Genomic DNA, 288,358 nt, shown 5'->3' on the forward strand with positions numbered 1-288,358 from the left:
GTTCAAAATTAAGCAATTGTAACATCCCGGAGTATGTTACTAAACTCTCTTTCCCTGCTACCACATGTTAAGTGTAATTATAATGTCATTATTGTCATTTTATGTATTTCTAGGCCTGTTTCATATATTATGCTGTAATTTCCCTGTACACCAGCAGGTGGCAGCAGTATGTAGCAGGATCATAGCCAGTTTAGTATTGCTAGACTGGAATAGTTCATTCCAGTTTTAGCCCCCCCCCCCCTCCTCTGTGAGCAGAAGTTGGCTGGTCCCATGTCCTGTCTCATGGGGAGGAGAAGGAAGTTTAGTTAGTGTACCAGCCCCCCCCCCCCCGGTTGGGGTAGGCTGTGTTAGTAGGAGCTCCCAGAAACAGGGATCACAGGACAGGATCAAGCCTCGGCTGAGGCCAAAGATCACTCTTCCCAGCCTGAGCCATCAGCCTCAGCTGGTTGACAAGACAAGCAGCCACCTCCAGCCTCCAGGAAGAAGCATTCCCTGTGAGCCAAGCTGTGAGTACATATCCAGAGTAGCCAAATACCTCCTCAGCTAGTCAGGCCCATACCAAGCAGAAGACAGACAGAGCAGAAGATAGATACCTGCCAGATTCTCCAGGCACATAGTATAGAAGCAGAAGAGATATTGATCCCTGCCATACATTGCCTATACCTGCTGGGACCCAAGACTATTGTTGTAACTTGTATGGATTTCTGCTGCTGTTCAGTAAAGACAAGTTGGATTATATCTGCAGTCTGGATCTCATTTGCTGCTACCAAAGTTCCTCAGTTACTCCTATTAACAACACTTATTTTATTGCAGGTGAGCCAGGATCCAGGAGTCCATCCGTACCAAGGTAGGAGACACCGTTGACATTGCATAGAGACATTATCCCCCTCTGGCATTCCTCACCTGGTACCTGAGCTATAACATCTTATAGGGTTCTGCCACAGTACCTGCGCAAGCTGCAATTGGCGTCACAAACAACTCATAAATATATATATATATACATATCCTGACCCACTGCACTGTACTGTGGTCCTTGCTCCATTGCACAATCACATTCTAAATCCTGTTAAATAGGAGTCAGCATACACCGGCCATCATGTAAAGTGCCTCTGATTAACCCCAAATAATGTTCAGCTGCTCTAGTTGGTCTTTCCTGAAATTTTCTTAGTCTCATCCCACAGCAGAAGCCATGGTCCACAGAGAGCTTCCAAAGCATCAGAGGGATCTCATTGTTAAAAGGTATCAGTCAGGAGAAGGGGACAACAGAATTTCCAAGGCATTAGATCTACCATGGAACACAGTGAAGACAGTCATCATCAAGTGGAGAAAATATGGCACAACAGTGACATTACCAAGAACTGGACGTCCCTACAGAATGTATGAAAAGACGAGAAGAAAACTGGTCTAGGAGGCTACTGACTGTTAGTGATGGACGAACACCGGCCGGGATGGTTCGCGAACGCGATCAAAATGTTGGTGAACCGCAAGTTCGCAGTGGGCCCCATTCACGTTAATGGCAGGCGAACCTGAAAAACCTTCGGCTCATATTTGCAGCCAGCAAACACTTACTAGAAGTGCACAAATAGTCCCACAACATGGACAGTGATATACCAGAGGGGGATCATTGGCAAAAATTCCCACTAAAAATATGTATTTTAATCAGGGGCCTTTTTTATGCGTCTTGAAAGGAAACTCTCAAAAATGTGCTCTGCTGGAGCCTAGAAATGTTTTATTTCCTATCGGTTTGATGTATACGAATGTACGGCACTCCACGTTTTTGTATCCTGCAGAGTCTATTAAAAAAATGCATACGTTAACATAATTTTTTTTTCTATCATGGAACTGTATGGTGAACGGACGCCACTGTACGGCATCAGTCTGAGGCATCTGTTAACGCATACATTTTTGGTATGCATTAAATGGATGGCAAAAATAGGATGTGAACCCAGCCCTAGTGTCAGAATAAGCAGCAGTGCACAGCGGAGCAGCGGGGCGGAGAGGGGAGGCCGCCATGTACTGACAGCTACCTGGTCCTGGTGGTCAGGAGTGAGGACTGTTTCCCAAGGATTATTTTCTACAGGGAAATACAGGGCACAGTATAATACACTAGAATCTATATACTATAAAGATATTAGCCCTACCCCCGAATAATAATACAATTAGGGGGTCATTTATTATATAGAAATACGTCTATGTTAGGCGTATTCCTGACACAGATTGTGGCACAAAGGTCCTTAGCACCGCAATCTGCATCTTTTCCCGCTCATGCCAGGTCTAAAAAAGGATGGCGTGGGCAGGCAACGGGATACAGTTATGGCCATCCAATTATTAAATACCACCGCCATACCGTGACCGGATAACACTTCTGCACAGTGACCGGATAACACTTCTGCACAGTGACCGGATAACACCACCATACAGTGACCGGATAACACTTCTGCACAGTGACCGGATAACACTTCTGCACAGTGACCGGATAACACCGCCATACCGTGACCGGATAAAAGGGTATAAGAGGGCACAGTACAGGGAATGACTAGGGGCACTGCACAGGGTGTGGTAAGAGGGCACAATGCAGGGTATAAGGGGCACAGTACGGGGTGAGGAGCACAGTATAGGGTGGGGGGCACAGTTACATGACCCTGTGACATTAGGAGATCCTTATGGGGAATGCGGTTCATACGCCACCATAATGAGAGGCAGAGGAATGAGACAGGGGTGTGATTATGTGGCGTGAGATAAAAAATGTAACTGTCGGCCAGTACAGGCCTCAAAAATTAGGCAATAGGCATTCACCTGACAGCACAGAACTTTGGATTCTGTGCCTGGAGGTACATTAGGCGATCACAGGATAAAAATGTAACCATCGGCCAGTACAGGCCCCAAAAATTAGACATGCTACGGACATAAAAAGACCTTTTATGTCGCTGTATTTACCTAAGACAGGGACCATGATTTGTTCTGGGTGGTGGCGGATATTTGTGGGCTGTCATGAGGAAATTCAATCAAATGTGGTCGACTCGTCACATGTGTTGAATTCCTCTGAGATTCATGCCCTTTTTAGAAATGTGAGGTAGTCCACACTGTTGTGAGCTAGGCGAGTATATCACACCCCCGCTTCAATCAGTTTTTTGAGGGGGCAACTGGTAAATCACACCAGTAGAAATTATTTCTTCAAATAGCGCTTGTCCCTCTGTATAGCTGCAGTATCGCAGCAGAACCGCACACAACTGCTGCACAATACCAATGCACTATAATATACTGTCTAACATAGAAAGTATATTATAAGTATATCACACCTATCGATAGCACACCTATACCAGTCCTTAAAAGGACTTTTTCACGCATAAATTGTTTCAAAAATAGAGATGTTTTATTGTAAAGTACATGTCAGACAACGAAATTGGTAGTATTATATACAGCCTTTCACAGTAACAGAATGGTATCTTACTGAACAGTTAAAGGGCTTCTGTCAGCCCACTAAACCCTTTTTTTTCCCCCCGTTAATATTAATCCCTACACTGCAAGCTCCCTGTACATATGCTAAATATAAATTTTCGTTCAGTAGATATTGTTAAAAATCAAGTTTTATCATATGTAAATTACCTTGCTACCAGCAAGTAGGGCGGCTACTTGCTGGTAGCAGCCGCATCCTCCTCTCATCATGACGCCCCCTCCGCCATTTGATTGACAGGGCCAGGGAACGGGTTCGTTCTCTGCTGGCCCTGTTCGAATTCAAAATATCGCGCCTGCGCCGTACCTTTCTTTAATCGGTGCAGGCGCACTGAGAGGCGGCCTCTCTCCCGGCCGCTCCATCCTCAATGCGCCTGCGCCGGGTGTAGATGTGACGTCATCGGCGCAGGCGCATGGAGGATGGAGCGGCCGGGAGAGAGGCCGCCTCTCAGTGCGCCTGCGCCGATGACGTCACATCCACACCCGGCGCAGGCGCATTGAGGATGGAGCGGCCGGGAGAGAGGCCGCCTCTCAGTGCGCCTGCACCGATTAAAGAAAGGTACGGCGCAGGCGCGATATTTTGAATTCGAACAGGGCCAGCAGAGAACGAACCCGTTCCCTGGCCCTGTCAATCAAATGGCGGAGGGGGCGTCATGATGAGAGGAGGATGCGGCTGCTACCAGCAAGTAGCCGCCCTACTTGCTGGTAGCAAGGTAATTTACATATGATAAAACTTGATTTTTAACAATATCTACTGAACGAAAATTTATATTTAGCATATGTACAGGGAGCTTGCAGTGTAGGGATTAATATTAACGGGGGGAAAAAAAAGGGTTTAGTGGGCTGACAGAAGCCCTTTAAAGGGTAGATTTGGGAGGTTGCGGTTACAGGATATGTAAAGGACTAATAACTGAACTCTGAGTATAGGCCTAGCAGCGTCTCACCTTTAGTACTGCTCATGTAGAGCTCTGTTTTTCATTCTGATTACCAAACTGCATAATTCTTGATGGTGGTCGGCCTCAGGATGGCCTTGGTGATATCCCATTGTTTAATGTTTTTATTCTATTTTACTTGATATTGTCGGGTCTGCGTACCCCTCTGATGCATATGAGTATTTTATGTACTTTTATAAGCACTTCGCTTTCTTTCAAGGGTCCGAAGCCCTATTATTGTTGTTTCATATACTAACAAAACAAATAAACAATAATAATAATAATAAAAAAGGACTTTTGTGGCCCTATTAGCTAGCCTTTGGTGTCCCTAACAGCCTGTCCCTGCCCCACACAGCAACCTCTCCCTACACTGGCAAAAGACTGAATGTAAAATGGCGGCCAGATCGGGTTTATTTATAAGGTAGGGGATGTGTCCATGTGCTGAAACGTCTCAATTGGCTGTCCTGTACCACATGATGGATGTGTCATGGGTCAAAGTTCTTCACAATGTAAAAGAATATGGCGGACACGAATATCGCTATATGTTCCCCCGTTCGGCGAACAGCGAACTAGCAAAGTTCACCGCAAAACGACCGCCGGGCGAACTGCAAGGCCATCTCTACTGACTGTGTGGTACATGTCACAACAATGTGCGGTATTCTTCATATGTCTGGGCTATGGGGTAGAGTGGCAAGACGAAAGCCTTTTCTTACGAAGAAAAACATCCAAGCCAGGCTACATTTTGCAAAAACACATCTGAAGTCTCCCAAAAGCACGTGGGGTAAAAGTGTTATGGTCTGATGAAACCAAGGTAGAACTTTTTGGCCATAATTCCAAAATATATGTTTGCCGCAAAAACAACACTGCCCATCACCAAAAGAACCCCATACCCACAGTGAAGCATGGCGGTGGCAGCATCATGCCAAGGGGCCTGTTTGTCTTCAGCTGGAACTGGGGCCTTAGTTAAGCTACAGGGAAACCTTCAGGCTTCTGCTAGAAAGCTGAACATGAAGAGGAACTTCATCTTTCAGCATGACAACGACCCAAAGCATACATCCAAATCAACCAAGGAATGGCTTCACCAGAAGAAGATGAAAGTTTTGGAATGGCCCAGCCAGAGCCCAGACCTGAATCCGATTGACAATCTGTGGGGTGATCTGAAGAGGGCTGTGCCCAGGAGATGCCCTCGCAATCTGACAGATTTGGAGTGTTTTTGCAAAGAAGAGTGGGCAAATCTTGCCAAGTCAAAATGTGCCATGCTGATAGACTCCTACCCAAAAAGACTGAGTGTTGTAATAAAATCAAAAGGTGCTTCAACAAAGTATTAGTTTAAGGGTGTGTAGACTTTTTATATCCACTGTATATTACAAAAATGGAAAAAAAGAATGACAGTTACACTCTAAAGTTATGACTGACTGGTGGATCTCAATTTAAACCAAATGTACAAAGAGGATTTAGATTTTCTTTCCCTTTAAATGTAAATTTGCAGGTGTCAGATGTTTCTAAACCACTACTCATTCAGTAATCCAGTTTCACAGTCTTTATCTGGAACTTCTTTCAGTGTGGAAGACGTATTTTATCTGCCGAGCCTCCTTTCTCCATGCACTCGCATGTCACAATAGCTTACATTGCATCCGTGTGATTGTGTCAATCACCCTCCATCTGATCTCCGCACAGTGCATAATCTGCTCAGTGTATTATTTGGTATGGTGCCATCTAGTGTGGCTTTTTAGCATTGCAATAATATTTGCATATGAATTTAAAGGGAGAGTCAAATCGCCAGGCTCCACATTCACATTGAATTAAACAGATCGGCATTGTGAAGAATCCATGGAGAATAGAATTTTTAAAGATTTGGGCATCTCAATTAGCACTTGGGAAGGATTTCAACAGCACAGTATACAATATTATACTTCTATTTTAAGAGAGGTGCTGTGTGGTTAAGGCTACTTTCACACTTGCGCTTGATCGGATCCGTTCTGAACGGATCCGATCATATTAATGCAGACGGAGGCTCCGTTCAGTACGGATCCGTCTGCATTAATAACTTAGAAAAATTTCGCAAGTGCGCAAGTAGCCTGAGCGGATCCGTTCAGACTTTCAATGTAAAGTCAATGGGGGACGGATCCGCTTGAAGATTGAGCCATATGGTGACATCTTCAAGCGGATCCGTTCCCATTGACTTACATTGTAAGTCTGAACGGATCCGCTCGCCTCCGCACGGCCAGGCGGACACCCGAACGCTGCAAGCAGCGTTCAGCTGTCCGCCTGTCCGTGCGGAGGCGAGCGGAGCGGAGGCTGAACGCCGCCAGACTGATGCAGTCTGAGCGGATCCGCATCCATTCAGACTGCATCAGGGCTGGACGGAGGCGTTCGGGTCCGCTCGTGAGCTCCTTCAAACGGAGCTCACGAACGGACCTATGAACGCTAGTGTGAAAGTAGCCTAAGGTGGTCAGGAGCATAGCGAGAGGTAAGGGCCGAAATGGCAAGTACCCCAGGTCGCAGGTGCTACGGGGGATGTAGAAACAATCAGTTTTGCCTCAGGAAGGGCATTTAGATAGGTCCAGGGCTAGGTCATCACATGGAATATTTGATCATGGCGGCCCCTTTTCCGAACAGCAAAAGGAATGGGCAGTATGATTGGGTACGGTCCTGGGAGTGAGACAACTACTGATCAAAAATTCTTTTTTAAAAAGTGGTATATTTTAGGTGTTACATAACAATTAGTGTTGAGCGAATCGAAGTGAAACGAATTGACTTCGATCCAAATTTCTGGAAAAATTTGATTCACCACGACTCTGAATTTCCTCGTGCTTCGTGGTAACAAAATACACTTTTTCTGAAATGGTGTTAAAAAAAAACCCATGTACTCTTCTCATCTATTTGCTCACGGAGAGGCCGTCATGGCCAACTTGATTAAAGAAACAGCGCAAAATCTCACTTGTGGCGATGTCACCACGTCAGCATGCTGGCCAGCGCGGTGATGTCATCAGTGATGACATGATCATCACCACACCCAACCAAAATTTTGCGCAGTTTCTTCCATCAAGATGGCCGCCAGCAAATGGATGAGTCTGTTTTTTTTTACCACTGATTAACCCCTGAAAGGCCTCTTTGTTAATGTCAGATACCGCAATCGGCGATGAACACTGCATCTTAGGGGTTCAATGATGGGGGGGCGGCGCGATCGATGTTCCCCATCATTTCGCCCGCTACATACAATGGAATGGGATTTGTAATTCGTAACGAATCTTTGTGAAATTCGGCGAAGCAGTCTAATCAAATTTTTGATAACATCGCTCATCTCTAATAGCGATGCAGAGCACAACCTGCAGGTAAGGGCTCGTTCACACGACCGTATGACTTTTTCAGTGTTTTGCGGACCGTTTTTTCCGGATCCGTTTTTTCCGTTCTTTTTTTCAGTAGTGTTTCCTGTATACTGTATGGCATATACAGTATACAGTAATTACATAGAAAAAATTGGGCTGGGCATAACATTTTCAATAGATGGCTCCGCAAAAACGGAACGGATACGGAAGACATATGGAGTACATTCCGTATGTGTTCTGTTTTTTTTGTGGACCCATTTGCTTGAATGTAGCCTCTGAACGTGATTTGCGGGCAATAATAGGACATGTTCTATCTTTCAACGGAACGGAAAAACTGAAATACGGAAATGGAATGCATACAGAATACATTCCGTTTTTTTGCGGAACCATTGACCGTATACGGACTGCAAAAAAGTTTGTGTGAATAAGCCCTAATACTTATATATAGAGATGAGTGAATTGAAGTTGACGAAGTGGAATTCGATCCGAATTTCAGGAAAAATTTGATTCGCACCAAATCTGAATTTCCTCATGCTTCGTGGTAACAAATCAAATTTTTTACTAAAATGGCTGCTGCACATGTGAGGACATAGAGCAAGGAACTCTGGGAAGGCGGGATCTCCCATAATGCCATGCATGCAGCCAATCAGCAGCCAGCCAGCCCTGTGATGTCACAGCCCTATAAATAGCCTCAAGCATTTTGAAATTCTGCCATTTTCCAGTGTACTTAATGCAGGGAGAGACGTCTGCAGGTGCTAGTGACAGTGCTAGGAAAAACAATTTACAAGTGCAGGGAAAGATTATTCAAGGCATAGGGAAAGGATAGGGAGAAATCATTCCACCAGCATTTATGTTGAACAGGGTTCAGTGGGGGAGTGTACAGCCTGGGTAATAGGAACAATCCTATTACACCTTGCTGCACTGACTGAGGATCCACATTGCCATTATACAGCTCTGTAATTCCAGCAAACCGCTCTTGTTATTGGGGATGAAAGTGCTGATACAGGCATTAACAGGGTTTATTACAAGGAAATATTTTTACGTCTTATTTGCCCTAGTGCAGTGCAGTTATATGTTCTAAAGCATTTTTTGCCGTGTATTGGTTGAAAAAAAGGGCTTATTATTAGCCATTGTGTGGTGAAGTACGAAAATTACTGCCCTTTTTGTTGTGTATTAGTTGCAAAAGAAAAATATATTGGCAGTTCAGCGTTGCAGTTATATGTTCTAAAGCCCTTTTTGTTGTGTATTAGTGGCAAAAAAAGGGCTTATTAGCCATCGTGTGGTGAAGTGAGAAAATTACAGACTTTTTTGGGGTGTTTTAATTTCCTTTTTATTTATTTATTTGATCTAACAGTATTTCAGACAGAGAAGTGCCAGGCCCTGCACAGGGAGTGGCAGAGGCCTAAATGTTTCTTGCGCAGGCAGAGGTCGCAGCAGAGTAAGGGACCGTTGCAGCAGGGGTCACTTCGAGAGGTGAGCTCCCAGTGTCAGCTAGTGGTCGTGTCTTGAAAAGCAATCCAGCAGTTCTTGAATGGTTGACTCGGTCATCCACTTCGTCCCAAGTGATATCAGACACCCCTAGCCAAGAGTTGGTGGGTTCGTCAGACACAACCCTTAGTTGGCATGGCCTGGGAGCAGGCCCTGTGCCCACACCTGTCCTCAACCTGCCTCTGTCCTTTTCTGTTCCTTCAGCCAGAGAAGTATTGTATGCTGTGGGCTTAGCTCCACTATACAGCAAGGACAAACTACTAGAGGACAGTCAGCAGCTACTGGCAAGCCAAGATGTGGAGGAGACATCCGCCGCTTCCTCCACTAGGCGGGCAACTAGTGATGAGGAAAGTGGCCTGGGAGCTGGTGTTGCGAGCGGTGAGGCTTCTGACCCAGAGACGGTTGAGGAGGACATCAGTGACGTGCAGACAGTACTCGATGATGATGATGTAGCTGATCGCACTTGGGAGCAGGGTGACGAAGGGGCTTCATCATCGGGAGAAGAGGGTGTCAGCTTGCCCGTGAGGCAACGGCGGAGCCAGCAAGTCTCTAGCGTGTCTGGGAGTCAGCAGGGTGGCAGCAGTGGGAGGTCAGTAGCCAAACGTGCCCGGGTTTAGACCACCCACTTCACAGGAGCTTACCTGCCCGGAAAGTAGCGGTGCACGAGTTTACGGAGGCAGTGACGGTAGCAGTCATTCAGTGAGTAGTGTTGGGGGTAAAATCACCTACTTAACTTGGCGGTGTGGCAGTTTTTTGTTAAATCATCAGAGGAGGTAAACATGGCCATATGTAGAATCTGTGGTCAGAAGGTGAAGCGTGGCTAGGGTGCCAATGTTGGCACCACAGCCCTGCATCAACATATGTAGCGTCACCATAAAGTGGCTTGGTAGAACCGTGACTCCGATGTGGTGGTCCAGCCTGCCGCAGCAATCACTGCAACACCCAGTGGCACGCAGCCGATTTCAGGGAGTTGTCTGTCCTTCCCATCATCTACCGGTCCTGATGCTCCTACTTCTCGTCCTCCTACTCCTCGTCACTCATTCCGTCCGCAATCGATCACCAAAGCGATTATCAAGAGACAACAGTATGCGTGCACTCATCCAACAGCGCAGAAGCTGAACGTACTCCTGGCCAAGTTGCTGGTGCTGCAGTCCCTCCCTATCCAAGTGGTGGACTCTGCACCTTTCAGAGAATTGATGGCTTCTGCCAAGCCGAGGCTGAGAGTCTCAAGCCATCATTTCTTTGCCAAAAAGGCAGTACCAGCCCTGCACACACATGTAGAACAGAAGGTGGGCCAGTCCTTGAGCCTGTCGGTGTCTGCCACAGTGCACGGCAGCGACGACGTGTGGAGCTGTAACTACGGTCAGGGACAATACATGTTCTTTACGGCCCCTGGGTGAATGTGGTTCCTGCACAGCCACACCAGCAACTTAGCCAGGTGACGCCGCTTCCACGTTCTTACGCCGTTGGTCCTGCGTCAATGTCCGCCTCTGCCTCCTCATCCTCCACCATGTCCTCAGCCTCCACTGCAGGAACAATTCACAGTGCCCCTCCAGCATACCACATGTGCAAGGCACGGCAGTGTCATGTTGTTCTGCACCTCGTTTGCCTGGGCAAACGGAGTCACACAGGGGAGGAACTTCTCTGTGTGCTTCTTTAAGAAATCAAATCCTGGCTTTCTCCTCACTAACTGAAAATCGGAACCATTGTGACCGACAAAGGGAAGAACATGGTGTCGGTGCTGTGTCAAGGAGGGCTGAGCCATGCGCCCCGCATGGCACATGTGTTCAATCTGGTTGTCAAGTGGTTCCTGAAATCTTTCACCCATCTGCAAGACATCCTAAAAATGGCCAGAAAACCTTGCATGCACTTCAGCCACTCGTACACCGCAAAGCACACCCTCCTTGAGCTGCAGCGGCAGAATGGCATCCCCCAACATAGGCTGATATGCGACATTTCCACCCTTTGGAATTCCACCCTTTGGAATTCCACCCTCCATATGTTGGACCAACTATACGAATAGAGAATATCCATAAACGATTTCTTGATGATCCAAGTGGACAGGAGTACTCCCCTGTGTAACTTCAATGTCAGCCAGTGGCAGCTCATGCGTGACACCTGCTGTTTGCTCAGGCCCTTTGAAGAGGCCATGTTATTTGTCAGAGGCCAGGATTATGGGATGAACAATATAATTCCACTGCTTCATGACCTGGAACAGATGCTGGTAAATATGGCTGTTCAGGGGACTGAAGATGTGGCGCCTACATCTCACGGCCACATGAGCCCTTTGGAGGCTGAACTGAAATAGGAGGAGGACATTGGAGCACAAGTAATGTGTAGCGAAATGGGTGGTTTTTCTACACAGGTGACAGGAGAGGAGGAGCAGGAGCAGCCAGAGGAGCTACAGGTAGATGAGGCAGAGGACCATGGCAGTATGCAGTGGAGATGGAGGCAGGGAGTCCCTCCGAGTCACTTGCACAAATGGCATGATGCATGCTCACTTGCTTCCGTAGTGACAGCCGAATTGTCACCATTCGGCAGAAGGATGACTTCTGGCTCTCCACCTTGTTGGATCCTCACTACCGGTGCAAAATGGGGGCCTTTTTTTACAGCTGCTGACAGGGAGGACAAAATGAACTACTATAATAACATCTTATGTAGTCAGTTGGCTGCTGCCTATCTGCGCCATCAGCCATCTTCTCGCAGGTCTGACCGGGGGGGATCCCTCTGCACTCACGTTCCACTGCCATGGCTGCTTGGGAGGGGTGGGGTGGCAGGAGCAGTACCAGCTCCATCAGCAGCAGCCTGAGTCTAGAGTCGCCGATGAGCAGCTTTCTTCACCCGCCTAGTGAAGAAACTACTCACCAGCAGCAGCATCTAGACCTGGAGCAGAACCTGAACCAGCAGGTGGTGGCATACTTGGACAGCACCCTGCCACCCCACATTAAAGATCCGCTTGAATACTGGGCAGCCAAACTGGATTTGTGGCTGCAACTGGCCGAGTTTGCTCTGGAAAAATTGCCCTGCCCGGCCAGTAGTGTGGCATCAGAGCGGGTGTTTAGTGCGGCGGGGGTCATAGTTACCCCAAGGAGAAATTGTGGAGAGACTGACCTTTGTCAAGATGAATCAGTCGTGGATCAGCCAGGATTTACACCCACCAATGCCTGATGCATCAGACTAGATTATCCATGGTGCCACACCAACACTTTGACAAAAAAGACCGGTTTCTTCTGATTACCTGCCTAAGCTACTATTCAGATGCTGCCACCCACCCGATGCCACATATCTGATGCCAAGTGCTACTTCTTTCACCCACCATCTTTAGCTAGTACTGGTATTACCACCCACCTCCCCACTCTGTCACCGGGTCACTCTGTGGTCTCCTGATGCAGCTTCCACCTCCACACTTTGTCACCTTGCCACTCTGTGGTCTCCTCATGCTGCTGCCACCTCCACACTATGTCACCTTGCCACTTTGTGGCCTCCTCATGCTGCTGCCACATCCACACTATGTCACATTGACACTCTGTTGCCTCCTGATGCTGCCTCCACCTCCACACTTTCATTGTGCCACTCTGTGGCCTCCTGATGCTGCTGCCACCTCCACACTGTCATTGTGCCACTCTGTGGCCTCCTGATGCTGCTGCCACCTCCATACTGTCATTGTGCCACTCTGTGGCCTCCTCAGGCGGCTTCCACCTCAACACTATGTCATATGGCCACTCTGTGGACTTCTCATGCTGTGCCCACCCTCCCCACTTCATGACTGGGCCACTATTTTGCCTTTTAGCTTGGCTGACATCATAATTTATTTGACCCTTCTTCTGATCTGTCAGAAGTAGAGTTGAGCGGACACCTGGATGTTCGGGTTCGAGAAGTTCCGCCGAACTTCCCGGAAATGTTCGGGTTCGGGATCCGAACCCGATCCGAACTTCGTCCCGAACCCCATTGAAGTCAATGGGGACCTGAACTTTTCGGCACTAAAAAGGCTGTAAAACAGCCCAGGAAAGGGCTAGAGGGCTGCAAAAGGCAGCAACATGTAGGTAAATCCCATGCAAACAAATGTGGATAGGGAAATGAATAAAAATAAAAATAAAATAAATAAAAATTAACCAATATCAATTGGAGAGAGGTCCCATAGCAGAGAATCTGGCTTCACGTCACCCACCACTGGAACAGTCCATTCTCAGATATTTAGGCCCCGGCACCCAGGCAGAGGAGAGAGGTCCCGTAACAGAGAATCTGGCTTCATGTCAGCAGAGAATCAGTCTGCATGTCATAGCAGAGAATCAGGCTTCACGTCAGCCACCACTGCAACAGTCCATTGTCATATATTTAGGCCCAGCACCCAGGCAGAGGAGAGAGGTCCCGTAACAGAGAATCTGTCTTCATGTCAGCAGAGAATCAGTCTGCATGTCAAAGCAGAGAATCAGGCTTCACGTCAGCCACCACTGCAACAGTCCATTGGCATATATTTAGGCCCAGCACCCAGGCAGAGGAGAGAGGTCCCGTAACAGAGAATCTGGCTTCATGTCAGCAGAGAATCAGTCTGCATGTCATAGCAGAGAATCAGGCTTCACGTCAGCCACCACTGCAACAGTCCATTGGCATATATTCAGGCCCCGGCACCCAGGCAGAGGAGAGAGGTCCCGTAACAGAGAATCTGTCTTCATGTCAGCAGAGAATCAGTCTGCATGTCATAGCAGAGAATCAGGCTTCACGTCAGCCATCACTGCAACAGTCCATTGGCATATATTTAGGCCCAGCACCCAGGCAGAGGAGAGAGGTCCCGTAACAGAGAATCTGTCTTCATGTCAGCAGAGAATCACTCTGCATGTCATAGCAGAGAATCAGGCTTCACGTCAGCCACCACTGCAACAGTACATTGTCATATATTTAGGCCCAGCACCCAGGCAGAGGAGAGAGGTCCCGTAACAGAGGATCTGGCTTCATGTCAGCAGAGAATCAGTCTGCATGTCATAGCAGAGAATCAGGCTTTACGTCAGCCACCACTGCAACAGTCCATTGGCATATATTTAGGCCCAGCACACAGGCAGAGGAGAGAGGTCCCGTAACAGAGAACCTGTCTTCATGTCAGCAGAGAATTAGTCTGCATGTCATAGCAGAGAATCAGGCTTCACGTCAGCCACCACTGCAACAGTCCATTGTCAGATATTTAGGCCCAGCACCCAGGCAGAGGAGAGAGGTCCCGTAACAGAGAATCTGTCTTCATGTCAGCAGAGAATCAGTCTGCATGTCATAGCAGAGAATCAGGCTTCACGTCAGCCACCAGTGCAACAGTCCATTGTCATATATTTAGGCCCAGCACCCAGGCAGAGGAGAGAGGTCCCATAACAGAGGATCTGGCTTCATGTCAGCAGAGAATCAGTCTGCATGTCATAGCAGAGAATCAGGCTTCACGTCAGCCACCACTGCAACAGTCCATTGTCATATATTTAGGCCCAGCACCCAGGCAGAGGAGATAGGTCCCGTAACAGAGACTCTGGCTTCATGTCAGCAGAGAATCAGTCTGCATGTCATAGCAGAGAATCAGGCTTCACGTCAGCCACCAGTGCAACAGTCCATTGTCATATATTTAGGCCCAGCACCCAGGCAGAGGAGAGAGGTCCCGTAACAGAGGATCTGGCTTCATGTCAGCAGAGAATCAGTCTGCATGTCATAGCAGAGAATCAGGCTTCACGTCAGCCACCACTGCAACAGTCCATTGGCATATATTTAGGCCCAGCACACAGGCAGAGGAGAGAGGTCCCGTGACAGAGAATCTGTCTTCATGTCAGCAGAGAATCAGTCTGCATGTCATAGCAGAGAATCAGGCTTCACGTCAGCCACCACTGCAACAGTCCATTGTCAGATATTTAGGCCCAGCACCCAGGCGGAGGAGAGAGGTCCCGTAACAGAGAATCTGTCTTTATGTCAGCAGAGAATCAGTCTGCATGTCATAGCAGAGAATCAGGCTTCACGTCAGCCACCAGTGCAACAGTCCATTGTCATATATTTAGGCCCAGCACCCAGACAGAGGAGAGAGGTCCCGTAACAGAGACTCTGGCTTCATGTCAGCAGAGAATCAGTCTGCATGTCATAGCAGAGAATCAGGCTTCACGTCAGCCACCAGTGCAACAGTCCATTGTCATATATTTAGGCCCAGCACCCAGGCAGAGGAGAGAGGTCCCGTAACAGAGTATCTGGCTTCATGTCAGCAGAGAATTAGTCTGCATGTCATAGCAGAGAATCAGGCTTCACGTCAGCCATCACTGCAACAGTCCATTGTCAGATATTTAGGCCCAGCACCCAGGCAGAGGAGAGAGGTCCCGTAACAGAGGATCTGGCTTCATGTCAGCAGAGAATCAGTCTGCATGTCATAGCAGAGAATCAGGCTTCACGTCAGCCACCACTGCAACAGTCCATTGGCATATATTTAGGCCCAGCACCCAGGCAGAGGAGAGAGGTCCCGTAACAGAGAATCTGTCTTCATGTCAGCAGAGAATCAGTCTGCATGTCATAGCAGAGAATCAGGCTTCACGTCAGCCACCAGTGCAACAGTCCATTGGCATATATTTAGGCCCAGCACCCAGGCAGAGGAGAGAGGTCCCGTAACAGAGGATCTGGCTTCATGTCAGCAGAGAATCAGTCTGCATGTCATAGCAGAGAATCAGGCTTCACGTCAGCCACCACTGCAACAGTCCATTGTCATATATTTAGGCCCAGCACCCAGGCAGAGGGCAGAGGACAGAGGTCCCGTAACAGAGGATCTGGCTTCATGTCAGCAGAGAATCAGTCTGCATGTCATAGCAGAGAATCAGGCTTCACGTCAGCCAACATTGGAACAGTCCATTGGCATATATTTAGGCCCTGGCACCCAGACAGAGGAGAGGTTCATTCAACTTTGGGTAGCCTCGCAATATAATGGTAAAATGAAAATAAAAATAGGATTGAATGAGGAAGTGCCCTGGAGTACAATAATATATGGTTAAGGGGAGGTAGTTAATGTCTAATCTGGACAAGGGACGGACAGGTCCTGTGGGATCCATGCCTGGTTCATTTTTATGAACGTCAGCTTGTCCACATTGGCTGTAGACAGGCGGCTGCGTTTGTCTGTAATGACGCCCCCTGCCGTGCTGAATACACGTTCAGACAAAACGCTGGCCGCCGGGCAGGCCAGCACCTCCAAGGCATAAAAGGCTAGCTCTGGCCACGTGGACAATTTAGAGACCCAGAAGTTGAATGGGGCCGAACCATCAGTCAGTACGTGGAGGGGTGTGCACACGTACTGTTCCACCATGTTAGTGAAATGTTGCCTCCTGCTAACACGTTGCGTATCAGGTGGTGGTGCAGTTAGCTGTGGCGTGTTGACAAAAGTTTTCCACATCTCTGCCATGCTAACCCTGCCCTCAGAGGAGCTGGCCGTGACACAGCTGCCTTGGCGACCTCTTGCTCCTCCTCTGCCTTGGCCTTGGACTTCCACTTGTTCCCCTGTGACATTTGGGAATGCTCTCAGTAGCGCGTCTACCAACGTACGCTTGTACTCGCGCATCTTCCTATCACGCTCCAGTGCAGGAAGTAAGGTGGGCACATTGTCTTTGTACCGTGGATCCAGCAGGGTGGCAACCCAGTAGTCCGCACACGTTAAAATGTGGGCAACTCTGCTGTCGTTGCGCAGGCACTGCAGCATGTAGTCGCTCATGTGTGCCAGGCTGCCCAGGGGTAAGGACAAGCTGTCCTCTGTGGGAGGCGTATCGTCATCGTCCTGCCTTTCCCCCCAGCCACGCACCAGTGATGGGCCCGAGCTGCGTTGGGTGCCACCCCGCTGTGACCATGCTTCATCCTCATCCTCCTCCACCTCCTCCTCATCCTCGTCCTCCTCGTCCTCCAGTAGTGGGCCCTGGCTGGCCACATTTGTACCTGGCCTCTGCTGTTGCAAAAAACCTCCCTATGAGTCACTTCGAAGAGACTGGCCTGAAAGTGCTAAAAATGACCCCTCTTCCTCCTCCTCCTCCTCCTCCCCCTGGGCCACCTCCTCTTCCATCATCGCCCTAAGTGTTTTCTCAAGGAGACATAGAAGTGGTATTGTAACGCTGATAACGGCGTCATCGCCACTGGCCATGTTGGTGGAGTACTCGAAACAGCGCAACAGGGCACACAGGTCTCGCATGGAGGCCCAGTCATTGGTGGTGAAGTGGTGCTGTTCCGCAGTGCGACTGACCCGTGCGTGCTGCAGCTGAAACTCCACTATGGACTGCTGCTGCTCGCACAGTCTGTCCAGCATGTGCAAGGTGGAGTTCCACCTGGTGGGCACGTCGCATATGAGGCGGTGAGCGGGAAGGCCGAAGTTACGCTGTAGCGCAGACAGGCGAGCAGCGGCAGGATTTGAACGCCGGAAGCGCGAACAGACGGCCCGCACTTTATGCAGCAGCTCTGACATGTCGGGGTAGTTGTGAATGAACTTCTGCACCACCAAATTTAGCACATGCCAAACAGCTCTCCGCCTGGGGCCCAGCTGCCACTACATTTACCCAGTGTGCAGTTAGGGAGATATAGCGTCCCTGGCCGTGCTTACTGGTCCACGTATCTGTGGTTAGGTGGACCTTGCTACAGATGGCGTTGCGCAGTGCACACTTGATTTTATCGGATACTTGGTTGTGCAGGGAAGGCACGGCTCTCTTGGAGAAGTAGTGGCAGCTGGGAACAACATACTGTGGGACAGCAAGCGACATGAGCTGTTTGAAGCTGTCTGTGTCCACCAGCCTAAATGACAGCATTTCATAGGCCAGTAGTTTAGAAATGCTGGCATTCAGGGCCAGGGATCGAGGGTGGCTAGGTGGGAATTTACGCTTTCTCTCAAATGTTTGTGAGATGGAGAGCTGAACGCTGCCGTGTGACATGGTTGAGATGCTTGGTGACGGAGGTGGTGGTGTTGGTGGTACATTCCCTGTTTGCTGGGCGGCAGGTGCCAACGTTCCTCCAGAGGCGGAGGAAGAGGCCGAGGCGGCAGCAGCAGAAGAGGCCGAGGCGGCAGCAGCCGAAGAGGCCGAGGCGGCAGCAGAAGAAGAGGTAGCAGGGGGAGCCTGAGTGACTTCCTTGTTTTTAAGGTGTTTACTCCACTGCAGTTCATGCTTTGCATGCAGGTGCCTGGTCATGCAGGTTGTGCTAAGGTTCAGAACGTTAATGCCTCGCTTCAGGCTCTGATGGCACAGCGTGCAAACCACTCGGGTCTTGTCGTCAGCACATTGTTTGAAGAAGTGCCATGCCAGGGAACTCCTTGAAGCTGCCTTTGGGGTGCTAGGTCCCAGATGGCGGCGGTCAGTAGCAGGCGGAGTCTCTTGGCGGCGGGTGTTCTGCTTTTGCCCACTGCTCCCTTTTTTGCTATGCTGTTGGCTCGGTCTCACCACTGCCTCTTCCTCCGAACTGTGAAAGTCAGTGGCACGACCTTCATTCCATGTGGGGTCTAGGACCTCATCGTCCCCTGCATCGTCTTCCACCCAGTCTTGATCCCTGACCTCCTGTTCAGTCTGCACACTGCAGAAAGACGCAGCAGTTGGCACCTGTGTTTTGTCATCATCAGAGACATGCTGAGGTGGTATTCCCATGTCCTCATCATCAGGAAACATAAGTGGTTGTGCGTCAGTGCATTCTCTGTCTTTCACCGCTGGGGAAGGGCTGGGTGGATGCCCTTGGGAAACCCTGCCAGCGGAGTCTTCAAACAGCATAAGAGACTGCTGCATAACTTGAGGCTGAGACAGTTTCCCTGGTATGCATGGGGGTGATGTGACAGACTGATGGGGTTGGTTTTCAGGCGCCATCTGTGAGCTTTCTGCAGAAGACTGGGTGGGAGATAATGTGAACGTGCTGGATCCACTGTCGGCCACCCAATTGACTAATGCCTGTACCTGCTCAGGCCTTACCATCCTTAGAACGGCATTGGGCCCCACCATATATCGCTGTAAATTCTGGCGGCTACTGGGACCTGAGGTAGTTGGTACACTAGGACGTGTGGATGTGGCAGAACGGCCACGTCCTCTCCCAGCACCAGAGGGTCCACTAACACCACCACGACCATGTCCACGTCCGCGTCCCTTACTAGATGTTTTCCTCATTGTTATCGTTCACCACAACAACAAAAATATTATTTGGCCCAATGTATTGTATTCAAATTCAGGCCTTTTTTTACAGACACCTAACACTATCTGGCTATCTATTTAGGTACCGTATTACACTAATACAGGCACAGCAGTAACCACAGATTTAGCTGACTATGAATTTGAGGCCTAGTATTTAGGCGCTGGGTGACAGGTATACGTTTTACGGACAGAATTAGACTGGGATATGCACAGTAGCGTGTGTGTGAAGTTATTGAGAATGACCCTATCAGCACCTTGATTCTGATATACCCTTTTAGGGATGTATTTAAAGTAGGCCTGATACAGCAGAAACCACTAAATTAGGAAATTGCTAAATTGGGAATTGTATTTCAACCCAGAACAAAAACTGTGCTTTGACGGACACTAAATAACTTGCCCAGCCACAACAGTACAGCAGTAACGACAGATTTAGCAGGATATAAATTTGAGGCCTAGTATTTAGGCGCTGGGTGACAGGTATAGGTTTACTGACAGAATAAGACTTGGAAATGCACAGTAGCGTGTGTGTGAAGTTATTGAGAATGACCCTATCAGCACCTTGATTCTGATATACCCTTTTAGGGATGTATTTAAAGTAGGCCTGATACAGCAGAAACCACTAAATTAGGAAATTGCTAAATTGGGAATTGTATTTCAACCCAGAACAAAAACTGTGCTTTGACGGACACTAAATAACTTGACCAGCCACAACAGTACAGCAGTAACGACAGATTTAGCTGGATATAAACTTGAGGCCTAGTATTTAGGCGCTGGGTGACAGGTATACGTTTACTGACAGAATTAGACTGGGATATGGCCAAAAAATAACCACACTATTGATGGTTAAATGCACTTGGTGTGACAGCTTGACCAACCACACTACTGAGGGTTAAATGCACTTGGTGACAGGCGCAGCTTGCCCCTGATGTAGTATATGGCCAAAAAATAAACAGACTATTGCTGGTTAAATGCACTTGGTGTGACAGCTTCACCCTGATGTAGGATTTAGCCAAAAAACAACCACACCATTGAGGGTTAAATGCACTTGGTGACAGGCGCAGCTTGCCCCTGATGTAGTATATGGCCAAAAAATAAACAGACTATTGCTGGTTAAATGCACTTGGTGTGACAGCTTGACCCTGATGTAGGCTTTAGCCAAAAAACAACCACACCATTGAGGGTTAAATGCACTTGGTGGCAGCTTGTGCTGGCGCAACACAAGACACAAAATGGCCGCCGATCACCCCAGAAAAAAGTGACTGAAAAACGCTCTGGGCAGCCTAAAAACAGTGAGCAATTCAATAGCAGCAGTTCAATCATCCACAGCTGCAGATCGATCAATGGATGGAGTCTTTTGGAGGAGTTAATCAGCCTAATCTCGCCCTAACGTCGCGGCTGCAACCTCTCCCTACGCTAATCAGAGCAGAGTGACGGGCGGCGCTATGTGACTCCAGCTTAAATAGAGGCTGGGTCACATGGTGCTCTGGCCAATCACAGCCATGGCAATAGTAGGCATGGCTGTGATGGCCTCTTGGGGCAAGTAGTATGACGCTTGTTGATTGGCTGCTTTGCAGCCTTTCAAAAAGCACCAAGAAAGCGTCACAAAAGCGCCAAGAAAGCGACGAACACCGAACCCGAACCCGGACTTTTACGAAAATGTCCGGGTTCGGGTCCGTGTCACGGACACCCCAAAATTCAGTACGAACCCGAACTATACAGTTCGGGTTCGCTCATCCCTAGTCAGAAGCAATGAAAAATGAGATGCACAACGGATACTGTTTGTGTAGCAGCTGTAAGGCCTGCATGGTCCCATCAGAATTGGCTTGTGATTTGGTAGCCAAAAGCAGGAGTGGGTACAAAACACAGAAGACATGCAAATATTCCGTTCACTTGTCATCTCTGTTTTGTAGTTCACTCCTGTTTTTTTGGGGCTTTAGCAATACTAATGGAATGGATTACTGACCAAATGTTGACCGAGTGAAGAAGGATGCTCCACAGACAGGATCCGTTTTTTGGGGGTTATTGTTCTGACGGATCAGAGGAAGGGCAAAATTATCAGTGGCGTCAACACAAACTTACTGCTGACACCCTCTCCACTCTGTCGGGGGGGGGGCTCTACTTGTATAGGCGTTTACTAGAACAGGTTCTGTAGACATCTATGTGGAATCAGCTGACAACGGAGTAAAAGGAGTGCGCTTCTTCTTGGCGCTCACATTGACCTGTAAGGCTGAGTTCATATGGTACTTGAGTTATTTGGTCAGTTTTGGCCCCGTGACTGTTTTGGCCCAAATAAGTGAAGTGTGCGTTGATTCTAAGAGTGACGCCTGTCATCTGCATGTCATACCAATTCACAGTATTATTTCACTACCCACAGCAGACCCCCTATGCGTGTTACTGCAAGGCGCAGTGTTCTACACCACTATAAAGGCTCTCGCGATTCGCAGCAAATAAATTCGTATTGAACCGAATTTTTTTTTTAAATGCAGAAAAGTGGGCGAATTGAATTTTTTTAAAAATATGCTCATCTCTACTTATATACAATATCTCACCAATGTTACTCATATTCACTGTAAGTGTACTGTATATATACACTTCATAAGGTCTTCTGAGGGAGTAAGATGGCTACTTTTTTCCAGCACATGATATATTGGTTGTAATAAACCAATGTTTTATACATCCTTTACTGTTTGATGAAGGTTAAGGTTACTTTCACACTAGCGTTAGTGTGATCCGGCAGGCAGTTCCCTCGTCGGAGCTGCCTGCCGGATCCACCGATCAGTGTGACAACTGACAGCATTTGTAGACGGATCCGGGTGTGGATCCGTCTACAAATGCATTGCAAGAACAGATCCGTCTCTCCGCTTGTCATGCGGATGGACGGATCCGTCTTGCAGACGAATCCGTCCTTCAGTTGTTTTGCAATGCCAGATCCAGCACTAATGCAAGTCAATGGGAATTAATGCCGGCATAATTGATCCGGCATTCCGGCGACTGATCAGGCATTTTAGACAGACATAATACCGCCAAAACGCCTGACAGTGACTGAACGGAAGGCATACTGATGCAAACTGAACGGATTCTCATCCATTCAGAATGCATTGGGATATGTCTGATCAGTTATTTTCCGGCATAGAGCCCTTTTGACGGAGCTCTATGCCGGAAAAGAATAACGCTAGTGTGAAAGTACCCTTAGAGTGCCGGATCCGTCTTTCCGGTGTCATCCGGCAAAATGGATCCGGCATAAAAAAAAATTCACCTTTTTTTCGGTCAAGACGGATCTGGCATTCCGGTATTTTGAATGCCGGATCCAGCACTAATACATTCCTATGGAAAAAAAAGGCAAGTCTTCAGTTTTTTCTTTTCGCCGGAGATAAAACCGTAGCATGCTACAGTTTTATCTTTTGCCTGATCAGTCAAAATGACTGAACTGAAGACAACCTGAACGGATTACTTTCCATTTAGAATGCATAGGGATATACCCGATCAGTTCTTTTGACGGAACTCAGTGCCGGAAAAGAAAAACGCCAGTGTGAAAGTACCCTAACACACGATCAAATTGATTTGCCGTAATAAAATAAACCATTCATTTCACTGGGCTCTCTTTGCATGCTGAAGCCTTTTCTATTTAATATTGTTGGTATTTGACTTCTACTTCAAGCACTCTTCCCTCAAAACAGAGTGCCATAAACACCACACTACTGGTAACCCATAGTTGAGTTTAATTACTAAACTTTCTTTAAATGTAGAAAAGCACTTTTAACAAAACTAAATACCCTAGGTATACAGGGATGCAGTCAAATTTACTTATACTTGCATTTACTTACAGTATACTTGCATTTATATAGATCATATGGTCATAGATCATGATTGATTAGGGGGTGAATAGGTGAATTTCTTTAAAAGTAGAACAGCACTTACAACAAAACTAACTACCCTAACTATACATGGATGCAGTCAAATGTACATATACTTGCATTTGTCTTATTAACACATTGGAAAGCAATACATCAACTTGATGGACTGAGGCAGTGAACTCAGGTTGTGGTAGCTCTGTGCTGTAGACTGAGACTTACCCTCTCAAAAAACAATACCGAAAGGAGTTCTATAGTACAATGGAGCACAGGAAGGGTAACAGAGGTATTCTTGTGTTGGGTGTACAGCTGGTGTCTCCTGGCGCAGTGAGTAGTAATAATTGAGTGCAAACTTTGAAGGCAAGCTGTGAGGAGCTAGAGGCATAGCTATGGTCCCCCTGCCATGATTAGGGTCCCTTATAGTAGCACAAAAATGTAGTACCCCTATTCCCGTATGATAGAAAACAAATATTTGAAGCTTATATAGATCATTCGGTCATAGATCATGATGGCTGGAGGGGGAGGGGGGGTCTCTGATAAAGTCTACCCTGCAACCCAAGAACTTCAAGCTTGATATCTGTGGTGAAGTAGATAGCCAGATAGGAAGTCTACTCTCTTTAACTCCAGACAGAGCTCTTATATAAGACTGCATTAGAGATGAGAGAATCAAACCTACCAATTCAGAATATATACCAAATTTAGAAAAATATATATCAGATTTTGATTATGAGTAATTTGCTGTCTAGCAAATGTCTTACATCTGCTGCTATCAGAGAGGTTTAGTGTTCTTTTCTTTTAGAAAGGAAAGCTAATTTGCATATATTTGGGTTTAGAAGGAAAGCTAAGCCTGTCTGATGTCAGCAGATGTAAGAAATTCTCATGTGCATATATTTTTGCCAGAAACCCAGAGCAGCATCGCTTGGCTTACAATACTCCTCAGGCAAATTAAGTGCTCTCCGTAAAGAGAAATAGTTTTTATCGCGAATATCGGCACTCCGAGAATTCGTGAAGATGTAGAATATAGTGCTATATATTCGTAATTTTCGAATATTATAGGTTTTGTTTCCATCAGTAACCTCCCTTCTTGCTTGTGGACCAATGAGAAGGCTGCAATATCTTTGTCAGAGCTTAGCAACATCCCTAGCAACCAATAGGAAAGTTGCCGAACCCTTTACTATATAAGAACCTCCCCAGCAGCCATTTTCTGCTGTTTTTCGCAATTCTGAGACAGAGAGCAGTGACGTTGCTGTGCTCTGTGCTTTCATCTGGATCCTATTCTTTATCCAATTACATTAGATAGTTAGTTAGCTCATATATATAATACAGATAGTTGGTGGGAGATAGTCAGTGTAGGTTATATCCTGATATAGTGTAGCCCAGTGCAGGGTGTTAGGTAGTGCGATAGGAATTACTGTTTCTTTGCTGTCTATACATACACTACGTGCAGAATTATTAGGCAAATGAGTATTTTGACCACATCATCCTCTTTATGCATGTTGTCTTACTCCAAGCTGTATAGGCTCGAAAGCCTACTACCAATTAAGCATATTAGGTGATGTGCATCTCTGTAATGAGAAGGGGTGTGGTCTAATGACATCAACACCCTATATCAGGTGTTCATAATTATTAGGCAACTTCCTTTCCTTTGGCAAAATGGGTCAAAAGAAGGACTTGACAGGCTCAGAAAAGTCAAAAATAGTGAGATATCTTGCAGAGGGATGCAGCACTCTTAAAATTGCAAAGCTTCTGAAGCGTGATCATCGAACAATCAAGCGTTTCATTCAAAATAGTCAACAGGGTCGCAAGAAGCGTGTGGAAAAACCAAGGCGCAAAATAACTGCCCATGAACTGAGAAAAGTCAAGCGTGCAGCTGCCAAGATGCCACTTGCCACCAGTTTGGCCATATTTCAGAGCTGCAACATCACTGGAGTGCCCAAAAGCACAAGGTGTGCAATACTCAGAGACATGGCCAAGGTAAGAAAGGCTGAAAGACGACCACCACTGAACAAGACACACAAGCTGAAACGTCAAGACTGGGCCAAGAAATATCTCAAGACTGATTTTTCTAAGGTTTTATGGACTGAAGAAATGAGAGTGAGTCTTGATGGGCCAGATGGCTGGATTGGTAAAGGGCAGAGAGCTCCAGTCCGACTCAGACGCCAGCAAGGTGGAGGTGGAGTACTGGTTTGGGCTGGTATCATCAAAGATGAGCTTGTGGGGCCTTTTCGGGTTGAGGATGGAGTCAAGCTCAACTCCCAGTCCTACTGCCAGTTTCTGGAAGACACCTTCTTCAAGCAGTGGTACAGGAAGAAGTCTGCATCCTTCAAGTAAAACATGATTTTCATGCAGGACAATGCTCCATCACACGCGTCCAAGTACTCCACAGCGTGGCTGGCAAGAAAGGGTATAAAAGAAGAAAATCTAATGACATGGCCTCCTTGTTCACCTGATCTGAACCCCATTGAGAACCTGTGGTCCATCATCAAATGTGAGATTTACAAGGAGGGAAAACAGTACACCTCTCTGAACAGTGTCTGGGAGGCTGTGGTTGCTGCTGCACGCAATGTTGATGGTGAACAGATCAAAACACTGACAGAATCCATGGATGGCAGACTTTTGAGTGTCCTTGCAAAGAAAGGTGGCTATATTGGTCACTGATTTGTTTTTGTTTTGTTTTTGAATGTCAGAAATGTATATTTGTGAATGTTGAGATGTTATATTGGTTTCACTGGTAAAAATAAATAATTGAAATGGGTATATATTTGTTTTTTGTTAAGTTGCCTAATAATTATGCACAGTAATAGTCACCTGCACACACAGATATCCCCCTAAAATAGCTAAAACTAAAAACAAACTAAAAACTACTTCCAAAAATATTCAGCTTTGATATTAATGAGTTTTTTGGGTTCATTGAGAACATGGTTGTTGTTCAATAATAAAATTAATCCTCAAAAATACAACTTGCCTAATAATTCTGCACTCCCTGTACAGGCTACAGACATAGTGCTGTGATGTCACAACAATGCTTAGTGCACCAATCAGTAATATTTACTCAGACCTGATAAAATGTGAAGTTGCATGTATTGCGCAAAAAATATGTGCATCATTAGTGCCGATTTGCAAAAATAATGCAGAGATCTATAATTTGCAAATTTCTTGTGAATATTATGCAAAAAATTCACGAAATATCATGAAAACAAATATTATGCTGCTCTTCACTAATAAGAAAGAGTACCCACCAGACAACGTAAAATTTTTTTCAAAAACCCAGATTAGCACGCTAGTCTCTCTCTCTCTGAATTTTTTTCAGAAAGAACAGAGATCAAATAATAGCTACAAGGAGTGTCTCTGTACTTGGAGGACCCATCATGTTCATGCATAACATGGTGCACCCATTGATTTCAAAGGTTTCTATAAAATGCTTTATTGACTCGGTGGTACTGCTAGATTCCTCTGTTAATTATAACTTCACTGGGGTCCTAACAATGGGACAACCAGAGCTCCTATAGAGGGATTACAATAAAAGACAGCAGATTTAAGGTTTATTTATTATATACAGTACTGTGCAATGCTTTAAAAAATGAAGTTTTTGGAGTTTGTTTTCATCAATTAACAGCATAAACAGGATGGATCTAAATCAATATTTGCTGTGACCGCCCTTTGTCTTCAAAACAGCATTAGTTCTTCTAGATCCAATTGCACACAGTTTTGAAGGAACTCGGAAAGGACGTTTGGGAAGTGATACAGCCAGGTCCCACATCAAGGAATACGTTCATATTAGTTATATATAGCACAATACTGCATGGTCACAGTGCAGGAGTACAGTGTATATCTACTTGGAAATCAATGTGGAAGCAACCCCTCCCAAAATCTTCTGTGTCTGTGAAAGACTGGACAGTCGATGGTATGACAAAACATTCTCCCTTCATTGTGAGATTCATGGTGAAATATTTGAATCCAGCTTCTGACAGGGACTATTGGCTTACCTGCAAAGACTATTGGAGCTTACGTGGAGGAGCCAAGAGGAAGTTCGGAGAGATAGTTATCTACTAAATGATCGTTCAGCAGACATCTATTTAAGTGGTATATCCACCTTAGGATCTGCATGGAGTTTGTATTGTCTAACCATTTCTCCAGGTGCTCCAATTTTCTCCCACACTCCAAAAATGTACAGATAAGTTAAAGGTTTTTTTCCAGGCTACAGATATTGATGACCTAACCTCAAGATAAGTCATCAATATCAGATCAGCGGGGGACCCCTGCCCATCATCTGCTCTCCACAACCTCTCTGTGCCAAAGTGTAGAAGCTGTGCCAGGTTACTGAAGCTCACCTCCCATTCACTTTAGTCCACTTTATTTGAAGAGCTTCCAGTTGCATTCAAAGTACCAGGTCCAGTGCTGGAGGCTGAGGCTGAAGGGACCATTTGATTGGTGGGGGTACTGGATGGTGTTACACCACCACCGATCTGATATAGATGACCTATCTTGAGGAAAAGTCCTCAATACCTGGAACCCAGGAAAACCCCTTTTAATTTGGAATTTTGATTATGAGCCCCATTGGGGACATGGACCAAGTTGAGTGACAATATCTGTACAGCGCTGTAGAATAAGTTGGCGCTGTGTAAATGAATTAAAATAATGCATGGGGCAGTCGGACACCAATAGGTCTGGAAGGATTTGACTAAGCAGCAGATATAAATGAGATGGAAACTTGACCAGTATCAGACCAAGTTTTAGATGCTCGGGACGTTGGATTAACTTGACAGAAGACCCCGAATAAAAAACACAACACAAGTGATTTGTATCATGATATAGTTTGTATTTTTCTTTAACAATACCAAGCTATAGACAGGGACTTACAGAGGCCTATACACTACCGTCAGATACAAACTTCAGAAACACTATTTACATTCAAAAAGGTACATCCCGCACCTGCCCCGGTGCTTCTTGATTTCCCATTTAAACCCCTCTACTTCCAGGGGTGCCTGCAGCTTTGACCCCTGACCGCAAAAGTGTTAATTATATTTTTTTTTTTTTCCAGAGCTGGAGGGTAAACACCAAGTCTGAGCATTCACGTGCACTGTCCATACAGAACAATGCCAGGAAAATTCACTCCACAGTGTCCTTGTTCACTCTAAGCTGAGTTTAAAACCAAATAATTGGATATGAAGTGCTGTTCAGTCTCTATACCGTATTGGCTAGAAGGACTTAAAACAACTTGTGGCCAACTGGTGTTGAACTATAAGTCCAAGATCGTGTCATCGGCCAGCGGCTTGTTGAGATTTGTGGTGAAGTAGCTCCAATGGAACAATCATGAACCCACACAGATGTGTCCACCCTTAGGGTTGCTTGAATTTAGCTAAAGGGATTGGACCATCTCAGACATTCATGGCATATCCCTAGGACATGCCATCAATGTCAAATAGGTGCAGGTCCCACCTCTGGTTGCCCCATCCTATCTCCAGAATGGGCTCCCCAAAGTAAAGGAAAGCAGAATGTGCATGCGCAGCATGCTCTCCCTTCACTGCTATGGGAGTTACGAAAATAGCTGAGCGAGCACACTCGGCTATGTTCAGAAGTCTCATAGCAGTGAATGGACAGAGCACCATGCATGCACGACCACCTCTCTATTCACCGCTACGGGACTGCTGGAAATAGCCTAGCCAGTACTCAGCTGTTATCAAAACTCCCATAGCAGTGAATTGAGGGTGACTGCACTTACACAGTGCGCTCTCCTTCACTTTCGGGGTCCTGTTATGGAGATAGGAGTAGGTCCCAGAGATAAGACCTCCACCAATCTGACATTGACAGCATATCCTAGCGATATGCCATCATTGTCTGAGATTGGAATGACCCTTTAATGACTCAATATTGTGAGATGCTAGCAAAAACCTTGGCAGTCTGCAATTCACATCACGACTACTAGGTTTGCCACAGATAGAGTATAGACAAAACTGGTCATCTGATGCCAAGAACAAAAGTCAGGAAGGACATATCTGTACATAGCATGTAAGTAATGGCAGTTGTGCTATGAGATTCCATGAACAGTCTTCTACCCTTTTGGATGTCATTACCATCATTCTCAGCTTAAGACACTCTAAACTCCATATAAAGATACTTTACATGACCATTTCCTCGAGTGAGGTCTTACCCCTTTAGCAGACATACTTCAGAATTCCACTATTTGTAGTTATGGCATTATATAATATTACATATAAGGAAATAATGTGTGCTATGTTACATAGAACATCGGCAAATGGATCTAATGGTGACTTCTTTTAAGATGAAAAAGCAAATGTACCACCAGATAGGTTTACGTGGTGCACTGTGGAGAGAATTCATGGTTCATTTATTCAAGTGTTATAGTTATGGGAGGCTGAGAAGTTTTTAGAATGTGTAGTGATTGGACAGTTATTCCCATTACAGACATTTTGGGAATCTACACAGCCTATCAGGTCTCACATTTGGGATCAACACCTATATCCAAAACAGAGGACGCTGCATCTAGATGAGGAAGGAATGGAAAGTTGACAATGTATGTGGAAACATTTTGGATATGTCACACATGTTTGTTGTGGAAATAATCATTGGCTTGTCATCATAGATAACAAATAGATTCCAAGCCATGAATGGCAACCAATGTTATACTTAGGTTCCTTGGAGCACCTACCTTACATCTATATGTCCACTTTTAACATCTTTGAAAGCCCAAGATATTTAATCAATAAGGTCCTAATTGGATAGCTGTCAATAAACCCATAAGAAAAAGAGCATCTCCAAATGAAGTTGTCTTCTTCTTGATATTTGGGGAGTATTATTGTCTGATGACCTGGGCTCACCAGAGAGTCCTCAGTAATCATTGAACCAATTAAACCAAAATGGGAGTCCTCCTCTGTCCAGTCATTAATAAACATCCTCTCTGACCAATGGCAAGCCAATGGACTAGTTTAGATGCCCTAGAGATCATTTTAGCAAACGTTTGGCCATTGCTAAGGACTCAAGGGTGGCCCCTCATTCAGGTTACTATATATTGAGAATCTATAGGTGCTGACATTTTTACCATAATGTTGTGGGGCAGTTGTGTAGATATAATGTAGTAATGTGTAGTTCATAAGAAGGTCATTGATGTCCATCATGGAACTCTTGGACCAAGGACTGTTTGAAGAACACATGAGAATACTCCAAAAAGCAGCCTTTCCCGCAACTAAACACAGTTCATATTTTTTCCTGGCACTGTAGGTTAGTACATTGTTCTCCTTCACATATAATCTCAACCTCCTGATCAACACCCCCCAAAAAACGAAACAAATCTAACATCCACAGTTAAATGTGATAACAGACAGGGGTAGTGGTTACTCAGCGGAAACAAAATGATACCCTTTATATATATACACAGCACTTCTGTCTGGAAATATTCTGCTGAGGTCTCCAGGCAGGTGGAGACGCCACTGCATGTTCCTGCAGAAACATAGGGACAATGGGTGATATAATAGTCACAGAGCGGACCCTGAGGCACAGGGAGATAAGGTGGTTGGTATGGATTCCCCAAGTAAGCACCTTAGCCATAATGCTGCACCTGCCCCTGAGAAAAGACATTGGGATACAAGGAAATTTGTTCTCCTTTGGTCCTGACATGCTAAGGAAAAGAAGAACCTTGCTTGTCTTGCAAAAAAGGCCAGCAGGATTCTCTACTGCTTATCAGTTGCTTGCCAGTTCTGCATTGAGCATGCAATAAACCCTGTATTTTATGGCTCGACCCCCTTAGAAGACCTTACATCCGGTCATAAATTGAAAGTCTAGTAACAGTGGGGGTCAAATTGGTTTGTTGCCTTCATTGCTCCTGAGATGCACACCATGCAGAACCGAGCATACGGAGGTTGCTGATTAACATTGTAAGCTTATGTAATGGCCTGGTGCATATAATACGTGTACAGTGTAACCAATAGCTATAGCCAAATATGAACTTTCAGTAGACCCCCAACTTTGATAGAGGGCAACTGCATGGATGCTGTTGGCTACTTCACGGTTTTACTATTTGCCACACAACATTAAATAAGCCTATCTTGTATTAAAAAAAATACTACTTACCATGGCAATTCAACAACCCGCTGGAATATGGTGATACGACACATTATTTATTTATTTTTTTGCCAAAAGAGAGACCATGAGAATGTCAGGTGCACATTTTGTGCCAATGCCTGACAAGTAAATGCCCCCTCTCCGCCAGACGAGAGGCTGTGAACCAAAGAGCATAAAAAAAGAATTCTTTTTCATTACTCCTTCCATCTTCCAGGGGAACCCACTGTGATTACAAGGGGACAGGCTAACGTGATAGCCCCACAATCTGGCTCGTTGATGGACAGATGACATGGTGACGATGGTGAGACAATACAGAAGATTTTGCCATGTTGAGAAAAGCACACATAGGCAATGCTCAGATCCCATGTTTTTCATCTTTTTTTTTTTTTTTGGCAAGCCACGCTCAGATAATAAGACCCACAGAGCCGATGGGTCCATTGTGAATTTTAAACACACTGAAAGAGACCATTACAAAGAAAAGACACCATAGAAAAGTAACACAGTTCTTGTGTGAATGCGAAACTTGGCGTGAAAGAGAGGAATGCATTATTTTTTCTTATTTTTTTTCTTCCTTTGGTTTTTGTTTTTTTTTTTCTTTTTTTTTCTTTTATCCTTTCTTGTATTTTTCACCACTTTTTGTTCATTTTTATTAAATAATATGACAACACTGGTACCCAAAATCTGTTGGCACCTATCCTTTTCCTCCTCCTATGTATTTCTTTGTCTAGTACACGTCATGGAGTTGCAGTCAAAAAATAGTACAGCAGTTCGACCCGTTTGGTGCAAGAGAGACTTACCACATAATATATTACTTGCTGCTCTAGCACCAAAATGGTTAATAGGTTTGCAAGCAAAAAATAAATTCTCCAGATCCATCCAGTTCTTCCCACTGGCCCCCCAAGTGTTCATTCTTGATATATTTCCCCTAAGACCTTCCTCCATCAAAAACGCGTTGTATTTTTTTTTTTTACTCGATTGCAATGTTAACGGGGTTAACCGGAGAGGTTGCGCCGGAGCTGTCATTCCCCCCAGCAGGCTCCTTTTCCTTTTTGCCACTGTATTGGCCAATGAAGGAGCCGTCCTCATTGAACTGGACATCCACACTGCCACCATAGTCAGCCAAGCTGTCATCACTTCCGAGGGGCTTGACATCACCATTAAGGGAAGGTTGGCTGCTAGTAAATGGTTTCTCGTCATTATCACTGGATAAAAATAAAAGGCAAATGTGGTTAGCGTTAGCACAACATTTCTTTTAGATTTAAAGGCAGTGTCCTCCTTTCCAAACAGATTTATTTTATTATCTCGACGCATCTAAAATGAAATAATTTAGCAGTTGGTCATAGTTAAACATTTCCTCCCCTCATTTCTACAGCTCCAGTACAAGAGATATGTCTCCATGGTCACAGACTACAAGCAAACCACGTGTGATTCTCCTTACATCTGATCTCTGCTTCTAGCTTGCTTACCAGATGCATGTTGGCACGAAATAGGGGACAAATGGTACTGTCTTGGTCCACTGGCTCTCCACAGCCCAAGTCCAATCCTGCTGCCTAGGTAGGTCTGTTCCTCCATACAAGCTGTGGCCTGCTTGCTGGCCCAGTCCTCCTTCTTATCTCATTAGGGCACGTCCTCCAACCTCTTAAAGCGCCATCACATGCACCCTTGTTCAAAACAGCCAATGGCTGGTCACCTATGGGTACTTAGGACAGCTTCCCCTATGGGTGGTTGCCTGAGCAAGAGGTTCCTAGCTTGCTAGTTCCTGCTGTATTTGTGTATCTGCCCCTGTACTTATTTCTGCCCATTTACTGGATTTTGACCCTCTGCTACCTTACCTAAAAGGTGCCTGTTCTCTGTATTGACCCTTCACTGCCTGCCCTGACCTCGGACTGTTTATCAGATTGCTTGTACACTGCATGCTCTGACAACAGACTGTTTACCATATAGCTCATACTGCGCCTGCCCTGACCTTGGCCTGTCCCTGACTATGGTTTTGCCTGATTCCTCGGTACACCACACCAGTGTCTCTGACCCCTGCGGCTCAGCTGTCAATCACACAGAGACTACTTCACGAGGTAGAAGCCTGGTGGTTCCTCTGCAGCGAAGTCCAGATTCCTGTATAAGAGTTACACAGCAGTTCCACGCCCACTTTTGTAACAGAATATGCAGGATAAGACTACACAGAATGCTTGTTGTTGCCATGGAGATACATATTCTGCATAGGAACTGTAGAAACAAAACAGAAGGACTCTCTAATTAAGGCCTATTACCAAGTTCCTTAGTTTTTCATTTTAGATTTATTGAGACAAAAAACTATTAGTTGCAAAGGTGTACATCGCCTTTAAAAACATAAAGCTTTGATTTTAGGACACTCCTGATGGGCACTTATTCCAGATATACTCTTCTATCTTTCAGCCTTCATTCTGTGGCTTTTTGTATACAAGAAATTGTACCCTTAAATTAAGTGTTCTTGTGCACAAGATCAACCTCCTATCTACCCTCATAGGGTACCAGATGTAATATTGGTTTTCTTTTTGTGTAACCAGACCTTGCCAAATGGTACAAAATGAGAAAGGAAGACACAGAAGGAAGATAGATAGAAAGTTCAATATATGTACAGGTTGTATGGGTTGCATGATTGCATGGCAAAATAAGAAAAAAACACAGAAGTCAAAGAAAGACAGCAGAAGAAAGATTCCGGGAAAAGAAAACTAAAGTTGCTCAGTGTTGGACACTACCCTAACCTATTAAAATTAACTTAACTGGGTCTCATGTTCTTGTGATGTAAAGAGTTAATCTGATGGTGAAAAGCAGGTATAAATGATATCCTCCAAATATTTTCCAGGATAAGTGATAATTGTATGATTGGGTCCCACCATTGGAAACTCCACTGATCATGAGAACAGGGGTCGCCGAATCCCCGAATGGAGAAGTAGTATGCATGCGTGACCACCAAATTATTCACTTCTATGTTACACTACCTCTCCATCCACATGGGGGACTCGGTAACCTCTATTCTCATAATTAGAAAGAGTCCCAGTGGTCCAACCACAGTAATCAGTCATTTATCACCTATCCTGGGGATAGGCAATAAATGTTGCTTATAGGAAACTCCTTTCAGAGGGCCAAACACTATAGCAAAGATTGAAATAGGGTTTCCTTCTGGGGATGGGTAAAACCAAAGAGCCTCTAACCACTTGGAGCAGGAGGACACGGCGGTATCTAATTGCCCTCCACCAATCTCCTTTTCATGATTGTTTGGTTCATTGTCTACACCCTAATTTGAAAGGCATGTGGAAAGGGGATTCCCTACTGAGGTTCTCAGCATCCATTAATTAGGGCTGCAGCTCAACTCCCTTTATCTTAGGGGTCCCATACCCAGCATATTGGTTGCCTCTATGGCAAATATGTCACAACTTACGTAAAGTTGGACAAGAGGACATTGCACAAAACATGAAATGTATGCTTTCCCAACAAGGAGAGAAGCACCATGTCAGACTGATCACCATCAGATTACCCATCATTGTCCAATATGGAAGGAGCACACTCAATAAATGTGCATCAGACTATACTAGCCCTCGTTATGGATTTTCATAACTGAACATCCATATCCAGTATGATTATGGGTTCATAGGCTTGGCCAAAACTCTATGTTTACTGGTCAATGTCCCAAACGAGAAAATGGAGTAAAATGCATGCACATGAGGACAATTCTGCTGTAAACAAGATGCTGAGGGGTGCATTGCGTTACAGGGGTCATATTGAGGCGGATAGCTTGTATATAGAAATGTATGCAGCATAAGGTGCAATGCCATGTTAGTAGCATAATAAACCACAAAATTCAAACTCTATGATATTGAAACATGCATGAAAACAAACCAAATGACAGATGGCGACAAGTCCAACATAGTGAAAATCCAATATTATTCCATGACCCATAAACCATTCATGCTAAAGGAAAGTGGTTCACCTAAAGGGGTTTTCTAGGACTTATGTACTGATGAACTATCCTTAGGACAGGTAATCAATATCAGATCAGTGGGGGTGATGGGAGTCAGAAACATCTGATCGGGAACAGTGCTGCAGTAACCAGACCCAATTACTATACATTGTACTAGGCTGGGGTGACCCCGTGCCTGGTTCCAGCACCCCAACTAGTAAAAACAACTGATCGGTGGGGTGCCAGAAGTTAGATATTGATAAGGAAGCCCTGGAGAATCCTTTTTAAAGGACTGAGAAACAAAGGTTATTGGTCCATCTCAGACCACATATGTTCTGAATAGGCATGTTGGAAAGGGGTACTATTCCTACTAAATGATGTCCACCATTCCTGTTGATCTCTATAGAGACATAGGAGGAGATTTACTAAGTAAAATGCACCAAAATTCTGGTGCAAATTGTGCCAAGAAAGTTAGCATAAGGAAGAGAAAAATATCCATCAATTCTAGCAAGATGCTCCAAATTTACCATACAGCATGTACTACTATGTTTAATGTGCCTCCATTTCTGGCTGGCTGGTCTACTTTTAACCTGCCTAAATGTAGGACAGAATTAGTAAATCTCCCCCATTGACTCTTCCAACCTACTGACTGACCGATTTCTGGCTCAGTTTGTGCCAAATAACTGCCATATATGTCTTGTCCCAGATGTGTTTTTGCTCCTCACTTGACAGAACTTAGATATTTATCATCTATCCTTAGTGGTAGTGGCCAGGGACATACCTAAAAGCTCATGGGCTCTGATGCAAGAGTTCAGCTTGGGCCCCACCTTCCCTAAGTGCTTTGTGGCCAGGGGCAGGGAAGCACATAGCCTTCGTGCTGCCTGAGGCAAAATTGAAACAACAATCCACCCCCTCCCCATGCCAAATTCTTGACCTAACTCCTTCCCTCCAGCCAGAGGTGTAACTTGGCCAGCGTGGACTTTGAATAATACCAGCGTCTTCTTATGATGCACAAGGGTCTTTGGGCCCCCTCAGGCTTCTGGGCCGATAGCGACTAATACCTCTGCACCCCCTATAGCTACAGCCCTGTTAGTGGCTATGTCAGGATACTGAAGCCCAGCTCCAATTCAAGAGAGTGGAAACTGAAATTAAATAAACATGTGGCACCGAAAACTGAATAGTGGATGATGGATCCTTCTGTTTCTGGCTCCTTTCACTGCATTGTTTCCGGTGTCAACGGTTGCCTGAAACAGCTGATCGGTGGATGTGCTGGGTGTTGGACCCCCAACGATCTGATGTTTATTACCTACCCTAAGGATCGGTCATCAATAACTTAGTTCTGGAGAACCTCAACCCCGGAGACTAATATTATATCTCCTTTGCAATGACACAAATGAGTGTGACATGACTATGAGTTCCTCTCTGGTGTCCAGGGCAGCCTTTCATGATAGCGGTACGTAGAATTCTATTGGTATAGTACTGTATAATCTGGATTGGGATGGTTGATATATGGTATGGTATTAGGCCTGAACCCTACACCTTCTTTTCTAGAGATAAAAGGCCAAGCAAATTAAGATATATATATACTGTATATATATATATAGTCCATAATAGACATAATTTCCATTGACTCTTATTCCAGTCAATTAGAGCTGATGATGAAAAGCTATTATAAAGATACTTGAAAAATACCATAGTGGACTTAGTATCTCTTATCAATCTCCATCCAATTAACTGTATGGCATAGCAGGATTTGGTATTTTGGCACATGCAGTATAAGAGCGATATAACATAACCAGTCCATGTGGTTTACCTATTTCTAAAGTAGGTAGTGCTGTAGAGACAAATGACAGAATGACAGTCACAGGACAATCACAGACATATAAAACATGTAAGAAGTGAACATACAAGGTGCATATGTTATGGCAGAATAGAGAATATAAGCCACCAGAGGATCAAGTTCATATTATGATCTTATATGTATAGAAATCTGTCTGAAAAGCAGTTGGGAGCCCAATAAGAGAGCAAGGAGGCCAAGAGAGTTGTACGGTTATGACAGCTGTTTTATGACAGCCTGTCTCTGCTGTATTAGGTAGGAATGGCCAAGAAAATGTATCCTTGAAATATCTAGTCTCCCGCTTTATACCTATGCCATAGTGGGAATTCAATAACTTGGGATGTCCATCTATTAACCTGTGGCATCAGCCACTGCGAAAATCAGCTTATCCCCCAGGAGATAACAGGGGTCCAAGAAGAAGACCATTATTGGGGGCCTGTTGTGTGTTACTACAACTCCCCACTAAGGGAATTCCATCTTTCCTATAGGGCAATATGGCTGCCATAGAGGTGGATCTCTTCCTCTGATGCCCCCTTCTCAACATCTGCTTCAAACCAACCCAGGAACACCTACTTCCAGCTGGGGCTTGACATAAACCCTACCCATTTTCAAACCAAATTTGCCAGGACTGACCTAAAATTCTGGACCATCTCAGAAAATTTTGAACTGTTGGAAATTAGGCCCTCTATAAGCCAGATCAGAGGGCTGCTAACGGGCACCTACATGTATGATGACACTTAAAGGAGTTATGCCATGATTGATGTAAAAAATGAAAATCAGACATCATATAGTACATGACAGTCAAAACTAGAACCAGCGCTGTACCTCACATGGATCCAGCGATCTACTCATTCATTGCTCCAATTATACTGCAGACTGGCTTCTCAGGGGATGTGTCCTTTCTCGGGGGGGGGGTCTTTCTCAGGAAGGGGGGGTCTTTCTCGGGGGGGGGGGGTCTTTCTCAGGGGGTGTGACCTTTCTACTGCAGCTCTCTCCCTGTAACTGACACAGCTTCTAACAAAATTTATGGCCGGTGCCAGTTAAAGATTTAAACTGAGAGCGCGCGACCACCGCAGTGAGGTGATCAAGAAATAAGGAAAAGGACAAACAGCAGGTGGCGCTATAAAGATATATTTTATTGAATATCTCAGTGGCTCTAATAAATTGTTGATGACATGCAATTACAAAAGTGTTCACCTCCAGGTGCTGGTTTGAAAAATGTAGAATGTGTTTCGTGGCACAACCCCTTTAAGTGAGGACTGCAGAGTAGTCAGACCGGCTTCATTTGCAATGGAGATTGTCTTTACAAGACGATTCCCTAATATACTGTATGATTATTAAAGGGATTGCTAGAGCTCTTGCCTTGCTCCATTATTGGGACTCTCCTTGTAAAGGTGCTTTCACGCGACCGTAAGTGTTTTGCGGTCCACAAATTGCGGATCCACAAAACACGGATACCAGTCCGCATTTTGTGGACCGCACATCGCCACCCCTATGATAGAAATGTCAATACTTGTCCGTGATTGTGGGGCCACGGAATGGAGCTACAGATGGGGACAGTGCATGGTGGGCTGTCCGCATCTTTTGCGACCCCATTGAAATGAATGGTTCCGCACCTGTTCCTACTGCTCATAGCATATGCAATGTAGAAATTGTATACTAGGCATGCACAAAGCAATATAAGTGTTCACAGCTACACGCCACACACATAACACACATGTACACAATATGGGGGTCATTTATCAAACTGGTGTAAAGTAGAACTGGCTTAGTTGCCCTTAGCAACCAATCAGAATCCACCTTTCATCTTTGACAGCTCCTTTGGAAAATGAAAGGTGGATTCTGATTGGGTGCTACCTTACACCGGTTTGATAACTGACCCCATATATCCATACATCATGGGACATTTTTGTATTGCAAATGTAGTCAACAATCAGTGGAATGTATTTTGGGTGATTTCGGCTCAGCCGTCACATTGACATTCACTTTAATTTTACTTAGCAACATCGAAATGAAGGACCCTGTCATCCAGAAAATAGTGTAACGTTCTGTGAACTGCAATGAGGTGATACACAGAGATAAGCCATGTTTGCATATGGCAGGCTGCTCTCTATACTGAAGTATATGGCAAGTTCCCATACTGCTAGGGAGGTGCGGGCGACACAGGGGGAGATTTATCCAAACTGGTGTAAAGGTAAATTGGCTTAGTTGACCACAGCAACCAATCAGATTCCACCTTTCATTTTCCGAAGCAGCTCTGAAAAATGAAAGGTGGAATCTGATTGGTTGCTATGGACAATTAAGCCAGTTTTCCTCTACACCAGTTCTGATAAATCTCCCCCACAGTGTCTTCTCATTTCTTATCAGGCCAATTGTAGGTGACAAACTAAACCATCCAATGGTTCTCCGAGTATAGACTAGTACATGTGTTCACAACATGACTAGTCATTATACAGAAGACCAAAAATATTATAGCATTCACATGTATAAGTTCTTGTGCCGTGACCCATGTAAGAAACTACAACATGGCTTGGTTAGATAAAAAATAATGGAGTCTAGGAAAAAGGGTCTCTTGGTTTTGGTAAAGGAGCTGCAGGACTTTCTTCACATTCGAGGACCTCTAGGGAAACTCCACATGTAAGGAGCTTGAAGTCACGTAGAAACCCAATGACTTCAGATTACAGACACACTGGTGCTTTGTAGACCATCAGTGTGGGTCTATGGTTCCTTAGGACCACCATAGGAAATTACTTTTGAGGCTCAATAAAGTCGAATAGGTTGTAAATTAAACAGTTAGACCCTAGTGGCAGATGACTGGCTCCAAAGTAAGCCAAATATATTTTTTTCTCTTGGACCTTTGGGGCCAACTATGGTATCAGAACCTTGGCCCATCAAAAGATCCTCTGGTACTCAAGTGGGCCAGTAAAACCCTGAATTCCAACCTATGCCTCATATAAATGGCTTAATACAGCTAATATGCCATAACTTTTATTCTCAGACATTCCGAAAGTATCTATGTGGGCATCATATTCAGCCCTAGAAATATTGCTTCATATATATACGGTAGTTCTGTTGTATAATGACCATGACAGCTCTGAGAAGTCACAGGGAGCAAATCTGCATCTCAAGTCCAATTAACTTTCTGTGATAGATAGGGAACTCAAGTTGGTCAGGCATAAAATGGTCCTCCACTAATCTAGCTATCAATGGTGATCTTGAACCTGACCAATGTCTAATGGACTATGTATAAACATAATGATCTCTACTATCCAGAAAAGTTTTTTGAGAGCCTCAAGAAGAAAAAAAATGAAGTGGCCTGAAAGATAAAACTTGGGTGGGAAAGATGGTGGTAGTCCATACATCTATGATCTGAAGAAAACCTCGGAAATAAAGGGTATTGAAACAGGTAGACCCTTCCCCTTTATTCCAGGAAAGTCCAACCGGCTTAGATCTTTAAAGATTGACCTATACATATGAATGCTACTTGGACTGTTTTTGTTGAATGATGCAGCTTTAGTTTAGTTGGCCGCTTAGCCTTAAGAAGGATTGACCTTCCTAGATCCAGCCACAGTAGTGTTACCTGACATTACAAGCCAGACAACTGCTAGTAGATCCTCAAGGAAACTGAATTTAGCAAAGGCTGGATGTTTATTGTTACCATATATGTAGTCATAAACAAATGTAGCTGCATATGGATTTAAAGAACCATGGCACAAAAGGGCGTAGACGTAGATTCAGTGAACACCCATTGTGCAAAAATCGCACCCCACATCTGTAAGAAGGAACTTTACCGTGCGAGAGCAGCTTACCTCTCCAGAGATCTGATGGCAGCATGGACAAGAGAGTGGAGAACGAATGCATAAGGTCAGGAATGCCAGTCACACATGTGCAAACAGTGTACGTGAAGGCACTTCTAAGCATTGTAACATGTCTCACAAGTCTTTCCAAACCATAGAACACTGAAATATTACTCTGATCTTGAGATGATTTCTCCTAAATGGCTTAGAAATAAGCATTTGCTATTTTCCAGCAAACAGTGCCACTCTTGTCCATAAACCTTGTGTGTGGTATTGCAAAGTACATGACTGAGCTGCGTTGCCAAGTACAACCCATAGACAAGAGTGGCACTGTTACTATAGTATATATAGTATATGGATATGAACAAACAATGCAACCTTGGACCTGGACATCAGTTCCCGGGGACAAAATTTAAACATAGTTATTGGCAGTAGGGTGTAGATTTGAATTTCCCGTTTTTAAACCATAGATGATATACTGAAGAATATGAGCATGTGTTGATATGGATATATACAGATATATACTGACCCACGCTAATTCTCCTGGTCAACAAGTTGGAAACCAGGAGAAACCTACTCCATGATGACCCGCCTCTGTCATGCTTTTTCTGGCATTTCCACTATGTTGATCCAGGACAGTTTTGGCGGGGGATCAGTGAGGTGAGTATGGCTTCGTTTTAATTTTTGACCCACCGTAAATCATCTAGAAAATACATACTGCTGGTCAAACCCTTTAACCAGCTAACAAATGGGTTAGTTGGTGTCCATGGTGCTGACTATTTTAGAGCAGTTTATGGCAGATTTCTTTGGAGGAGCCTCCCGATCCTGGGGCTGGACATTTCTGCTTTGTATTTGACATTATGGCAGTTTTGATTATTAGATGCTTTCTATTCAATCAGCAGTGACAATGCCATAGCCCTCAGATGGCGCTATACACATTGGCATGAACTGATCATTTGGATAAGTGAACTGATTGCTGCTCATTTTAGAACGGCCTGGAAGCAATTCCGAATTAGTCTGAATGAACTGCCAAATCTGAAGACGCAAATAATATTTGCATAATATTCTGCACCAGATGTCAAAGAAGTCTGTTCTTCCTTGTGTAACTCAGAAAGTGAAATCTGGTGTAATTACACAGAAACACGTTTCCCGCATGACACATATCATAAAAATATTCTGTCTCCATAAAACAAAATGTTATTAATAGCTGTTTACTATGGAGATAAAAATAAATTCGGCCGGCTTCCTATGCTCGTGGTTCTAGCCTTGTAAGAAGACGTAATAGGGGCATATATTAATATACAGTATTTCGATATCATTTCTAGACATTAAATACAAGCTGGGATAAAATCAGGACATGCATGATATTTGCCTGATCATTTCTAAACGTAATTACTCTATAGAGAAAAAGATATGGATCGGACATTTACATGTCATGCATTTATCTATTCCAGGGATGCTCAACCTGCGGCCCTCCAGCTGTTGTAAAACTACAATTCCCACCATGCCCTGCTGTAGGCTGTCCGGACATGCTGGGAGTTGTAGTTTTGCAACAGCTGGAGGGCCGCAGGTTGGGCATTCATGATCTATTCCTTCTCACCATCATTTATAATGTACTGTACATGAGGTGTGAAGTACTGAACACTTAGCATACATTTTTATCAAAATGCATAGGCCCCACTGGCCTCTTTTAAGTGGGTCCATGGCACAGCACCACATGGCGACCACCAGAACACACCACCTAAGGGTAAAAAATCAGATCTGTGTTGCCCTTTCCATAGGAGTTGGGATTCCCATACATGTAACTCCACCACAGATGACTTAGGGGTCGGGTCCTCGGTATGTCTTCCAGAAAGCCACATAATCGGTGTAAAAGCCGTTTTTCATTGCTCCACCTGAATACCTATTCAAGCTCTCTCTCAAGGGAAAAGGGAAATCCAGACAGTGGAGAACCACCACTGCAAGTATGAATAAAATATTGTCACTTCAGATCAACTTGCCCGACCCAGGGTTTCACATCTGCTTCAATGGGGGGACATTGATTTTTATATGCCCGACCTTCGCTTTCTTAAAATTGCAATCATTAAAAAAACAAATATACAATTTGGAAAGAGCAGCGCAGATCAGATTTTTGCTATGTTGCAACGGCGATGGTTGCCATTTGGTGCTAAGGCCAAATTAGAGTAGCGACCCACTCAAAAGAAGCCATCTTGACGTGGTGAGTGGACCTATACATTTTGATCAAGACACATGCCAAGTGCCTTGTGCACAGTTTATAAATGATGCTGAGAAGCAATCGATCAATGCATGGCATGTAGATGTGCGATCCATATGTTTTTCTCCATAGTTCAGTCTACATGTAATCATCTATGTACCCAAGAGGTAGACTGCGATGACATCACCGATGGTTCTGGAGTCCGGTGTTGCCCAAAGTAAAGGACCACAGTGCTCTACAAAGCATATAAACTCTTAGTAATCAATGTAATTCTAAAAGAAATCAAAACCACAATCCCAACGATTGTAATGTTCAGCAGCATGGTCTTATCCTCTACTGAGAAGTCTTTTCTATATATGTGTAGATGACTATAGGCCAGTTTCACCTTTATATTAACTGGCTAAACAACACTCCTTTTTTTTGTACCTGTACTCCCCGAACGTTTCATCCTTCATTGGGCGAGCTTCAGAATCCACTTGGGTGTCTTCTTTGTCCTTCACTGTATAAAACAATGTCAAAGATGGGATGTGCCATAAAGATGTAAATGTAGGACAGGTCAGTGTAAAAGACTCTAAAAAGATATGTTCTGTACACATCATGGGTCATATGGAACTAATATAGTGCTTAACTTTTTTACTGTTAAAATGATTTTCTGGGAGTTTAATATTGATGGCCTATCCCTAGGATAGGTCATCTATATCTAATTGGTGGGGGTTTGACTACCTGTACTCCACTGATCAGTTGTTTGAGGTGCCTCTTCCTAGGCCAGTGACGTCCCGTTCCTTGGTCAGATGGCCTAGGTGCAGCTCAGTTCCATTCAAGGCTGCAATAACGACCACAGCCACTATAAAATGTACAGTGCAGTGCTTGTGAGAGTGTGAGAAGTCTTCAGCAATCACTGGAGCACCAAGGTCTCTTTTTAAACAAGCTGATTAGTGGCCGTGCTGAGAGTCAGACCCCCACCATCAGATATTGATGACCTACCTTGCAGATAGGCCATCAATATTGAAATACCAGAAATCCTTTAAAGGTGCCCCCATACCACCTTAATAGCTACCAGCCAAACACTTGTCTGGCCAAAATCTATCTCTACCGACTTCTCCATGCACAAACACTCAGCTTGGCCAAGTGTGTATGCGTTTTTCAATGGGTAGAGAGTAGAAAGCTGCTGCCAGATACCTCAGGTGGTGACTTATCTTATCCTTATTTACAAAAGAATCACACCGCATGCTCAATCATAATCTGTTGGGTGAGAGTCCTTAGCTACCAAGACAGATTAGACTGTCGACCAGCTCCTCCAAAAATAATGGTTCAGCCAAAATTACTCTTATGTATGAAGGAGCTTTAGGTTAGGTTCACATCGGTGTTAAAGATAATCTGGTAGTCTGTTCCAGCAAAAGAACGGACTATAGGAGTTACCATGTCCAGCTTACCTGGATACCACCGCACACTGCTCGGCACTGCCGAATACCCATTGATCATAATGGGATCTGATGGGGATCTGGTGGCTTTCCAGCATCAATGGTGGCTTTTGGCTGGACAAATCCCTCTGCATGTAGCTGGATATGTCCAGCCCAAAGCCGGCATTTACGCCGGAAAGCTGCCGGATCCCCATTACATCTTATTATAATCAATGGGGATCTGGCAATGTGTGGTGGTAAGCGGCTGTGCCAGAACAGGAACAGACTACCAGATTAGCGGAGATGTGACCTACCTTTCGGGTTAACCTTTCTAAAATACATGTAGACCTGATTTTGCCTCTTCAATTTGGGGAGGCAGTAGTGGAGAAGCAGCACAACGTGACTGGGAAATCTCATGTTCTTTTTCCCATTAGAACAATCTTCTCCCTAATCAATACTGTTTGAAAACGGTCCATGGGAATGTCCTGTCTGCTGCGGCTGGTGGCAGTTGAAGGACAGAGCTGAGCATGTGCTTCTATCTCAGTGAACAGGACAGAGAAATTAGAAAAAGTGCAAACAACAGGTGGCGCTATACTGATATATTTCATTGATTAACTCAATAGTACTTGCAATTAAAAAAGTATTCAGATCCAGGTGCTGGTTTGAAAACTGTAGAATATTACTCATGGAACAACTCCTTTAAACTCCAATGACAGAATGGAAGCATGAGACTTCCTCATAGTACTTTCTCTGAAGTACTGTCTATTTTCTTTTTCTTAGCTGGTTGTCTTGGGCAGATGTCAACTTACCTGAATATTTTCCACCTTTGCTACGTTTGATGAAGCACAGGATGACCAGGATGAGAAGCAGCAGAATTATAGCACTTATCAGGCCAATAAACCAGCCCTGTGACGCAAATCCCTTCTCGTCAGGTACAGCTGTAAAGAAAGGATGAGAAGACACATGGGTAATAATGTAAAGACCGTAAGCATGTTTCGAGCTATCTGTCTAGCTTTGGCAATTACCTAAAGGTAAAGTGTGAGTCTCAACTCCCCAAATTTCTTCATAACGAGTGTGATTTAACGCCAAAATACGAACATAATAATTTTCACTCGGTTGCAGTTCAACAATTTTGAATTCGGCTTCAGAAGCATTCACATCGTATTGCTGCCACGAATCACCTGAAAAGGAAAAAAGCGGTGAAATCACAATCACCATAATGGAACTCTCTTGAAGACCTAGCGCTTCCATGAATTACGTGGACTGCTCATTGATTTTAAAGGGTGCTGTGTAATTCTTTGCTTATCCTGTTGCTGGTTTGTGTGCGATTGCACACAGTAGGGTATTTGTTTGGCGCACAAAAGGACGACCTCAGACAGTGGACTTTGGTGAAATAGCTGTTTTTATTGTTCAGTAGACAACGCGTTTCGGAGTTTATAACTCCTTTATCAAGTCTAAAACAAGGGTATAAAAGAAAAAAATGCCGGAGGCAAGAGATGAAGAAGCACTGGCAGATACTACAAGCGGATCCCTTCCTAACGAAACATATACGACCAGAACCACACATAACGTTCAGAAGAGCCCAAACAATCAAAAATCTCATCGCCCCTAGTCGCTTGCGCATTCAGAAAAAACATCCCCCAGCCATTTTGAGCCTCTTTCCCAAAATGCTTGGAAGTTATAAATGCGGACACCAAAGATGTAAGTGTTGTCTGAACATCTCAAATCGGACCACCAAATTCTCCAGTAATGTAACAGGAGAAAATTTTGAAATAAAGCACTTCCTAAACTGTTCATCATCATACATCATTTATTTATTGGAATGCAGCTGTGGATTACAATACGTTGGCCGGACCACCCTCACTCTGAGAGAGAGGATGAACAAACACCGTTGGAACATCACGAACGGCTTCCTCAAACATGGAGTATCCCGACATTTCCTGCAGGCACACAACAAGGATGCAGGAGACCTCTCCCTACTACCCATTGAAGAAATCCCAGCCACCCATGGTAACCGCTACCAGAAATTGAGGAGAAAAGAAATGTACTGGATATTCAAACTACAAACCATAGAACCATACGGCCTAAATGAATCGCTAGAAACCAACTGCTTCTAAAACCCAGATTGCCCAAACGAACTGTTAGAAACCAACTGCATCTAAACAAACCCGGATTCCTGCCCTCCAAATCACACCACGCACTCTGCCACGCACCACTCCATATTGTTTCACACACACCACTGCCCTTTCCTTCACTGCCCCCCCCCCCTCCACACCCATCCACTCCCCTCCCCCATCTCCAATCATCCTACCCCACCATGTCAAACCCCCGGCGTGCCCACCACCTCCAGCACCCACGCCCCCACCTCTCCGTTCCCACCCACCTTACCACCATCCATCCCAATAATTCCCCCCCCCCCATTCTCTCCACCACCACATCCCTTCTGCCCACCTGCCAATTACCGCGCCACTCTAGGTCATATACATGCCTCAAACCAGCCACCCTAGTACACTCCCCACCCTTTTTCAAATGAATCAAACCAGCCACAACACACCAGCCCCTTCATCACATCACATCCCATCAAAACACCCCATCACAGCCACCCCATCAACACATAACATTACACAGCACCAGCCCCCCCCCCATATCCCCTCTCTCCCCCCCGTGCTGCCAACATAACACATTAAACTGTCCACTACTCATCACATTACATATTCCCTCACTGCCCAGCGCCAGCCGAGCAGCACTCAAGGACGTCACAACCCCGCCCCCAGCACACCAGCTGATCGGCATAACAACCGTGAACACCGCCCTCCCCCGCCCCCTTAGCACATCAGCTGATCGGCGCAGCAATACCAGTAGCCTTCCCGCCTGACGTCACCACCACGCCCCCGTCTGACGTCACAACCCCGCCCCCGCCACCCGAATTCAAAAAGCGCGCGCTCAGACACATGGAGAGCAGCGTTCCCAGCACAAACCAGACGCTCCAGGTAAGAGGCAGACAGCTACAGCGCTTGTGATGTCCACATCCCCCATTGCACCCCAAATAACTTGGTCAGCCTATCTAACCACCATGTGGGGCCACATTCCACCAGCGCAGCTCTCAATCCCCACCCTTATACAGGATATCCATCCTCCTCCCTCCAGCACCATCAAAATACCACCACACACTGCACCCACCCTTCTCATCACCACCGGCCACCCGCCCCCTTCATTATATTACCCCCACCTTCTTTATCACCCCCACAGCCATATTCCAAACACAACACACTACATCACATTGCACTGCACCATGTTTCCCCCCCCCCCCCAACCTGCCACCTGTCATATTTCCTCGTACCCCCCCCCCCCCTCAGTTCCATCACCACACACACAGACATCATCATGCCCCTTTGCCCAGTGTCCGTCTTCTCATTTGTTGTGTTTTTATTCCCACAGCCATCTGGCCTGTCTCTCTGCTGACGCCCGATTAAGGTAAACCCCCAACCCCCCCCCCCCCCCCTCCACAACCACATTCAACCTAATACCGTCATAACACACACACATACCGCACTAGGGACACCAGCCTTCACACGCCATATACATTCACTCATCCGATAACCACAGTCCTCCTGAAACATACCTGAGCACACAATCTTTTATGCCAGCAGAAATAATACACACCTGGGCCCAATAGTGACCTCATACGCAGACCACCGAATACTTACTGACTTCCTTCGCTTTTAATCAACTGCTGCTGCTGTCACTGACATTTGCATTTTTATTTCTCTGCAAACTACAGATCTTATTATTGCCTTTATCATCATTATTTTATATATAAATTATTTTTTTGTATATAACTATGCACATTTTAATGCTTAAAGGCACGCGCACAAACTCTCTAAATATTCCACTGTTTAATGCATGTCCACACCCATCTAACCAGGTGGGGATACATCTCTTGCCTCCGGCATTTTTTTCTTTTATACCCTTGTTTTAGACTTGATAAAGGAGTTATAAACTCCGAAACGCGTTGTCTACTGAACAATAAAAACAGCTATTTCACCAAAGTCCACTGTCTGAGGTCGTCCTTTTGTGCGCCAAACAAATACCCTACTGTGTGCAATCGCACACAAACCAGCAACTTCTTCCTTCACAGTCCCTAGGAGTCCCTGGCAACTCCACCTAAGGGACCGAACGGGTATTGGCAGCACCGACCTTTCCAAAATAACCAACGCCCCCTTATTTCTCCACGTGTACCTACCTTCACGGACGTTGAGCTCCAACCAGCACAACACCATAAGGTGAGCACACTTCGACCATTACGCAGAACAACACAACCGCTACCCACCACCCTATGAGCGCCTCTCCCCTTTCTTTTCTCTCTCGCCAAACTTGCTTATCCTGTGGTAGCGCCGTAGGGACCCAGCAATGAGCCATCCTATGATCAACTTCTTATTAGATGGTGCTCATCTGGATAAAAGGCATTATCCAAAGTGGAGAAGCTATTTGAAGATTATGGGCACCTTTGATCACATTGAATTTTGCAATAAAAAAAAAAAAAAAATTTCCACTAGTGATGCTCTGCCTCCTGCACTTATAATAGTAGAATCTAGCAGAATATAACATCATATTCACGTTACTCCTGATAATAAAAGCTCCACAAAAGGTAAGGTTCATCTGCTCTCCCCAGCCCCTATCTAGTGCTGTCAGCAGTTTAGCATGGTCAAAACTGCTGACAGACTCCCCTCAACTTAACTAGAAAAATTGTCTGTTTTTTTAGAGAAACAATACTACTTGTGTCCCATGGCTCTATCTGGAAGGGAAGCTCAAGTCCATTTAACTGGGACCAAGCTTCTATACCAGACAGAGCCTATAGGTAAGAGCAGAGCTGTTTTTTTTATAAAAATAAAAAAAAGTAGACCAAATTTTTATTTCATATAATGCCACTACTAGTACCAAGAGAAGCTCTGGCAACTCACTTCGCTAACCCATAAAGGGGGACTCGAGTTGGGAGCAACTTCTGTGATGTTCATATACCTTCTTCAAATTTTGGTAAAATCAAACACAAAATATTAAAAAATCTTCAAAAAAAATCTAATGAGTCATACACTAAATATCCACCTTACAAGGTTCATTCCCTTGCACTGCATGGCATGACTTACGACAAGGCAGTCACTGCTTGTGTGCAAAAGGTCCTCTCAAAGGGATTCTCATAGGAAGGCTCAGTGGTGTATGGTGACTAGGGTGCAAATAAATTCAACCCAAAGCAAAAGTGTTCCAATTGGGCTGAAAATTTTCTAGGACTGATATTTGCTTCTCTCTTGTCTTTCTCTTTTGTTTTCACTTACTGCTCTTGTTCTTCATCTGTACTTTGAGTTCAACATTTCTCTGTCCCTCCAATGGTCTCCATTTTATGGTGATACACTTGGATGTCCTCGAAACTGTAATGTTCAGAACTGGTGGAAATTCTAAAGACAAAACAGAATAAAATAATAATCAAGATAGTCTAAATGTTGGGGCATGGGTGTTCTCACAATCATATTTTTACTTCATTTAGATTTGTCAGTCAATGCTCATATTTATTTTGAGCAAAACACAAAACTAGAGTTAAACAGTAGGAAAATTAGGGAACAAAATACAGCTATCTAAGGGTCAAGTAGCCCCCAATTCTCAATTCGTATATTGTGAATTGAAGTTGTTCAACTAAGATCTTACCCAGGTGTTCCCATCTTAGTACGTACCAAGATCTGATGCGGTGACCAGAGGTGGTCAGATCTATGGAAATAGTCAAGCGGGCTGTGCTATACTGCTTCCACAGCTCACATACGGTACAAGTGAATAGGCATAGCATAGATTGTTCAGCGTTTCTATGACCACCTCTGACTGTGGCATCCAGGCCAGATGGGGTCCAATCTAAAGATACTGTAGGTACCAGTCCAAGAGGTGGGCCCCGCATCTACCAGGTATTTATTGCATATCCATTGGATATTCCTTTGATGAATGAGACAGTTGCAGGAATTTATGCATCAAAATCTGTTGTGTGCATTCGCTCTAAAAGGGACATATTTGCGTTTAAAATAAATTAAAAAAATACACATAAATCATACTGCCTTACCTTTTAAAGTAAGGGGTAGTTCACATCACTATTTCATTTTCCGTTCTTCTGATCCGTCAGAAGACCAAAAAAACGAACAAAAACAAAACAGGATCCTTTAAAAAAAACGGATCCTATGCATAACTGATGCTGACGGATCAGAAGAACGGAAAATTGAAACAGACATGTGAACTCTTCCTAAAAGGGAAAATAACCCATTCACACAAAACAAGCAAAGACTATACTTTAACTCCCAACTGGCATTAATTAAGTGCATCCCATATAAACCTAGCTTTCCCTTTACTGAAGTTGGAGGTTTGAACCTATGTAGTGATCTACTAGTCTGCAATGTTTTTTAATTAACTGTTTAAAACATTTTTTGTCAATTGATTGTTCATTTATAATGCCCATGTAGTTTTGCAATAAATTTGAAAAACGTGTAGACTTGCATGTCCATGTGGTGTTCTGCCATGATGGCTACAACTGCCTGGTGGTCAGTGGCGTACATAGAGAAGTAAGGGCCCCATAGCAAGGATCAAACCAGGCCCCCTACACAGGACAGAAGGGTTTCCGACTAAACCCTTTTCGATTACCCTTTTTTCCACTGCCTCATTTGCTAAAAGTTGTTTCTTTAGAGGGTACAGTCCTGACCAAGTTCTCACTTAGTAGAAGAGATAATCCCAACTAAGACTGGGCCCCATAGCAGTCGCATGGTCTGCCACTATGGTAGTTACACCCCTGCTGGTGGTCCATGTCAGATACAGTGATTAGGCCAAGAATAGATACGGAGAACCTCTATAAGTATTTTCAATAATATATACTTTATTCACAGTGCATTCAGAAAGTCTTCAGACCCTTTCACTTTTTTCATATTTTGTTATGTTGTGGGTTTGTGCTAAAATGAAAAAAAATTCCCCCCATCATTCTACACCTCCTTAATGACAGTGAAAACAGAATTTTTGACATTTTTGCAAATGTATTAAAAAGGAAAAATGTCACACATGGACATAAGTATTCAGACCCTTTGCTATAACATTTGAAAGTTAGCTCTGGGGGCCTCTCATTTCTCTTTATCACCTTTCAGATGTTCTGATGTTCTTAAAGTTCCCAAGAGCACAGTGACCTCCATAATGCTTAAATGGAAAAAGTTTGGAACAACCAGGACTCTTCCTAGAGCTGGCTACCCCACCAAACTAAGTATTTGGGGGAGAAGGGCCTTGGTAAGAGAGGTGACCAAGAACCCAATTGTCACTCTGGTTGAGCTCTACAGATCCTGTGTGCAGACGAGAAAAACTTTCAGAAAGTCAACCACCACTGCAGCACGCCACCATTTTGGGCTTTAGGGTAGAGTAGCCAGAAAGAAGCCTCACTTCAGTAAAAGACACATGAAAGTCCTGGAGTTTTCAAAAATGCACCTAAAAGATTTTCAGACTGTGAGAAGCAAGATTCTCTGGTCTGATGAAACCAAGATTTTACTTTCTGGCTTCAATTCTAAGCGTCATGTCTGGAGGAAACCAGGCACTGCTCATCACCTGCAGAATACCATCCCTAAAATGAGGCATGGGGGTGGTAGCATCATGCTGTGGGATGCTTTCAGTGGCTGGGACAGGGAGACTGGTCAGGATTGAGGGCAAGCTGAATGGAGCAAATGGAGGTATTCTTAATTAAAACCTGAACCAGAGTGCTTTAGACCTCAGATTGGGCAAAGGTTCACTCTCTAACTAAACACACAGCCAAAACACAGGAGTGGCTTAGGGGCAACTCTGTGAATGTCCTAGAGTGGCCCAGCCAGAGCCCTGACTTGAACCCAACTGAAAATCTCTAGAGAGACCTGAAAGTGGCTTCCCACTGACAGTCCCCATTCAATCTGACAGAGCTTGAGAGGGTCTTCAGAGAAAATTGGCAGAAAATCCTCAAATCCAGGTGTGCAAATCTTATAGCATCATACCCAAGAAGACTGGATGCTGTAATCACTGCTTCAACTAAGAGCTGAGTAGAGGGTCTGAATACTTATATGGGAAAGGAGAAGAGATGTATATAGAAGAGAAGAGAGAGGAACCTAACAGAGATGACCAAGAGGTGAATAAAGTAGAAAAGATGAGATGAGAACAGTGGAGACAAGGGAAGACAAGGCAAGGGTTCCTGTATTAAGTTGTATGCAGAATTTTGTAACCAGATTACATTAAAAAGAGCAACTTTACAGAAAAAGCTGTAGTTCTAACAAGTGGAGTTCTATGTATTATTTGGGTTGAAATGTATTTTACACTGTCAGAGTGGTTCTCTTTAGGCAGAGATTGATCAATTATATCGGCTGAGAAATCACAGACAGATTCAGAAAGATATGTCTGAGGAGATCTGATTAGACCGCCCCTAAGGACTTTATTTTATACACATCTCATTATAGGAATTACAAGATAATTAAGATGGTTACAGTACTATGATTGGACAATGCAAGTTATATAATCTCACGTGGTACATATTGGCAATAAAGAACCTTACATAACAGGGTAATAGAGGCCACCATAAGTTGATGGCCATTTGGTGTTATATACTATTTGTTTGGTTCCCTGTTTTGTTTGTTCCTGTTTTGTCTTGTTTGTCACGTTTTGTCTTGTTAGGTCCCCCCTGTCCTGCTCAGCCTTCCTGGTGTTTTTTCCCTTGTGTCTTACTCTCAGAACTCATAATAGTGCATATGTTCCCTTTTAGTCGCATAGGATGATTCCTATTAAGATATGTTCCTTTAACGTTAATGGGCTAAACAACCCCGCTAAAAGGAACCAGGTTCTTTATAATTTACATAAACAGAAGGTGTCCATAGCCTTCTTGCAGGAGACCCATTTTAGGTTGGATAATATTCCCTCCTGTAAGAACAGATACTTTACCTATTGGGCGCATAGCACGTTCCCGGAGTCTAAATCTAGGGGGGTGTCTATCGCTATACATAAATCTGTACCATGTGAGGTTCTGCAAGTTTTTTCTGATGTAATGGGGAGATACGTCTTCCTTAAGGTGTCTATCGGTTCTCTATTGTCTATTGGTCCTAGCTAACATGTATTTCCCTAACACAGGTCACTCTCAATTCGTTTCCAAGATTATGCCAGCCCTGGACACCTTTGCTGATGGCGCTCCGATCGTCCTGGGGGGTGATATTAATTTTCCACTAGATGCCACGCTAGACTCCTCTTCAGGTAGGTCCTCTACCCCGACTGGGGTGGCCCGAGGTTTCCAGAGACATTTACACTCTTTGAGATTAGTTGACATATGGCGCATCCTATACCCCACGGATAAGGACTTCACATTTTATTCCACATCCCATAACGTATATCATCGCCTCGATTATATTTTCCTCTCTCACTCCCTGCTAGACTTTAATCCCACAGCAGGTATTGAACCTGCCCTATTTTCTGACCATTCCCTGGTATGGGTGACTCTTGCTATTGGGAATCGTGCTCGCTCGCAATATTCTTGGAAATTGAATGATAATATTCTTAGGGATCCGGTCTGCTTAGCCGACATCCGTTCGTCTATTGCGAACTTCTTGGCGGTACACGAGGCGGATACCACCAGTTCCACAATTAAATGGGAGACGTTGAAGTGTGTGGTGAGAGGGCGGTTCCTTTTACACGCTTCTAGGTTGAAGAAGATTAGGGCAGGAAAGATGGGTGAGCTACTTCAAAAATTGGCTATGCTTGAACGAAGTCATAAGAACTCCCTCTCTGCGGTCGTGTACCAGGAATTATGTGATACTAGAGGGGAACTTAGGAGATTGATTGACCAGTAATATCTGGGCTTCAGAGATAGGTTTCACAGACTTATGTACGGGCAAGGAGACAAGAGTGGTAAAATGCTGGCCAGAGTCCTGAGACCTAGGAACGGCTCCTCTTATATTTCAACACTTAACCGGAGAGAAGGGGGTAAAGTACATGCTACTGAAGACATCTTGAGGGAATTCCGAGCCTACTATACTGAACTATATAACTTAAAGGGAAAGTTTGCAGACCTTCCTCCCGAAGCTCGACTCCAGAAGATCAGGGATTATGTCTCTGGTCTGGGGGGACCCAAGTTATCCTTGGCTCATAGGGAGTCCTTGGAGGCAGCAATCACGACCCAGGAGGTTAGGAGTTCTATTAAGGGTTTAGTAGTTGGTAGGAGTCCTGGCCCGGACGGGTTCACCTCCCGTTTTTATAAGACTTTTCTGGAAGACATATCAGGTCCCTTCACCAATATGTGCAACTCCCTGGTAGAGGGTGCTACCTTCCCGCCACAGGCTCTCACAGCGCATATTTGTGTTATCCCTAAGCCTGGGAAGGACCCCCTAGCATGTAGTAGTTATCGCCCGATATCGTTAATAAACATCGATGTCAAGATTTATGCAAAAATTCTTGCTGAAAGATTGAAGCCCTATTTGCCTACGTTGATACATGAGGATCAGACAGGCTTTGTCCCTTGACTTGAAGCCAGGGACAATACCATCCGCTCTTTGGCCCTAATTGCTCGAGCGTCCGAGATAAAGTCCCCCCTCTGCCTGCTCTCGGTTGATGCCGAGAAGGCATTCGATCGGGTGGATTGGTCCTTTATGTCAGAGGCCTTTAAGGCGTTTGGTTTTGGTCCCAATCTATTATGCAGAATTACTGCTTTATATCATAATCCGAGTGCCCAGGTGAGGGTTAATGGATCCCTGTCGGCCCCATTGCAGATCCATAATAGCACAAGGCAGGGCTGCCCCTCTCCCCTCTTCTGTACATATTGGTGATGGAGTTCCTGGCCAGGGCTCTTAGAGCTAATGATTCCATTAAGGGACTCCAAGTAGGAGACATGGTTTCCAAGATCACTGTATATGCGGGTGACCTTTTAATCTTCTGTTCAGATCCGAGGGTTAGCTTTCCTAATGTTTTGAAAGAGTTTACTCTCTTTGGGGACCTTAGTAATTTTAAGGTCAACTTGCATAAGTCTGTGATACTAAACATCAACCTTCCTGAATCCCTGGTACACGACCTAAAGACTTCATTTCCATTTAGATGGTCCTCCAACCACCTCACTTACCTAGGTACGTCTATCCCCTCACGCTTGACGGATCTTTTTTCATTAAATTTTACTCCCCTGTTAGAGGAGGTTCGTAGGGATCTGAAGGCTTGGAAGCAACTACCGTTGTCATGGTTTGGGAGAATCCATGCGATCAAAATGAATATCCTTCCTCGGATTCTATATTTATTTCGTACCATACTGATACCCTTACCTTGTGGTTTCTTTAAGGCCTTCAGGTCTCTGTTCCTAAAATTTATTTGGGCGGGGTCCTCCCCTAGATTAGGCATATGCTTTTTAGCTCATCATAAGCTAAAAGGGGGTATGGGGGTCCCTGATCTCTCCAAATACCACAAAGCTGTAATCTTTTCGTGCATCTTAGATTGGTTTCATAGCAGTTCTTCTAAGAGGTGGGTTCAGCTTGAGTGGATGGTAATTGGACTCCCAACCCAAAATCTACTTTGGCAGGCTAGAGCCCTTAGACCTTCGAAGCTCCCCTTCATAACGGCCGGCGTTTTGAAAGTTTGGGATAAACACGCAGTGGCTCTAGGTCTTACCACTTTTCCGGGGCCGTTGATTCCCATATTCAACAATCCAGGATTCCCCATGGGGGAGGGCACTCGGTGGGTGTTGGGACTCCAAAAATAAGATAATCCACAGGTTAGACAGTTGGTAGCCGGCGGGGCTGTCAGACCTTTAATCTCGCTTGTCGACCCGACCAACGGGGGGGGGCGTAGTTACAATATCTTAGCATAAAGAAGTTCTTACATTCACTAGGCCCCTTAGAAAACTTATCTAGGGATCTTACCGCCTTTGAGTCTCTCTGCACCCAAAATACACCTCCCACACATCTAGTGTCTCTGGTTTACGGGCTACTCCAGGAGGGGGGGGGCCCTCTCGTCCCTTCCATACGTGGGGGCCTGGGAGAGAGAGTTAGGTATAACCTTCTCTTCCGACCAGTGGGAGAAGGTGCTCACACTGTCTCACAAATCATCTGTCAGTTGTAGCTTGCAAGAAAAGAACTTTAAGATTCTTTCTAGATGGTACAGAACCCCCGTTATGTTGCATTCCTTCTTTCCCACGTGTCCAGACATTTGTTGGCGTTGTGAGAAAGAGAAAGGCACTATGGTACACATATGGTGGCAGTGTGACCGCATATCCCCTTTTTGGAACAGAATCAATGAGCTGTATGGGCTGGTCAGCGGTAATGCCACTAGGTGGACACCGGAGGGCGCGTTGTTGTCGATGTTCCCTGGCTCCATCTCCTCCTTGAAGGGGGGTCTCCTGAGATTTTTTTTGTACAGGCTGCTCGCCTGGTTATCCCTCGTCATTGGAAATCTACGGTGACACTGTGCTTCGAGGAGTGGCTTAAGACATTTGAAAAGATACATAGAATGGAGGAACTTATTGCTGAAGATGATGATCAGGACGCAAAATACCTTAAGATATGGTCCCCTTGGTTGCTTTTTAAAGGTTCCGAGTCTTACCTTATGTGGTTAAATACTACCTATTCTGATGGGTTTTGGCACTTCCCTTTTCGTCCCCTTTGTTTCTGTCTGTCTGTGTGTGTGTATGTTTTAAGATGTTTCTGCTCTCTTTTAGAGTAAATCTATTTGCGAATTGTGTCACTTTATTATTGGACCACCTACATTTGTTATGTACTAAACCACTTTAATATCCTGGTACTGTAAATGGCAGAATTGGTATATCGCTTTGTACTGTGGTTTTATACCTTTTGCATTGATAATTTACTCTTGTCCTTAATAAAAGAGATTGAACATCATAACAGGGTAATAGATCAAACTGACAAGACTCAACATTCAAAAGGTCATATTCCCACAATTGGCTTGGACACATCTCACATTTGGCTCATAAATATCCACAGTTCTTGTAATTTCAAGAACACAAGATCACAAGACACACTTGATAATTGCCAGAAAAACAGTTTTGCACAATAACACAAAACCTCCCTAAAACTCCCTTTTTCTTGTGTCCTATTTGGATGCCATACTCCCCCTTCTCCTTACAGACTGCTGTCTCCATCTATTCTCAGATGACCTTAATCTCAGTTGTTGTGTTACAGTGGAATATATGATAAAGGTTACACTCTTCTAGAATTACTGAGGCTAACATATAAAAATATACATACATTTAATATATATACCAGAGATATATCTTAAGCAACATATGGTAATTAGTCTTACAACACTTTCAAAAGTCCTCCATCTTTCTCACCTAGCTCTTTCATTGTGCTGCCTACTATCTTGGCAGGAAGACTTTCTCTTGCAGAGTTCTTGGCATAGACATAGAACTTGTAAGTATCTTTGTTGCTCATGTTGTGGAATGTCCAAGTCTGCTGAGTCGGGTCATCAATTGTTTGTAGCAGAAATGAGTTGGTGTGATCCTTTCTCACTGAGAGGAGACACAAGTAATGTCAAGTAAGTAACAAAATCATGTCAATTGGTTAATACAGTATCTATTACTAATTGTAAGTTGTTATAAGATGGAACTCAGAGCTCCTCACAACCCCTTTAATATGACCTCTCCAATGTGTCCTTAGAGACAGCTCTTCCTTAATGGAGGCAGTATAAATCAGGATACATTGTTCATTATCCAGCGATGGATGGGGTCACAGAAATTTTCGCATCTAGTAGGATTACCTCTCAGGAGATTTGCAGTATTGACATAATCTGTGACTGGAATTACTCTTCAGGTATGCATGAAGTAGTATCATGAACTGTGACACACTGATCATCAAAATGAGAGCTTACCTAGATCGTGAGAAATTTTATAGCCTGTTATGATTCCATTGGGATGTTCAGGTGGCCCCCAAAATAGTGCCAAAGAGGTGTCAGAAAGGCGTTCAAAACGAAGACCGCTGGGTGGTGATGGAACTGTAAAAACACCCAAAAAATTAAGGAATTAAGATGTTCAAGTGCTGATGTTGGGTAATACCAACCTGTATTAGAGCTGGCACCAGCATAGCATTAACAGGCACATGGTCAGAAAATAGTAGGGATAAGCCCATATTTGTGCCCCACCAATACTGCGGATAACGTATTAATGTTCATACCATCATGCTTGCCAAAGAACTATGCACATAGAATAATATCAGTCATAGCAATATTTATACAGTAATGCCATAAATTAGAAGTAGAAATATATCAGCAAACAGTATATAGTGCCTATAAATACAGAACAAGCCAGGGATCATACAATAGTATCATCTGTATACTGTTACTGCAGTACCCCAAAGCAAATGTTTTTTTCTTTCATGTTATGTAATGTCATGTTATGCTATATATTGCCATGTTATGTATTGTTAATGCCTTGTATACTCCCAGCATAGCTCTGTATGATAGTAACTCTGACACAGCCCTTTGCAGGAGGGTTCTAGGTGGTCGCTGGCTACACCCTTAGCACTAGATTGTTCTAGGAGAGTCAGGGCGCACTGACCAGGATTCGGAGACTAACAGATCTCTGTGTGATTGTTGCAAAATCTACAGGAAGAACTATAAGGGAGAGAAAGAGAGAAAGATAAAGGAGAGAATTGGAGAGCTTGGAATCTGCATGGCCAGGCATGGGGTCATTAAGGTAACCGATACTTAGGGCAACGCAGACTTTACTGCCATGGAGGGATTACAGTTAAGATGTCCTAAACACTTAAATGGCTTCTGTCACCCCCTAAAAGTCATTTTTAGTTTTTTGTCTACTTAGCCACCTCAGTCCCCCTAGCTTAAACTCCCTTAATGACCAGACCACTTTTTACAATTCTGCACTACACTACTTTCACCGTTTATTGCTCGGTCATACAACTTACCACCCAAATGAATTTTACCTCCTTTTCTTCTTACTAATTGAGCTTTCATTTGGTGGTATTTCATTGCTGCTGACATTTTTACATTTTTTTATATTAATCAAAATTGACCGAAATTTTTGCAAAAAAATGTCAATTTTCAGTTTCTGTTGTAAAAATTTTCAAATAAAACTACTTTTCTATATAAATTTTTCTCTAAATTTATTGTTTTACATGTCTTTGATAAAAAAAATGCAATAAGTGTATATTTATTCGTTTACAAACTATGGTGCAAAAAATTTTATTTACGCACTTTGACTTTCTGAGCACCTGTTATGTTTCCTGAGGTTCTACAATGCCCAGACAGTAGAAACACCCCACAAATGACCCCATTTCGGAAAGTAGACACCCTAAGGTATTCGCTGATGGGCATAGCGAGTTGATGGAAGTTTTTATTTTTTGTCACAGCGGAAAATTATTATTATTATTTTTTTTTTCTTACAAAGTCTCATATTCCACTAACTTGTGACAAAAAATAAAATGTTACATGAACTCGCCATGCCCCTCATGGAATACCTTGGGATGTCTTCTTTCCAAAATGGGGTCACATGTGGGGTATTTATACTGCCCTGGCATTTTAGGGGCCCTAAAGCGTGAGAAGAAGTCTGGAATCCAAATGTCGAAAAATGCCCTCCTTAAAGGTACTCATTGGAATTTGGGCCCCTTTGCCCACCTAGGCTGCCGTACTCAGAAGAAGTCGGGCAATGTGTTTTGGGGTGTATTTTTACATATACCCATACTGTGTGTGAGAAATATCTCTGTAAATGACAATTTTTTACATTTTTTTATACAAAGTTGTCAGTTTACAGAGATATTTCTCTCACCCGACATGGGTATATGTAAAAATCCACCCCAAAACACATTGCCCTATTTCTCCTGAGTACGGCGATACCACATGTGTGACACTTTTTTGCAGCCAAGATGTGCAAAGGGGCTCAAATTCCAATGAGTACCTTTAGGATTTCACAGAGCATTTTTACGCATTTGGATTCCGTGAGGGGTATGGTGAGTTCATGTGAGATTTTATTTTTTGTCACAAGTTAGTGGAATATGAGACTTTGTAAGAAAAAACAAAAACACAAAAAAAAATCTATTTTCCGCTAACTTGTGCCAAAAAAAAAAACCTTCTATGAACTCGCCATGCCCCTCAAAAGTGATCTTTATAGCGCCGCAGCGATTTTACTGTGTTTTTGCAGTGATCCGAAAAAAAAAATTCTGTCACTGCGGTGGGGCGGACTGAACGCAAGTGTGCGCACAAGATCAGGCCTGATTGGGCGAACACTGCTTTTTTTGTAGAGCCTATAGAACATGTCCTATTCTTGTCCGCAATTGCTCAGGTGTTTTATAATGTGCGGATCCGCAAAATGCGGAAAGCACATTGCCGGTGTCCGTGTTTTGCGGATCCGCGGATGAGCGTATCCGCAAAACACATACGGATGTCTGAATGGAGCCTTACAGGGGGGTGATCAATGACAGGGGGGTGATCATGGAGTCTATATGGGGTGATCAGGTGTTAATAAGGGGTTAATAAGTGACAGGGGGGGTGTAGTGTAGTGTGGTGATTGGTGCTACTTACAGAGCTGCCTGTGTCCTCTGGGGTCGATCCACGCAAAAGGGACCTGATATACCAGGTAGCAGGTATATCAGACGCTGTTATTAAAACAGCGTCTAATATACCTTTCTGGGGTTAAAAAAAATCGCATCTACAGCCTGCGAGCGAATGATCGCTGCTGGCAGGCTGTAGATTAACTTCTCAGCTTAGCGTTGCTGTAATGACGCGCCGATGCGTCTAGGAGGAATAACCCGGCCGCCCGCAGGACATATCCCTGCGTTAGGTGGTCGGGAGGTGGTTAAAATCCTTATACAGCGATTTTTCAATATATAGTGCTCTTAGCCTCTTATAGGCTAAGAGCACTATATATTGAAAAATCGCTGTATAAGGATTTCAAGTAGCCAAAAAACGAAAAATGACTTTTGGGGGGTGACAGAAGCCCTTTAAGGAATAACTAAGCCAGTCATATTGTTCAACCTGTATGCTGCATTGAGCACTATAGGCATAATTTGCCAGCCATAGATTCTACTTAGAGAGAATTTGGCAAGCTAGATTGGAAGGAGAGCCATAACTCCCATCCTTGCCTAAATTCATATACTTCTATCTGGGAGAGAACTGCACTGTGTACAGTTAGAACTGTGTTTTGCTATAGTTCGGCTTCTATTTTGCACTACAGTAAAGAGAGATGCTTATTTTTCCATCTCTGGCCTGATTTCTTGAATCCTTCACCATACATCGGCCAATGCGCCCTGCACGCTCTGCCTTGCACCCATCCAAACACCTAACATCAAGGGCACCCTCGCTACCATCAGGCAGAAGCCTGAGAATCAGGGCATGCCACGAGGGAAAAAAGGGTGCCCCCTCTCCTCAGCCAGAGCCACCATCACTCCCATCCTCTGCACTACCCACATGTACCTATGCACTAGTACTAGTCATAATAGCTCCATATTGTACTGCCATCCATAGTATTGTCCCTACTATGCATTTTTCTCCGCTCCACTGAGGGTTAGGGAGCTATATATGCTTGACTTATTGTATTATAGATATCCTATATTCTGTGCCTGTGAACTTACCGCCCTCCTCTGTTCGAATCGTCTGTGTCTCACTTTCAGGGCCCTCGGCTTTCCCATTAAGTACATGGACAGTCACTGAATAGTTGGTGAAAGGCTTCAGACGGTTGATGGATGTATGGGTAACGTTTCCATGCACGGTTAAGTTGCTTTTATGCTTTTCATTTTGAGCAACATATCGGACCTATAAGGACATGATCACAGCTTAAAGAACATGGGATAAAGCAACATGTACACACCTGGTACTGGTTCTCCACAGACGGCACACGTACTGACTGATTTTAATGTGTTTATTTAAATATCAGTGATTTTTCACTGAGCTTAGATCTGTGGAAAAAGCACGGAGACTTTGCGCTACTTTGGTCCATGATGTGGACTAAACACGTCCATTGATGTGTCCAGTCTTTGGGTCCGTGAAAACCACTTAGGATGGCATCTGTGTTCTGACAGTGGTTTTCATGGACCAATGGTAAGAGATGCTCTGGAGGTCAATTTTCAGTCTAGCAGTGTCCTTGGAATAAGGATGACACACGGAGAGCAAAAACGGACACATGGACCAAATATCTTTCACAGATATCTTCACAATAGGTGCACCTCACCTTTTCAGTGCTAGGTGATGCTCTTTGGAGAACTTAAGCCCTCATTTGCTTAAAGAATAACAGGATTTTTGCAACCGTTTTTTCACAAGACAGGTATTATTTTAAGCAGCAGGAAAACAACCCTACCAGGCAGTATGTCTGGTTCAACAGGGTAGATCCTTGCTGACAGGTATTCTTTAGAGTGTATAGTAAGTTTTGCTTTATTAAACATGTCATGGTGACATGTCAGAAGCTTTGATCACCGGGGGCTCTGAGTTCTGAGTGCCCCACTGGTTTCTGAAAGAAGAGCACAAATGATTAGGTGAGTGCCATGCCCTTCCAACGTGATTGGCTTGACACAGCTTTCCGTGGAGAGTTGAACGTTTGGTGTATGGATCCATAGAGAGTATATGCCCATGCACCACATGCATGGCTCTCTAAGGAGAGCCAACCACAGCCACCATCACGGCCAAAGGGGCATGTCACTCACCGGAGTGCTTCCACACCTTCATTTCTACGATCAGCACTCAGATCTTCACAGATCAAATCTTCTGACATGTCACCATGAAATGTCAACTGGTTTATGAAGCAATAGGTTCCCTCCAAGTCATTTTACTTACCACAAATCCCTTTAGTCTTCCATTTAATCCCTCCTTCTGCACCGGTAGCCATGCCACTTTGATGGTGCTGTCATTTAAAGCCTCTAATCCAATGTTTTCCGGGATAATGGTGGGCTCTACAAAGTGAGTGGAAACCCATTAGAAGGTCATCGAATATTTACATCTCGTGGAACATAAAAAAAAAAAGTCTGAATGGATTATGATAATAGCTATTAAAAGAGTTGGCTTGGTAGGAGATACCAAGAGTTACCGGTAAGAGATAGGCATGGCCAGGTGGGATATATAGATATTACAGAAGGAAGGGGGTCTCTTACTCAACTTAGCCAGAGAGAAGAACTGCAAACAAAGCATACATTACATCTATACATTGCTTCCTCCACTGATATGCTCTCCAGGAATCATCTGATCTGAAAGGACTATACTTAATGACACCCCTTAACTGAGTTTCCTGGGCTTTTGAACAAATTTGTGTAGAAAAAAGGAACCCTGGTTTTAGCCTGGTCGTCCATGGACGTGAAAGTGAGTCTAATAATAGATATTTTATTCCATAATGGGTTTCGAGGGCAGAGAGCCCTGTTTGCCAGAGACAATGACAATGGGATTTTGATATTCATGGCCTATGCTCAGGATAGGTCATCAGTATCTGATCGGTGGTGAGTTGACTCCTGGCACTCCTCCCGATCCGCCGTATCAAGAGAACCCGGGGCTCTGTGAGTGCTTAGGTCTCTTCCTAGGCCTGTAACGTTATGTTCATCGGTCACATGGCCTAGCTACAGCTTAGTACCAATTAAGGGGACTGAGCTGCAATACCTAGCACAGCCACTATACAATGTATGGCACTTTGCTTGGCAACCTTTGAGGAGGCCGCGGTGCTCACCAGGGCTCTGATGAGTGCCATGGCTTTCTCAAATATCTGATCGACAGGGGTACTGAAAGTTGGACACCCACCAATCTCATATTAATGACTCATGCTGAGGATAGGCCATCAATATGAAAAAACCCAGACAACCCCTTTAAAGGCATATTTCAAGTTTTTTGAATGCACGGACTGTTAGGTCTGTTCTTGCTTATCCATTTTATAGCTTTCATTTGTGCATTTGCTATTTATCCCCTGTATTTCACATTGTACATCGCAGTGAAAGATGGCGGACACTTACTGTCTTCTCCCGAGTAGCCAGTGACAAGTCTAGGCTCTGGACCCTTGCCGAGGTCATTCACAGACTGGACTTTGATGTCGTAGGGTACAAATGTCTTGGTCTTCTCCACAAACAAAAAATTCTCTGTGACCATCTTTTCGTTCCACTGTTCATTTTGATTCTGTTGCCTCCACTTGACAATGTATGCAAATCCAGGCCCGTTCCAATCAATTCCTCTCATAGGCTATAACAAAATTATGTTTGGTTATGTAAAATGTACATAGGGCGTATAAACTGCAAATAATCATTAGTTTTTGCTATTTTCATATTTTGCTACCTGGAAGCTGTCTGCAAGCTGCTGTTGATAGATCTAGTATTCTTTTATGTGCTTCTACTTACTATTTTGAGTGCACTATGATGCCCAATGATCACGGACTGTGGTCTTTGGCTTATTAAAGCCTAAATAAGTACACAATGGGGGCATTTAGGTTCACCGTTGACTGTCCAAATATGGATTGCACGTTTTGTATGAAATAGCTGCTATCAATGGACTCAAAAAATATAGTTGGTACCTTTGGTTATGTTACTTTTGGAAAATACAGAAATGTAAAAAATTATTTAAAGGGTTTGTCAAGCCTAGGAGTCCACAATTCATATAGTTAATGTGTGTCCCATTAACCCCTTAACGCCCAACCAATTGTGGGGGGTTAGCTCCTTTTCGGGGGTCATTCTCACAGATATCTTCGCCAGACACCAGATTGAGGTCCAAACAATGCTTTATTTTCAAGCACATCAGCACAAAACAGCAACCAAAACATAAATCAAAAACATAAATCCTCAGCCGTCTGGCCACCGACTAAACAGTCTTTCCCTCTCTATCGGGATCTGGGTCTACCACCCAGCTCCCCAAAACACATCAACAGTGCTTACCCCACACACAGGGTTAGAGGGTCCCGGCTCCCACAGGCCTCAACACAGCCTGCTCCTTTCCCAGACTGGGGGCCACACCCAAGTCCAGCAACAGGATTATATAGCATCCCTGGACATGGGCATATTCCAAAATCCCGGACTGGAGCATGGGGAACAGGCACCCACCCTGCACATTGCATGTTCCCAGTAAAAGCCCACCCTGGACTAGCTGGAGCCAGCTAAGCTAAAGTGGCCACCTATATCTAGGACCTTTACTCCACCAAGGCCGGGCACCTTGGTGACATGCTCCTGGTGCAAACAACACCCCTTTTTCATGCTTCCCCGGGACTTTACTGCACCCATCACTATTCACATTGCCACAATATAGAGTTCTATATTTCCTTATATATAGATATGTTAAATATTTAGCCAGTGTTCACTGTAGTGAATTTTTATACTACAGTTTTTGCAAACACGCATGCATGGTCTGTGCGCGTGCGTGTTGCAGAGCACCGATCAGTAGTGTGCTCCATAGCATCTGCACATTTTTGAGGTTATTGGGTTTTTTGTGAGTTTTTTTTTTTGGTGTAAAAAAAGACCTGCAGTTAGTGGTAGTTAGTAAAAGATATACAGTATATATATAAATTTCAGTTAGTGTGAGTTTCGTTCTTTGCACGAACACACCATTTGCGTACATGCATTTTGCAACCACTGAGCACCAATCAGTAGTGTCCATTACTGACTTTTTCAATTACTGACAGCAAAGACTTTTTTGTGCAGAAGACTTTTTTTGTTGTGCAAAAAAGACTTTTTTTGTTGTAGAAAATACATTTTTTGGCAGAAAAGACTTTTTTTTCACAACTTTTCTTCTAAATTTTATTTCAAATTTATTACAAGCCCCTTCACGTGTGAAAACACTACATACACACCCCACACTAAATAAAGGTTTACACATTTCACACATCACACCCCAATAAAATAAAAATGGCCCGCCCATCCCAACAAGTATACTCAGTTGAAGAGGAATACGCCATGCTTGCCTCCGATACTGACTCTGCCAGTGAGGGAGAAGAGGATGCCACTTTTCTCTATTCCTCTGCCCCTTCATCATCATCATAATCCGCTGACGAGGGACCCTCTGGACCCTACCCCCTGACGATTCCAGAGTTTGTTGGAAACTCTGGAATCCAAATTGACTGCACAGAAATTGATTTTTTCAAAATCTTTTTCTCAGAAGATTTTATAAATTTGATGGTGACCCAAACAAATTTATATGCCCAGCAATTTATTTCCCAGAACCCTACTTCGCCATATGCTAGACCCCTAGGTTGGACCCCCGTAAGTGCAGCAGAGGTGATGACATTTTGGGGACTCGTGCTGCATACAGGCATTGTAAAGAAGCAAAATTTTAGACAATATTAGAGTTCGGACATTTTCTACCAGACTCCAATTTACAATCAGACCATGACCCGGAATCGATTTGATTCAATTTGGAAATTCCTACACTACAACGACAATACACAGTGCCCACCCCAAAACAACCTAATATTTGACTGTCTCTTCAAGGTTAGGTCCGTCCTTGACCACTTTAACACCAAGTTTGCAGATAAAAATGTATGTGTAGATGAGTCCCTATTACTGTTCAAAGGGAGGATTAGATTACGCCAGTACCTGCCTAGTAAATGGGCAAGGTATGGCATAAAAATATACAAACTTTGTGAGAGTAGCTCCGGGTACACCCATAAATGCTGCGTTTATGACGGGAGAGATTCCCAACTAGAACCCCCAGAATGCCCCCACACCATAGGAGTTAGTGGGAAGATTGTGTTGGAGTTATTGCATCCACTGCTGGATAAGGGTTACCACCTCTATGTGGATAACTATTATACCAGTGTAACATCCCAGAGTTATGTTACAAAACTCTTTTACCCCTCTACAACCTGTTAAGGGCATTAACATTGTCATCTTGTGTAATTCCATGTAATTTCCTCACAAATGTGCATTTAAAGCCCTGTTACATGAATATTGCTGTAATTTTCATGTACACCAGCAGGTGGCAGCAATGTGTTTAGCAGAGACTTAGTGACAGTTTAGTATTTCTAGACTGGAATAGTTTATTCCAGTTTAGCTCCCCCCTCTTTGAGCAGAGTGGATGATTCCCACATCCTGCCTCATGGGTGGGGAAGGAAGCTCCCCGGCTAGGGGAAGGCTGTGTTAGTAGGAGCTCCCAGTTCTAGGGATCCAAGCCAGTATCTTGTATCGGCTGAGACAAAAGATCAGCATTCCCAGTCTGAGCCTTTCAGCCTCAGCTGGTGGAAAGCAAGCAGCCACCTCCAGAACTCCAGAAAGAAGCATTCCCTGTGAGCACAACTGTGAGTACAGTCCAGAGACCAGGAGAAGCCAAATTCCTCCTCAGCTAGTCAAGTCATCAAGATAGCAGAAGACAGATAGCGCAGAAGATATAAATTCCTGCCACATTACAGTGCTACAAGCAGACGACTTATTCCTGCATAATAAAAGCAGAAGATAGATTCCTGCCACACATTGCCAATACCTGCTGGGACTTCAGACTATTGCTGTATCTCACATGGATTACTGCTGCATCAAGTAAAGACCAGTTTGAACTATATTCCAAGTCTGGATTTCAATTATTGCTGCAAATCCCTCAATTACTCCTACTAGCAACACACTCATTTTATTGCAAGTGAGCCAGGATCCAGGAGTCCAGCCGTACCAAGGTAGGAGACACCGTTGACACTATTGCCATTACCACACAGAGACATTATACCACTCTGGCATTCCTAACCTGGTACGTGAGTTACAACACCTAAAGGGCCCTGTGTTAGTACCCTATGCATGCTGCAATTAGCGTCACAAACAAAACTACAGACTTCTATACCCATATCCAGACCCACTGCATAATTTGGCGTCCGTGTAACCGTACCACGGTCCTGTCTCATTGCACCAGCATACCCCTATTCAGGTCCCTAACTGCCAGAGGTACTGTGGCTTGCAGCACAGTGCACAAAAATCAGAGAGGCCTCCCTAGATCCCTGGTAGGGCAACCACTGAGAATGGGTGAAAGTAGGGCTCTCCTCCATGAGAACATGCTGGTGGTTAATTACAAGAGGGACGTCCTTGTACTGACCAACATTCACACTAACGCCAGCTCCCCTGTACGTGGTACCACAACCACTACACCCAAACCAGTTGCGACATATTACCATGCCAATTACCATTCTAGCTAAATCCGCTATCCAAAAGCCATATGGTACTTCTTCCACTCTGAAGCATGCTGTGCGGCCATACATCAGTTTTTGAGCACACATAGGGTGTTTCTGTAAACTGCAGATTCAGGGTAATAGATTTTGAGTTTTTTTGGGCTGTTAACCCTTGATTCAAATTTAAAATTTGCAACAAAAAAAATCGAATTTTTGAAATGTTATTCCCATTTTAATTTATTCTCTTGGTTCACCTAAAGGGTTAAATCCGTTTTGAAAAGCTTGAGGGGTGTAGTTTCTAAAATGGGGTGATTTATAGGTGGTTTCTAATATGTAAGCCCCAGAAAGTGACTTCATAACTGGGAAGATCCTGATTTACCTTCCAAGTGATCTTCATGTTGTCTGGCTTTGTGCCTTCACCTCGGACATCGATGGGATTCTTCGAAGGGGCTATGATGAAAATAGTAAACAAAACATTTTTGAAAGTTATTATAGTGTTTTAAGATTTTTATTTATTAATTTTCCAGGTCCCTCTACTTTTGTTATCACCTGCTTCGGGGGTCTTGATACGATCTGATGGCTTACTTCCATTGCTTGGACCTAGCTCATTTACAGCAATGACTCGGAACTGGTAGTTGACATAGGGAGAGAGAGTCAGACGGGCTGTGTTTTCATCTCCATCCACCCTGGTTAGCTCATGCCATATTCCAGGCTCAAAGTTGTCTTCTTCAAACTCTATGATGAACTCTACATTACAATAATGAGCTTGAGGTTACCAGCCAAGAAGGACACACTTTTTCAAAATGTTTATTATACTATTATTATTTTAAAGCAAATCTGGCAAAGGCAATTTCTGGTGGTGGATTTTACCATCAATAGGACTGTTATTATCTTTTCCTGGGATCCAGGTGAGAATGACACTTGTGTCCTGAGGGTCTGAAAGCTCCAAGTCATAGGCTGGTTCTGGAAGATCTGCACAAAAATAAATCAACACGATTGAAACTTGTTCAGAAGGATACAGTGGACCAGTATGGACTGCTGCAACAAACACAATCCAGTGGTGGAACATGAAACCGAAAAAAATGTTTTCCTAGTAAGCTTTTTCAAACTGCTATAGTTGTTGTTTTATTCATTGAAGTAGTGGATGGAGAAAGGCAGGAAACACATTTAGACCTCGAGCATGTGGCCAGATTATGGCACCAATGGACTTCTATAGGGCTGTACTGTACCTACCTATACTTCCACTTTTTACTTGTGACATTACCCAATGGATGCAATGGTCATTTGCCTCCCACAGTCTCCTGCACATGGATCTGGCATGGGCATGATGACTAAAGATGTTACCCTGTTGGAAAACCCAGCCAAGCTCATTTCGCAAGGCCTTAGAAACATATTAGAAGATGACATCATTTAGGGCCTGTGAATGTATACTAACATATGTTCCCCAATGAATAGGTAGCAGTGATCTTTTCAGCTCTCCAAGCTATTAAGCACCACTGAGATGTTTCTACCATTAAATGTCCCCAGCTCATCTGACATGTCTATATGGTCATGGTTGGATTTCTTCTTAAATTACTACTACATACTAAGTACTAACCAATCATCATAAGAGATGCATTTTTCTCTACTACATCAAGTTCACTTCGGGCCACACAAGTATATATCTCCTGGTCATCTTCTTGAACATTGGCTATACTCAAAGAGAAATCTTCAATAAAGTATCTGTGAAGATAAAATAAAATTCATTAGGACCATGGTAGCAAAAGCAAAACAAAAAGCTTATTTTCAGCATAACATTCTGATTTGATCTTTTAGACATCACTTTTTCTACATGGAACCATATCCATATTATCAGCAGATGTGAGCCAAAATGCATACAATACTAGATAACCCTCCTATCACAGTCCTCCTTACTTGTCATTATCAGCATGTTCTGTAATGTCCACGCCGTCCTTTTTCCATTCCACTCTTTTATCCTCCATCCTGGGATCAAATAAAGGTAGACACTGAAAAGTTGCTTTGCCCCCCTTTCGCACCCGCTGGGTCTCTGGTGGAGTGATTATCTGAGTAGCATCTGTGAAAAGAAAAAAAAGTCAATGTAAGTTGAAACCTTTATATTGCTGGAGGTACACGCAAAACCTTTTTCAGAGGCTGTGGTATGTGGTGGCACCTGGGAAATTACCCCATTTGCCCTCCCTGTAATTCAGCCCTGGTAAATTGCAACATAACTTCATGCGTCCAGGTCTTGGTGAACACATGAGTAGACAAGCAAGATTCTCACGCATGGTGCCTCAATGAATTTTTTATTTCCCAGCCTCAATTCTGCACATGACAATGAACATTCAACTCTAAGGCTGGCCATATACAAATGATTGATGTCGACCAAACTGCCGATTTCAGTGGGACCAGCAAACCATCTAATGTTTATGGAGGCTTCCCAACTCCTCCCCAATAGCAGATGTTGGGGAAGAGAAGAATAGGGAATTAGGATTTCAATCACCTGATCCTTTTGTGCTCAAGAAAAACAAGCCACCATCAGGGTGTCTGGGAACAGCTTACTTCCTTCTGCCCATTCACAACGTGGTCAAGCTTGGACAAGCCTCGTGTGCATATGCATAGGTAGTCGGGAGAGACAGGGGTGCACCTAGCCTTTCTGCTGTCTGAGGTAAAAACTGAAATGGCGCCCCCCCAATGCTAATTTCTTAACCTAACCCCTTTGCCACAATGGAAGCGCTCATTGCCCGTGGTGCTGCCTGAGGCGATCACCTCACCTGGCCTCATTGGTGGTGCACCCCTGGGGAGAGATAACTATTATTTGCCTAGCAGCTACCTGAAGTGTCAGAACTGAAAAGTACACTTACTTAGGTCTTTGATTCCTCTGGTGGCATGTCTTTAGAGGATTTGATTAAAAGCTAAAAACTAAACATCGACAGCCTGATTAAGTTACATGAGAAGGAGAATTTCTGTTTTATGACTCTAATCCTGGACAATCCTTCTAAACACTGTCATAAATTCTGCTCTAGACTACCATTATAGCAGACATATTAGGCACTATGTGGCTTAGCAGATGAGGGACCTATCACCCATTGTGTCTCAGGGGTGAGGAGCAGTTAATGTTCAGTAGATGATGGAAGAATAGATGGGGCAGCTGAAAACTGAAGACTACACAAAATAAGGGAGTAAACAATGGACCAAGTAGAGACCAAAATCTTCAGAGGAATTTCATGTCTTGAACTTTCTCATCTTAAAGGTGGCGATGGTGGTTTCTAACTTACTTCTAACATCTAAATATGCAGATATCGTCATGTTTCCCTGGCTGTTTGAGGCTGTACAGTAGTAAATTCCTTCATCTTCACTAGTTACTTTTGTGATTTCCATGGTGCCATTAGTGAGGATGTTGAAGCTGTTCTTCATTACCACAGATCTCATATCCTTGTCATACCTGCAAATATATGGTTATAGAGGAATGATCAACAAAGACCCAGTCCACGCAGCTTATAATGTCAATTAAAGACTAAGTCTGTCTTCCCAACCATTATTTACCTCCCAATGCATGAAATGAAATTCTTGATTTAAAACGTCATCCTGGTTTGTGTCCACAGCTCTTATATAGACCTTTGTGTCTCCATGGTTCCAGACTACAAACAAATGCTTTGTAGTCTGATCTGTAGTACCCCAGATGGAGTATTACCATTCTTACATCTAGCTACTGTCTCTAATGGCTAGCATAGAATGTTATGTATTTTGTGTATTTAATTCCAGGTCCTTAATAATATTCCTGTGCCTTAATAATATTGTTATGCAACTGTTATTACATGTAATGTGCCTGATTGTCCAGCAGGTGGTAGTGTATGTGGCAGAGAGTACCTTTAGATAGAATGGAACTTGCCATTCCAAGAAGTGGGCTAGTCCTGCTTCCTACCAAGGGAGGGGTTGTAGGAAGCTATAGCTAGTCAAGAGTGGAGGAATTGAGAAGTGTAGTTGAGAGTTGGAGCGAGAGACTGAAGCAGCATGGTGTGGTGAGGGAGCGTTTCCCCTCACTGCTGCAGGAACTTTGAGAAAGTAGTTCAGAAAGGAGCCCACTCCTGATATGAAAGGACCTGGTATCTCTGAGAGGCAAAACAGAGCCAAAGACCCCCTACTCAAAAATAGGTCACAGGATACGTCACTCTCATAAGAAACAGTAACCGAAGTCGATAGGAACTAGACTGAAGCCAGAGATTAGCACAGCAACAGAGAGATAAAGCAAGTTTACCTGCCAGTTTACCCTTAGCATGCTGGAGGCTAGAGAAAGATCAAACATTGTTTGGATGACTTAAGTTTATTGTAAGTTTATTCAAGTAAAAACCATTGAACTTTACCAAGTCTGGACTCTACTTACTTCACCAACTACAACTCCTTTGTTGCTGTGGAGCCTAACACTGGGGAGCGACAGTATCCAGGTAGGAGCAACGTGACACAAACTATTAGGGCCACATCACCACTCGGCATTCCAAAACACTGGCACCCGATCGCCCCTGGTGAGAAGCCCGTCGCAGATCCTTCAGTCATATTCCCTTCCATCTGCTCCCTACTTCTCACTAACGCACAAGGCTAACCAGAACTAGTGAAACACAACGGTCTAAATCGGCAGTATAGACATGAACCAGTAGAATTTTTTAAAATCAAGAATAAGATTTCTTCATTTTCAATTTTAAATACATTCGAACCATAAAATGGATGCAAAGGTTTTTATGGCTTGTAAAGACAATCAGATTTTCTAACAATACACCCACCTCCACCAGTTGGCAGGCCCATTTGGCAGGTGAAGATGCCTTTAACATATGATATTCACAATTTCTTGGCTACAGAATGTTTTTATAGTGTTTATAGGTTAATGATTATAGCTAGTACATACCAGAGGGTGTCTGGAGTAGGGGAACCAAAAAATTTACAATGCAAATGAACATTAGTGTTCTCCACAGCAGAGTAGTTCATTCTATCAGGAGTCAGAATTTCAGGGGCCAGTTCTGTAAGGACAAAGATATTAGCATTATTTGACTTTTAAACCTTGAATCAATTGCTTTAAAGGGGGTCAAACCGACACAAAATTAGAGAATACCAAATAAGCTGATTTGGTGCTGTACACCGTGTGGAGGGTTCATTTGCTTGTACATGGAGTATTCTATTGGAACTTAAAAAGTTATGTGATTTGATTTATATTATGCTTTCCATAAGGTTGTTCAGGTTAAGAAAAACATGGATGTTTTCTTCCATAAATAGCATCACAACTACATCACAACGGTATTACAACTAAGCTCTATTCACTTCAATGAAGCTAAGCTAAAATACCAGACACAACTTGGGGGGAAAGTGCTGTTTTTGGAAGAAAGTAACCATGTTTTTCTAATTCTTGACAACCCCTTTAAGCTGATCACTTTCAGTGCTTTACAATTATGGAAATCCTCATATTTCCCCCCAGAACCAAAAACAAAGAACTTCAAGGAACCCAAAATGTAGAAAAATAATCTATGAACGGCAAATTCTGGCTGTATTGATAGTGGATACTGCACAATTCTTCTTAATCATGTTTTTTAAAGGTTATAGTTACCTTTGGGGGCAATTTTTTATCATTGCATTTTACTAATTTTGGGCTAAAAAATTTTTTTTTAATTAGTCTTTAAATAATGTTTTTCAACCTTTTTTCCCTCTACTGGTTCATTTTCACTGCATCTGCAGACTATGACTTTCTGTTTCAGATTGAATCCTTTAGAGAGCAACTCTGTTAGTGTGCTCTGTAGCACTTATGTGTACTTATCTGTTTTAGCTTAAGTGAGTGTTTATGAATGGTCAGGAGTTCAGAGATAAGGGATCCCACCACCAGAGCAGTTCTCTGACGGATTCAGTTATAACACAATGCAATAGTCTGCAGATGCAGTGAAATTGAAAGCAATCAGTACTTTCCTGTTTTAGCTTAAATTAATGTTTATGAGAGGTCAGGAGTTCAGAGATAAGGGTTACAGATCCAGCCAACAGAGCAGCTCTCTAAAGGATTCAGTGTAAAACTGTAAAGCAAAAACTGTAGAGGAAAAACTTTTGAAAATGTTAATAAAAAAGATTTTTAGACCAAAATATATAAACTACAATGATGAAACATTGACCCCAAAGGTGTCCATAGCCTTTAAGCACCTCCATCATTTGGAAAACGGCAACTTCCAGGATGTCTAACAAACTGTGACCGTCAGGGAGTTCTGGGAGCCGCAGTTTCACAACAACAGGAGAACAACAGGTTGGAGAATTCAGTTTTAAATAGATGAATTGCTATATTCTGTGGTGCTGTGCAGGCCAAATCCAGAAGACTTACCAACAACAGAGATATAAGCGTTCTCTAGTATATGTCCATGTTTATTCCTTGCTTCACACTGAACCACAGCTGTGTCACTTGTCTTCAGGTTCTGCAGAATTAATCTTCCACTGTCCATTTTACGATCAGGACCCAAATCTGCAGCTATTAAATGGAGAGATTTTTGTAAGTTCTCTGGTTGCTTGTGATTCTTTAGGTGGACATTCACACTTTTATGTTAGAAAACTAAATTGTCTTGTCATTTTTCAGGTTTAGAGTCAACAGCAACAGTATAGAGTAAGTGATCAAAAATTAAAACTTAACATTTAATATAATATATATAGAAAATAGGTCCCACGATAATTGGATGCGAATAGTACAAATCTACAAAAAAAGGGAGCAATGTGGTGGTTCACCACGCCGGTATTTAGGTACAAACAACCAAAACACATTAACGAATTAAGAGGTGCTCAGCGGCACCCAAAAGAATAACCAGGTAGTCCTACCGCTCTGATGAGGTGCTCCTTGGTATAACGATTGCCTATCCGGTGCTAATGGATATACACACCGTTGCTGAAGGCAGTCGTATCAAACCCTGTATACCTCATCAGAGCGGTAGGACTACCTGGTTATTCTTTTGGGTGCCGCTGAGCACCTCTTAATTCGTTAATGTGTTTTGGTTGTTTGTACCTAAATACCGGCGTGGTGAACCACCGCATTGCTCCCCTTTTTTTGTAGATTTGTACTATTCGCATTTGATCACTTACTCTATACTGTTGTTTGATTCAGGTGGTCTTTAACAATCATCTATACTGGTGTATTTTTTAGAGTCAACAGCACTACCCTTGGAAGATCCAAGTGTGCAAATTTACAGGTCTGGTGGATAAAGGACCATAATTTTATAAATTTGCTTACAACCCAATGCTTATGGATACCTAAGAAACTGGATTTTGGACCACCACCTGTAGGCTTATCATCTACAACAAGAAGGTTGGCAGTAGCCTTCTCTGCACCTGTTAAGGGTTCTCCATTTATTTTCCAGGTGATCTTGGGCCTGGGTTTCCCTTCAACCTCACAGGTAAATTTAACGTCTTCTCCTGGACTTCGGATTTCATCTTTCGGCCTGTTAATCCAGTATGGAGCAGCTAAGAAAAGACAATTAGAACACTTAAAGGGACAGTTCCATCAGTTTTTCTAATTAATTATTAACAACCAATATGTGAATATTCCATGTATTATTTTTTTCCCAAATATATTGTACTTCCTGGCATGGCCTTTTAAGGTCCTCTTTGGACTTTTAGCATGGCAAACAGTCAGGCTATCGCTGTGACCAGATAGAGCCCCCTCTGTAGTGACGTTGCATTATCAATACAATGCTCTTCTGTGGACATCTTTATCAAGGTCTATCAAGAGAACAGTAAAGCTGTCATACTGCTCTCCAAACTCTACATCTACTTTTATCATGAGGATTATCCTGCAGATAACATCTTCCCATCACAGCAGCAGTAAACTGACGATGGATTGTCTATCTATATAGGAGGTCTTAACATTTGTGTTGACTGCCAATGAAGGACCATATTTGATATTTAATTATGAATGGCACAGTATTGCTGAAAATTGTGTTTTCTATGACTATTAAGCTAAAAAATATTCCTTTCTAATGGAAGTGTCCCTATAATGTTTAACAACAAAACCCTCATATGTCTTCAAGCATTATCTTCACCCTGGTGTTTTTGGTCCTAAATAAGACTAAGACTATTCAAATATTAAAAGGGGTAATGTAGTAGATGATTTGTTATAGTTATCTGCTTTACCCCCCAAACTTTATTAGAATATTCTGAATTCATAGATGGGGTTCCATGTTCAGAGCAATCATCGATTAGCCAGAGGAAAATGCAACTACAAGACTGTCTCCTGCTCTGGAGGACTCAGCAGGTCCATGGATTACATGGACAGTCCATTAATTGAAGTGGGGAGTATGTAATGCATCAGTTGTCCTGTGGTGGTGCTGCAGGGAAACTGAACACTTACTGACAGGTTTTACCCACATATTGCAGCTGATTTCTGGAGCGCTCACCCTGTAAACTTATCCTCTGGAGACCCTTCTTACAAAAAGGAACTTTGCAATGTGGAAAAGCCCTCCAATTCAATAAAGCAGAAAAGCAAACACGAAGCAAATTACTTTATAATGAATAAAAAAAACAATACTCACACTCCACCCTGACAGTATACGTATGCCTCACTTCGCCTTCCGTGTTTCTGGAAATACATTCATATTCTCCATCATCTTCTTCTTGGACCTCTTCAATCCGAAGCATCTTCTTAAACTCATCGAAATGAAAGCGCCTTGGATCCATAGCTCCAGTGATAGCTATCCACTCATTCGCTGGGGTAGGGCTGTCCAAGGTGAACAAGATGAAGTGAAATAATACAGAAGAACAGACCAAAACGTAGCTACGGTACTAACATTTACTTGATACTTAAAGGGAATGTTCATTTTTTTTTAAAGGGGTATGCTTTTTTTGCTAGCAACAGTGTCATTCTTATCCATTGGTAGTGTCTGGTATTGCAGTTCATTCCTGTTCTAACAATATTCCTGTTCTAACAATATTATTTTGATTGAAACCCCAATAACTATAAGGAAAATAAGTCAGAAAAGGAAAGAATACTAATAGATTGCATTAATTTCCCAAACAATTAATCAAGATTGTTTTTTTCAATATAGGACACACATATCTCATCTCAAAAATGGGCTAGGACCATAAAACGGACTCTTCTCCACGAAAGTAACAGGTCCAGTTCAGATTTCCCTATCCATCCTATAGTGTAAACCTGCACAGGGACCTCTATATAGCAAATAAGGGAATAGGAATGGTGTCCGAAGGCCAGAAGACCCTTGTGTTCTGAAAGAAATGGGTAGGAAAATTAACATGCACCACACTATTACCAGGATGACATGGTGACATGAACCACCACCCAAAGGAGTCACCTTATACTTTTGCTCTGGAGCCCACTCTCCTCCATTTCTGCCCCTGGCCATGGTGGATCTGGTAAAGAACTGATTTGCCTCTTCTTCTAGGTTTCCCTCCCATGAACATGTTGTGATGTTCACATTTTTGTATGCTACATATGGAGTAAATCGCTGAACTTACAGTCCTTCTGAGATGCACTCTAGTTGCAGAGGAGTGCCTTTCAAGGCCAAGTGAGAACTTGAACTACTAACTGGCATCATCATCTTGGGCTTACGGTACTTCAGTGAGTTAGCTGCAAAAAAATGTATTAATTAACAGTGTACCATAATAATTCATGGAGTATATACTTACATAGTGGGTCGAAATTAAGACATGTCCATCAAGTTCAACCTTTCAGACTTACAAACCCCAGTGGATCCAAAAGACACCAAAAAACATCCTTAAAAGGCTTAGAATAATGGGAAACATATTTCCCGACCCGCTACTAATCAGACAGATCCCCAGATCAAACTTTCTACCTTGTTCATACCAGTATACACCAGTAAACCAATTCCTTTTTCTAATACAAGATCTACTTAACAGCCAGGACGGTGGTAGGCAAAAAAAAAAACATCCTTGAAAGGCTTAGAATAATTTGGCATAGCGTGAGAAACATTCTTACATCCTTCCTGACACCGTACTGATCAGGCAGATCTCTGGATCAATGTGTCTACCGATTCCTGTTTCTTACAAGATCTACTCAACAAACAAGACTGTTGTAGTGTACGGTTATTGCTATTGTGTAAACTGATGGCATATTGCTAGTATATGCCATCACATTATGATCATGAGGGTCTGATGCTGAAAGGAGGGGTGACAGCACTACTATAATATATGTCCCCTTCATTGTTTTTCCCAGTGGACAATGGCGCCATGTCCACCTTCCCAGAAGAAAACCCATTCAAGTGAATTGCGCCAAATGCAGATCTTTGAACACCCAGAAGGCCAAGATCGCCTGTGTGCAGGCCAAACTTAAAAGGGGATGTAGCGCAAAATCGGTGCCGGCACTTTACAAGATGGGGAAACCCCTTTGAGTCTTTTACTTACAGGGTAAGACTTTGAGTTCGATGGGTTCCTTCTGCACAATGGTTCGGGCTCCGATAAACTGGGCATGGCAAATGTAGTCTGGATGGTTATCTGTTGCCTTCACATTAGAGAAATACAGCTTCCCATTCATTCCCATAGTGACACGATCATCCTGAATTATGTGTGAAAGAGCTGATACGAAAGAAAGGAACATGTAACAGATACATATGAGACATTGTGCAATATACAGTACTGGTATCAGCAAGTAAAATAAATTAAAGGGACTGTTTGAGATAAAAAAAATATGACTGCCGGCATCCAGAAATGGCGACGCACTTGTCCATGGGTCGTGTTTGGTACTGCAATTTAGACTGATGCTTTTGAATTGGAATGAAAGGCATACTTTTCAGATACTGGTTTAACATGACCTTGACTTGCCCAGCAGTTTTCAACATGTTATGGAGTATATAGTATTTCTTATTGACCACGTCTTCAGTTCTAAAAGTTAGATCCAAGAAAGAGCTTCAAGGATTCACTCACTGCTGTTCATCCAGAAGATCCGTGGAGGTACGGCACTTTTGGGGGGATTGCAAGGCAGTTCAACTGAGTCTCCTTCTTCAGCCTCAACAGGTCGTATGGACTCTTTCTGCCATTTAGGCATAGCTGGAGAAAGACAGCATGTTATCATTAATTACCCGAGACGTATAACATTGATTTGCCAGACTAAAGGGGTCATCCAGATTAGAAAACCCATTTTCTTACACCCTATTAGGGTATGACCATAAAGGTCATGGTTTCTGCATACAGTTTTGGAAGCCAAAATCAGGAGTGGATCTTAAAAAGAGAGAAAATATGAAGGACATATATGATTTCTCTTCTTTTTTAGTTCACTGCAAAAACCTGGCCGTGTGGCCGTACCCTTAGGGGATTCTGAGTTGATAGGTGGGTCTTTTGTGAGACCTTCTCCTTGTGACCATAATGTAGAACAGTTAAGTGTCTCTGGCTTTGGAAACTTGTTCTGTCCTGGACTATACAGACAATCCATTGATTTGAATAAACACTATGTAATGCTTCATTTCTCCTGTGGTGGCGCTGCTAGAAAACCTACTTAGGTGTTCCCAAAAATAATAGGTGATCGTTGGGAGTCCCAGCAAAGAGACATGTTGTGCTTAGCTTATTGTCAAGTAAAGTCTCCGACACATAGAGATTATTCGAAGTGAAGAACCTTTTAAAGGAATTTTCCCATCTGGGATATTTATGGCAAATAACTAGAAAATGCCATCAATGTCAGATAGGTGCGGGTCCCACCTCTGGGACCTGTTCCTATTTCCAGGATGGAGCTCCTAAGTAAAGGAACAGCAAGTTGTACATATGTGGCCACCCTCTACTCACCACTATGAGACTTCCGAAAATAGGTGAGGGCCAGCATAGCTATTTTCTGAAGACCAATAATGGTTAATGGAGCAGTGGCCACACTTGCTTGGCTTGCTCTCCATTAACTGGTATAGGACTTCCTAAAAATAGCAGAGCTCATCTGCTTGACTGTTTTTGGAAGTCCCATGCCGGTGGAGGGAGAGGACACTGAACTGTACTCTTCGATCCCTTTGGGGCCCCATTCTGGAGTCACCGCACCTATCTGATATTTAATAAGTCATAAATGTCCAAGATGGGACAACCCCTTTAAGTGCAAGTAAATTTGTCTCAAACAAAACCGTACCTCATGCCAATTAAAGCAAGCTTGATACTCCCTTGTATAGGAGCTAAGAAAGCAATTTAGTGCAGTCTGATTGGCTGTTTCCATAGTCCTGATCACCTCTGGCGAGAAGATTTGGAGGACCAAGCTGCATAGCCTACTGATGGTCACCATGTAATGCTTTATTTCACCTGTGGAGGTGCTGCAAGGGGAATCGAACACGTGCTGTAATATTCTCCACACAGCTGATTACTTGGGCGCCTCAGCACTTATTTCCAGGGGACATACATCTATTTTCGGAGCTGGACAACCCAATATATTCAATATAACCCATATTCCTATAGCATATCATCCTTTCATATCCCTTCCGTGTGACTTACTATGGCTGTGCCCATAACGGCATGGCTAGAATTACACAAGGAGGTGAGGCGTGCACCCAGGGTGCGTACAATTAAAATTCCCATTTTACATCATCGGCAGCATAGTTACCGAGGCAACCGTTTCCATGGTAACAGCGCACAGCCGGAGCAGGTAGAAGCAAAAGATGACTGTGCTTTACATAGACCCTGTGAAGGTCAGACATCGCTTTCATAAGAATACTTTCCTGTAATGCCAGTCATGAGCTTGGAAATGTTAATGAAGGCCTTTTGCGCCGCAGATCTTCTGATTAGCAGAGCGGCTAGGAATTATCCCAATTACAATAATTTACATTTACATGTCGTTTTCTGCTAAAAATAAAATTCCAGCTGTGTATTGTAAGGGTGCACATGGGCTGCCATGTGGTTGTCTGTTCTTCAGGTGCTCCGTATACCGCACACAGGGGTGCACCTAGCCTTTCTGCTGCCTGAGGCGAAAACTGAAACCGCGCCCCCCCATGCCAATTTCTTAACCTAACCCCTTTCTTTGCCACAATGAAAGCGCTCATTGCCCAAGGCCCTTCCACTGACCCCCTCTTGCCCCTACCTGGTGCTGCCTGAGGCGATCGCCTTACCTGGCCTCATTGGTGGCTCACCCCTGACTGCACAGTATACATAGTTGCCAATTTGCTTGGACCGTCGGGACTTTTTGCTTGTTCCCACTTGAAAATGGACGGGGCTTTAGTAAACCCTGCCCAGAAGTGGGTGTTCTCTGGTCGGTAATGGGCAGGGTTTAAATTCCCTAAATTTTCTAACAAACATGTTGGTAAGTATGAGAATATAGTTGAGTTTATATATACTTGTCCTTAGCAACCAATGAAAGTTCTTCATAGCTTTCCTAAAGGATTGCTGTCAACTTCCTGAAAAGAGCAACAGCTCTGGAGCACAAACTGCTGCCCTAACAAGTGACACACTGTGATATAAAAACGTCAAACATACCTTCTGTAATGACATGGACCTCATTGGACACAGCTGTGCCAAGCTCGTTACTGGCAAAGCAGCGGTAAATGCCTTGGAACTCCTTCATGTTCCCGTTGAAGTTGGTAATAGTCAAGCTCCCCGAATTTTTCCTTCGAACCACTCTGGTGTCATTTGGCTCAAACGGCAGCCCGTCCTTCTCCCATGAATACCTGGAACAAGCAGATAGCGTTGGATACTGTCCATATAGAGCTCGTAATCTAGACTTTACATTCAATTCATCCTGGTCCTGACCAAGCATGCATGTGTTCTGAATGAGGAGAGGGGAGGTAAGTCATCTTAACTAAATGTTGAGACACCCCCATACACATTAGATAGTTGATCATTCCCACTGAACTTGTCAGGTTTGAATGAGCATGGCCGGCTTAACATGTATTCATGCCTTAGCACTAATGTTACCATATGGTTAACCCAAGAAATTGGTTGTTTTTCTGATTAGATAAATTATATAATTCTGACTTCATGTTGCTACCACTAGAGGGAGCTAACTGCAGCATGAGAACCAGTAATGAACTCAATGTGAGCTGTATACATCTGTCTGAAGTGAGATCCCCCTACTGCACTGTGACAAAACAAGGGAGCCAGTTCAGAGCAGGTTAATTATGTGCAGGTATTGTTCTGGTCGTACATTAATCTATGGTTTTGGAAATAATAGGGAGCCCATGGCTCTCATGGAATCTCCTTGTTTTTATGGCTTGATAAATGATATAATTCTGACTGCATGTTGCCACCACTTGGGGGAGCTAACCGCATGAGAACCAGTAATGAACTCAATGCGAGCTGTATACATCTGTCTGAAGTGAGATCCCCCTAGTGGTGGCTGCAGGAATACACTGTGACAAAATAGGGAAGCCAGTTCAGAGCAAGGATCCTACCACCATGGATCCAAAGCACCTGCTATGATAATTAGGGCTACCCAAGCCAACCCAAGGAAAATCAAAATGGGCCTCATTTCCAGAAACTAGAACTGACAACTGGAAACATAAAGCAACCAATGAGATGGCAGATTTCAGATATGTGATTGCTGTACACCTAGGGTACTATTTCAGCTGTATTTAGATTTAGCAAAGTTGAGTTTGTAATTTACAAGAGATATTTGGCACAATTCATCATGATATTGGTGCTGTTGGTCTTCATATGACTGCAGCCTATTATTATTATTATAATAATACAAATAATAGTAATTATTATATTAATAATAATAATAGTAGTAATAATATTAATAATTAATAATAATCTGTTTTATAATACTAATAATACTACTAGCAATAATAATAATTATTCTAATAATAATACTAATAATAGTAATTATTACATTAATAATAATGGTAATAATAATATTAATAATAATAATTAATAATAATCTGTTTGATAATACTACTGCTATTATTATTATTATTATTATTATTATTATTATTATTATAGTAATATTCATATAGCCCCTGTTTCATGTGCCGCCACTTCTTCATTTTGGACTTACGTTGTTTTGGTTTTTTCTTTCGCCTCACATTTGAGCATAATATCATCGTTGGGGTACACCACATACTTTTTGGGGGGCTGCTCAGTAAAAGATGGAGGAAATAATTGTGCTAAAGGACAAAGGAGAAAAAAAACATACAAGTTATTAGTAAACTCTTTCTCCGATGATTTCCTGACATGCAAAATACCCACAAAAAACAACTTTACCAAGTGACTATCCGTGGTACTAATAAAGTACGGACCGTGGCACTATAGGGCTATAGGGGAAATGACCATGGTGGAATTTTGGTTTGGCAGTACGTAACCAGATCTCCAAAAAATGCCTTTGCCCTGCACATGAAATGGGGATCAGGGGAACGGAGGGGTGAAGATTGGGATACAGTATGTCCAGGTTCAGCTCTGAACTTGGACAACCCCTTTAATGCTCCATTCAATCTCTATGGGACTGAGCCAAGTCGGGTGTCTCTGTCAGTTCCATAGATATTGAATGGACTAGTAGGGTAGCACATATGCGGTCTGACCTACAGCAGAGGATCAGTTTGGATCATTGGAAAACCCCTTTAAGATCCACTCCCTTCACTGGAGGTGAGCCACTGTGTTTAGAAACAATTGAAGGGGCAGCTGCAACCGAGCAAGCATCATGGCCCCTTTTGCAGATTGCTTCAGTTCCTAGGGGGTGGATCCTCACAATCACACCGATCCTAATGATAGGTAATCAATCTCTATTCCTTGAAAACCCCTTTAAAATAAACATGTAATATGGGAGTTAGGAATGGGTGACTGAATAGCAATTGCTACCAAGCTCATAGAAGAGGACACCTTCTTGTATATTGAAGGGTTCTGGAGAAATGGCGCCCCTCTGGTCCATGGGCTGTGTTTGGTATTGCAGCTCATCAACAGTCAAGTGCAGCCACAATTTTTTGACCCAGCCGGTGGACATGAGGTGCATTGTTTCTCACAGCCCCTTCAAGGGAGGGTATGGATTTGGAGAGTAGGGCCAGAGGCTTTTTTATATATGCGTATTTCACACACCACTCATTATTTAGGACACTCTCTGTCAGTGGACATAAAATGGTCACTTACTTGCTGGAAATTCATCTGCAGGTTCCATTTAGCACAAGCAAAATGAAGGAAGAGAGGAAGAGAAAGCAGAGTTACTAGAAATTGCGGAAACTGGATACAGTTAGTGCAAGCAGAACAAGCAGGCAATGTGCATATACAATGTGTGCATACGGTATAACGACCAGATGGTAAAGATATATATGCATAATGGTACCCCAGTATGGAGCTGGCATTGCCACCCCAGATACCACCTGTTCATGACCCTCGGACCAGTTCCCCAACCTCTTGCTTGCTAACAGTGTAGCTTCTGCGCAGGCTTTACAAAGTAGATGGGATCACCCAGTCCTCATGCAAACGACCGTATCCGTTTTCCGGTCTTCAAACCGTGGATCCACAAAATACAAATACCGCTTGAGTACCATCTGCATTTTTTTGAGGACCCATTGACTTCAATGGGTCTGTGGACCGCATTTTGCGGACCAGAAAGGGACATGTTCTATCATTTGTAGAACAGACATATGGATGTGAGCTGTCTGCATCCGTATGTCCATAGCACAAGTTATAGAACATGTCCCATTTTGGGGGTGACGTCTGTGAGCTGTCTGCGTCTGTATGTCCATAGCACAAGTTATAGAACATGTCCCATTCTGGGGGTGACGTCTGTGAGCTGTCTGCGTCTGTATGTCCATAGCACAAGTTATAGAACATGTCCCATTCTGGGGGTGACGTCTGTGAGCTGTCTGCATCCGTATGTCCATAGCACAAGTTATAGAACATGTCCCATTCTGGGGGTGACGTCTGTGAGCTGTCTGCGTCTGTATGTCCATTCCACAACTTATAGAACATGTCCCATTCTGGGGGTGACGTCTGTGAGCTGTCTGCGTCTGTATGTCCATAGCACAAGTTATAGAACATGTCCCATTCTGGGGGTGACGTCTGTGAGCTGTCTGCGTCTGTATGTCCATAGCACAAGTGGAACATGAATAAGGATCAGCACTACTAGATCCGAAACGTGTAGACATGGACTGTCTCTTTGGTTTTTAATGCACTGAAAGAATAAAGTTGCCACGATCGTTTGGAAGCTGGACTCTTCTTCTGCTTTATTTGGAAGTTATAGAACATGTTCCATTTTGGTCCGCAAAATGCAGTCCACTGACCCATTGAAGTCAAATGGTACTCATAAAAATGGGAATGGCACATGGACTGTATTTGTATTTTGCAGATCCACAGTTTGCAGACTCTAAAATTGATACAGTCATGTGCATGAGGCCTCATATTGACAAATAAAAGATACAAAATTGCCAAAATACAATAAAAAAATACATAATAATAATAATAATATTACACAATAAAAAAATACAAAACTTGTATTATTTATTGTTCTGTATAATTTCGATGCCTTGTTGCATAGCAGTGGTCTCCAATTTGTCAATCTCCATCTGTTTTAATACTACAACTCCCAGTATGTACAGGGCATGCTGGCAGCCAAAGGTTGATCACTGCTCCATACATCTCCCTTTGTTTACAGCTCTCATGGACAAGTTACTGTATGTTCCATGTGCTCGAAGGAAGTCATTTCAAGGCCCTCTCGTGACATCGGAAGAGGTTAAATAACAATCTCCTAAAGGCTAGTTTTCCATGCTGTAAGGCGGCTGGGATGCTCAACCCCAGCTGTAGGATGTCCAGGCATGCTGGGAGTTGTAGTTTTGCAAAAGCTGGAGGGCCGCAAGGTTGGGCGTCCAAATACGTAAAGAGGAGCTGTCACCTCTCTTGACGTGTCTGGTTTAGTAACTACTTGCATTTCCCATGTAATAACAATCTGGTGCATCTATTTTTAGGACTATGTTGTGCCATTCCTCTATTATTCCTGCAAAAAGGTATGATTGAATTGCTAGAAATTTCCCCCAAAAAATAAAAAATCCAGAAGGGTGTTATGAGTTGCAGGTGTGTCTGACACTATCCAATCAGTGCTGCCAGCGTCAGACTGTGCAGGGACACAGCCCCAACTGGTAACACCCATCTGGACCTTCATTGCTAACCGCTAGAAATTAATTCATAACTTCTAGCAGGAATAATAGAGGACTGGCACAACATAGAGTCATAGGAATAGATGCTCCAGAATTGATATTACATGGGGAACTGCAAGTAGTTCCAAAAACAGACACGTCAGGAGAGGGGACGGCTCCTCTTTAAGGTGGCCGTACACAGACTTAGGTTGGCTGAACCCAGCAATATTGTCAGGACTGGCTAATTACCTAATGTGTATGAAATGGACAGGGAAAAAGGATCGGACATGTTGAATTTCCACATACCTGATTATAAGCCACTACCGCACTGAAAACACCTGCATGCTCGGCTGAACCGAACAGATATGTTTGTTGGGAACAGCATTCAGCAGACAGCTATTGGCAGCGTATCTTAAGGGTTTCATTTACACGACCGGAAGTGTTTTGCGGTCCTCAAATTGCGGATCCGCAAGACACAGACATCGACCCAGCATTAAACTGCCCTGATTGCCGTGTTTACCTCAAGCCACCACTAGGGGAGCTCACTGCATACAGATTTATACAGCTCCCAATGTAAGACTGGAAAATATAATATTACCATATAGACAAGTTGACATATACTTAAGTATCATTATCTACTTTTTAGATTCCGGTATTGAAGATAAAAGGAACGAGTAAGAGTCGTACAGTAAATTGCAAATGATTAGGGAGGGGGGGAGGAAGAGTTAGGAAAGAGATGTCTAGCGCGCTCGCTAATGATGCAATTGTTTTCAGACAGAAAGACTATCATTTATTACTGGATGCGCCTGCCAAATGCACCACAACATCAATTAAATCATTAAAACGGGGGAGAAACAATGGGATCGTAATGTGCACGCTCACCTTACACCTCCATCTATACATACAATATAGATAAAATAGCTGGAGCTGTATTCATAATTCTGCTGCTTGCTAATGGAGATGGTCCACAGGATGGTGAGAAGCACCCCAGGAACGAAGCGGAAAAATTTAAGAGGATGGATGACCTCTGTCCACATGCATTTTAAGGGCGTCATAAAGGGACGGTTGTTAGTAGGACTCATCCATTCAGTACACGGCCAGAATTTTTGGCCACACTGCTCACCAAGCATCGATGATCTGACCACCATACTAGTTTTACCATATGTGAAGGCAGTGGCACCATAACATGGTCAACAACAGATTGGACAGTATCACGATTTATAGGGATTTGCCCTACTGAATAAAATATATTTTTACATTTCTAGGAGTAATAACAGAGGATCAGCACAATGCAGAATTCTGATGATCTAGAATTGTTATTTCATAGAGAATACAAGTATTTGCTATAATAGACAATTCAGGAGAGGCAACAAGTCCGTCTTAAAGACTGGAAGAAGTATTTGTTTTGCTTGTTTTCACTTCCTCACATTTTGCTGATTGCATTTCTTTTATTTAAGTCTACACGTAAGTAATCGTATGAAGTTTCATTTTGGGGGGAGTTGAGTGTTACTTTTTATTCAAACCATGTATGTCAGTGTTTAATTTTGGGTAATTCTAAGGAAAATGTTAGGGAAAAAAATGTACTATATATTAGAAATTTTTATTTTTTTTACATTTTTTCTCTATTTTGTACAATTTATTTACATTTTATTTATTTACTTTTATATATTTTTTGCATAATTCTTTAAATTGAATAGTTTTTTTTATTCATTTATATTTTTTACATTTTATTTACATTTATTTACATTTTATTTATTGTATTTATTTACTGTTTTATATATTTTTTGCTACCTAATTCATTTTAAATTTTTTACATTAATTAATTAAATAAAAACTGCAGCACCTCTTTAAGACACCATAGCGGAGGTCTTCATAATGAGTAACTGATCATTGTGCAGCAGTCTCTAAGTTATGATATTATACAATTATGCATATCTATAATGCTGACAAATTCAGGAACCTTGCCCGCAGACACATTACTAAGGTTATTACAGTGCGTTACCTTACACCACCTCTGAATAATTATAATGGCATTATGTATAACGTGCAGGCTCATGCTGCGTGCTGCCACCCCTCGTATGCTATCTAATTGGGTAATTGAATAATCAGGATATATCAAGTAATAACACAACGTCTTCTATCCATACATATAATACAGGGCGGTTTCTAGCTTCTTGTATGAAAGACAATCAGGCTGCTTTAAGACAAGGGATATATGATAACGGTGACATGATCCTCTCTAGGGGGACAACCTTAACCAGCATTAGTGCAATGCGAGGCCCTGGATCCCATCATCAGAGAGCAATGTCCGAATATCCAGTGATTTATATTGATATTTAGAAGAAAAGCAGGGGAACAAATTCAGTAAACTCAAAGACATAATACCTAGGAGGGATTGGTATCTTATTACTGGCAGCAGTATTATCTCACCCACCAGTGTGTGACAGGATGCTCGGAGAGACTGAATTTTAATTCAATAAGTAATGTTTCTATGACAATGCTATGGAAATAGTGTATCAACAGATTAAAAACTTCACTGATCAAAAGGAGATTAAAAGTAAAGCTTTTGCTCTGTGTAGGGCGTATCTAGGGGGGGGGGGGGGACCAAGGCATGTGCCCCAGGTTATTTAGATTTTGCCAGGCCAGATTGAGCACCCACCAAGCCACTTTGCCTGCCCAGGGTATTTAGATATAGGGTGAAGGCAACCTAAGTGGACTGAACCTTTTCCCCAGATGTAAATATATTTAGTCACTTAGCCTGCGTAAGCTTATTCATTCTCAAATCTTTTGAATTCATGTTTTGAAACACTGAGAGACCCTCTTTAATTATGTGTACATTGGCTTACTGTACCTGGTGGAAAAATGACACTTCCCAGAATATGATTTACCAGAGTAGTAATATTGGAAATACACTGAAGACATTCATGTCACCTCCTCATGCCTTGTGATCTATACATTCAACCCTGAATGCTAGGGGTTACATGATGGATAGACAATGTTGGCCTTACAGAAGTCCCTGACAGCTCTCCTGATGTCTATTTTAATAAATAAATGTATTCCCTATGAAATAATAATTCTGACTCTACAGTTCACGACTGAGAAAGAGTATGGCTAAGGCTCTTACTACTCAAATTGTATGCCAAATTTGTGAGGTTGATCTCATTATTGAAGGTTTGGCCTGGTATCCAGTAAGGTAGAGCACCCTGATCAACACTCTATTACTGCTGTGATGCTTGGCTTCTCACACAAGTTAGATGCCTTCAAGATGTAGTCTCTAAAAGTGAGGTCGGGATGGTTGACCAAGGCTGAGCTGAGGCCAATAACTGAGACTAATGAATATACATGATGTTTTAGTTTAACAAATATGGCTTATTGCAGTACGTGGTTACTTCTGCATCCAATCTCCCATGACCTTCTACTCTAAACCTATTTCTTATAGAAGATATAAAAATGTGATTCCTTAGTGCCTGATACCTTTTAATGGTTAACTGTAGAGATGAGCGAATCGAAGTTGACGAAGAGGAATTAGATCAGAATTTCAGGAAAATGTTTATTCTCACCAAATCCGAATTCCCTCATGGTTTGTGGTAACGAAACTTATTTTTTCCTAAAATGGCTGCTGCACGTGTGAGGACATGGAGCAAGGAACTCTGGGAACGAGGGATTACCCATAATGCCATGCATGCAGCCAATTAGCAGCCAGCCCTGTGATGTCACAGCCCTATAAATACCCTCAGCCATCCTGGATTCAGCCATTTTCCAGTGTACTTAGTGCAGGGAGAGACGTCTGCAGGCGCTAGGGACAGTGCATAGAAGTTCAGGGAAAGAGCATTAGAAGTGTAGGGAAAGGATAGGGAGGAATCATTCCACAGTATGGAAGCAGAACAGGGTTCAGTAGGGGAGATTACAGTCTGGGTAATAGGAACAATCCTATTACACCTTGCTGCACTGACTGGAGATCCAAATTGCCATTATACAGCTCTGTAATTCCAGCAAACCGTTCTTGTTATTTGGGTGCAAGTGCTGTTTGATACAGGCATTAACAGGGTTTATTACAAGGAAATATTTCTATGTCTTATTTGCCCTTGTGCGGTGCAGTTATATGTTCTTTAACATTTTTTGGCTTGTATTAGTGGGGAAAAAATGACAGCCCTTTTTGGCGTGTATTAGTGGCAAAAAAATATATATATTATTTGCCGTTCAGCAGGTCAGTTATATGTTTTAAAGCCTTCTTTGGCATATATTAGTGGGAAAAAAGGCTTATTAGCCATTGTGTGGTGAAGTGAGAAAATTACAGACTGTTTTGGGGTGTTTTTAATTTATTTATCTGATCTAACAGTATGTCAGACAGAGAAGTGCCAGGCCATGCACATGGGAGTGGCAGAGGCCTAAATGTTTCTGGCGCAGGCAGAGGTCGCAGCAGAGTAGGGGCTGTGACAGCAGTAGTCGCAGCGAGAGGCCTGAGCTCCCGGTGTCATCTAGAGGTCGTGTCTTGACCAGCAACCCAGCGGTTTTTTAATGGTTGACTCGGTCATCCACTTCATCCCACGTGACATCAGACACCCCCAGCCAAGTGTCGGTGGGTTCGTCAGACACAACCTTTACTTGACATGGCCCGGGAGTAGGCCCTGTGCCCTCACGTGTTCTGAAACTGCCTCTGTCCTTGTCTGTTCCCTCAGCCAGAGAAGTATTGTATGCTGTGGGCTCAGCTCCACTATACAGCGAGGACAAGCTACTAGAGGACAGTCAGCAGCTACTGGCCAGCCAAGATGTGGAGGAGACATCCGCTGCTTCCTCCGGTAGGCAGGCAAGTAGTGATGAGGAGAGTGGCGTGGGAGCTGGTGTTGTGAACGGTGAGGCTCCTGACCCAGAGACCTGGGGAGGACATCAGTGACGTGCAGACAGTACTAGATGATGATGTAGCTGATCGCACTTGGGAGCCGGGTGAATTAGGGGCTTCATCATCATCAGGAGAAGAGGGTGTCAGCTTTCCCGTGAGGCAACGGCAGAGCCAGCAAGTCGCTAGCATGGCCGGGAGTCAATAGGGTGGCAGCAGTGGGAGCTCGGGAGCCAAACGTGCCCGGGGTAGACCACCCGCTTCGCAGGAGCCTACCTGACCGGAAAGTAGTGGTACAGGGGTTCACGGAAGCAGCGGCGGTAGCAGTCAGTCAGTGCGGAGTGTTGGGGGTAAAATAACCTACTCGGCGGTGTGGCAGTTTTTTTGTTAAGCCGCCGGAGGAGGTGAACATGGCAATTTGTAGAATCTGTGGGCAGAAGGTGAAGCGTGGTCAGGGTGCCAATGTTGGCACCATGGCCCTACGTCAACACATGCAGCGTCACCATAAAGTGGCCTGGGAGAACCGTGGCTCCGATGTGGTGGTCCAGCCTGCAGCAGGAACCGCTGCATCACCCAGTGGCACGCACCGATTTCAGGCAGTCAAGGCTCCACCACCTCAGCCGAAGGGAGCTGTCTGTCCTTCCCATCCTCTACCGGTCCTGATGCTCCTGCTCCTCCTCCTCGTCAGTCATTCCGTCAGCAATCGATAATGGAAGCGATTTTCAAGAGACAACAGTACGCATGCACTCATCCAACGGCGCAGAAGCTGAATGTGCTCCTGGCCAAGTTGCTGGTGCTACAGTCCCTCCCTTTCCAAGTAGTGGACACTGCACCTTTCAGAGAACTGAGGTGGAGAGTCCCAAGCCATCATTTCTTTGCCAAAAAGGCAGTACCAGCCCTGCACACATATGTAGAACAGAAGGTGGGCCAGTCCTTGAGCCTGTCGGTGTCTGCCAAAGTGCATGGCAGCGCCGACATGTGGAGCTGTAATTACAGTCAGGGACAATACATGTCCTTTACGGCCCACTGGGTGAATGTGGTTCCTGCACAGCCACACCAGCAACTTGACCAGGTGACGCCGATTCGGTCTCCACGTTGCAACGCCGCTGGTCCTGCGACAATGTCTGCCAGGGGAGGAACTGCTCCGTGACCGACAACGGGAAGAACATGGTGTCGGCCCTGCGTCAAGGAGGGCTGAGCCATGCGCCCTGCGTGGCGCATGTGTTCAATCTGGTTGTCAAGCGGTTCCTGAAGTCTTACACCCATCTGCTCCTTATTTCACCTACCATCTTCAGCTGGTACTGGTATTGCCACACACCTGCTGCCACCTCCACACTATGTCACCTTGCCACTATGTGGTCTCCTGATGCTGCTGCCACCTCCACACTATGTCACCTTGCCACTATGTGGTCTCCTGATGCTGCTGCCACCACCACACTATGTCACCTTGCCACTCTGTGGTCTCCTGATGCTGCTGCCACCTCCACACTATGTCACCTTGCCACTATGTGGTCTCCTGATGCTGCTGCCACCTCCACACTATGTTACCTTGCCACTCTGTGGCCTACTGATGCTGCTGATGCCACCTCCACACTCTGTCATTGTGCCAATCTGTGGTCTCCTCATGCTGTTGCTGCTGCCACCTCCACACTGTCATTGTGTCATCCTGTGGCCTCCTCCTGATACTACCGCCACTTCCACACTCTGTCATTGTGCCACTCTGTGGCCTCTTGATGCTGCTGCCACCTCAACACTGTCATTGTGCCACTCTGTGGCCTCTTGATGCTGCTGCCACCTCAACACTGTCATTGTGCCACTCTGTGGTCTCCTCATGCTGCTTCCACCTCCCACTATGTCATAGGGCCACTCTGTGGACTTCTCATGCTGTTCCCACCCTCCCCACTTAATGACTGGGCCACTATTTTGCCTTTCGGCCTGGCTGACATAATCATTTATTTGACCCTTCTTCTGATCTGTCAGAAGGAAGAAAAAAAATTAGATGCACAACGGATCCTGTCTTTGTAACAGCTGTAAGGCCTGTATGGTCCCATCAGAACTGGCTTATGATTTAGTAGCCAAAAGCAGGAGTGGTACAAAACACAGAAGACATGCAAATATTCCATTCACGTGTCATATCTGTTTTGGATCCACCCCTGTTTTTTTTTTGGCTTTAACAATACTGATGGATTACTGACCAAATGCTGACCGAGTAAAGGCAGATGCTACACAGACAGGACCCGTTTTTTTGGGGTTATTGTTCTGACGGATCAGAGGAAGGGCAAAATAATCGTGACGTCAACACAAACTTACTGCTGGCACCTACTCCTCTCTGTCCGGGGGGGCTCTACTTGTATAAGCGTTTAATCGAACATGTTCTGTAGACATCTATGTGGAATCAGCTGAGGACGGTGTAAAAGGCGTGCGCTTCTTCTTGACGCTAACATTGACCTGTAAGGCTGAGTTCACACTTGAGGTATTTGGTCAGGTTTGGCCCCGTAAATGCCCAAATAAGTGAAGTGTGCAGTGAGTCTAAGAGCGACACCTGTCATCTGCATGTCATACTGACTCACAGTATTGTTTTACTACCACAGCAAACTCCCTATGCGTGTTACTGCAAGGCGCAGTGTTCTACACCACTATAAAGGCTCTCTGCAGCCAGGAAATAGCTGTTTATTAACGTGATTCGCCACAAATAAATTTGTATTGAAACAAATTTTTTCAGAAAATTCGGCGAACCGGCCAAATCGAATATTTTTTAAATTGGCATATCTCTAGTTAACTGTCAAGATGATGACAAAATTGCAAGCTTTGAAGACTACTCAGGTTTCTTCTTCAGACATGTCTGAAGAAGAGACCTGAAAAGTCTTGAATGCTTGAAATTTTATCTTTAGCTTTAGCATTAAAAGGTATCAACCACCAAGGAATCTTTTTTTTATATATCTTGTATTTACAGGCTAACATGGTACAAAGATACTTTTTCCTATTTCTTACAGGAAGCCACCAAAAATTTAATCTCACCCACGGACAAATATACACACACAGTCATATTTATATATGGATACAAAATATGTCAGCATGAGCTCCCTACTTGCATAGCCATGGACTCCAAACTCATGGCAGAAGACATTATCATGTAAAGTCAAACCTCTTTAAAATGACGGCTAGACTAGATTTTTCTGTGAAAAATCTGCAATTTCCCTATAGAATGTCTACATTTGCTTCTTCTTCAGGAAGACCATCCTAAAAGGAGAACATTTTTCAGTCAACCTAAAGAGGTTTCAGTGTTTCTTGCGTTCTAGTAACTGATATTTATGTACTAGCACCATAAGAAGCTTTTCGATGAAATTGGGTCAAGGACTAAGTTTTGCCGTACACCAACTGTTTGTAATATTTAGTTTTGCAGTCCACACATGTAGCATCCTGAAAATCCTTCAATCCAATGCCAAACAACTAACAGCTCCATATGTTTTGGCAGATTTATTCCAAGAGAATTAGAGCTCTAGCTCCAAATCGTGTCCTTGTTGACGTTTACCTCAATGAAAACCAATGTCTTCAGATTTTGATGCATGATTGTAATTTGCCGCTGGTAATGTTATATAGAAGTATTTCCATCCACATGGGCCAATTCTGTCATTTGGCCCTACTGATCACTGCCAGGTTTTGCAGACTTGGCCATGAATGCCTATTCGTAGGTCCAGCCAAATAACTACAGGACATGGTGCCCTAGAGAACCTTTATTAGATGAGTAGACACAACATTCAGGCTGACAATAATGATGTTCAGCCTAGACTTCATTGTTAATATCTCTTCAGGTGTGAACAGTGTATATTATTTAAAAAAATGTAAGACAATGTATATAGTGAAGTTGAAATCATCAGGGCCCTGGGCCTGGCACAAGTCCTGTACCTGGGACACATCACCTTACTTCTGATGTTACAAGGTGCTATATTATGATATATACCAGTGATCTCCAACCTGAGGCTCTCCAGCTGTTTCAACACTGCAGCCCCTGGCACAATAGGAGTTATTGTTGTGCAATTATGCTGGAGAGCCGCAGTTTGGATATCACTGCTGTGTACAGTAGGATGGTGCTACTATTCATAGCCATGGCACAATCTCTGCAAACCCATCTTACCCTACTACTGGTATCAAAAATTGCATAAAACATTCTCTTTAGTTCAAAATTTTAGCAGTTTACTTAAGATCTTACACTCTTTGTTATGTCATGTCATCCATAATTCCCCATCACTACATATGGTACGTATGGTAGAAAGAAGTTCATTTCCTCAATACCCACTACCATTTACCCTCCACCCCCACCTGAAGTTACATGATTTCCGATAGGAACCAATAACAAGCCTGTGTAGAAAGTGGAGGTAGTCTACTGTATAGCAGATCTAACCTTCACTGATCACTTCTGTTCATTTAGATGCACACTGATGATCTCCCATACAGGAAATCAAGAGGTTGGTAGGCGTCCTAAATTACAAGATCCTGCAGAATAAGAGAAAGATGCAAAGATTTGTCTAGGCAGGCAACGCCAACGAAACTACACATAGGAAGATAGCAGATCATCCCCTTAGAGTAGCGTTCTGCTAAAGGTGTAATAAACCAGTTGCTCAAGGGGTATTGCTTTAGGAGTCCTACTGCTGGAACCCTTAGTAATCCTGATAATAGGCACAGAATGTCCCCCCATGTGTGATCATGCTCCATAAGAGAAGAAGTCCACCTTTACACTCGGTGGCCTGCGAGTTGGGGTAAAGAAAATTGCAATGTGGCCGCAATTCCTCCTATACAGAAAAAAGTTGTGACAGGTGAAAGAACTGCAACACAGCCAAGATTTTTGTGATAGTTGCAAGTTATCTGATGCATTGCCAAGTGTCCCAGTAGAGCCACTGGGAGGGTAGATTCACATGGAGTTTTTTGGAGGAGATTTCGAGGCAGATTTTCCTTTAGGTTTTCAGAAAAGGATTCGAATGGATTCGGGAATATAAAGGAGGAACGTAGACTTCTCCTTCCTGCTGGATCCACTTCTGGCTTTGGCTGAAAAATATGAATGGAAATCTGCCTCGAAACAATCTCCAAAAAACTCCACGGGAACCTACCCTAAAAGTGCCCATACACCTTTAATAGCTGTTGACTAACTGCTTATTCAGCCAAATACTATTACTCCTGACTACCCCATAGTTTGGCCAAGCTTGCTTGTTGTCAATATGAAGAAGGTAATAAGGCCATGTCACACACCTCTGCTGGTGGCTTTTCTCCACTGATAAGAGAAAAGCCACCAGCAAAAAAGATCAGAAATTTAACGCATCTGATCTTTCCTTTCCCGGACATCATTTATTGCATGAAAATCCAACATACACATAAGATAGTCAACCTGTCCTTATACTCATGTATATGGGGTCTCTAGTCTTAAAGGGATCAGGAGAAACTCAAACATGTACAAATCTCCCACTGACTTCAATGAAGAGAATGTATCTCCAGTTGACCTTCTTCTCTGGTTAGGACAGGGACTGTGTGCCTCCTGGTCTCATCTTTTGCATTGGTGAAGATTAGTGTTGAGCAATTAGTGTTGAGTGTTTTCGGTTATAGAGATGCAGACATGCACGGCTAGATCGCCGCTAGCATGTCCGCAATATACCGGTCCTATAGGGCTGTGTGCTTTTATTTTGTTTAATATTTTTTTTTTTAGATATGTAAATGAGCCTTGTAAGGTGCCCAAGGGGCTATACGAACCTTCCTGGTGCCCAGCCACGCCCCCCTGTGAAGATGCCCAGCACCGACCTCCAAATCTCCTCCTTTCGACACAGTTACATTGCCGTAATCTCGCAATGCCCGAGCTCGCGCATGTGCAGTTCCTTCCCTGAGGCTGATGCCAGCACAGGGATGGAACGCTATATCGGGCTCGCGCATTGCGAGATTACGGCAATCTAACTGTGTCGAAAGGAGGAGATTCGGAGGAGGCATGAGTTGCTAGGCTCCTTCACAGGGGGGCATGGCTGGGCACCAGGAAGGTTCGTATAGCCCATTGGGCTCCTTACAAGACTAATTTACATATCTCTAAAATAATTTTTTAAACAAAATAAAAGCACACATCCCTATAGGAGCGGTATATTGCGGACATGCTAGCGGCGATCTAGCCGTGCATGTCCGCAGCTCTATAAACTAAAACGAGGTGACAGAATCCCTTTAAAGAACTTTGCTAATCTCTAGTGAAGATCCAAGCAGTCAGAACTCTACATATCTAGTTCTGAAGGCCTAACTAGTTGCCATACAATATTTTTGTTGGGGAAACTCTTTAAAAGGGGTTGTCCCACGAAAAATATTCTACATTTTTCAAACTGGCGCCTGGCTATGAACACTTTTGTAATTGCATGTGATTAAAAGTTGTATTTTTAAATTGTGTATAGTGACACCTGCTGTTTGTTCTTTTTCCTTATTCCTTGTCCACCTCACTGAGGTGGTCACACGTCCTCACTTTAAATCTTCAACTGTTACCAACTGTGGCAGTTACAGGGAAAGAGCTGCAGTAGAAAGGACATGCCCCCTGAGATGTGATAGGAAGAAAGCTGCAGCAGAAAGGACATACCCTCTGGAAAAACCTACGCCCCCTGAGCTACCAGTCTGAAATAAATTTAGCAGTTGGATGGGGAGATCTCTGGATCCATGTGAGGTACAGGGCTGGTCCTAGCTTTGGTAGAAAGAGGTTGTCATGGACTATATGATGTCTGATATTCATTTTTACATCAGTCACGGCCTAACCCCTTCAAGAATAAACTGGTTGATGCGAACATAGAAAAAATATGTTCAGGAAATAAAAGCGTCCATAATTTCATCACCTGTTATGTCTCTACTCAGATTCCTCCTATCTAACTTTGCATTTCAGAATAGAATTAAAGGGGCAGTCAAGGGGGCAAATACTTTTTCAATATTGAAAACAAAGTTGTATAGCGTGTGTGATGCCAGCCATGGCCTGAAAATCCCTAAACGCCATATTCTTAGTATATTATTATTTTTTCAGCTACCCGGAAGACTAAACCTTAATGCTGTGCGCTTTCTTCTTGTAGCCAAACAATTAGCGAGACTTAACGGTAGAATTGTAGACGGCGCTCCGAGCCCACAACTCGCAAGCCTTGGGAATTGCTTGCCGTCTCAGATCAGCTTGCTTGCAGCTAAAACTAGGGCAAGTCGCAGCTCTTGGAAATAACAGCGACATCCTCAGTGAGTTTTTATGACCTTGGCAGCATGTGGTAGACAGCACATAACAAAAAACGTTTAAAAAAAAAACAGGGGTGATGCGCGAATAAAAATTATCCAAATTATTGGGGAACAAGCTAATTATGTTTTCCGAATCGCAAAGCGCTCATGGGGGCAGGAGTGTGACATCTATTCGCGTTACATGGTGACAGAAAATCAGCCTCAGTACATGAGGCTTGGCGTAAAACAAATATATGGTAATTGGGGTTGCTGGGTGGCTTGGATCTAGAGCTTTACTTAAAGGGTAATTCTATTTTTACTTAAAGGGATTATCCTTAGATTAATGTTAAAAAAAAATTTAAATCAAGCATCATGTAGTACATGGCAATTTATTTATAAAAAAAGCTAGAACCAGCCCGAACCTCTCATGGATCCAGAAATATCCCCACCCATTGTCCCAATTGCTCTGCTAGATTTATAGCAATCTAGAAGCTCAGGGGGTATGTCCATTCTGCTGCAGCTCAGGGGGCATGTCCTTTCTGCTGCATCTCTCTCCCTATCACAGCTAAGGAGGCAGTTGAAGAAGGAAACTGAGCATGTGTGGCCATCTTAGTGAGCAGAACAAAGAAATGAGGAAAAACAAACAAACAGCAGGTGGCGCTATACAGATACATTTTGTTGAATAATTCAAAGGCTATACAGAATTTTAATTAGATGCAAATACAAAAGAATTCAGATCCAGGTGCTGGTTTGAAAACTGTTGAATATTTTCCCTTTAAAGGAGTTTTCTGGAAGCAAAATGTTGATGACCTAAGCTCAGGATAATAATCAATATCAAATCAATGGGAGACTGACTCCTGGCTCCTCTGTTTGAAGAGGCCTCCCGTGAGTGCCGTGGTGTCTTCTTAGGCTAGTGACGTCATGTTCATTGCTCACGTGGCCTATCTGCAACTTAAGTCAAGTGAATGGACCTGGGCTGCAATACCAAGCACAGCCACTACACAATGCATGGCGCTGTGCTTGGTAAGCTTATCATCACAGACTCTTCCACTGGATGATTGGCAGGGGTACCAGAAGTGTAACCCACCACCGATCAGATATTGACCTATTCCTTTAAAGGAATATTTCCATCTGAAGAATTTAAGAAGTATGGTACACACAGGATATGCTGTAAAAGCCTGATAGAGGGGCAATCATTTTTGGACCCCCTCCCATTAGAAGAAGGATGTCCCTTTTGCAACTGCTTTGATATAGAGATGACTATGTTCATAGCTCTCACCAATGAAGTATATAGTACCAAGGAAAACAGTGAGGGCCACCGGACTCCTCCCTAGAGTATCATCTTCCATCTTTTACCTTGTTATGGGCAAGATGTGGGCCCTTGAGGAATGAGGGAAGTAGCGTTGGACTGAAGTCCCTTGGGCCCACCAGAGGAAATTATTGAGGGCCTAGGTTCTGTGTTTATAGGACCCTAATGGCCCTGTTTTATTAGGGGTCCATTACTGTAAGAGCTTGGGCCCACCAGAGGATCCTTTGGTACTGTGGTGGGCCAGTCCGACCCTTGATGGAAGGGTACAGGATCTGTGAAGGGGAATGGGTTCTGTTCTTAAGTGATACTGAGGAAAATTGTTTTCCTGAACCAGGAGGGATTACGTATTAGGTATTTGTAGGAGCCAATTCAGTGTCTATTGGGTTCCTGGAATACGCCATTTTCATGTTATCATTGCTTAGTCATTTGAGGTGTATCATATTAACACAGAATGGCACAATGCCATCGTAGACCTATCCAGACAGGCCTGACCTGGTGACATGACGGGTATGAGAGTCAGGTTAAGAGGATGTCAGAAGCAGGAAGAATAACCATTACCCTGACTCTGCCCTGGGCTTGTTGTCACTTAAGATTTACTGAAGAGGTTGCCGTCAGCACTTAGAATCTTCCTTATTGAAGGTTGAACTAATGATTTAATGAGAGATGAAATGTCTCTGCTTATATATATCTACTGGAGAAGACTGAGCTAGAGAAGCAGCATGACACCTACTGACAAGACCCGGCTAGTACCTCATAGCCTTAGGGTATTCTTACTCATCCCGGAATAAGCCTTCTAGAAGACCATGACATAACCATTTTGTCCATCTGTTAATAGAGATAAGCAAACTTTTTGAAGTTTATTTTGTCTCTGTTTCACCCCAAAAAAATGTAAACAATTTGGGCCCGAATTGATTCTAGCCAAATCAAATATGCTACAATTGCCCTAAAAATTTACATAAAACACTTTAAGGTGTCCTAGGACTCATATTTCTTTCTCACAAATACCAAAGAAAAATATAAGTCCTAGAAGACAAGAGAGAGACAGAGACCCAAGCGTAACCCTTCTCTGAGTGAGATGTGCAAGCCAGTTCTCCTTCCAAAAGGAAAAGAGTAGTGAATGTCTCAAGGGAAAATTACCCTGGTTGCTCTTGGGAAGGGGGTGCTTTTTCTCATTAGGGATGATTTTACGAGCGATTACCTAACGAATGAGCATTTGCATTTGAGAAAGATAAGAGATAGAGAACAGGATTTTCTGGACATTTAAAGCACTTTTGATTTGGGTAGAATCGATTAGAATTTTTTGGGCAGATTTGGACGAATCGGACTGAAACTAATTTTAGGAAATTCTAGTCCAAATGTTACCTCTGCACCACCTATAGCTGTGATGGCTATCCTCCGGCACGACAGCTGTGGTAAAACTATGACTCCCAAGATGGACACTTGGCTGTTCTCAGCATGCTGGGAGTTATAGTTTCACCACAGCTGGAGTGCTGGAGGTTAGCCATCACAGCCCTATAGCTACACCCTTGGTGGCTGGGTTAATCTGTAAGTTTATGTCTTCTTAATATAAATTTGTCAGATATACCGTATTTTTCCGATGTCATATCTGCGTCTTATGGGGCGAATACTAATGAGCGTTTCCATTACGGAAGCGCTCATTAGTACCGGAGGTCCGGTAAGCAGTAAATGCAGCGCACCCCGGGCTCTGTACTCAACGCCTTCTTGCCCTCTACGGTCGCTGTGCTGTGGTTGCGCGCGGCGTGAGGGTGTCCGGTCACAGCACAGCCGCGGCAGAAAGAAGAGAGAGAGCGCTGGAGGTGAGGAGCGGGGGCGTCCGGAGCAGGAAAGGTAAGTGGATTTTTTATTTTGTGATCTGAGGCTGGGGCATGCTGAATTATGGCAGGGGGTGATGTAATATGGTTGGGGGCTGATCAAATATGGTTAGGGGCTGATCAAATATGGTTGGGGCTAATCAATTATGGCTGGGGCCTGATATGAGGTATGGGGGTCTCATTTGAGGTCTGATTGAGGGTCTTATTAACATTGGGGGTCTGATTGGGGCTCTAAGCTGAGGTCTGATTAACATTGGGGGTCTGATTGGTGGTCTGACCTGAGATCTAATAAAAAAAATTAAAAATCTGACTGTCCTCCTCTTAAACCAAGGTGCGTCTTATAAGGCAAAAAACACGATAGCTGGGCTGAGTTTGTCATATGGCACAACAGATATCATATATCAGAGTTCCCCCATGTCTCTGCTACATCTACTGCCCTTGTGCTTATATTTTTCGCACGCTAACCATTTATTGTAACCCACATTCAAGCCCTTTTTTTGCTTTCAAAGGCACCTTGGCCTATTCTGCTCTATCCCCCTGGGAAACCAATTCGAACAAATTGCAGACCACCAGGAACCCATAATATGCTGTATCTTTTGTGCTACAGAAAAATAAGAAAAAAGGTTGAAAGCCCCTAATAAGATTTTCAAAGGCTGGATTTACAAAGCCCCTTTTATCTTTCCAATAACGTCTGTTGTAATCTCCAAACGTCAGGCCTCCCTTGACTGGTGGAGGATGCAAATCGACAGGTAAGTTTACATTTATTATTAGTCTGATTTGATAGATTTAGGGATGACAAAACCAAAACTAGAATGTAGCAGTGCTGAAGAGGGTATTTGTTTTTTCTAGAGCTATTATTGATGCCTGATTATAAAGTTTGCCTGCAGTCCTATGTAAAACCACATATATCACATTGGGCCAGAACACTTGGTGAGGCCTCCTCTCTACCTTTGTCAGGATAAGTGCGTTTTATGTTTTACCAAGTGCGACTTATTTTGACTTGAGTTTTCAGCACTTTATCTCCACCCTTTTGATAAATCTGCCATATGCTGCCCTGAGCATGAGACTTGTGCGCCGTTCATATGGCGAACCAGTATTAATAAATATCCTCCTTTGTTCTATAACGAGTAGTGTTGAGCGAATCGAACCTGACGAAGTGGAATTTGATCCGAATTTCTGGGAAAATTCTATTCGCCACAAAGCCGAATTTCCTCATGCTTCGTGGTAACGAATCGATTTTCCCTAAATGGCTGTAAAAAAATTAATAAATAATCAGACTTACCTCATCCGTTTGAGAACAAAGAGCTTAATTGAAGATCCCGTGCAAAATTCCGTGCATGTCATCATGGGCGACGCGAGATTTCTCACTAGATCTTCAATCAAGATGGCGGGGTCCGGCTCTTTGCAATCAAATGAATGAGGTAAGTATGATTTTATACATTTTTATTTTATTTAACACTGTAATATCAATGTCAGATGCAGCAATCAGCTATAAACGCGGCATCTGAGGGGTAAAATGACAGGGAGCGGCGCAATCGCCGCTTCCATTGCACCCACTACTTAAAAATAAATGCGCTTCGTGACAAAGTAATTTGTCACAAAGCAAAATTTTTTGATAACATTCAGCGAAGCAGCCAAATAAAATTTTTCAATACTTCGCTCATCTCTAATAATGAGTGTAACAACCTTAGCTCTGCTACATCTGACTAACATGGTTCTACTATTTTGTTTGTATTTGGGGGGGTTAGACTGTATATATTTAATCAAGATCAGGGATGGCCAACCTGAGGCTCTCCAGCTGTTGCAAAACTACAACTCCCAGGATGCCCACACTGCCTACAGCTATCAGCCTACAGCAGGGCATGATGGGAGTTGTAGTTTTACTGGTATAACTGATATATGGTATACGTTCCACCTATCAAAATCAAATCACTGTCGTTTGGAACGCTACATTTCTGTTAAAACTGTTACTTTATTAATCAGAAAAACAAAAGGGAAGGGGGACTAACCTATATTAAAATTCTAGGACACCATCCATTCAGTATAGGGTCGATATGAGGACCTATAAGCCGCATACACGGTAAATGCAGCTGCGGATGGGGTCACTAGAAATGCCGCAGGCTAGTGCTATACTGCAAGTGAAAGCAGAGGGCCATGGGGCCGTGCTAATTGATTCCACAGAAGTAAGCACTAAGGTGCGGTCAGTGTGCTCTGAATCACTACCAGCTCATGGATCCCTCGACTAAAGTTATGGATAGACTAATCCAGTGATAAACATCTGCCTGCAGAAGCCGATCTCAATTGAATCCATCCGTTCATGTGAAACGGATGTCTAAGAATCGGCCCTGCAGACACGAATCACTGGATCTAAGCTAAGCTGGGTGAAACAGGAAGATCTGGATTGCTGTTGCTCATCTAACTGCAGAGGGCTGAGAACCGCAGACCTCAACTGCAGTGTGAGCGCAAAGCAGATACAAATGAACATTGATTCATCCCCACACCACACTCAACGCGTTTCGCCATAAGGCTCGTCAGGAGCGTGTATCTGTGGTTCGCAGGATAAATATTCAAAGCTGCTGAGCCTCCATTACAGAGGCTGCAGCTGTAAGTACGAGGTGGCCGAACGCGGCCGCTCAGGTGCACAGAATATGAGGAGAGTCCTCCTCCCCTCAACTGAGCCCCGCCTGCAGAACGGCCAATGAGGACGCAGGAGGCACGGCATCGCCGCATCATCCATCCCGCCCCCATTGTGCCGCCCCCTCGATGAGACCGGCCCAGATGAATGTAATAACATTCTACATTAAAGTTAGAGTAAATATATACGGCGACTTACTACCCTGGCAACGTTTGTATAGCTCCGATCGGGACAGGGATCATGAAGTGGTATGAACTACATTGTATTTTATTTAATTTTATTTATTTTATTTAATTAATTGAGGACATCAATCGGTGGTGGTGGAGACAATACAGGAGGGTCAGGAAAGACCCAGCAGCATTTTTACTAGACGGCAATACTGTGATCAGGCTGATTTAAAGGGGCAGTGTATGGTATAATGTGGTATAAGTAATCCACAACCAATAATTACACTATCACACCCCTGGTATCTCCTAGCCCCCTCAATTGCCTAGGTGATCTAATGACATAGAGTCATTAGTAGTCCATGCCGCTGAGACACACGGATCGTGGGCAGTATGTCATCACCCCTAATGTTCCCCCGTTGCACCTCAGCTCCAGGGATCTAGAGAAAACACACAAAGGAATTATACTCATTTAGTCCCCGGGGCTGGAGCGCACATAGGCGGTAAATCCACTGTGTCTCTTTTTGCAATAACCGCCTATCAAAGTCGCCTCCTCTTGGCGATCTTCTGACCACCTCCACAGCCTGAAATTTGATGACATCCACATCACCGTTGTGCATGGTCGATATGTGTCTAGCAATCGGGGTATCCGCCCCTTTGCGGATGTCATTTAGATGTTCTGCTATTCTTCTACGGAATTCTCTTGTGGTTTTACCCACATATTGCTTTCCGCAAACACAAGTGGCCAAATATACCAGGCCTCTTGTTTTGCAATTGACAAATGATCTGATAGTAAATCTCTGTTCGGTGACGCTACAGATAAATGTAGCGCCAGTCTGGATTGCAGAGCAAGCCACGCAGCTGCCACAGCGGAAGGTCCCTTTGAGGCTGGTACTCAGCCATGTGGATGTAGTCGGGCCCTGAAAAAAGCTGTGCACCAGGCGATCTCTCAAACTACGTCCACGTCTGTACGTGATTAGAGGTACATCGTCTATCATATCCCCAATATCTGGGTCTGATTTAAGAATACCCCAGTAGGTCGTCAGCAAGTCACGCACTGTGTTGTGTGCTTCATCATATGTGGCTATGATGCGCAACTGGTCCATTCCAGCCGATCCCGACCTAGGGGTAAGGAGGGCATCCCGGTTTTGTGCCAGTGAATGCTGGTACGCTTTAGTTAGTACATGTTGTGGGTACCCCCTACTCCTAAATCTGGTTCGTAGATCACTGGATGCCGTTCTGAAATCCGACATACTGGAGCAGTTACGCCTTACCCGAAGGTATTGCCCTTTTGGAATTCCCCTCTTCAGGGGCAGGGGGTGGCAACTGTCCCAACTAAGGAGGCTGTTTGTTGCAGTCTCCTTGCGGAACAGCCGTGTGCCAATATTGCCCATCCTGTCCCTGAAGATGGTTAAATCCAGAAAGTTGATTTGAGATTCCTGGATCTCTGATGTAAAAAATAATCCCATAGTGTTTATGTTCAGGTCTGAAACAAACCGATTGAAGTCCTCAACACTCCCAGACCATAAAATCAATACATCATCGATGAAGCGTAACCACAAATTAATGTGGTCAGCCCATCTCTGATTATCCGCGAACACAACTTCACGTTCCCACCAGCCCAGGTAGAGATTGGCGAAGGTCGGGGCACAGGGGCTCCCCATCGCCACTCCCCTGAGCTGGTGGTACATGCGATGATCAAAGATAAAACAGTTGTGCTCAAGGATAAATTTCATTAGTTCAAGAATAAATTCGTTATGCTGCCAGCAATGGGTGCCACGTTGACTAAGGAAAGAGGCCACAACTCCACACCCCCTATCATGGGGTATGGAGCTGTACAAGGCCTCAACATCCAGGCTGGCCAGCATAACGTTCTCACCAAGATGTATTCCTTCCAATTTTTTGATTACATCCATAGAATCACGTACATACGAGGATAGGGACACCGCAAATGGTCGTAAAATCCTATCCACGTATGTACTGATTGGATGTGTCAAACTCCCAGTCCCTGACACAATAGGACGTCCCTTTAAAGGGGTAAGTCCCTTGTGCACCTTGGGTAACCCATAGAAACAAGGGATCTGGGGATGTTTGGGAAACAAAAACTCAAATTCAGATCTACTGATAAGGGCATGATCGTGTGCTGTGTCCAAGAGGTCCTTCAATTGCCTCCTGAACATCTCAGTAGGATTTGATTCCAGCACACGATAACATGATTTATCACTGAGAATGTTCAGACACATGATCTTATATTGGTCACAGTTCATTACGACAATATTCCCTCCCTTGTCCGATGGTTTAATGACAAGGGAGTTGTCGCGTTCCAGTGAAATTAGGGCCTCAATCTCCCTTTTCCGGAGATTGGACTCAGTCCCCTTCAATGTGTCGAGCTTTCTCAGTTGGTCTGTGACGACCTTGAGAAAAATGTCAGGTGGTGTGCCATCACTAAGGGGCGGGTTTTTAGTAGAGGACAATTTGAGGTCCGTAAATGGACCCTCACCAATCTCCCTACTCCCTTCCTCCATAAGGGATGCCAGTAGTTGGATATCCGGCAGGTCATTTGATCCGAATTTCTGGGAAAATTCTATTCGCCACAAAGCCGAATTTCCTCATGCTTCGTGGTAACGAATCGATTTTCCCTAAATGGCTGTAAAAAAATTAATAAATAATCAGACTTACCTCATCCGTTTGAGAACAAAGAGCTTAATTGAAGATCCCGTGCAAAATTCCGTGCATGTCATCATGGGCGACGCGAGATTTCTCACTAGATCTTCAATCAAGATGGCGGGGTCCGGCTCTTTGCAATCAAATGAATGAGGTAAGTATGATTTTATACATTTTTATTTTATTTAACACTGTAATATCAATGTCAGATGCAGCAATCAGCTATAAACGCGGCATCTGAGGGGTAAAATGACAGGGAGCGGCGCAATCGCCGCTTCCATTGCACCCACTACTTAAAAATAAATGCGCTTCGTGACAAAGTAATTTGTCACAAAGCAAAATTTTGGGAGAACATTCAGCGAAGCAGCCAAATAAAATTTTTCAATACTTCGCTCATCTCTAATAATGAGTGTAACAACCTTAGCTCTGCTACATCTGACTAACATGGTTCTACTATTTTGTTTGTATTTGGGGGGGTTAGACTGTATATATTTAATCAAGATCAGGGATGGCCAACCTGAGGCTCTCCAGCTGTTGCAAAACTACAACTCCCAGGATGCCCACACTGCCTACAGCTATCAGCCTACAGCAGGGCATGATGGGAGTTGTAGTTTTACAGAAGCTGCGGAGCCGCAGGTTGGCCATCCCTGATCTAGATGATGTGGTATGTATGCACACAGCAGATGTGTGTGGAGGGGATCCAAGGAAGGCAGATTGTGCAGAGTGTAGCTAGGGAGGAAAGCAACACACAAGACAGTTTGCAGGGAGAAGACAGCATCATCCTGGTCACACAGATCCAGCATAGATTACTGGGACAAACAAACACCATGCACATGAGAAAAGTCTAAAACCAGCAGGAGGTTGCAAACTGAAAATTTTGAATAGAAGAAAAATTGCAGACTGAAACTTACAGCAACTTTTTAACTCAAAGTAACTATTAACTTATGTAATAATTATATCAAAGCCGTCTGTGGTCCTAGCCGTAAGTACATGTTAGAATACATAACACTGTGAAGCTGAGGGTAGTTAGGATGATCAGAGCCAAGAATGGGTACACATATCAGAGTGGTGCACTTGAGGATTGCACCTCTATTTCACCAGTGGAAGTAAATATTCAAAATGGGATTTCCGCTGCAAGAATAGAGTCATATTTTATTTTAAAATGAGTTTTATGAAAATCTCCTGCAGCTACTTCTATAGGAAATCACTTCTATAGGAAATCACAAGTGCATTGCCATTTACAAAACCTTTATATGGAATTTTAATGTAACGTTTTCCCCATTAAAGCCAATAGCAAAATGGGAACATAAACAACAAGCTTAATCATGCATCAGCTGTAAAAAATAGATAAAAAATCAATAGTCTAGATTATAAGATCTGGATATTCTAAAACAATTGCAAAAAGTCATCATATGGCTGATACAGAGACGTGAAAAATAACTAAATGTCATCTATGAATAGATCTACAGCTACATAGATAATATTAGATAATAGTTACAGATGGATAAATAGATATATGTTAGTAAGACAGGTAATAGATGGATAGATAGATAGGAATTAGATAGATAGATAGATAGATAGATAGATAGATAGATAGATAGCTAAATAGATAGATACAGTTGCAAGAAAAAGTATGTGAACCCTTTGAAATTATATGGATTTCTGCACAAATTGGTCCTAAAATGTGATCTGGTCTTCATCTAAGTCACAACAATAGACAATCACAGTCTGCTTAAACTAATAACACACAAAGAATTAAATGTTACCATGTTTTTATTGAACACACCATGTAAGCATTCACAGTGCAGGTGGAAAAAGTATGTGAACACTTGGATTTAATAACTGCTTGAACCTCATTTGGCAGCAATAACTTCACCCAAACGTTTCCTGTAGTTGCAGATCAGACGTGCACAACGGTCAGGAGTAATTCTTGGCCATTCCTCTTTACAGAACTGTTTCGGTTCAGCAATATTCTTGGGATGTCTGGTGGGAATCACCTTCTTGAGGTCATGCCACAGCATCTCAATCGGGTTGAGGTCAGGACTCTGACTGGGCCACTCCAGAAGGCGTATTTTCTTCTGTTTAAGCCATTCTGTTGTTGATTTACTTTTATGCTTTGGGTCGTTGTCCTGTTGCAACATCCATCTTCTGTTGAGCTTCAGCTGGTGGACAGGTGGCCTTAAGTTCTCCTGCAAAATGCCTTGATAAACTTGGGAATTAATTTTTCCTTCGATAATAGCAATGCATCCAGGCCCTGACACAGCCCCAAACCATGATGCCCCCACCACCATACTTCACAGTTGGGATGAGGTTTTGATCTTGGTGTGCTGTGCCTCTTTTTCTCCACACATAGTGTTCTGTGTTTCTTCCAAACAACTCAATTTTGGTCTCATCTGTCCACAGAATATTTTGCCAGTTCTGCTGTGGAACAACCAGGTGCTCTTGTGCAAACTGTAAACGTGCAGCAATGTTTTTCTTTGGACAGCAGTGGCTTCCTCTGTGGTATCCTCCCATGAAATCCATTCTTGTTTAGTGTTTTACCTATCGTAGATTCACTAACAGGGATGTTAGCATATGCCAGAGGCTTTTGTAAGTCTTTAGCTGACACTCTAGGATTCTTCTTCACCTCATTGAGCAGTCTGTGCTGTGCTCTTGCAGTCATCTTTACAGGACGGCCACTCCTAGGGAGAGTAGCAGCAGTGCTGAACTTTCTCCATTTATAGACAATTTGTCTTACCATGGACTGATGAACAGCGAGGCTTTTGGAGATACTTTTATAACCCTTTCCAGCTTTATGTAAGTCAGCAATTCTTAATTGTAGGTCTTCTGAGAGCTCTTTTGTGCGAGGCATCCTTCACATCAGGCAATGCTTCTTGTGAAAAGCAAACCCAGAACTGGCGTGTGTTTTTTATAGGGCAGAGCAGCTGTAACCAACACCTCCAATCTCATCTCATTGATTGGACTCCAGTTGGCTGACACCTCACTCCAATTAGCTCTTGGAGATGTCATTAGTCTAGGGGTTCACATACTTTTTCCACCTGCACTGTGAATGTTTACATGGTGTGTTCAATAAAAACATGGTAACATTTAATTCTTTGTGTGTTATTAGGTTAAGCAGACTGTGATTGTCTATTGTTGTGACTTAGATGAAGATCAGATCACATTTTATGACCAATTTGTGCAGAAATCCATATCATTCCAAAGGGTTCACATACTTTTTCTTGCAACTGTAGATAGATATGAGATAGATAGATATGAGATAGATAGATAGATATGAGATAGATAGATATTAGATAGATATGAGATAGATAGATAGATATGAATCAGGAAAAGTAGAAATATCCAGCTCGAGGATGATGAAAAATCATAGCTTTATTGCGGTATAAAATCATTCACATACAGGAACCTGTCCTGTATGTCGACAATTTTATACCGCAATAAAGCTACGATTTTTCATCATCCTCAAGCTGGATATTTCTACTTTTCCTGATTTATCGTAACGCATCCAGGTGCGACATCCATGCTCGGTTGGTGGAGGGGAAGGTAAGAGCTGCTGTGTGCTTCAATAGATATAAATTAGATAGATAGATAGATAAATAGACAGTTTTACAGGCCTGGACTACCCAGATGACAATTTTGGCAAATGCCAGTTGGGCCGGTGCTGGAGTGGGCCACCTTCTTGGGCGTCGTAGATACTACTGTATCACCCTGCACTCTCCTAGGCCACTAAACCTGAAGCCTATGAGGCAGTGCAAGTGGTCACACCACGGGGACATCATTGTGACAGCCAGAAAAGGCCTGTGGCCTGTTATGCAGAATGAAGCAAGGAGCAGGACTGAGATAGAGGGTGGGCAATACAGGGAGGGCAGTGTAACTACTGGGGGTACTACAGGGGCACATTATAACTACAGGTGCACTATACAGGGCACTATATGGGGGAATTATTACTACTGGGGACTGGGAAAATACAATATGGCATTATAACTACTGGGGGCATTCTAAAGGGACCTTATTACTACTAAGGGCTTTATAAGGGGTCTTATGGAGGGGCTTTAATATTACTGGGAGCATTTTAGAGAGCTTTATTACTACTGGGGGCACTTTAAGGGGTCTTATTACTAGGGTTATGCGAACCCGTGGAAGTTCGGGGTTGCCGGGTTCGGCCGAACTTCAGGTCAAAGTTCGGGTTCGGGACCCGAACTTCACACCGGACCCCATTTAAGTCAATGGGGACCCGAACTTGACTTTATTATTTTCTGTTATAACATGGTTATAACGGAAAATAATAGCATTCTTAAAACAGAATGCTAAATAAAATGTCTACTGAGGGGTTAAAAAACTAAAACAAAACTCTTCATGGGGAGCGCATTGACGTCACCGCAGGTCCTGCAGAATAAAGATAGAAAGACCTGCGGTGATGTCACCGCGCTCACCACGTGGTGAGCATGGTGCCGTCACCACAGGTCCTTTCCCAGGTCCTGAAGAAAAGAGGATCCCAGCTGTGCGATCAAGTGGATGAAGTGAGTTTTTTTTTGTTTTTTTTTATCCCCTTAGTAGACATTTTATTTAGCATTCTGTTTTAAGAATGTTATTATTTTCAGTTATAACGGAAAATAATAAAATCACCCAAACTTCAGTAAAAAAGTCTGGATTCGGGTCTGGGCACCCGAACTTGCAAAGTTCAGGACGAACCCGAATTTTGCAGTTCGCTCAACTCTACTTATTATTACTATTGGGGGAACGTTAGGAAGCCTTATTACTGCTGGGGGAACTATACGGCATTATTCCTACTGGTGATACTATTATTGGACACAATATTAAGAGTACTACTACTAATGGGGCCACTCAGGAAGCATTATCCCTGTAGAAGGCGCTATCAGTAATGAGGGCACTCTGGGAGAGAATTATAATTGGTGGGACTTTTGGGAGCACTACTAGTAAGGACTATCTGTACGGTACTGTTATGTCTTCTGCATATTATGTGGGGGTGTTGGGAAGCGGAGAGGATAGAGTATTGGGGCACCACATTCCCCACACAGTAAGTGGGCCTGTCTGATTCAACATGCCAGGGCTGAATTTTAGTCCCATCTGTCCCTGGATAGATGGATAGATTTGAGAAAGATAAGTAAGTAAGGCCTTGTTCACACGTCAGTTACTTGATCAGTTATATCCATAAGTTTTTGTGAGCCAAAACCAGGAGTGGAGGCTACACAGAGATACGGAATAAAGGAGAGATCTGCAGCGGTTCTGTGTTTTTAACCAGCACCTGGTTTTGGCTCACAATAACTGATAGAAATAATTGACTTGTGAACAAGGCCTAAGGAGATAGACAGACAGCCAACGATAGATAGATAGATAGATAGATAGATAGATAGATATGAGATAGATAGATATAGAATAGGAGATAGATAGATAGATAGATAGATAGATAGATAGATAGATAGATAGATAGAAAGAATAGGAGATATATAGATAGAGAGATAATAGATATAATAGGAGATAGATAGATAAATAGATAGATAGATATAGAATAGGAGATAGATAGATAGATAGATAGATAGATAGATAGATAGAGTTAGGCATTCAGTTAGTGCTCATGAGAGATTAAAGAGTTAAAAAGGAAAATTCTGTGTTCCTTAAAATATCACATCCAACTCTGCTACATGTGTACATACAGACACCCAGCACACACTTAGCTGCTATTCTGAACTGATTAGGTTCTCCCTATGGACTGTGAGGAGCTAATGACAAGTGCTGCACCTGCTGCCTGTCTATTGTCAGGTGCTGACCAAGGTGCTGGTGGTTTTGATGGTTTCCTATACAGTAGCCCTGCCCCCTTCCAGTGAGCTGGCCCTGGTGCTGAAGCAAAGACTACTGGGCACTGCAAGAATTGCGATCACTGCTGTCCCTGTGCTGTCCATGTAATGTCAATGTACTGTCCCTGTGCTGTCACTGTACTGTACTGTCCTGTGCTGTCCATGTACTGTACTGTACTGTCCCTGTGCTGCCCATGTACTGTCCCTGTGCTGTCCCTGTACTGTCACTCTACTGTACTGTCCTGTACTGTCCTGTCCATGTACTGTCACTGTACTGTACTGTCCCTGTGCTGCCCATGTACTGTCTCTGTACTGTCACTGTACTGTACTGTCCTGTACTGTACTGTCCATGTACTGTCCCTGTGCTGTCACTGTACTGTACTGTCCTGTGCTGTCCATGTGCTGTCCTTGTACTGTCCCAAACTGTCCCTGTACTGTCCCCGTACTGTCCCTGGGCTATTGTGCAGCTGGAAGATAATACAAACAATCTGATACTTTTAGATACATCGTAGCAATGCAATGCATAGGGGTCAGAGCACACAGAAGAGGCAGAGGCGGATGTTGGGGGTTGTAAGCAGTTTACTCACAGTCTTTAGGTAAATCCAATGCTTGGGGGTTGCTGCAGAGCAGGGTGACTAGGAGGGTCCCCAGGACACATGATGTTAGAGACATAGCAGAGACTCCTTGTCTTTACAAGCCCAGGATGATCCACCTGTCAGGGAGAGAGAGGAGATGAGTGACAGAAATCAGCGCCTGCTCCTTCACCCTCCTCTCCTTGCAAGCACATTGCAGGCGAGGGATGCTGAGGAAGGGGAGGAGACAGGGAGCGGTGTCGGATTTAACTCTTTGTTAGGTTTCATTGCAATAGCTTCACATTTCCAAAGCAAAGATTTGTCTGCGGTTGATGTGAATGAATCAGCGCTGTGTACTGCATGGCAGAATAGGTGGGTGCCATATAAACCGTACGACATACAACATAAAGAGGAATGCGACTGCAGATGATTGAGTCATTAAAGACTTTAAAGGGGAACACAGTATCCATGTGAATGATGCAACGCTGCAATACAGTGAAGTATACCGCACTGTGGTGAAACAGCGAGGAGGCTGTCACTGGCACAAACGCCACGAGACTGTCACTGATCTGGTATTAAAGGGGTCGTCTGAGTGTTTAATACTGATGACCTAACCTCAGGATGGGGTCTGACTCTTGACACCCCCATCAATCAGACTGTGGTGATGTGCCACGGCCTCCTCACAGCTTACCAAGCACAGCGCCATCCATAATATAGTATTGCAGCTCAGCCCCATTCACTGAGGCCGCGGGACCGATAAATGTGACGTCACTATTCTAGAAAAAGGCCTAAGGCTCATGGAGAGCGGTGGTTTCTTCAAACAGTTGGACCCCCACCGTGTCACAACCAGACAGCTGAGAAGCTCTGACAGAGGCCTTTCAGAACCTCCTCCTTGAATTTCTGTGTTGTGGTATTCAGCTCCTCCTCTCGTCAGCCTCTCTCAGCTGTCATGTCTTAATTGCTTCCCTTTAAATGCCTCCCCAGAATGCTTTTCTGGGCGGCTTATATTACTTCCTGGAGTGTGTGTGCACGCTGATCTGTCCTCCTGTTTGCTTCAAAGCTAAGTGTACTTTTATATGTTAATATCTGTTTGCTGGATCCCAGGTGACCCTGACTCCCTCCGTATCTTGTGTAGGGAGCCGGTGGTCGTGTCCCCTCACTATAGTAGGGTGCTCAGGGCTTTATAGTCAAGGTTCGTGGATATGCAAACCTCCACCATTAGGATCTTTGCATAGGCTGAGCAGCCAGGGAAAGTGCCAGGTCTTCTGCAGGGGTCTCCCTTGGTTCCTTAGTTTTTGGATCCAGCGAGTCGTTTATACATGTTGCTTTGCCTTGTTACCTGTACACATTCCGTGACATTATAAGCCGCCAAAACCGTCTTAAGCATGGATCCGGTTTCACTTTTGGCTGAACGCTTCCAGGGTCTTTCATTGGAGGTAGCTGACCTCCGTAAGACTTTGTCTCAGCTTCAAGTGACCGGTTCAGCTTGCGTTCATGGAGCTTGTTCTGAGCCTAAGATCTCGCTCCCGGATACGTTCTCCGGGGGTAGTGAGAATTTTGTGCGTTTTAGAGAGGCTTGCAAACTCCATTTTCGCCTTCTTCCCCATTCTTCTGGTGATGAGGAACGGAGGGTGGGGATCATTATATCGCTGCTCAGGGGTAACGCTCAGTCCTGGGCCTTTTCGCTGCCGGAGGGGGCACGGCCCCTCCGTTCAGTGGATGAATTCTTTTTAGCCCTGGGTCAGATATATGATGATCCGGATCGTATTGCTCTGGCGGAGTCTAGACTACGTCTCCTATGCCAGGGTAAACAATCCGCAGAAATATACTGCTCAGAATTTCGGAGATGGGCAGCTGATACTGGTTGGAATGATGCTGCACTCCGAAGTCAATTTTGCCATGGTCTTTCAGAGGGATTGAAAGATGCATTTGCCTTTCATGAAAGGCCTATTTCTTTGGACTCTGCTATGTCTCAGGCCGTTCGTATTGACAGGCGTCTTAGAGAGAGAGGAGAGATCTCTCCTTCCTGTCATACTCGGTCCCAGGACTGTGCAGCGGTCCCATTCTCTGCGCAGGGGTCTCAGTCGCTGTCAGCCCCTTCTGAGCAGGAGCCCATGCAGCTGGGGTTGATTGCTTCTGACAATAGAAGATTCAGCCCGCATGAGAGGGTTTGTTTTTGTTGTGGAGGTATTAATCATTTGGCAAATATTTGTCCCTCTAGGAGATTCAGGCAGTTCTCTGGGTATAATAAAGAAACAAAGAGGAAAAAATCTTTGAAAAATGTTCCGTCTGTTACTATTGGCAGGATTGAGGCGGAAATTGAAGATTTTCCGTTTGCTTGTAGTTCCCGTTTTGTCCTGCCGGCTAGGGTGGCGCTAGAGAGCAAGAACATTTTTTGTGAGATTTTTGTAGATAGTGGAGCAGCTGTCAATCTCATTGATAATCACTTTGCGATAACTCATGGTTTCCAGGTGTGCGCTTTGAGAAAGGATATTCCTGTGTTTTCTATCGATTCCGCTCCACTTTCTCAGAAGTCATTAAAGGGCATAGTTCACAATATCCGTTTAATTGTGAGTGATGCTCATGTTGAGGATGTGTCATGTTTCGTCCTTAGCGGTTTGCCGACTCCTCTAGTGTTGGGGCTACCCTGGCTCACTAAACATAACCCCACCATTGATTGGCAAGCAAGGCAAATAAATGGTTGGAGTGACTTTTGCAGAGAGAATTGCCTCACGACATCTGTTTCTGAGGTTGCTACTAAGACTGTACCATCTTTTCTCTCTAAATTTTCGGGTGTCTTCTCTGAGAGTGGAGTTCAGGATTTGCCCCCGCACAGGGAGTACGATTGCCCTATTAATCTCATCCCAGACGCCAAGCTGCCTAAATCTCGTTTATACAATCTTTCCCAACCTGAGAGGATCGCTATGCGTGCTTATATCTCTGAGAGTCTGAGAAAGGGACACATACGACCCTCAAAGTCACCTGTTGCCGCTGGTTTTTTCTTTGTTAAGAAAAAAGATGGTTCTTTAAGACCTTGTCTGGATTTCAGGGAGCTGAACAATATCACAATTCGTGACCCTTATCCGCTTCCTCTGATCCCGGACCTGTTTAACCAGGTTGTTGGGGCTAAAGTCTTTTCCAAATTAGATTTAAGAGGGGCATACAACCTGGTCAGGGTCAGAGAAGGGGACGAATGGAAGACGGCCTTCAATACCCCTGAGGGCCATTTTGAGAATTTGGTTATGCCTTTTGGTTTGATGAATGCCCCAGCCGTTTTTCAGCATTTCGTGAACAGCATTTTTTATCATTTGATGGGAAAATTTGTATTGGTGTATTTGGATGACATTTTGATTTTTTCTCCCGATTTCAAAACTCATAAGGAACATTTACGTCAGGTCTTGCTCATCCTGCGGGAGAATAAATTATATGCGAAACTGGAAAAATGTGTGTTTGCGGTTCCAGAAATTCAATTTCTGGGGTTTCTTCTCTCCGCTTCTGGTTTTCGCATGGACCCCGAGAAGGTCCGCGCTGTGCTTGAGTGGGAGCTTCCTGAGAATCAAAAGGCGCTGATGCGTTTTTTGGGCTTTGCCAATTATTACAGGAAGTTCATTTTGAATTATTCTTCTATTGTTAAACCACTCACTGATATGACCAGAAAGGGGGTAGATTTTTCTTCTTGGTCAGTAGAGGCGCGTAAGGCCTTTTCTGATATCAAGGAGAGTTTTGCTTCCGCTCCCATCTTGGTGCAACCTGATGTTTCATTACCCTTCATAGTTGAGGTTGATGCTTCTGAGGTGGGTGTGGGGGCGGTCTTGTCTCAGGGTTCCTCTCCTGCCAATTGGCGACCGTGTGCCTTTTTCTCAAGAAAACTCTCCTCCGCGGAGAGAAATTACGATGTGGGAGATAGGGAATTGTTGGCCATCAAGTTGGCTTTTGAGGAATGGCGCCATTGGCTAGAGGGAGCCAGACACCCTATTACCGTATTTACTGACCATAAAAATCTGGCCTACTTGGAGTCAGCCAAGCGTCTGAACCCGAGACAGGCCAGATGGTCGTTGTTCTTTTCTAGGTTTAATTTTGTTGTCACGTTCCGCCCTGGAGTTAAGAATGTGAAGGCAGATGCCCTGTCACGTTGTTTTCCGGGAGGCGGGAATTTTGAAGACCCGGGTCCCATTTTGGCTGAAGGTGTGGTGGTCTCTGCTCTTTTTCCTGAATTGGAGGCAGAGGTGCAGGCAGCCCAGTCAGAGGCTCCTGATCTTTGTCCTCCTGGGAGGTTGTTTGTGCCTCTCGCTTTAAGACACAAGATTTTTAAAGAACACCACGATACGGTCCTTGCTGGGCACCCGGGGGTAAGAGCCACACTGGATCTCATCGCTCGGAGATTCTGGTGGCCTGCGCTTCGTAAGTCGGTTGAGGGTTTTGTGGCAGCCTGCGAGACTTGCGCTCGTGCCAAGGTCCCTCATTCACGGCCATCAGGTCCTCTCCTTCCCTTACCCATTCCTTCCCGTCCTTGGACACATCTGTCCATGGACTTTATCACGGACCTGCCTCGTTCCTCGGGGAAGACTGTGATTCTGGTGGTGGTGGACCGTTTTAGCAAAATGGTGCATTTCATCCCTTTTCCTGGTTTGCCCAATGCTAAGACGCTGGCGCAGGCATTTGTTGATCACATTGTCAAGTTGCACGGTATTCCTTCAGACATAGTCTCTGATAGGGGCACGCAGTTTGTTTCCAGATTCTGGAAGGCTTTCTGTTCTCGCTTGGGGGTTCGGTTGTCATTCTCTTCTGCTTTCCACCCGCAGTCGAATGGCCAGACAGAGCGCGTCAATCAGAATCTGGAGACATATCTGCGTTGTTTTGTGGCGGAGAATCAAGAGGATTGGTGTTCTTTTTTGTCTCTTGCTGAGTTTGCTTTAAATAACCGTCGTCAGGAGTCCTCTGATAAGTCACCATTTTTTGGTGCATATGGGTTTCATCCACAGTTTGGGACTTTCTCGGGAGAGGGGTCTTCTGGTTTACCTGATGAGGACAGATTCTCCTCGTCTTTGTCATCTATTTGGCAAAAGATTCAAGATAATCTAAAGAGCATGAGTGAGAGATATAAGCGTGTGGCTGATAAGAGACGTGTGCTTGGTCCGGACCTGAATGTTGGTGATCTGGTGTGGTTGTCTACCAAGAATATCAAATTGAAGGTTCCCTCCTGGAAGTTGGGTCCTAGGTTTATTGGGCCTTACAAAATCCTGTCTGTCATCAATCCTGTTGCATACCGTCTTGATCTTCCTCAGACTTGGAAGATCCATAATGTTTTTCATAAGTCCTTATTGAAACCTTATGTTCAACCCATTGTACCCTCGCCTTTGCCTCCTCCTCCGATTATGGTTGATGGGAATCTTGAATTTCAGGTCTCTAGGATTGTGGATTCTCGTCTTGTCCGCAGTTCTCTTCAGTACCTTGTTCAGTGGGAGGGGTATGGTCCTGAGGAGAGGATGTGGGTCCCAGTGACGGACATTAAGGCCTCTCGTCTCATCAGGGCATTCCATAGGTCCCATCCTGAGAAGGTGGGTTCTGAGTGTCCGGAGTCCACTCGTAGAGGGAGGGGTACTGTCACAACCAGACAGCTGAGAAGCTCTGACAGAGGCCTTTCAGAACCTCCTCCTTGAATTTCTGTGTTGTGGTATTCAGCTCCTCCTCTCGTCAGCCTCTCTCAGCTGTCATGTCTTAATTGCTTCCCTTTAAATGCCTCCCCAGAATGCTTTTCTGGGCGGCTTATATTACTTCCTGGAGTGTGTGTGCACGCTGATCTGTCCTCCTGTTTGCTTCAAAGCTAAGTGTACTTTTATATGTTAATATCTGTTTGCTGGATCCCAGGTGACCCTGACTCCCTCCGTATCTTGTGTAGGGAGCCGGTGGTCGTGTCCCCTCACTATAGTAGGGTGCTCAGGGCTTTATAGTCAAGGTTCGTGGATATGCAAACCTCCACCATTAGGATCTTTGCATAGGCTGAGCAGCCAGGGAAAGTGCCAGGTCTTCTGCAGGGGTCTCCCTTGGTTCCTTAGTTTTTGGATCCAGCGAGTCGTTTATACATGTTGCTTTGCCTTGTTACCTGTACACATTCCGTGACACACCGATCAGATCCTAAGGACAAGTCATCGGTATTAAACAGTTGGACAACCCCTTTAATGGTCTAGCCTAAGGATAGATCATCCATATTGCGGTCTCAGGCAGCTCCTTTAAGAGCTCATGCTCAAGGCCATGTTGTAGACGTGAGTCCTGTATGGCGGTACAAAGAGTCCCTACCAGATCAGTAGGGATTGGGTGTGCTGTCATATGGTTTCTGATGTGATGCACTATGTTCAGGGGTGCACCTAGCCTTTCTGCTGCCTGGGGCAAAAACTGAAACGGCACCCCAACCCCCGCCCCATGCCAATTTTTTGACCTAACCCCTTCCCTCCAGCCCTACTATTAAAGACATACTTGAAAAACATACAGGGTAATACAGCGCCACATACTGTGCTTCCCAATACTATACTGCAGAAACATATAATCCCCCTTCCGCTGGCCCCATCTTGCCCCTACCTGGTGCTGCCTGAGGCAATCGCCTCATTGGTGGTGCCCCACTGACTATATTCCTTCTAGGTAGAGTACCTCCATAATGTGATATAGGATGGAGCATGTCATGGAATCCATGAGAAAAAAATCTCATGGGGTACAGTATGGGTGCATAGAATTCAATGGGTGTCATACTAGGCATCTGTACCACATGGGCCCAAAATATGGCCATGTATGCCCACTGCTATGGGCTTATAGGCGTATTCCCATTTCTGATACTGATGGCATCAATGTCAGATAGGCGTGGACCCGATCCTATCTCCAATATGGACCCCCAAAGTGAAGGGAGAGCAGCCGTGGATGCGTGGACACCCTCCATTCTCCACTATGGGAGTTCCAAGCGCTGGCTATTTCCAGCAATCCCATGAATGAGGCCATGAATGTGAGGTGCGCTCTCCATTCACTTCCAAAAAAAGCTGAGCGCACTTGACCTGCTGTTTTTGGAACTCCGATAAGCAGTGAATGGAGGGCAGTCTTCACTTCGGCAGCCCCATTCTGGAGATAGGAGCAAGTCTCAGAAGTGGGGCCTACAGCTGTCTGATATTGATGGCAGCCATCAACATTTGAGATAGGACTATACCCCTTGAAGGCTGCACCAAGTAGATGGAATATGTCTCCATAGATATACATATAAAGGTATTACAATGAGATGTGGAGGAGGAGGAGATGCGGCGCTCGCACTATCCACGGCTACATGCAAGAATGAAAGAAAACAGGCCTCTTTAATTATGGAACAAAAAACCCTCAGCTTCTCCTGAGACATCTACGTCTGCCAGACAGAGCGAGTCTCCCCGGGAGATGAGGAAAGATGGGTAAACGACTAAGAGCCCAGGATGCCAGCTGAGATCATGCGCTCACCCAGGCACCACATGTCTCCATAAAATCTTCCTAATGCTCCTTCCTATCTGTAGAGCTGGAGCCGGAGCACGACTCGTGTACAGCAGCCTGACATTGGGCTCTATAGATGGAGATCTTTGAGAAGAATATCTGTATGTTTAACAGTATAGATGCCAGCTGTTGGGTTGGTTAAGTAAGGTGGTGGAACATGGCACGAATCGCGATTGATGTACTGAGATTAAAATATATGGATAGCAGCCATGTAATTGGAGGGCACCCAAGGACCTGGCACTGGAGAGGGTCTATAGATTAGGGAACAATCACACGAATGTAAGCCGTCCGTGCCCGTGCAAAGTGCAGTCCACAATGCACGGGCACTGGCCGCGTGAATCCCATATTGTGGTGTGGACCACGATCTGCAATATATGACAAAAGATAGGACATGTCCTATCTTTTGCGGTGCGGAGGCGCGGACCGAAAAGTCCCCGGAAGCACTTCCGAGTGCTTCCGGTCCGTGCCTCTGAGGACTGTGCACCCATTCAAGGGAATGGGTCAGCAAACTTGTTACGGGATTCGCATGGACGATGCCCATATATTGCGTAAATGCCATTTGCGGTGCGCAATATAGGCACAGACAGCCTTCAGTCGTGTGAATGAGCCCTTAGGGCAAGGTTTTAGACTATCAAATCAAACTATCCTCTCAACTAGAAGCCCTGGAGCCTGTCCGCCGTGTGTACGTGCCCTCAAGTAACCACTGATCCCAACACCTCCTAACAGGTAGGTCAGTCCAATCATAACAACAACCGTCCTGCTTCTCCCAGTCCAACGATGAGCCCCCTCTCAAAGCCTGTCAACTGGGCAAAATGTCTTCCAGTACCAAGAGGTACACTACCCAAAAGTAGCCTCTGAGAGCCTTTTTATAGGGCAGTGGGGGCGGCACTTTTATGCCCTCTTGTGACAAGAGAGTCTAATCAGACCACACCTTTAATTACTTACATATCTGCCTGAGACATAACTGCATCAATCCGACATTTCTATCTGGGTGCGCTATTTTAATTTTTTTTGTCAATAAGTGTATTTTACACCATTATACGTTTTGTTTTTTGTTTTTTAAATCCGGCAAATCATCCCTTTAAGTGGCCACAGTCCAAAGTTCCATAGCGCACTCATTCTATCCCCAATGCCTCAAGTATTTATATGTATTTTCATGATTATTATTTTTAGTAATGTTGAGCGAATCGAACTCCACAAAGTAGAATTTGTTTCGCAGCGAAGCCAAATTTCCTCGTGCTTCGTAGTAGCGAATGGATTTTCCCTGAATGGCAGTAAAAAATAAAAAAAATATATCATACTTACCTCATCCGTTTAAGATCGAAGAGCCAGCCGCCACCATCTTAATTGAAGATCTCGCACCAATTCCCGTGGAAGGTGAAGTATGACGTCACCACCACGCCGGACGACCTGATGACGTCAAGATTTCGCGCTAGATCTTCAATCAATGGCTGCAGTTGGCTCTTCACGATCAAATGGATATTTTTTATTTTAATTTTACACTATATTATTGCTGCCAGATGCCGGGATCAGCTATGAACACGACATCTGAGGGGTACAATGATGGGGGGCAGCGCAATCGCCGCTTCCTGTCATTGCATCCACTACTTACAAAGAAATGCGTTTCTTCATCACAACGCTAATTGTCTTGTATAATTCGGCGAACCAGCCGAATCTAATTTTTTAATACTTTGCTCATCTCGAATTATTAGGTAGTAGTAATAATAATAATAATGATGATGATGATGATAGCAATTATTATCATTATCGTTATATTTTCACTGTTATTTTTTTACTATTGCTTAATCGAATTTGTAGATTTTTATTATTTCCTTTTTAGTATTATTATTATTTTTATTTTATTCCCACAATTACTATTTCTTTTGTTTTTTAAATAGGTTTATTATTTATTTATAATAATAATAATAATAATGATTTACAATTATAATCATTATTATAGTTTTTATCATTTAGTTATGTTTATTGAGTCTTTTTTTTATGAGTACATTACTATTATTATTACTATTATTCCTTTTTATCCTCATTATTGTGTTTTCTTAGCATATTTGCCTGAACTACTCACAACCTGGCCTTGCTCTCGATAGCCTCTGAAGTGAATTACTTTATAACACGGCTCACAGACAAACCATATTGATCTCTCTATCCGCCTCCCTCCCCCACAAATACAGCAAGTGACACAAGCAATACACCGCGCGCCAGCTCTGCTAAGTGGTGGCGCTTTATGCTGTCACCTTAACATCTGATTTGAGTGGAGGGAGTGGGAGGAGGGGTAAGGAACAAAAAGAACCGTATAACTCTAACCCCATGTGGCCGGCGACCTCTATTAGTGTGGAGAAAAGCTAACAAATAGGGAACGTATTTTGCTTCTGTGTCTGTTCCGTTTTTGTTCCTTTTTTTTTTTTCGAATAGGATCCAGACCCATTCATTTCAATGGGTCCCCAAAAAATGCGGACAGCACACCGTGTGCTATCCGCATCCGTATGTCCTTTCCGTAGCCCTGAAAAAAGATAGAGCGTGTCCTATTCATGTCCGGTTAAGCATTGTCACAATGGATCCACAAAAAAAAAATAAACAGACGCAACATGGATGTCACACAGACCTCATCTGTATTTTTTGCGGATCCGAGTTTTGCTCCTACATTCTATCTAGCTACTTGTCAAGTAACGTGAACTGCACTGCGCATATTACTTAGGGCTCATGCACACGACCGTAACGAAAGTTACTCCATGTGCATTCCGTTTCCGTATGTCTGTATATCCGTATGTCCGGATAGGACTGTTCTATTAGGGGCCAGCTGTTCCATTCTGCAAAAAAAAAATTGTGGATCCGTGTTTTGCGGACCGCTAAATACATACGGTCGTGTGCATGAGCCCTAAGCCAGTGCGATCACGTTCAAGTGATGGGCCTGAGCTGCAATACCAAGCACAGCCACTATGCCATGGAAGGCGCTGTGCCTGGTAAGCTGAGAAATTTGCGCCAGCTGATGGGCGGGGGTCTCGAGTTTCGGACTCCCACTGATCAGATATTGATAACCTGTCCTAAGGATTGGCTATCAATATTATACGGCTGGACAACCGAGAATGGCAGCACAGACTGTACAGAGACACTATCATTCCTCTATTATTCCTACTAGAAGTGTATGAACGAATTAACAGCGGTCTGCAATAAAGGTCCATCTGGGTGTTATCAGTTGAGGGGCGTCCCTGCACAGCCTGACACTGGCAACCTTGATTGGACACAGGGACACACCCCCAACTGGTAACACCCACCTGGACCTTTATTGCTGGCATTTCCCATAGTAATAATAGAGGAAAAGCGTAACATAATGTCATAAGAATAGATGCTCTAGAATTATTACGTAGGGAATGCCACTACTTACAGTCCGGAGAGGCGACAGGTCTTTTTTAAACTATATTTCAAATAATATCTTCACTAAGACCAATGAAAAATGAGATTTTTGGGGTGCATAGCAGAGTAACAAATCCATGGCGTGGAAGGGTCGTGCCGTGGACAGAGTAGTGATTCGGGGTCAGGACAGATTCCTCTGAAATCGGAGAGACATCTGATGCAGGATCCCGGCAGCTGTCTCCTTTCCACCATATGTTCTTCTACAGCCACTGCTGAAAATTTAATGAGGCCCTGGACGGATTATCGCTAATGGCTTTCAAGTTGTTGTTTTTTTTTGGGTTTGGCGAATACGAAAAATTCTTAAAAAGTAGGACAATAGAAATAAGACGGAGAGGAAGACTGGCGACAGGCCTATTTCTGATCTGTTTTTTATGACAAATCCATTAGTGAATCTTCGCCTATGAACGACATTTTAATTACACGGCCAAAATTCTTTGCTGACTTTCTAGTATATTTAATGTCCCCAAAAATTCTATTCTATCTGCCAAAAACATCTTTTTTTTCTAATCTCTTTTTATTTTCTGGTGGCAGATTTATTTATTCTATGACCTGAACTTGATGACGGTGGCCATCTTGCCTGGACATTTCAAAAGCATTAAGAAAATTGCTTTACGGCAGCCCCCATGGGCCGTAGACACAATGGTCAGGAAGGGACCTCACTGACTTCGATGGGACAGTTTTCTGGGCATGCTCTGTGACCTGTGCAGAGGTCAGGAGGGAGCAGATAAGCTGTGATATCACCTATTGTGAATGGCGGATCCTGTCTTATCTATACACAGAGGTGATATCATTACCGGCAGGATTAGAATGACAGATAAGCAGATAACTGCAGTAAAGGGATCTGTGCAGACCAAGAAGTGGAGCCAATTATTGGGAAAACTGCAGGATTTTATGGTTTTTGTTTAAATAGAGATAATGACATGGAAAATGAAAATATCATCATGAAAATGAGATAGATAATAGACCAATAAGATAGACTGATTAGATAGATAGATACAGACAGACATACATATAGCTCAATATGAGAAAGATGGACAGAGAGATAGATAGATAGATAGATGCTAGATAGATAGATAGATAGATATAAGATATATGATAGATATAAGATAGATAGATAGATAGATAGATAGATAGATAGAAGGATAGATAGATAGATAGATAGATAGATAGATAGATAAAAAGATAGATAGACTGAGATAGATAGATAGATAGATAGATAGATGTAAGAGAGATAATAGATAGATAGATAGATAGATAGATAGATAGATAGATGATGGATAGATAGATAGATAGCTATAAGATAGATGATAGATATAAGATAGATAGATAGATAGATAATAGATGGACATGACGTCATTAGCAGTACATTAAGCCTCTTGTTTTAAGCCTCTTGTTAGAAGCAGTACAGTAGGACCCAGCAGTTAGAAGCAGTACAGTAGGACCCAGCAGTTAGAAGCGGTACAGTAGGACCCAGTAGTTAGAAGCAGTACAGTAGGACCCAGCAGTTAGAAGCAGTACAGTAGGACCCAGCAGTTAGAAGCGGTACAGTAGGACCCAGCAGTTAGAAGCAGTACAGTAGGACCCAGCAGTTAGAAGCGGTACAGTAGGACCCAGCAGTTAGAAGCAGTACAGTAGGACCCCGCAGTTAGAAGCGGTACAGTAGGACCCAGCAGTTAGAAGCGGTACAGTAGGACCCAGCAGTTAGAAGCGGTACAGTAGGACCCAGCAGTTAGAAGCAGTACAGTAGGACCCAGCAGTTAGAAGCGGTACAGTAGCACCCAGCAGTTAGAAGCAGTACAGTAGGACCCAGCAGGTAGAGGCGGTACAGTAGGACCCAGCAGTTAGAAGCAGTACAGTAGGACCCAGCAGTTAGAAGCAGTACAGTAGGACCCAGCAGTTAGAAGCGGTACAGTAGGACCCAGCAGTTAGAAGCAGTACAGTAGGACCCAGCAGTTAGAAGCAGTACAGTAGGACCCAGCAGTTAGAAGCGGTACAGTAGGACCCAGTAGTTAGAAGCAGTACAGTAGGACCCAGCACCCAATGTGTTTCATGGTCGGTCGGCTCCAGTTCACATTAGTCCTGTGATGTGAGGGTAGCGCTCTTCGCCCCTCCGCCGCTACAGGCAGGAAATGGATGACTTGTAAATAGCAGGGGAGGTTAAAATCTTTAACATCTCTCAGGATGGCGGTCGCTACTCCTTCTAAGTTAAATAATTGAATAAATGGCAGAAATAGCTCGGAGCCGGGGCCCAGTGGACATCTGCTGGTGTGAATTATTCAGCAGGGGGTCTGGAGTAAAGAGCCCCCCCCCTTCATTCCCTCCTTCTTCTTTCAATTATCATAAGTGGCATAGGTTCTGATTTGTATTGATTTATTGTCTGCTGGAGACATAAGGATTACTTCCCCTTTAAGAACCGATGACAGCTATAAAGTTATCCATCAGATATCGATATTTTACTCTGGGGCGTGCACTTAGGAGCTGTTCCTCCAGGTGTGCCCATTCCCTGCCACGTGGTTATGTAGTCTAGCTGCCAAATCCTCATCCTCTCAGTCCTGCCCAGAATTACACTGTCAGTGTTTGGTCAGTGTTTGATCAATAATTTTCATCAGTAACTGTGAGCCAAAACCAGGTGTGGGTGAAAAACACATAACAGGAACAGATCTTTCCCTTATACCACTCCTGGTTTTGGCTCACAATCACTGATGGAACTCACTGATCAAACACTGACCAAACACTGACTGTGTGAAAGCAACCTAAACCTATTGATTTCTACAAGAATTGTGCAATTCTCACTTTCCCCAGTGGTGGCGCTGCAGAGAAATTGATCACTTACTGCCAGGTTTCCCCACAGGTTACAGCTGATCATTGATGGTCGTACCAGGAAGGACATCTTGTGATCAGTTTGTCAAGCTAATAATTGACTGTCCATGTCAAATACCCCTTTAATGTGGGGTTACCCCACAAACTGATAACCAGTATATTATCAGGGAACCTTTCCATCATAAAGGAATTGTTTAAAGTAGACTACCCCTTTAAGGTCAAGCTCTGCTCTGGAGACACTTAAATATATTTTTCGAAATGCACATTTTAAAAGAAGATATCCCGTATTAAAGGGGGTCCCAGGCTCCTTATATTGATGGCCTATCTTGAAGACAGGTAATCCGACCCCTTGAGGACAGGTAATCCAATATCCAACCCCTGCTCTCCCACTGACCAGTTAGCTCTTAAATGGAAAAGGAAGCACAGCGCCGTTCCAAGTGTAGTGGCCGTGTTGAGTTACTGCAGCTCGGCTCCCATTGAAGTGAATAGAAGCTGAGCTGCAGTACCCAGTATGGCCACTACACTTTGAATGGCGCTGTGCTTCCTGTTCCATTCACAGTGCTAGTTCCAGAGAAGGAGGCTGCAGGGAAGAGCTGGGGGTACAAGATGTCAGAACCCCAATGATTCGATATTGATGATCTATCCATTAATAATGGAAATTGCTGACAGTGCAGTTCTCTAATATTTAATCATCTGGAGAGTATAACATCTGGAGCACACAATGGAGGCTGCCGGCGGCGGAGGCTGGGCGGCTGCTCAGTCTCAGAGAAGCCTCCTAATAAGTAATAGATGCTGTCTCACCATGGCAGTGACTGGGGAGAGCAATTTACTAATCACATTCTAGTACGGAACAATTTCCACCAGGCTTTTAATGATAATAATGTGGCCTGTCACCAAGTAGAGCCTCACTGTCACCCTGTACAAGGCTTGTCACCTGCAGTATAGACGTGATGGGAAGGATTAACCTCAGCATTACACATGCAAAATGGTGGGAGTTGTCCGCAACTATGTTCTCTTCCTACCTGTATAGTGGGGATTAAAGGGAATGCCTGATCAGAAAAGATCTATTGCTTAAAGTAAGCTTTTTATATTAAATATATATAAATATATATATAAAAAAAAAACTTTCTATCTCTCTATCTATCCATCTATCTCTCTATCTATCCGTCTAATTATCTATCTATCTATCTATCTATCTATCTATCTATCTGTCTGTCCATCTATCAACTGTCTGTCTATTATCTATCTATCTATCTATCTATCTATCTTAAAACTGAAAAATCTTAAACTTCTGCAGTTTTTGTACTGGCCACTAAGCCTAATTATTGACTCCACTTCTTGGTCTCTACAGATCACTTTTCAGCAGTCATCTCATTATCATCACTGGCAGGAATACAATGACAGATATCACCTATCTACAGATAACACAGGATTCACCATTCACAGAAGGTGATATCACAGCTTATCTGCTCCCTCCTGACCTCTGCACAGGTCACAGAGCATGCCCAGAAAACTCTCCCATAGAAGTCAATAGGGTCCCCTCCTGTTGCACCATTGGACACAAGTGTGCATAGGGGGGCGTGGCACTGTAAGAAAGGGGTGGGGTGAAGCAAGAAAGGGATGGGGCATGTACAAAAAGGAGTGCAGGCTGTTAAAAGGGATGGGGCAATGTCTGAAAACATTTCTCCATCCCCTCTCCTGGAATCTGCAGGTCATGAGTGGATTGCCACCCGGCCATTATCTCACTGGCCAAGCTCAGAACAGGACCTGCGCTCCAGCGCGATGACGTCTTGCAGGTCCTGTACCGAGCTTCCAGTGAGCAGTGTTCACAGTGGCTCAAGCAAATTGACAAGGTGAGTTATTTTATTTTATTTTTTGCACAGAGAAGGGGGCATTAGTAACTCTGGGGGCCACTACTGGGGGCATTGTTATTACTAGGGGACACTACTGGGGGTGTTATTACTGGGGGGCTCTAATAGGGCACTATTAATTCTGGGGGTCACTAATATGGGCATTATTAATTCTGGGGGGTGCTAATGGGGGTATTATTAATTCTGGGGGCGCTAATGGGGGCATTATTAATTCTGGGGAGCGCTAATAGGGGCATTGTTAATTCTGGGAGTCACTAATGGGGGCATTATTAATTCTGGGGGGTGCTAATGGGGGGCATTATTCATTCTGGGGTTCGCTAATGGGGTATTATTAATTCTGGGGGCGCTAATGGGGGCATTATTAATTATGGGAAGCGCTAATTGGGGCATTATTAATTCTGGGGGAGCTAATGGGGGATTTATTAACTCTGGGGGTTGCTAATGGGGGCATTATTAATTCTGGGGGCACTAATTGGGACATTATTAATTTTGGGAGGCACTAATGAGGCATTACTATTACTGGGGGCATTAATGGGGGCATTATTAATTCTGGGATCCAGTAATGGAGGCATTTCTTTTACTGGGGGCACTAATGTGGACCTTATTAACTCTGGGGGGAGCTAATGTGGACATTATAAATTTTGGATGGCACTAATGGAGGCATTACTATTACCAGGGGCACTAATGGAGGCATTAATATTACTGGGGGGGACTATTAATACTGGGAGCCACATTGTGACATAACGACTTAAAGGGACTCTGTCACCACTTTCTAACCCCCACTTTTAAAACTATAGTTCTGTCCATGGAGCCCCTGTGATTTCAATGGTGTTGTTATATGCGAAATCCGCAGGCTCGTTTTGATAAAAAAAGCTTTTATCTAACCTGTCAGTCATGAGTTTAAGGTGCCCAGGGCGTTTCTCCCGGTCTGAACATGCCGCCGCCGCCGTTGGTGCCCAGCTCCTCCTCTGCCTTGAATTTGCGCCGCCTGAATGTCAAGAAATACGCCTCCGGCTCTCCCTCAGTCCCCCCTCCTTCTTTTCTAAGATCCCGCGCGTGCGGCAGTGTTCGCGTTATCGGGAGGTTGAGCGAAGTGCGCATGCGCATGCGCACTTCGCTCAATGAGGCTGAATCGTAAAGTCTGCACGGGCGCATCAGGCACAGGCCTGTGCGCACGCGCGAAATTTTGGAAAAGGAGGGGGGACTGAGGGAGAGCCGGAGGCGTATTTCTTGACATTCAGGCGGCGCAAATTCAAGGCAGAGGAGGAGCTGGGCACCAACGGCGGCGGCGGCGGCATGTTCAGACCGGGAGAAACGCCCTGGGCACCTTAAACTCATGACTGACAGGTTAGATAAAAGCTTTTTTTATCAAAACGAGCCTGCGGATTTCGCATATAACAACACCATTGAAATCACAGGGGCTCCATGGACAGAACTATAGTTTTAAAAGTGGGGGTTAGAAAGTGGTGACAGAGTCCCTTTAACACCCAGTGTTAAGCCATGCCCCACAACCACACCCCCTTTGGGGTGTGGCTTAACCTGGCTGGTATTTTTGGTTGGGAAAGGTGGCAACCCTGGTCATCACCCATGCAGAAGCCATTGCATCTGGAGTCTGCAGGTCATCAATCATGGAGAAACCATTGCAGTATCATGCATGTGTACAGATCGGTTATAAGACCATGTACAAGAGCCCTCAGTCATCAACACATTTATGCATCCTATTCTCCACTTAGTTATGTTGCTTTAGTGCAGCAAATAATCATCACGGCTGAGCTGTGAGGGAAAATAGCGGCTGACATAAATTGGGCTAATAGTGACTACTTTCATGGGATTTGCAGCAAAGCCCCCTACAGATCCAATTGTGGCGTTAATCCTCTAGCCTAACGCTGCGCTTAGAAGGGATTGCAGAATCCAGCGAAAGCTTGTGGCAAGAAGGAAAGGACACCGGCCGATGTCCGCTCTCATACTGCTCTCCAACCAAGGGCATATATGTTAGAGAAGCACCCCCGTGGCTCAATGTAAAGGGGGGGGTGTACTCTTTGTTATCTGTAGTATAAACCTTCCAAAGGATGGTCTCTAAGGCATCAGCATGGAGGTGGAAGATCCTGCCCAAGGGCTGTGGTGTTCTTGTCTCCTACAAGAAACAAACCGAACAAGAGGGTGGAGGCCATGTGGAGTCAAGGACCATATTTCTGAATGGTCTCATCACTGTTTTCGGCCTCATGCACATGATGGTATTTTTGGTACATGTCCGATGTGCATTTTTTGTGGATCTCATGTGGACCTATTCATGGTGAAGGCTATGTGGAGTCAAGGAGCATATCCGTGATATTCTTCCAGCTAAACCAGCTATCACCTATAGAAGGGGGAGATCTTTGGGTGATAGATTTGTCCATAGTCATTATACACCAGTACTAAAATCTGGTACATGGCTAGAGAGAAAACCCTTGGGGACTTTTAGATGTGGTTCATGTATAGCCTGTCCCTATATAAACCAAACAAAATACTTTACCAGTAATGTAACCAATATATCTTATAACATTAGGGATTTTGCAAACTGTAAAACCACCGGTCTGGTATATTTATGTACGTGTGTGTGTCAACTCCAGTATGTCGGTAAAACGAAGCGCGAATTCAGAAGAAGAATTGGGGAACATCTAGGAGATATTAAACATAAGAGAGACACCACCCTCTCTAGACATGTACATGATTTCCATGACGGGAACCCCATATGTCTGAAATTCAGCGCCGTTGAGGTGATTCGCCCTTCTCCAAGGGGAGGAGATTTGGATAGAAAAATCTTGCAAAAAGAGGCCGAGTGGACCTACCGTCTAAAAACGGTGAGCCCCCTCGGTCTCAATGAAATTTTATCTTTTGGTTGCTTTATTTAAAAAAGTATCCAATCATTATTTATCACTTTAGCCATATACACTCATATGTACTTATTACAATAGGATATTTTCAACAATTTTTTGTCCTTTTTGAAAACCTGATATAACCAGTGACTGATCAAAATTATAATCTATTGACCAGACAACTAAAATAATATTGTTATCGGACCGGAATAGGTCCTTCTCTAAATTATCATATTGTACTAGTGGGAATTGGTATTTTAGGTCGGATATCCTGTGTATATTTTATATGAACACGAAGAGAATCTCCCTCCTTTGTATTTCCATCTAGTGGTCCCACCTTAAAAAACCAACTTCCTTTCCCCATATATATAATTTATATATACCGTGTTGAAATTTAAAATTATCTTGTATTTCCATATTTACAGATGATTTATTTGTTATCATCTGCTTGTAGGCCAAGTATAGTTATTTTCTTTACAATTTTCAACAGTGTTTCTCTAGGCCATTTACATATTTAATAAAATAAAATTAATAATAAATAACACTTTTTAACATAGTTTAGTCCTTAACATGTAGTGTTTTCTCAATGTTTGGGGCGCCTTTGCGCGTTCTTTCATTCCTATATCTTTGGGGCATATCGCCTGCTTTGTAGGTTCTGTGGAACGCATCTGCGCTCCACCTCGGGCCTCGCCCCCTTCCGGCGCGTCATGCTCGACTATGTCACATCCGCTTGGTATTATGTGGCGCGTCCCGCATGATATGACGCGGTGGAGCGCATTTGCGTTCCATCGCGGGCTACGTAACATCCGGCGCACATGACCAACTTCCGGGTCGTGGTGCATCCTAAGTGATGTGACGTGATCCGGCGTGCATGCGTTCCAGCAACATCCAATGAGGTGAGACCACTCATTCACATACATGCACTTCCGGTTTCGATATCGTTGGTGGAGGAACGCACGCTGGTTTAATGGCCATGAGGTACACACCTGCCTATATTTTTGTATTCAAACAGGTATATATAGGGGAGCAGGTCCCTGACATTAGTTTGGACTGCATTATTCAGTTGGATCATCCAGAGTGAAGAGCTATTGTGCTACTGGCGATTGTACCACCGAATTTTTTGTATCATCTTTTATCTTCCTATGGTTATCCCCTGATGAATCCGGTGATTACATTACCGGAGGAAACGCGTCGGGATTGACATCTATTTTTGAAATATTTTTTGTGTAATTAGCATATCTTTGGGAGCTTTTTTTCTATAGGGACAGAACAACAGGGTCAGCCACCGATAAGTGGGGTCGCTCCTTTAGGGGGTGATTCTCCCGCATTTAGGCGGGAGACCTCTCCGCTTTTAGGCAGGATTATAAATAGCTGCCTAGGGATATATATCTCCCAGAATCCATGCCTTTTTACCAAGGAGGAGTTAGTGATTTTTATGCAATTTTCCTTCAGTATATCTGTCGTGAAGAACTCCTTCTGGAACCCTGTTGGACCCTACTATTGAAAATTCGTTTGTCTCTTTTGGTCGGATACATCTTCTTATCCTCATCAAACCGTGAGTAGGTGACTATATAGTCCAAAAGAGCAATTGAAAAATATACATACTCCAGGTCTGCTTATAATACACAAACCTATCGTTTATATATATAGTTATCTAATTCTCATTGTGGGACTTATTTTAAAATATATCAATATAAAAGTTAAGTTTTAGTAGGATTAATTATTCAGTGATATATCAAGGAGCATATTCCAGAATGGTCTCACCTCTCTTTCCGGGCTCATGCACATGATCGTATTTTTGGTCCATGTCTGACCTGCATTTTTTTGCCCATTTTGATCTATACAGACCACTAGGTTTCCATACATATTAATGTTAGCCAAACCTGTTGACCATTGAGGGGGTACGGAAGAGTTAAGAAGATGTTCATTTTCAACATGCCCAATGTTTCTTCTGAGAGGAGAAAAGCTTCGGCCAGAGGAAGTCCTCCCTCGGCACACTTTTAGCCAAGCTGAGTTCCTGGAGAATCAGGAGCTAGCTGTTGGCCAAACAGCTTTGTGAAGGGTATGGCCACCTTCATTGCTCCTCATCATGGAGACAGAAGCAAAACATGGTGATACTATTCTTACTCAAGATGATAGAAGCTCTTGGCAATAAAAACCATAACTCGGTGGTCGGAGACTTCCCCTGGCTTTACTGCAGTGTCGACGGCTTTGACAAAAAAGGTATCATTCACTTGAATGTGTTTGTCCTGACATTGGCAGTAAAGCTGTTGGGAAGCACCGGATAGAAGGGGGGAAAAAAACAGCAATTTAGAAACCAAAAGAGACATTTATGATGTGGAGATTTGGCCCTTGGGACTCTCCTTGGCTGGTTTCCTAAGCTCCAGATACCACTTTTCATCCGGTTTGAAGAACACTCTTTTTGATGGGAACTGGAAGCCATTTATACTGTCATTGGCATACGCCTCACGTCTTCACTTCTAAGTTCCTTTTGAAAGATGCTGTGCTTTTCAAACAGACCAGCTTGGTATATTTCCTATGACAGGTGGACTCACACGGTGAAAACGCGAAGCGAAGCGTACCTAACCTTTCAACAAAGTCAGCATTAATCAGTAGTACAGTGTGTACATGAGGAATAACACTATTTCTGGACGCTACATCACTTGTATATGACATTTATTAGCAGTTTTCCTATGTACACACTGAACATCTAGTTTGCAGTTCTCCTAGATTTGGTGGGTTTAGACTAGCTGCCATCCAGTGCACACACAGAAAGTAGAGGAGAAGCTGCTTCCTAAGCTTCTCTTACTCAATCAGAAGTATGACCTGGGACCATGAAGGACATTACAGAGAGGTACTGACGTGAATTGGTTGTGAATTTAGCACTTGTGCTAAGATATAAATCTCCCTAACCGACTATCCAAAAAGTGCTGCTAGTGTCAGACTGTGCAGGGACACCCCCCCAGCTGGTAATGCCAATCTGGACCTTCATTGCAATTCATTCATAACTTCTAGCAGGGGTAATGGAGTAATAGTACAGCATAGAGTCTTAAGAATAAATGTTCCAGAATGATTATTATTATTGCATAGGGAATGTAAGTGGTTACCAAAACAGACATGTCAGGAGAGGAGGCAGATCCTCGATAGATAGATAGATAGATAGATAGATAGATATAGATAAATAGATAGATATATACTGATTGATAGATAGATAGATAGATAGATATAAATAGATAGATATATACTGATAGATAGATAGATAGATAGATAGATGGATAGATAGAAAAAAATAAGAGTTGGGCAGCACTACAGTTTCTTGCGTATAGATGGAGTGCCAGTGGCTGAGGAGACGATCTCATGTCTGGTGAATAAAGTCACTTCATTTATTTTACTTCTTGGATGTGCCATGGAATTTCTTTGAGATAGATAGATAGATAGATATAAATTAGATAGATAAATACTGATAGATAGAAACATAGATAGATACTGATAGATAGATAGATAGATAGATAGATAGATAGTGATTGATAGATATAGATAGATAGATAGATAGATAGATAGATACTGATAGATATGGATAGATAGATAGATACTGATAGATATGGATAGATAGATAGATAGTGATTGATAGATATAGATAGATAGATAGATAGATAGATAGATAGATAGTGCTTGATAGATAGATAGATAGATAGATAGATAGATGATAGATAGATAGATACTGATTGATAGATAGATAGATAGATAGATAGTGATTGATAGATATAGATAGATACTGATAGATACTGATAGATACTGATAGATATAGATAGATACTGATAGATACTGATAGATATAGATAGATAGATAGATAGATAGATAGATAGATAGTGATTGATAGATATAGATAGATACTGATAGATATAGATAGGAGATAGATAGATAGATAGATAGATAGATAGATAGATAGAGGAATTTGAAGAAATTCTGATTCTCACGAATTAGAATTGAAAAAAAAAGTACAGGTCAGTTTTCGATTCTAAAGAATGGATTTGCTCTTCTGTAATGTCCACCCCAGAGCTGCTGTGACCGCATGTGAGAGAGCTGGGTGACAGCCACTCCAGCCCCTATAGCGGTTATGCATAAATTGTCACCCACCCTACGCTGTGCTATATACACTATATATTCCCACACAGGCTTATCTGCCATTCAGGAGGTCGGAAAAGTTGAGTGACAATGCCTATAGAAGCTAAAAATAAATAGAATTTGGAATAATTTGATAGAATTGGGAAAATTGTAGGATTTCTAGTTACGGGCTACTTTTAATCATATTTTCGGTAGAAATAATCTTTACTGACCATATCAACCATATAAAGCAGTGCTGCGTCTGTATCAGATCTAAAGCTATTAAACCTAATAAATAAGATTATTGATAGAAAAAAAGAAAACTCCTGCAGATAAGTGCCCTCATTAACAATTCTTGTAGCTCCCTAATGATATCTAGCGAAGAGGCTTAATTGGCTGGGCTGACGTCATTGTGCTGATCACCACATAATAATTCATTAATTACATAAGAGTCAGATATCGGAGGACAGAACAGTGTGACGTTGTGGCATGTGAAGGATAAGCTTCTGTTCACACTATGCGAATCCTATGATTTCTTACAAAAACCCATTAGGACACATTTACTAATCCTGAGAGGACAGGACCATCTTTAAAGGGGTTATGCCATGATTGCTGTATATAGTACATGAGCCCTGTACCTCACATGGATCCAGAGACCTCCCCAATCATTGCTCTGCTGGCAGCTCAAGGGCGTATCCTTTCTGCTGCAGCTGTCTCCCTATCACAGCTCTAGGGGCATATCTATTGGCTGCAACTATCTCCTTATCACAGCTCAGGAGGGAGTGTCCTTTGAGCTGCAGCTCTTTCACTGTCACTGCCACACCTTCTAACAGAAGATATAGCTGCTGGCAGTTGAAGATTTGAACTGAGCATGTGTGACCAGGTCAGTGAGGTGGACAGAGAATTAGGGAAAACACCAAACAGCAATTGTCACTATACAGATACATTCATGGAATAACTCACTGGCAGCTCAAGGGCGTATACTTTCTGCTGCAGCTCTCTTCCTATCACAGCTTGAGGGGCATATCCTTTCGGCTGCAACTATCTGCTTGTCACAGCTCAGGAGGGAGTGTCCTTTGAGCAGCAGTTCTCTCACTGTAAGGCCTATTGCACACGACCGTATGTGTTTTGCGGTCCGTTTTTCATGGATCCGTTGTTCCGTTTTTTGTTTCCGTTGTGTTTCCGTTTCTGTTCCGTTTTTCCGTATGGCATATACAGTATACAGTAATTACATAGATAAAATTGGGCTGGCCATAACATTTTCAATAGACGGTTCTGGAAAAAACGGAACGGAAACGGAAGACATACGGATGCATTTCCGTATGTGTTCCGTTTTTTTTGCGGATCCATTGACTTGAATGGAGCCACGGACCGTGATTTGCGGGCAATAATAGGACATGTTCTATGTTAAAACGGAACGGAAAAACGGAAACGGAATGCATACGGAGTACATTCGTTTTTTTTTTGCGGAACCATTGAAATGAATTATTCCGTATACGGACCGTATACGGAACGCAAAAAAACGGCCAGTAAACGGGAAAAAAAACCGGCCGTGTGCAATAGGCCTAACTACCACACTTTCTGACAGAAGATATAGCTGCTGGCAGTTGAAGATTTGAACTGAGCATGTGTGACCAGCTCGGTGAGGTGGACAGAGAAATAGGGAAATCACCAAACAGCAGGTGGCGCTATACAGATACATTTTGTTAAATAGCTCAGTGGCTATACAACATTTTTAATTACATGCAATTATAAAAGTATTCAGATCCAGGTGCTGGTTTGAAAAAATGTAGAATTTTTTTTTTTGGGCACAAGCCCTTTAAATACTGTCCTACTTCTAAATATTTTAAATGAGTTTTTCCCTTTAAAAAGCTGTTATTGTAGGCAGCACTTAAGGCATTATGGAAGGAGATTTCCTTTAAAGGGATACTTTCATCAAAAATGTTTATCACATATTAACAGCCTACAGTATATGTGAACTTTCTATGTTTTATTTTTTTTTTACAAAAAACGTTGTTTGGTTTTCTCTCAGTCAGACCATCACTGTGGCCAGAGACTCAGTTAGAGCACCACCCATTACACTGATACATGCAATGCTGTTCTATGTGCGCCTTTATCTAGGCCTATCAAGAGAACTAATGAGCTGTCTTACTGTTGTCATAATTCTACACCTACTATTAATAATAAGGAGTAGCTTGCAGATAATATCTTCCTCTCACAGCAGCAGTAAACTAACAATGGATTACCTATCTCCATAGGAGGTCTTTTTTTTTGTGTTTGCAGAAGGACAATATATTATATTGGATTCTTGGGCACCAAGAGGGCACACCCCCAACTTCAATCATCCAGTTCCTCTCCACTGTGATGCAGACGGCTTTGCCCGATCACAGAGATGGCATGCGCCCGCCCTATATGACAAATTACAGATACATCAGAATAAACTGAAAGACAATAGACAGGGAGGCTCCATCGGAGCACGGATTTAATGAGGCAGATGACAGCTCAGAGCTAGCAGGTCTGCTTATTAGAGTCGAAAGTGATGAGACGACGGAGACACATGACACGGGGACTATGGCTGAGGGACTGGGCGACATGGCACCCCCAGAAGAGCCCATGCCCCACGTGCGTACTGCACACTCCGCCATCATTGTCTGCAGTGCCAGGTAGCAAACAATGATGTAGCATCAGCCTGACATCTCCGAGACTTCCCGCTAGATGCAATGTGACAGTGTTTGCTTTGGAGACACGGGCGCAGGATGCTGCCTGGCATCTCGTGTTTAATCAGGAACGCAGGAGAAGGGGGCAGCGTGCTCATTACAATGGAGCTCAGCATAATGTTTTTTTTAGTATTGAGTTCATTACAAACCCTACTGGGCAGGAGGAGAGGAGAAACGCTGACTTCTGAAGACCACGAAAGCATGGATTAGAGATTTTGTGACCAATATGAAAGAAAGCGGTTTAAGTGCTGCAGTTTGTACCAGTGAATGCATATGGATATACACAGTATATATTCACTGATACTGTAAGTTCACATCCAACTTTGTATGCCTTGGTATAGCAGAGCTGAGATAATGGGGTTATTCAGGATTTTTATATAATGGCCTATGCTCATGGTGGTCTGACTCCCCCAGCACCCCCATCGATCAACTATCGGAAGAGGTCGCAACACTCCGGGAGATCTTAGGCCTGTTCCTAGGTCAGTGACTTCACCATAAATCGGTCACATGGCCTAAGCGCTGCTCAGTTCCATTCAAATGAATCGGCTGAGCTGCAATACCAAGAACTGCCGCTATACAATAGATGGCACTGTGCTTGGTAAGCTGTGAGGAGGACATGGTGCTCACCGGAACTCTAGTGAGAGCAGTTGCCTCGTCCGATTACTGACACCCCCGCTGATATTGATTTACCATGAGGATAGGCCGTCAATATGAAAATAACCTCTTTAAGGTGGACATACACATGTGATGAATGGTCAAATGTTTGCTCTTTTGACAGCTGTTCCCCCCACCATTGATACTTGGTTTTAAGCAGTTGAGGTCCAACATGCCAGAGCTTCGTTCCCCCAACATTTGGCATCAATGCCCCCTATACACACTACATAATCAGCGGGTCCAAACAAAATCTGTGGGTTTGGCCAACTTACATATAATGTCTATGGCTATTCATGTGGCACGTTGAGATGTCCCAGACATCTTCTTCCACGGGAGAAGGTACAACCAGATGATAAGGCGTCTACTAATCAGATAGTCCCACCAAAATTTGTGGGTTTGGCCAGCTTACATCTGTCTCACTAAACACTTTGGGGATGTAGTGTTTGCCATCATTGTGCCGTAATGTAGTAGGTCTTCTGGAGTCCTATGTAAAACGGTAGCATTATGATACTAGGAAGATATCCCATGTACCCCATAATGGGTGTCACCACCAAGGTAGGTTCCATAGCAGCTGCTAAAGGAGGCCATCTATATTGTTAAAGAAGTGAGTGGAGAAGCAGTATTTTGCAGAATGATGGTGGTCATTGCTGGGTGGGACCCCTTTATAGGTTTGGCTGTGGGGAACTATGGTGATGTCACTTTTATGCTATCCCAAAACTATTGAGGTAATCTCATGGAGGCACCATATTACAGCCCAGCGAGTGCATACAGGTCCATAATGGGTGCATATGAGAATTTGAGGGTTTCTGTACAAGCCCGGAGCACATGCCTTGTCATGAGGTCTTCACATCCAGAATCCAAGCTCTACTGATACAAGACCACCTTAAAAGTTTAAGGCAAATCACTCCCAACACCCCCAACCCTTAAGCCAAGGCAGCAATTAGCAATTGGCTCGTTGACTTTGATGCTTCTAATGCTTCCGAAGTCCATAGTGATGTCAACTCATCTTAAAAAAGGCTAATAAGGTCTGAAACTAAAGCCTAAAAATGAATATTTTGTATCTGTTCTGATGGTTTAGGATTATGAATGGGGGGAGGCCATTCGTGTGGCTTGTTGAGATGTCCCAAGTATCTCTACCTCGTGAGAAGGTCCTACCAGATGTCAAGGTGTCTGCTTCAGGTTGTCAGCGTGATTCTGAAGAGGGTTGGAGAAGCAAATTGAGGGACGTCCTTGACTTGGAGGTCAACATTGATTGTCACACAGTTTACATGGAAGGGGCTTCATCTCAGATTTAACCCATGCCGTTCCAGAAGTCTTGTCAGGCAGTGAAAGGTTCTACAGCAATACCAGCCAGGAGAGATTCCCTGTCTACCCGTTCCCTCCACCTTCTGAGCTGTTTGTTTCAGGGCTTCCCCTCCTCTCACTTTACCATCCCCGGGGACCCCACACAGAGTAGAGACCGCCGGTCCCTAGTTTCCATGGCAACAACATGACCGAAAGCTGGTGATGATGCTCAGCATAACCACATCTGAGTGCAGCTTTAATAATACATGTGAGTCCCCAGCCCCCTCCTCACACTCCAACCTATTGTACGTTATTAAGCCCCTTGACACATAAAGCTGTATTTCTTATGCCTCTTAATATGCATTTTACGCCGCCATGTTCATTTATATTTATGCTGCTCTTTAGTTTTATCTGTGATTTATTTGCTAGCGCTCTTCTTTGCAAAATAATTCCTTGTCAATATGTGTCTGCTTAACGAGACAAAAGGAAGGGGATGACTTGCTTAAGAAATGGAGGCTATGGCTATGGACAACGGTTGAAATTGGCACAAATTGTATGCAAGCCATATATACAGTATATACAGATAGTGCACATTGCTAATTATGACCACTATTTATGGGTCAAATCTTAAAAATGGGATTGTTCACCCTTGCTGTGCATTTTTCAGACCCTCCAGCGTGGCTGGACCAGCGGTGGTGAGCATATTTACCTGACCCCCACAAATGAATTCTGGCTCCATCGCTTCTCTCAGGTGCCGCAGGTCCCGGGTCTCCCCACGTCAACTGTCTCACATGACACATGGGTGACATATCACCACTGCAGCCAGTCATTGGCTACGGTGGTCACGTGACCCTCTTCAAAGCGGATGTTGACCTGGGAACTGCGGTACGCGAGAGGTAGAGATGGAGTTGGATCAGGAAAGTATGCTCACCACCTCGGGTCCAGCCATGCTGGGGTGGTCCAGGAAAAACTCCCATAGCGGTGAAAGGAGGGTGCCTTATTCTGGAGACAGGAGTGGGTCCTATTTCTGGGACAAGCACCTGACATTTAGGGCATATCCTATCAATACGCCATAAATATTGAGATTGGACACCTCCTTTATGTAAGAGCGGCTCCCATTCTGGTGGAAACAGTCTGATCATGTAGTACATAGAAGAGAAGCTAGCTACTTCCTCCCTCTCTGATGTCACCCTTAAAGGTTTCCTGGTATTTCCTCCTTTCCATCTTTTATGGCATATGGATATCATAAAGGAGTGTAGAGTCCTTTGGAACTCTACACTCCTGCCAAAGCAGGGCAGCTCCTGTTCTGGAGAAGCTAGCTACTTCCTCCTCCCTCATTGTGGTAGAATCGGCACATCCACAGACACGAAAGATAGTTGTCTGACCCTGCCAAAATATAGAAGGGGGTTTTCTCAATGTGAGGGAGCTTTGGCAGGGTGCTGAATCTCCTTAAAGAGTTCAGTCCTGTATGGAGACTTTCTGGAAGTACTTCATGGTAATGGAGACTTATTGGCAATGCTCCATGAGAGACAAATATGCAAAGAGTTATCTGCCAAGAAAAAGAACCATCTCTCCAGCTCACTTCCAATAGGTGGCCCTGGTGAGATGGTTCTATTCTTTGGGAGATAGCTCTTGGAATATGTGTTTCTTATGGAGCATTGCCAATAAGTCTCCATACCATGAAATACTTCCAGTAAGTCTCCACACAATTCTGAACTCTTCAAGGAGATTCTGTACCCTGCCAAAGCTGCTTCCAAGGCATTGAGCCAGACAGAATTCTACTCCTTACTGACAAGAGGCAAAGCACCCAGAAAGAGCTGTCTACAGATGGATATCTGGCTTGGCTACATTCCCTTGTCAAATACCAAGGGTTTTTGGGAAGTCAGATCTTGACTCATAGGGGCCAGTTCCATTTGGTGGCACTGGTGAGATGGTTCTCTTTCTTGGAAGATATGAGGTAGGAATGAGGATCCTCTACGGTAAGCTCTTTGAATGCCAATATGGCTGCCAATGTTAGCTACTTTCTGTCATGTCAGAGCTTACCAAAAAGTGCACATAGGGTTTTAGGAGCACAATTTTAAAATCTGGTTGGAGCTATGAAATATTCACATAGGAAGTATAATAAAGTCTCCTGATCTGAAGGCTGAGAGTTCCTATACAGCCCTCAGCACCAGTTTGGTGTCCATACATTTTAGTTGTCCTTCACAGCACATTAAAGGAGCTTCCGGTGTCCATTTAGTCTATTATTACATCTGCTTTTTGTCACCTATTAGCAATTAACTCCAGGGTCAGGATAAGTTAATGATCCAGGCCAATGCTGGACCATTACACAAAGCTCTGCATTACCACCAATTAGTTTATGGATGACCATGAGTAATTGCTATGCTTTCCTGCAACTGCCCCATGTCCCTGGAAGAATGTTTTAGCATGATGAATGTTGTGTGGAGCGAGCGGATCCTACAGGCATCGGGCCAGAGTCTGGCCTCATCATATTTTATCTGCTATACACCATCGGACTGCCTGATCCATAACCCTGGCAGACTGCCATACAGCTGCACTGTGAGATGTATGGCTGCACTACTGGGATTAAATGATCAGAAATGATTGTTGTCATAACCTGAGATTTATGTAATAGGTGTCTGGGGGATGGAAAGAATGCAAGTGATGGAAGAGGGTCAATGTCGGAGACAGATGAATTTTTTGCAAATTCAAAAACACAATTTTTTGGAAAATTAAAAAAATAAATATATTTTAAAAATGTGTTGATTTTTCTAAATATTAAGATTAGGGCCAAGTTTAGTGTGTAAAATATTCAATGATATCATAGATAGATAGATAGATAGATAGATAGACGACAGATAGCTATGAGAGATAATAAATAGATAGATAGATAGATAGACAGATAGATAATAGAAAGGTAGATAGATAAATAGATAGATAGATAGATAGATAGATTACGATGATATAGATAGATAGATATGAGATAGATAGATGCACATTTATTATGACTGGCATTTTAGATGGCCTCTCCATAACTTCGATGCATTCAGTGCCAGTCTAAATTTAAGAAAGCTTCCTTGCTGTCTTACATTTAGACCTTTTTCTACGACTAAACCAGGCTGCCATCCTGTCCCTGCCCACGCCATGCCCACAATTTTAGACCTGGCGTGAGTCGCAGAATTTAGATGTATTTCAACATAGTAAATGACCCCCATAGATAGTAAGATGATAGATAACTATGAGATAGATAGATAGACAGATAGGTATGTCTTGTTATGGCTGAAATAACTTGGGCATTGTAGTATCCCAGTCCCCACTAGTGCTACCTTCACAGTGGTCCCTCAAGTTACAATATTAATTGGTTCCAGGACGACCATTGTATGTTGAAACCATTGTAAGTTGAGTAATCGGTTCCAAAGCCCCAAAATGTAATTCAAGATAAGAGAAAATGAAGATTTAAGAAAAATAAGCAGATAACTAAGACAGATAAGACAAGTCCTTACATATACCAGTCAGGAATAGCTGCTAACTAGCAACTAATACCAGATATTTTACCAGAGAAGTGGCCTTGAGTGGTTGGGTCTGAGTCTGAGGCATTGTATGTTGAGTCTGGTTTCAACTTATGATGGGTCAGAAAAGACCATTGTATGGTGAAAATATTGTATCCTGAGGCCATTGTATCTTGAGGGATCACTGTATTACATTGCATTCTATATGTAGATATCTGCTTATTATGGTCTAAATGACTATAAAATCTCTCAAGGGAGAACATGAGACCATAAAACGCTCTTCCAATTTCCTTTCTGTATAAGGTAAACTAGCTTTTATTTTCAGTATCAACCACAAGCTTGTTGCCCATCCGGAAGCTGAATACATTATTGGAAGCGTTCTGTATTCAACCTTACTACAGGACACAAACAGAACATTTTGGTAAGGTTTTACAGTCTTCTACGTAACCTTCAGTGACAGGTTTGCGCCATCCATCAGTGCGCTCCAGCTTAAACTGCAGAATGACTAACAACACATTAGGGATTTTGACTTACTCACACATCTGCTTTCCTGGAAGGAGTATGGAGTTTCTAATAAATATGAGAATTCATTTAAATGTGAATTATTTAGCCAGAGAAGAAGCTTTTATGACCCAGGCAGACAAAGAACACAAGTGGCCCTCAAAAATCTCAAGAAGTTTGGCCCACTGAGGAACATCAAAACAAATGTTAGGATATCCATACATATTCAAAAGTGTCGTGGATCCTTTCAAAACTTCCCTGATAAATGAAGGTGGACTTGATATGATCTAGTCATTGGTTCCCCCTACTGAAAAACAGCAGATATTCGATAATCAATATACTGTATATAAGCACAGCCTTTTAGAGAAGACCTAGAACCAGACTTGATTTTCAGTGACAGATTTCCAGTTCCACCATATACTATGCATATTTTTTTTTTTTTAGAAGATCTTTGACCACACAACCCTCCTAGAAGACCACTTTCCATTGCAATTTCAGGTGGCCATCTCAAAGAAGTTTCAATGTAAAACTTAGCATGACCATGCTAGATTCTACATAACCCCATTATTTACTTTTTTCAAACATTCACATCTCCAAAAGACCATACCACACAAATCCCCAAAGGTAACCACCAGTAGCCTACAGCAAGCCAGGGTTGGTGCATACAGATTTGTATAGTAGGTGGCTGTGAAGAGGTGAGAAGCTAATAAACTTCTAGAAGGAACTTGGAGGATCTTTGGGTTTGGTTTGGTTGATGGTCCATCACATGTCCATAATAGTCCTGAAGTATATCATAATCTGTAATGACCTGGTGGTCTATATATTTCAAACATAAGCATTGGAAATAGGAAGTCAACTACAAGAAAGAGGACTAGACACCCTTTAGGGAGATCTTCAAAAAAACTGTAAACTATTCATTTTAAATGTCTTCTGGAATGTCTTCTAGATAATGGTGAGATCTCCTGGATTCCCAGAAGAAAATGCAAGCATTCTGGGGACAAAAGTGACAAATTCAAAAAGTTGTAACTGTTGCCCTTCAAAAATCAGGTGCCAGGATTGACAATGACTCCCATAGTTTGTCATCAACCCTCAGTCAAGACACATTCTGGCTGAGTCAACAGATTCATTACTCCACTCAAAGAGAGAAAGAAGAAGAGATTTGTCATGGTGGGTCAATTGTCAAGTAGGGAATTGACTTGACTCATACATGGTAAAAAGCACGGCAGAAATGTAAAAGTAGGACTAGGTGAAGACTTTCTGCTCATGAAAACAGCTCCTCACAGCAAGCAGTGATCTTGATAAGCATGGTCATCCCTGAAGGACCGCCATTATCCATTTTGGATGTAGTGACTTTTTAAAGCCCATAACAGAATATATGCTTCCAAGGACTTCTGTAGAAGACCATCCTTTGGATTCTCTGTTTTGACCTACAGTCCAGCACTTCATTGGAGGAAGTGACAGAAAGCACTGCCCCATTCTCTTGAAGTCAGGTACGTAGAAGTGGTAGCAGTTGTGCTTGAGTTGGGTAGACCAACGTCACATAAAAGGCACATTGTAAATGAGGACCATGATACAGATTTCACAGGAGCATCAAGTCACGTCCCTGCTTGAAGGGGACTGGACTGCAGTACCAGACATGGCCACACATAGGGCATGGTCTCAGGTCTTGTAATCAAGTGATCATACATTGGTTGTCTGCTGTAAGGAACCTAAGATGCTTGGGGGGGGGGGGGATTTAAAGCTAGCATCTCAAGCAGAATCAGAGGTAAACCTTGAGATCTTGTCTCTGAGCACATTTGTGGACTGTCCCTTTAATTGGCTGATGGTGGCAGCAGAAGGAAACACCGAGCAATGTTTCGGTGGCTGCTTTCTTCCGATATCCTGCTTCTACAGCCGCACATTTATCAATTTGTGCAAAAAGTGTCTGGTGGTTTATGCACTAGAGGATAATTAATCAGCGGAAGACATAAACGTCTGCCCTCCTTAAGGAAGTATTAATCAGATGGTGGTGGAACGATGGAATATTCTCAGAATCCGCATTCTTATGAATGTCAAGCATCTGATGTCACTGAATTCTAATGGACCCATCCCCTCTCCTCATATATCTCTTTTTCAGTAACTGCTTGTATTCCCAATCAAGTAACAATTCGGGAGTGCCTTTCCTCTGTTATTCCTCCTAGAAACTTGCTAACTTTCCAAAGAGGTATGTCCCTTCATGGTCTAACAGTGGCAGCACCGACTGGACAGTGCGAGAATGTGTATTGACACACCCCGACCTGATAACACCCTGCTGACAATGTGTTCATATATTTATAGTAGGAACAACAGAGGAACTGCACAACATAGAGTTCTTAGAAACTGTTATTTTGGGGGGGGGGGGGGTACAATTAGTGACTAAGGCCTCATGCACACGACCGCTGTGTGTTTTGCGGTCGTAAAATTGCGGATCCGCAAAACACGGATGGCGTCTGTGTGCGCGTTCCGCAATTTGCGGAACGGCGCGGACAGCCATTACTATAACTCCCTATTCTTGTCCACAAAACGGACAAGACTAGGACAGATTATATATTTTTCGGCGGACCACGGAACGGAGCAACGGATGCGGACAGCACACAGAGTGGGTCCGCATTCAAGTCGCAAATACAGCGGTACGGATGCGGACCAAAACAACGGTCGTGTGCTTGAGGCCTAAAACAGACATGTCAGGAGAGGTGACTGGTCCTCTGTAATTCCAACTGGCCCAAGTCAAGGCTTATTCACTGCTATTACAATGTTTGAGGGCGTAGAGGAATTTCCATAGACCTTTCTAAGGCCTATTGCACACGGCCGTTTTTTTTTCCCATTTACTGGCCGTTTTTTGCGTTCCGTATACGGTCCGTATACGGAACCATTCATTTCAATGGTTCCGCAAAAAAAACGGAATGTACTCCGTATGCATTCCGTTTCCGTATTTCCGTTTTTCCGTTCCGTTTTAACATAGAACATGTCCTATTATTGCCCGCAAATCACAGTCCGTGGCTCCATTCAAGTCAATGGATCCGCAAAAAAAACGGAACACATACGGAAATGCATCCATATGTCTTCCGTTTCCGTTCCGTTTTTTCCTGAACCATCTATTGAAAATGTTATGCCCAGCCCAATTTTATCTATGTAATTACTGTATACTGTATATGCCATACGAAAAAACGGAACGGAAAAACGGAACAGAAACGGAAACACAACGGAAACAAAAAACGGAACAACGGATCCATGAAAAACGGACCGCAAAACACTGAAGAAGCCATACGGTCGTGTGCAATAGGCCTAAGGTTTATTGGTAAATGGCTTAGGAATAGTGGCCGTAGAAGAATCCCTAACCTGATATCCTTGATTCATCAGCTGGGCACACATCCCAATAATCAGGCTGCAAAGCACTGCTCATCCAGAGCTTTCTGGTACAGGAATACAATTCCACAGCAAAGGAGCAGCCACTGACACATGGAGCCTCTGGGCACTGCCGTACGGAACTATATTCTCCCAGAGGAGCAATGCTTACTTATATCTTCTCACCTACAGAGTCTGATGGCGAACTATTGGGGTCATTTATCAAAGTGGTGTAAAGTAGAACTGGCCGAGTTGCCCATAGCAACCAATCAGATTCCTCCTTTCATTTTTGACAGCTCCTTTGGAAAATGAAAGGTGGAATTTGATTGGTTGCTATGGGCAACTCGGCCAGTTCTACTTTACAGCAATTTGATAAATGACCCCACATGTTTTTTTTATTTCATGCTGGGTTTGTATGGAAACCAACATGGAGGTGCAAACGAGCAGTGCGAGGAGATGTCCCCATATTGTACGGAGCTGTAATAGGGCTGCCATAGAGGTTCATGAGTCCTCATCCACCTCTATGGCAGGCCGATTACATGTGGGGTGCCATTTGTTCTCAGGGCTTTTTTTTTTTGTACACAAAATGCAGTTTGCATAGACAATGGGGCACATTTATTGAGATCGGTGTTTTAGACGCCAGTCTTAATAAAGCCCTAAACTGGTGGTGGATCCGCCGAAGTTATGAAGACGCACTGGCCTCTCCATAACTTCGGCCCATCCAGCGCCAGTCTAAATGTAAGACAGCTTCCGAGCTGTCTTACATTTGAACTATTTTCTACGCCTAAAACAGGCGTACAAAATGGTGAATTAGAGGGGCATGCTGGCCCATCCCCTTCCCAACGCCCAGAATTTTAGACCTGGCGTGAGTGGGGTGAAGTCACAGATAGCGGCGCAACTAACCGTTGCGGCGCTCTCTGCGCCTTATTTAGGCGTATTTCAGCATAGTAAATGACCCCCAAAATTAATTTAGTAGAATTCTATATCACAAAATGACAGTCTGTGCGACCAAAATGACATTCTGGGGGAGATTTATCAAAACTGGTGTAAAGTAGACCTGGCTTAGTTACTCATAGCAACCAATCAGATTCCACCTTTCATTTTTCACAGCTCCGTTGGAAAATGAAAAATGGAATCTGATTGGTTGCTATGGGCAACTGAGACAGTTTTCATTTACACCAGTTTTGATAAATCTCCCCCTCTGTGTAAAAAAAATTTAACAGAATTGTACTTTTGTGGTACAGAATGTCATTCTAGCAAATGAATTTTTTGAGTCATTTATCAAACTGGTATAAAGCAGACTTGGTTTAGCTGCCCACAGCAACCAATCAGATTCCTCCTTTCACTTTGGACAGCTGCTTTGGAAAATGAAAGGTGGAATCTGATTGGTTGCTATGGGCAACTAAGCCAGTTCTGCTTCACACCAGTTTGATAAACGACCCCATTTGTCTATAAAAATGCGCCGTAAATAAAGGCCGCCCCATAATTACAGCTCAGAGACATAATATAACCATGTGCATGATTCCTTAGACAGGTGGAGCGGAGGCTTGGGAGGAGAAATGCAGCTCCACATACAACGTTTACCGTATTCGCCTCTCAGGGTCGGGGGCGTTCCAGCTTTGGCGGTGAAGAATCAGTAGGGAAATATATATAATATACCGTATATCAGCATAGTAAAACCAGCTCTTATAACGGCAGCCAAGAAGTTAAAAGGCTCCCATAGGACCGTGCCACTGCAATGACAGCCACAGGCTGCGGTCTCAGCTCCAGAGGCCTCTGATTGGCTGCCGGTGATGTCATGATTTATGTATACCTCCGTCCCTGCTGCAAAACAATGGCAACCTGCAGCCGCGGGGTGGATGGAGCACAATGGAGAGCTCTGCAGCCTTGCTACACCCCGTCCTTTTAAGTTCTTAATAATGCCAAGACGTTTCTTGATTTCTTTTTTAAGGTGACCCAGGTATCTTGACTACAGATGTAGCCAGGGCTGAGTGTGTCAGATGTAGCAGGGCTGTGTTTGTCACATAGCACGACTCGCAGTCCAATCTTGGCTTGTGAGTAATGTGCAGGTCCTGTATACCTGCTGGATTAACATGGCTGCTTTCTTCCAAAAACTGCGCCACACACACACTGCAATACCAGATAGAACCAGCTGACAGGGGTGGCGCTGTTTTATGAGACAGCAGCCATGTTTTTGTAATCCTTGACAAATAAATTATGCTGGGCATAATTTTTTGTGGTGCACAAATTGCGGATCAGCAAAAAAAATTGATGGCGCCCATGTGCCTTACGCAATTTGCGTAACGGAACAGGAGGCCCATTATAGAAATGCCTATTCTTGTCCGCAAAACGGACAAGAATAGGACATGACTCATCATTTTTGCGGGGCCACGAAACGGAGCAACGGATGCGGACAGCACACAGAATGCTGTCCGCATCTTTTGCGGACCCATTGATATGAAGGGTCCTTATACGGAATGCAAAAACGGCCCGTATACGGAACACAAAAAACTTTTGTGTGAACGAGCCCTTAACCCCTTAGTGACCAAGCACATTTTTAAAAAATTGCATTCCAAGAGCTAGAACTTTTTTTTTTTTTTCATAAATGTACTTGTATGAGGTCTTATTTTTTGCAGGACAAGTTATAGTTTTTAATGCACCATTTTATGTACCTGTAATGATTGATTAAAGCCAGCCATTTAGCGAAAAACCCCTTTGTTTACGTCAGTAAAAACACGTATGGGTGGTCACTAAGGGGTTAAAGTTATGTTCGTCCAATTAAGCTAATGCATATAAGACCTCCCAGATGACACCCAGTGTTGGATTTTAATTTTAATACCAAGGCCTAGTGGCTCATTAGCGCCTTCTTTTGAATACTTTTGTAATTGCATGTAATTAAAAATGTTATATAGCCACTGAGATATTCAATAAACTGTATCTGTATAGCGCCACCTGCTGTTTTTTTTTCTTATTTCTTTGTCCTGCTCACTGACATGGCCGCACATGCTCAGTTCCTTCCTTCAACTGACTCCTGAGCCGTGTGATCTGCAGCAGGAAGGACACTCTCCTTCAGCTGCCAGCTTAATAGAAAATCTAGCAGAGCAATGAATGGGGAGATCTCTGGATCCATGTCAGGTACAGGGCTGGTTCTAGCTTTGTTAGAAAGGTATTGTCATGTACTATATGATGTCTGATTTTCATTTTTCCATTAATCACGGGTTAATCCCTTTAATGAATTCCTTGCTATTTCCATGCGTAGGAGTCCAGTGGGCGGTGCTACTTAGGCTACTTTCACACTAGCGTTTTTTGCGGATCCGTCATGGATCTGCAAAAACGCCTTCGTTACAATAATATAACTGCATGCATCCGTCATGAACGGATATGGTTGTATTAGGTCTTCTATAGCCATGACGGGAGACGGATCCGTTTTCTATTGTGCCATATTGTGTCAGAGAAAACGGATCCATCCCCATTGACTTACATTGTGTGCCAGAACGGATTCGTTTGGCTCCGCTTCGTCAGGCGGACAGCAAAATGCGGAATAGTGACTGAACGGAGGCAAACTGATGCATTCTGAGCGGATCCTTTTTCCATTAAGAATGCATTAGGGCAAAACGGAACGGATCTCACAAACGGAAAGCCAAAACGCTAGTGTGAAAGTAGCCTTAGGCCTCTTGCACATGAACGTGTGCTCCCCGCGGCCGAGCTGCGGCCTGCAAATTGCGGGCCGCAATGCACGAACACCCACCGTGGGGCAGCCGCAGCGTATCGCGGACCCATTCACTTTAATGGGTCCGCAATCCGGCCGTTCCGCAAAAAGATAGGACATGTTCTAACTTTTTGTGGAACGGAAGTACGGGACGACACCCCACGGAAGCAACGACACCCCACGGAAGCACTCTGTAGTGCTTCCGTGGGGTTCCGTTCTGTGCTTTCGTTCCACACCATTCCGCATCTCTGGATTTACGGACCCATTGAAGTGAATGGGTCCGCATCCGTGATGTGGAATGCACACGGAACGGTGCCCGTGTATTGCGGATCCACAAATGCGGTGGCCATGGAGCGCACACGTTCGTGTGCAATAAGCCTTAGACTGGACCCCTAAGCATTGAAAGAACAGGGTTTAAATTAATAGAATGCAAGGTATACTGAATCTTTTCCCAGAAAGCTATAGATTAATCTTCTCAGATCCTCCTGCTCCACCAGACCCCAACGTGACAGGTGCCCTTTAATAATGAGTGGGGGGAGGGGGGGTTTGGATAAAAGGCACTAAATATCAAAATGAGCCCCCTTTATGGTGCTGGGTTTTGCTACCACATGCAGAAGGACCTGGTATTTCTTTCCCCTTCCCCTGGGATAATCCTTCACCCCCATTTTTGCCGTCAGGTTCTTCTTGCCACCCAGTAGCAAAGGGGATGGGACACACCCGGGGTCTCCAAGGCCTGATGTGGGTCAACTGTGGGTGGACCTGTGTCTTTTTTCATCCTGATCCACTATGTAATCTCGACGGGGGTTTTAAGCAGGGCGCCCTTCTTGTAAGTAAAATTGCCCATAGAATAAGATGACAGTACAATAAAAGAAAATACTAAAAATATAAAAAATACAGCACAGCTTCCTGTAATATACCATGCAGTAATAAACGTATTAATAAATGATTGCGGCTTGTCATTTCTCAGTATCCGATCTGCTTTTCTTAAAAAAATAAAAACAAAATACTGTTCTAAGACTTCCAGAAAAGGTTACAGGGTTAAAAAGCTGAAAACAGAACCGCATATCGACAAATCCATTACTGCGGCCACGTGGACTGACGGGACAATTGATCGCTTGTGTTCATCACGCTGCACAGCACACGATCCCTCCCCATAAAACATCTGGAGAATTATCATGCTGCACCCAGATCAGGAGAGGGTAGCCGAGCATTAGGGTCCATTCACACGCCCGTAAGTGTTCTGCAGATCCGCAAAACACGGACACTGGAAATGTGCATTTCGCTATTTGCGGACCGCACATCGCCGGCACTATAATAGAAAATGCCTAATCTTGTCCGCAATTGCGGACAAGAATAGGACATGTTCTTTTTTTTGCGGAAACTGAAGCACGGATGCGGAAGTGCGGATCCGCAAATGTGGACAGCACATTCCGGCCCCATTGAAAATGAATGGGTCTGCACCCGTTCCGCAAAATTGATCACTGAGACGGAGGCACCTGCTCAGTTCCCTCCTTCAACTGCCACCAGCTGCAGCAGAAAGGACACGGCTCCCTGAAAAAGGACACACCACCTAAGCTGCCAGCTTGAAAGATATCTAGCAGAACAATTGGAGCAATGAATGGGAGATCTCTGGATCCATGTGAGGTACAGGGCTATTTTTTTTTTTTAATAGAAAGAGGTTGTTGTTCTGTCCCCACATGAAGGCGAATGAAGGTGTAACTGATAATGACCTTGTGACTGTCCTACCTTCGTATCCAAGCAGTGGAGCAGACCGGACCGGCAGATGCTCAGGTTAGATGGATCCAGACGTAGACATGAAGATGCAATCAAACGTGGGTTTATTTGATCCGGAGCAGCAACATACGGTTATACAATACAGGGATGCAGTAGCAGTGTAGATGCTGTCATGTGGATGTCTTTCCTGAGACTAACTGCTGAGGCAACTGCTGAGGCAACTGCTGGTCAAAAACTGATGCCTACACAAGCCAAGGTGTGAGTCTCCAGTCACAAGGAGTGCAGCACTGAAAATGGCTACAGGAAGTGACCAGGACCAAGGCTGCTAAAACCACGCCCAGCAGAGAAAAACTTTATAGACAAGGAACAAGGCGTGCAGCATATGAATTCTGGCCAGCAGATGGCAGTAGAACAATACATTGGTAACAACATAGTGAAAGGAAGATATAATAATACAGTGCAGGAATTCAATTTGAAAAGAACAGCACACTCCCCGTCTGAAATTCACTTTGGGGATTTCACTATGACGAATGTCCATAAAATATAAACAACCTGTAAAAAAAACATGTTAGAATGCAAACATAGATTAGTCCTGTTTTCCAAATTGGAATGGAGAAGATCTGCGAAGCTAGATACGGTCCTGTTCACCCGTCAGGGACGTTCTCGATGGGTAGTATTAAGATGAGTTCATTGATTGGTCTTGAGAACGTTTTAAGCTCGCCTTTCCTGAAGATCTTCAACTCCACCTTCCGGACCTTACCATCCTTGCTAGGGAAAACCTTTGAAATTAGCCCAACAGGCCAGTCAATCCTTTCGGTTTGTTGCTCTTTCTCGGAGGGAAGTGAGGGTATCCCAATCCTTGACTGTTTCAGAGAACTGTCTCAGTAGAGATTTACCTTGTATGGTGATGGGCGCTACAAATCCCAGCGGATCAAATAGGCTGTTTACCTACTGATAGGACAGCCTCGTTTTGTAAATGGCTTGTCTGCGCAACTTATCTGAAAACCGAAGGAGGTCAGCAGAGAGATCCCATCTGAGGCCCAAGCTCCTCTGCACAGGTGGACTGTCCAGTCCCAAGTTAATGTCCTTGAATCCTGGTGCATGATCACCTGATTCGAAGGCCCTCATAACGGCCAGGCTGTTCGAGGCATTTTGTGTAGTCTAAGTTTGGCTTGGTACAACATACTTTGAGTCCTTTTGAGCAGATCGATGGCCGCTTCTTCAGTCGGTAGTGATTTGAGTCCATCGTCTACGTAGAAGTCCTTTTCTACAAGGTCTCTGGCGTCTTTACCGTACTCGGATTCTCCCTCTAATGCAGTGCGCCGAAGGCCGTAAGTTGCCACGGCAGGTGAAGGGCTGTTTCCAAATACGTGTACCCTCATTCGATACTCTGCCATCTCTGCGTTGGTGTCATTATTCTTGTACCACAGAAACCTGAGGAAATTCCGGTGGTCCTCTCTGACTACGAAACAGTGGAACGTCTGTTCAATGTCGGCGGTGATGGCAACGAGCTCTTTTCTGAACCTCATCAGCACTCCAACTAGGTTATTCGTCAGATTAGGACCTGTGAGAAGGACATCATTAAGAGATACACCTTGATGTTTGGCGCTTGAGTCGAAAACAACCCTAATTTGATTAGGTTTTCGTGGGTGATACACTCCAAATGAAGGCAAGTACCAGCACTCGTCGTTCTTCCCTAAGGATGGCGCTGGTTCTGCATGTTTGTTGCGGAATATTTTGTCGATAAAGGCAACAATGTGTTCTCTCATCTCAGGCTTACTGTTCATGGTACGCTGAAGAGAGTTAAATCTAGACAGAGCTTGTTCTCTATTGTTCGGGAGTCTCACCCTGGTAGCTCGGAAGGGTAATGGAGAAACCCAGTGATTGGTTTCGTCTTTAAGGAACTCATTGTCCATTATCTTGATAAATTCTCTGTCTTCTACTGACAAAGCTACTTTATCATCGTCCTTGCTTGTGTGAAAGATTAATCTTCCCAAGTTGTCGGCAAAGAAGGGAGGAATGTCATCAGGTGGTTGTATCAGGTCTGGAGGCTTCTCTTTCACCTCGTAGTGATGAGGGCAAGGCTTAATGCAAGTTGTGCGTCCATCTCCACGCACGTACGTTTTGAAAGAGTGGACTCTTGGTTGATCCAAGCATACATTTCCTATGACTACCCATCCCAAGTCCAGTCTCTGGGCGTATGGTGCATAGTCAGGGACCATTACACTGTTGACGCACCTTGTGTACCCTTAGATTGTCTCTGCCAAGCAGGAGTAGAATCTCGGCGTTGTTGTCCATAGGTGGGATAACGTTGGCTAGGTGCCTTAGGTGTGGTTGGTGAAATGCAGCTTCCGGGGTAGGAATTTCATCCCTATGGTTGGGTATTTGATCGCATTCGATCAGCGTCGGTAGAGGTATTTCTGTATTCCAACTGACGGAACAAGCGATGAATCCTTGTGCCCTCCTGCCGCTAGTCTCTATGCGACCCGAGCAGGTGTTTAAGATGTAGGGTTCTGACGGTCCCTTTATTCCAAAGGCTTCAAAGAATTTAGGTCCTGCTAGGGAGCGGTTGCTTTGGTCGTCAATGATGGCATACATTTTTACTGCCTTTTCTGGTAGCCCCTCCGGGTAGACCTTGATTAGGCATATGCGGGCACAACATTTCTCACTCTGGCCCTCCCCACATACGTCCAAGCATGAGCAGGAAACAGCAGTGGCTGTGTTAGCGTTATTTTGGGGCTCCCCGCCATGACTTGGAGCGGGACTGGTGGTGACAGCAGCCGGTGAATCCCTTGTGAGTGGAGTTGGGTGCATAGCTGAGGCGTGTCTTTCACTATGACACTCCTCACACTTGATAATGGATTTACAGTCCTTAGCCATGTGCTCCAATGAAGCGCAGCACCTGAAACATACCCCAAGCTCGGTGAGGACTTTCTTGCGCTCCTGTATGGTTTTGGATCTAAATCCTCTGCATTTGTTCAGTGAGTGTGGTTTTTTATGAATGGGACATTCACGATTGAAGGCCTTGTCTCCTGATGAGGTAGTGTACTGTTTACCAGTGGGTACTGCAGATGATGGTAGGTTAGTCTTCCTAACATTCACGCTGCTCTTAAAGTCTCTGTGTTTATGCACAATACTTTCATACCTTGATGATGGTGTCACTGAAGCTGTAGTATTGAACTCCAGGAAGTCGAGGCTGGGGTCATTCCTCATCTGGGACTGTTCAGTCGATGAACCTACAGAAATGAATAAATGGGGGAAAGGTGACGTCATGCACTCTTTTGTACCTTGAGACTGATGCCGCCCACTTCTCTTGCAGGCTGTATGGTAGCTTCACGACAATTGGGTTCACCCCATGGGCAGTATCCAGGTAGCACAGCCCGGACAGACGAGGATCTCTTTTGGCGAGCTCCAGTTCCATGAGCAAATCACTTAAATCCTGAAGCTTGTGGACATCCTTGAGACTGATCTTGGGAACGTTCTGCAGTCTCCTGAATAGTGCCTTCTCTATTGCTTCTGCACTGCCAAAGGTGCGTTCGAGTCTCTGCCAGGCTGCAGCGAGACCTGCTTCTGCTTGTCCCACATAGACAGTTCTAAGGCTCTTGATGCGATTTGTGGAGCCTGGGCCCAGCCAGTTGATCAAGAGGTCGAGCTCCTGCTCTGCGGTTAGGTTGAGGTTGGCGATGGCAGGCTTTGAAGGTTGCCTTCCAGGCTCTGTAGCTCTCCGCACGGTCATCAAATTTTGAGAGACTGGTGTTAATTAGCTCTCTGCTCACCATAAACCTGGCAAACTCAGACATATCTGATCTCTCACTGCTTGTTGCCATGACAACTTGTGATGCCCCTGGGGCGTATAGGCTGCGTGGCGTGAAAGGGTGAGATGCTTCCGGGTAGAATGATGTTGCTGCAGGGTTGAGCTGTGGTCTAGCCTCTGTAGATTCTGATGACTGCCTGCTTGAGCTGTGGAGGTAGGCCAGGAAACACCTGGTAGCCATCTTGCTGTAATAACTGCCCTTGAGAGGGCGCGTCTGGGCGACTGTTATTGGGTCGCTCGGGTGCTGTGGGTATCGCTGGCACTGCAGGTAGAGCTGACTTGGAGGTTTCAGTGTTGTTGGCTTGGACAGTACTGCACACTCGGGGTGGTGCAGATAACTGTTTCAGTACATAGTCGCTGGTGCGATCAACTGGATCGTCTATCTCCTCTGGTGGTAAGCAGACTGAATCAAGCCTTGGCTCAATGCTTGCTCAAGTAGTCTTACTTTTGCTAATGCAATTTCCTCTTCCCTCTCTGATTCAAGGATCTTTATTCGAGCCTCTGCTTCTGCCCTCTTGGCTTCTGCCTCCGCTTCTGCCCTCTTGGCTTCCTGCCTCTGCTTCTGCCCTCTTGGCTTCTGCCTCCGCTTCAGCCCTCTTGGCCGCCGTCTGTGCTTCTGTCCCTCGCAAGGACTTCTTTTTCGGTGAAGGAACGCCTCACTTTGGATAGCTCTGCATTTATGCGGGCCTCTAGTAATCTGTCGCTCAGGGCGGAGCTTCTAGAGCATGATGATCTGTAGGACCGCGAGGAATGTTTGGATGAATGCGATCTGTGTGATCTAGTTTCTTGCAAATGAGAGATGCGGAGTTCCACTTTATCTTTAGCGTCCAGCACCATGGCGTCTCTTTGTCTGTCTATTGATTCTGCCTTGCACAATTCTGATGGGGCTTCTTCAATATTAGAGTCTTTTAGAAAGGTTATATACCTTGTGGACAGTCTCTTGTATCTTTCATGGGCTGAGTTCAGCCGCCCGACGGCAACTTGTAAACTGGTGGCATCGCCTGAGGAGGACTTAATTCCTGATATGAGGGAGGAAACTCGTTCCCATAGCTCTTCCAGGTTGTCACATAGCTCATCTTTCCTGGTGTGATAATTTTCCGTGATCTTTATAGTTGGTTTGAGAGAGCGCCTTGGTCGCGTGACTTGGTCTGCTGGAAGTGTGGATTCTACCTCCAGCTCTTCATAATGATCAGTATCAGGTTGCATTTGCTTTGTTTCATCACTGGGGAACTGTACGAGGTCCTTTTCGGCCATTTTGATTTAAGGTGCGCTGTCTCTTTAAGAAAATGAACTTTCGAATTGGGGGCTGAAAATTGCAGTGCGGCTCAGATGAGGCACCCCGATAAGGTTCCTAAAGTGTTTTGAGTGAATTGCGGGGTTTTGGTTTGAGGGAGGCCCCGCGTGCGTGAACAGTTCCTATATCATGCGAGCAAGGGTTAATATAGGATGTAGAAAGTGGCTTGGCGAGTAGTGGAGGACTTCCAGGCAAGAGTATATCTACTGCGGACACGCCGTGCTTCCCCTTGGGCTTATGGGACGTGCACTGTTGCCGGGCAGATTTGCTGCGAGTGGGCCTGTTGCAGGGGAGGTTCCTGAGTGTGGCACTGGGCTCTGAGGGAACCTGTAGCCGGGCATTGGACTTTGAGACGGGTATTTACTGGGGTATAAGGCTTTAAGGCAGTTTTTGACTGTTCTGTCCCCACATGAAGGCGAATGAAGGTGTAACTGATAATGACCTTGTGACTGTCCTACCTTCGTATCCAAGCAGTGGAGCAGACCGGACCGGCAGATGCTCAGGTTAGATGGATCCAGACGTAGACATGAAGATGCAATCAAACGTGGGTTTATTTGATCCGGAGCAGCAACATACGGTTATACAATACAGGGATGCAGTAGCAGTGTAGATGCTGTCATGTGGATGTCTTTCCTGAGACTAACTGCTGAGGCAACTGCTGGTCAAAAACTGATGCCTTCACAAGCCAAGATGTGAGTCTCTAGTCACAAGGAGTGCAGCACTTAAAATGGCTACAGGAAGTGACAAGAACCAAGGCTGCTAAAACCACGCCCAGCAGAGAAAAACTTTATAGATAAGGAACAAGGCGTGCAGCATACAAATTCCGGCCAGCAGATGGCAGCAGAGAAACAATACGTAGAAACAACATAGTAAAAGGAGATATAATAATACAGTGCATTAATTAAATTTGAAAGAAACAGCACAGTTGTCACTTACTAGATTATGTATGATTCAATTTTTTTACGTTATTTACAGGACAACCCCATTAAGTCTCCTAATTTAAAATCATCTAGTACACTTTGGGCAATCTTCCTACATGGAATAAATTAAAGGAGTTCTCTGGGATCTTGATATTGATGGCCTATCCACCGGACAGGTCATAAATATCAGATTGGTGAGGGTTTAACCCCCAGGTTTAACCCCCAGGCACAGCTCAGTCCCATTCAAGTGAATAGAACTGGGCTGCAATACCAAGCACAACCACTATACCATGGACGGTGCTGAGCTTAGTAAGCTGCAAGGAGACCGCTGCGCTCACTGTTAAACGTCAGAGTCCAGCGTGTTGGACCTGGATCTGATATTGATGGCCTATTCTGACGGAAGGTCATCAGTATCAAACACCCAGAAAACCCCTTCAACATATTAACCTATTCATATTCACAGTACTGTATGGCCGAACTGTAGCTGGCGGGGAGGCATTTATTCATGGATTTATGAGATTCGTGGGTTTATGAGATTAGACAAAAAGAATCTGCATTTTGTTTCTAGCAACAGCGGCTCTGTGGTCTTTTGGCTGTATATGGTATTGCAGTTCAGACTTATTCACTTAAAATGGTTCTCCCAAGTTCGACACTAAGCACCTATCAAAAGCAAAGGTCTGTGATTCTTGGGGGTCCCAATCAAGATGATCCCCAGCTTGAAAAACTGAGGATACGGGACCAATCCACCATTCCCATGTTCAGTTGACCAAGTGGTGGAACCTCCGGAAATCACTATATATCAGCCATCTAAAGAACAGGGAATATGTGTGTGATCACTGGAGGCCACCACTAAGACACCCACCAATCACCAGAACGAGGATCCCATTTCCAAAGTGGAATGGATTGGTGGTTCTATGGAACTGTCAAAGATAGTCTTTGTCCATCCTATATAGTGAAGCTTCAGTGCACATGGTCGACCTTCGTTCCATTCAAAATGAGGACACAGGACCTCCATTCCCATGATCAATGAGGGAACTTGTGGTGGAACCCCCAGCAATCAGATACTTATAACTTATATTTTGGACATGTATTCAGTATGGATCTTGGGGAACCCTTTAAAATGGACCTAAACTGCAATACTATAAAATAGAACCAGAAAAATAAGCAGAACTTTGATGGGCCCCATGCCTTTTGCTACCAGGTGGAAGTGCTCCTAATTTTAGAGGATCCCCAGCGTTAACAAACATAGATGCAGGGCATTGGACACAGGTTCATGTAAAGGGTAAGAAGGAGGAATGAAATTCCAAACCCGTTTGTCTGGGGGAGGAAAATCTAGAACCATAATGGGCACATATTCTGATCTATAGGAACCCAATCCTAAACTGGTCCCTCACTCCAAAGAACATGACACAAATCCACATGGTGGACATGACTGTTCAAGCTTCTAAAGTGTCCCCTTTGTCCTACAGATTTTGGAGGACTTTACTTATGCTCAAGCTATACAAATCATGTCAGTAAAAATTTGAGGTTTTCAGTAGAAAAAAAAAAGCTATTTCAAGACATTGGAAGCATTTTTTTTGCGAGGACAGAGATGACAATTACGGTTTAGCGGCAGTTGATTGACAGGTTTATGCCCCAAATGTTTCACCTTCCTTTGCTTTAGTGTTCACTAAATGAATGACAAGAAGAACAAATTCCCAGTAATTGACGGAAGGCTGGCTTTCACATGAAGCTCTCCGGCATCTGCTTGTGTCCTATCCAGACACCTTGAGAATAAATTTTCTGCCGTCTTGTGTATCACATATGATCCAGGAAATGCTAAAAGACCAGAAGATGAGTCACAGGAATAATATAATCAGGACTTCAAGTAAAGAACATGATCAACTTGCTAATGAGGAGGATTGGGAAGCAAAGGTAAGATATTCTAGACATAAATCACGTTCACTAAGGCTATGTTCTTTTACATTGGTGTTACAAATCTCTCATTATTGGCCAGTTGTAACGGATTTCGGTAAAATAAAGGACAATACCACCAAATATCACTTTAAGAACAGAGCATGGGGACAAAAAAGTGGCCACCACCATGGATGACCGTTTTATAAACCTGTATGGGCTACTGCCTTCACATAGAGCTGGCCATACACTCTTAATCCCAATAAAAGGATGGGGCATGTTGAAATCCAGCAGTCTGATTCTTCTTATTTTCATCCCAACCTCTTGAAATTATGGACCCCACCATACACATGAGATGTTCGGCTGGTCTGGCCAACATTAACCTCATGTGTAAGACCTCTCAATCCAACTGATAAGCTGCGTGAAGAGGTTGTGGCACTTTGGTGAGTTCTGCTGCCCTCTTCACAGTTTACCAAGCACGGCGCCATACATTGTATAGCGGCTATGCCTGGTATTGCAGCTGAGGCCCATTTACTTCAGAAAATTTCCTACATGGAATGAATAAAAGGGGTTGTCTGGGATTTTGATATTAATGGCCTTTCCTCCGAATAGGCCATCAATATCCGATAGGTGAGGATCTGTTTAAAGACACTGCAGCACTCCGGTGAGCTCTGTGGCTTCTTCCTAGGCCAGTGACGTCACATTCATTGGTCACATGGCCCAGGCTCAGCTCAGTCCCATCCAAGCAAATAGGGATGAGCTGCAATACCAAGCACAACCACTATTAAATAGATGGCACTGTGTTTGGTAAGCTGCCAGGTGGCTGTGGCGCTTATCAGAGCTCCGGTGAGCTCCGTAACTTCCTTAAACAGCTGATCGAACGAGAGTCGGACACCGCTGATCTCATATTGACCTATCCTGAGGATCCTGGAAACCTCCTTTAACTGTGAGAAAGCAAAGATAGATAGCAACTTAAAATTAAAGATAAATTAAAGTGTTAATTTGGCGAATGGTCACCACTAGTCATTTGTGATTCATAATGGGGTCCTATTCACTATATATCTATAAACCCTTCCACTGCTAACCACACTGAAGTTCTTATGATGTTCCTCACCAGAAGATCCTGTTCAAAGCTATTGCAGACCATCATATAAGCATGACGATTACAAAATAGAAGATGGTAAAGAAAACTCCACTAACTCGGGGCAAATAAAACCACAACATCTAAAATTATCTAGATGTGGTCATATGGGTGGTCAAGTCAAACCACATTTCATCAGCCAACAGACCTCACATTTTCGACCAGAGGTCCTATTTTATCATCATTGTGGAATGCAGAAGGCGAACCAAAGAGGATGAAGCCGAAAAAGTTGCTTCGAGGCCCTTGAGGGGAGCCTAAAAGTCTCCTTGACCCATGTGAGACCACTGCTATAAAGGATGTGTGGTTTTTAGTGGGCCTCTGGTGGCATTTGTCTCCTGTTGATACAATTATGACTTATTTACACAAGCACACACGTGTCCTTCCATTTTTTTTCAGCAAATTATTCATCTTGGGATCCCAAGGTTAATTATTTATGAAAGTTTAACCCTTTACACCTTGACATCATTGGATAGCTGCAAAAGTCAATGCAAAGTCAAAGCTTGTCGGCATTCTAGTAGCGATATGGTTAAAGGCCGATCTGTGATTACAGGCTGATAACAAGCATGACCTCCCCGTGGATAAGGATTAAAGAAAGGGATTACTAATTTTTCATCTCATTAATTAAACCCCCAGGAAACAAAGGACTTGCCGTCAATGTTTGATAGAGGTACAAAGCAAGATTTTCCACTGGGTGTAAACCTTTATCCATCGCCCCCTCCTTTTTTTAATTCCATGTATATACAATGTATAAATACATCACGCTTCAGTGGAATAAATTAATTCCACTAGATTATTCTGTATATACATTAAGATCATACTGACTTGCAGGCCTTTAGGGAAAATGATACGCATCATCTGCCAATGATATGGGTTATGCATAGAGGCTAATTGTGGGATGCATTATGAGTTCTGTGTCTTCTGGCACTTAAAACCTATTCTTATCTTATTTAAAAGAATTGCTGAGATGAAAGGATTAAACCTACAGTCTAGTCAGGAGCCCAAATATGATATGTAAGTCAGTACCTATAAGGGAAAAATACCTGCTATTTGTTTTCCTTGCTGCACAGAGCTGTGATCTGTGACTACACCCTAGCTACAGTGCCTACAAGGAGTCCGAGGTAGTCTGAGACACACCTTCTGTCTCATCATTGGTCCAGGCAGCTGCTTTCTCCCTCCCCCTGCAATTCTGCCTCCTCCGATTGGCTGCTGTGTAGCAACACAAGTCAACAGATCAGTCAGTGCTTAGAGAGCTGGTTTCTATTACAGAAAAGAAAGCATTTTTATAAAGTTCAGTCATCAGTGAGAAAAAGATTACCACGTAACTGGCCACACCTATGCTGAGAGGGATGAGCATTAATAAGCAGAAGTCTGGAGGGTTACTAACTCATTAACTTGGGCAGCATTGCATCAGCAATTTCTTAAGAGGGTGGAGAAAAACCCATACAAACTCCAGGAAGATGTTGCCTTTGGTATTGCTTTGAACCTAGAACCTAAGGGTAGAAGGAGACAGTGAGGACAACTGATCCACAGGCTGCTCACACATTTTTGCACTTATCCCCTTAAAGTTTACAATCTGAGTTTCCTTCCACTCCTTATGTTTTTGGAAGGTGAAGGACATACATTTGAAGTGCAGTGTAGGTGCTGCTGATGGTAAAAACTTAAACATTCTAGAACATTAAAGCTGCTCTGTCCCCATGGACAATACAACCAAAAGAACCTAGGTTAGATAGATAGTGTGGAGGCTAATGGGGCATTTGGCCCTGGAGCCTTGGAGTTTGGTGTCACTGGCACGAGTAAAAATAACAAAGGCATAGCCAGATTGGAGATTTGACTCTCAGCAGTAAAGTTTGAACAATAACAGCAATAAATAAAATTTAGGTGTGGGCCCCCATTGCACGAGGTAGGATCCAGCACCCCACGGCTATAATGGAAGAAAAACAACATAAATATAATTTTAATCGTTTCTACTAATTGTTGGATGAAGAAGCATCGAGATGAACGTCTTTTTAGCAACAGTTAGCGCCAGGGGCAGACTGGAAACTTAAAGTGGCCCTGGAAAAAAAAAAATAAGTGTCCCCATGCGGTAGACGGGTCCAAACTGACAGAAGGCCGGTCAAAAGAAATACAAAATACAACCTCAGTAGAACCAGAATATCCTGCCTAAATTAATTAATGCTGAACAGCAGATCATTTTGTACCTGGATGGTGGGCAAAAAGAGGGCCCACCAGGAAATTTCCCTGTAGGGTCTATGGCCAGTCCGCCCATAGGGTCAACCAATGTTCTAGTTTTATAGTTCTAGTCTTAGGCCTCATTAGCATGGCCATATTTTATAGGGTATCCATAGAAGTAGAGGGGCTTTTACGAAGGCATATGCAGCTTTTATAGTACGTGGCTGCTTAGTAGGTAGTTGCCTTAAAGGGGTTCTCCAGGATCATTTCTGGAAAGAAATGATTTGCAAAGTACTTACCCAATAGATAGATAGATAGATAATAAATCAAATCATATTTTTTTCAACTTTTTGCGGAGCTAAAATGGCATCTAAAACCTATATTTTTTGCACTTTACTGTCTTCCTGCTTCCTCCCTCCTACTGCTCTGTCTGTCAGAATCTGCAGAAAGCTCAGTATTAATCCCTAAAAAAACAGCTTAACAGAATATTAAAAGACTAGACTGAAGAGGACCAGAGGACCACCTGAAGGGCTTCTCCTGAGGAGAATAGAACAGATAGGCTATATCTTTCTAAAGAACAGAGGCGTAGCTATAGGGGGTGCAGAGGTAGCAGTCGCTACCGGGCCCTGGATCCTAAGGGGGCCCAAAGACCCTTGTGCCACATAAGAAGACACTGGTATTATAAAAAGTACATGCCGGTCAAGTTACACCTCGACTGGTGGGAAGGGGTAAGGTCAAAGTGCCGTTTCAATTTTTGCCTCAGGCAGCATGAAGTCTATGTGCTTCCCTGCTCCTGGCCACAAAGCACTGAGGGAAGGGGGACCCGAGCTGAATCCTTGCACCAGGGCCCATGAGCTTTTAGCTACGCCCCTGCTAAAGAATATGACTCTTTATTAACATTTCAGGTTTCTCATTCTTTGACAAGCACCACAGGGCTTCACTTACATTCTGGTTGAGTGAGTGATAACTGTGGATCTGCACAGTACTCTCCATGCTCCATGATGATGAGCTGATTAGTGCTCTATAGGGTGACTGGAGTCATGACTGTGCCATGGTGGCTGGAAGCCATTTATCTGCTTTTCCACATTAGTTCCACATTGAGCCACAGCATGAAAGAGAGACAGCAAAGATGCTCCAGTCATGAAGAGCCACCTGCCCTGGAACAGCGCAGTCATTGTGTGAGGTATAGAAAATGGGGGTAACGGGCCTGACGTATGTAGAGAATCTATGTAGACTATATGTAATCTATACAGTTTATTATATGCTGTGTGCATTTTTTTATTTAGTTCACATCTGTATTGAATTCTTATTTGAACCATTTAACTACTGTCCCTTCCATAAATGGTCCCTCCAAGGAGACACAAAGGGGAAGACAAGGCTAGACATCCATGGGCACCAATAACAGTTACGCTTCCTGGCACAGAGGATTTTTTCCACTTAAATCCTACCTAAAATCCTATGTACATGTCCCTCAACTAACTTCTTCATTGATCCCTGCCTTCCACCATGAACTGCCGATGTCACTGTCACAGACTGGAATGTTTTCAACTTCAACCAGCCTGGACTCATGCGCAGTAATGAGCTGAAACTGTGCAAGCGTTGGAGAAGAGCTGCTTCTTCTCCAAAGCATCAGTCATGCAATGTACATGATGTTCTGAAACAGAACATCACAAGAAGTGCTGAAAACAGGACTGAGACCATCACTTGACCACGGCAGAGATAGAGGAATCGGTGGCACTTCGGCAGAGTAAGTACAATGCAAATAATTTATTTCTACAGGTAGCTTTGAAGTCTTTTTTTTTTTTAGAGTTGCCTTAAGGAGTTTCCTTTTGTTAACTACCTACCTATGCAAAACCTCCATGTCTTCATGAAAGCCCCTCTACTTCTATGGTTGCCCTAGTAAAACTCTATAAAAGTAGGGCTGCAATATGGCCATGCTAATGAGGCCTAAGGCTAGAACTATAGAACGAGAACACTGCTAGACATTAACTGTTGGAAGGCGTTCATCTTGATACTTCTTCATCCAGCAATCAATTAGAAACCACAGAAAAAAATATTTATAATGTTTTTTGTCCATTATAACTTTGAGGTGGTGGACCCTCGTGCAACATGAATCTGGAGCCACATTTTATGTACCCTCTTTATTGTTAAAACTTTATTGCCCAGAGTCAAACCTCTTGTAGATTTTCCTTGAGTCAATGAGCTGAGCTAGCCCTGACCAAAGCAAAGTGCCTTGTTGCTTTGAACCCAGTACGGCCAATATGGCTATGCTCTTGCTATTTTTTATTTAACTCTTTTATTAACATAGGATAGATAACATCATCATCATAGACTCCTGTTACATATCATAATACAGACATAGGAGAAAGTTCCTTACAATCAGTTTCTTCAACCACCCACTGCATTGTTACCAGTTTCTTATGTCATGGGGTGAAAATTGCCTTATACACTTCGTTCAGATGATCCCACTAAGCCGACTGAGCCACGGGTCCTCGAGCCGCTGACAAAGTTTGCCGCTGTCTTGAGGTCGAATATAAAGTATGGGGTGATCTGCACCACAAGCCCCAGACTTTGCCAAATTTTTGGGGTTTATTTCGGTGTTTAAACACTAACACTATGTATGGTAGTATCTGATTTATTAGCAAATTCCACATGGACAGGTTCGGCATATTGGGATCGTACCATCTCAGGGCAATACATTGACGTGCCCGGAAAAGTGATTCCCTCAAGAATATTGTCGTGTGATGATCCCATAGATCCTCCTTCTTTATTCCCAGAAGGCAAACCTCGGGGGTGCAGTCCACCTGAACCGGCAGCAGACTTGAAAGAAATGCCGGCACCTCTTCCCAAAACGTTGCAATCGGACCGCACCTCCACATCATGTGCCAGAAATCCGCCTCCAGTTCTCCACTCCTCGGACATGCTGTGGTTGTTGCTCTACCCATTCTATAAAACCTAGTTGGCGTGAGATATGTCTAATGAATAATGTACAGTTATTTTGTTATTAACTGCTGGTGATACTTGTAAATGAGATTCTAATAAAGCCTCGATGGATTATTCTGTAACTTTTCCATTTATCAATTACTGTGAGAGGGATTGGTATTAACCTTTGCTTGTACTAAGAGGGAATATATTACCGATACCAGTCCTCTGAGACCTTGGGTTTTAACGACCCCTATAGGTGGGTATCTAGAGATCGTGGTGTTGGCACTCAGGAATTTACTCTGTATGGCAGATCTAAGCTGTAAATTTGAAAAGAAGTGGGCACGTGGGATATTGTATTTCTGCGATAGTGCTTCAAATGTCATCAATACTCCCTGATCATAGATGTTTCCAAGGGTTGTAACTCCTGCCAGTTGCCATCTGTCCGCTCTCATCACTACCTGCATATGCGGCAACGATTGATTTCCCCACAGAGGTATATCAGAAATAGTGTTGATCACGAATATTTGAATTGAATTTTAATCGCGAATATCGGCACTTCGAGAATTCGCGAATATTTAGAATATCGCAAAATATATTCGTAATTGTGAATATTCGTGTTTTTTTTAAATACCAGTACATGCGAATTTTTATGCAAATTTTGGGAATCAAGAGAATAATGCCTGGAGATCACAAATTCTTGAATTTTCAAATATATGGCAAAATATTCACCCAAATATTCGCGAATTCGAATATTGCCCCTGCCGCTCATCACTAATCAGAAACAGCCCCTGTAAATTGTGACAGTAATTTACTCTCTTTCCATACCGTTTGGGCCAGTTTGTGTAGCGGCAGTAGTGATTTCTGGAATTTGGGGGGGAACTCCAGTATTGACCCATGTTTGGCAGTTCAAATACTGTTTTAAAAAATACTCCGATGTGGGCAGGTAGTCAGTCGTATACCAAGTGTAAATAAGCCGCTGCTGACCTGCCAAGTAATAGATATAATAGTCTGGTAGTGCCATACCTCCCTTCGATTTGGGGCGTTTCAGTGTGTCTAAACTAAGCTTGGCGCAGGATCTTCCCCAGATAAAAGTTCTGGTTAAGGAATTTATTTCTCTAAAAATCAATTTGGGTATATGAGTGTTGAAAAGCATAAAGGGCTTTAGGTAGTATAATAATTTTGATTAGGTTAATACGTCCTGCCACCAATATTGGCAATGTCTTCCAGTTTTGGAATTTTTGCCTTATATGTTCCATTAAGGGGTAAATATTAAGTGTCAAGGCCTGGGAATACCTTTTAGTGATATTTACGGCTAGATATTTGAATGTGTCTACCACTTTTAGTTGTTTCACATGGGAAGGACATGTCCATTCTGGCCTGCCCAGAGGTTAATTTTCAGGCCTGAGAACTCCCCAAATTCATCTATGAAAGCCACTGCATTTTTAAGAGATGTGTCAGGTGACGATAGATATAGGATCATATTATCAGCATATAGTCCTATACGAACCTCTCTCTCCCATGGTCACTCTGCTTTTTGTTGCTACTCCCCACCTTAATTGCCAGTGTCTGGATTGCCAGGGCGAACAAGAGCGGTGACAGGGGACTGCCCTGTCTCGTTCCTCTATGGAGGGAGAAGCGCTCTGCTAATTCCCCGGTTATCAGCAACCTGCTTATCGAATTGCTATACAGAAGAGTAATCCATCTGATGAACTGGGGGCCGAATCCAAAGCCCTGCAGGCATCCATGCAAGTATGTTCATTCTATAGAATCGGCGGCATCTAGTGATGCCAGGGCCCAATCTGTATCTAGGGAGTAACCCATCTGTGTGACCAGCTGAACCCGTCTGATATTCTCCGTAGTGGATTTCCCTGGCATTAAGCCCGTTTGGTCCTGGTGTACCAGTGACAAAGTTACTTGATTGAGACGCATGGCCAAGATTCTGGTTAACAGTGCTATAGGTCTGTAAGAGCCACATTCTAAGGTTTTTTTTGTCAGGCTTAAGTAAAAGTATTATAGTGGCTTCCATAAATGAGTCGGGCAGAATGGAAGGTGGATAACAATTGAGGGGCTAATACCTCCGCATACTTAGCATATACCTCTTTGGGGAGCCCATCTGGGCCAGGGGATTTCCCATTATTAAGGTCCATCCCATTATTAAGGTCTGATATGGCTTGTGTTATTTCTTCCAATCGAATTGGTTGGTCTAATTGGGTCCCTAACTGCCAAAATTACTGATGATGGTGAATTATGGGGGCCCAACTGTGCCAGCATCTTAGAAGATTGATTACCGAACTCCGTTTGTTTTATGAAAAACAGTTTCCTTTCTGCTTTGTCTTTGAGTATCGATAAGTATTGTCTACCCGCCTGGAGCCAGGCAGTCCTGATGGCAGTTGGGTGACATATGTATTTCTGTTCCAGTGCAGTGCACCTCCGAGCATTTGGTATCTTTTTTGATATATGATATATGGGATTGTAGGGACCCTCGCAGATATGCCTTTAAAGTTTTCCATACAAGGGCCAGATTGGGCTCTTCTTGTATTTTTATAAATTCAGTTAGTTGATAGGGAATCCCATCCACCATCCATAAGGTTCAGCCAAAACGGGTGTATAGTCATTCGAGTATTCTAGTATTGGCCAGTGATTTGATATCCCCCTGGGTAAGTATGATATGGAGCGAAGGTTTAACAATGAGTAAGGGCTTACATTTTTGTTGGCCCAAAACGCGTAGACTAAGATAGTTTTTCCTGGATGTATTTCTATACCGCTTCAATAAAGTACCGGTTTTTACCTCTGTATAACTGAGCTGGATTTTGCTCTTCACCAGGTGCGGTGGTTCCGTGCTCACAGCAGAGAAGGAGCAGGTGAGAGCAGCACTTTTCTATTTGCTATGTGGAAGGTTTAACAATGTCATCTCATTGCCCAGCATATAATCTATCCGGGTCAGAGAGTTATAACCACCACTATGGCAGGAGTATACTCTATTTCTGGGATGTTTAGCTCTCCATTGATCAGACCATCTAAATTCTGTCAGGAACCTGTTAAGCCGCGAAAGGCCCCCACTCCTGTCGGGTCCGCCGCAGTTTGAAAGCAGTCTAAAGAGGGGTCTAGCATCATATTTAGATCACCCAGGCATATTACCTTGGCATGTGGATAAGTAGCTACAAAAACGTAGCTGCAGAGTGTAAGACCTGCATAGAGTCGCGGGGAGGATTATAAATGGCTAATAAAGTGTACTGTACATTATCAATAAGAGAGTGAACAAATACATATCTGCCTTCTGTACCAATGACTAGTTCCTTTACCTCCCAGCGTAGTTGTTTGTGTATCAGTAAGGATACCCCTCTTAAGGAGGGGTGTAGTGAGAGTGTGCGGCCCATTGAACCCAGGGTTTTTGTAGTACCCGAGAAGTGTTGGCAATAAGATGTGTCTCTTGCAGGCACAGATTTTGAGGGTTGGAGTTCCTAATAAATGCAAACACCATAGATTTTTTTTGCGGTGTACCCAGTCCCCTGACATTCCATGTTAAGATTTTTAGCTCGGTCATAGTTTTCAGGACTAATATAGGCTATTGGGATTGTGCAGTGGGTGTATTAACGTGTAACAGAGTTATATGAGTAACTGTGACTAACTGATACAGCATAATTATCAGAAACCAGAAAAACAACCTAACTTTTTAACTTAGTATTTTCTACAAGTATAGTGTTAGGCCCGGATTGATTCCAATCCAGACTCTAGGCCAGTAGAACCGGGATGACTCTGCCTATGGTGATGTGTGGCAGTAGCATTCTGGCCATGGCTGCAGTATTAATATTGCCATCTAAGTATATGTGTGTAAATGTTAATGTTAGAGCCCTGTGTCAAAGGCTACAGTGAGGCTAAACATAGTCAAGGGGTTATATGTGAATATATCTGTAACATATCAACTCGAGCAAACCAGTCCCTTGACGTCTTCTGGTAACCAGTCCCAAATAATGCTGAGGGTCTCAACGTCTTGGAGATCTTCTCTGTAGGGTCAGCGACTCTGAGACTTCTCCAGGTGAGGTGAAAAATATCGCTCTATCGCCGTCCACCACTCTGAGTCATGCAGGATAGCCTATAGAGTAAGGGATGTTAGCTTCTCTCAGGCTTCTCTTGACATCCATAAAAGTGGCATGTTGTTTCTGCAGTTCCATAGAAAAGTCAAGGAAGATGAACACTCTGGCATTTTCATACTTTATTTCTTGTCGTCTTCTGGCTAGGGCCAATATCTTGTCTCTGTCTTTGCAGTTGAGAAATCTGGCAAGCATAGGTCTGGGTGAGGCCCCGGGGGGGGGGGGGGGGGGGTCTGTTTTCTAGGTCGTCTTTCTTTTGCTTCGAGAGCTCCGCTTTGGTGTTAATATCAGAAATGGATCTGGGAACCGCGTAGCAGTAGTATCTTCTATGTGTGATATACGTTCTTCAGTATGCTGAACTCTTTCTTGCAGGTTTTGCAGGTCTTGGCACAATAGTCCTAGATCTATCTAGACTTCATCTAGTTTCTCTGTGAGAGAAGACTTACAGGCTGTGATGGCTTCCAGGACTTGAGCTGATACTTGCATCAAAGTGAAATCTTCATGGTCTTCCTCAGGGGTGGTTGTAGGAGCCGGTAAATCTGACGCAGTGCTTGCACATTCCGCTGCAGCAGATTGTGTACCATCTTCTGGTTGTCTGGAGAATTCTCGCAGTTTTTCGCTGGCACTTTGTGTTTTTTGCGGCCCCATTGTTATGTCAGGATAATTACCAGCGTATAATATTTGAGACTAATCTAGGATCTGAATGGCACGCTTGAGTTTTCATATGATAGGTCTGCTATTATTATCAGAGGATGTTATCCTGGGATTGTCTAGTGCCTCTATAAGTGCTCTTCAAACTTTGTTTAAAGCCAATCAGTCATCAGTGTTGTCTTTAGGGATTTTATTCAATAGTTTGTGTCTTTATTGTATGGGAAAGGGGTCTTGACTATGCTACAGCTGCAGGAGCTTGCTGTTTTCTGTGCTCCTTCCTCACGCTGCAGGGGAGCCCCTAAGATGGCCGACTGGTGGGAAACTTAGGGAGCCTGTAAGGTGAGCCGGGCTCTCTTCCCCCTCTATTGATATTCTGCCCTCCACTGCCCGATCCTCTCCTCCTGTCTCTCACTGAGTCTGGTGCTTCCCAGCACTCCACTGTTCTGCCGTCTGTTTCGTGCACTCTGCACACTTGATCTGGCTCCCGGCTCGGGAGCCAGATGCAGCCCCCGCACGGTCCTTGCAGTGCACTCCACAAGTCGGGACCGGTATGTGTGTCCTTCTATGGGAGCAGGGCTCTGTCAGGGTCTGTTCCATCTATTAGATGGCCTTGGTTAGACAGGATTTGTCCAGCTCTGCAATGCTAGCCGCGGAGATTCTCTCACATGCGTCCAGCCATCTTGGCTGCTGGACATGCCCCCCTGCTCTTGCTATTTTTACTAGTGCCAGTGGCACCAAACTCCAAGGCTCCAGGGCCAAATGCCCCATTAGGCTCCACTTCATCTATGCCAAACTGTCTATCTATCTAGTATCCAAATAGCAAGGCAGCACACCGGTCTTAGTACTAAGACCGGTGTGCTGCCTTGCTATTTGGACACTGTTATTTGAGGATTTTGTCGTCCGGAATTCTACAAGGATTTTGCAATTGGCACCCTGTGGAGTGCTGCTATTTCCTTACTTCGGTCTATCTATCTATCTCTCTGTTCATCCATCCATCTGTCTATCTACCTATCAGTTTTCTTTCTTTCTTTCTTTCTTTCTTTCTTTTAATCCATCCACCAATCTTATCCTTCTATCAACCCATCTGTCTGTCTATCTATATACGTATCAGTTCTAGAGTTATACAGGGTGGTCCATGAAAAAGTAGCCCGCCTCCAATATCTCCAAATCAAACTGCCTAATAGTAAATCTCTTAGTTAGCAACAAATCAGAGCTCAGCTTTCATTTTTTCAGAGCCCTGTAGGAACTAACAGCTCTGATTGGTTGCTTTACTATTTACTAGATTTACTATTAGGCAGTTTGATTTGGAGATATTGGTGGTGGGTTATTTTTTTGTGGGCCACCCTGTAGAATGTTTCAATTTGTACCATGTACCATTATACTATCATTAGCAGCAGCACCTACACTACACTTCAAATGGATGTCCTCCAAGTTCCAAACAGGGCTATGGAGAACGCAAACTGGCTTCATAAAAATACTGAAATTATTAAATAATGGCTTTATTGCCAAATTACTGTAGAGTTCAATAACTGGAGCTAAGAATCGTCTAAGGAGAAGACATAAGAGGAGAGAGTTGCCAGCAGCCAGTCAATTTCCTAAATGGATGTTTGAATCTCATGATATATCTATAATCTTTCTTCCAGTACACACACTTAACTGCGCAGGAACAACTTCTAATGGCTGCCAAATAATCTGGTATGAGGTCCTTCTATCTACTCAGGTATAAATTTATTATATCTCGCTAATCTTCCACTGCACACTGCTGCCTGGTGCTTTGCTATCCCATGAGTTGATGAGCTGTGATACCACACGTCTACCTGACCACTGAACCTTGAAGATAACCACAGAGATGCTACAATATGTTGCACCATAAATATGGCCAATATCTCCACCTGTCCCACCTGCACCCACTGAGCTTGGAGTCCTATTCTGCTGCTGGTTGAGCTGGCTGTCTAACAAAAACTCTGAAGGACAACACGAAGGCAACTCTTGATTAGAGATGGATGTATTTCATAAAATTTGTTTCTGTAGGATTCATCTGAATCGGCCAAGAAATTCGATTTGGGTACAAATGGATTCTACCCGAATCGAAAGTGCTTTAATTTACTGAAAACGTTCTTATTTTTTTTCTCTCAAATTTAATGTCAAGAAATTTTGACTCTAGCAAATCAGAATTTTTTTAATACTTCGCGTTTTAAAGAATCAATTCGCTCATCTCCACTCTTGATATATCATTTTTTTTTTTTACTTGTGTTTATTAGATTACCAAGGAAAGTCAACTGGAAAAAAATTCTAAAGAACCTGCAGGTACAGGGACTCTCAGCTCATGGACCTTATCTGCTGCATTCATTTGCTTCTGTGAATTGTAAATTGGGTGGGGCAGAGGTTGGAAAGAAGCAGACTGAAATAAAATGCTATTTTACTCTGCAATTATGGTCTCCATTATGGCAGCACTTACAGGTAATGTAATGCAAGGCTTGAAAGCCCCACCATTAACAGTGCCACACTATTAGCATTCTCCTTAGCAATGCATTTTCAGTCGATGGTTGATACAGACCAGAGGCTGGATACAGGGGGGGTGTTGACGGGTTTTGGCAACAGAGTGATTGCATAGAGCGTCTGTGCTAGGAAAGACAATCATATATTAAGCTACAAAAGCATAAGGAATGTCAATTTTATAGTTGAAAGCAAGCTTCTCTGGGCTGTTATTGATGCTAGCTTGACTTTACTGCCAGAGGGAAGAGCAGGAAAAGCATTTATAGCACATAAAGGCAAATTCACAAATGGATGGAGAATACATTTATTAGCTAGTACAACCACAATTGTCAAAGGGCGGAACACAAGAGATAGGTATCGAAGCCCGAAGGAAAACTTAATACAAATATATGTCTAATGAAAACTTAATACAAAGAACTATTAAATTGGTTAGAAGTAGGGATGAGCGAATCGACTTTGAATGAAACATCTTAAGTCAATTCGCATAAAACTTTGTTCTAATACTGTACGGGGCAGGAGCTCCGTACAGTATTAGAATGTATTGGCTCCGATGAGCGGAAGTTATTTCACCTGTGGAGGCACTGCAGGAGAATTTAACACTTGCTAGTGGATTCCCTCGAGGATCACAGTTGATCGTCGTCCTCTGATCATTCTATTGTTCAAAGACCTTCCTAAAAAATAAGCGTTGCCCAAAGGTTCTAACTAGGGATGAGCGAATCGACTTTGGATGAAACATCCTAAGTCGATTTGCATAAAACGTTGTTTTAATACTGTACGAAGCAGGAGTTCCGATGAGCCGAAGTTATTGCTACGTGAAGTCTCGCGAGACTTTGCGCAATAACTTCATAAATTAATTTGTACTGTAAAAACTTGGAACCAAACCCGAGTTCGGGAAATGTTTTTTTACAGTACAAATTAATTTATGAAGTTATTGTGCGAAGTCTCGCGAGACTTCACAAAGCAATAAATTCGGCTAATGAAAGCCAATACATTTTAATACTGTACGGAGCTCCTGCTTCATACAGTATTAGAACAAAGTTTTATGCGAATCGACTTCGGATGTTTCATCTGAAGTCGATTCGCTCATCCCTAGTTAGAAGCTTTGGGCAACCCTTATTCTTTAGGAAGGTCTTCGAGCAATAGAATGATCACAGGATGATCAACTGTGATCCTCGAGGGAATCCACTAACAAGTGTTAAATTCTCCTGCAGTGCCGCCACAGGTGAAATTAAGAATTACACAGAGCAATGGGTTATTTGTGTAATGCATGGCTGTTTAAGGTCCTTCAAGGCCAAGAGAAGCTTGCCATGACTAGAAAACACAGGTCTTGGATCAGTAACCTCCTCCAATAACTCATAATTCCCTCTGGGCACCTTATGGCATATATGCTCTTTCAAGTTAGGGCTCCCCAAATGCTGTAAGGGTTGGTCAACAGTGAACAGTACACACATTCTGCCCCTTCTATAAAACAAACTGACAGGCATTAGGGTTTTTCTTGGAGTCACTGTATCCTGGTTACAGTACATGAAAGCGTCTTGGAAAGACATTTACATATTAGGCTACTTTCACATCTGTGCTTTCCCTTTCTTCTATTGAGATCCATCATAGGATCTCAATAGCAGCAGGAAAACGCTTCCATTTTGTCCCCATTCATTGTCAATGGGGACAAAACTGAACTGAATGAAACGGAATGTACCAGAATGCATTCCATTCCATTTGGTTGGGTCCTTATCGCGGACAGAATAACGCTACAAGCAGTGTTTTTCTGTCTGCGATGTGGTCCGGAGCAAGACGGATCCGTTTTCTCAGACACGTCATGGCTATTTTACGGATGCAGACAGTTGTGTTATCATGACGGAAGCGTTTTTGATGATCCATGATTAATCCAGCAAAAACGCTGGTGTAAAAATAGCCTTATATAACCACTTTAAGGAGCTTTCAAAGCCTGAGCATGGTAAAATGTACACCTTAGGAGCTAAAGCCATGATTTCGTATTGATATCTCAAGTGGTGAATGCAAAATTTTCAGACCATAAAAACCCTGTACATCTTTACACCATGTAGGACTGAATGGGCAAAACAGAAATTGTGCCAAGAGGAATCCCCACCTAGACATAAGAGCTACTCCGGTTCAACACTCTGCTCAACTGAATCATTGTCCTGGAGCAAGAACCAGCCAGGAATGATACAAATGGCTTTTAAGGGAATTTCTAGGGGGTCAGAGAAGAATGTTGCACAACTTTGAAGTAGAAAGATAATATTATCAGCTGACCATTGAAGTCACTGGGCAACCATGTCATACAAGGTCAGGCTAAATGTTCCAGAATGAGAACCCAGAATGTCTATGTATTTTAATATGTTTCAATAAAACTTTAGCATTTCCAGGCTTATCCAAATAAGTTTTTTCGTCATTTCAATCATTTCTTTTGTAAAAGCCACAGTTCTAAGACACATTGCACCTGACACACTATCCCCTGTTCTTACTTTAATGATTCATTTTCCAATTGAATTAACTTTAGTTGAATTAAATAATTACAGCGAATAATCAATTATTTCTTTCAAGCAAAGAAAATAGATGGAAAATCTTGAAATGTATTATTATTTGTCTGATGAATTGAGTTGAATGAATAGGTACTTGTTTAAAGAGAAATTTGGAAGGAATATGAATGTGTTCTATTATAGTCTCTGAGAAAATGTATCTCAGACAATTCTAGGTTGAAAAATGTGAGGAGCAATGATGTTGCTACCACTGGACACAAGAGCACTTTTCTCAGGTCCATTTCCTGGTGTTCTACATGTTATGGTACCAGCAATAGCAAAATTCTATTAAATCTGCATCCTCCACTTTTGAGGTCCTTCCTATCCACAAGCAAAGCTAAGGCACAATATAGCAACACTATAGTTATGTATTACAGACTCAAAGCAGGAGTTTTCTCTTTATGTCAACCCCTTTTCATATAATTTAGTAGGTCAAATAGACATCAAAGAGGATGTTCTCCAGTGGGACAACCCCCTTTATGAGCAAGAGTAGTTTCTAAAATTGTCTAGCACTTGCAGACCAAGTCCATGTATTACATAGATAGCTATTTTTCTAAAGACAGGCAGGCAGCTGATCTGCCGTGAAAAGTCAAGGGGCACCGATGTACATGCATACCTGGCTCATCTTCAACTCTGGGCACTGCAACACTGTGTTCGGATGCTGCCCAGCATCACAACACTGTGTGCTACTCTGGTGTAGGGTTTGATACATGCAGAAGATCTGGTCTGGGGTCTAAAAAATTTAGAGGGTCTAAATTTAGGGGGTTTGTTCTGAGATGAAGGATGAGATGCATTAAGGGATCTGGAGTCTGATTATTTAAAGGCTATAGTCTGGGTTATGAATTAATTTAGGGCCCTTCCCTGGGATCTCACTAATTTAAGCAGTCTGGCCTTGGGACTGAATTAAATTAGGATTCTCATCTTCAATCTGAAGGGGTCTGTGTTAATTTAGGGTGTCTGATCTGGGACCTTACTAATTTAGAGGACTGGCCTGAGAGTTTTATTTATTTAGGGGTCTGGGGTATAAATTAATTTAGGGGTTTGGTTTAAGGGAAAGGCCTGGTCTTGGGACTGAAATTTATTTAGGGTTATCATCTAGGGCCTTGCAGAATCAAAAGGCCAAAGTTGTCTGGGAATCAAATTCTGCAGCCCTCGAGAGAAATTGTTATGGTGGTCTGGGCTGGATCGAGAGGAAAAATGTATAACGTGACTGCCTCTAATTAGGGCTGTATTCTCTTGTATGGTCATGATGTGCCAACACAGAAAACTTAAGTTAGGCATGTGATGCATGCAGAAGGTTTCATTGGTGAATTCAGTCATATGTAATGGTTGGATGGGTGGAGGGGCTTTTTTAGATGTTCGCCTGTTCAGCAAAAATTCCCTGATCATATTTTATGCCCAAAATATGTCATACATAATGTAGAAGAGTCCATACAAATACAGACAGTGATATGTTCTCCATAACCGTGGGCTTCACAGTAGTCACTATTTCCACCAATGTCTTATCTTACGTATTTTCCCGTAATTGCGTTGCTTTGTCTTTGATCACAATATAAAGCTAGCATGAGAGAAGAATGCATCATAGTATCATAATGGCACACATAGAAATCCTCATAACAAAGTCATTATAGTCACATGCGCCTTACAAATGCCAAATCACTCAAAATATAGATTCTACAAAGAGGAAATGACTCCCGCCCTGTCCTTTCCCACTGAAACAAGTGGTATCTTTGTCCTCACAGCCCACATATTACTAGACTCGGAATTCCAACCCTATGACAACAAATGTAGAAACAGAAATAGAGAATAAACAACCAGATCCAGGAAAAAGTTTCTCGGGCAAAGGAGGTCAGGATGGCCAGGCATGGAATCCAATCAAGGTTTGTTGCCTGTGAGGACAGTGCACTGGTACTACCAAATAAGACTTTAAGTACTTTTCACCTAGCATGTTCTTTAGATTATTATATGAGTTATATCTTGAAAATGTATTCCTAGGTACTATTACATTATCTATATAAACAAAGAGAGTCCTGTTAATTGAGATCAGAATTTTACTTAGAGTTAGGGTCCTTTTAGACAGTCATAACTAATACCTAAGGATGATATAGCAAGTTGGTCGGTGCTCACTTAAGAACCTTTTGCAAAGGCAGATAGTCGGTTGAAAGGCCACATGAATGATTATTAAACACTTATAAAAATCATTTTTTGAGGGCAAATGAAAAATACAAAGGTATATACAGCATATGGGGCAGTGACTATGAAAGAACCGTCCTACAAATATTTGTTCTGGTGGCCATCATCCCATGAAAAAAGCCCTTTAGTGTCTTCCTTTGAACCCACATCTTCATGTGGGAACCACCACTGAGATTCTCCCACCTGCCACATAGAACAATTAATCTGAATACCCCCCTTAATTCTTATTAACCAGTAGGACTCTCTTTTCCAGAGGAACTCCATTGTTTGCATGCCATGGAGTGGGAAATTAGCCCAAAAGAGGATATAATAAGGAAAGCAGTAACCATATCCTTTCATCATTGGTGGCAATACCAAGCACTGTAATGAGAAGCCCATTATGATATTTGCTGTGAGGTCCCCATTTTTCTATGTACTTCACTCCCCTTCTTCACCAGTCCATCCCGTAATACACTAAAGCTGGACCAAGGCTTTACTTTTACTCCACCCAAGGTCCTGCTTACAACAGAGATCTATGGCTTTCTAGAGTTCTTCTTCCCTCCAGACCCCATAGGAATACTGTTGCTTTCCTGTATTGTAGGTAGTTTAGCCAATTGGGGGGATAAATCTCAAGTCTACTGCTATATACCAGTGAATATGATACATACAGTATATAGATTACATGGAGTGCTTTAAAAATGTAGTCCAGTATTAGAAAAAAGGGTCTGTTTTGCATTTTTTTTCCCAGAAACAGCACCAGTCCTGTCCATGGGTTGGAAATAGCTTGTACCTATTCAAGCAAAGAGTCCTAAACTGCAACATCGGACATAGACATGGACAAAAGTGGAGCCGCATCTGGAAACATTTTCATTAATACTATATACAAGTTTTTTGAAGATCTAGACCAAGAACATCAGATTTAAAACTGACAAGGGTTCGGCTGCAACATAAGCTTGGCGCATCCTTATTTTAAAGCAGATTGCACCTTGTAGATTATGTGATGAGGTGAAATGTGTGTGGAATTTTTCCACAGACATTGAGGGGGATGTGCTTTATGCTATCTCTTGGTTACATAAGTAAAACCTTCTGTTCTTCTTTTCATAACCGTACTTTGTAGAGAAAGGAAGACCTTGCCTTCCTATACAATAAATGTAAGGTTAGATGAAGTCAGCATGGCCTTGACTTGAAACCTCCATTATGTATGACTAATTCTTTCAGAGAAAGGAATGAATCACAGCGTGCTGAATATTGAGAAGTTACTACATAAAAAGATAGATAGATAGGATGATGAACACATAATTGTTGCATTGTATGTCCATGAAGATCAATCAAGGGAAGGAAGTGGGTAGAATGGTCAAAATTGGTATCAATTTTACTTTTGTTGATCCAGAGGAAGGTCAAAACCTCATATAAAGTATGGACCAGTTTGCCCTAAAATAAAAAATTCTCCTGGTCCAGGTGAAGATGATTACAGTAAAGAATCCTTTGCTGTACTGAATACATTTTCCTTCAGTTGGAGAAGGTGGCCTCTTGCCTTGAGGTGACCCTACAGCCACCTACAGTATGTTTTGAATGGACTATTGATCTATTAGTCCATCTCATTGCAATTCCTAAATTCAGTTTAGTGTATGGCGCCTATGGATAGTGCCTCCAGTCAAATGCTGTAATACCAGTCAAGACACATGGATGAGTGTGATCTTGGGATCATAGAAAGCTTCTTTGATAAGGTTCCTTCAGTTTTCTTATTTTCTGGTGTATTATGTAGACATGTTAGAGAAGACTATCGGCAAAGGTCTACTGGGTCTCACTGACACCTCTCCAGCTTTAATTGAACCCTCCAGAGACAAGACATGGTCTATTGGGCCCAAGATAGGTGCCTCACCGCAGAATTTCATTATAATAGCAGTGGAATGGACAATCATCTAATGGAACTCTGGAACATACAGCATTATTGACCACTTTAGGACATCATATCATTGGTTGTATGAAGGATTCAGAGCATAGCTTATTTGCTTCTATCCATAAGTTGTGCCACTACCCCTCAATGGTGCCCTGGGTGATAGACTGTTCAAACTACTCATCATCCGAGCCATGTGTAGCACAGAAAACCATTGTCCACAATGGCAATTCTTGTAGATTGGTATTCAGTAGGTAGAAATGGGCAAATTTCCTAAAATTCGCGTTGGCCAGATTTAACCAAATCAGCCAAGAAATTCATTTGGGTATAAATCAATTCTATTCATATCTAAAGTACTTTGAATTCCTCTCTCTCTCCGACCCCCTCTTCAGGAAAATTCTGCCTAATCAAATCTTAAAAAATTCTGACTGGGACGAATCTGAATTTTTTGGAAAATTCAGGTCAAATTTCGATTTTAAAGAACTGATTTGCTCATCTCTGCTATTCAATCCAGTCTGATCTCTGGGTTAGTGGGAACATGGGTAAAAAGTCTATGATAAGACCCATCCCCCCACTGCCATCAGTTGTCACTTATTAAATGGATGCAACATTTGCAATTTTTACAGTTCCGATGACACATTATACAGTAAATCCTTTTTACGGGTGTGTATTACTATGGAGGATTTTCCTTCATGGATTGCGCCTTTTATACAAAGGAAAAGCGAAGAAGAGGAGTGCTAAAATCCTCTAAGGAGACAGGGACATCAAAATGGTTTTTCACCATGACAGAGCTGATCCCTGGAGAGGAGGCCTGAATATCGGTTCAGTTCTCAAATGTTATAAAACGGCTTGTGCTTCTTACATAACCAGACAGTAGAGCTTGAAATATGGCTTTTGAGAAATGCAGATTGAGGCTTCATTCCCATTCAGAGATTAGACGCAACGATTTGCCTGTGCATGAGCTATGTCCGGTATTGCAACGTGCACTTCGAAGGGTCTTAATTGTAATACCACATAAAGCCTATGGTCAAGAGTGGCGCTGTCTCTGGGAAAAAAAAAGGATTCTTTTTTATGCTCCCCTTTAAATATGTAAAAAATGGTACAAAAAACTGCCTACGAGCCATTAGATACCGTACTAGTCATCACCATCTACATAAAATTCTCATGCAAAGTACCATAACAATCATTATATTTTTCCCAAAACAGGGAATTTCATTAGATATATTTTTTGGGAATTTATAAAAATGAATATGCTTTCTTTATAGAAATAGCGGCGCTCTTGTCTATAGGTTGTATCTGGTACTGCAGCCCAGCCCATATAAAAGAGTGCGCTGTTTCTGAAAATAGTCCCTTTTTCCACTACATACTTCCTCTTTAAATATTGGGATAATTAGATAAGAAATATTGGGACATGTCTGTTTTACTAACTACTCAAACAGTTCTGGAGCATCTATTGCTATGACTATATGTTATGCTATTCCTTTATCATTGGGGGTGTTACCAGTTGGGGGGTATTCTCTGCACTGCACACTATCCAATCAGTGCTGAGATTGTCAGACTGTGCTGGGACACACGCCCAACAGGTAACACCCAGCTGGACCTTCATTGCAAACTGCTAACAATTCTTTCATAACTTCTAACAGGAATAATGAAGGAAATGGTACATCATAGAGTCTTAAGAATAGATGCTCTGGAATTGGTACTAAAAGTAGTCACTAAAATGGACATGTCAGGAGAGATGACAGGTCCTCTTTAAAGGGGTTTTCCAATTTGTATCAAGATCCTTTAAAATAATATTTTTTGAAGTTAGCTGTAATTTTGCACCCTGGCTCCTTCTTCTCCTCGATTGATAGCGACGGGTTCCTGCCTAGTCATCTTGCCTTGTCCTATCAATCAAGAAGGAGCGGAAGTAGCTAACAGGAAGTAGGAGGAGCAAGAGTGCACAGAGATTCTTCGGTGCACTTAACTGCTCATTTGCATAAGGATTACAATTATTTTTTTCTCCAGAAGGAAGCTCAACAGATCGCAGGGAAAGCTATCATTACATACCGCATTATACACTGCTTGTTTCCTTGGTTACGACCACCGTGCAATCCAGCAGTGGTGGTCGTGCTCGCACACTATAGGAAAAAGCACTCAAAAGTTCCCGGCCACCAAATAGGCTGGAGCTTTTTCCTACGGTGTGCAAGCACGACCACAACTGATGGATTGCAGGGTGGTCGTAACCATGGAAACGAGCAGTGTATAACATGATGGGGAAATGAATCCAGCCAGCAAAGGAAGCAATATGGATAATAACAATACATTAGTAAGTGGCTTGTATTCACTTTCTCTACATGATAAATGCTATTTATTGAAGTGAGACAACCCCTTTAAGACCACATTCTATAATAACTGTGTGACTAATCGCCCTGGATAGCGATAAAATCCTGAAATCTGAGTTAAAACTTAAATCTGGTCAATTGCAAATTAATTCTATTAGGATGGTGTCCGCCAGCAGTCAGACTGTCCGACAACACCCAACCAGCATGACGGCCTTGGCGATACTCGAGCGGGAGATACGTGATTCCGCCTAATTGGCGCTGAAAACTGAGTTCCATCCTATTGATTTGTATACAAGGGGAGCGGGGGAGGGGGGTCGAGGTATGTGCCATGATCAACAATATGACACTGAATTGGGGATGCAGCCGAGCAATGGTGGAAGCTGAGAGTAATTATAGAACCAATTATGGCTTTAGGAGCCAGTCTGCATCTCATTTAATAGATCCATAAATAATAAAGCCGCCGAGGTGAGAAATGTATAATGTTTAAGCCACATACATTTATTATTGAACAAGCAAGGAGCGAAAAACAAGCCGCAAATGTCCAGACAAATATTAAATCTGCCACCATCCATCCCTTAAAAATGGATCTTAGGAATAGTAAATCCCCTCATTATGAGAACCAAACCATCCGTATCCGCAAAAGGATGTCCTATCGGTGGGGGAAATACATGCACTGGTGCCCTCATGCTTTGCACTTCATAATATGCTTCAGGATATGTTCAACTTGCCGCCTATTAGATTATTTAACACAGTGCCGGCGCCAGCACCAGAAAAACCTGGGCAGATGCCCAAATCCACTTAGACTGAGGAGCCTGTGGCATCTGGGTATATACAGTCTGTGCAGTATCGCAGTACAGGGGGTATCTGCTAATGATGTTCTTTAATGTTGTGTTTTTCACCCAAAAAAAACAAAACACGGACACCGGCAATGTGCGTTCCGCATTTTGCGGACTGCACATTGCCGGCGCTTAAAGAAAGTTGCCTAATCTTGTCTGCAATTGCGGACAAGAATAGGACATGTTCTATTTTTTTTCGGGAACGGAATTGCGGACCGCATTTCCGGATCCAGGCAGCACATTGTGCAGCCCCATAGAAATGAATGGGTCCTCAATTCCGTTCCACAAAATTGCGGACGTGTGAATGTACCTTTAGAAGGACAGAAAGAGAGAGAGAGAAAAGAAGGGATCTGCAAGGCCAAGCATGGGAGTCAGCAAGGTAACCTGCAACTACAGCCATTCAGACTTTACTGCCATGGAGGGATTACAGTGAAGACACCTGTCTGTATCCCACAGTGGACATTACCACCAATATTGCCAGAGTACTATTGCCTGCCATAGACTCTACTGAGAGAGCCACTTTAGCCAGATAGAGAGGAAAGAAGCCCATAATGCTCACCCTCGCCTAAATCCATACACTGCTATCTGGGAGAGAATTGCACTGTGTACAGTTGTAATTGCGATTTTCTATAATTACATGTACTACAACTCCTATTTTGCAGTAAAGAGAGATGTTTATTCTTGTACCACTGGCCTGGTTTTCTGACTCCTAGACCATATGCAAGCCATTGCACTCTATATGCCCTGCCTTGCACTCATCCGAATCACCTAACATCAAGGGCACTTCAGTTACCATTAGGCAGAAGCCCCAGAACCACAGTGTGTCCCAAGGGTAGAAGAGGTACTGCCCATCTTTTCATTGCCCTGCCCTAGGTTGCAGTGACTGACTATGAAAGCCAGAACTACTACCACTCTGGCTCACTACAGTCTGCAGTTATGAAGCCAAGGATGTGTTAAACAGGGTGACTCTGTTGTCCAAGGGTGCACCTAGAGCTAGCCCTGATGGCTAAACAACTTGTTCTTAAAGGGACTGTCTAGCTTAGAAACCCTTTTCCATATACTCTACTAGGGAATTAATTGGTCAACAGAAGGAGGTCCTCTGTTCAGGATCTTCATCTCTTGGCCGACGTGGAGAATTTATGTAAAGAGCATCTCTCACTCTGGAGGGCCTGTCCCATCCTGCATTATACAGATAGGCACTGTGTCATACTGCATTTCCCCTGTGGTGGCGCTGTAGAGAAATTGAACACCTGCTGCCAGGTTTCACCATAGATTACAGCTGAGGGGTTCCAGCCAAAAAATCACTTTGTGATCAGTTTACTGCTTAGAGACCTTTCCATTAAGTAAGGTGGAGAACCCCTTTAGGCACATGGCAATATTACAGGTCTATACAATAACTAAAGCTGTGTAAAGTTATAATACTACACTCATAAAGGAGTATGAAGCCCTACTCTACTCCATTTGGTGACGTATTACAGAAGCATTATCCCCTAGAAGCAACGTTTATCTCAGGAACTCGGTGCCTCATGAAGGCACCTCAATACACTCTATGGAGTACCTACAAATCCCTGAAGTTTGGAGCAACATACACATTGATAATAATATACATTAGGATCTTGCATGCAGGGCCGCGTCATCAATTGGGTGAGGTGAGACGATCGCCTCAGGCGGCGGCGGCAGGGCACAGGGAGATGAGCGCCTCCATTGTGAAAGCGCTCATCTCCATAGTCATCTGTATTGCTGTCCTCAGGGGGCTCTATAGGGGCTTCTATGAGGGCACTTCTTACTGGCACATTATTGGGTGGCACTATGAGCGCATCTATGGGGGCACTCCTTACTGACACATTATCGGGGGGCACTATGGGGGCATCTACTGAGGCCACAAAGAGGGGGCACTATGGGGGAAGGGGGGAGAGGAACACTATGTGGGCATCTACGGAGGCCACAAAGAAGGGGTATTTTATATAGGGGGCTCTGTATAGGGGCATTTTATACTGGGACACATTATGGTGGGTACTATAGGGAGGGGGAGAGGAGTACTTTGGGGTCATATATGGGGGGCACTAAGAAGGGGTATTTTATACTTGAAAATTATGGGGACACTAAGGACATTTACTGGGGCACTATATAGGGGCATTTTATACTGGCACATTATGGGTGCACTATGGGGACATTAGCTCAACTGGGCGCATTAAAAGGGGGGATTTTTTGCACTGGCACACATTATAAGGGGGCACTTTTTTGTACTGCCACATTATAAGGAGAATTATTACTACTGGGGGTATTATGGTGGACTTTATTACTACTGGGGGTCTATGGGGAACATGATTACTAGTATGGGCACCATGGGAGCATTATTACTTCTGGGGCACAGTGGAGACATGTTGGGGGCACTGTAGCAGAGAATTATTACTATTGGTGGGACTTTTGGGAGCACTATTACTGTGGGGGCACCTTGGCACAGTATCTGCTTAACACAATTATTTTTGGGGGACGTTATGTTTACACCATTAGTGTCAGGAGCACTATTTGCTGGGCGCAGTTATTTTAGGACACTGCATGCCAATAATTATTGAAGGGCACTATCTGCATGGTACTACTATTATCAGGGAATTTATATGTTTCTGCAATATAGTATTGGTGAGCACAGCGGCACAGTATTGGTGGTGATAGGATGATTTGTCCAGAAGATGGGAGGATGATGGAAAAGTAGTAAACTAAGATCTTTTTTGTCAAACTGCAGAGACGAGAAATGGCTGAAAAATGGTGGTCTGGTCTTAAGGGAGAAGATGAGGAAAGAGAACATCTACATTAGAGGAGACGTCACTGAATGTAAGAGGTATGGGGCGCTGTATTACCCTGTATGTTCTGTAGTGATATACGTAATGTTAGGAGGGAAGGGGTTAGGTTGAGATTAGGTATAGGGGGGTGGGGGGGGGGGGGGTCGGCGCTTTTTCAATTTTCGCCTCAGGCAGCAGAAAGGCTAGGTGCACCCCTGTTTGTATGGAATATTTCATCTAGAGAGAAAGTATCAGCTACAAGACATGCATAAAAACGTGTCCTAAAGCCCCTATTTGTCCATTGCCGTGCCATGTATCTGGCCAGGGTTGTAACCAGTAGGGATGAGACTCATAGCAAACACTTCCAATTTTTGCCCACTTGATCTGGACATACAGTAATAGACTTATGATTATGTCTAGTCTAGGTCTAGTTGTCCCTCTTCATCCATCTCCCCCCTCCTTTCTTTGTCACATCATGTACATGGTGGTATTACCCTAATATAGGACTGTTCCTTGAGAGAATAAAAACCTCACCTAGTCATGTTGAAGACATAATGGTGCAATGGTCCATTACACTTCCAGTCATGTAGCTTTTTGATCATCACATTCTCATGTAGGCAAGAAATATAAAAATTTACTGACTGCGCACAGATATTTTGTGAGGAACCAATGCCGAACATAAGCTAGAAAACTGCTTTACAATTAATGAGCTTCAATTACTCAAATCATTAGAAGATTCTTACACATGATCCTCCTAAGGTTTGGAAACTCAAAAACTGGAAACTGTAGCGTGGAATACTCCTATTATCTGTAGTTCTACCAGACGAATACATGATAATAATGTCCTTTTCCAGTTTGCTTATTGCATTAACCAGTGATTATTAGAGTTTATTTATCTATGGCAGGACCAAAGGTTATGGAAAGTCCCCAGAATGACTCCAATTACAGTAGAAGAGTACATGGCTGTGGGCACCACAACTGTTCCTTCTCACTGATCTACCAAGGAAGAGCTTGAATTCCTCATTCACACACAATGAAGCTTCATTCACTGACGTCTTCACACTCTGATCTCTGGAAGCTACAAGGGAACGGCATGCGAGTGCGCTGGTATTCATAGGGTTACATTCTCCACATACAAGGATGCATCAGATGGCTGCCACTCTTCCAAGCACCCAGGCCACGCCACTCATTCATTAGGATCCTGGCTGGATCTAGCCGTAACCTCAACATGAGGACAATCTGGACCCTAACAACATGGTCATGATGATTTAGGTGACCCATCACTGAAGGTGTAGACCCAATACCCTACCAGGACTTTTTCTATGCCTCCTACTGCTAGATCTTCAGTGAATGAAGTTCTCTATTGTAGTGTTAAATGTTTTTGTCCGCCATGTTTTTATTCTAAATTCCTTATCTAGAAAGCTAAAGTTGCACACAAGACTATCCTACTTGGAACTACTGATGTAGTAGGTGGTGATCACACCATTGATTTGGGCTGTTGCATAGTGTTTAATTGGAATTCCTTGTGGCCAGCCGAGGAAATTATCCTGGGTCCTCCCTTCCATCTGTATGTAATATGTGCATATCTACTTTTATTGTAAACTATTCCATAGGGTGGAGAACAAAGAGAGACATTATTACGGTCTGGGGCATTATTACTTCTATGGATGTTGAGTTTGTTTAGAGGTGCAGAAAAGCTAAAAAGTAGGTTGCTGGAAAGCAAGGAGCCAAAGGTATCTATGCGTTAAATTCTGCAGAGTTAGAAAATGGTCAGGAGAAGTCCTCATAATGGTCTGGGACAGACAGTGAAGATAAGAGCACAATCAAAATGTCACCCGCTTAATTTTATTTTTATGGAGGAAATATATCTGTAGACCTTTGAAATGTTTCTGGGGTCCACACATTCTGCCAACAAGCTGGGGCTGGGGTGAAGGATAGGTCAGGCTCAAAGGATTTCAGCTACTTTTGTTTCACTGCATCATCGGACAGATGTTACCACATTGCAGTTGTTGCTTACGTTTGAATTTATACTAAATAATGGTAAGTGTTTTCCATTTCAACAACTTGTACATTCTCCTCGACTGAGTGTGCTGGGTTAAATGCAGCGTTCATACATCTTCATTGTCAACATCAACGTCTTACATCAGCAAGAGATCATTTTATTTTACTGTCGGCCTAGACCTAGATGACTCATCACTTGTATAAAGTACTGCCAAAACTCTACACAAAACTTGCTTTTCAGCCTGCTCTGCTAAAAGTACGATAAGAAATGTATAGCCAACGTTATAAATAATAGACACGCATGAGGCCATTGATCCATCAAGAGCCAACGTCAGGAGATGCAGATGAAAGGAAAAATATTCCCCTAAATGTCAAGTTGGAGAGGATTCTGCATATCTGGTTTATCTTTGTATTACGTTGCTTCCATCAATAAATATTCCAAATGGCCCAGAAACATGTTCGAAGGGCCAAACATGGACATTCCAGAAACAATTTATTACAAACACTGCATTAATGTTTCGTAACTAGTGTTGGACCCTGTGAAAAGTGAATGTCATTCTTAAAGGGGTTGTTCAAGATTAGATAAAAAAGTAGCCATTTTTTTCTAATCCTGAAGAACCCCTTTAAGTTTGGATGAATGGTTAGTGATCATGCAGTAACCCTGCACAATCACTAGCGGTCAGGGGTAGACTGGTCATAGACCCTGTGTCACAGACGTACCGAGACATACGGACGTCCCGGTGACAGTGAGTGGCAGGAAATCTGTGAGACTGGCAACACGTGGTTTGATCTGACAGGTTTTCCTTGTGGATCAATAGATGTCTGTGTTGTGCCTGGTAATGGCCACACCCCTTGCCTCCAGGTGTTGCTTATGTGGTCAATTAACCTTCCTTTTTTATTGTTGCTTCTCCCACTATGCTGTGCGGTTTATAGCTTCTGTGTCTGTGGATTGTTTGTGGTTGGATCTCGGCTGAGTTCCTGGTGCTTCCATAGCCTCTTTGAAGTTAAGTCTTTCCTTGTCCCTTTGGTATTTTGCTTGGATTCTGTGTGTTGCATTTCCCTATTGTTTGTATTAGACCTGAAGTAGACTCCTGTTCCTCCTTCCTTTTGGAGAAACAGGTAATCTCGTCCCTGCCATTAGTATCAGGGTCCTATAGAGCTTGATAGCCCTCTAGGTATTCCTGCGTATGAACTCACCTACAGATGTAGCAGGGTTAACACACAAACTCTTAACTCAAAATACTTAACTCATTATCTTGAAACAAAAGCCATTGAAAAGCAATTGAAGGTGTTTGCTTAACGCATTTAGTTTAGTTTAGATAATACATCACATAAACCATGTGTGTTAACTCTACTACATCTGTACATTTGGGTTCTGTTCATACTGGTAGTAAGTCAGGATTTTGGTTAGGGTTTTCACTAGGAGGTGTCCATCTTCCTTCCCTAGTTCTCAGGACTAATTCCCTGTTCCCCCCTTCCCTCTTATGCTCAGTGTGGTGTTTCCCTCCCACACCGAAGCGTTACACCCTACAGAGAAATTTCCTGATGGGCTGATGCCCAGAGGGCCACCCAAACCCTACTCCAAGCAATATGACGCTCTCTAATACTAGGCACATTAGGTACTTATCTGGCTGGTGGCAGAAAGTGTCCTCCTGCATTCAACTGTAATGCCATCCTCAGGACAGCGATACAGTTGAATACTACAGCTAGGGTGGGCAGTATTTAATGCTGGACTGTGGTATTTGATTCTGTTGGGGCGGTATTTTGTGCTACACTATGGTATTGCTGGTCCTGCCTACTTATGTTGGCCCTGCTTTTTGTCAATTTTGACCAGCCTAGAACATGGGGCCACTGTTGATCCCAGTCAACCCCTGCTAGTAGCGCTCTCAAATCCATCCTCTTTGTTAGCTCTGACAACTGCTGCAAACAGCTAGGAGGTAGAGGTCATGGGTGTCGGACTCCCACCGATCCAATATTAAAGACCCATCCTAAGGATAAGTTAAGGATATCTATAAACTGGAAGACCCCTTTAAGCATTTGCTGCCATATTCTCATTATATATTCATAAATTTGAGCCTCTATTTTAATTTTTATTTTTCTCCAATTCTTAATATAACCCTCACATATAAGCATTCATGGTGCCCCAAACTGTACAGAGTAATCCAGATTTTCTCTGACAAGTGATTTTTACAAAGGTTAAATGATGTTTTCTGCCTGTGTATCGATGTCCCCTCTCAAGGATCCTATGATTATGAGACTTGGCAGATACCGCCTAGCCCGGACTTCTGCAAGTCAGTTCATTGTGTACTAGTATGGCATCTCACAAACTGTGGAGCCAAATGCAAACTATGTATATGGAAAAGGGGCCCCATAAAAAGAGAGTAGAATGAAAGGGGCCCACCGCTTGACATCACCACCCCGTAATGATAGAAATTTCCATAATTTTTTCAATTGCTCCATCCATTGTAAGAAAATAGGGTGGTAACTAGGGACAGGATGAGAGTAATCTGGGTGTAGGAGCATTAACCCCGTTCTACCCTGGAGTTTTTTTTGACTTTGCGTTTTCCGCTCCCCCCCTTCTCAGAGCCATAACTTTTTTATTTTTCAGTTCACATAGCTGTAACTTTTTTTGTATGCGGAGCTGTAAGAGGGATCATTTTTTGTGGGGCGATCTGTACTTTGTATTGATACCATTCTGGAGTTTTTACAACTTTTCGATCACATTTTATTTAATTTTATGTGGGAGGAGAAGCAACCAAAAAATTACAAATCAGCCATTTTGACCCTTTTTTAGTTTTGCCTTTTTCCGCATGGGATTAATGCTTTTGTATTTTGATAGTACGGGCGTTTACCCATGTGGCGATATCCATGATGTGTATTTTTTATTCTCATTTAGGGGAAAGGGGGGTGATTTGTATTTTAAATTTTGTTTTTATTTGTAAAAACTTTATTTATTCATTTATTTTACACTTTACATGCTCAGGAGCAGGTGCCATCTTTAAAGACCAGACATGTGACGTAATAGTATGTCACATGTCGGGAAAGGGTTGAAGGGGTTGTCCCACTGAAAATATTCGACATTTTTCAAACCAGCAATTCTGAATACTATTTTAATTGCATGTAATAAAAATGTCATTTAGCCACTGAGTTATTTGATAAAATGTATCTGTATATCTCCATCTGTTGGTGGTCGCACATGCTCAGTTCCATTCTTCAACTGCCACCTGTCACATCTTCTGTTAGAAGATGCCAGAAAAGACACACACCCTTAGAAAGGACATGTCCTTGAGCTGCCATCCTGAAATAAATCTAGAGCCATGACTGGGGAGATCTCTGGATCCATGTGAGGTACAGGGCTGGTTCTAGCTTTGTTAGAAAGAGATTGTCATGTACTATATGATGTCTGATTTTCCCCTTTAAAGGTCATGGGTCCCTTTATAACTGCTATAACCAATTGATTCGAGTGTATTACATTTGGGATCACTTGCAGATCCTCTTTAAAGGGGTTCTCCAGGTGTTTAATATTAATGACCTATCCTCCTGACAGGTCATCAGTGTCTGATCGGTGGAGGTCTGACTCCCAGCACCCCTGTCAATCATCTGCTCGAAGAGGCCGGTGACCTCATGTTCATCAGTCAAGTGGCCAAGGCACAGCTCAGTCACTTTCAAGTGAATGATGCTGAGCTGCAATACCAAGCACAACCACCATGCAACGGACGGCGCTGCATTTGCCAGGACTTCCTCAAACAGCTGATCGGCGGGTGTTGCCTGGTGTTATACCCCCCCCCCCCCCAATCAGGTATTAATGACTTAGGGCTCGTATTTTTTTTCCATGTCCGTTCCGTTTTTTTTGCGGACCCGTTCATTTTAATGGGTCGGCAAAAAAACTGAAGTTACTCCGTGTGGATTTCGTTTCCGTATGTCCGTTATGCAAAACAATAGAACATGTCCAATTATTGTCCACGTTACGGACAAGGATAGGACTGTTTTAGGCTCCATTCACACGTCCGCAAGTGGGTCCGCATCTGCTCTGCAATTTTGCGGAACAGGTGCGGACCCATTTATTCTCTATGGGGAACGGAATGGATGCGGACAGCACACAGCCCCCTATCTTCCGGTCCGCAGCTCCGCAAGAAAGTAGAGCATGTCCTATTCTTGTCCGCAATTGCGGACAACAATAGGCAGTTCTATGGGTGTGCCGGCCTGGTGTATTGCGGATTCGCAATTTGCGGATCCGCAATACACTACGGACGTGTGAATAGAGCCTTATTAGGGGCCAGCTGTTCCGTTCCGCAAAATACAGAATTCACATGGACGTCATCCGTATTTTTTGCGGATCCGTTTTTTGCGGAACGCAAAATACATATGGTCGTGTGCATTACCCCTTATCCTGAGGAAAGCTCATCAATATTAAACACCCAGAAAACCTGTTTTAACTCACCATCCTTTGGGTGAGAACTAAAATCTACCATATTTTCTCCCACGTTGGTTCATACACAAAAAATAATAAAAAATCGAAAGGAAAAAAAAATATTAAAAACAAAAGGAAATAAAAAGCTCTTTATTGCTAGAGCTGAAATGATAAAATTACAAGCACCAAGTAAACCATACAATCAGGCAGTGGACTCCGGACTGGGACTAACAAGGGCAGATCTGTCTCACCGCTCCACGAGCTCGCTCCAGCCTGAGCAAGCCCCCCCCCCCCTATTTTCTCCAAAATAATACAAATGATCCTCTTCCCTTCCCCTGACAGAGAACATGCTGTGCTCGACTGCAGGATTTATAAGCACAATACCGCGAGATACTCAGCTTTTATTATGATAATTCCATCAGTGGTTTCTCCGGAGCTGGAGCGTTAAACTCTGCCGAATGTCTGCAAGACGTTTACAGCCATGGACATCATAAAGCAGAATTATGTTGAACCCTCCCCATAAATTTTTGGAGGGAAGCCTCCAATGGGGAAGTTGTTTACTAAACTTGCACATCTCATTGTAAATTTATACTAGGGAGTTTAAAGGGGGTCTCCATTTTTACTTGAATGGGTCTGGGCTGCAATACATGACATAACCCATGGATAAGAGGGGCACTGTTTCTGAAAGGAAGCAGTCATATGGTGCTATTCATACGCTGTGATGCCTGCCCCTGAGGGAGCAGTTCATGACCTCGGTGCACTTGGAATCTCTGTCATGCTCTGCCCACGCAGAGCACACATAGCACAGTGTGCAAACATTTTGCCCAGACTGTTCCTTTAAAGGGTTTTTCCACGACATAAATACTGATCGATGGGGGTCCGACACCCAGGACCCATCCCGATCAGTTGTTCGAGATTTCCTTAGGCCAAATGACAACACTTTCATCAGTAACATGGCCGAGGCGCGGCTCAGCCCCATAGAAGTGAATGGGGCTGAGCTACGATATCAAGCACAGCCAGTATACAATGTTTGGTGCTGTGCTTGGTGAACACGGAGAAGGCTGTGATGCTCACAGCTGATCGGCGGGGTTCCCGGGTGTTGGGCCCCACCAATCAGATACTGATGACCTGGAATGGTCATCAGTTTTGAAAGGATAACTGTCACATTTAGACCCTAATTTCAATTTTCATATATGTAGTTACTAATAACATGATATTCCAGAATACAGTTACTATTAGACTGACTTACCCCATATTTAATAAGATTCAGCCCTTAGCAACCAGTCTGCATAAAACTGCCATTTCACTATTCAGTTAAGATGGCCGCCACTGCCCTCACCCTGAGGCTAATCCCGCCTGCCCTCACTAGCCAGTAACAATAGCCCCCCAAAAGTGTCAGTAACCAGAGCCCTCCCCCTAAAGGGTTAATCTCTTCCAGCACAAAGGGGTCCTCTTACCACATGTTGCTTTCATTTATACACTGAGCAGATGGCAGATCTCCCTTCCCTGGTCTGCGCTGCTTCAACTCTGCATTCTCCAGCTCTGCTGAGTCAGGGAGCGTCTGCCAAGCGCAGGGACAGGGAGAAGTGCACACAGCCCAGGCACTGTTATCAGCTGCTGGGGAGGACCTGGCTTTGATCATTTACTTACAGTCCCTGGCTGTCAGTAATGTGACCCTGCACGCTGCGTGCTCCATCCTTCAACAGATAGACGGACCATGCCTAGCAATCCTATTTTTAGCACAGGTAAATGTAGGCAGTACAGGGAACTAAACTGTGGAATTAAGGGGTAATTGAATACACAGTGAAAAGTTGAAACAGGGCCACCAAGGTGATATTAATCACCACAATCCAATACTCCAAAAAAATATATACGACAGTTATCCTTTAAGTCTTGGAAAACCACTTTATAGGAACAGTCTGGGCAAAATGTATGCACACTGTGTTATGTGCTCTGCGGGGGCGGAGCATGAGAGATATTCCAAATCTACCTAGGTCATAACCTGCCTCTGCGGGGTCTGAACCAGGCATCACAGTGTATGAATAGCATCACATGGTGATTTCTTTCAGAAACAGCACCACTCTCATTAATGGGCTACATCAGGTTTTGCAACCCAGACTCATTCACGAGAAAATGGAGAAAAGTTGGATCTTTTAGAGGTTAATATTGGATTATCATTTATGCTTTATTTATTTTTTATTTATGGCTTATTCCAAGAAGACTAAAGAAAACATTGCAAAATATATAGCTTGCCAAGACCACCAGTGTCTTATGTATACAGTGTTGCATAATTTTTCCTACGGATAGGACCAAATGATGATTGCTTAAACATTTCTCATTAACCGCAGTTTCATAAATGTTGCAAATCACCTTCTGGTTGGGCACGAATTCCCAAATACGACAGATACTGAGCAATCTCCGCAGCTATCGTACACAGGCACCGGCCAAAGAGTGGCTTGGATGCAGGCGGACTGTGTCGCTGTGTAACGAGGGCCCGAGAATCTGCACTGCCATGGTAACGGGGGAAATGAGAATTCCCTAATGTGATACAACAAACTAATTCTCTGTACCACAGGCCTCGCTGGTCTGCAGGCAATCTGTGCCCTTCACTGCCATATGTCTATGCTCATACCCAACACAATCTGTGCTGCAGTTTTTGATGCAAGACTTATTACTGAGCATGTTGTACTAGTTTCTAGCATGTGTAACTGGGGTTTCCCCTAGACGCTGGCACCAGGAGGGCACTGTGCTACCTTTACGCAGGGCTGGCATCAGCATCAGGCAAAGCTGGGTCCATTGGCAATCTGTATAAATAGGCTGCATTTTTTTCAAGCCAAGGGTGAGGTAGATTTTGGCACCTAAGGGGCCCACATACTTCTGGGGTCAGCTCTGCTTTTTGCTAGAGTGCCAGCTGGGAACATGTTAGAAAGTATGAATTAAATGGTGCCTTATTTCGGAAAATTGCGAGCACATATTTCAACCCAATGGTCATACTTTCAAGCTAATATTCTTAATTATCTACTAGGGCCCAGTTTAATAGTTGACGCCAGCCTTATACCAAAGGACACCATTGGCAATAAATGTATTACAGGCATTGGGGATGGAGCCACAGTGACACTGCGTTTGACTTTGGGCTGAACTTAAGAGTGTTATCCTGGCAGTCCCCTGTAAACACCTATAAGGGGATCTGGACTTCGCTGCAGGGGAGCAACAGGACCACTACCTCTTGGAGTAGTCCCTGTGTGGTTGGCAGCTGACCCGCAGAGGTCAGAGACACCAGTGTGAAGCACCAAGGGATCAGGCAAAATACTCAGTCAGGAAACAGGCTGAAGTCAGAGCAGGCAGCATTTGTGCAGAATAGTGAAACTAGTCCGAGGTCAGGGCAGGCAGGAAAAGGGTCAGTACAGTAAACAGACTAAAGTCAGATAAGGCAGAAGAAGGTCAGAATCTGTAAACAGGAAGAGGTCAGTACACAGGCAGACAAACAGAAAACAGCACACCCTTATTAGGAAATAGCATGCTAGATATCCTAAAGCTAAGGCTCCCTCTCTTAGGTAAAAGGGCCTTAAAGACCTTGAGATGACAAGTCATTGGGTGGGGAAGGCTAGGGTGCACACGCATTGGCCATTTAAGAACCAGCGAGAGAGAGAGCCCTAGAAACACTCCTGGGAAGCTTTAGACAATAAACTGTCTGCTAGGTCCTTCAGAGTGAGAAATGCTCTTTGTACCTGCTCTTTGCTCTTGCCTATAGAAGAGGGTCCTAAAGAAGAGACCCCCTCACTAAGTTAAAGGGGTTGTGCAATAACAGGGTTGGGTTTGGCAACTTAGGTGAAAGGAAAGCTACCGTACCTGCTTCCCGGCGCTGGCTCATCGCTACTTCTTAACCAGCTTTTGGGCTCCCTAGCTATAAACATCCCGTTTGACATTGCCGCAGCCAATCACTGTCCAGAGACCGGATCCCCTTGCATCACGTGACTATTTGTCGGACAGGATGTTGACAATGAGGGAGCCCAATCGCAAGCCTCGAGGAGAAGGTGCGGGGAGACAATGCCGGGAAGCAGGTAAGTAATCTTTCCTTTACAGGTCCGGCCAAGTGGGCTCCCCCCCCCCCCCCAACCACCCCCCATTCTTGCACAACCCCTTTAATTGTCTCCCTGTATAAAAACATTTTTGCGCTAGACAACCCTTTTTCAGATCTACTTCAGTAGGTCCAGTGTGGTCAAGTCTAGTAAGATCGTTAGCTCCTGTTCACATTGTCCCATTGCTCCCGTAGACAAAACGTCCTTGTCAGTAGCATCATGTGGAGATTTAGAGGGGTCAGAGGACCACATTAACTGCTCTGTACATTGGAGCTCATGCCTACTTATTGAACGCCCCCCCCCCCCTCCCCCGGACAGTTTTAATACCGCTGAATGGCAATGAATTATGCAGACCATAAATGTGTTTTCCACCGGACGCGCTGCCGCCAATCACCATTTGTTAAATCCTCTAGAAACCTCATCGAAAGGGATGGTTCTTCAAGTTTTCTAGATGGAATCTAGACAATTTAGCCCAGAAAGCTAGTTTAAATGAAATATGACGCAGTTGCCCGTAGCAAACATTTCTTCAGGCCCCTTTAAAAGTTGAAACTCCACTCTGATTGGGTTACTATTAGCGACACCCCGTCCCCCATTTTTCTTTTGCATTCATTTTAATAAATTCTCCAAATATAAAATCTCATTAAGAAGAATAAGTAAGACCCCCTGCCTTATATTATAGTTATGTAATGTTCACCATATAAGGAGGCATATGATATTTTATATTAGGATGTATACGAAGAGGAAAGAGCTACAAGACAAATTCATCTCGGCTACATCTGATTCTAGTATTGCAATTTTTCATGTTAGGTTTGGATTACATCTGAGATGGAAGTTCTGCTAGGAGCTTTCATTGCAGATTCTAAAAAAAAGAGAATACACAGTGAAAAGTTGAAATAGGGCCACCAAGGTGATATTAATCACCACAATCCAATACAAAAAAATAATAATAATACGACAGTTATCCTTTAAGTCTTGGAAAACCACTTTATAGGAACAGTCTGGGCAAAATGTATGCACACTGTGCTATGTGCTCTGCGGGGGCGGAGCATGAGAGAGATTCCAAATCCACCTAGGCCATAACCTGCCTCTGCAGGGTCTAAACCAGGCATCACAGTGTATGAATAGCATCACATGGTGATTTCTTTCAGAAACAGCAGCACTCTGATTAATGGGCTACATCAGGTTTTGCAACCCAGACTCATTCACGAGAAAATGGAGAAAAGTTGGATCTTTTAGAGGTTAATATTGGATTATCATTTATGCTTTATTTATTTTTTATTTATGGCTTATTCCAAGAAGACTAAAGAAAACATTGCAAAATATATAGCTTGCCAAGACCACCAGTGTCTTATGTATACAGTGTTGCATAATTTTTCCTACGGATATGACCAAATGATTGCTTAAACATTTCTCATTAACCGCGGTTTCATCAATTTTTCAAATCACCTTCTGGTTGGGCACAAATTCCCAAATACGACAGATACTGAGCAATCTCCGCAGCTATCGTACACAGGCACCGGCCAAAGAGCGGCTTGGCCACCTTGACAGAAACCTGACCAATCCCTTTTATAGCCAATGGGGTCCGTTGGGTGCCACTGGTGTCCACCATATGCCAGATCGGGCACTGTTATTGTTTTAGTTTTTCTGCTCCTACACCAGAACAGAAAATTTTTAAAATCACTGCAGGTATGAACCTAGTCTTAGTTGTTGCATTTGTGATTTTGTAGAATTAGGCTTTCTGTAAGATATTTCTACAAAAGAATTTGTTCCTGCCTCTTTTGCTCATCTTGATTTTCATCTAGCGCATTCGGTATTTCATGCAACCCTAAGAAGAACCACGGCTTTGTGCAAATTTGCATTATGGGTAATAATGTCAAAGCAATACTAGCCACAAAGATGAGTTTGTCATAGGTTGCTGTGGGGAACTGATCCAGTTTTGATAAATCACCCTGCGTTGTGATATTAATGTGAGTTGCACCATCTGTATATTGCCCATAACACATACCTACCAACTGTGCAGCTGGTAAATTCAGGTCAAACCAAGCTGGGCCCCCATTTAGGGACAGGGTTTACATAAGCCCCACCCATTTTCAGCCTAGGGACGCTCAAATTCGGGACTGTTGGCAAATATGATAATGGAACATTGGAAGTAAGGTATGGATGGGCATATAGGCGCACGGAAGAATAGTTTGCACTTATATCTATAGACATAAAAGGCCGCACATGATGGGTTAAAAACGTGTTCATTATTCTATAGACACCATCATTGAAGGGATGCAATTAGCAATATTACTAGCACAGGGTGGTGCGTATAGCGAGGGGCTGATTATTTATGGGGCGTCTGACGTCGTTATTGACCATCAAGCTTTAAATGCATGCAGAGAGAAAATGCTGCTGAGGTGGAGGAGCACAAGGGCAGGTCCTGCTTGATGACATCTTGACGAACATTATAAATTACAGCCATGAAGGAAAGAATTTACTGTTCACGGATCACAAATCTTATCATTATTGAAATAATTGACTACACTAAACTACTACAGAAGTTTGAGAACCATTTTAAAGGCTGTGTTGCACTGAGACAGCCAATTTAACACAAGGCATGGCTTTGGACTTTGCTGCACCTGGTGAAGGTTAGTTGCTTCTGGTGCCCACCACACTACTGAGATGGATTGGACAGCCATTGTAGATATAAGGGAAAAGGACTTGCATGCCTAGAGAGAGACCTTCCCAGCCCCTATATGCAGCCTTGGAGAGAAACATGTCTTGCATCTCAGAACTGTGCCTCCTACTTATCTCTGCACTGTGCCACGCATCATCCACAGTATAGAGGCTGATATTCATCATAATCAAGCCGGCTTGGTTATTGCTTCTATCGTCGTGCCTGTACACCTGTCTTGCACTCTGCTGACAATCCACCATCAAGGGCACCCCAGCCACAACCAGGCAGGACCTTCCCAAACCAAGGGTGTGCCCCAAGAGGAACTCCTACTCCCTCACTGCCATCGCAGCCACTCATCCTCTCTACGCCCCCTGCGGGCCATGCCTGCTGCACAAATATGACCATCACCATAAATAAATGAACAAAATTCTCAGCTTTCAAATTTGTGATATTAAACAGTTATAAATCCCCTAGTCTAAGGGGTAGGAGTTCTTTATAGGGGGCTTCCTTGGACCAAAGTGTGGTCATTCGAGGTTCAATGTTCAATATATGTTATTAAGAAGGGGTTTAGGTGAGCATTTAGATGAATATGCCAGTCACATTCATAGCCCGCCAAGAAAAAAGATACTGGTTTAAATGGAGACAAATAATAGATCTAAGGGATCCGTCATCAGCAACTTGCTGGCAGTTTCCATATAGCCAGAAGGTTACATAAAAACGAGCTGTAAGATCAGACCTTCTGGGTATTCATGCCTTCTGCATGTGGAGTTTTCAGTCCCGGCTGCTGGTTGTGTGACCAGCCCAGAGCAATTCTTGGAAGAAGAAACTGAACTGTGGACTACTGAAAGGAAAGCCAAGTGGAGTAAGGAAGAAAGATGGGCTTTTCTCAGAAAATAACAAAATCAAAGAGCAGCTTCAGCGGAACAAAAGACAGACTGTGCCGAGCAGGGACCGAGCAGAAGGCCACCGAGGAGCAAGCACTTGTGGAGAGGAAGAGACTGGAGAGAGGGGCCTATTCATTAAATGAAATGCCTTCCTGAGTTAACATAAAAAGGCCTTCTAGAAAAAAGAAGGTGCGGTGACTAAAACCATGGTAGGAAACAGAGGCACAGACAGCAAAAGGAGTAATGAACTCAAAGTCAGGAGAGGAAACGTGAAAAACAGGAAGAGAAAAAGATAAAAACAGCTGAAGTTCTACAGCAGATTTCCAGGATTTTGAGTAGTATCACATATTTAAGATAAAAAATGTTGGAGAAATTCATAACAAATTTGATTCGGGTTCTATCAATCTTGAGATGATTAGATTATAAGAATTACAAGAATCAAATTCATTATGAATTTCCCCAAAAAGTGGAATGTCAGCGAATCTGAATCTGCCACCAAAAGGAGATCATTTTTGGACCGTGTCACTTTGACATTACTAAAGCTGACTCGGCAATAAAGAGCTTGAAATGGGTTGGATCCAGAGGGTCATACATGACTTTCAGGACCATGGCTGCAGTCCCAAGGCTGTAAGTGAGCAGGGCTGGAGAGGTATCAGAGGAGAGTACACTGTGGAAAGAAAGAGAGAGAAAGGAAGGAAGGAAGGAAGAGAAAAAGTAAGAAAAAGAGAGAGAGAAAGGAAGGAAGGAAGAGAAAAAGGAAGAAAAAGAGAGAGAAAGGAAGGAAGAGAAAGAGAGACAGAGAGAAAGGAAGGGAGGAAGAGAAAAAGAAAGAAAGAGAAAAAAGGAGGAAGGAAGAGAAAAAGTAAGAAAGAGAGAGAGAGAGAAAAGAAGGAAGAGAGAGGGAGAGAGAGAGAATAGAAGGAAGAGAAAGAAAGATAGAGAGAGAGAAAAGAAGGAAGAGACAGAAAGAGAGAGAGAGAGAGAGAGAAAAGAAGGAAGAGACAGAAAGAGAGAGAGAGAGAGAGAGAGAGAGAAAGGAAGGAAGAGAAAGAGAGAGAGAGAAAAGAAGGAAGAGACAGAAAGAGAGAGAGAGAAAGGAAGGAAGAGAAAGAGAGAGAGAGAAAAGAAGGAAGAGACAGAAAGAGAGAGGGAGAGAGAAAGGAAGGAAGAGAAAGAGAGAGAGAGAAAGGAAGGGAGGAAGAGAAAAAGAAAGAAAGAAAGAGAAAAAAGAAGGAAGAGAAAAAGTAAGAAAGAGAGAGAGAGAAAAGAAGGAAGAGAGAGAGGGAGAGAGAGAAAGGAAGGAAAGAAGAGAAAGAAAGATAGAGAGAGAGAGAAAAGAAGGAAGAGACAGAAAGAGAGGGAGAGAGAGAGAGAAAGGAAGGAAGAGAAAAAGAAAGAAAGAATATAGAGAAAATGTGGCCATCCCACTGCTCTGCTCCACTATAGAAGCAGAACATGATATCTTATATGATGGCACTGGCACCAGACGGACCTCGCTGACTTATAATGGGACGGCCTGCTGCACCCATCTTTCGGTATTTGTGACGGAGCCTGCCATGGAGATGTAGCAGAGCTGAGTGATCCGCCAGGGTTTTCGCTCACAGTTTATATTGTTATTTAGAGGTGAGACGACTGAATAGAAAATGATATAGATTTCAGTTTTATGACTCAGCGATGATCGGAAATATCCCCTGTATCTGTAAATGTCTTCCCCCTCCCCCACCCTCATGGCTCATCATCACCCCCCCAGTCCGCTGCTGACATCGTCCGGGAACTGACTTCATCCCTCATTATGCAGCCTTGTCCCCTTTGTCTAAATATCTGTCAATTTACCGCCTTATCTTGACATGTCCATGAAACAGGAGAGGGCTGGGGTCACCTTATAGACCCCTGCAGCCACCCTAATAAAATTGCCCAGGACTCAGCTGCTCAGGCCTCCCCCCAAGGGCACCCGGGGATGACTGCTGCTTGGCCGCCCTCATCAGCAATGTACTGGTTACCAGAGCAAGAAAAAGCAAATACAATAAATTGGTCATCTGCCTAAATCTGCTGGGGACTATGGCGACGTTATCTAGAACTGTATCCGATGCAAGTCCATTAGATTACTGATAATAATAGAACTCCTTCTATGTCCCTGAGGCTCCCATCTGCTCCTGATATTACTAGAGAGCCTGGTGCCCCCCCCACCATTAACATTCCCTCTGTTACACCAGCAGAGCCTTAATAGTCCAGACTTCTAGAAAGGACAAGCAATCACGCTCCAGTGCCTGCAATCTGTGCCACTTCACTGCCCACCGCCCTGCCAACAAAAGCAATGGGCAAAAATGTAAACGAAATGCAATTAGTGAGGCGAGGATCCGTGTCTATGGGGCGTTTATTGAGATGTGTACCCCTTTAAGAGGACCTGCCAGCCCCGCTGATGTGTCTGTTTTAATCAGTATGCATCGTTATTTAAATAAATAAAAACTCAATTTTTTTTCTTTACAACTTACAGCATAGAGCTGTTCCTCTGTTATTCCTCCTGGAAATGTATAAATCAATTGATAACTGGGGAGGTGGGGGGCAACAGTTTGCCTTGTGAACAGGATGCATTTTTACACAGTCAAAATATGTAGGGATTCTTCCTATTGAATAGTGATCTATAATACATTTCCAGGAGGAATAAAAGAGTAACGATTCAAGGCATAGTGTAAGGGATAGAATTAATATTTCACATGGTGTGTAAGCATTTATTGAAACAGATATGTCAAGAGAGCCTACTGGTCCCCTTAAAGGGGTTGTCCAGGATTTTGATATTGATGATCTATCCTTAGGGTAGGCCTTCAACATCAGACACTCCCTGTCTATGTACAATCATTGAGATGTGTAGCCCTTTAAGAGGACCTGCCAACCCTCCTCTGATGTGTCTGTTTTAATCAATACGCATCTTTATAAAAAAAAAATTTAAATGCTATTTTTTCTTTCTCCCTTAGAACTTTGCATTGTGCCGCTCCTCTTCTATTCCTCCTGGAAATGTATAAATTAATTGACAACTGGGGGGCAACTGTTCCCCCAGTGAACAGGATGCATTCTTACACAGTCTAACATTGACAGTGCCAAAATATGTAGGGATTCATCCTATTAAATAGCGACTTATTCCATTCACACGTCCGTAGTGTATTGCGGAGCCGCCAATTGCGGACAAGAATAGGACATGTTCTATTTTTTTCTGGAGCCGCACTGTGTGCTGTCCACATGTCTTCCGGCCCCATAGAGAATTAATGGGTCCACACCTGTTCTGGTTAATTGCGGAACGGGTGCGGACACATTCTACGGACTTGTGAATGGACCCTAATTTATACATTCCAGGAGGAATAAAAGAGGAATGGCACAAAGCCCGGTGTTAGGAATCGATGCTCCAGAATTTTAATTTCATGAGAGCTTACTGGTCGCCTTAAAGGGGTTGTCCAGGATTTTGATGTTGATGGTCTATCCTTAGGGTAGGCCATCAACATTAGACAACCCCTGTCTATTTACATTTATAGAGAAGTGTACTTCTTAAAGAGGACCTGCCAGCTCTCCTGATGTGTCTGTTTTAATCAATAGACATTATTTTTTTTTTTTTTATGCATTTTTTTTCCCTTACAACTGTACATTGTTGTTCCTCTCTTATTCCTCCTGGAAATGTATAAATCAATTGACAACTGGGAGAAATCATTCCCCTCCTGAACACTGTAGGATGTGTTCTTACACAGTCTAACATTGCTCAGTTCAGAACATGTAGGGATTCTTCCTATTGAATAGTGATTTATTCTTATATTTCCAGGAGGAATGAAAGAGGAATGGTACAAAGCACAGTGTTAAAAATCGATGGTCTGGAATTGGTATTTCATGAGACATGCAAGCATTTATTGAAACACATATGTCAAGATTTTGATTAGGGTAGGCCATCAGAACGTCAGATTGACAGGGGTTTAACACCCGCACCCCCACCAATCAGCCGTTGTGGGGTAGCGCCCAGCACAACGCCACTCCCGGAGCTGCAAGGTAACAGCTGAATGGTGGGAGTGTCAGACCCCTACTGATCGAATATTGATGGCCTGTCCTAGGGATAGGTAATTATTGGCCCCTTCACGATCGGGGACTACAGCCTAGCTCCATTGTCTAATAGAAGCTGAAGGTAGTCTAAAATTGACTCCTACCTTATCAGGTAGTTTTGTTCCTCCTTCATGCTTTACACTGCGGCTGTGCTTGTTCAGTCTGGCTGATGTTTAGAAAATGCAGCTTGCCAGGAAGTCAGTGCCCGGAGCGTTAATTTTTAATACAATAAAGATAAACCACCAATGAAAAGAAGATGATACCCAAACATCTATGTCCTTAATACGGAGAGATCCTCTTTAAGAGGTTCATTGTTTAAGAAAAACGCACCTGCCTTCTGTCAAAAACAGCTCCACATCTGTTCACAGGTTGAGTGTGGCATTGCAGGACAATCCTAGTCATTGTGACGGAGATGACCTGCACTACTAAATTTGATACAGGTAGGTCTGGCATTGCTGCCATGTTTTTCTAAATTTTGGATAACCCCTTTAAAAGAACAACCAGGCAACAGGGAAGCACTGTGATCTGCCAAGTACAGGCTACAACTGGTATAAAAGTCAATGTGGCTTGATTGTCTAATCCTATCTTAAATATATATATATATATATATATATATATATACAGTGTAAACTTAGACCAGGCAGGCAGAAGATGCACCAAATACTCTACAGTCAGGCCCCAATTATGTTAGACGCTTTCCCTGCTTTTCTTCATGTTTCTGACACATTTTGCTTAGTAAATCTATCCAAATGGATCCCTCACGTTAGGTGAAAAGTAAATAAAATCATATCAAGAATCTAATATGACAGGAAGGAGATGGACTCTGAGGCACCCCCTTGGGGTTGAGTCCTATTCTCCATCACTAACTACATTGTACAGACTAGAAAAAATTAAAATTGAGATTCCTTTGTGGTTGATAGTAATGGCTAACTGAAAAGATGATGACACAATTACAAGCTTTCGAGGCTACTTGGGCTTCTTCGTCAGGCGTCTTTTAAGACGTCATCTGAAGATTTACATATTTATACATGGGAATAATGAGGTAGATGAGACAAGTGATGGAAAGCCGATCAATATGAGTGGGGGAGGAAACAAACAGTTGCAGCAGTAAATTGTAGTAGAAATGATAGATAAGGAGTAATACATATCCAGTCCATGAACGCAATGAATCCAAGAGGTCTGAGGGGCACCTTCCTTAAAGGGGTTCAGCTCTGAACCAGGACTCAAAACGATTCTGCATTCATTCACCATGAATGAGTGGAGCTTTGGAGCTTTTCACGCTGTGGCGCTCCCCCTTACACCTGTGCTGAATCTCGCAGGGCCAGGGAGTTTTCTTGAGATCCAGTGACGTATCGGGCTCTCCATGGGTAAGCTAGGTGGAGGCTTCTGCCTAGCAGTCAGCCTGGTGATGTCATCGGCACTAATGGGCGGTCTTTAGTGCTGTCCTAGTCTGTTTTTACATATATCATCTATGCCCATCAGAGCCGGTGACATCACCGGGATCACTGCTAGGCGGGCGCCTCCACCTAGCACTGTCCAAATGTAAACAAACAGCCCTTACCCTGCGCAATTCAGCAGGGCAAGGGGGAGCTTTGGAGCGTAAAAAGCTCTGATGCTCCACTCATTTATTGTGAATTAGTGAAGATCGGGATGTCTCTGGGTTCAGCACTGAACCTGGACAACCCCTTTAGGAGATGTAGAAGGACATAAATGGTTTATAAATATGTGAATCTTCAGACGAAGAGACCTAAGTAGTCTCGAAAGTTTACAATTGTGTCATCATCCTTTTAGTTAGCCATTAAATGCTATCAACCACTGAGGAATCTTGGTATTTTTTCTTATCGTCTATTTACTGGCTGACATGGTACAAATATATTTTTTACTTATGTAAAGACTGTCACCATAGACTGCAGTGCAAATAGCGAGAGGTCTGTGCTCCGGAGACCGCAGCATACACGCGCATCTGGCTTTATGTGGTCTAAGAGTCAACAGTCTGAAGACCCTTTGCTATCTTCTTCTGTATCGCACAATGCTTCAGATACAGTGTGCATTCCTTACTGGGTGCCATGAAAACAGAGATCCCCATTCTGGACGAGGCTGGAGCAACGGGGGCATCGAAGTTTTAAATATGTCACTATAACGAGCGGCTGTATGGTTGTCCAAGGGGGATTGCATAAAATAATAAAAGAGCCATTGCTTACATGCTAAATCCCCTGCCGATTCAGCACCCACCGATTCTATTTCCCTCCCTCCTAATCTTGGACATGTACAGTACAGACCAAAAGTTTGGACACACCTTCTCATTCAAAGAGTTTTCTTTATTTTCATGACTATGAAAATTGTAGATTCACACTGAAGGCATCAAAACTATGAATTAACACATGTAGAATTATATACATAACAAAAAAGTGTGAAACAACTGAAAATATGTCATATTTTAGGTTCTTCAAAGTAGCCACCTTTTGCTTTGATTACTGCTTTGCACACTCTTGGCATTCTCTTGATGAGCTTCAAGAGGTAGTCACCTGAAATGGTTTTCACGTCACAGGTGTGCCCTGTCAGGATTAATAAGTGGGATTTCTTGCCTTATAAATGGGGTTGGGACCATCAGTTGCGTTGTGGAGAAGTCAGGTGGATACACAGCTGATAGTCCTACTGAATAGACTGTTAGAATTTGTATTATGGCAAGAAAAAAGCAGCTAAGTAAAGAAAAACGAGTGGCCATCATTACTTTAAGAAATGAAGGTCAGTCAGTCCGAAAAATTGGGAAAACTTTGAAAGTGTCCCCAAGTGCAGTCACAAAAACCATCAAGCGCTACAAAGAAACTGGCTCACATGCGGACCGCCCCAGGAAAGGAAGACCAGGAGTCACCTCTGCTGCGGAGGATAAGTTCATCCGAGTCACCAGCCTCAGAAATCGCAGGTTAACAGCAGCTCAGATTAGAGACCAGGTCAATGCCACACAGAGTTCTAGCAGCAGACACATCTCTAGAACAACTGTTAAGAGGAGACTGTGTGAATCAGGCCTTCATGGTAGAATATCTGCTAGGAAACCACTGCTAAGGATAGACAACAAGCAGAAGAGACTTGTTTGGGCTAAAGAACACAAGGAATGGACATTAGACCAGTGGAAATCTGTGCTTTGGTCTGACGAGTCCAAATTTGAGATCTTTGGTTCCAACCACCGTGTCTTTGTGCGACGCAGAAAAGGTGAACGGATGGACTCTACATGCCTGGTTCCCACCGTGAAGCATGGAGGAGGAGGTGTGATGGTGTGGGGGTGCTTTGCTGGTGACACTGTTGGGGATTTTTTCAAAATTGAAGGCATACTGAACCAGCATGGCTACCACAGTATCTTGCAGTGGCATGCTATTCCATCCGGTTTGTGCTTAGTTGGACCATCATTTATTTTTCAACAGGACAATGACCTCAAACACACCTCCAGGCTGTGTAAGGGCTATTTGACCATGAAGGAGAGTGATGGGGTGCTGCGCCAGAAGACCTGGCCTCCACAGTTACCGGACCTGAACCCAATCGAGATGGTTTGGGGTGAGCTGGACCGCAGAGTGAAGACAAAAGGGCCAACAAGTGCTAAGCATCTCTGGGAACTCCTTCAAGACTGTTGGAAGACCATTTCAGGTGACTTCCTCTTAAAGCTCATCAAGAGAATGCCAAGAGTGTGCAAAGCAGTAATCAAAGCAAAAGGTGGCTACTTTGAAGAACCTAGAATATGACATATTTTCAGTTGTTTCACACTTTTTTGTTATGTATATAATTCCACATGTGTTAATTCATAGTTTTGATGCCTTCAGTGTGAATCTACAATTTTCATAGTCATGAAAATAAAGAAAACTCTTTGAATGAGAAGGTGTGTCCAAACTTTTGGTCTGTACTGTATATGGCAACTAATACACAGTGGTTTACCCTCAATGCGGCCAAAACCATGCCGACATTCCCAGGGAGATAAGCCGCCTCCTGAGGTGCCCGCCATTGGCTCTCTCTTCCCTCCCCATTGGAAACACATAGACATGCGGCTAAGTCATAGGAGAGCCGGGAGCATTAGATGTTGGCTACACCAGACTTGGATCAACAGTTATTGAAAGAGCTGCCACACCAATTTACATACCGCTGTAGTTTAAGCCATATCAAGGGCACATCACAGTGTATCTGCAGTGTGTGAATCCAGTCTTTTAAAGGGTGTCCTTCCACTGGGGAGAGCAGGACAAACATACAGTTTGTAGAGCCTTTATTATCAGGAGTAGAATGAATATGAAGTTTTATTCTGCTAGATACTGCTCCTGCAAGTGCACTGGAATTGGTGGAGAGAAGGATTGGGCAAATTGAATTTAAACGCCTAATTCAACGGCTTTCTCCTGTCTCCCCATTGGAAACACATAGACACTTGGCTGAGCCATGGGAGAGTCAGGAGCATTAGCTGTTAGCCGACAGCTATTGAAAATGCTGCCACACCAATTTATACGCCGTTGCAGTTTTGACCACATCAAGGGCACACCTCAGCCATGGTGCATTTGCAGTGTGTGAACCCAGCCTTTCAAAGGGTGTCCTTCTACTGGGGAGAGCAGGACAAACATACCTTTTTTGGAGTCTTTATCATCAGTAGAGTGAATATGATGTTTTATTCTGCTAGATTCTGCTCCTGCAAGTGCACTGGAATCGGTGGAGAGAACAATTGGGGAAATTGAATTTCAAATCTTAATCTTTTTTTTCTCCAGGGATATAAGCCGCCTCCTGAGGTGCCTGGCATTAGCTCTCTCCTCTCTCCCCATTGGAAACACACAGACACTTGGCTGAGCCATTGGAGAGTCGGGAGCGTTAGCTTTTGGCCACACCAGTTCTTGGCCGACAGCCATTGAAGGTGCACAGGCACCTTTTATTAGCATGCATAGGGGATCATAAATCCACAGTCAATTCTTAATTTTTGCTGCAGGAAATTACTGGCTCGGGGATCTCAACTTTTCAATAAAATAAAAAAATCTAAATAATCTGAAAAATCATCTTCGTAATTAAGGTCTGACTGCAAAAACAAATCTGCCTGCCGTTAATTTCCGCTCTCAACTTCCATTACCGATTGTTTCCGCAGCCTCACCAGCGAGCTCAGCGAAGTGTTCTCAGGCAAGAAAACGGCTCTGTTCTCTGGACTTCCGAAATGATGAAATGTTTAATTAAATTAACTCTTTAAAGGACAGCAGGAGGCGTGTAAAGCATGGACGCAGCCTAACCTCTCACAAATTAGGTTAGCCTGGCTCTGTCATCTGTAATAAAAGAACAAAGGGCGTAGAGGGTGAGAATTTGGAGAAGACCAAGCCTCCACTGTGAGGTCTTCTACCCTCTAGCAATGAAGGACTACACTGAGGGCAGCGTAATAATAGGACTAAGACCGGATGGTCATAATATAGTGATGACCTTGTAGGATACTTCCCGTATAGCGAGATTACAAGTGTAGGGCAACAGACAAGCTGTCCCTATACCTTATAGACAACCTCTTAACCCTCCTCCATACACATGCACAGGGTAGGACTGGCCCACCAGAGGATCCTCTGGTGGACCTAAGCTCTAACAATAATGGATGCCTAATAAAACAGGGCTCTTAAAGTCCTATATACACGGAGGGTGGGCCCAAGGGACTTCAGTCCAACGCTGCACATGCAGCCATGGTTCAGCCAAGCATGCATGTGTTCTCCTTCTTTGCCCCGACATCTGCCATCAGGGTTCGAGGCGCAACATATTAGTGGTCGTCTGGTCCGGCCATAATTGGCGGGATTGGCCAACATTCATCTAATGTAGGGATCAGCAGCCTTCGGCAACCCAGCTGCTGTGAAACTACAACCCACAGCATGCACACTTACTGAGCTGTTTTTGTAACTTCCATAGAAGTGAAAGGAGGATTCTGGGAGTTGTAGTTTCAGAACAGCTGGTGTGCCAGAGGTTGCTGATCCCTCATCCTATGTATGGCGCTCTCTGTTCCAACTAAGGATGAGCAAATCGATTCTGAACGAACCTGATTCGTACAGAATTTCCCAAAAACTTTGGATTCAAACAAACCCAGATTTTTTGTGATTCATTTCAAGCGAAAGAGAGAAAAAGAAAGAGAACTTTGATACAGGTAGAATCAATTCAGAACCAAACTTTTTGACAAAAATTTCCAAGCCAAAAACGCACCAAATCTCAAAAAGTTCACTCATCTCTACTCCTAACTACTCTGTAAACATTCATGGTCAGGTGTGCTGAGAGACAAATGATTGGACATCCAACATGTCAAACCAGTAGATGTTGGGGGCTTGTTGGGAGACCCGCCCCCACACCCACCATCACACACATTAAATCATTAGCCGATGGGAGCCCTAATGTTCTTCTATATGTCTACGATCATCCTGCATAGTCTTCTCGTCTGGCCCTGTCAATCAAGAAGGAGAGTTAGGGGCTGGCAAAGGAAGCAGACGGAGCCAGGTTGCACAGAGTGGTTTGGGCCCGCCTTCGGTGGCAGAGGAAGCAGGCGGAGCCAGGTTGCACAGAGTGGTTTGGGCCCGCCTTCGGTGGCAGAGGAAGCAGGCGGAGCCAGGTTGCACAGAGTGGTTTGGGCCCGCCTTCGGTGGCAGAGGAAGCAGGTGGAGCCAGGTTGCACAGAGTGGCTTGGGCCCGCCTTCGGTGGCAGAGGAAGCAGGCGGAGCCAGGTTGCACAGAGTGGTTTGGGCCCGCCTTTGGTCCACTTAACTGCTCTTTTGCACATAGATTAAAAACAGTTTTTCTCTAGAATGAAGCGCCTGATATAACAGTAAATTAAACTCCCTTTAAATAACCAACTAGGAAGTAAACTTTAATGCCAGTCATGAGATCACCGGAGATCATTTTTCTATATTACGCACCATTGTCATTTAAAATGTCGCATGAAAAGAATACTGTATAAGGGCTCAGCAATAATTGGATAATGGCTTGTCCAGCAAACATAACACGGAGCCTAAAACTCCATTATGAATAAATGAACCGCTTTATAGATGCTCTGACATATGTGACGGGTAAGTGGCCCTGACAGAAGAGGCTCTGAGGTCACAGGGAAAAGCAATATTATAGATCCTGATAAATACCATATAGAAGACATTACTTAAATGTTCCCAGAAATAAATGTAATATTACATAGAGATGTACAAGGGAATCCAGTGAATGCAGGCTCACAGCCATTGTAAGATACAAGCAGCTCTGAGGAGTCTGAACTAAGTCATAGAGCATCATCTCTCATAGGTTTCCCCACACAGGGAGTAGAGAAGAAGAGATCACATTTCAGAACTGTAGACTTGCTATGATTAATGGACCTGGGGGGGAAGGGGGTCATTTGGCATTTCTGGTGCCCCAAGCAAAGTTATGTCTGGGGGCTGGTCACACTAAGCTCTGCCAACAGATACAGAGAACGGCATAAAATAGAGGTACAAGTCTGTGTAATCCTGGAAGATGAGACCCCTTCCTCCTATATGTTTCAAAAATTCAGCAGGGACACCAACTTGAAGATACTCGAGGCTCATATACCGGACTTCGAGTCCACATAAAAGGAGAGGAAATGTGATAGAATGTAAATGGATGGATAGATAGATAGATAGATAGATAGATAGATAGATAGATAGATAGATAGATAAATGGATAGAAGGATGAACAGAAATATAGATACATAGATAAGATATTTCACAATGGCCCCACCTATCACGATAGATAGATAGATAGATAGATAGATAGATAATAGGTAGATAGATAGTAGATTTGTTGAAGTAATTTTCTTTATCTCAATTATTTTTATAGAGAACCTGTCTGAAACAATCAGAAGAAAGGCACACACTTGATTTTGCTGTTCTTCTTATGCTCAGCAATCAATACAAGTCAGGGAGAAGCCTTACAGGACTCCCGCTGTTGCTCCATCTCTTGCCCCACTCCCCCAGCTTCTCGTATCATGGCGGCAGATACCTTGAGTAATGCAGTGAGGCCTCTGATTGATTCCCGCTGTCATTATACAATGGCGGATATGATTGGATTTACACTTAGGCAATTTCCAGACACTTCTCTCATTTTTCTTGCTGCACTTTCCTAACTCTCTTAGCCTCTTCTGCCATCCAGAACATGCACATGCACAGGTTATTATAGATCTGTGAACCGGGGTAATACATACCCCCATGCAGCTTCTTGTAATAGACACATACAATACAAAAGTGTATGCTGTTATGTGGGTTTGCAAGCAGAAAGGGGCATCTTACGGTACAAAGAATCATATATTCCTGGGAGAAAATGTCGGCAATTTCAAAATAATAAAGTCAGGGAGAAAACTGCATGTGAAAGGAGCGTCAATCTTGTAGCGATCCTGAGTCACAGCCTGTATGATCTAGAGCTGCCCGTTCTCATCTTAAAGGGGCAACAAGCCTGTCGTTAGACTTCAGCTGGGCTTCTGTGATGTAGGGGAGCCTAGACACCTTTAAAGGCTTCTGGCCAGCAACCATCTGTCCAAACTCCACCAGATACATGCATGCTAGGCCTGGCTCCTCAGTTGGCAGCTTATCTCCCTGGAGAACAAAAGGATTGGACACTACATACACATTAAAGTGTGGGCCGATTCCACCAAGAAAAGGCGGGTTCGGCAAATTTCATGTGCACTTCAATCCCATTCACTAATTCTGTCACCAGCGACCTCTCTATCCAACTGTTTGCATATACACATAGCTTGTTGATCTGAGGCTCTGTTTCCGAGTTATAATACTTTTTCCTAAAATGAACATTAGTTGTTTGGTGCAACAAGGGTGTCACCTAAGCTCTTTTGGCCAGCCCCTCCCCTTTGCTGCTTTGTCACTGCCTGGGCCTATCAATAAAAGCAGCGATGGAGGGGCTGGACCACAAGGAGGAGCAGAGCTTGGGTACAAAAATGCAATGGCGACGCCCTGGTTGCGCCAAGCACTATGCAGTCATGTTTTTGTGAACCTGGACAATCCTTCTCAACACAAGCTGGCATGGTGTCACACCCATGAATAGCAGATGAAGACTTTGCCCTTTATTCAAGTGTTTTTTTTGTAAATATCGTGAGTTCAAAGAGCTGACAAATAATAACAGATTGTTCCCCGAGCAACAGATTATAACACAATAGATTATTAGTCTTCAATGCAACTCAACATCTGACATCCTTTCAGCCAGGATAGGGTAGCTGCAAATGGTCAATTGATATAATGTTAAACAGTTAAGTGAAATGTTCTGATTTGATGTGTTCATATAACAGCATTGTAAGGATAAGTCAGGGTTAACACCTGGACTCAACCCTTTTAGGTTGCCATGAGATGGACCTGGGTCCGCCCTCTGCTTAGTTCAGTTAAAGTAGAGTCTAGTGCTACCTGAAGAAGAGAGAGGATCTACGTGTGCTTTCTCCTCAGAGCTAGGCCTGAGCTCAGAGAATCTTCAGCTCTGAGACTTATACAGCTAAGGAACAATTGGTGCAAAAAAGTGCTCCAGAGGGAGAAAGGAAATAAATTAGAAGGTCCAGAATCTACAAGGCCGTGCATTGGAGTAAGCCAGCAAGGTATTGTGCTCGTTTATGGCAGAAAAAGGCTTTGCTGTTGTGAGAGAGAACATTGCTTGTACACTCTTCTACGCTTTGAAATGGCTTGGCCAACCGTATGTTCGTTTTGTACCCCTGAGCCTGGGAATCATAGAAACTAAGGATGGGCTATTGGATCTACAATACTGTGCACACATACTCAGCGTACCAGGTGCATTGCCAGGACTACAATGCTGTGCACATGTACTTGGCATAGTAGGGGCATCGCAGGCCTACAATACTGCGTAGCAGTGTACTCCGCATACCGCGGGCTCTCCATAATGAGAAACAATACCAGTTAGACAACGCATATATATAGTGAGAAACACACATTTGTGTACTAGGTGATCTCTCTCTCTCTCTCGGATGTACTATTGCTATTCTGCACTAAAGTAAAGAGGGACTTACAGAATTTATTGATATCAACTGGCCTGGTTACTAACTCCATCATCCACGCTCCTGTCTTGCACCCTGACAAAGCATCAAGGGTACCCCAATCACCACCAGGCAGGGGCCCCAAGACTAGGGTGTGTGCCGAGAGAAGAAAGGTTCCATCCTGCTAACACTGCAATTATGCTCTCTGTACATTCTAAATCTTCCTTAAGAAAATATACTGAGGGCCGGACAATAAAGTGTTTTGACGCAAACCCCTGAAAAGAGTTTTCCACCATGGCTATTAATTAGATAAACCATCATTGACTGATTTTTTTGGGGCCCAGCGATGCCTAGAATCAGGATACAGCTGGCCATGCTCCTTAGATGTGTATCAGCTAGAGATGACCAAATCGATTTGAAACAAAATTCAATCCGAATTTCATACAAATTCGAGATGGATCCGAATCAGAATTTTTGGTCATTTGATTTGGTCAAATTTTGTAGAGAGAGAGAGAGAGAAAATGAGAGAGTCATATATAAATTTTCAGGCCAATTGGAGCACTTGCAATTCTAGTAGAATCGATTTGGAACCCAAAACTAATTTTTAGTGATTTGCTCATCTCGGCCGATTTCAACTGATTTGGCCAAAAATCAAATGCGGATGGTGGCCTACTGACTGTTCACAAATGGCTGATGTAGTGGGAGATAAGGCTTGGGCACCTTAGGACATATGTCATTGCTGGTGTTTAGCAGGGGCTTTCTCTCCACATCTCATTCCATACATATGCATGTTTGGCCAAACCGAGCACAGTATGGGATGATCAGGAAAGATAGCCGTCAGCCAACTATCTCATGTGTAGAGTGAACTTTAATGGGTTACAGTTCTTGGTCAGGATTTGTGGTCATTCTAGAAAAAAAGCTGAAAGTACTGATGAGCTTTGCCAAGTGCCACAGCCCACCAGAGGGAATGATTCTGAAGGCCTCAGACTTAAGGGTCCTGTTTTATTAGAGGTCCATTATTGTCAGAACTTGGGCCCACCAGTGTATCCTCTGGTACTCTGGTGGGCCAGTCTGACCCTGCCACAGCCCCTTTCTCTTAGACATCAGGAGCGGTCTCAATATGGTCTCAGACACGGATTATATTTCTAATTGATGTTCTATCAAACATTATGGGGGGAATCCTCTATTAAGTCATTAACTGCATATACCCCACCCATGTGATACCTTAGTAGGGGTAGGGGGCCTGAGCTAAGGCTGGTCTCATCCCCATTTTTAATAGATGGTTTAAAATTGTAATCGGCTCCAGTTCTCCAATGGAAAAACAGATGACAGGACAAATGTTTGGCCCTTATCTCTCCAGATTTTCTATGGTGTGGTACAAACACAAAAAAAGAATGCATATCAGACCACTGTACCCTTTAACCAGGCTTGGACTGGCCCACATGGGTACAGGGGAATCCCCCGGTGGGCCCCTAGTCTCCCACCCCCTGCACAAGTGGCACGTAACACATTAGATTTAGTACACTACATACATATATTCAATGTACAGCACCTCAACCAGCCTATGTTCATATAAAAAACTTGTTAGATTATTTATTATATTTTTATTTTTTTATTTTTATTTTTTTTCCTTTTTTTTCCCCTCCTTTTATATTTTATTGATTATAGTACAAAATTCATATCCATATAACATTTATAATATTATAAAATCCTTAAGTCCAAAGGTTTCTAATTTATAAACATGGTTAATAATAGTTTCATACAAATACCCATGCTTATGGGGATAATACAAGTCGAATGGAAATCTCACTTGCTGAGAGGAGAGCGGGATTCGCCCGACATCAACAGCCTAATACGGCAAACACACACAAGATCTCAATGTCGGAAGGTCCCGCCATCCTCCAGCATTCCTAGAGATACTCCAATGCTCAGATGTAGCTTTACATCCTTCACCAATTACAATGCACATAGAAAAACCGGACTAATAAGATCATCCCCAGCCCTCCCCACCTATCCCCCCCCCCCCCCCCCCCCACCTTGCAGGGAAAAAAAATAATTTTTTTTTAAATTATATTTGAATGTATCCGTACTGTGGGCCCCCAAAATAAATTTTACCGGTGGTCTCTAGGTACTCCAGTCCGACACTGCCTTTAACCCTCTGGAAAGCAAAGAATTAAACAGCATACTAATGACTTCAATAAGCTGAAGGACAGAGCTACCTTTTTTTTAGATTGCGGGATTTTTAACTCTTTAGTTCCCCCGAGCACTCAGCTTAGAAAGTACAGTGATGGGGACCAGTCTCTTATGATGTAAACTGCTGTTTTTAGAATTCTGCATCTCACTATAAGGCTTTATGACTATAGGAAATTCATGTCTTCTCTCTGTGGTCTTCAGATGCGTATATACGACCACTGTTCTAAACGATAACTACGCAGATATAACCCATGTAGAGGAATTTACATGCACACATGTTCCGTAAAATAATGAACAGAAAAAGAGACAGATGTAATGAGCCTCAGATAGTCCTCCAGACCCATTCATCTGCCCTTGAGCTGCTCGCGAAGACCTCCTGCTGCTGAACACGGACGCACAGCCTCCTCATCCAAGAGCCACCGCCCTATGGAAGCATCGAGCTGTGTAACAATCAGAGAACACCAGCAGCTGGCTGTCCCTAGAGATCCAACATAGAGAGCACCTCTCGTTCACTTACATCACTGGACCCACCTTGGTTCCAGCTTTGATCAACCTCCAACCATTGCACCAGCAGGACTTCGTCAGAAGCTTTATTTGAGCTTTTACATTAAGTGCTGTGTATTGTAAGTGATATCTCTCCAGTCTATAACATGTGTAATGCACTGTAGTACCGGCAAAGATTGGGTTACCAATAAATCCGTACTTCTGGATGCAATTAGGGGACACTGATGGACTCACACCGGTGGAATGGTGTCAAGTTGTCTGAACTATTTAATGCCATTTTATGATACAGCATTGTGATGTATTTTTTCAGTGTTTTTTTTCTTTGTGTGATCCAGATCATGTACAGCAGTAGCAACCACCGTACAGTTAGCAATGAGTTGGTCTCCCGGTCACCTTCCTACATATAAGTGTCCATAGACACTTCCTTGCTGCCTCCTCTCCTTTCCCCATATGCATAAGGCTACATTCACTTGACAGTTAAAAAAAATGGCCATTAAAAAAAGGACACACTGTCAGTTTTTCATTGTCGTTTTTCATCCCTTTGGGCAGCGCCAGCGTCAGCACCCAGCATACCCAGGCAAGTTTCCGGAGCCCACTTCTCCTCGGGGGTCCCCAGGGCCGCACCACCAATTAGGCAAGGTGAGACGATCGCCTCAGGCGGCGCGGCCCTGGAGATAAGTGGGGGGCAGAGGCAGTGGCAGCAGGGCCGTGGGAAATGAGCACTTCCATTGTGGAAGCGCTTATCTCTCTACATTCATCTGGACAACGCTACAGTTGGATGCTGCGGCGGAGCAGGGGAAAGGCGTCTCCCTTCCCCCTTTCTCTAATAGGCTTCAGATCTAGTGTTTGCAGCCTATCAGAGGCAGGTGCAGGCGCGATGATGTCATCATCTTCGCGTCGCCTAACCTGCGCAGCTTACAGCACGGGACACAGGCCGGAAGAGGTCTGCATGGCTTGGCTGCCAGCAGCATGGAGGTAAGTATTACTGTTTTTTTTATTTATTTAGCACAATGCTGCTGGGCGCACTATGGGGGGGGGGGGGAGAAAAGCATTATAAGGGTCCATTCAAAGGATCCGCAAAACACGGACACCGGCAATGTGCGTTCCGCATCTGCGGATGCGGACAGCACATTCCGGCCCCGTTGAAAATGAATGGGTCGGCACCTGTTCCGCAAAATTGCAGAGCGGATGCGGACCCATTTTGCGGACGTGTGAATAGACCCTAAGGGGACTATGTAGGGGCATTTTTTTCCGGCACATTATGGGAGGCATTGTTTTTTTTCCAGGGCCACTTTAAAGGGAACCTGTCACCGGGATTTTGTGTATTGAGCTGAGGACATGGGTTGCTAGATGGCCGCTAGCACATCCGCAATACCCAGTCCCCATAGCTCTGTGTGCTTTTATTGTGTAAAAAAAAACAATTTGATCCATATGCAAATTAACCTGAGATGAGTCCAGCGTGAAGGAGCCCAGCACTGCCCCACATCCTCAGAATCTCCTCCTTGCTCTCCGACGTCAGAAAGCTAGAGCGCCGAAATCTCGCGATGCGCGAGCTAGCGCATGCGCAGTGTCCTCATAGTGTTCCTTCCCTGTGCTGGCATCAGCCTCAGGGAAGGAACTGCGCATGCGCTAGCTCGCGCATCGTGGGATTGCGGTGCTCTAGCTTTCTGACGTCGGGGAGCAAGGAGGAGGTTCTGAGGATGCGGGGCGGTGCTGCGCTCCTTCACGCTGGACTGATCTCAGGTTAATTTGCATATGGATCTAATTGTTTTTTTTAACACAATAAAAGCACACAGAGCTATGGGGACTGGGTATTGTGGATGTGCTAGCGACCATCTAGCAATCCATGTCCTCAGCTCTATACACAAAATCCCGGTGACAGGTTCCCTTTAAGGTTGAAGAAAGTCTTAGGTATAACAAGCAGCTTAAAAATGTTGGATAATTGTAATATACACTGCCAGGGCCTTCTTATGCCATGATACATTGATAAATCTGACCCAATGTGTTTCAGTCGTGTTCCTTTAGGCACATCAATACGAGAAATTTAGAACAGCTGGGGATATGGATAGGGTTTTATCGTTTAGGGCAACTCTGCTTCTTCACCAGGACAAAAAAAACTAAGACGTTATGACAAGGAATATAAATGTAAGTATTTAAGCCTGGGGTTGTTGTCTTTTGACTGATCATTCATTCATCTGGCACCTACAATGATGCATAAGATGTCTCTTAAAGCATGAGTAAGCATGCCTGCTTGATATTGATTTCAAAATTATGGACCGTCGTAGTATAGAGGCAATCCATTCTAGTCTGTGTTTCCTGCAAATCTTTATAAATTCAATCAAATTTTTCTCTGAAATTCAGCTTTGCACTTCTAACCACACATTGATATCATACCTGGTTTTCTATCCAAACTTCAAAAAGTTCTACATGCTCTGGCAAAGTAAGAAACGTGCTCTTCCAAGGATGGGGTTCTCCATATCTACCTTCCATACTTCATAGAGACAAATATTTCTCAGTTGTGACATTTCCCATAAAGATAAGGAGGTCCCTCGGTGTAGGATACATTCAAGGAAGACTTTGGTCTTTGGCTGTCATGGTGGGTAAGGTCATGACTGATGTGGACATCTAGTCTAGGCTTTAAAGGACCAGATTGGGCTTAGGTTTTTGTTCATCACAACCAATCCAATGCCAGATTGTATTATCCAGAGCAGGGGCATAGCTATAGGGGGTTAGTAAGTAGCCGTCACACCTGAGCCCTGGTTCCTGAGGGGGTGCAAAGACTCCTCTGCTACATAAGAATACACCAGTAGACCAGTAGAAGCCACGTGGCAGTACAGATTTTAAATTGGGGCTGAAGTTCTTTAAGCTACACCTTTGATAAGTAGAAGTCATGGGTTTATTAGTTACTTAGGGCAACACTACATCTTTTTGCGGTCCATTATGTTCTTACTGTCAATGGGTCATCAGCTTACAACCCCAGGACGGCCATTTCACATGACACTTAGATTCACTGAACATTAAAGCAGTCAAATGGTTGAGCCTGAACAAACAACTGGAAAAGATCATCCTGAGATACACTGAGCTCATTTTCTCACCAGTTTTTTCCTCAGTTTTATAACAGTTAATTAGGAGTTGTTGGTTGCTCGAGTGATGCCCTTGTTAAGCAACGTTCATTATTTTTGTAAGCAACAAGCCTGAAATAACGTGTTCACATTACTGCAGTATCTTCTGTACTCTGTAGTCAACATGTGCAACATAATGAAGACCACAGTGTAACGTGTATTCCTTATTTTAGTGCTACATCTGTAGATATTTGTGATTAATTTCTGCTCACAACCCAACTGGTGAAGATCCAGTTGGCTAATATCTTGGCCACCAAAAACACTCAAGATCCAAGTCCAATTTGGATTTGACTGAACGGGACCAAGATCCTTAGTAGAACATGGGTTAAAGGCATGGTCTATCTCAGTATGCTATCAGTATTAGATCTGTTCTGACTCATGGCACTCCCACCAAAAAAAGCTGTTAGATTGGCCTAGACCTATTATAGCTAACCTCCGGTACTCCAGCTGTCGTAAAACTACAACTCCCAAGATGCACACTTGCTTGGATGTTCTCAGAACTCCACAGAAATGAATGCAGCATGCTGGGAGTCGTAGTTTCACCACAGCTGGCGTGCCGGAGGTTAGCCATCACTGGCCTAGACTGTCTATGTATGCCACTCCTCGTTCAAACTCGACTTTGAGTGTCAAGCTCCCACCAATCTCGTACTGATGTTCCTATCATCAGGATAGGTCATCAATATTCTGATTTCAGAAAACCCCTTCATTCTTGCCTTTGGCCTGTGTTTGGTTTTGCAGCTCGGTCTCAATTTAGGGAATTACCACAAGGGCCATGGTGCTTTCCAGAGGCTTTACTCCTGGGTTCCAACATCAAATCTCCAACCAGGCCTCCATCTACCACACCAGTTATGATGTCTTCTTGTGTGGCAGAGGGACCTTTGGTCTCCCCAGGCACTATGGCCCTGGTGCGACTGCTCCCCTTTGAGCTACATCCCATGGTGAATATAATGTAGTAGGTTTACGTTGGGTCCAAAGTTATCCAAATAATAATATAATATACTGATAAATTGTACCAAATTGCAACTCGGCTCTGTTACTTCTGAAGTACTTCTCCCAGCAGATCAGCAAGAAGCACGGAGATAATTTGTGTGGACTTCATTAATTTAGGAAAATCATTTGCATCCGCATCCAGCTGATTCTGTGCATTGACTTCAGCTTCTGGGTAGCATCATCCAGATAGTGAGCGCAGCAGCCAGATTACATAGCACGCCTTTGTATTGGCAGCAATCTTACATGATCTTTCTCCACCCAATTCCCAGTCCCAGTAATCAGCTTTCCCATCTCCTTGGTAACGAAACATCAAGACTCACTAATTATACTGTAACGGAGAGTCTCGGAGTAGGAGAAGGACGCTCCACAACATGAATCTGCTGTTTGCCCTCATTATAATGTGCAGGAGAACAGAGGAGATAAGCGGCTACCAAACACCTGCACAGGGCACCATATCCCCTGGAAGTTAATCAGTGTGAGGAATCGCACTGGCCCCATTCTAAGCTATAATGGGAATCACCGTTGGTTATCTCTGCATTTCCCTTCTTTGCCACATTACATTTTGCATTATTCCTGTGCTGTAATAATCATGTATACTTGCCTGTGACATCACTGTGTGCATTATATCTGCCTGTGACATAACTGTGTGCATTATACCTGTCTGTGACATCACTGTGTGCATTATATCTGCCTGTGACATAACTGTGTGCATTATACCTGTTTGTGACATCACTGTGTGCGTTATACCTGCTTATCACATCACCGTGCGCATTATACCTTCCTCTAACATGGACCATGTGCATTATACCTATTTGTGACACCAGTATGCATTTTACCAGCCTGAGACATCATCGTGGGCATTATACCTACCTGTGATATCACTGTAGTTACTGCACCTATATGTGATAATATTGTGCGCATTATACCTGCCTGTGACATCATAGTGTGAATTATATTTGTTTGTGACATCAGTATAGTTTTTACATCTGTATGTGATACATCACTGTGGGAATTATACCTTCATATCACATCACTGTGGTGATTTTTTTCCCTATACTGTGATTTCCCATATGTGGTGAACTTTCTTGGGTGTGTTATTTCTGTGCTATGATGTCATGGTGTACATTATTCCCATATTGTGACATCATTATGCATATTAACTTGTGCATTTTTCCACTAATGTGACATCCCTGCGTGTATATTCTCTGTCACTTGAAATGTATTGATGTGCATTATCTATTTGACGTCACTGTGCCATTGCATTGATTGTGCTTTATCCCTGTGCTGTGACATCACTGTCTGCTTTATCCCTGTACTGTGACATCACTGTGTGCTTTATCCCTGTGCTGTGACATCACTGTGTGCTTTATCCCTGTACTGTGACATCACTGTGTGCTTTATCCCTGTGCTGTGACATCACTGTGTGTTTTATCCCTGTACTGTGACATCACTGTGTTTATTATCTCTGTACTGTGACATCACTGTGTTTATTATCCCTGTACTGTGACATCACTGTGTGTTTTATCCCTGTACTGGGAAATCACTGTGTGTTTTATCCCTGTGCTGTGACATCACTGTGTGTTTTATCCCTGTGCTGTGACATCACTGTGTTTATTATCCCTGTGCTGTGACATCACTGTGTGCTTTATCCCTGTGCTGTGACATCACTGTGTGCTTTATCCCTGTGCTGTGACATCACTGTGTGCTTTATCCCTGTACTGTGACATCACTGTGTGCTTTATCCCTGTGCTGTGACATCACTGTGTGCTTTATCCCTGTGCTGTGACATCACTGTCTGCTTTATCCCTGTACTGTGACATCACTGTGTGCTTTATCCCTGTGCTGTGACATCACTGTGTACTTTATCCCTGTACTGTGACATCACTGTGTGCTTTATCCCTGTGCTGTGACATCACTGTGTGTTTTATCCCTGTGCTGTGACATCACTGTGTGTTTTATCCCTGTGCTGTGACATCACTGTGTGTTTTATCCCTGTGCTGTGACATCACTGTGTGCTTTATCCCTGTGCTGTGACATCACTGTGTGCTTTATCTCTGTGCTGTGACATCACTGTGTGCTTTATCCCTGTACTGTGACATCACTGTGTGCTTTATCCCTGTGCTGTGACATCACTGTGTGCTTTATACCTGTGCTGTGACATCACTGTGTGTTTTATCCCTGTGCTGTGACATCACTGTGTGCTTTATCCCTGTGCTGTGACATCACTATGTGCTTTATCCCTGTACTGTGACATCACTGTGTGCTTTATCCCTGTGCTGTGACATCACTATGTGCTTTATCCCTGTACTGTGACATCACTGTGTGCTTTATCCCTGTGCTGTGACATCACTATGTGCTTTATCCCTGTACTGTGACATCACTGTGTGCTTTATCCCTGTGCTGTGACATCACTGTGTGCTTTATCCCTGTGCTGTGACATCACTATGTGTTTTATCCCTGTACTGTGACATCACTGTGTGCTTTATCCCTGTGCTGTGACATCACTGTGTGCTTTATCCCTGTACTGTGACATCACTGTGTGCTTTATCCCTGTGCTGTGACATCACTGTGTGCTTTATCCTGTACTGTGACATCACTGTGTGCTTTATCCCTGTGCTGTGACATCACTATGTGCTTTATCCCTGTGCTGTCACATCACTATGTGCTTTATCCCTGTACTGTGACATCACTATGTGCTTTATCCCTGTGCTGTCACATCACTATGTGTTTTATCCCTGTACTGTGACATCACTGTGTGCTTTATCCCTGTGCTGTGACATCACTGTGTGCTTTATCCCTGTACTGTGACATCACTGTGTGCTTTATCCCTGTGCTGTGACATCACTGTGTGCTTTATCCTGTACTGTGACATCACTGTGTGCTTTAGCCCTGTGCTGTGACATCACTGTGTGCTTTAGCCCTCTGCTGTGGGGAGACTGACATAAGATTTTCTAGTTTCGGACTTGCTACTGAAAATAAATATGTTAGAGCGTGGCCCTATTGCAATTTTTGCTATGGGGCCCTATGATTACTAGTTACACCCCTGCCTCTACTCATCATTGACTGAACAAATGGACCTCTTCAAGAGCATCTTCACCGACCTAATACATATTCAAAAGCATTCATACAATGGACATTTGCACAACTGTTATTTACCCGCTGACAATCTTCACTAAATCCGCCATTAACATGGCCATTCAACATATATGGGGTCACTTTTCAAACTGGTGTGAAGTAGAACTGGCTTAGTTGCCCATAGCAACCAATCAGATTCCACCTTTCATTTCTCACAGCTCCTTTGGTAAATGAATGGTGGAATCTGATTGGTTGCTATAGGCAACTAAGCCAGTTCTACTTTACACCAGTTTGATTAATGACCCCCATTGTCTATATGAAATGAGAGAACTAATGCCCGATATCTCTAGTCCAATTTTATGAAGGTAAGTAAAGATTTGGCCTAGAAACATTAAAGACTGGGTCAATCATCAGTAATGAAGGCTCGTTCCTGATAATAACATGTAAATATACCAAAAATATGAACAAATCGCTCGTTGATCAGTGATGGCCTAATTCACATGGCACCTAAATTCGATATTTGTCGGCTGTACATCACCCTGTGCAAATGGAGATGTGCTACCAACAATATGCAAAGTGAATGGGGGGTCCTAGTAATTATCGCTCTATTATTCCCTCTTTCACTTTGCATTGGGATAGGTGGATGACACTTTAGACATATTGCCGCGTACGAGGAGCCTTATAGGCAGTAAGACATCTTGGGGGGGTCATTTATCAAACTGGTGTAAAGTAGAACTGGCTCAGTTGCCCATAGCAACCAATCAGAATCCACCTTTCATTTTCCAAAGGAGCTGTCAAAAATGAAAGGTGGAATCTGATTGGTTGCTATGGGCAACTAAGCCAGTTCTACTTTACACCAGTTAGATAAGTGACCCCCTTGATCTCTTATCTACCTCCAGTAAGACCTCACAACTAGTTTGATCATGAAAATGTGGCCACTGGGGGCGTCACTCATTATATGAATGGCCTCAACCAATCCGAATTATCTGGAAAAGTCGGGCATCGGACCTAACCTGGCCAGTGCTGCTGCGAAAAACCTGGAAATTACATGGGGAATGCAAGTAGTTACTAAAAAAGACTTGTAAGAAGAGGGGGCGGCTCCGAATTAAAGGGGTTCTGCACTTTATTTAAACTGATGATCTATCCTCTGGATAGATCATCAACATATGATCGGCGGGGGTCCGACACCCGGGACCCCCGCCGATCAGCTGTTTGAGAAGGCAGTGGCGCTCCAGCAGCGCCGCGGCCTTCTCACCGTTTACCGCTGGCCCAGTGACGTCACGACTAGTATTAACTGGCCTGGGCGGGGCTAAGCTCCATTCAAGTGAACAGAGCTTAGCCCCGCCCAGCCCAGTGATACTAGTCGTGACGTCACTGGGCCAGCGGTAAACAGTGAGAAGGCCGCGGTGCTGCTGGAGCGGTGCTGCCTTCTCAAACAGCTGATCGGTGGGGGTCCCTGGTATCGGACCCCCGCTGGTCAGATGCTGATGATCTATACAGAGGATAGATCATCAGTTTAAATAAAGTGCAGAACCCCTTTAAGGCTTGGGACCATGTATCCATACTAAATAACTGGCTCCTAATTACAGTAGATATGTCCTGTCTAGGCCCATGTTACCTACACAGAAAATAGGGAAGACCTTTCTACAAACCTAGGGTAGATAGATAGATAGATAGATAGACAGATACAGATAGATAGATAGATAGATAGATAGACAGATACAGATAGATAGATAGATAGATAGATAGATAGATAGATAGACAGATACAGATAGATAGATAGATAGATAGACAGATACAGATAGATAGATAGATAGATAGATAGATAGATAGATAATAGATAGATAATAGATAGATAGATAGATAGATAGATCAGGCATCCTCAAACTGCAGCCCTCCAGCTGTTGTAAAACTACAACTCTCACAATGCCCTGCTGTCGGCTGATACCTGTAGGCTGTTTGGGCATGCTGGGAGTTGTAGTTTTGCAACAGCTGGAGGGCCGCAGTTTGAGGATGCCTGAGATAGATAATAGATGGATGGATGGATGGATAGATAGATAGAAATCATGAACCACCAAAATATCTGTAATATTGGACCTATATTACCCCATCCTTCTACCACTTTGAATAGAACTTAAGATTTTCACATCAGCTTGACCAGAAAACAGCGCTGGCACACCTGACATACCCATGAGCTGTCAGCTGGCATTCCCCGTACCTTGCCCGGTCAAGTTAGGCATGGTGGAGCCCTCTGACAATTTCATACATGGTTCAGTGTTTTACAGCCATTGCCCCCTGTGTGCAGTTGTCGGTAACAATACATAACCTTGAGAATCCCTCCACACCGTCCAGTCCGTCTCCCAGGGAGTGGCCAGTTCTCCCATCCACTATAGGCAGCTATACTGTAGAAAACCAATGACCATGGTCAAAATACCAAGCTACAAAACCTTCCCGTTATATTTTCCGAGTGGTCCCTGACAGGGTTAATTGGATGATTGAGAAGCCGGGTCCTATACAGAACCATGAATGAGGCCCACTGTTATCTTGAACATCCCTTTGGAGAAAACTTCTCCCATCCCCCAGCTCTTTAAGCATCTGCTGACGTCATAGAAAGGGTTCTTCAGATTTGTATCCTCTGAGGTTCAGCTTTTTTTTTAAATCATATTCAATATATATATATATATTCTTACACATTTGGCGAGGGCACTGTCGGAAAGTATTGCATATATCGTGTTCAATACTACATCACTAGACACACGCCTATAGATAGACATAGTGCCCATGACCGTGGCGTCTCTCTACCTTATAGCCATTAATGCTTTCACATTGCCCTCTGCTATTACTTTTGGATATATATATATTCTCAAAAATTTGGCGTCGCCACTATAAGAAAGTATTGCGTATATCGTGCAATACTACATCACTAGACACACGCCCATATACATGTAGATAGATAGATAGACATAGTGCACATGACCGTGGCGTCTCTCTACCTTATAACCATTAATGCTATCACGTTGCACTATTCTTTTATTTCTATATATATATATAGTCTTAGAAATTTGGCGTCGCCACTGTAGGAAAGTATTGCGTATATCGCGCAATACTACATCACTAGGCACACGCCCATATACACGTAGATAGATAGAACTAGTGTATGTGACCGTATCGTCTCTCTATCTTATAATCATTTATGCTTTCACATTGCCTTATGCCATCATTTCTGAATTCTGCATACCCTATGGAATTCAATGGAGCCCGGTGCAACCCTTCCCCGCGGGGGATAGGGAAACCCATTGTACCTCATCGCTTGCAATGATAGAGAAGAGACGGGATCAAACAATGCAATAGCATGCAAATCAGAGGCTGCAGGTTCCTTCACCCGCTGAGCTCTGCTGCCTCCTACGAGAAGACCTACTGGATGCTGCGCGGCAGCCTACCTGGTAGAAGAATGAACAAAAGGGATGTCAGCGGCGCGTGCCTCCCCTCCTTGGGCTGGGTGTGCTGTTTCCTTGGAATAGAGGCGAGGGGAGCAGCAGCAGCAGTAGGATTGCAGCTGTGGATGTGAGAGAGGCACAGAGCTACACAGTGATATCATCCACCGAGCCCGGGCTCTGTGCTCCTCCTCTCTCTGATGCTGCAGGGTACAGACTGAGAATCTCACACTACAAATCACTCACATCCTCCCAAAAAAAAAAAAAACAGCTGGCAGTACATGCGCTATCCTCCAGACCCGCTGCCGAGATGGTCAGCCTGTGCGAGAGGTTGTTTAATGGTCCAAGGCTCGATGCATTTGTCTAATGACTCGATTCATTATTTAGCGGTTTGACGTTGATGGTCTGGCGATAAAAAAGAAAAAAATAATATCAACGTGTATCTGATGATTTGCATAATTTATGGCGCAGGTAATGCTCGACTCACATCCGTCAGTCTGTGATTATCAATACCCTTCCTGAAAATATCTCCGCAGGGACGGAGAAGTCACGGGGGGACATGTACGGAGGAGCTCGCTTCGTAGGAGGAAATCTATAGGTGGTTTCCCGAGGAGTACGATGCTCCTCAGGATAGGTTAACCAATATCGGATCAGCTGTTTGAAACGGCTGCGCCGCTCTTCCCAAGGCTTTGACGAAACATTCATTGGTCTATGTGCAGCTCAGTCCCATTCAAGTGAATAGACCTAGGCTTGCAATACCAAACACAGCCACTATACAATGTACGGCGCTGTGCTTTGTGTGCTGTGAGTAGGTGGCAGCGATCACCAGAGCACTGTGACCTGTGCATGGGCGTAGTCATAGCTATAGTAGCCATAGCACTTCCTATCGGGTCTAGAGGTTCGGGAGGTTGGAGGGGGAGGGGGGTCCTCAATCAGGTGTAAGAACATTATGGGTCATTAATCAAACGGGTGTAAAGTAGAACTGGATTAGTTGTCCATAGCGACCAATCAGATTCCACCTTTCATTTTTGACAGCTCCTTTGGAAAATGAAAGGAGGAATCTGATTGGTTGCTATGGGCAACTAAGCCAGTTCTACGTTACACCAGTTTGATAAATGACCTCAATTGTACCTTTTTGTGGGAAATAACAATGTGATGGCTTTTTGAGAAAATGTGGGTTTTCTGACATATGGTGCCATTCTATATACCGTAGTTTTTTTTTTAGATAATTTTACCAGAGGATAGGTCATCAGTATCTGATCGGTCGGGGTCTGACACCCAGGACCCCTTCCAATCAGCTGTTTGAGAAGGCACCGATTCTAGTAGTAGTGCCGCGGCCTTACCCATGATCACCAAGCACAGCACCGTCCATTTGATAGTGGTTATGCTTGGTATTGCAGTTCAGCAGCATTTACTTGGGACTGAGCTGCATCTAGACCATGTGACCAATGAACGTGACATCACTTGGCCTAGGTGAGGGTACTTTCACACTTGCGTTAAACTTTTCCGGTATTGAGTTCCGTCCTAGGGGATGATCAGTTTTATCCTAATGCATTCTGAATGGAGAGCAATCCGTTCAGGATGCATCAGGAAGTCTTGAGTTCAGTCACTGTACGGTTTTTGGATGGAGAAAATACCGAGAGAAAATCCGATTTTGCGGTCTGTGCATGCAAAGACCTTTAAAAATGTGAAAAAGATAAATACTGGATCCGTTTTTCCGGATGACAACCGGAGAGACGGATCCGGTATTGCAATGCATTTGTGAGACAGATCCGCATCCGTATCCGTCTACAAATGGTGTCCGTTTGCGTCCAGATTGCCGGATTGGAACTGCCTGCCGGAATCCAGCAACGCAAGTGTGAAAGTACCCTAAAGCTGTGCAAAGTCTGCGCTGGTGCCTTCTCAAACAGATAATCGGTGGGGGTCTTGGGTGTTGAACCTCCACTGATCAGATGCAGATGACCTATCCAGAGAATAGGTCATCAATTAAAATATTTCGGGAAAACCCTTAAATTATTGCTACTTGTTTGTTTGAGAAAAGGTAAGTCAACCCCATTACTACTTACAGCATACAGTAGGTAGCAGCCAGGTGCCGCCCTTGATTCACTGATCATCAGCGAGACGTTTTGGCAGGTTGCTGGTCTGGAGCATTCAGACGTGTGCCAAGGAGGAAAGACATCTGAGCATGTGCGGCCTTCTCAGTGAGCTGGGCAAAGAAAACAAACAAACAGCAGGTGGCGCTATACAGATTCATTGAATAACTCACTGGCTATGCAAAATTTTTAATTACATGCAATTAAAAAAGTATTCAGATCCAGGCGCTAATTTGAAAACTGTAGAATATTTTTTGTGTGACAACCCTTTCAGGCCCAGTCACCTAGGGCCTGCGCTTAGTCTCATCTCACGGTGGAAAAATAATAAATAAAATAATATAAATTTGACTGCAACCAGCCACCACTAGAGGGAGATAACCTTACCTGTATTTAAAGAGCTAGTATTCCAATCAATAGTAGCTGTAGCCAGGGAGCTCCCCCTAGTGGCAGCTGTAGGTAGCTGCTATGCCAGTATCACAGAACTGCTACGTTGCCGATCTTCTTGGCACACTTCCAATGTAAATTGGAGGCCATTTTGTGAAGTGCAAAAGGAGGAGCAATTTACCTCCTGCATATTGATATAAAGCAAACAAGACATTTATCCTGCTCCATAATGATGCGTCTATTCTTGAAAGGAGGACCCATAATCCTCTGCAGACCCAGGGTCAGCTCTTCGGAGTTAATTGCTTGCTCAATGACGTTGCTTTGTTCAGAAATCTCTTTTTTTTTTCTTTTTTTTGCTTCCCTTCCATTCAAGTTGATGGTAATAGAATTGTCTCCACTTTCAGGAGTTGTCCTTGGGTGCCGTCTTGCTGTGGTTAGTGTAAGGTCTTCTGTAGCAGGGTGGGGCGTGGGGTCACCCCGGGGAGAGGATCTCCACGACACTGGAGGGAGGTGAAAGCAGACACCAGTAGCATCACGCTAGTGAATCCATCAGCATGGAGACCATCAGCATTGATTTACTATCATCTTTTTGCAGCTGGTTACAGCACATGGCGGCCTATCTCGTGGACGGAGGGGAAGTCACTCGAGATTATATCTGACCTGATATCAGATAGCCGGCTCGGGATCCTTAACGTTACTTTATCATGGTCACTCTAACATTTGATATTTTACTTTACTTTCTAATAGAATTTATTGCGTATTTGACCATGAGGTCTAGGTTAAAGGGGTTCTCCGGCATTTTATTATTGATGACCTATCCTCAGGATAGGCGGGGGGGGGGGGAGCAACACCCGGCACCCCCACTGATCAGCTGTAAGAAGGGAAGACGCGAGCAGGTGAAGAGAGAAGGGAGACTGCACACGCGCACTGATCGCACCTTCCATTCATACAGCCGACGCCCGGAACCCCCGCCAATCTGATACCGATACCTATCCTGGTAATAACCAGGGCAAGCGTCATCTCAGCAGAGTGCGATGACAGAACAGAACCGACGTCTCTTCTAGTAAATACTTGCACCCCCCCCCCAATTCTGAAGCATCTATCCTTTGGACTCTGTGATGTGCCATTCCTCTATTATTCCTAGTTATTCCAGTTATGTAATTAATGGCTAGCAGTTTCCAATGAAGGTCCAGATGGGTGTGGACATTTTGGGGTGTGTCCCTGCACAGCCTGACATTATCCGATCCGTGCAGCAGGTGTCAGAAATGCCTTCGTTGGAAACTGATAGCAATTCCTTCATAACTTCTAGCAGGAATAATAATGGGATGGCAAACAGGGAATCAGAAGAATAGATGCACCTGAGCTGACACCCCAACGTACATATGTTGTTTTTGCGGACCCATTGAAGTGAACGATTCCACATACAGACAACAAACGGAACCCGCGAAAACCATGCAAGAGGCCTAACAGGTAGGGTTGCCATGTTTTCCAATAAAAATTACTGGCCAAGTTAAGCCATACCTGAAAGAGATGTTAAGTCGCTATGTCATTATGTGACTCCCAGTATTAATAATGCCCCCATTAGTGCCCCTCAGTAATATTAATGCCCCCATTAGTGCCCCTCAGTAATAATAATGCCCCCATTAGTGCCCCTCAGTAATATTAATGCCCCCATTAGTGCCCCTCAGTAATATTAATGCCCCCATTAGCATCCCCCAGAATTAATAATGTCCCCATTAGTGCCCCCAGTAATAGTAATGCCTCCATTAGTGGTCTCCAGAATTAATAATGCCCCCATTAGCTCCCCCCAGAATTATTGGTGCCCCATTAGAGCCCCCCCCCCCTCCCCCAGTAATATTAATACAAGATCCAGCTAGAAAATTAACCCTTCCAAATAACAGTCACTTAAATTTTTATTTTTAACCTCAAGACATATACTGGTTGTCCATAGTAGGTAAATCCACAAAAAAGGCTATGTAGGTTAGCTATGGGTGGGGACAATATCCCTATTTATAAACCCTAGACTAAACCCTCTGCCCAGGGACGGCCCCTAATGGTGGGGACTCCCTGTCCTCGAGCCCCAGTAATATTAATGCCTCCTTTAGTGCCCACAGTAATAGTAATTCCTCCATCAGTGCCCCCCAGAATTAATAATACCTCCATCAGTACCCACCAGTAATTTTTATGTCCACATTAGTACCCCCGGTAAAAGTAATACCCCCATTAGATCCCCCAGTAACAGTAATGCCCCATTAGTGTCCCACAGTAATAGTAATGTCCCATTAGTGACCCCCAATATTAATAATGCCCCCTTCTCTGCTTGTGCAAAAAAAACAAAAAACTTGCGTCATCCGTTTGATGGGGTAGGACCTGCGCTCCTGCGTGATGACATTTTGCAGGTCCTGCTGCCTCCAGTCAATCCTGTGAAACTTGCGCGCAGGTCCTGTCCCCATCAAATGGTGAGTGAGTTTTGTTTTCTTAAGACAAGTGGGGGGTGGGCTATGCAAAATTTTTAATTACATGCAATTAAAAAAGTATTCAGATCCAGGCGCTAATTTGAAAACTTTAGAATATTTTTTGTGTGACAACCCTTTCAGGCCCAGTCACCTAGGGCCTGCGCTTAGTCTCATCTCACGGTGGAAAAATAATAAATAAAATAATATAAATTTGACTGCAACCAGCCACCACTAGAGGGAGATAACCTTACCTGTATTTAAAGAGCTAGTATTCCAATCAATAGTAGCTGTAGCCAGGGAGCTCCCCCTAGTGGCAGCTGTAGGTAGCTGCTATGCCAGTATCACAGAACTGCTACGTTGCCGATCTTCTTGGCACACTTCCAATGTAAATTGGAGGCCATTTTGTGAAGTGCAAAAGGAGGAGCAATTTACCTCCTGCATATTGATATAAAGCAAACAAGACATTTATCCTGCTCCATAATGATGCGTCTATTCTTGAAAGGAGGACCCATAATCCTCTGCAGACCCAGGGTCAGCTCTTCGGAGTTAATTGCTTGCTCAATGACGTTGCTTTGTTCAGAAATCTCTTTTTTTTTTCTTTTTTTTGCTTCCCTTCCATTCAAGTTGATGGTAATAGAATTGTCTCCACTTTCAGGAGTTGTCCTTGGGTGCCGTCTTGCTGTGGTTAGTGTAAGGTCTTCTGTAGCAGGGTGGGGCGTGGGGTCACCCCGGGGAGAGGATCTCCACGACACTGGAGGGAGGTGAAAGCAGACACCAGTAGCATCACGCTAGTGAATCCATCAGCATGGAGACCATCAGCATTGATTTACTATCATCTTTTTGCAGCTGGTTACAGCACATGGCGGCCTATCTCGTGGACGGAGGGGAAGTCACTCGAGATTATATCTGACCTGATATCAGATAGCCGGCTCGGGATCCTTAACGTTACTTTATCATGGTCACTCTAACATTTGATATTTTACTTTACTTTCTAATAGAATTTATTGCGTATTTGACCATGAGGTCTAGGTTAAAGGGGTTCTCCGGCATTTTATTATTGATGACCTATCCTCAGGATAGGCGGGGGGGGGGGGGAGCAACACCCGGCACCCCCACTGATCAGCTGTAAGAAGGGAAGACGCGAGCAGGTGAAGAGAGAAGGGAGACTGCACACGCGCACTGATCGCACCTTCCATTCATACAGCCGACGCCCGGAACCCCCGCCAATCTGATACCGATACCTATCCTGACACCCCAACGCACATATGTTGTTTTTGCGGACCCATTGAAGTGAACGATTCCACATACAGACAACAAACGGAACCCGCGAAAACCATGCAAGAGGCCTAACAGGTAGGGTTGCCATGTTTTCCAATAAAAATTACTGGCCAAGTTAAGCCATACCTGAAAGAGATGTTAAGTCTAGAGTTGAGCGAACACCTGGATGTTCGGGTTCGAGAAGTTCGGCCGAACATCCCGGAAATGTTCGGGTTCGGGATCCGAACCCGATCCGAACTTCGTCCCGAACCCGAACCCCATTGAAGTCAATGGGGACCCGAACTTTTCGGCACTAAAAAGGCTGTAAAACAGCCCAGGAAAGAGCTAGAGGGCTGCAAAAGGCAGCAACATGTAGGTAAATCCCCTGCAAACAAATGTGGATAGGGAAATGAATTAAAATAAAAATTAAATAAATAAAAATTAACCAAAATCAATTGGAGAGAGGTTCCATAGCAGAGAATCTGGCTTCCCGTCACCCACCACTGGAACAGTCCATTCTCAGATATTTAGGCCCCGGCACCCAGGCAGAGGAGAGAGGTCCCGTAACAGAGAATCTGTCTTCATGTCAGCAGAGAATTAGTCTGCATGTCATAGCAGAGAATGAGGCTTCACGTCAGCCACCACTGCAACAGTCCATTGGCATATATTTAGGCCCAGCACACACACAGGCAGAGGAGAGAGGTCCCGTAACAGAGAATCTGGCTTCATGTCAGCAGAAAATCAGTCTGCATGTCATAGCAGAGAATCAGGCTTCACGTCAGCCACCACTGCAACAGTCCATTGTCATAAATTTAGGCCCAGCACCCAGGCAGAGGAGAGAGGTCCCGTAACAGAGAATCTGGCTTCATGTCAGCAGAGAATCAGTCTTCATATCATAGCAGAGAATCAGGCTTCACGTCACCCACCACTGTAAGAGTCAATTTTCATAAATTTAGGCCCAGAACCCAGGCAGAGGAGAAAGGTCCCGTAACAGACAATCTGGCTTCATGTCAGCAGAGAATCAGTCTTCATATCATAGCAGAGAATCAGGCTTCACGTCACCCACCACTGTAAGAGTCAATTTTCATAAATTTAGGCCCAGAACCCAGGCAGAGGAGAAAGGTCCCGTAACAGACAATCTGGCTTCATGTCAGCAGAGAATCAGTCTTCATATCATAGCAGAGAATCAGGCTTCACGTCACCCACCACTGTAAGAGTCAATTTTCATAAATTTAGGCCCAGAACCCAGGCAGAGGAGAAAGGTCCCGTAACAGACAATCTGGCTTCATGTCAGCAGAGAATCAGTCTTCATATCATAGCAGAGAATCAGGCTTCACGTCACCCACCACTGTAAGAGTCAATTTTCATAAATTTAGGCCCAGAACCCAGGCAGAGGAGAAAGGTCCCGTAACAGACAATCTGGCTTCATGTCAGCAGAGAATCAGTCTTCATATCATAGCAGAGAATCAGGCTTCACGTCACCCACCACTGTAAGAGTCAATTTTCATAAATTTAGGCCCAGAACCCAGGCAGAGGAGAAAGGTCCCGTAACAGACAATCTGGCTTCATGTCAGCAGAGAATCAGTCTTCATATCATAGCAGAGAATCAGGCTTCACGTCACCCACCACTGTAAGAGTCAATTTTCATAAATTTAGGCCCAGAACCCAGGTAGAGGAGAAAGGTCCCGTAACAGACAATCTGGCTTCATGACAGCAGAGAATCAGTCTGCATGTCATAGCAGAGAATCAGGCTTCACGTCAGCCACCACTGCAACAGTCCATTGTCATAAATTTAGGCCCAGCACCCAGGCAGAGGAGAGAGGTCCCGTAACAGAGGATCTGGCTTCATGTCAGCAGAGAATCAGTCTGCATGTCATAGCAGAGAATGAGGCTTCACGTCAGCCACCACTGCAACAGTCCATTGGCATATATTTAGGCCCAGCACACACACAGGCAGAGGAGAGAGGTCCCGTAACAGACAATCTGGCTTCATGTCAGCAGAGAATTAGTCTGCATGTCATAGCAGAGAATGAGGCTTCACGTCACCCACCACTGCAACAGTCCATTGGCATATATTCAGGCCCAGCACCCAGGCAGAGGAGAGAGGTCCCGTAACAGAGGATCTGGCTTCATGTCAGCAGAGAATCAGTCTGCATGTCATAGCAGAGAATGAGGCTTCACGTCAGCCACCACTGCAACAGTCCATTGTCATAAATTTAGGCCCAGCACCCAGGCAGAGGAGAGAGGTCCCGTAAAAGAGGATCTGGCTTCATGTCAGCAGAGAATCAGTCTGCATGTCATAGCAGAGAATCAGGCTTCACGTCAGCCACCACTGCAACAGTCCATTGTCATAAATTTAGGCCCAGCACCCAGGCAGAGGAGAGAGGTCCCGTAACAGAGGATCTGGCTTCATGTCAGCAGAGAATCAGTCTGCATGTCATAGCAGAGAATCAGGCTTCACGTCAGCCACCACTGCAACAGTCCATTGTCATAAATTTAGGCCCAGCACCCAGGCAGAGGAGAGAGGTCCCGTAACAGACAATCTGGCTTCATGTCAGCAGAGAATTAGTCTGCATGTCATAGCAGAGAATCAGGCTTCATGTCAGCCACCACTGCAACAGTCCATTGGCATATATTTAGGCCTAGCACACAGGCAGAGGAGAGGTTCATTCAACTTTGGGTAGCATCGCAATATAATGGTAAAATGAAAATAAAAATAGGATTGAATGAGGAAGTGCCCTGGAGTCCAATAATATATGGTTATGGGGAGGTAGTTAATGTCTAATCTGGACAAGGGACGGACAGGTCCTGTGGGATCCATGCCTGGTTCATTTTTATGAACGTCAGCTTGTCCACATTGGCTGTAGACAGGCGGCTGCGTTTGTCTGTAATGACGCCCCCTGCCGTGCTGAATACACGTTCAGACAAAACGCTGGCTGCCGGGCAGGCCAGCACCTCCAAGGCATAAAAGGCTAGCTCTGGCCACGTGGACAATTTAGAGACCCAGAAGTTGAATGGGGCCGAACCATCAGTCAGTACGTGGAGGGGTGTGCACACGTACTGTTCCACCATGTTAGTGAAATGTTGCCTCCTGCTAACACGTTGCGTATCAGGTGGTGGTGCAGTTAGCTGTGGCGTGTTGACAAAAGTTTTCCACATCTCTGCCATGCTAACCCTGCCCTCAGAGGAGCTGGCCGTGACACAGCTGCCTTGGCGACCTCTTGCTCCTCCTCTGCCTTGGCCTTGGGCTTCCACTTGTTCCCCTGTGACATTTGGGAATGCTCTCAGTAGCGCGTCTACCAACGTGCGCTTGTACTCGCGCATCTTCCTATCACGCTCCAGTGCAGGAAGTAAGGTGGGCACATTGTCTTTGTAGCGTGGATCCAGCAGGGTGGCAACCCAGTAGTCCGCACAGGTTAAAATGTGGGCAACTCTGCTGTCGTTGCGCAGGCACTGCAGCATGTAGTCGCTCATGTGTGCCAGGCTGCCCAGGGATAAGGACAAGCTGTCCTCTGTGGGAGGCGTATCGTCATCGTCCTGCCTTTCCCCCCAGCCACGCACCAGTGATGGACCCGAGCTGCGTTGGGTGCCACCCCGCTGTGACCATGCTTCATCCTCATCCTCCTCCACCTCCTCCTCATCCTCGTCCTCCTCGTCCTCCAGTAGTGGGCCCTGGCTGGCCACATTTGTACCTGGCCTCTGCTGTTGCCAAAAACCTCCCTCTGAGTCACTTCGAAGAGACTGGCCTGAAAGTGCTAAAAATGACCCCTCTTCCTCCTCCTCCTCCTCCTCCTCCTCCTGGGCCACCTCCTCTTCCATCATCGCCCTAAGTGTTTTCTCAAGGAGACATAGAAGTGGTATTGTAACGCTGATAACGGTGTCATCGCCACTGGCCATGTTGGTGGAGTACTCGAAACAGCGCAACAGGGCACACAGGTCTCGCATGGAGGCCCAGTCATTGGTGGTGAAGTGGTGCTGTTCTGTAGTGCGACTGACCCGTGCGTGCTGCAGCTGAAACTCCACTATGGCCTGCTGCTGCTCGCACAGTCTGTCCAGCATGTGCAAGGTGGAGTTCCACCTGGTGGGCACGTCGCATATGAGGCGGTGAGCGGGAAGGCCGAAGTTACGCTGTAGCGCAGACAGGCGAGCAGCGGCAGGATGTGAACGCCGGAAGCGCGAACAGACGGCCCGCACTTTATGCAGCAGCTCTGACATGTCGGGGTAGTTGTGAATGAACTTCTGCACCACCAAATTCAGCACATGCGCCAAGCAAGGGATGTGCGTCAAATTGGCTAGTCCCAGAGCTGCAACGAGATTTCGCCCATTATCACACACCACCAGGCCGGGCTTGAGGCTCACCGGCAGCAACCACTCGTCGGTCTGTTGTTCTATACCCCGCCACAACTCCTGTGCGGTGTGGGGCCTGTCCCCCAAACATATGAGTTTCAGAATGGCCTGCTGACGTTTACCCCGGGCTGTGCTGAAGTTGGTGGTGAAGGTGTGTGGCTGACTGGATGAGCAGGTGGAAGAAGAGGAGGAGGAAGCCGAGAAGGAGGAGGTGGCAACAGGAGGCAAAGAATGTTGCCCTGCGATCCTTGGCGGCGGAAGGACGTGCGCCAAACAGCTCTCCGCCTGGGGCCCAGCTGCCACTACATTTACCCAGTGTGCAGTTAGGGAGATATAGCGTCCCTGGCCGTGCTTACTGGTCCACGTATCTGTGGTTAGGTGGACCTTGCCACAGATGGCGTTGCGCAGTGCACACTTGATTTTATGGGATACTTGGTTGTGCAGGGAAGGCACGGCTCTCTTGGAGAAGTAGTGCCGGCTGGGAACAACATACTGTGGGACAGCAAGCGACATGAGCTGTTTGAAGCTGTCTGTGTCCACCAGCCTAAATGACAGCATTTCATAGGCCAGTAGTTTAGAAATGCTGGCATTCAGGGCCAGGGATCGAGGGTGGCTAGGTGGGAATTTACGCTTTCTATCAAATGTTTGTGAGATGGAGAGCTGAACGCTGGCGTGTGACATGGTTGAGACGCTTGGTGACGGAGGTGGTGGTGGTGGTGTTGGTGGTACATCCCCTGTTTGCTGGGCGGCAGGTGCCAACGTTCCTCCAGAGGCGGAGGAAGAGGCCGAGGCGGCAGCAGCAGAATAGGCCGAGGCGGCAGCAGCAGAAGAGGTAGCAGGGGGAGCCTGAGTGACTTCCTTGGTTTTAAGGTGTTTACTCCACTGCAGTTCATGCTTTGCATGCAGGTGCCTGGTCATGCAGGTTGTGCTCAGGTTCAGAACGTTAATGCCTCGCTTCAGGCTCTGATGGCACAGCGTGCAAACCACTCGGGTCTTGTCGTCAGCACATTGTTTGAAGAAGTGCCATGCCAGGGAACTCCTTGAAGCTGCCTTTGGGGTGCTCGGTCCCAGATGGCGGCGGTCAGTAGCAGGCGGAGTCTCTTGGCGGCGGGTGTTCTGCTTTTGCCCACTGCTCCCTCTTTTGCTACGCTGTTGGCTCGGTCTCACCACTGCCTCTTCCTCCGAACTGTGAAAGTCAGTGGCACGACCTTCATTCCATGTGGGGTCTAGGACCTCATCGTCCCCTGCATCGTCTTCCACCCAGTCTTGATCCCTGACCTCCTGTTCAGTCTGCACACTGCAGAAAGACGCAGCAGTTGGCACCTGTGTTTCGTCATCATCAGAGACATACTGAGGTGGTATTCCCATGTCCTCATCATCAGGAAACATAAGTGGTTGTGCGTCAGTGCATTCTATGTCTTTCACCGCTGGGGAAGGGCTAGGTGGATGCCCTTGGGAAACCCTGCCAGCGGAGTCTTCAAACAGCATAAGAGACTGCTGCATAACTTGAGGCTGAGACAGTTTCCCTGGTATGCATGGGGGTGATGTGACAGACTGATGGGGTTGGTTTTCAGGCGCCATCTGTGCGCTTTCTGCAGAAGACTGGGTGGGAGATAATGTGAACGTGCTGGATCCACTGTCGGCCACCCAATTGACTAATGCCTGTACCTGCTCAGGCCTTACCATCCTTAGAACGGCATTGGGCCCCACCATATATCGCTGTAAATTCTGGCGGCTACTGGGACCTGAGGTAGTTGGTACACTAGGACGTGTGGATGTGGCAGAACGGCCACGTCCTCTCCCAGCACCAGAGGGTCCACTAACACCACCACGACCATGTCCACGTCCGCGTCCCTTACTAGATGTTTTTCTCATTGTTATGGTTCACCACAACAACAAATATATTATTTGGCCCAATGTATTGTATTCAAATTCAGCGGGATATAAATTTGAGGCCTAGTATTTAGGCGCTGGGTGACCGGTATGGATTTAGTGACAGAATTAGACTTGGAAATGCACAGAAGCGTGTGTGTGAAGTTATTCTGAATGACCCTATGTGCACCTTCAATATTATATACCCTTTTAGGGATAGATTTCAAATAGCTCTGATATAGCAGAAACCACTAAATTATGAAATTGCTAAATTGGGAATTGTACTTCAACCCAGAACAAAAAATGTGCTTTGACGGACACTAAATATCTTGCCCAGCAACAACAGTACAGCGGTGGGTAACGAGAGATTTAGAGGGATTTAAATTTGAGGCCTAGTATTTAGGCGCTGGGTCACCGGTATGGATTTAGTGACAGAATTAGACTTGGAAATGCACAGAAGCGTGTGTGTGAAGTTATTCTGAATGACCCTATGTGCACCTTCAATATTATATACCCTTTTAGGGATAGATTTCAAATAGCTCTGATATAGCAGAAACCACTAAATTATGAAATTGCTAAATTGGGAATTGTACTTCAACCCAGAACAAAAAATGTGCTTTGACGGACACTAAATATCTTGCCCAGCAACAACAGTACAGCGGTGGGTAACGAGAGATTTAGAGGGATTTAAATTTGAGGCCTAGTATTTAGGCGCTGGGTCACCGGTATGGATTTAGTGACAGAATTAGACTTGGAAATGCACAGAAGCGTGTGTGTGAAGTTATTCTGAATGACCCTATGTGCACCTTCAATATTATATACCCTTTTAGGGATAGATTTCAAATAGCTCTGATATAGCAGAAACCACTAAATTATGAAATTGCTAAATTGGGAATTGTACTTCAACCCAGAACAAAAAATGTGCTTTGACGGACACTAAATATCTTGCCCAGCAACAACAGTACAGCGGTGGGTAACGAGAGATTTAGAGGGATTTAAATTTGAGGCCTAGTATTTAGGCGCTGGGTCACCGGTATGGATTTAGTGACAGAATTAGACTTGGAAATGCACAGAAGCGTGTGTGTGAAGTTATTCTGAATGACCCTATGTGCACCTTCAATATTATATACCCTTTTAGGGATAGATTTCAAATAGCTCTGATATAGCAGAAACCACTAAATTATGAAATTGCTAAATTGGGAATTGTACTTCAACCCAGAACAAAAAATGTGCTTTGACGGACACTAAATATCTTGCCCAGCAACAACAGTACAGCGGTGGGTAACGAGAGATTTAGAGGGATTTAAATTTGAGGCCTAGTATTTAGGCGCTGGGTCACCGGTATGGATTTAGTGACAGAATTAGACTTGGAAATGCACAGAAGCGTGTGTGTGAAGTTATTCTGAATGACCCTATGTGCACCTTCAATATTATATACCCTTTTAGGGATAGATTTCAAATAGCTCTGATATAGCAGAAACCACTAAATTATGAAATTGCTAAATTGGGAATTGTACTTCAACCCAGAACAAAAAATGTGCTTTGACGGACACTAAATATCTTGCCCAGCAACAACAGTACAGCGGTGGGTAACGAGAGATTTAGAGGGATTTAAATTTGAGGCCTAGTATTTAGGCGCTGGGTCACCGGTATGGATTTAGTGACAGAATTAGACTTGGAAATGCACAGAAGCGTGTGTGTGAAGTTATTCTGAATGACCCTATGTGCACCTTCAATATTATATACCCTTTTAGGGATAGATTTCAAATAGCTCTGATATAGCAGAAACCACTAAATTATGAAATTGCTAAATTGGGAATTGTACTTCAACCCAGAACAAAAAATGTGCTTTGACGGACACTAAATATCTTGCCCAGCAACAACAGTACAGCGGTGGGTAACGAGAGATTTAGAGGGATTTAAATTTGAGGCCTAGTATTTAGGCGCTGGGTCACCGGTATGGATTTAGTGACAGAATTAGACTTGGAAATGCACAGAAGCGTGTGTGTGAAGTTATTCTGAATGACCCTATGTGCACCTTCAATATTATATACCCTTTTAGGGATAGATTTCAAATAGCTCTGATATAGCAGAAACCACTAAATTATGAAATTGCTAAATTGGGAATTGTACTTCAACCCAGAACAAAAAATGTGCTTTGACGGACACTAAATATCTTGCCCAGCAACAACAGTACAGCGGTGGGTAACGAGAGATTTAGAGGGATTTAAATTTGAGGCCTAGTATTTAGGCGCTGGGTCACCGGTATGGATTTAGTGACAGAATTAGACTTGGAAATGCACAGAAGCGTGTGTGTGAAGTTATTCTGAATGACCCAATGTGCACCTTCAATATTATATACCCTTTTAGGGATAGATTTCAAATAGCTCTGATATAGCAGGAACCACTAAATTATGAAATTGCTAAATTGGGAATTGTATTTCAACCCAGAACAAGAAATGTGCTTGAACGGACACTAAATAACTCGCCCAGCTACAGCACTAGGGACAGATTTAGCTGGATATAAATTTGAGGCCTAGTATTTAGGCGCTGGGTGACCGGTATGGATTTAGTGACAGAATTAGACTGGGATATGGCCAAAAAATAAACAGACTATTGCTGGTTAAATGCACTTGGTGTGACAGCTTCACCCTGATGTAGGCTTTAGCCAAAAAACAACCACACCATTGAGGGTTAAATGCACTTGGTGACAGGCGCAGCTTGCCCCTGATTTTGTATATGGCCAAAAAATGAACAGACTATTGCTGGTTAAATGCACTTGGTGTGACAGCTTCACCCTGATGTAGGCTTTAGCCAAAAAACAACCACACCATTGAGGGTTAAATGCACTTGGTGACAGGCGCAGCTTGCCCCTGATTTTGTATATGGCCAAAAAATGAACAGACTATTGCTGGTTAAATGCACTTGGTGTGACAGCTTCACCCTGATGTAGGCTTTAGCCAAAAAACAACCACACCATTGAGGGTTAAATGCACTTGGTCGCAGCTTGTGCTGGCGCACCACAAGACACAAAATGGCCGCCGATCACCCCAGAAAAATGAGACTGACAAACGGTCTGTGCAGCCTAAAAACAGTGAGCAATTGAGGATCAGCAGCTCAATGATCCACAGCTGCAGATCGATCAGTTAATCAAGTCCTTTGGAGGAGTTAATCTGCCTAATCTCGCCCTACTGTCGCAGCCGCAACCTCTCCCTACGCTAATCAGAGCAGAGTGACGGGCGGCGCTATGTGACTCCAGCTTAAATAGAGGCTGGGTCACATGGTGCTCTGGCCAATCACAGCCATGCCAATAGTAGGCATGGCTGTGATGGCCTCTTGGGGCAAGTAGTATGACGCTTGTTGATTGGCTGCTTTGCAGCCTTTCAAAAAGCGCCAAGAAAGCGTCACAAAAGCGCGAAGAAAGCGACGAACACCGAACCCGAACCCGGACTTTTACGAAAATGTCCGGGTTCGGGTCCGTGTCACGGACACCCCAAAATTCGGTACGAACCCGAACTATACAGTTCGAGTTCGCTCATCCCTAGTTAAGTCGCTATGTCATTATGTGACTCCCAGTATTAATAATGCCCCCATTAGTGCCCCTCAGTAATATTAATGCCCCCATTAGTGCCCCTCAGTAATAATAATGCCCCCATTAGTGCCCCTCAGTAATATTAATGCCCCCATTAGTGCCCCTCAGTAATATTAATGCCCCCATTAGCATCCCCCAGAATTAATAATGTCCCCATTAGTGCCCCCAGTAATAGTAATGCCTCCATTAGTGGTCTCCAGAATTAATAATGCCCCCATTAGCTCCCCCCAGAATTATTGGTGCCCCATTAGAGCCCCCCCCCCCCCCTCCCCCAGTAATATTAATACAAGATCCAGCTAGAAAATTAACCCTTCCAAATAACAGTCACTTACATTTTTATTTTTAACCTCAAGACATATACTGGTTGTCCATAGTAGGTAAATCCACAAAAAAGGCTATGTAGGTTAGCTATGGGTGGGGACAATATCCCTATTTATAAACCCTAGACTAAACCCTCCGCCCAGGGACGGCCCCTAATGGTGGGGACTCCCTGTCCTCGAGCCCCAGTAATATTAATGCCTCCTTTAGTGCCCACAGTAATAGTAATTCCTCCATCAGTGCCCCCCAGAATTAATAATACCTCCATCAGTACCCACCAGTAATTTTTATGTCCACATTAGTACCCCCGGTAAAAGTAATACCCCCATTAGATCCCCCAGTAACAGTAATGCCCCATTAGTGTCCCACAGTAATAGTAATGTCCCATTAGTGACCCCCAATATTAATAATGCCCCCTTCTCTGCTTGTGCAAAAAAAACAAAAAACTTGCGTCATCCGTTTGATGGGGTAGGACCTGCGCTCCTGCGTGATGACATTTTGCAGGTCCTGCTGCCTCCAGTCAATCCTGTGAAACTTGCGCGCAGGTCCTGTCCCCATCAAATGGTGAGTGAGTTTTTTTTTTCTTAAGACAAGTGGGGGGTGGGCGTGCGGGAGGTAAAGGCTGTACTAATGAGCGCTTCACAACGAAAGCACTCATTAGTAACAGTTCATATAGGAAAATATGAATGATGTATATCATTAATATAAATAATAATATTATCATATAATTATATTAATTAATATTTAATTATTATTGCCGGTAGAAAAAAATTACCGGCAACGGCACTAAATTACCGGCTTGGCTGGTGAGTGACTGGCCGGGTGGCAACCCTAGCAACAGGTCAGCCGGTTTCATAGGTACAAATGCCCATGTAGTACAAGGAATGATGTGATCCCTGACTGAGACTGGAATCACAAGTTTAATCCATTTTTGGAAATGTGGTTGGTTGCACGCAGCGTGATAGAACCGTGAAGAGATATGGGAACGGCCATCATTACAAAGCCCAATAAACACAGCGAGCGTTCAATCTCTGCTGGACAGACTGTGAACCTCAGAGACAAGAAGTGATTGTAAAGGCAGGAATGCAGGAAGCAGCCATGATTGATACTGTCACTTGTAAAAGAGCACTTTGTAAATTAACCATTACTGCCCCGGGCGTCCGTGCTGGAATAGCCATAGCATATCTAACAGGGAATACGTCATCAGAAAATTACCTATTGATTAAATCACGTTTTTTATGTTTAATGTATTTTTAAAGAATTTTCATGTTGTCATTTTTAATTTTCCATGTCAATATCTACTGTATTTTTCACCCTATAAGACGCATGGCGGGAAGGGGGGGGGGTGAAATTAGCGCGTCTTATCATCTTATGTGGTTGTATATAGGGAAAAAGAAAATGTCTGGCGCTTTGCTTATTACGGTACCTTCCTGCCGCTGCAGTGAAAGAGCCGGCCGCGCTGCGGGTGCTGGAGGGCAAGGGCGGAGCGCGCTGCTGTGCTGGGAGGCAGGGACCCGGCGCAGCTACATGTGGTTGGATGCAGAGACTGGTCGCTTCTGTGGGTGTTCTGTAATAGGGGCTGGCCGCAGCAAGTGCTGGGTGGTAGGGACCGGCCGGCCTGGTATGGTGGAGGAGGACGGTTGATGGAAGCGCAGGAGCAGGCAGATGAGGGATGGAGCAGACTTCCCTGTCACACATCCCTGCTCCTCCTCTCAGTCTTCACACATTCCTGCTCCTGGCTACCTGCACTGTGACTGCTGTGAGAGCTGTGCCCTGCGTGCTGTGCCCTGCGTGCTGTGCCCTGCCAGAAAGTGATCCATAAGGTACCCCTAATGACCCCAATCCTAATAAAGTGACCCCCCCTAATAAAGTGACCCCACTCCTAATAAAGTGACTAGAGATGAGCAAATTTCATATTTTGGAATTCGTTCCCGATTCGTTTGGTTGTAAAAGCAGAATTGCGTTATAGATTCTGTTAACACGGATCATAACGCAATTCTATAACGGAATGCCTTTAGAGGCAATCCGTTATTCATTTTGTCATAATTGAAGTCTATGGCCTTCATAGCGGATCCGTCCCGTTACCGTTATGCAGGGGAGTCAAAATATTTTTTTCCCATTTTCACCCTCTAAAACCTAGGTGAGTCTTATAGGGCAAAAAATACGGTATATTTAAACAAAAAACATAAAATCCTGCAGTTTTCACACTGGCCACAAAGCCTAATAATAGGCACCACTTTTTGGTCTGTACAGATCACTTTACTGCAGTTATCTGCTTATCTGTCATCCCAAACCTGCCTGTAATGATATCACCTCTGTGTATAGATAAGACCGGATCCGCCATTCACAATAAGGGCTCATGCACACGAACAAATTTTCTTTCCGTGTCCATTCCGTTTTTTTTGCGGACTTCAATGGGTCCGCAAAAAAACTGAGTTACTCCGTGTGCATTCCGTTGCAAATTTTTTGGTTATATTTTTTAGGAGTTAAATATCAGTGTAATATTATGTTGGCAATATATGTGGTAGCATTTAGAGAAGTATTCTTTGCATACTGTATATCATTTTCAGAACTGAGCATGTGCGACCACCTCAGTGAGGTGGACTGAGAAATAAGCAAAAGAACAAACAGCAGGTGGCGCTATACAGACACATTTTATTAAATCAATGGCTATACTACATTTTTTATTAAATTACATTTTTTATTGATTACATTTTTTGTGGGACAACTTTAAATTTCAAGAAGACCCATAAAAGGGTCTGTTAAAGGACAAGACACTACCTAAGACTCCCATTTCTTTGGTAGACCTATGGACAAAAACAACAAAAGGAAACTAAAACCAATTTTTTAGTTATTATTGGTTATATTTTTGGGGAGTTTAACCCCTTACGGACACATGACGTACCGGTACGGCATGTTTCCCGAGTCCTTAAGGACACATGACGTACCGGTACGTCATGGCTTTAAAACGCGATTGCGGCGCCGCGAGGGTTAATCGGAACAGGATGCCCACTGAAATCATTCAGCGGGCATCCTGTCACAATGCTGGGGGGTCATGTGACCCCCCCGTATCGGCGATCGCAGAAAACCGCAGGTCAATTCAGACCTGCGGTTTGCTGCGTTTCCAGTGACCCAATCAACCATTTCCGGTGACCCAATCAACCGGAAAAAGACTGTGATCGGTGGTGTGATTACACACCACCAATCACAGTACGAACATTTGGGAGAGGCGGTGCTGGCCATGGTGCTGATGCCTGCTGTCCAGGGTGCTGATTGGTGCAGGGAGAGAGGCGCAAGATTCAAACTTCCAGCGCTCCTCTCTCCCCTCCTCTTCCTGTTCAGCACCTGCGGACAGCACCTGCTGGACGGTCCAGCACCGTCCTCACCAGGCTCCTGCGATCCCCCCATCGGCACCCATCACCCTCCTGCACCCATATCACCCTCCAGGTAGGTTAGGGTCAGTGAGGGAGAGGCACCGTTAGGCAGGGATAGAAGGGAAAAGTTAGTTAGGAAAAAAAAAAAAACTTTATCTAAACCTATTGTTTTTTTAGCTTTGAGACCCTAGACCCCCCCTGCCACTTGCCCCCCCCCCCCGAAGGGAACGCCATATGGTTTCTGGAAGGCAGATTTTGATGGACTGTTTCTTTTGTCACCATGTCCCATTTGAAGCCCCCCCTGATGTAGCCTAGACTAGAAACTCCAAAAAAGTGACCCCATCTAAGAAACTACACCCCTCAAGGTATTCAAAAGTTACTTTTCAAACTTTGTTAACCCTTTAGGTGTTCCACAAAACTAAATAGCGAATGTAGAAACAATTTTAGAATTTAAATTTTTTGTTACCTTGCCTCAAAAAAGAGTAATATAGAGCAACCAAAAATCATATTTACCCTAAAATAGTCCCAAAACAACAACCACCTTATCCCGTAGTTTCCTAGATGGGGTCACTTTTATGGAGTTTCTACTCTAGGGGTGCATCAGGGGGCTTGAAAGGGTACATGGTGTAAATAAACCAGTCCAGCAAAATCTGCCTTCCAAAAACCATATGACGTTCCCCTTCTTCTATGTCCTGCCGTTTAGCCAAACAGTAGTTTAGGACCACATATGGGGTGTTTCTGCAAACTACAGAATCAGGGCAACCTATATTGAGTTTTGTTTGCCTGTTAACCCATTTTTTCCAGTAATAAAGTAAGGGTTAAAATGGAAAATTTTCCAAAAAATAGAAATTCCAAAATTGTTTCTCCATCTGCCATTAACTCTCGTGGAACACCTAAAGGGTTAACAAAGTTTTTAAACCCAGTTTTGAATACCTTGAGGGGTGTACTTTCTTATATGGAGTCTCTTTTTTTAAATTTCTATTCTATGGGTGCAACGGGGGGCTTGAAATGGGACATGGTATAAACAAAACCAGTCCTGCAAAATCTGCCTTGCAAAAACCATATGGTGTTCCCCTCCTTCTATGTCCTCCCATTTGGCCAAACAGTAGTTTACGACCACATATGGGGTGTTTCTGCAAACTACAGAATCAGGGCAACCCATATTGAGTTTTGTTTGGCAGTTAACCCTTGCTTTGTTCCTGGAAAAAAATGGATTATATTGGAAAATGTTCCCAAGAATCGAAATTCTTAAATTTTATGTCCATTGTACATGAAGTTTTGTGGAAGACCTAAAGGGTTAACAAAGTTTGTAAAATCAGTTTTGAATACCTTGATGGGTTTAGTTTCTAAAATGGGGTCATTTTTGGATGGTTTCTATTACGTAAGCCTCACAAAGTGACTTCAAACCTGAACTGGTCCATAAAAAGTGGGATTTGGAAAATTTCTGAAAAATGTCAAAATTTGCTTCTAAACTGCTAAGCCTTGTAACATTCCCAAAAGATTAAATATCATTCCCAAAATGATACCAACATGAAGTAGACATATGGGGAATGTAAAGTCATCACAATTTTTGGGGGTATTACTATGTATTACAGAAGTGGAGAAACTGAAACTTTGAAATTTGCAAATTTTTCAAAATTTCTGGTAAATTTTGTATTTTTTTATGCAAAATAATTTACTTTTTTGACCCAATTTTAGCAGTGTCATGAAGTACAATATGTGACGAAAAAACAATCTCAGAACGGCTTGGGAAAGTAAAAGCGTTTTAAAGTTATCAGCACTTAAAGTGACACTGGTCAGATTTGCAAAAAATTGCCTGGTCCTTAAGGTGAAATAGGGCCGTGTCCTTAAGGGGTTAATATGAGTGTAATATTATGTTGGCAATATATGTGGTAGCATTTAGGGGAGTATTCTTTGCATACTGTATATCATTTTGTCAGTATATGGCAGTATTATGTGGCCTGTATAAAGCAATATACCGTTTGCACTATATGGCGGTATGATGGGATTATATCCACTTTGCTTGTTTTTCTATAACACTGGGGTGTAAATGCGACCTCTGTCTCCCTTGCTACATCGCCACAGGCCACTATTACAGAAGACTATCATACCGCCACACTAACATCACGAGCGCTGGATGAAAAACTGCCAGCATCCTGTCGGAGTGAATTATACTCATCTCCTTTTATACGTTCTCCACACAGAGGCCAAGGTATTCCAGGGTCTCGCCAGACTCCCATTAATTAGACCATTTGTCATAGGACAGTCCTATGTTCCTGTACACAAAGGGCTGCACTATCGTACACGGCAGGCGCGGGGTAGGGTCCATGTGAACAGAAGACCTGGGCCCTCTGCCTCCATATTAAGGATTGTCGGGAGGAGGCGCATGGGAGACACAGACATGGAGAAATTTATCAAAACTGGTGTAAAGGAAAACCGACTTAGTTACCCATAGCAACCAATCAGATTCCACCTTTCATTTTTCAGAGATCCTTTGGAAAATGAAAGGTGGAATATGATTGGTTGCTATGGGCAACTAAGCTAGTTCTACTTTACACCAGTTTGGTAGATGACCCCATGAGTTTTTTGGCACATGAAAAAACCTGCAAAAAACACACACATCCCCTTAGGGTAGGCTTGCCACCTTTCCCAACAAAAAATACCGGCCAAGTTAAGCCACACCCCAAAGGGAGTGTGGTTGTGGGGCGTGGCTTAACATGGGGTGTTAAGTCGCTACCATACTGTGGCTCCCAATAATATTAATGCCCCCTATTAGTGCCCCCAGTAATATTATTGCCCCCATTAGTGCCCCCAGTAATATTAATGGCCCATTAGCGCCCCCCAGAATTAATAATGCCCCCATTAGCTCCGCACAGAATTAATAATGCTGCCATTAGTGCCCCCCCAGAAATATAATGCCCCCATTAGTGCCCACCAGAATTAATAATACCCTCATTGGTGCCCCCCAGAATTAATAGTGCCCCCATTAGTGCCCCTAAGTAATATTTATAACCCACATAGTGCCCTCCTGAATTAATAATGCCCCAATTAGCACGACCTAGAATTAATAGTGCCACCATTAGTGCCACTCAGAAATATAATGCCCCTATTAGTGCCCCCTCCCGAAATAATAATGCCCCCATTAGCACCACGCAGAATTAATAGTGCCCCATTGGTGGCCCCCAGTAATAGTAATGTCCCCATTAGTGCCCCCAGTAATAGTAATGTCCCCATTAGTGCCCCCAGTAATAGTAATGCTACTATTAGCTCCCCCCAGAATTAATAGTGTCCCCATTAGTGCCCCCAGTAATATAATGCCCCCATTAGTGCCCACCAGATTTAATAATGCCCTCATTGGTGCTCCCCCATAATTAATAGTGCCCCCATTAGTGCCCCTCAGGATTATTAATACCCCACTTAGTGCCCCCCAGAATTAATAATGCCCCCTTTAGTGCCCCCCAGAATTAATAATGCCCCCATTAGCTCCCCCCAGAATTAATAATGCTGCCATTAGTGCCCCCCAGAAATATAATGCCCCCATTAGTGCCCACCAGAATTAGTAATGCCCTCATTGGTGCCCCCCAGAATTAATAGTGCCCCCATTAGCACCACCCAGAATTAATAGTGCCCCATTGGTGCCCCCCAGTAATAGTAATGTCCCTATTAGTGCCCCCGGTAATAGTAATGCCCCTATTAGTGCCCCCAAGAATTAATAATTCCCCCATTAGTGTCGCCAGTAATTGTAATGTCCCCATTAGTGCCCCCCAGAATTATTAATGGCCCTATTAGTGCCCCCAGAATTACTAATGCCCTTTTTAGTGTCCCTCAATATTAATAATGCCCCCTTCTCTTCTCTGCTTGTGGGAAAAAAAAGAACTCACCTCCCCCATTTGGTCGCGCCGCGGTGAACACTCGCTGCTCACTGGAAGCTCAGGACAGGACCTGTGAGACGTCATCACACTGCAGAGCAGGTCCTGTCCTGAGCTTCCAGTGAGCAGTGAGTGTTCACCGCGGCGCGAGCAAATGGGGGAGGTGAGTTCTTCTTTTTTTTTTTCTTCACACAAGTGGGGGAGGGGGGGAGGTAAAGGCTGTACTAATGAGCACTTCACAATGGAACCGCTCATTAGTAACAGTCATTATAGTAGAATACCGGCAATTATTAGAAGAAAACAAAATTACTGGCACCAGCAGGGGCACTAAACTACCGTCTTGACCAGTGACATACCGGACGGCTGACAACCCTACTCCTAGGTCATTATTATTTAATATCAGAGCACGTTACAGGAGGAGGTATATCTAGGCCATTATTATATAACAGAGCACATTACAGGAGGTGGTAAAAGAAGATGGGACTACAATTCCCAGCATGTCCAAGCCATTATTATATCATACCAGATGACATTACAGAAGGAGGTACAAGAGAAGAGCACTACAACTCCCAGTATGTCCAGGCCATTTTTTTGTAGTATCAGAGGACATTACAGGGAGGAGGCATAAGAGGAGATAACTACAACTCTCAGCATTTCCCTGCCTTTTACAGAGACTCCATGTTTCTTCCCTTCTCCTCACATACTGCCATGACAGGTCTTCAGCAGGACTCCTCTGTACTGATTAGCTCCGCCCCTTGAATGGGTCACATGACGGTGATGTCATCACGGGTCCTTCAGCTCTGAAGATGCTGCTGGTGTCAGGAGTCAGAACTTATATACAGACTGCAGAGCACAGAGCTATATATGATAGGCGTTTAGTGTGAAGCACATATACTGTAGGAGTCAGGGGATGCTATAAAATATATTGACAAATACCAGCCAGGTGGCAACCCTACCTTAGGGCCAGTTCACACAGAGCTTTTTTGGTGCTGATTTTGGAGCATTTCTGCCTCAAAATCAGCTCCAAAAAATTCAGCACTTGCTTTTTTTCTCCACATGGAAAAATAAAGCTGCATGCCCCATCTTGGGGCAGAATCAGCCCTGAATCTCCCACTGAAATGAATGGGAAGCTTACAAAAAAAAAAAAAAAAAAGCTCCATATAAGTCCATGCGTTTTTTTTTTTTGCATTTTGAGCATGTTTTTTTGCCGCAGATCCGCATCAAAATTAAGCTGATAATGCAGCTTTGTATTAGAGTAAACACCCGTTGGTTAAGAAAAAGACACATTAAAAAACTGCATTAAAAAACACGTGAAAAAATGCGTGAAAACCACACACACAAAAAATAATTCTGTGCTGATTTTTTCAAAATCCATTGTGTGAACATCCCCTAATAAGGACATCTTGGTGTCATTTATTATATTTAAATGTGAATATGGGGCAAAAAAAAATTAAGCCAATCTTATACCACCATAATATGACCTCATTTTAAGATTTGGATTATGGCTGCAACACTTGGACCAACCCTGATTCTTCTGAACCAGTTTTAGTCATAAACACTTATTTAAGCCACATTCTTATCAGTAAGTTAATAACTGAGCTATAATGAGTATTTATAATGTCAGAGAGCAGAGATAAGGAGTCTGTCAGCTCCCTGCTTGACTGAACAGAGTGAAAATTCAGATCCTGCTACTAGATAAACTGAAGGCTGCAGAGAGACAGAGGTTCAACATTTTTAATAAAGACCAATTGAAAAAATTATTTTAGCTCAAAATGAGAACAATGCAAAAATAAACAAAATTGCCCCCCAAAAGTGTATATAGCCTTTAAAATCCAGAATTTTAATGGCAACTATGCCTTTATTGCTATAACTACTGTGTGGGGTACAATGTAGGCATTACTATTGTGTGGGCACGCAATGTGGGCATAACTACTGTGAGAGGGTACATTGTGAGCATAACTACTGCAAGAGAGCACAATGTGGGCAAAAGTACTGTAATGGGGGGTACAATGTGGACATAACTACTGCGAGAGGGTACAATGTGGGCATAACTACTGCGAGAGGGTACAATGTGGGCATAAGTACTGTGAGGGTGCACACTGTAGGCATAATTACTGTGAAGGCACACATGTGGGTATAACTACTACTGTGATGGAGACAGGAGTACAATGTTGGGATAACTACTGCAGGAGGGCACAAGGTGGGTATAACTACTGTGGGAAGGCAGATATAACTACTGCAAGAGGGTACAATGTGGGCATAACTACTGTGAGGGGGCAGACTGTGGGCATAATTACTGTGAGGGCGCACAATATGGACATAACTACTGTGTGAAGGTACAATGTAGATATAAATTCTGTGTGGGGGCACTAAGGGGACCGGGCAGGATTGGGCATGTATAGATATGCACTGGGTGGAGATAGAGGTGTGGTTTATTATTACAAAATGATATCCGCACCCCTGCTATTGTCCCTCTTTGTGATTTTCAAAATTTGGGAGGTACTGTATGCGTGGTGCTGCCAGCTCTGCCCCATTTGTACAATTGTTCATAAGACAGACATCGTCATCAGTTCCAGTGATCACAAACTAAAAAATATAATGCACTTTAAAAAAATATTATAAATATAATAAAATATAGTTAAATAAAATCAGTTAAAATCTCTAAAGTAAAAAATGACGCTATTTCTATCGTTTATTTTATTTGTAGTAGTATTTTCACAGCTCACGTTTCGGCTGAGACCAAAGTACGATAAAAACATAAAATCACATAAAAAATAGAATGACAAATAAATACATCATTGAAATGGGCACAAGGTGGTGATTCGGCTGTTGACCTGCGACTAATTTACATGTGAACGTGCGGACATTGGGAACAGGAACGTGACAATGGTTGAACTGGGGACACGGTCGATGCAAGATGCATTTTAGCATCTGAAGATCAATCAATCTGGTCAGACGGGAGATCTCCTGGTGCCTGTGTTGTAGGCTCAGCATTTGCTGCTGGGCAATTTTCCTATCAAATAAAAGTATGCAAATCTATAAGGGGCGGGGGAGGGGGGGCCGGAGCGCACCTGTCACCGGGACTGGAGCCGGTGACAACACTGACACAACAGGTATCCTGGGGGAATGTCTGGGCACAGGTTAAAGGCTCGTACCTGGAGGGACGCCTGATAACATATGGCACGTGATCATGTCATCTTGTTAACTCATTGCATTCCCGTGGAATCACTGCGGTAGAACAATGATCTTGGAAGCTGCAATAAGCATTTATCTGGTATTATTTTTATACTTTTTTGAGCCATTTTTGTGATGTTTTTGTCCATATTGTGTCTTGGTATTCTTTAAAGTAATTGTGTCACAAAATATATTCAACTTTTTTCAAACCAGCACCTGGATCTGAATACTTTTGTAATTGCATAGCCTCTGAGTTATTTAATAAACTGTATCTGTATAGCGCCACCTGCTGTTTGTTCTTTTCCTTATTTCTTATCCACCTCACTGAGGTGGTCGCACATGCCCAGTTTAAATCTTCAGCTGCCACCAGCCATATGTTCTGTTAGAAGCTGTGGCTGTTACAGGGAGAGAGCAGCAGCAGAAAGGACACGCCCCATGAGTTGTAACAGAAAGGACACGCCCCCAAGTTGCCAGGCTGAGAAGAATCTATCAATTGGAGCAATGCATGGGGAGATCTCTGGACCCATGTGAGGTACAGGGCTGGTTCTAGATGTGTTAGGAAGATATTTTCATGTACTATATGATGTCTGTTTTTCATTTTTCACATCAAGGGCATAATCCCTTTAAAGTGGACCTTTTGCCACTCCTGACAGGTCTGTTTTAATAGTTACATGGATCCACCATTTAATAACAATTCTGGAGCACCTGTTCTTATGGCTCTATGTTCTGCCATTCCTTTATTATTTCTACTAGAAGTTATGGATAAATTGCTAGCAGTTTGCAGTAAGGGTACAGAGGGGAGGTAACCAGTTGGGGTGTGAAACTGAAAATGGCAGCATTGATTGGATAGAGCGAGACTGTGCAGGTACACCCCCCAACTGGTTACCTCCCCTCTGTACCCTTACTGCAGACTGCTAGAAATTCATCCATAACTTCTAGTAGAAATAATAAAGGAATGGCAGAACATAGAGCCATAAGAACAGGTGCTCCAGAATTGTTATTACATGGGGAATTCATGTAGCAATTAAAACATGTCAGGAGAGGTGAAAGATCCTCTTTAAAGGGGTTCTGCACTTTTATTTAACTGATGATCTATCCTCTGGATAGATCATCAGCTTCTGATCGGCGGGGGTCCGACACCCGGGACCCCCGCCGATCAGCTGTTTGAGAAGGCAGCGGCTCTCCAGCAGCGCCGCGGCCTTCTCACTGTTTACCGCCGGGCCGCCCGCCCACTGACGTCACGACTTGTATCAACTAGAGTGGGCGCGGCTAAACTCCATTTAAGTGAACAGAGCTTAGCCGCGCCCACTGTAGTTGATACAAGTCGTGACGTCAGTGGGCGGGCGGCCCGGCGGTAAACAGTGAGAAGGCCTCGGCGCTGCTGGAGCGCCGCTGCCTTCTCAAACAGCTGATCGGCGGGGGTCCCGGGTGTCGGACCCCCGCCGATCAGAAGCTGATGATCTATCCAGAGGATAGATCATCAGTTAAATGAAGGTGCAGAACCCCTTTAATGGAGTTTTTTGCATGGCTTGCATCTTTATATAGGAGTCTATAATGGTCTGTGTTTGGTTCAGTATAACCATGTGTGATGGCCAGGGTTTTAAAGTGGTTGTCTAGCCAATAAAAACAAAAATATAAAATTACAGATCATACTTGCCTCAATTTCCTACTGTTCCCAAGTCAATGCTGGTCTCTACTACTGCAGCCAGCCAGTCGCGGGGGGAACACGTGAGGTGCACGGTGGACCGATGAGGGGCCAAATAGTATAACACACAGTTCATCAGTTTATTCACGGTTAGCAGAAAGCCTCCCTGGGCGGGCAGCACAGTGTTGAGGTGGACAGCACGAAATCCTCCGGGGCACGCTCTGTGGTAGGAAGCATCAGCCAAGATGGTGGTTGAGGTGCCCTTGATGTTAGGGGTGCTTAGGGTGCTTGTTGCGGCTGAGTCCCTTGATGGTTTTTGTCGTGACGCCAGTACCGTCAATGGTGGTACAACCAGTAGTGGTAATAATGAGGTAGACAGTGGTAAGATGCAACTCACAACTTTTACTTTAGATGTCTTTTGGTTGCAGCAGTACAAATATGCAGTCTCTTGATGGTACAGAGTTAATTCTGCAAATCCACTGTTTCTAGGTTTTTTAGGTTTCGTGGTTTTGGAGCAGTGGGTTAGGTGTACCTGGTTCCTTTAGATGTGTGGGATCCTATTCCTTGTCTTTCCCTACAAGCTGAATATTTTAGACAGTAAAAACTCAACTGTCTCTCAGAAGTTTGGTGTGGCTGCCTGAACCTATAAAACCTCCACCATGCAAAGGTGTCTGTGGCCCTCAATAATGGCTCTTATCACCGATGAATTCATTAGGAAAGCCTGTTTCTTTTCCAGGGAGGCAAACTCTTCTCCTACTGGTCAGGGATGCAAGTCTATAGTCCGACCACAGAAGGAAAACGTTCTTCTGCGCCTCACATCTGAGTAACACCTACTAGCGAAGTTGGCTCCACTCACTAATATGTGTCATGAAGTCTTCAATCTACATTTTCTTCCCACTAATCTGATCTGACTTCCTCAGATCTGCTCTCTTCTGAACTACATCTTTACTCCAAGGATCTGAACTCAGAACTGAACTCCCTCACTAGGCCTGACCTAGATATATATAGGACCTGAACTTTATCCCCATCTAGTGGTGGGATGTATAAATTACACCTAATAGGCCTGTTCACAGGGATTTTGCAGATACATACACACAAAATCATACATTACAACCTAGTGCTTTTAATAAGGTAAAAAGTGCTTTAAAGCAGTGCCCACACACACGTAGTGGGACGCTGCACTACCTAGGTCCGTGACCCGCCTCACCAAGTGATTAGATGGGCTGTCATGTCCTGGGTGTCAAGGGGGACCAGGAAGTAGAAAGCAGTGGGACCCCATGACATATCGGAATGGGAGTGATGGGGGACTGGTAAAGAAAGCATGCCTTTTAGTAATTTTTTCACAGCATTTTCTCGTTTTTTGAATTTCTTTAGTGGACAAACAACCCCTTTAAGCATTTTCTGCCTTTTTGAGTAATACAGACCCTTAAAGTGGTATTCCTGTCTGGACATATATAGCATATCGATAGGTGTGAGCCCCGGGCAACAACAAAAATGGCGACCAAGCCGCACATGCGCAGTCACCCCTCCATTCACATGTATTGGACTTTCAAAAATATCCAAGCTTTGGCATGGCTATTTTTGGAAGTCCAATAGTGGTGAATGGAGGGATGGCCCCACATGTGTAGCTTGCTCTCCATTCATTGCTATGGGACTTCCAAAAATGGAGAGGATGTCGCGCATGTGCAACATGCTCTCCGCTCAATTCAGCGCCTGATTTTTGAGATAGGAGATGATCCCAGAGATGGAACTTGGACCTATTGGACATTTATGACATATCCTATTGCTATGCCATAGATATCCAGATGGGAATACCCCTTTATGATAAATTTACGTGAAGCCCAAGTCCCATCACTTTTGGTCTACTGAACAGATTTCCACTGGTCCAATAATCAAACCATCACAGTGATGCATGCTTGGTCATCAACTGTCTTCCTATCTGCGGCCATCCTGAAAAAGGGTTATTTAGCTGTGTTGTAGGGGTATGTTACATACATTGGTTATGTCCTCCTTAATTATTATATAGTATTGTGATATTCTTTGTAATGATATTCCTTATAATTTTGTGAGTTAGGGATAGTTAAATACCATACACAAACCCCCCATTGTACTGAGAAGGTCACATTTTTGAGACATTATCTCAGAGACATGCATGCTGCACACTAGACATTCTTAGGAGAAGGAGTGGAAAGGTATAAACTTTGTGAACAAAGACAAGTAATAGGAACACCATTGAACATCATCCAGGTAGGTCTGTCTTTGTCTTGTATCACCATGGGGTGTGGACCATGTGTTATGACATGGTGGCAGGAGTCCAACTCTCGTATTGTGCAGGCCATGTGATCGATTATTATTTATTCTGTATGCGATTTGTCTGTTTTACCTGATATTTAATCACACTTAGTAAATATTTTTATCACTTAGCCTGTTAAGCCTATTTACTCTCAAATTGTAGAATTCACATTAAAACATTTAGTGATAGCCCACGGAACCCCAAATTGCAGCAGGATTGACTGCTAGGCCTCAGAATCTACTAGAACCATCTTAACATGTCTCCTTAGCTGCTCCTTTCTCTTTCTACATGTCCACAGAAGCAGTAGCGGTAAGATGTGCTAATCCCCTGGAGCGGAGAGGGGGGAGATGCAGTAAGTGTCAGCCCAGTAAGTGTGATATTTAAGAAGCGGCTGCCTCCTTTCGCAGCATTTGTGCGCTTCCTGATTCCAGACGCCTGTGTAATGGAATCCTAGGCCTGCAGCTGCGATGTGGAATGGATCATATCTTCCTGTGAGATGCAGAGAGAGACTGACAGGCCGCCTGGCTGCAGGGAGAGAGGAGAAGGAGCTGTAGCATGCAGACAGGTGCTGGAGCCCCCGGTCAGACATAGTCCCCGCATCCTCATGGACAATAACACTGACATTTACAAATGCGACCATAAACAAATATACATATACATATGTCATAAAGTATAATCTCATATCTGAGGCCAGCAGCTCGTCTGATAGCTCTATCTGCAGCCGTGGCACGCACTTATGGCACTCTCTGTATAAATATTTTAGGATTCACACCCTGTCGGGGGGTCACAAGGACAGCTACACAGAAATACAGCAAGAAGGGGACTGAAGGCTCCAGTAATGTCCCCAAATGTGACCTGGACAAATAAGGGCAATGTGCTACTATCCAACATTACCCCAACTAATGCAACTCTATCTATCTATCTATCATCTATCTATTATCTATCTATTATCTATCTATCTATCTATCTATCATCTATCTATCTATCTATCTATTAGTATCTATCTATCTATCTATCTATCTATCTCATATCAATGAATTATCTATCTATCTATCTATCTATCTATAATCTATCTATCTATCTATCTATCTATCTATCTCATATCAATGAATTATCTATCTATCTATCTATAATCTATCTATAATCTATCTATCTATAATCTATCTATTATCTATCTATCTATCTATCTATCTATAATCTATCTATCTATAATCTATCTATTATCTATCTATCTATCTATCTATAATCTATCTATTATCTATCTATCTATCTATCTATCTATCTCATATCAATGAATTATCTATCTACTATCTATCTATATATCATCTATCTATCTATAACTATCTATCTATCTATCTATAATCTATCTATCTATCTATTATCTATCTATCTATCTATCTACTATCTATCTATAATCTATCTATCATCTATCTATCTATTATCTATCTATCTATCTATCTATCTATCTACTATCTATCTATAATCTATCTATCATCTATCTATCTATAATCTATCTATTATCTATCTATCTATCTATCTATCTATCTATCTATCTCATATCAATGAATTATCTATCTACTATCTATCTATCTATAATCAGTCTATTTCTATTATCTATCTATCTATCTATCTATCTATTATCTATCTATCTATCTATCTATCTATCTATCTATCTATCTACAGTATCTATCTATCTATCTATCTTAAATACATAGTTTTGTAATAATACTGTTATAGAATGTATAAACAATACTGCTATATAATTAAAAAAGCTTCCACCAGATGGGTGATAAAGGAATGAACGTAGGAGGTCCTACTTGTTGGGTCCTGCCCACTGATAACGAGAACAGGTGGCCCCAGGTCTCCTGGGTGTATGGATCGGTAATGCATCTGTCTCATCACCACTATGGGCAATTCTATGGGACTAGCAAACACTACATCACCTCCATCCATCCTATAGGGGATATGGGGACCCGCATTCTCATAATTAGTGGGGTACTCTAACAGTACGATCCCCATCTACTATTCATTTATCACCTGTGGGTAGGACTGGAGATACCAGAAATGTCAATGATGGAAAACTCCTGTAAGCTGGGCTCAGGTTTTCTGATGCAGTTTTAGGAGCATCTGTCCTTTATATTTGCTTTCCCTTTATGACCCACACCTGGTTTTGGCTTCAGAAACCTCATCTGAAATCCTGAACGTGGTAAGAAGCCTCGGGTGCCAGATCTTCTGTGATGGCCCCTTTAGAACCGCGCAGGTTGCAGACCACAAAGGCTCGCCCTGTGATTGAATTGTTTCCATCCTTTATTACATTTGAAGTCAGAGAGGAATTTTTAGCGGCAATTATATCTCCTTCTCTTTGAAGAAATTGCCTTCATTTCATTCAAAAGTCCTACTACGCCTTTTTCTGCGACGGGTTGGGCGCTGCGGTATTGAGAATGCCCTTTGATTTGGTCACAGCTGTTGTCAAGGAGCTAAGAACATGGAAAACAAGATTTCATTTCTGAAAGCAAAAGAGCAAAGAAAAAAGAAGCAAAATGTTGTAAAACTGTATCTGATTCAAGCTGATATGTCTTGCAGGGGCTCATACTGATTCCTTTCATGGGTGACGTTGAGGATGTCATGATATTAATGGGAAGCCATTACAATATGGCGCCGGCACCTAGATGTTTACATACCAAAGTTCGTTAAGAAATGCACTATGCGCAGAGGCCAAGTGTTATCTCTTTTCTTCTTTTTTTGTATTTTAGCCAATGAAACAATGGCACGAGCCTCAGTAGAGAGACCCCCTACTCTCTGATGATATATAAACTGCTTTCTTCCTACCTGTATAATAAAGGAGTTCTGTCAGTGTGGTCCTTCCGTCCATGATAAACTGACAGCTTGTAATCTGGAGCAGACAGTCAATGAGATAGCATAGCTCAGGCATGGGCAACCTGTGGCCCTCCGACTGTTGTAAAACTACAACTCCCACCATGCCCTGCTGTAGGCTGCTAACTGTAGGCAGTATGGGCATGCTGGGAGTTGTAGTTTTGCAACAGCTGGAGAGCCTCAGGTTGGCCATCCCTAGGCCATAGCTTCTGTGCATCCAAAACAGTGACCAGGGCCAACATCTACACCAGGTTTGCAGCATTGCATTCAAAATCTCTAAGGCCTCTTTCAGACGGGCGTTGCGGGAAAAGGTGCAGGTGCGTTGCGGGAACATGCGCGATTTTTCCGCGCGAGTGCAAAACATTGTAATGCGTTTTGCACGCGCGTGAGAAAAATCGGCATGTTTGGTACCCAAACTTCTTCCCAGAAGTTCGGGCTTGGGATCGGTGTTCTGTAGATTGTATTATTTCCCCTTATAACATGGTTATAAGGGTAAATAATAGCATTCTGATGTCACCACCAGACATCTGAGAAGCTCTGACAGAGGCCTTTCAGAACCTCCTCCTTGAGCTTCCTTTGTTTTGCTTTCAGTTCCTCATCTCGTTAGCCTCTCTCAGCTGTCATGTAGTTGTACTGATTGCATCCCTTTAAATTCCTCCCCATAGTGCATCAGTGTTCGGTTTATAGTTCTTCCTGGAGTGTGTGTGCATGCTGATCCTACTTCCCAGTCTTCTACAAGATAAGTGTTGTGCATTCATTTGTGATTTTCTGTTTGCTGGATCCCAGGTGACCCTGACTCCCTCCGTATCTAGTGTAGGGAGCCGGTGGTCGTGTCCCCTCGCTATTATAGGGTGTTCAGGTGTTATACAGTCGAGGTACGAGGATATGCGATCATCTACCATTGGGATTTTCGCATAGGCTGAGCAGTCAGGGAGAGTGCCAGGTCTGATGCAGGGGTCTCCCTTTTTGTTCCTTAGTTTTGGATCCAGTGAGTCGTATATTTATTTTGTGTTGTCTTGTTTCCTATACACCTTCCGTGACATCTGAATACAGAATGCATAGTACAATAGCGCTGGAGGGGTTAAAAAAATAAAAATTAAATTAAAATAACCTTAGTCCACTTGATCGCGCAGCCGGCATCTCTTCTGTCTTCTTTTTTGATGTGTGCAGGAAAAAGACCTGTGGTGACGTCACTCCGGTCATCACATGATCCATCACATGATCCATCACCATGGTAAAAGATCATGTGGCGGACCATGTGATGACCGGTGTGAAGTCACCACAGGACCTTTTCCTGCACATAGCAAAAAAGTGGATTAAGGTGAGTTTAATTATTTTTTATTTTTTTTTACCCCTCCAGCGCTATTGTACTATGCATTCTGTATTCAGAATGCTATTATTTTCCCTTATAACCATGTTATAAGGGAAAATAATAATGATTGGGTCTCCATCCCGATCGTCTCCTAGCAACCGTGCGTGAAAATCGCACCGCATCTGCACTTGCTTGCGGATGGTTGCGATTTTCACGCAACCACATTCATTTCTATGGGGCCTGCGTTACGTGAAAAACGCACAAAGAGGAGCATGCTGCGATTTTCACGCAACGCACAAGTGGTGCATGAAAATCACCGCTCGTGTGCACAGCCCCATAGAAATGAATGGGTCAGGATTCAGTGCAGGTGCAATGCGTTCAACTTACGCATGCATCCGCGCGGAATACTCGCCCGTGTGAAAGGGGCCTAACTATCATGCGCCTTTACAAGTACTGGTCTTCACATAGGGGGTAGGGACTCATTTTGGGCCCTACAGCCTTTATTGGCCCCAGGTGTGCATCCTATATAGATACGCCCCTCCAGTTTGCAGGTATCCCTCATATTTGAACTGTTTGCCTCCCACAATCCCAAATTTTCTATTGAACCTCACCGGGAAGAGGGATCAATATGGAATATATACACTCTTTGTAAGCGAATAGACTTAAAGGGGTTATCCCATGAGACATGCAAACAATGAAAATAATACATAGTCTAGTTTGTGACAAAAATAAATAAAAAGCTAGAACCAGCCCTTTACGTCAGTTGAATCCAAAGATCTCCCCATTCACTGCTCCAATTGTTCTGCTAGATTAGGCTACTTTCACACTAGCGTTATTCTTTTCCGGCATAGAGCTCCGTCAAAAGGGCTCTATGCCGGAAAATAACTGATCAGACATATCCCAATGCATTCTGAATGGATAGAAATCCGTTCAGTTTGCATCAGTATGCCTTCCGTTCAGTCACTGTCAGGCGTTTTGGCCGGACCTAATCCCGCAGAATGCTGCGGTATTATGTCCGTCCAAAATGCCTGATCAGTCGCCGGCATTAATTCCCATTGACTTGCATTAGTGCCGGATCCAGCATTGCAAAACAACTGAAGAACGGAAAACTGTGAAAAAGATTGCAAGACGGATCCGTCCATCAGCATGACAAGCGGAGAGGCTGATCTGTTAATGCAATGCATTTGTAGACGGAGCCACACCCGGATCCGTCTACAAATGCTGTCAGTTGTCACACTGATCGGCGGATCCGGCAGGCAGCTCCGACGAACAGAACTGCCTGCCGGATCACACTAAGGCCTCATGCACACGACAGTTTTTTTTCACAATCCGCAAAACGGATTCCGTTGTTCCGTGATCCGTGTCCGTTAATTTTTCCGTGTGTCTTCCGTGATTTTTGGAGGATCACCAGACATGATAAAGTCGTTTTGGTGTCCGCCTGGCCGTGCGGAGCCAAACGGATCTGTCCTTACTTACAATGCAAGTCAATGGGGACGGATCCGTTTGACGTTGACACAATATGGTGCAATTGTAAACAGATCCGTCCCCCATTGACTTTCAATGTAAAGTTAGGGTATATTTTAACTTGAAGCGTCCCCATCACCATGGGAACGCCTCTATGTTAGAATATACCATCGGATTTGAGTTACATCGTGAAAACTCAGATCTGACAGTATATTCTAACACAGAGGCGTTCCCATAGTGATGGGGATGCTTCAAGTTAGAATATACTAAGAACTGTGTACATGACTGCCCCCTGCTGCCTGGCAGCACCCGAACTCTTACAGGGGGCAGTGATCCGCACAATTAACCCCTCAGGTGCCGCACCTGAGGGGTTAATTGTGCGGATCTCAGCCCACCTGATCGGGTGCTGCCAGGCAGCAGGGGCCAGACCCCCCTCCCTCCCCTGTATTAAATTCATTGGTGGCCAGTGCGGCCCCCCCTCCCTCCCCAGTATTAAATTCATTGGTGGCTAGTGCGGCCTCCCCTCCCCCCCTCCTAATTAAAATCCCCCCCCCCCATATACTATGACCCCAGTTGTGCACCCATCTTTATATTATGGCCCAAGTTGTGCCCTCATACATATACTATGACCCCAGATGTGTCCCTATACATATATTATGGCCCCATTTGTGCCCCCATACATATATTATGGCCCCAGTTGTGCCCCCATACATATATTACGGTCCCAGTTGTGCCCCTATACATATACGATGGCCCCAGTTGTGCCCCCATAGATATATTATGGCTCCAGTTGGTGGCAGCGGAGAGTTCCGATCGGAGTCCCAGTTTAATCGCTGGGGTTCTGATCGGTAACAATGGCAACCATGACACTACTGCAGTCCTGGCTGCCATGGTTACTTAGCAATTTTAGAAGCATTATACTTACCTGCGCTGTCTGTGATCGGCCGGGCGCTCCTCCTACTGGTAAGTGAAAGGTCTGTGTGGCGCATTGCTTATAGCACAGACCTGTCACTTACCAGTAGCGTCTTGGTTGCCATGGTTACCGATCGGAGCCCCAGCGATTAAACTGGGACTCCGATCGGAACTCTCCGTTGCCACCAACTGGGGCCATAATATATCTGTAGGGGCACAACTGGGGCCATCATATATGTATGAGGGCACAACTGGGGTCATAGTATATGTATGAGGGCACAACTGGGGCCATAATATAAAGATGGGGGCACAACTGGGGCCATAATATATATATAGGGACACATCTAGGGTCATAGTATATGTATGAGGGCACAACTGGGGCCATAATATTAAGATGGGGGCACAACCGGGCAGGGCCGGACTGGGGATAAAAAACAGCCCTGGAAAAAGTTGCATACCAGCCCCACAGAGGGGGGGGGGGTGTCTTTACTATTTGGTGGAATAGAGGGGGGCCTGTACTATATGGCGGCACAGAGGGAGAGCTTGTACTATATGGTGGCACAAAGGGGGAGTCTGTACTATCTGGGGGCACAAAGGGGGAGTCTGTACTATCTGGGGGCACAAAGGGGGGGGCTATACTATCTGGGGGCACAAAGGGGGGGGCTGTACTATATGGGGGCACATGCGGGGGGGCTGTACTATATGGGGGCACAGAGGAGGGAAATTTTAATAAATGTAGTATTGTAGTATGACAGACTTGTATGACTTTAAAGGGGTTATCCAGTAATTAAAAATGTATCCCCTATCCACAGGATGGGACTCCCCCAGCGATCTCCAGAATGGGGCCCGTATTTGTCTTGGCAGACAGTGGTGGACCACTCAGCGCTGTCCCGCTATAGCCGGTGATTGGCTGAGCGGACTCCACACGGATTGGCACTGTAAGATTCATGAAGTCACTATAAACGCATTATGCAAGCAAGATGCAGCGTGTCTGAGCCTCTGCTACATAACGCACAAACATACAGCGCTGCCGGTTCCTACAGCCCTGACACAGCCGGTATTCTGCCAGATTCCTATACCTTAGCAGAATGCTATACCCGGAAGTGACGCAGCCGCACCGGAAGTGACGAGGCCGCACCGGAATCAGTTGGAGGAGGGCGTGTGTGGATTCGTAAAAATAATTGCACCACCGCGGGAGAAGCACCTACTTCATTTGCATGCGCAAAACCGTACTCCGCACGTGCGCACTCAGCTCTGCTATGTGGTGATCCCACCACCCCAATATCCTGCAATCACCTCTGCTATGTGGTGAGGCTGAACTGCTCCAGATAATGTGTCCGCGCATGCGCACTCAGGGGTAGGGAGATCTGATAGAACATTTTGCACTGAAAAATCTACCTACCCCTGAGTGCGCACGCGCGGTATACAGTTTTGCGCATGCAAATGAAGTAGGTGCTTCTCCCACGGCCAGGCCTGTCGCTACCCAACAGGCAAAACAAGCAATTGCTTGGGGCCCCGAGCTGGTTGGGGCCAAGCAGAGCTGAGTAACTCAGAAGATCCAATGGTATATTCTAACCCCCAGGCGGTCCCATGGTGACGGGGACGCTTGCCTGCGGGTTAGAATATACCATCGGATCTGAGTTTTACGAGCTCAGTGAGATCGTAAAAACTCAAATCCAATGGTATATTCTAACCCCCAGACGTTCCCATGGTGACGGGGACGCTTGCCTGGGGGTTAGAATATACAGGGCCACGCCGCTCACAGCAGTATATTTATAAACAAATCAGTAACTACTTTAACTTTAATCATTGCTCATTGCTGAGCTCTTTACTTGGATTATTTGGATATCTTACTTTGTCTTAGCTCCGGTAATAGCAGGCAGTACAGATCCCCCTACAGTGCCATCCACAGATCCCCCCTCCCCTAAACAGTGCCATCCACAGATCCCCCTACAGTGCCATCCACAGATCCCCCCCTCCCCTAAACAGTGCCATCCACAGATCCCCCTACAGTGCCATCCACAGATCCCCCCTCTCCTAAACAGTGCCACCCACAGATCTCCCCCCTAAACAGCGCCATCCACAGATCCCCCCTAAACAGTGCCATCCACAGATCCCCCCTAAACAGTGCCATCCACAGATCCCCCCTAAACAGTGCCATCCACAGATCCCCCCCTCCCCTAAACAGTGCCACCCACAGATCTCCCCCCTAAACAGTGCCATCCACAGATCCCCCCTAAACAGTGCCATCCACAGATCCCCCTAAACAGTGCCATCCACAGATCCCCCCTAAACAGTGCCATCCACAGATCCCCCCTCCCCTAAACAGTGCCATCATGGCACTGTTTAGGGGAGGGGGGGATCTGTGGAAGTCACTGTTTAGGGGGGATCTGTGGATGGCATTGTTTAGGGGGGATCTGTGGATGGCGCTGTTTAGGGGGGGATCTGTGGATGGCACCGTTTAGGGGGGAGATCTGTGGATGGCACTGTTTAGGGGGGAGATCTGTGGATGGCACTGTTTAGGGGAGATCTGTGGATGGCACTGTTTAGGGGGGATCTGTGGATGGCACTGTTTAGGGGGGATCTGTGGATGGCACTGTTTAGGGGGGATCTGTGGATGGCACTTTTTAGGGGAGGGGGACCTGTGGATGGCACTTTTTAGGGGAGGGGGATCTGTGGATGGCACTGTTTAGGGGAGGGGGATCTGTGGATGGCACTGTTCAAATTTCATGCACATTAAATGCAACAGCAGTATTTGCACTGTAAACCTCCTTTTTTATTTATATAAAGTGTGAGTGAACTTAAACTGTATGGCTATACTGTGGTTTCTGTAGGCTTTGCGTGCGTAAGGTGTGGAGGGGGGGCCTCCATGTCTATTTTGCTTGGGGCCCCCAAATTCCTTCAAACGGCCCTGCCCACGGCGGTGCAATTATTTTTACGAATCCAGTGGATCTGCGCTTGCGCAGATCCACACACACCCTCCTCTAGCTGATCCCGATGCGGCCGCGTCACTTCCGGGTATAGCATTCTGCCAGGTATAGCAATCTGGCAGAACACCGGGCCCAGTCATCAATCTTTTAAAGCTGTTGATAATTTTGGCTGGCTAGGGTTGAGAATTTATATGTGATCAGGATCATTTGTGATCAATGATAGAAAACTGTTGTCTGCCAAAAGTTTGATCTCTCAGGTTGGATTTGGCATTGTCAGTATGGCAGGACTGCTGAATGTGGCTGATCATTTGATTATATAATTGTGCCTCTAGCCTGAGACTGTGCATCCTCGATGCTGCTATTGAAGTATTTTCATTAGAAGCATCAGTGTGGCTACTAGACCTCAAGACCTCGTCAGCCTCCTACCTGACAGCGCTGAACAGCCTGATGACAGCTCCACACAAGCAGCAGCTACCAGGCTAAAGGACCTTGTGTGATGTCATGATCACGTGATCAGTCACATGTGTGGGAGGAGTCAGGCTCCGGGCAATGTCCGTGCCAGACAGCCGTGCTGATGGGGGGAATGGTCTCCTCTGTTACTGCACCGGCCAAGGAGCCTCAGCCACCTCGCTGTCGGCACAGCCGGCCGTGCGGCAGTCAGAGCTACTGGCCTAACGGGAATTTTCCCGGTATCCCGGTAGGCCAGTCCGGCCCTGCAACCGGGGCCATAGTATATGGGAGGGGTGATTTTAATTTGGAGGGGAAGAGAGGGGAGGCCGCACTGGCCACCAATGAATTTAAAACTGGGGAGGGAATGAGGGGGTCTGCCCCCTCCTGCCTGGCAGCACCTGATATCTTACAGGGGGCTATGTTACGCACAATTAACCCCTCAGGTACGGCACCTGAGGGGTTAATTGTGCGGATCACAACCCCCTGTAAGAGATCGGGTGCTGCCGGGCAGCAGGGGGCAGTCATGTACACAGTTCTCAATATATTCTAACTTGAAGCGTCCCCATCACCATGGGAACGCCTCTATGTTAGAATATACCATCGGATTTGAGTTACATCGTGAAAACTCAGATCCGACAGTATATTCTAACACAGAGGCGTTCCCATAGTGATGGGGACGCTTCAAGTTAGAATATACTAAGAACTGTGTACATGACTGCCCCCTGCTGCCCGGCAGCACCCGATCTCTTACAGGGGGTTGTGATCCGCACAATTAACCCCTCAGGTGCCACACCTGAGGGGTTAATTGTGCGGCTCTCAGCCCCCTGATCAGGTGCTGCCAGGCAGCAGGGGCCAGACCCCCCTCCCTCCCTCCCCTGTATTACATTCATTGGTGGCCAGTGCGGCCTCCCCTCTCCCCCCCTAATTAAACCGCCCCATATACTATGGCCCCGGTTGTGCCCCCATCTTTATATTATGGCCCCAGTTGTGCCCTCATACATATATTATGGCCCCAGTTGTGCCCTCATACAGATACTATGACCCCAGATGTGTCCCTATACATATATTATGGCCCCAGTTGTGCCCCCATACATATATTATGGCCCCAGTTGTGCCCTCATACAGATACTATGACCCCAGATGTGTCCCTATACATATATTATGGCCCCAGCTGTGCCCCCATACATATATTACGGTCCCAGTTGTGCCCCCATAGATATATTATGGCCCCAGTTGTGCCCGATAGATATATTATGGCCCCAGTTGGTGGCAGCGGAGAGTTCTGATCGGAGTCCCAGTTTAATCGCTAAGGCTCCGATTGGTAACCATGGCAACCACGGCGCTACTGCAGTCCTGGCTGCCATGGTTACTTAGCAATTTTAGAAGCATTATACTTACCTGCGCTGTCTGGCCGGCCGGGCGCTCCTCCTACTGGTAAGTGACAGGACTATGCGGCGCATTGCTTATAGCACAGACCTTTCACTTACCAGTAGGAGGAACAACCGGCCACCTGCGCAAACAAGTAGATTAAGGTGAGTTAAATTATTTATTTTATTTTTTTAACCCCTCCAGCACTATTGTACTATGCATTCTGTATTCAGAATGCTATTATTTTCCCTTATAACCATGTTATAAGGGGAAATAATACAATCTACACAACACCTAACCCAAACCCGAACTTCTGTGAAGAAGTCCGGGTTCGGGTCTGGGTACCACATTCATTTTTTATCACGCGCGTGCAAAACACATTGCGCCAGCGCGATAAAAACTGAACAACGGAACGTAATCGCAGTCAAAACTGACTGCAATTGTGTACCTACTTGCGCGGGTTTGCCACAACGCATCAGGACCTTATCCGGACACGCTCGACTGCAAGGGGCCTAAGGCTACTTTCACACTTGCGTTTTTGATGGATCCGTCATGGATCTACAAAAACACTTCTGTTTTTTTTAATACCCTGTATTTTTTGCCCCTGGGTCTTATGGGGCGAATACTAATGAAGCGCTTCCATTTTGGAAGCGCTTCATTAGTACCGGAGGATCGGGAAGCGATGAAGGATCTGTACTCACCGCTTCCTGGTCCTCTGCTCGGCTATCTGCTGTGCAGGGCTGCGCACCATGTGACCTCACTGTGCACAGCCTTCACAGCTGACAGCCGAGAACCAGTAAGGCTACTTTCACACTAGCGTTCGTCGGTCCGCTCGTGAGCTCCGTTTGAAGGGGCTCACGAGCGGACCCGAACGCAGCCGTCCAGCCCTGATGCAGTCTGAATGGATGCGGATCCGCTCAGACTGCATCAGTCTGGCGGCGTTCAGCCTCCGCTCCGCTCGCCTCCGCACGGACAGGCGGACAGCTGAACGCTGCTTGCAGCGTTCGGGTGTCCGCCTGGCCGTGCGGAGGCGTGCGGATCCGTTCAGACTTACAATGTAAGTCAATGGGAACGGATCCGCTTGAAGATGTCACCATATGGCTCAATCTTCAAGCGGATCCGTCCCCCATTGACTTTACATTGAAAGTCTGAACGGATCCGCGCAGGCTACTTGCGCACTTGCGAAATTTTTTAAAGTTATTAATGCAGACGGATCCGTACTGAACGGAACCTCCGTCTGCATTAATATGATCGGATCCGTTCAGAACGGATCCGATCAAGCGCAAGTGTGAAAGTAGCCTAAGGCTTCTTTCACACTTGCGTTCGGGGCTCCGCTTGTGAGTTCCGTTTGAAGGCTCTCACAAGCGGCCCCGAACGGATCCGTCCAGCCCTAATGCATTCTGAGTGGATGCGGATCCGCTCAGAATGCATCAGTCTGGCACCGTTTGTCCTCCGCTCCGCTCAGCAGGCGGACACCTGAACGCTGCTTGCAGCGTTCGGGTGTCCGCCTGGCCGTGCGGAGGCAAACGGATCCGTCCAGACTTACAATGTAAGGCTACTTTCACACTAGCGTTCGGGTTTCCGTTCGTGAGCTCCGTTTGAAGGAGCTCACGAGCGGACCCGAACGCAGCCGTCCAGCCCTGATGCAGTCTGAATGGAGGCGGATCCGCTCAGACTGCATCAGTCTGGCGGCGTTCAGCCTCCGCTCCGCTCGCCTCCGCACGGACAGGCGGACAGCTGAACGCTGCTTGCAGCGTTCGGGTGTCCGCCTGGCCGTTCGGAGGCGTGCGGATCCGTGCGGATCCGTCCAGACTTTCAATGTAAGTCAATGGGGACGGATCCGTTTGAAGATGCCACAATGTGGCTCAATCTTCAAGCGGATCCGTCCCCCATTGACTTTACATTGAAAGTCTGGACGGATCCGTACTAGGCTATTTTCACACTTAGCTGTTCTATGCTAAAAATAATGCAGACGGATCCGTTCTGAACGGAGCCTCCGTCTGCATTATTATGAGCGGATCCGTTCAGAACGGATCCGCCCGAACGCTAGTGTGAAAGTAGCCTAAGTCAATGGGGACGGATCCGTTTGAAGTTGACACAGTATGGCTCAATTTTCAAACGGATCCGTCCCCCATTGGCTTTCAATGTAAAATCAAAACGGATCCGTTTGCACTATCATGAACAAACAAAAAAAAAAAAGTTTTTTTTTTTTTTTTTTTTTTGTTCATGGTAATGCAAACGGATCCGTTCTGAACGGATCTAAGCGTTTGCATTATAGGTGCGGATCCGTCTGTGCAGATACCAGACGGATCCGCACCGAACGCAAGTGTGAAAGTAGCCTAAAAAGAGAGAGAGAGCTGGTGGTGAGGAGCAGCGGCGTCCAGGTGCAGCAGAGGTAAGTTATTTATTTTATTTTATTTGCGCTGATGGGTGACATGGGGGCATGATGGATGACATGGGGGCATGATGGATGACATGGGGGCATGATGGCTGACATGGGGGCATGATGGCTGACATGGGGGCATGATGGCTGACATGGGGGCATGATGGCTGACATGGGGGCATGATGGCTGACATGGGGGCATGATGGCTGACATGGGGGCATGATGGCTGACATGGGGGCATGATGGCTGACATGGGGGCTGATGGCTGACATGGGGGCATGATGGCTGACATGGGGGCATGATGCCTGACATGGGGGCATGATGGCTGACATGGGGGCATGATGGCTGAAATGGGGGAATAATGGCTGACATGGGGGCATGATGCCTGACATGGGGGCATGATGGCTGACATGGGGGGCATGATGCCTGACATGGGGGCATGATGGCTGACATGGGGGCATGATGGCTGACATGGGGGCATGATGGCTGACATGGGGGGCATGATGCCTGACATGGGGGCATGATGGCTGACATGGGGGCATGATGGCTGACATGGGGGCATGATGGCTGACATGGGGGCATGATGGCTGACATGGGGGCTGATGGCTGACATGGGGGCATGATGGCTGACATGGGGGCATCAGGGCCGTTTCTAGGGGCGGGCGGGACGGGCGGCCGCCCGGGGCGCTGTCAGAAGCAGGGGGCGCCCTTGAGGTAAAAAATAAAATAAAAAATTTGTTAAAGGATCGGGCGGCCGGCCGGCGGCGCCCCTCATGCTGAGCCTCCTGAGCGGCCGGCTCAGTGCTGCGCAGCCTGCCTGCGCTGCAGACTGCTGAGTTGTTAGTGTAGCGTGGCCGAGCTCTGTTCGGTCTGGCCCGGGGTACAGGAGCATTTGTTTCTTGTACCCGGCCGGACTGAAAGGAAGTGCACACTAAGTGAGCACTTCCTGTCAACTGGGTACAGGAAACAAAAGCTCCTGTACCGCGGAGCGAACAGAGCTCGGCCACGCTACATTAGAGGTGACAACATTGACAAGGGGGAGTAGAATGAGACTGAGAGTGACAAGGGAGGGGGGGGAGTAGTAGAATGAGAGTGACAAGGGAGGGGGGGGGAGTAGTAGAATGAGAGTGACAAGGGAGGGGGGGGGGAGTAGTAGAATGAGAGTGACAAGGGAGGGGGGGGGGGAGTAGTAGAATGAGAGTGACAAGGGAGGGGGGGGGGGAGTAGTAGAATGAGAGTGACAAGGGAGGGGGGGGAGTAGTAGAATGAGAGTGACAAGGGAGGGGGGGGAGTAGTAGAATGAGAGTGACAAGGGAGGGGGGGGGGGGAGTAGTAGAATGAGAGTGACAAGGGGGGTGGGGGGAGTAGAATGAGAGTGACAAGGGGGGAGAGAGAGAGTGACAAAGGGGGGGGGGAGAAGAGTGACAAGGGGGGGGGGAGAAGAGTGACAAGGGGGGGGGAGAAGAGAGTGACAAGGGAGGGGGGGGAGAAGAGAGTGACAAGGGAGGGGGGGAGAAGAGAGTGACAAGGGAGGGGGGGAGAAGAGAGTGACAAGGGAGTCCGCAGAGCCAGACTGCAGCCAGAGACCAGATCATCTAATTGTCCGGGTGGTAAGTAGACAATGCAATATGTGTATTATTTAATTGTTTAGTTATTAATACTACATTTTGCGGACCGCACATTGCCGGCACTAAGAGAATATGCCTATTCTTGTCCGTTATTGGGGACAAGAATAGGACATGTACTATTTTTTTTCAGGTTCGGAATTGCGGATCCGGGTCCGCAATTCCAGATCTGATAAGGGGGGGGCGGGGGTGCCAATTTTTATCTTGCCTAGGGCGGCAAAAATCCTTGCACCGGCCCTGGTCAGACTTACTGACGTCACGCGCCTGATCCTCCCACTAGGCGGCGCAGGCGCGTGACATACAGTGAGTGAGTGAGCGCCGCACTGCCTGCCTGTTACCGCCCGCCCTGAGCCCCTGAGCAGTGCTGATGCCTGCTGTGAGGCGAGTGATGGTCTGGGGGGGCATTAATTACAATGGGGGGATGGGGGTTATTACAATGGGGGGGGGGGGCATTAATTACAATGGGGGGAATTAATTACAATGGGGGGGCCACTGTGGGAGACATGAAAATGGGGGCCACTGTCACTGTGGGGGACATTAAGTTTAATAAGGATCACTATGGACATTATTTAGAATGGAGGCTGCTGTTGGTGTCATTACTCATTATAACTGTATGATGTCTGATAGGCCTAGTCCTGAGTTATATTACCCTGCCCATGCCCTGTATAATAATGTACCCATCCCTGATACCCCTTAGTTATATTACCCCGCTGGAGTAATATAACTAAGGGGTATCAGGGTACATTATTATACAGGGCAGGGTAATATAACTCAGGACTAGGCCTATCAGACATTATACAGTTATAATGACATCCACTCCACAGCAGCCTCCATTCTAAATAATGTCCATAGTGATCCTTATTAAAAATAATGTCCCCCCACAGGCAGGCAGTGCGGGCGGCGGCGCTCACTCACTGTACCTCACGCACTGCGTGACGTACCCGGGGGGGGGGGGGGGGGGGGCGGGGGAGTTTTTTTGACACTCGCCCTGAGAGAAATTTTACCTAGAAACTGCACTGGGGGGCATGATGGCTGACATGGGACTGATGCCTGACATGGGGGCATGATGGCTGACATGGGGGCATGATGGCTGACATGGGAACATGATGGCTGACATAGGGTCTGATGCCTGACATGGGGGCATGATGGCTGACATGGGGGCATGATGGCTGACATGGGGGCATGATGGCTGACATGGGGGCATGATGGCTGACATGGGGGCATGATGGCTGAAATGGGGGCATGATGGCTGAAATGGGGGCATGATGCCTGACATGGGGGAATAATGGCTGACATGGGGGCATGATGCCTGACATGGGGGAATAATGGCTGACATGGGGGCATGATGCCTGACATGGGGGCATGATGGCTGACATGGGGGGCATGATGCCTGACATGGGGGCATGATGGCTGACATGGGGGCATGATGGCTGACATGGGGGCATGATGGCTGACATGGGGGCTGATGGCTGACATGGGGGCATGATGGCTGACATGGGGGCATGATGGCTGACATGGGGGCATGATGGCTGACATGGGACTGATGCCTGACATGGGGGCATGATGGCTGACATGGGGGCATGATGGCTGACATGGGAACATGATGGCTGACATGGGAACATGATGGCTGACATAGGGTCTGATGCCTGACATGGGGGCATGATGGCTGACATGGGGGCATGATGGCTGACATGGGGGCATGATGGCTGACATGGGGGGGCATGATGGCTGACATGGGGGACTGATGGCTGACATGGGGGCATGATGGCTGACATGGGGGACTGATGGCTGACATGGGGGCATGATGGCTGACATGGGGGCATGATGGCTGACATGGGGGACTGATGGCTGACATGGGGGGCATGATGGCTGACATAGGGTCTGATGCCTGACATGGGGGCATGATGGCTGACATGGGGGCATGATGGCTGACATGGGGGGCATGATGGCTGACATGGGGGACTGATGGCTGACATGGGGGGCATGATGCCTGACATGGGGGCATGATGGCTGACATGGGGGCATGATGGCTGACATGGGGGACTGATGGCTGACATGGGGGGCTGATCTGAGGCATTGGGGGTATGATCTGAGGTCTGATTAATATTGGGGGTCTGAGCTGAGGTGCAATGGAAAATATTTTTTTTCTTATTATCCTCCTCTAAAACCTATGTGCGTCTTTTGGGCTGGTGCGTCTTAGAGGGCGAAAAATACGGTCCCCAAACCAGCTATTGTCTGAAGCAGAGAGAAGATACCAGGACCACACAGAGGAGAAGCCAGCTGCTCCAGACGGGACCAGGGCCAAGTGAGCTGCGAGGAAGGTGTGGGGTGGGGGGGGCGCCAGATCGGAAGACCACGAAAACATTTGAAAGCACTTCCATGGGCTTTCGTGTCCGTGCCTCTGTACCGCAAAAGATAGGACATGTCCTATCTTTTGTCATATCTTGTGGCTTGTGGACTCATTCAAGTCAATGGGTCCGCATCCGCGATGCAGAGTTCGAAATGCTCCGATGCTCATGTCAGAGGGCCTGCCTGGGTGAAAACGGGGATATGTCCGGGTTCAGCTCTGAACCCGGCCAATGAACACGTTTTGCGGACAGCTATTTGTGGTCCTCCATACGGTCGTGTGAATGAGCCCTAAGAGTGAGAACATTTTAAAAAATTTGCCTGAAATCTTATATACTTGGCAGTGATCAGTCAGCCAAAACAATAAGTATTACAGATCCATATACGTCCTATAGCAGTTACATTGACTTCTATGGGGAGACTATGGATCTATAGTTTTGCTGGATAATCTGATATGAATCTATTCAATCGATCCTGAATGTGTATTGTGGGGATTCGCTTTGGTAGGCAGGGTAAGCGGACGCAGTACAGAGGCAAAAACAAGGTTTAAATCAAAGTTCAGTGTTTATTCACACATAGCAAGAAAACAAGCCAAAAGAAAGTGTTCCGTTTTGGTGCCTGTTCACACCACACAAAGTTCACAGTGCAAAAAGACGTCACCTGGTCAGCAGATGATTTTCACCCAGAGTCCGCAGCAGTCTTTAGTGGCCTGTTTCCCCAGCCTATGGCTCACACAAACAGATGCCTCAGTGTCTCAAACCACAGACTCCTCAGCTCCTCTGTCATGGAGGATAATCCACCACCTGAACATGCTGGCTGGGTTTTTTATATTCCAGCCAAAACCCGGCCTGGAACCGTGGGGAACAGCCACCCACCCTGCTCTTTGGCTGCTCCCAATAAGAACCGGCCCGGATTGGCTTTACAGCCATTCTAACAGTTGAAGTGTCAGATTGCACTACAGACCTGACACTTCAGGAAAAAACCCGGTTCTTACCTCACCGAGGCCAGGAACCTCGGTGACACGTATCTTCCGTCAAAGACGGCTCCTTGTTCCTTCTTACATACCTCCCCCCTTTGTTCAACCCTGAGGGGGTGAACACTTGCCAGACAGTGTACGCGGGATAGGGCATCCGCGTTTCCCTGTAACCTGCCTGCCCTGTGTTCCACGGAAAACTTAAAATTTTGCAAAGATAAGAACCACCTGGTGACCCGAGCATTCCTCTCTTTGGCCTGGCTCATCCATTTCAAAGGGGAGTGGTCGGTCACCAGACGGAACCTTCTCCCCAAAAGGTAGTAGCGGAGAGACTCGAGTGCCCACTTGATGGCCAGGCACTCTCTCTCCACTATACTGTACCTAGTCTCGGCTGGGGTGAGCTTCCGGCTGAGGAAGACAACGGGATGCTCCTCCCCGTCAATATCTTGAGATAGTACAGCACCGAGACCTACCTCGGAGGCATCGGTCTGCACTATAAACTCCCTTTTGAAGTCGGGCGTCACCAAAACCGGGGACCCACACAGGGCCGACTTCAAAGCGGAGAAAGCCTTTTCCGCCTGCTCATTCCAGTGGACCGTCACTGACTTGCGTCCCTTCAAAAGGCCTGTCAATGGTGCGGCGACTGTAGCAAAATTGGGGACAAACCTCATATAGTACCCCACCATACCCAGGAACGACTTTACTTGCCGAGTAGAGACAGGTCGGGGCCAATTCCTAATTGCCTCAATTTTGTTCACCTGAGGTTTGATCACTCCGCGCCCAATGACATACCCCAGGTACTTGGTCTCTTCTAACCCTATCGAGCACTTTTTTGGGTTAGCGGTTAAGCCAGCCTTCCTAAGGGAGTCCACTACAGCCTGGACTTTAGGTAAGTGACTTTCCCAGTCGGTGCTATGGACAACGATATCGTCCAGGTACGCTGAAGCGTATCGACGATGTGGACGGAGTACAATATCCATTAACCTTTGAAACGTGGCGGGAGCGCCATGTAGACCAAAGGGTAATACCTTGTACTGATACAGCCCCTCTGGCGTGACGAAAGCCGTTTTTTCTTTGGCAGCCTCAGTCAAGGGTACCTGCCAGTACCCTTTGGTGAGGTCCAACACAGAAAAATACCGGGCTTGGCCCAACTTTTCAATAAGCTCATCCACTCGGGGCATGGGATACGCGTCAAACTTGGACACCTCATTAAGTTTGCGGAAGTCATTACAAAACCGCAATGTCCCGTCTGGCTTGGGTATTAATACTATCGGACTGGCCCACTCACTTTTTGACTCCTCGATGACACCCAGCTGGAGCATTAGCTGCACTTCCTCCGTGATGGCTTGTCGCCTAGCCTCGGGTACCCGGTACGGTTTTAACCGGACTTTCGCTGAGGCTCAGTGACAATGTCATGCCGGATTACGGACGTGCGTCCAGGGAGGTCTGAGAACACATCCGTATTCCGACTAATGAACTCCCTGGCTTCCTGAGCCTGTTTAGAGGAGAGGCTGTCAGCAATTTTCACTGTGACAGCCGCTTCCCCTGCTTCAGACTGAGGGGCCAAAACCGCTTCCCCTAGGAACCCTGGTCGTGGGCTGTCTTCCGTACAGGTTTCCCTTTCCTTCCACGGCTTGAGCAGATTCACATGGTACACCTGCTTCGGCTTTCGCCTCCCTGGCTGGTGTACTTTGCAATCTACTGGTCCAATTTTTTCTAGTACCTCGTAGGGCCCCTGCCACCTAGCTAGGAACTTACTATCTACCGTTGGTACCAGAACCAACACCCGATCACCCGGGTTAAAGTTTCGGACCCGAGCCTGCCGATTATAGACCCTACTCTGGGCTCGCTGCGCTGCCTCCATATGCTCCCTAACCAGAGGTAACACTGTTTCCATCCGTCCCTGCATCTGGGTGACATACTCAACTACACTTTTGTGCGGTGTGGTTTGTTGTTCCCACGCCTCTTTGGCGACGTCTAATAAACCACGAAGGTGTCTGCCGTATAGTAGTTCGAAGGGCGAGAACCCAGTAGAGGCCTGGGGCACTTCTCGCACTGCGAACATGAGATAGGGCAGAAGAAGGTCCCAGTCCCTCCCATCCTTAGACACCACTCTTTTCAGCATATTTTTTAACGTCTGGTTAAACCTCTCTACCAGGCCATCCGTTTGCGGATGATACACGGATGTCCGTAACTGTTTTATTTGGAGCAACTTACAGAGTTCTCTCATGACCTTGGACATAAATGGGGTCCCTTGGTCAGTTAGAACCTCCTTAGGCAGACCCACTCTAGAAAACATTTCCATTAACTCCTTAGCTATGAGTTTGGCTGACGTATGACGCAGTGGCACCGCCTCCGGGTACCGAGTGGCGTAGTCGAGGATGACCAGGATGTGCTGGTGCCCTCTAGCTGACTTCGGTACTGGGCCTACAAGATCCATAGCGATCCGCTCGAAGGGAACCTCAATAATCGGGAGAGGGACCAGAGGACTACGGAAATGTGGCTGGGGGCTGGTTATCTGGCAGGTTGGGCAAGACTTGCAAAACTCTTCTACCTCTCTGAACACACTGGGCCAGTAAAACCGCTGTAAAATCCGGTCCTGCGTTTTCTGCTGGCCCAGGTGTCCCCCAAGAACATGTTGGTGGGCTAATTTCAACACGAGCTTGCGATATGCCTGGGGCACCACCAGCTGTTCAATATGTTCACCCCGTAGTTTATTTACCCGGTACAGCATCTCCTGTTGAACCACAAAACGGGGGAACATAGATTCGGCCCCCGGTTGTTGCGGCTCACCCTCAACTACTACCACATTTTCCCAGGCTCGAGATAGAGTCGGATCCTGGTGTTGTGCTGTACCGAAATTATCCCTAGAGACATTGAGGTCTGCCAGCTCAGGACCCGGCGGCAAATCCTCTACGTCTCCCACCATCACACTTAACGGGGTTGTCTCCCCCTCTTCCACCGAAGTGGCGGTCACCCCTACTGCTGGTCCTTCTGACTCAGGTTCCCAAGGTTCTGGCCTCCCCCCTGAGTCAGGCCACTCTGCTAGGGGTACATCTGTCTCCCGGGTAACTTTCGTATCCGGCCAGAGTGCCGGGAACCCGGGGAAGTCTCTCCCAATGATCAATTCATATGGTAGCTTTGTGGCGACGGCCACCTCATGCATCCACCTGCCGGCCACCATTGACAGAGAGACCAGGGCGGTGGGATAGTCCTTTAAGTCCCCATGTATGCAAACAACACCGACTCTTCGGCCAGTATACTCAGCCGGCCGCACCAGGGCAGCTCTTACCAGGGACACCAGGCTCCCTGAATCCAGCAGAGCCACCGCCAGAGTGCCCCCCACTTCCACCTGGCACAGGTGGCTATTGTCCATAGTCTCTGAAGTTCCTGTGGCACACAACATCCCGGCATATAATGAGTGGCGGAAGCCATAGTTGGTGTCCATGGGTTCCCCCCGATGGGGACAGTCCGCCCTTATGTGTCCAGGCTCCTGACAACGCCAGCAGACCACCGGGTTTGGGTCAGCAGGGGGTACATCCCGGGCGGGTCTAGCTGGCACCGGCCGCCGGGTCTGGGGTGGAGTTTTCCGGGGTTTGACTGGCCCCCTCCCAAAAGAACCCCCCTGTAGATTTCTGGTGGCCTCATAGCGCTCCACCAGGTCGACCATCTCCAGGGCATTATTTTGAGACACCTGGCCGATCCAGTGCTGGAGAGGGTACGGCAAAGCCCTCCAAAACACATCCGCCAACAGCCGATCCAACATAGCAGCGGAAGTCAACATCTCCGGCTGCAGCTATTTTTGCAAACGGTGCAGCAGATCATAATATTGTGGTCTAGCGGGTTCAGCCGGGTTAAATTCCCACTGATGCACCCTCTGGGCCCGGACCAATACATTCACCCCGAGTCTCGCCAGGATCTCACCTTTTACTGTCGGGTAGTCGGCCGCCTGATCATCGGGGAGATCAAACAATACTTGCTGGGGACCGGACGCCAGGAACGGAGCAACGACCTCAGCCCACTGGTCTCGGGGTAACTTTTCCCTCACGGCCACTTTTTCGAAGACCGCCAGATAGGTCTCGACGTCATCCGAGGGGGTCATCTTCGGAATCGCCGCGCGGACAGCTTTCCGGGCATCGTGGACATTCTGGGACGCTCCTGACGCCTGCAACGCCATCACATGTTGCAATAGCAGCTGGTTCGTTTCTTGTTGCTGCTTGTTAGCCTCCCGCTGCTGCAAGTTAGCCTCCACGAGGGCCTTCACGACCGCCTCCATTTTGTCAGGGGATATGGGTCGCAACCTTGCCGGCTTAATGTAGGACATGCACTTGTGCCCGGATAAACAAAAACTTTTCGGCCTTCAGGCCTGCCTCACTGCGTTTGCCCGCATCCGACACCAAATGTGGGGATTCGCTTTGGTAGGCAGGGTAAGCGGACGCAGTACAGAGGCAAAAACAAGGTTTAAATCAAAGTTCAGTGTTTATTCACACATAGCAAGAAAACAAGCCAAAAGAAAGTGTTCAGTCTTGGTGCCTGTTCACACCACACAAAGTTCACAGTGCAAAAAGACGTCACCTGGTCAGCAGATGATTTTCACCCAGAGTCCGCAGCAGTCTTTAGTGGCCTGTTTCCCCAGCCTATGGCTCACACAAACAGATGCCTCAGTGTCTCAAACCACAGACTCCTCAGCTCCTCTGTCATGGAGGATAATCCACCCCCTGAACATGCTGGCTAGGTTTTTTATATTCCAGCCAAAACCCGGCCTGGAACCGTGGGGAACAGCCACCCACCCTGCTCTTTGGCTGCTCCCAATAAGAACCGGCCCGGATTGGCTTTACAGCCATTCTAACAGTTGAAGTGTCAGATTGCACTACAGACCTGACACTTCAGGAAAAAACCCGGTTCTTACCTCACCGAGGCCAGGAACCTCGGTGACACGTATCTTCCGTCAAAGACGGCTCCTTGTTCCTTCTTACAGTATCCATTATCTGCGTCTGTCAGAAAAGACTATGCAGACCATCATGCATTTGCCGGCATAATATATTTAACAGGAAATGTAATCAATGCAATCAGAATATATGGAGAGACTGATTGGACAGCAGGTTATTATATCCGCCTGCTGGAAATTAATGGATTAGTGCAGAAGACCATCAGCAGTCGAGAGCGTCTCTGTGCAGATATCCAGGGTGTACAGTAGTCCTGCCAGAAGCAATTCCATCCATTTGTCATACCCTAGGGAGGAAAAACAGCAGCAATCAGTTTGAAGATACTGTAGATTGCAAGCCCTTCTGCCAAATAAATATGTATGAACAATGCTTAAGGTTTATGTTTAGAAAATGTAGCCATTTGCCGACTCACAATCAACAGGAAGCTTGGATGTTTAGATGTGTTCAAGGTACAATCCCCTTCTCCCTAAGCTGAGATTTATAGTGCTTAAAGGGGTTGTCCGGGTTCAGAGCTGAATCGGAACATATCCCCATTATCACCCAGACTGGCCCCCTGATATGAGCATCAGAGCATTTCATGTCCCGATGCTTTCCCTTGCCCTGTTTGTTTATATTTTTTACACTGCTAGGCAGAGGCTTCCGCCTAGCAGTGTTCATGGTGATGTCACCGGCACTGATGGGCGGGCTTTAGCGCTGCCCTAGCCAAAATACAGGCTAGCGAAATGCTAAAACCCGCCCATCAGTGTTGGTGACATCACTGGGCTCACTGCTAGGCGGTAGCCTCTGCCTAGCTTTACCCGTGGCGAGCCTGGTACATCACCGAATATCCAGGAAAATCCTTCGAAATGCTCCGATGCTCATGTCAGAGGGCCTGCCTGGGTGAAAACGGGGATATGTCCGGGTTCAGCTCTGAACCCAGACAACCCCTTTAACTAACAGATGAATTTCTTTCCCTATGAAATGAATTGATCCTTTAGGGTCACTGTACTTTTAGGGACCTTTTATATGGGACAACAATGATCAGGAATGAACGTTTCCATGAACGATCATTTCCCTGATCATTGCCCCTGAAACCTGCTCTCGATCACCCGACAAACTTATACTGGGGTAAATTAGCGGCGATGAGAGTGGATGGGAGTGGTAGTGGCTCTGGCTGTTACATTTAGTCACAGTGGCAATCCTCATGGTGTTGCTCCCTAGGACCGTACAGTGAAAGGAGGGGGCACCCTTTCTTCCCCCCGGGCACACCCTGGTCCTCCGGCTCCTTTCTTATGGTAGTTGGGTTTCCCGTGATTTTAACTGTCTGTATGGGTGCAGGGCAGGGCAGAAAACCAGGCCAGTGGTAGAAGAATAATCGCCTCGCTTTACTTAAGTCCAAAATGGAAGTTGCAGTACCTCCAAATATAGCAGACACCATTTTAAATGTACATAGTGGCATTTTCTCCCAGATAGCGATGTATGGATTTAGGCAAGGATGGGCGTTATGGCCCTCGTTCTTCTCTATCTGGCTAAAGTCTCCCTCAGTAGAGTCTATGGATGACAACAGTACCTTGGTAATAATGGCTGTAGTGTCCACTGCGGGATACAGGGTTCCGAAGGCACGTCTGGCCAGGACCTATCCAAGTGTGAAAGGTGCCTTAACAATATCCCTCACTGCAGCAAAGTTTGAATGGCTGTAATAGATTTTACCTTATTTACTCCTATACTTGGCCATGCAGATTCCAAGTTCTCCTTTTCTCTCCTCTTTCCATGGATCTTGCAGAGATCTGTTAGTCTCTGTAGCATTCCTGAGCCTGAGAAGATGGAGCATATGGACTTTGCTTCCTTCCTCGATAAACTCTCTCTCACTATACAGACTAGAGCTAGGGGTGGAGGCAGCCACCAGATAGCAACTAGCAAGGGCTGAGCCAGGGTTGTTAACCCTGGGTGTGTCATCCATACATAACTATACTGGGCATTACACTTAACATAACAATACATAACATTACAACACATTACATAACAAACCAGATAGCTCCTGCTCTGGGGGAACTGCATATATCACATTCACAGGCTTATGTATGTGTAATCACATATTGAGTGTCCATTGCTTTTCATGCTATCAACCCTTCGATGGGACAAGAAGGACCAGAGTCCTAACCCTTCCCTTGGACCATACTTTCAAAGTGTCCCTTTTTGGCATATCACTTACTACAAGTAATAAGCTCTCAAATGTTCCTGCCAATTTGTATGGATGGGTATGTGGCAGTCATGTTGTATGGCAGGGCATATGGCTGGCACTTTATATAGTTGGGTATGTGGCAGTCATGTAGTATAGCAGGGAATGTGGCTGGTACCTTGTAGAATAGGGCATGTTCCAGACAATTTGTATGGTTGAATATGTGGCAGTTATTTTGTATGGCAGGGCATGTGGCTTGTATGGCTTTGCATGCTAGTACATTTAGTTTGCTCTGCACTTACTGTAGCCGTCCAGTGGCTATCACTGTGTTTTTGGGCTTGTGGCTGGGGTGGCCCATAAGCTATAGTTTGTAGCTGCAGCAGTTATTACTGAGGGGACTCTGAAAGCACCCAAAATTGCACCTTGGCACGCACAGGTTTCTCCCTTCATCTTTTTGTGAAAGTTGTCCCATATGCCGGTGGACTTTCCTTCTGAACTCGCCCATACATTGGGTCAGCTCCATGGGCTGCCTCTATGGTACCTACTACAATGCATGGTATCTAAACTATAGAGAGGGGTACAGGAGGCAGAGGCGGACGGTAGTTGTACAGAGCCATAATATGTTCTTGTGCACGAGGCCGAAGGATGAGGGTTCATTGGTGAGGCATTGTCTGAGATGAGCCAAGCTTCCAAAAATCATCTTCTCCATGGATCCTCCAAAACAGACAACACTTTTATTTGCTGCTACTTTCTAAAACCTCAGAACGAATCCACCATCTCCTGTGTGTAATCATGAGAGATGATTGCTACCTATAAAAATCTCATTGCATGAAACTAGGTTAATACATGTGAAAGAGCTGAGCTTCAGTCTCTCCATTGTCTTCTTCTTGTAGACTTGTCTTCAGATAATTTGGTTTTCTACGTCCCTCTGGAAGGTTCACATATCAGCAGAAAAATGAAGGCGGAAGAATACAGACATTTATGTCCCTTCATCTCAGAACAAGCTCCCTCCTCCCCCCCTCGTCCTAGAATTTGCTGATTTGTCTTTTATTTCTTCTACCATCTCTAATTGGAAAGAAGAGACACCCCACCCAGATAGCTCCTATGCCTCGGAGGCAACAGCTCCTCAAAAGAGTGTTGTCTTTTAGTCTTACGGGATTTTTGTATGAACTCAGTAGAAGTACTGTATAAACATAATCTACCAGAAAATGTTGAAACACAGCAGCTTTTTTTTAGGTTCCTTATCAGCTTGTGTTGTGAATACTGGAGGCAAGGGGCAGCAGTCATCTCCTCATCAGAAGGCATGATCACCATGAAAGGTAACACTTCTATTTAAAAAGGTAGCGGGAGAAGATGCAGAATGAAATCACTAATAATAGAGGAAAGGAGCAGCACCCTCTCCCTCTCACACATGTCACAGAGCATGCCCACAACAATTTCCTACAATGAGTTTTTTTTCTGACTGAGCTTTCCTGTACCCAGGTGCTTGATGAAAAGCAGATGACTGAAAATGCTGTTCACGGATCCAAGCGGCAGCTCAGGTCAGATGTGTGCACCAACAATCATGAAAGTAAACAAATATATAGTTAGGGTACAACCATACTGTTTTTCAGGATATATTTTTTTTATGGAGTGGAATTTTTTTTGCCATCAGTTAACCCCTTAGTGACCCATACCATTTTTTTTATAGCAGTCACAAAGGGACCTTAGGCTTGGCTGTCACCTTTTCACGGGTCTCCTATGCAGCAGAGAGCAGGGGCTCTGCTCTAACAGCCCGCACTGGCAGCAGTGCCGATTTGGGCTGTTTAACCCCTTACATGCTACGGCAATGGTGCCCACCACATGTAAGCGGCAACAGAGGGAGCGGACTCCCTCTGTCTCCCATCAGCACCCTGCAAATGAGATCACGGAGTGCGATGTGTGTAAAGGCAGGCTGGGACCTGGTGTAGGCCCCAAGCTTGCTTTGAGTGTTCCCCAGTAGGATGTGCCTCTCTGGTGCAGCCTGCTGGTCAATGTCAGTATAGCACTAATATTAAAATCCAATGCACTATAGGTATAGTGCATTGTATTTTTCAAGCGATCAAAGGATCACCCGTTATAGTCCCCTTCTGGGACTCATAAGTGGTCAAAAATGTAAAAAAAAAAGTAATAAATAAAAAAATTCCAATTAAAGAAATGCTTTTTTCCCCATTGAAAAACGCTTTTCAATTTTAAAAAATTGCAAGAATAAAATCTCCTCCACGTTTGGTATTATCGCGTCTATAACGAGCCGCACTACACAAATATCATGTAAATTATCCCCTACGGTGAACGTCGTAAAAAAAAAAAAAATTATGCCAGAATTGCTAATTTTTGCTTAGTCGCCACCAATAATCTTAAAGGGGTTCTGCACTTTGTTTAAACTGATGATCTATCCTCTGGATCGATCATCAGCATCTGACCGGCGGGGGTCCGACACCCCCGACGATCAGCTGTTTGAGAAAGCAGCAGCCCTACAGGAGTCTTCTCATTATTTACTGCAGGCCTAGTGATGTCACGACTAGTATCAATTTGCCTGGGCGGGGCCAAGCTCTGTTAACTTGAATGATGTCAGACCCCCGCCCGCCAGATGCTGATGATCTATGCAGAACCCCTTTAATAACAAGCGATCAAAAAGTGTTATTTACACCCAAATAATAACAATGAAAACTACAAGTTGTCCTGCAAAAATTAAGCACCCACACAACTCCATAGAAAGAAAAATAAAATAGTTATGGGTCTTGGGATGCGGCGATGCAAAATGATTTTTATTGCACAAAAGTAGTAAAGCGTAAAAATTACTAAAACTATATGTATTTGGTATCACTGAAATCTTATCGACCAAGTTATCATGTTATTTATGCTAAAAAATGAATGTCGCTAATTTATAACATAAAATCTCAGTGGCAGCATTACAGTTTTTTTCCCATTTCCCTATATCGAGAATGGAACCCCGCAAGTGAAGGAGGGCGCACTGCCCATACGCAGCCACCCTCCATTCATTTTCTATGGGGCCGGCGAAAATAGCTGGCTCAGCTAT

General features: G+C 44.4%; 1 protein-coding gene across 1 annotated transcript; it reads right to left on the bottom strand.

The window, feature by feature from the left end:
- Positions 1-27,987: 27,987 nt before the first annotated feature.
- LOC122946835 (neural cell adhesion molecule L1-like) lies at positions 27,988-229,081 on the bottom strand. Its single transcript, XM_044306689.1, has 27 exons — positions 228,891-229,081; positions 113,532-113,656; positions 83,421-83,529; positions 81,902-82,092; positions 79,394-79,516; positions 78,875-79,045; positions 77,969-78,080; positions 77,029-77,213; positions 75,830-75,961; positions 74,838-74,981; positions 73,392-73,503; positions 71,770-71,936; positions 70,409-70,568; positions 70,092-70,216; positions 69,365-69,466; positions 69,044-69,241; positions 68,874-68,944; positions 64,386-64,608; positions 63,229-63,344; positions 62,034-62,214; positions 58,324-58,446; positions 57,788-57,964; positions 49,785-49,904; positions 45,480-45,635; positions 45,264-45,392; positions 43,481-43,553; positions 27,988-32,470 (listed from the first exon to the last, which is right to left on the bottom strand). Exons 2-27 carry the CDS (start codon positions 113,614-113,616, stop codon positions 32,236-32,238), a joined length of 3,720 nt encoding a protein of 1,239 aa, XP_044162624.1. The 5' UTR covers positions 113,617-113,656; positions 228,891-229,081; the 3' UTR covers positions 27,988-32,235.
- Between the last annotated feature and the right edge of the window lie 59,277 nt (positions 229,082-288,358).

The sequence above is a fragment of the Bufo gargarizans genome, chromosome 9, assembly GCF_014858855.1.
Source record: "Bufo gargarizans isolate SCDJY-AF-19 chromosome 9, ASM1485885v1, whole genome shotgun sequence".
NCBI classification, from domain to species: Eukaryota; Metazoa; Chordata; class Amphibia; order Anura; family Bufonidae; genus Bufo; species Bufo gargarizans.

Bases quoted from the DNA above. Each gene is read 5' to 3' on its own strand.
- LOC122946835 (XM_044306689.1), bottom strand. From the start codon at position 113,616: ATGTCTCTAACATCATGTGTCCTGGGGACCCTCCTAGTCACCCTGCTC. The intron at 79,517-81,901 runs GTATGTTTGACG...GTCTTTCTCCAG, and splicing joins GGTCCATGTCATTACAGAAG to CTATGCCTAAATGGCAGAAA. The intron at 77,214-77,968 runs GTAAGTTCAGCG...CACCTTGGACAG, and splicing joins GAGTGCATCTCAGAAGGACT to CCCTACCCCAGCGAATGAGT.